Here is a 247,533-nt window from a genome sequence, read left to right on the forward strand (position 1 = left end):
TTATATCATCACTCTCTTCTGGCCTATAAGGTTTCTACTGAGAAATCTGCTGATAGTTTTATGAAGGCTCCCTTGCATATGACAAGCTACTTTTTTTTTCCTGGCTATTTGCAAACTTCTTTGACTTCTGAAAATTTGATTACGATGGTCCCTGATTTAAGATGATTCAACTTGATATTTTTGACTTTATGATGGCACAAAAGTAATATACATTCAGCAAAAACTATACTGAGTATACATAAAACCATTCTTTTTCACATTCAGTACAGCATTTAATAAATTACATGAAATATGCAACACTTTATTATAAAATAGTCTTTGTTACATGATTTGGCCAAACTATAGGCTAACCATGTTCTAAGCATGTTTAAGATAGAGTCCCCAAGCTATAATCTTCCATAGGTTAGGTGTATTAAATGCATTTTTGACTTACGGTATATTCAACTTATGATGGGTTTATTGGGATGTAATCCCATGGTAAGTTGAGGAGCATCTGCATAATGTGTCTCAATGTAGATTTCTTTGGGTTCATCCTAGTTGGAGCTTGTTGGTCTTCTTGAATCTGGATGTCTATTTTCTTCCCCAGATTTGGGAAATTTTCAACCATTATTTCTTTAAATAAGCCTTCTACCCCATTTTCTCTCTTTTCTACTTACGAAACTCCCATAATTTGATTCACTTGATGATGTCTCATAATTTCCTTAGGCTTTCCTCATTCTTTTTGTTCCCCTGACTGTGTAACTTTAAGTGGCCTATATTTGAGTTCACCAATTCTTTCTTTTCTTTTTTTTTCTTTTTTCTTTTATTTTTTGAGATGGAGTCTCGTTCTGTCACCCAGGCTGGAGTGCAGTGGCACAATCTCAGCTCACTGCAACCCCCGCCTCCTGGGTGCAAGCAATTTTCCTGCCTCAGCCTCCTGAGTAGCTGGGATTACAGGCGCTCGCCACCATGCCCGGGTAATTTTTGTATTTTTAGTAGAGACGGGGTTTCACCATGTTGGTCAGGCTGGTCTCAAACTCCTGACCTCATGATCCGCCTGTCTCAGCCTACCAAAGTGCTGGGATTACAGGCGTGAGCCACCACACCCGGTCTATTCTCATTTTTTCATGCATTGTTTTCTTGATGTTTTATCTCATCTTTACAACAATTATTTTGAATTATTTGCCAGGTAATTTGCATCACTTCATTTTATTAGATTTGTCTGGAGATTTATTTTGTTTCTTAGTTTGAACTGTATATCCCTGTTTTTTATTTTTATTTTATGTTTTGTATGTGACTCAACTTTGTGATAGGATCCACGCATTTGAAGAGACAGCTACGTCTCCCTGTGTTTACACACTGGCTTCATACAAAGGAAGACCTTCACCAAGCTAGACATTCTGGGAACTTCCAAAACCTTTTTGCGAGAGATGCAACTTCTCTGGGTCTGTGCATATAATTTCTCAATTAGAGAAGCTTGCCTTTTTTTTTTTTTTTTGAGCTTGTAATCTTTCTCTCTCTCTCTAGTCTCTATATGTAGGACTATACATTCTCTGGTCCTATAATAGCAATCTGCTCCACTCTCACTTGTTCTCAGTGGCCACCAGGAATCCAAAGTATTCTGTCTTCCTGTCAGCACCCTGCATCAGGAGAGGCAGATATCCCTCAGTCCTCTAGAATGTCCGACGCACAGTCCACTTCTTTCTCCCTCTTGAGAAACACCGTAAGTTGTGCAGCTCCTGATTGTGTTGAGTCATGCCAGCTGCAGCAAACTGACCCATGACTCTCCTTTGTTCTCAGAGACCCCCAGGTATACAAACTATGCTGGTTAAGTCAGTAGTCGGAGGAAAGGGAGAAACCATTCCCTTGGGGCAGCCGTCCAAAGAGTCAGAATATTGGATACATGCTTCACTATTTTCCCTCCCTCGCTAAAGAGAAGCCTCAACTTGCATACCTTCTCTCCATCACACTAAGTCTTTCTGGCTGCAGCAAGCCTCCCTCCACTTGTTTTTGTTCTCAGTGATCCTACTCCTGTCCCACCCCAAGCATCCAAATGATATGTGGGGTAAGACAGAAATCAGTCGCCAGGTTAGTCTTCCAAAAACCCTGAATGCTGAACTCATGCATTCACCACTCTTTTTTCCCACCTTAGGGGAAGTCGCAAGCTGGGTTGTTCTCTCCCAGTTGGGCTGTTCTCTCCTGGCGCTGAGCTGTGCTGATGTGGGTAAAATGAAATTGCTTTTCTTACCTATCTCAGTGTGGATATTCTGGTTTTGTTCCTGCCAGGGTACTTCAACTTCTTACCTGGATTCTGGAATTCTCCTAAAGGTATTTCAGTTTGCATATTGTTATATCAGTGTTTCTGTGGAGAAACAAGGGCTGGAACTTCCTATTTTGCCATCTTGCTAATGTCACTTCCTAGCAACTCAATTTTTAACTGGGTAGGTAAGAACTTGTAAGAGATCAAATAAAACATGTTGGACATTCACTATCACAAGTGGTAGCAAATGCATCGATTATGTGAATCATCAAAACTTGGATCAATTCTAAAAATGAAACACCCAGGGAATATGCTTATGTGAACAGGAAGATAGGGTTATTAATAATCACACTCATTGTATCAGGCTTCAATTTAGGAGTTGAGGAATAATGGGTTTTTCCTATTTATAATTAAGTTTCCAAACTTCCTGGGTCAGTTTTTTCCTTAAGCAATGAAGTGTTCCTGGATAAGTGGCCTCTAAGGCACTATAGGCCCTCATCATTTTATGAAATTTTTATATATGAATAATGGTGAATGGCAGATGACGGCAAATAAAGAAAAATGACAGCTCTAGTATACAACCACTACTCATAATATGCTAAGATTTTTTTTTAAAGAATGTGATTGATCTACTTTTGTGTTTAATGTCTTTAAAAAGTTGGTTGGCTAATCTTGACTCCTTATAAATTGTAAATGAGAAGCAGAGGGACCTAATTTTTCCCATATGAGCCTTGATGATTCCAGATGACTCAAATGAATTCTTTATTATAGATATCTTTCCTATCATTCTAATATTACCAGAAGCATGTGACTCTTTGGATTGAAAAATCATCCGATTCAAATTACAAACACGTTTATTCCAGTTAATTTTCTTTTACTTCCTGAAATCACCAGTACAGAATACTGGCCACCTCAAGACCACCCCCTTTGCCTTGACATTATAAGAATTCGTGTCATATCAGAAATCAGACCCCAATCATTCCACTCTTTCATGCTCCTGCTTCTACTGCATAGTCCTCTGATTTCACAAACATCAATGAATTTCTTCCAACTCATAAGCCAACTCCTGAGTTTACTTTTTTTTCTATTTAGTTGAAATTTATGATGGATAATTTAATTCCCTGGCACTCAAAGTAGGCTCTGGCCAGCATGGGCATTATCTGGTAATTTGTTAGAAATGCAGAATCTCACGCACTTCCTGACCTGCATTTTAGAAATTACCTAAAAAGATCCCCATGTAATTTGTATGCACATTGATGGTTGAGAAGCCCTGACATCAAAATTTCTTCAACCAGTTTTATTAGCTCACATATACTTTCTGGATCAGCTTTGTTCTTAAGCACTGAAGTATCCCTGGATAAATGACCTCTGAGGCACTATAGACTCCTCCATCACTTTATGAAATTCTTCCATATGAATCATGGTGAATGCCAGATGATGACAAATAAAGAAAAATGACATGTCTACTATATACATTTGCTACTCATAACACGGTAGTGCTGGTGTAGTTCCACAGCGCATTGAAATTGTTTATACTCATCATCACATCTAAACAGTCTTTTATGAGCAGATATCATATTATCTTTTTAATCTTAGCTAGATGCTATTACTAGCATGTTCTAGCAACACAGTGTTGTTGAGTTCAAGTTAACTTCCCTCTAGGTTATGAACCAATTAATAAGATGCTTATGACATAGGAGGATCAGTAACTATTGTAAAATATTTGCATCTTAATGGAGGATTTCTAAAGAAAAATGAATTTAGCCTAAATTATTAATAGTAATACTGTGAATTTTTGAGAAGTTGGTCAACTGAATGAAAGTAATTTTGGGGGCAAAGGACTCTTTGTCTTCAAATTTCCCTCCACCTTGCCCATCATCAAGGTGGTCCAAATGAAAGAACTCTGACAGCTTCTGGGCTGGCCGATTGGCTTTTAAATTGTCTTCTTCCTATTACAGTTCTAAACGCCAGTATCTCCATAGATAGAAACTGCAGGCCATATGAGAGACCCAATATACATGAAGTTATGGAATAATGGGAAGAGTAGTTGGAGTGGTGATAGGATTATTATAATACATTTCCTTGCAATTGCTTATCCAGTCACCTGTCTTCACCAGACTGAGTTGCCAGAGTAGAGATGTCTACCTTATGCAAACAGATGCCCTAGCCAGTACCTTGTACATAAAGATAGCATGTTTAATGAATTTTGGGGATAAATGATTTTAAGGCATTGGTCATGGTATGATTAACAAAATGGCATGTCTGCGTCATAAAAACTGAAAGTGCCAGCAGTGCAGATTGTATCAGCAGGAGGGGGCATGTTCATTTCTGAATGCTGAATCCTGAGAAAACAGTATCATCTTTCACAGTGAGCCACATCAGTATTTTCTGACTTATAAATGCCTTTCTTAACATCCCAGCTCCATCAAAGAGAAATTAGGCAATTGGGACACTATTTTATAAACTGACTTATAAAGTCTTGTGTTTCCCTACATGACGACTAAGTACCTCAGAAATGCTTTGTCTAACACTTACTTGTTGAGTATTAGAACATTAGTTGCAGATTTAATGTTACCATGTTGTAATTTTCATGTGGTTGAAAAGTTAACATAATGTAGAAATGTGAAATTAAACTGGTTGACTATGAGCAGCAGCCCTGCTAAGATCTATTTCTCAATCCTCATTATTTCATCTCTTGGCTTATCGTCTTTGCTGCCTTCTCCTATTACTCATAAAATTGCCAAATAAGTCCCTGAGGATGCACTAGTATAGGGCTTTTGGAAAATAGTGTTTAGACAGTTTACATCATGGGACCAATGAAGCCAATATATTTGCCATTGTTACAAAAAAAGAAAAAAAAAAGCCTGAGTTCTCTTGTTTTGTTAATTGACCCACAGCTTTAGAAGGAAGAGGGCAAATTTGGATGAGAAACAATGAGAAAGCAAATTTTCAGGGGACTAACTTGTAGGTTTTCAGTTTAAATGATGCTTAATAGAATAGAGAAGATATGAGAATTTTAATAACTTTGAATCCACAGTGGGAACTATCTCGGAAAAAAAGAATGACATAAAAATTTTTCTATTCAGAGAGTGTGAAGAGGAGGAGAAAGGCTAAGATCTTTTCCAATGCAAAATTAGGAAAAAATATACTGTAGGTAAGTCACAAAAAACAAATATCTTGAAGTTTTCTTTGTTCATGAGGTTACAACTGTGGTGCAACTTACTGTGCCTGTCATCATTTTCCTCCTAGTAGGAGGAGAAGCCAGGGAGCAGTAAACTAGAGCTGGCCTTGCCAATGGAAACTAACCTCGTAGAGTTAGCAGGACCTTTCTAAGCATCATTTGGGAACCTCTGTGTGGCCTTTGCACGGTAGTGTCCTCCCCATGCCTCACTGCCTACATCCAGAGTCTTGATATTACCATACATACCTTTACTTCATTCAAATAAGAGAAATAAATGTAACTCTGCATTTATCCTCAGTATTATCATTCAATAAAAAGACTTTGGGTATGAAGGACATTTTCATCATATGTACCAGCACACAAATTGTAATTTAGAGATGAAAATGAGTATTCTATAATTTGTCAAATCTCTGTTGTGCTAAGTCACACTAACTAGCTGTGTCATAAAAAGTACTGGCACAAAGTCATCCCAAGTGACTCAGCAAAAGTTTTCTAACCTCTGCATATATATTTTACGATTATGCCTCATTTAATCCCCCCTTTTCTATTCAAAGCAGAATTGGTCAGCAGGAAAATCAATTTCTAGAATTAGGCCTTTAGTTATTAACCCCACAGCAGATTCTTATATTATGAGATGGTTAATACACTGTTCTTGAAGCCTCGTAGATTTCTCTTAATTCTATAATGATCAGATTTAAAAATATTTTCCGCTTATAAATCTCTATTATCAGACAGTAGAGAAAATCTTGTTTTATCCAACAATGAGGAAAAAGGAACAAAGCCTAGGAAATGGATGTATAGAGAAAAAAACCTTCAGTTGCCATTGAGGGAAAATATTTCTCACGTTTAAACCAAACCAAACAAACAGCACATGATATATAGTCCTAATAAAATTTTATTGAGAACCAGTAAGTCAAATCCTTTACAGAACATAAAAATACATATGATCCCAGCCTTTCCCATTAAATGACAATATAACATTTGGGCAGTTTCCCTGAATATCCCAAACAGTTTGCTTTATAATTAGAGAAACAGTTCGTCTACAGCTCAACAGTACAGAAAACACAGGAATGAGGTGCTCTTATTTAGCAGAAGCAGAAATGAAATTGTAATTCAGTGTAAATAATAAAGGACTATAGATGAGTTCTAGTAGCCAAAGGAGTATATGCGTAAATAGTCACTCTTCACATTTTCTATTTCTAAAGTAGCTAGTAAAAGGCAGGACCATCATAAGATCAGACAAAAATTAACCTGACGGACATGGTAGCAGAGTATGTCTCTCAATTCAGTTATTTAGGAAATGTTAATAAAGAAAGTAACCCTAGATCCACTTTTACCTAAAACTCTACCTACCATGAAGGTTTTTGATATCAAATAATTGGAACTGACATGAAAGATAAAAAGAGAGCCACATGAATCAGGATTAAAGACTGACAACTCAGGCCACACTATAGTGCATAGTATCTATGGAAATAGTCAGGATAGTAATAATAATAGTCCATGGTATCTATGGAAATAGCCAGGATAATGTTAACATTTTTTGCAAGATGAAAAGTTAACTATTTGCAATTTCTAAATTACTATAGAAACAGAAACATGTGATGGGATAAATGAACACTGCTTGGCAACCTTTGAAGGTTTTATTACCTAGTCCCCGTACAGAGATAAGAGATGGTGTTGAGTTTTCTAGGAAGCAACTTCTGGGAAGGATTTTTACCAAGAAGAAAAATATCCAAGAGAAAAATACAACAACTAGAACTGAAACAATGATGCCACTACCTTTTAAAACTAAGAAGCCTAGTATAAAAGTTTCTTTAGTTACTACCATGTTAGGGGATTGTCTCAGCGTTGTAGGCTTTGCCTGAGTTTAAAATCCCATCAAAACTTTTTTGCTCTTAAGCATAAATACAACAAATAGCATACATATAAAATTGTGCCAGTTTAATAAGTTTTCAAAAGCTTAAAACAAACTTGAATTGTGTTTGTGTGGATGAATTTGCTAGCAGATAACTGTAGCTAACCCATTTATGCTGGGGGTTGCAATTTTTTGTGTGAAAAATCAGACCTTGGCAATGACTTTGAGCAGTAGGATGTAAATGACTCCCACAAGCTTAGTGTTCCAATAATGGAACACTAGGCATAAATGGGTTAACAAGAATCTTAATTGAAATGTTCTTCTCCCTGCCTTGAAATCTTCCTGGGGTTAAGTATTGCTATCACGATACTTGGAGAACTGTGATCAAGTCTCTTTTGGCTCAAAGAAAGTGTTCCTTTCCCTTGCTTAGTAACGTAGCTAAAAGCATAGGCACAGTAGAGTAAGACATTTAACTAAACCAAATGAGCTTTATTCTTTCAGGTTGAACACCACAGACAAAGGCAAATTAGCTTTGCTGTGCACTACTTTTACTTCTTACTGTAAGTGCTGATGTTGCTGACTGAAAGCTCGTGTCACAAGAAAGGCAGAGCATGCACACGCTTACCAGTAGCACTTCAGCAATCTGAGAGGCACAAGGTAGTGCCGACTTACACAAGTCAAGAAGGAGGAAGCTGATCCTAGAAATTGAGCAGTGGGCTGCTTTTTAAATCCTACTGCCAGTGGCCTTTAAAGGGTCGATTTCCAATAATATTAGCTCTTTTGGTGCTAAACAGGAGATAATAGGAGACTGCTACCTGCAGGAACCAGCACACACTCAGTAGGGATTTGGTTTGAAGTTCCAATAAAAATAGCATGTTTTTGTCACCAAGAGAGCTGTGAAATAGGCACATTTAAAATACTTAGACCCTGTTATTTTAAAGCTACAATTTTTTTGCAAAATCAGTTGCAAAATCTCCTTTTGCAAAATCAGTTGCAAAGAGAAAAAACAAGCCAGGCAAAGGCAGTATTGGAAGGAGGAGTAAAAGCTGCTGAGTCAAAACATTTGTATGGGATTTGAAGCACCAGAGAGTCTTTATCTACTACAGAAAACCTGATTCTGTGGTCTCAGAAACTGATGAATTGTTAAGCCTAGGATACACAAAGATGCATTTGTTCTAAGCATGAACTCTGGATAATACCTCCTCAACAAAAAGCATTTCTATTAAAAGCTTAGTGTTTTTGTTCAAGTTATTGGTTACATAGTATTCCCTTTCTCATCCCCCCTTTTTAAACCGAAGTAGAATACTGTACTATTTAGTGAAAAGATCAAAGTTCAGATAAATTGATAAGAAGGAAAATATTTTATGGCTTATACCAAAGAGTCAGCACTAATGCATAGTCACTGTAAAAAACTCAAAGTTTAGAAAGTCAGTCAGAGTGGGCTGAAATCCTAGGTCAAAGCATACTCATACATAGAAAATTAGCTTCCTGATCTTAAATGAATACTGAAATAGTTCCAAAAAAACCCAGATTATTTTAGAGAAAACACAAACTGTTATTGTTAGCTTATCTTGAACTAACCTTCAACTCAGAATTTTCACAATGATCATCACGTTTTATACATTTTTGATTAAAAATGTTGGCTTCTGAAGCCTGTATGCCTTGCTGACAAAAACAGGCAAATCTGAAAGTATGTTTACCTCTAGTCTAAATAGGCATCAAGAATTTTAAAAATGATATTTAGGTCCCAAGTCCAGATTGCAATTCTTGGAATTTTTCTCCTGGAAGCATTTAGTTATATTTTTGTCCCTTTCAAAATGAAACACCTAGAGAAAAGCAAGTCATAAAATTGTTTGCCCTCCAATTGGAGGAAAAATATTAAAGTGAAGTGCAATACCCAATAATAGTCACATATTTATTTTTATCTATATTGAGTTTCTTTTAAACATTTTTAGAACAGTAACAGATGGTTATATTCATAAACTTAAATAAGATTTCCTCCAAGTTCTGGAACATATGTATACAATCTCAAAACACTGTACATATCACTCACTCTCCCTTTAGGAAGAAATGGAAATTAAAGTTAAAAGACTTCCTTGGATACTTTTAAGTAAAAGTAAATGATAATGGAAATGAACCGAATGAAAGACAAATTCTGAAAACTAACAAAATCAAGTCCACAGTTTGACTCTTTGTTTCCTTGGAAAGCAACGAAAGCACTTAGCTTGGGTTTGAATATACAGAAAGGGTCATGCAGTGAGTTACAGGTGGCATGCTTTCCTTTCAGAGTTCAAATGCAGGGAACCTGGCTTTTGTGGGGACTAGCAGGTCAGCCAGGAAATATATTGTTCCAGCCATTCCTGAAGAAACAGAAAGAGGCAAAAGTTATTATACCAAATGACTCCATTTCATAGGATGGCTTTTTTTTTCCTCCAAATCTTTATAGACAAAACAAGTCAACAGCATTTCAGCCTATTCAAACACACAAACATCAACAAAGGGTGCCCACCCGTGACAGCCTCGTCCCTAAGGTCTGGATCAAGGCTATACTGGAGGGGAGGGTGGGGATGTCCTCTTGGCCCTCCTCCTTCAGCATCCTATGGCTTTTTCCCCACCTCACTGACACCCCCCGAGAGCAGTTACAACTCTGCAAAAACGAAGGATGGCTCCATTTTTAACATTAACAACATCACAATATTAATGGCAATGATTTAAATGAAGTGTAAATCTATGTTTACAGACATTGTAGTTCAACATTAGAAGAGATCACTAGTGAGGTGCTCAGCCTTATATCCCGGTAGAAGACTGGAGAGAGAATGGAGCCAGGTAAGTTCAAGTCACAGCCCTGCCATTTACCAAATGTAAGCTCCTGAGCCTCAGTCTCCTCGGCTGTGACATGAAGGTAGTAGTGCCTGTATGTTTTTTGCTGAATGATTTATGATGGCATCTGCAAAATGCCCAACATGTGCCTGGCTCCATAAAAGGGAGACACCCGATGACTACCAGTATTGGGACTGTGGTAGCACACATGCTAATTGATTTTTAATATCGATTTAGCATGTTAGGAAATAAAGTAGTTAAGAATAATTTAATTTTTTGATAAAACTTAAATTCAAATACATTAATTAGCAAGCAGAGAAGTAGATGCTGATATTATAAGGCAAATAAATAAAGTGTACAAAATACCTTCAAAGAGAGAGAAAGGGGTGTCTGGTGTTCTGCATCCATGTTCTCCATACTCTAAGCACCATTCAGCAAACTGAAAATGAGACCAAGTTAAATGAGTATAGTGATTTCTTCCAGAGACCTCCCGAAAGTTAAGAGGTTGTCTCTACAAATTACTCTGAAAAGTCAAACACTACCTTCACATCAGAGAAAGGAGATTAATGCAGAGTAAAGGATGGTCTGAGAAAGTACACAGCATGGGAGGAATTTAATGAGCTGTCTGAGTCACGTATCTCCAAGGTTATTTAAGAAGAAAGGCACTAAATCACCCTACGTCTTTATTTTTTCTCCCACAAATGCTGCTGAGTAGAATTATGTCCCTTTAAAGGAATGCTAATTTAATTGAAAGGTTTTTGAAGGTTTTCCTTAAATAACTGTATTTGTTATCCAAGACCTATGATTTTAGGGATAAATGAAATAAATCAGATGAACTAGAACCCTTTCTACAACCTCCTGGGAGACCTGCTTTTTTTTCTTTTCTTTTTTTTTCAAGATGGAGTTTCACTCTTGTCACCCAGGCTGGAGTACAATGGCATGATATCAGCTCACTGCAACCTCTGCCTCCCGGGTTCAAGTGATTCTCGTGCCTCAGCCTCCAAAGTAGCTGGGATTATAGACACCTGCCACCACACCTGGCTAAGTTTTTGTATTTTAAGTAGAGACCACGTTAGCCAGGCTGGTCTCGAACTCCTGACCTCAGGTGATCCACCTGCCTCAGCCTCCCAAAGTGCTGAGATCACAGGTATGAGCCACCGAGCTGCTTTCTATTTGGTGGTTCTGACTCTTACCTTACAGGCCCTATACAGGTACTTCATATCCTGCGTGAGGTTGTAGAGTGTCAGGAAGGCATAGGCATTCCCTGCAGCACCGTGGCACAGCCCATATCCCTTCTTCAGCAACCCATATTGCCAGATCACATCAGCACACTGATAGGCATCACAGAGATACTTTTCCTCTCTGAATACCTGCAGAGGCAAAGGACGTACATTCTATTACATGGGATATAAAAGAAAGTTCCATTGATACTCCTTCCTGATAGGTAAGGAGGAGAGAGGGAGATGGCTTGGCAAGAAAGGATAAAGGATTTAGTGACAGAGGGATGTGTTATATTGCTAGTGACAATTACTAAAATCTACTAGTTTGGCTTTTTGTTTTTTTAAATTGTCCATGACTTTGGTATGTACAGTCTAAGTTTTCTGTGCATGTGTGTTTATGTGGATGTTACTGAGGAAGCAGCATTATTTAACTTGCAACTTGCTGTTAGCATGAGTGACTTTCCAAAGAACACATGCTCTCTTCTTTGGTAACTATGATGTCCTCTTCACTATTAGGAAGTTTCTTTAAACACTGGAGAACAACTGTTCTTTAGGAAATATGCAAATTGAGTATAAAACATTAGATTTTGTCAGAAAAATAGAGATAGACCTTTACATTTTTTACGGCCTCCTGTATCTTCATCAAAGACTGAGGAAATATTCTGAGTAGGTATTTTTAATAGCTCATTGCAACTTAAGTGTTCTTAAAAGTAGGATAAGGCAGTTTAAAAAGTTTTTCCAGTATTAATGTGTCTAATTCTCTGAAATGTAGAATTTGATACACTGGCAGCTTATTTATGAGATGCCAGTGCCCAGCAATAATCTGCAGAGTTGTAATTTGTTGATTTGGCACCAATGGTCATAGACATCTTTTTTTTTTTTTTCTGAACTACAAACCTTTGATTGCAGTTCTGTGAGGGCATGCTTTTTATTAGTGTTATTTATGCACTACAATGGAATCGTACAATATTTGTCTTTTTATATCTGTTTATTTCACTTAGCATAATGTTTTCAAGGTTCATCCATGTTGTAATATGTATCAGAAAGTCATTCTTTTAATAGCGGAATAATATTCCATTGCATTGTGATATGTTCCATTGTATATATATTTTCTTTATCAATTCATCTCTTGATGAATACTTGGATTATTTTCACCTTGTGGCAATTATAAATAATGCTGCTATGAATGCTGGTGTACAGTATCTGTTTGAATCCTTGGTTTTGGTTCATTTGGGTACACACCTAGGAGTGGAATTGCTAGACAATATGCTGGATCATAAACAATATCTCATTGCAACCTAAATGTTGTTGAAAGTAGGTTATGAAACCATGCCTGCTATGGTACAGAGAGATGGTGAGAATGAATTATAATTCATTTAGCAAAGTGATCTTAGGTCCCACAAGAGATTTATTCATTGTTCCTTTATGGATTAGGGTAAAACTAATTTTAAATTATAAATTTTTGGTTATTAAAAATTTTTTTCAAAAATACACACAGTACCTTATAGGCCTGGATGAGCATGTAGATGACCCCAGGGGCGCCATGGCACCAATGGACAAGCAGATCTCGATTATCACCTATACACGGAGGGTAATTGCCAGAAGGGAACTTCAGCTGGCAGACGTAGTCTACACTGGGCTTGACCAAACTATGTAACTTCCCTTGGCTCACTTGAAGGCTGGGCTAAAAATGAGAAGGAAATTATTAGTTCTGCTGAAGCAAACAAACCTTCCTAGGTCTCAGTATATTTAAACCAGAAAAAAAGCATGGCTAAGAGGAAATTGGAAGGTCATTAAGAGGTTTTGGATTTCATTCAATTTTTCCACCTATTGGATGCCTTTATTTTAATCTTTTGTGATTTCATTTAAAAACTTTATAAACAGTGGGACAAAGTAAAATTGGGTTACTACCTAACTCTTAGGGTCTTTTGAATATATTGTTTTTGTTTTTATTTGAGATGGAGTTTCACTCTTGTCACCCAGGCTGGAGTGCAATGGTACGATCTTGGCTCCCTGCAACCTCCATCTCCTGGGTTCAAGTAATTCTCCTGTGTCAGCCTCCCAAGTACTTGGGATTACAGACACCTGTCACCACGCCCGGCTAATTTTTGTATTTTTAGTAGAGATGGGGTTTCACCATGTTGAACAGGCTGGTCTCGAACTCCTGACCTCAGATGATCCGCCCGCCTCAGCCTCCCAAAGTACTGGGATAACAGGCGTGAGCCACTGTGCTCGACATTTTGTATATATTGTTATCTACATACATATAAGTAATTTTCCAAAGTCAACACCTGAGAATGTGAGTGTAAGAGAAGTTTCCCATGGTTTCCATATATAAAGCAAGCTTTAAAAGTCACAAAGGGATGCACTAGACAAACCAAGCATGACTTTCGTTATTACATTTAGAGAGGAGATAGGTGGTATTTTCAATAGAAAAAGGATACTAACAAGTTAAGAGACCTGGAATCTAGATTCCAAACTATAGCATGCCTCTAGATCAGGTCTGTCTTTTTGCAGAGGATTTAGGACCGATCTAAATGCCACATTATTTTGATATAACAACGTACAGATCCAAAGGACATACTGACATAAAGCATATGAGCTACCATTTTTGATACATGTTTTAGTTTCTCCTTTTGGTCCTGTTCTTAATTCAATGACTGCTAATGTCTTTAACAGAGTCAAAGTGCTGTTATGCTAGGCAAGGTGTGGGGCATGTGGTGGTAAGGGGTGGCAGTGGTGTGAAGCACAGGCAGGAGGTGGTTGTGGTGGGGTCAAAGTAATGTTGACAATACGACTTCCACAAGATTCTGAAAGTGCACTGAGTTATTTAAAAGACAGATTTCATTTTATACGAAGAACAGCATTAAAGCTCAAAGTGTTACAGTAGAATGAGTGGACTCTCTTCAAACTTGCAGGAATTACCCAACATGGCCTAAAAATAATGATGTTTAATTTTATGTTAATGAAGGGGTACCTACTAGAATAGACTTTCATCAGGATTAAAAATTAAATCATTTCATATAAATGATAACCTGCAAATGAAAAAATCAATACTTGGGTTTTCAGATTTCTTACTGCAGCTAACACAAGGAGACAGAGTATGTCTCATGATTATTTGTTTAAATGAAAGTTTGATGAGGCTGTCTAGTCACTAACTATGTCTCCTGATTATTTGTTTCAATGAAAGTTCAATAAGGTTGTCTAATCCTCTTTGGAGAGGGCCTCTAATATGTTTGATTCTAACTAACCTTGAAACTTCAGAAGACTCTTCTTTCCTGAAAACTTTTAGGAATCTACATTTACTATTGGGAATAGAGAGGAAGACATGCACCAGAAAAATAAAGAAATTTAAGTCTAAATGTCAACATCCTAATTATATAACCTCTAATTGAAAAGTGTAGAATAAATACGCCAGTTAGTCTCTGATTGCCACTAACACTCAATGTGTGACTCTGCATTCAAAAGTAATAATAACCTTGAGTTTTTCAGTTCTGTTGTCCTTGTTTATTTATAGGGAGAGGGCAGGTCCAACACTGATCTTGCATTATAAGAGTCAGCTACTCAAAGAGCTGGTAGTATGTATATCCAAGCACTCCTGCTGAACACGTGAATGAAACACTTTTATATGACAGTGTGCCTTGGGAAGGTGACAGGGGTACCTCTGCTGCCATTAAAAATCAATTGCCATGAATTCTTATTCATAAGTGCCAATTTCTCCTTAAGGAGTGCTTCAGAAGTCTCCCAAAATGATGCTCTCATGAGAAGTCCTCTTCTGATCTCTCCCAAGTTATGTTTGCTGCAGTAACTGCTATTTGTCTTTAGTCTATTTGACTCTGGTTGATGTGCCCCAATAGTGTTAGATCCTAAGAACTGTTGGGCAGAGCATATTCAGCTGTTTTTCAGGTAAGTAAAAGTCTCCTCAGCTTTGCTCTCTAAGTAAGCATTAGGCAACAAGCGCTCATTTGTTTTCTATTGATTTTGTTCCTATGACTGGAATTTGTTGGAATTAGTTGTGCCTTTTAATGTGGAATAATATTTTTAATTCAAAGCACTGGCTGCAAGAGCAGAGCAGAGCAGAGGTGCTTCATGCAGAACTATAGGTCAAAATACTTTAGTTTGCACAAGTGATGCTAAGTGGGCAAGTAGGGTAACCTGTAAATCAAACTTCATCTCAAAATGCAAGGCCTTTAATGTTTATACATTTTTAAAGGCACCTTCGTAAACATTACTTTTGTTTGTCTAGGTCAAGTTAATTACAAGGAGAGTACCGTAATGCAGAGGTTGACAGAATGACAAACTAGAACTAGAACATCTGTCTTCTCACCCATGATAGTACATGGGTCAGGAAGGACATTTTAAAGTTTCACCACAATCACTCCTTACCTGCATCAGGTAGTAATAAATTCCAGCCAGGCCATGAGCAGCCCCTACATAATACTCCTGGTACCATTCATACATCAGTGGAGACTTTGCCGTGAAGTTTCTCTTCCTAGCTAGGTTTTCTCCAGAGGTTAAAATTGTTTCACAAATCTGCAGAGAGAGAACCAACCAAAATCAAAAGTGAACTGAACAAAAACCTTCCTGGAGGAGGTAATGACTTTTTTGCTAAGGGGTACTGAGGAACACGACAAATTAGACACTAGCTTTCAGCCAGGGAAAGGCACAGTTTAATTCTTCATCAGAGAGTGGGACTATATTCAGCCTAGAACGGGGAGGGCATAGAGGAGCGTGAGCTCTTTGCATTACAGTTTACAAGAGTTCACCTGTCAAAAGCGTAAACTCCTCTAGGCACCACCAAAGCAGACCCTCCATCTGGGAGGTGAAATTTGGCTCTAATCTTCTTTGGAGAGGGCCTCTAAATTCTGAAATGGAGCAGACTGGCCTGACTGAGTCAGAAATGTTTCCAACAGCACTCCGTAGGAAGCTATTGGTTCTTGGACTGTGCCCAACCTTTAGAGGTCCAGATACACCTTCCTTTATTTGGAATGTGCTAACTGGAGAGACACAAACAATAGTTTAGGCAGACAGTAAGTAAATGGGATCCTAAAGAGACTCCTAAAAACACAAAAACGTGGTACCTGCTGAATATGGCTTTGAGGAATCTTTTCCACTCCAAAGTTCTTATTGACAAAAAGAAGAGCATAGATGTAGCCTATTCGCCCGTACAGCATTTCATTTGGAGCATGAGGATCAATCTTATTTAGGTGAATTAGCCTAAAAATAAAAATACATGCCCAAAATAATTTGAAAGGAATCAGGTATTGATGTACACTTAAAAATGGTACATTGAAAAAATATACATGCACACACAATATGTGTTTATACATACATAATATCTATCTATAGAACAGTTACGGTTCACAGATTAGCCCTCCATTAAATTTCTTCACTTAACAATGGAACTGACAAATACATTCATAAAACGAAAGAATACGAACGTATGGCGGAGGTTATCCGAAATCTCCCTAGTTCCTCATGGAGGCAGGCCCTAAGGTGAGTATTTTAGCAGTTGGGGTCAGAGAAGCCAAGAACTGCTGGCTCTGAGGCATTTAGCCCAGAGAAGGGACTAGGTTAACACATGGCCCATCACCTCCTTCCTTGGTTTATTTCTTAATGTGTCACCAGGCCTACCTGAAGTAGGTCTCATCCACCACAGTCAATAATACATGTAATTTTTTTTTTTTTCTTTTGAGACAGTTTCACTCTTGTTGCCCAGGCTGGAGTGCAATGGCATGATCTCGGCTCACCGCAACCTCCACCTCCCAGGTTTAAGCACTTCTCCAGCCTCAGCCGCCTGAGGAGCTGGGATTATAGGTACGCACCACCACACCCGGCTAATTTTGTATTTTTAGTAGAGACGGGGTTTCTCCATGTTGGTCAGGCTGGTCTCCAATTCCCGACCTCAGGTGATCCGCCTGCCTCAGCCTTCCAAAGTGCTGGGATTATAGGCGTGAGCCACTGCAACCGGCCAATACATGCAAATATTAATAGCACAGAGATGTCAGTCAGGTCTCCATCTCCTCAGTCTCCCAGCCTTCTAGTTCTCCTCAGAAATCGCCATGGTTACCATTTTTTTGTGTGTGTATTCCTAGATTTTATGTACACATAAGCATAGATATACATATTTATAAATATTCTACAGTTTGCTATTTAACAATACATCTTGACAATGATTCCGTAACAGCACACAGAGTAGTCACGTTCTTTGTAATACTTGCATAGAACCCCAATGAATGAATGTATTATGGTTCATTCAGTCCCTACGGATAGACTCAGTTCAGCTTCTCAGAAAAAGTTACTTTCAGTTCTGGTTTCAGGTAAGATGGAGTAAACACGCTCTGCACCTTGTTTCTCCCCCAAAATGTGGCTCTAAAACCTGGACAGGATAGAGCAGCTATTTGCGGTCTCTGAAAAGCAAATAGTAACACACAAAAAGAGGAAGAGGACAGGAATCTGAAGTACCACCAAATCAGTGGTGAGTTTACCGTTTTTTCTCTCTGGTATTCCCCTGGTCTGAACTCAGTATAGCCCAAAACCCAAAAGTAGGCACAAGTAGGCTGACAGAGACCCAGAGGAAGCCCTCTAGTGCTATCTGAACAAAGAGAACTCCTAATATCAGAGAGAATGGGTTAACCCTCTATTTTTCTCTTTATTTTCCTTTTCTCAGTTCTCTTGTGCCCCAACCTACAAGCAATCTCATGTACGAAGCAGGTACGAAGGCAAGGGGAGCCCTGGGAGCCTAAACTCTGAGGAAGGGAAACCTCCCCCCAGATTGGAGGACCTGCAGTCTCAGGAGGGGACTGTAAGCCCCCATTGCTTTACTTCTCTGTCCTCCACATCACCTGGCCCCAGATGCATGCAGTCATAGATGTGGCAGAGCAGGGTCATCAAAGCCCCAGACTTTTCATCAGAGATCAAAAAGGGAAGCCTCAGGAACCAGCAAGTAGGGGAGATCACAGAGGGAAGTCAGTTTAGGAAAGTAACTGTATCTGGTAGTTTGACCTCTGAGAATGAACCTTTTTCCCTTTTTGTGGGGAGGGGAGTGGGCAGCAAATATGATAGGGAAGAAAAATGTCCTTGCTATTTTAGAGTTTTTGTCACATGAAATTTTGAAGTGTATCTCAATCATCCCTAAATTAGCCTATAAATTTGATATGATCCCATTTAAAACATTTTACTTTTTGGTGAAACCTAACAAAATATTGGCATAAAGATCCAATGACACTCTGGAAAACAGTAGTAATGAGACAACATTAGCCCTAACAAATGTTATCAGGTAGCTTAGGACACTAAATCTTTGTTCTTAAAATTTTTCATCTGTGAAATAAATAGTCCCTTCTGGTTTAGAAGTTATCTTGTTTATCTATAAGGAAATTTACTTTTAAAGTAGTTAAGTATAAGCAGTGTGCCGTGCCTGTGCATGTCTGTCATCTAACTTCAGTCTATACACTAGGGATGGTTAATTAGCATTTGAAGTAACAAACATCAGGTCCCTCCAACCCCTGCCCCAAAGTGATGTATTTGAAGCACTCTAAGCAGGAGTCAACATTCAGAGGCACTCAGCACTGAAGTGCCTCTTTTTCATATAGGAACTTTATCAAAATCTACACCAGAGAATTTGTTGTTATTAAGGATTGACAGAAAATGATTTTTCATTGGTGGAGTGAGTGGTAAAGATGGGCTGGAGGTTTGGGAGATGGCACGGGCTTTCCCACTCTTTCATGAATAAAGTCTAAGAAGGGCTTGAGAGCAATGTGACTTTCTCCAAGCTACAAAAACAGGGTAGGAGACTGTATGTATGTCTAAATAGTATCTTCTTCTAAAGAGTACCTTCTTCCTAAAGTGTTTGCACATTTGGCAGAATTGGGTACCCACATGTGCTTTCATTTGAACATAGTAGGTAGGGGTATAGCTGAGGGGGTCTACAGCCTCTACTGCCAATCTCTGGAGACCACCAATATTTACAACAAAAACAAAGAAAATCAAACAAAATCCCAAGCAAACAGAAACCTAACAATTGTTACCACCAGGCTATAGATACAGTGAAAACATCCTAGCTCAGCAGGGAGGGTAGGTGTGAAAGAGAACAGTCTTCCTTTCCCATCTCCCTCTCCACTACTTCCACACGCTTGTGGTGAGGGGAGGAGAAAACATTTAAAATGAAGAGGATAGGTTTGAAATAAGCAGAATGAGATGATTTTAGTGAGTGAAAGTGGCTGACAGTTATGAAAGACAGACTGAGAGAAACTAATGAAGAAGTCTTTAAGGGAAGTTACTCCTCAGCAGGAAAGGGGTGAAAAAGCATGGCTAGTTGCAGTTAGTGAAAAGGTTTAAACTTTTTCATATTATACCCTCATCAAACTGAGGCAACTCAAATTAGTTAAACATGCAAATGCTGGCTCGTCCATTTTTTCTTCTACAAATATAGGCAATAATTCATAGTGAAACAGTGGTTATCTTAGGAATAGATACACTAAGAAATAGATAACCAAGAAACTTGGTTAGAGGTTTCTTTCCTTTTTCTTCTAATACATTTTCTTGTATACTTTGGCCTTTTTAAAATAACAGGGCTTAAGGATAGAATCATGGGCCATTTTGTTTTCTACTTCGATACCACATATAACTACACACACAGACTCACTTAATTTTTAAAATAAATTTTTAATTTAATAAAAATTTTAAATGTTTAAAAACATTTATTAAGAATTTTTTTTCTCATGTCAGAACTGGGAGCTCAGTAATCTTGGGGCCATAAGAAAACAAAATCTGTTTATTAGATACAAACTCAACTGTTACAGTAAACAATGAATGTCTCAAGTTTTGATATGAACCTATTTTTAATATAAATGTGTCAAAGTGTATAGAATTTCAATATAAAGTAATTTTGATTTACTTTTGCAAAGATTGAAAGAACTATGCAAAACAATTACTGTAATTTTTTTAAACACACGCTGCTCTATGGAAGTATTACACAGAATTACTGCATTGATTCCAATGATATTCCAACTGAAATAAAATATTTGAACCACTGCATTAACTCCATTCCTTTTTTGCCAATGTTATGACATTACCACTAGGTGGCAATGTATAATTAGCATTCTATTTACTTTGCAGCCAAACACATTTGCATTTGGAACATTCAAAGTAGGTAGCAAATACCTTTCAAATATTTATTTAAAATGAAGTACTGCTCAGAGCATCTTATTAAAACAATACAGTTTAGGGTAATAAAGGAAGTATATCCCTTTTTTTCTGGATTTGAATTCAAATCGCTAAAATTCATTAGTTGGGTTCGATGATTAGTAGGATTTAACTGCAAGTTGTGCATGCTACATTCTCAAGATAAAATAAAGAAATGACATCACTGATAAGTCATAATGGTTATTTTATGTGTTTTCAGAAACTCTCTAACAAGCACTTTGTTGCAGCTTCATTTATTTGTTTTGATATGTTGATATTAATGCAACCCAGAAGAGATAAGCAAGTCACTGAAATGTCACTGAAGGAAGAATAAAGACACACAAACAGGATAGTTCTGTTCCACTCCTCACAGTACTTCCTCAGGATGTTACTGGGGAGAGTTTTTGGCCTTGTATTTTCAAAAGGTTTGTAACTTTTAAAAACAGATGTCCAGTCTCTGGGTAGGGCATCTCTGAAAAAAAGGCAGCAGCCCCAGTCAGGGGCTTATAGATAAAACCCCCATCTCCCTGGGACAGAGCACCTGGGGGCAGGGGTGGCTGTGGGCACAACTTCAGCAGACTTAAACATTCCTGCCTGTTGGCTCTGAAGAGAGCGGTGGATCTCCCAGCACCGTGCTCGAGCTCTGCTAATGGACAGACTGCCTCCTCAAGTGAGTCCCTGCCCTCCTGCTTCCTGACTGGGAGATACCTCCCAGCAGGGTTCGACAGACACCTCAAACAAAAGAGCTCCGGCTGGCATCTGGCGGGTGCCCCTCTGGGACAAAACTTCCAAAGGAAGAAACAGGCAGCAATCTTTGCTGTTCTGGAGTTTCCACTGGTGATACCCTGGCAAACAGGGTCCGGAGTGGACCTCCAGCAAACTCCAGCAGACCTGCAGCAGAGGGGCCTGTTAGAAGGAAAACTAAGGAAAACTAACAAACAGAAAGGAATAACACCAATATCAACAAAAAGGACATCCACTCAGAAACCCCATCCAAAGGTCACCAACGTCAAAGACCAAAGGTAGATAAATCCACGAAGATGGGGAGAAACCAGTGCAAAAAGGCTGAAAATTCCAAAAACCAGAATGCTGCTTCTCCTCCAAAAGATCACAACTCCTCACCAGCAAGGGAACAAAAGTGGGTGGAGAATGAATTTGACAAATTGACAGAAGTAGGCTTCAGAAGGTGGGTAATAACAAACTCCTCTGAGCTAAAGGAGCATGTTCTAACCCAATGCACGGAAGAGAAGACCCTTGAAAAAAGGTTAGAGGAATTGCTAACTAGAATAACCAGTCTCGAGAAGAACATAAATGACCTGATGGAACTGAAAAACACAGCATGAGAGCTTTGTGAAGCACACACAAGTATCAATGGCCAAATTGATCAAGCAGAAGATAGAGATAGAAGGTTAGAGAAAAAAGAATAAAAAGGAATGAAAGCCTCCAAGAAATAATGGACTATGTGAAAAGACCAAACCTACGTTTGGTGTACCTAGAAGCGACAGGGAGAATGGAACCAAGTCGGAAACACTCCTCAGGATATTATCCAGGAGAACTTCCCCAACATAGCATGACAGGCCAACATTCACATTCAGGAAAGAGAGACCACCACAAAGATACTCCTTGAGAAGAGCAACCCCAAGACACATCATCGTCAGATTCACCAAGGTTGAAATGAAGGAAAAAGTGTTAAGGGCAGCCAGAGAGAGGCTGGGTTACCCACAAAGGGAAGCCCATCAGCAACAGCGGATCTCTATGCAGAAACCCCACAAGCCAGAAGAGAGTGGGGGCCAATATTCAACATTCTTAAAGAATTTTCAACCCAGAATTTTACATGCAGCCAAACTAAGCTTCATAAGCAAAGGAGAAATAAAATTCTTTACAGGGAAGCAAATGCTGAGAGATTTTGTCACCACCAGGCCTGCCTAACAAGAGCTCCTGAAGGAAGCACTAAACATGGAAAGGAACAACCGGTACCAGCTACTGCAAAAACATACCAAACCGTAAAGTCCATTGAGACTATGAAGAAACTGCATCAACTAAGGGGCAAAATAACCAGCTAGCATCATAATAACAGGATCAAATTCACACATAATACTAACCTTAAATGTAAATGAGCTAAATGCCCCAATTAAAATACACAGACTGGCAAATTGGATAAACAGTCAAGACCCATAGGTATGCTGTATTCGGGAGACCCATCTCATGTGCAAAGACACACATAGGCTTAAAATAAAGGGATGGGGGCTAATGGAAAGCCAAGAAAAAGCAGGGGTTGCAATCCTAGTCTCTGATAAAAGACTTTAAACCAACAAAGATCAAAAGAGACAAAGAAGGCCATTACATAATGGTAAAGGGATCAATGCAACAAGAAGAGCTGAATATCCAAAATGTATATGCACCCAATACAGGAGCACCCAGATTCATAAAGCAGGTTCTTAGAGACTACAAAGAGACTTAGACTCCCACACAATAATAACGGGGGACTTTAACACCCCAATGTCAATATTACATCAACGAGCAGAAAACTAACAAGGATATTCAGGACTTAGCTCTGGACCAAGCAGACCTAATAGACATCTATAAAACTCTCCACCCCAAGTCAACAGAATGTACATTCTTCTCAGCACCACATCACACTTATTCTAAACTTGACTACATAATTGGAAGTAAAACACTCCTCAGCGAATGGAAAAGAATGGAAATCATAACAGTCTCTCAGGCCATAGTGCAATCAAATTAGAACTCAGGATCAAGAAACTCCCTCAAAACCGCACTACACGGAAACTGAACAACCTGCTCCTGAATGACTACTGGGTAAATAATGAAATTAAGGCAGAAATAAGTTCTTTGAAACCAACGAGAACAAAGATATAACGTACCAGAATCTCTGGGATACCGCTAAAGCAGTGTTTAGAGAGAAATTTATAGCACTAAATGCCCACAAGAGAAAGCAGGAAAGATCTAAAATTGACACCTTAACATCACAATTAAAAGAACTAGAGAAGCAAGAGCAAACAAATTCAAAAGCTAGCAGAAGACAAGAAAAAAGTAAGATGAGGGCAAAACTGAAGGGGATAAAGACATGAAACACCCTTCAAAAAAATCAGTGAATCCCGGAGCTGGTTTTTTGAAAAGATCAATAAAATAGACCACTAGCTAGACTAATAAAGAAGAAAAGAGAGAAGAATCAAATAGACACAACAAAAAATGATGAAAGAGGATATCATCAGTGATCCCACGGGAATACAAACTACCATCAGAGAATACTATAAAAACCTCTACGCAAATAAACTAGAAAATCTAGAAGAAATGGATAAATTCCTGAACACATACACCCTCCCAAGACTAAATCAGGAAGAAGTTGAATCCCTGAATAGACTAATAACAAGTTCTGAAATTGAGGCAGGAATTAATAGCCTACCAACCAAAAAAATTCCAGGACCAGATAGATTCACAGTCGAATTCTACCAGAGGTACAACGAGGAGCTGGTACCATTCCTTCTAAAACTATTCCAAACAACAGAAAAAGAGGGACTCCTCCCCAACTCATTTTGAGGCCAGCATCATCCTGATCCCAAAACCTGGCAGAGATACAACAAAAAAATAAAATTTCAGGCCAATATCCCTGAAGAATATCAATGTGAAAATCCTCAGTAAAATACTGGCAAACCGAATCCAGCAGCACATCAAAAAGTTTATCCACCATGATCAAGTCAGCTTTATCTCATCCCTGGGATGCAAGGCTGGTTCAACATATGCAAATCAATAAATGTAATCCATCACATAAGCATAACCAATGACAAAAAAATATGATTATCTCAATAGATGCAGAAAAGGCCTTCAATAAAATTAAACATCCCTTCATGCTAAAAACTCTCAATTAACTAGGTATTGATGGAACATATCTCTAAATAATAAGAGCTATTTATGACAAGCCCACAGCCAATATCATACTGAATGGGAAAAACTGGAAGCATTCCCTTTGAAAACCAGCACACGACAAGGATGCCCTCTCTCTCCACTCCTATTCAACACAGTATTGGTATTTCTGGCCAGGGCAATCAGGAAAGAGAAAGAAATAAAGGGTATTCAAATAGGAAGAGACGAAGTCAAATTGTCTGTTTGCAGATGACATGATTATATATTTAGAAAACCCCACCATCTCAGCCCAAGATCTCCTTAAGCTGATAAGCAACTTCAGCAAAGTCTCAGGATACAAAATCAATGTGCAAAAATCACAAGCATTCCTATACACCAATAATAGACAAAGAGCCAAATTATGAGTGAACTCCGATTCACAACTGCTACAAAGAGAATAAAATACCTAGGAATCCAGCTTACAAGGGATGTGAAGGACCTCTTCAAGGAGGACTACAAACCACGGCTCAAGGAAATAAGAGAGGACACAAACAAATGGAAAAACAGTACATGTTCATGGATAGGAAGAATCAATATTGTGAAAATGACCATACTGCCCAAAGTAATTCATAGATTAAATGCTATCCCCATTAAGCTACCACTGATTTTCTTCACAGAATTAGAAAAAAACTACTTTAAACTTCATATGGAAATGAAAAAGATCCCATATAGCCAAGACAATCCTAGGCAAAAAGAACAAAGCTAGAGGCATCATGATACCTGACTTCAAACTATACTACAAGTCTACAGTAACCAAAACAGCTTGGTACTGGTACCAAAACAGATACATAGACCAATGGAACAGAACAGAGGCCTCAGAAATAGCACCACACATGTACAGCCATCTGATCTCTGACAAACCTGACAAAAATAAGCAATGGGGAAAGGATTCCCTACTTAATAAATGGTGGTGGGATATCTGGCTAGCCATATGCAGGAAACTGAAACTGGACCTCTTACTTATGCCATATACAAAAATTAACTCAAATTGGATTAAAGACTTAAATGTAAGGCCTAAAACCATAAAAACACTAGAAGAAAACCTAGGCAATACCATTCAGGACATAGGCATGTGCAAAGACTTCATGACTAAAACACCAAAAGCAATGGCAACAAAAGCCAAAATTGACAAATGGGATCTAATTAAACTAAAGAGCTTCTGCACAGCAGAAGAAACTATCATCAGAGTGAACACACAACCTACAGAACGGGAGAAAATTTTTGCAATCTATCCATCTGACAAAGGGCTAATATCCAGAATCTACAAATTTACAAGAAAAAAAAAAAACATAACTCCATCAAAAAGTGGGCAAAGGATATGAACAGACACTTTTCAAAGGAAGACATTTATGTGGCCAACGAACATATGAAAAAAAGCTCATCACTGGTCATCAGAGAAATGCAAATCAAAACCACAATGCGATACCATCTCATGCCAGTTAGAATGGCGATCATTAAAAAGTCAGGAAACAACAGATGCTGGACAGGATGTGGAGAAATAGTAATGCTTTTACACTGTTAGTGGGAAATTAGTTCAACCATTGTGGAAGACAGTGTGGCGATTCCTCAAGGATCCAGAACCAGAAATACCATTTGACCAGCAATTCTATTACTGGGTATATACCCAAAGGATTATAACTTATTCTACTATAAAGACAAATGCACATGTATGTTTACTGCAACACTGTTCACAAAAGCAAAGACATGGAACCAGCCCAAATGTCCATCAAAGATAGATTCGATAAAGAAAACGTGGCACACATACACCATGGAATACTATGCAGCCATAAAAAAGATGAGTTCATGTCCTTTGCAGGAACATGGATGAAGCTAAAAACCATCATTCTCAGCAAACTACACAAGAACTGAAAACCGAACACCGTGTCTTCTCACTCATAAGTGGGAGCTGAACAATGAGAACACATGGACAAAGGGAGAAGAACATCATAAACTGGGGCCTATCGGGGTGGGGGACTAGGGGAGGGATAGCATTAGGAGAAATACCTAATGTAGACGACAGGTTGATTGGTGCAGCAAACCAGCATGGCGCATGTATGCCTGTGAAACAAACCTGCACGTTCTACAGATGTACCCCGGAACTTAAAGTATAATAACAAAAAAAGAAAGTAGAAGCATAAGCAATGATTTTTACAAGCCAAATAATAGGTAACATTTATAATCACATTTTTAGTTTAGGTGCTATAATTTATGCTAAGTGATTTCCATAAATTATCTCCTATTTTACAGATGAGAGACTGAGGTTTAGAGTAATTTACCCAAGATCATATAGTAGGGAGTGCAGCTGGAATTCCATAGCCCCCAAAGCACTCACAGCCCCACACTGGCTATATAGGCTCCAGGCTTCCTTCTCCAGAACCTACTAAATAGCCTTTTAAAAAAATAGAAATGTGGTATATACATACAATGGAGTATTACTTAGTCACTGAAAGGAACTAATTTTTGATACATTCTATAACATAGATAAATCTTGAAAACATTATGCTAAGTGGAGTAAGCCAGACACAAAAGAACAAATGTATAATTCCACTTACATAAAATATCTAAAATAAGCAAATTCATAGAAAAAGTAGAATATAGGTTACCAGGGGATGAGGGTATGGGGGCATGGAGAATTACTTTTTAATGGGTACAGAGTTTCTGTTGGAGTAATAAAATATTTTTTGAAAATAAATAGTACTGATGGTTGTACAACATTGTGAATCTAATTAATGCCAATGAATTGTACATTTAAAAATGGTTAAACTGTAAATTTTATATTATGTATATTTTACCACAATAAATATTTTTAAATCCCTTTTTTGCTTATTTAAAAAAAAAAAAAAGATGTCCATTACTGACTTGTCACACTACAAGAAGGGAGGGTATACATTTCTGGACCAGGAAAGCCACCGTGCTTCATCATTCTAAGTACTGGCCCCAAAGCACTATATATGTCAGGTTAGCCATCTAATTGGGAACAGGCCACATACTCTATTCATGTTGTGGCACCGATATGTAGAAGTGGGTGGGATGAAAACAGACACACACCCTCCTTTTGGGGAGTTATAGATCCCCTTAAGAAAAGCACAAATGCTCTCTCCTTGCTGAATATAATTTGGAGGTTTTATACACTTCCAGAAACCCTAAGATTCTCAGAGGCCCAAGGTTAAGAATATGTACTACAGGGAAACACTGATTTCCTTGGATTTCAGTTTCTTTAAGGATTAGACTTTTGATGATCTCAAAGGACCGTTTGGTCTCTAAAACTTAAAAATTATGATTTTGAAAGCACATTATATTAAGAAAATGTAGAAAAAGCAAGCTAGCTAGAACATGATGTTGGCAATGAAGCACAACAAAGGCAGTACACAGAGAATGTGAGTGTGGGATCTCAAAAGATCTGTCAAATGAGAAAAGTTTAGTAAAAAGTTAAAGGAGGTTTACTAAACTGATATGAAATAATTTTGGATTTCTTGAAATTAAGTCAAATTTCTAGATTTTTCCTTTGAAAGGATAAAGCAAAGTCCGTAACTTACAAATCATTCCAAGTCATTCTTTTTCTGTTTTATATAAAATAAAAAATCTGAAAAAATCAAAGCTATAGCCACAAATAGTGTATTTTCCTATTATATTCACACACTATATTTTTAACCTTAACAAGCCTACTGGCTATAAATACTGTTGAAATGTCAAAATTTAAAAAGGTAAATGACAAAAACACCTTTAGTACCAATATACCAAAAACAAAAATCTCAGCATATGCTTACGAGCATTTTAATTTTAATACACTAATACTGATATTGTGCCATTTCCCAAAGAGTGTGTTAGGAATAGGCCCTCAAGATTTCATGAAGAAGAGGGTTGTATAGGTGAGTTAACATTGGCAAGTGCTGCTCCCTAGAGTTGCTGTGTTGTCCTCAGGTATATAAGCTGCAGAAGACTCTAAGCAGCCGGTCAAGACACATATTTAATTTTGTTTAATTAGTGCTTTGATACAAATTCTCATCTGTTTGAATCTATGAATCCTGGTCTCATTGAACACATTAACATTTCACACAGCAAACTATTAAAATTTGGCTGCACGTATTTTGGAAAGGCTGGCATTATATATAGAATATTGGGAGCACTACAATTTGATTTGATGGTACTTAACAGTGATTCACTGAATGAGAATATCTTGTGGACCTCTAAAGCAGTTGTTGGCTGATGGCTTTAAATATCAGCTATGTAAAAAAAATTAAAAGGTAGTCTCTGTGTTTCACATTTCGGTGAGTATGGAACAGTTTTTGTATTGGCAAGTCTTATGCAAGTCAGCTACTATGGAAGGAACACACTTTAAACTTTGGGGGAAATCACTGTTTTGTTTCATCTTTCATTTTGGTCGAGCTTGGTGACAGGTTTTATATTAAAAGCTTCTCAGCTCTGGAATAATGGAATGTTCAGGTTTTTTCCTCTAGACGCACTAAGTAATGTGTTTTAAAGTTATACTATGTAATGTCTAGCCCCTAAGAAATGTAGCATAGGTGTATATTTTAAAAAAGTGTTTTGAAGTATATGTCAATTCAGAAAATGATCCAATATAATGATTCCCAAATCATTATAGGTGGAGCAAAAGACTCCCACCCCCTCTTTTTGTTACAATTTCCAGTGGAAAAAGTTAGTTACAACAAGAAAACATCACTGTATGGGAAAAGATTGGGAGAGAAGGGATATATGCATATACACACACACACCTAAACAATAGGGGTATAAATCATTTCTTTTTTGAATATAGCACTATCACATCTTGAAAAGTCCAAAAAGCCTGTTGTTGAAATATACACCAGCAAACAGGGTAAAGATTAGCCAAGGGATCCTAGACAAACTAAATCGGTGATGGTAATGCCATCCTAACAGTAATCTGTAAGAATAGTGGGAGTCAAACACCATGGTCAACTCGGGGGCAGTCACTGGTTAAAACGTTGCTGGAGTGTTAGCACGCGCAGTGGGAGCCTAAGAGCAATGCACGCAGAGTTGCATGGCAGCCAGGGTTCTTAGAACTCTGAAAGAGTGCTTAATAAACTCTGGTAAGGCAACAATTATAGCCTATTAGTAAAAACATTTAATAATTCTTCATAATTCACCAGCTTCTAGTGGACCACCATAATTTATACCAAAATGAAAATCAGGATGTGCATGTCACTGCCTCTAAGAAAGGCCGTTTTGAATCAGTTTGTGGTCCCTTAGAAGGACTCTCTCAGCCCACTTGTAGGAATTGAACTGCATTTCCTTGAATTACAGATCTTGGATAGCACTTTGGATTAGTAATCATATGTTCAGGCTTTTGACCTCACTTACATTACTGAACTGATGTTTAATCTGGAACATGACAGTGTCTTATATCTTGCAATAAAATAGGGATTATATTTGTTGTTCCTTAACTACAACACAGGAATAATACGAGAATTGATTAAATGACAGCAGTGAGATTTATCTGCTAAGAGAAAAGTAAACTCACTAGAATGTTCTTTTGTTAACATATGCAGAATTAATGCATAATGATGTCTAGAAAATAACCCTCATGTAGAAACACGATTACCGTGTGATGCAATCTTCTGCCTGCTTCTCATTGTTCATCTTGTGGTACAGCACAGCAGCCACTGCCAGGGGGCCTGCATCCCCGCAGAGGAAGGTGATGGAACGCTTGGTTAAGCAGTTCAGACTTTGCTTGACATAGCCATGTGCTAACTGTAGGTAGGCAGGGTCCCCAAATACATCATAAAGATGTAAGTAAAGCACAGCAATACCTGAAAAACAAAAAGCAATGTAAAGATGAGGAAAGGCAGTTATTTTATTATTTTGGCATGGTGTCTACTCAGCAGTGATTCTTGATAACCTGTAGCAAATATATTAATGATCTGAAAGTTTGGGTGACTTTAATTCTAGGCTCAGCTCTATTAATAAGCAACTCTACGAACCAGCATAAGCCAACTACTTGTCCTCAGTTTCCTCATTATGACAACTCTATTAAATAATAAGGTCTCTAAGGCTTTGGCCAATAAAGAGACACACAGCCTATTATTAATCTTTGTTGTACTCTGGTTATTGTGTTAATGTATTCTTCTTGATGGTGAAATGATGTGTCATTAAACTAGGGTTCCAAATAAATGTAATCGATTCACTAATAATAAGAAATGGTTTGTCGTGAACTAAAGAAATTCAAAGACTAGTGAATGAAAACTTCAATTTCTCTTTACGTAAAAGTTTGGTTTGTGAGTGTGTGTGTTTTTGTTTTTTTAGTGAAAAGGTAGTTAATGTAACCAAATCCCCTGCCCCAGTATCCTTCCAGGCAGGGACTATAAGAAAGTTATTTGATAGCTGAGAAAAAATATTCAATCCCTTGATTTTTTTCTCTGTCAAGGACCCACCTACTTTGGTAACTGTAATGTAAAAGCCACCAATGACTTTTGCCTTGGGCTTTACTCGATCAGTTTCTTACCCTCTTCTTGAAGCCTGAAATATGTAATAGAGGCACTGTCTGCATGTCCTGATTTCAAATGCCTGTCACAGTGGAAAGAGCCTTCCCTCTGAAGCCAACTGGTCTCAGGGCAGACTCAAAGATGTGAAGTAGGAAGCCTGCCTGCCTGCAGCATTTCCAGAAACCCATTTTTTCCCTTAAAGTACATTTTCCATCTCATTTGCCATTTTTAGAAGACACAGAACCTCTGTTTAAATTTAAATTAATAGAGCCAATCTCTTCACAGATTTCAATGCAGTAAAAATGCTGTCTGCAAAATTACTTTCCACTGTACTGAGGACAATTTTAAATTTAGATAGTTTTCTCATTTTGCATGGGTAATCTCCAAAGCTTTGTGCTACAGACAATTCAATTTCACATGTATATTAAGGCCAAATTTTCATTTCCTGCCAAAGTTAATAACCTTGACTGCTCTTTCAAAGTGGCTTGGTGTTAGTAATCCCAGAAGCTGATGATCAGATGCACTAATGCTTAAGGTTTGTAGACAAGTGTACAGAACCTTGTGTGTAGGTAATAAAAAAAAAATCCCCTTTTCACAAATGGCTGATGTCAAGAGCTTCTTCTAAAATTAGGTCCTTAATAGGCTTCATCTCCATCCATATCACGCATCTGCAGGTGATCCATTTAAACTGTTACCCTTTCATTTTGCCCTACTATTCCCATTGCTGCCTGAACTCTCCTAATTAAGTTATGTAAGCACCAAAGCCAGATAATGACATGATGGAGATCTGAGAAAATAAAAAGTGATTAAATAGAAGCCCAATGATTGTTTTCCTTTCAGACCTTTGTCTCTCATTAGCAACAATTCCTCTTGGCTTAACTATTTAACAAACAAAACCTATTAAGGCTTGCAATTGTAAGATTTGGTGTATTTCTCATGAAAAACAGGTAATCATTCCTCAAGTCTCACAAGAATACATTTGGATTAAAACTTTCTTTTTGATCGGCAAAGAATTATCTTTCTAGTTTCTGGGATTCCACAACCTCAAGTTCCAGTTCTCCCCTACCTCTCGTGGGCCTCTGGCTCTGCGAATTTTGATAAGCAATCTTCTGCAGATGATAGTTTACTGTGTCTACATTCCCTGTCACAGAACATCCATAGAGGAAAAGGACTTTAAGTGGTGAGTGCTGCTGCCAATTAGAAAAAGTTTCCTGCACATGCTTATTATAAATCAACCCAGGTCAGGAAAATAAGACAAAATGCATTAAGTCACAGACATTTAATGCCTCATCAGTATTTTATGTAATAGAAAACAACAGAATGTGTCCTAATAACAGAAAAAAGGGGGGACTGCTTCTGGCCAAATGTCTTAAACCTGATCTTTATGATCCTCAACCCTTGACAATAACCATGCATATACCACCACCTCTGAATAAATACCAGAGACTCGGGGATGGTTGGCAAGGTGGGAAATAAAAACACAACTTCAGGGGCTTTGCAGGGAAAAATCACCCAGTCCTAATACATACTCGTGGGCCTGGCTTCAGTCAATGCCTTAAGAAATGCCCTCAAATGCAATGTTTATCAAAATATATCTGTTCTTCATGGAAAAAATTATAGAGCACTGAAAGACTTAATATGCAAAACACCAGTGCTCTGGTTCACTGTGTTCCTGCCTTCCAGAGGCAACCATTTTCAACAGTTTCAGCCATTTTCTCTAGTATCTGTCTCTCTATTTCTAACAATATGCTTATGTGCTATCTATTAATTTTTCTATGTCAGACATTTCTGACTCATATTCTACTCTAGAAAATGAGGCGTTACCTCTTGTGATGGAGACTGCTAAGTGGTTTTCCAAATGTATCTCACTGTTCTCTCAACAATAATGCCCTGGATTTTAGCTGGGTATGTTCTTCTGGCTGCTAAGAACAATCTTCTTCATAGCTGGGTATGGCTATGTGGCGAAGTTCTGAACAACAGGATGCAGTGGGAGTAGTGGAGGCAACTTGGGAAAATGTTCTTAAAGGGAAGGCACTGGCCATTTATTTCCTTTTCTACTTTCTTCCTGGCTGGAATGCAGATGTGATGGGGCAGCTAGAGCAGCCATGGCCTAAGGACCGTGAGTTGGAAGCTCTGTGCTGAGGGTGGTAAAGTTTCAAAGATCAAAGCCACCTAGATCCTGGCAGACTGTGAAGCTGCCACACCAGTCTGTGGATTGCCTACTTACACAAGAGAAAAATAAACTTCAGTTTTGTTAAAGCCACTGTTATTTTAGATGTATTGTATTGCCATGTCCTGGTAACCCTAATCCTAAAAAAGACAGCTCTTCTCAAAGCTAGAGAGGCAGGCAGAAGCTAGATTACACAGGGTCTAGCAGGCCAGTTAGGATTTGGAGTTTCATTTGAAATGCACCCATTTTAAGCATGGGAAGAATATACTTAGATTTGTTAAAAGTTCACCATAACTGCACTGTGAGGTTTGCAAGGGAGTGTATGGAACAGTGGATGCAGGAGGAGCAGTTAGGAGGATGCTTCAGGAGTAGGAGCGAGACACAGGGTGGGTGGTGTTAACATGGATGTTGTCAGAATGAACTGGAAAGATACCTGTCTAGAAAGTAAAATCAGCAGAACCTGGTGGGAGATGCGCAGAGGAGGAGACGTCAAAATGCCTCCTGATGAGTAACTTCAACAGCTAGATGGGCAATGGTGCCATCCACTGAGGTGGCAAACCCCTCTGTTGGAGAATCAGGTTTGGGAGGAAAGAGTACAGCTGTATCCATTAATAAATTCATCCCCAAATGATTCTATTCTCTGAAGGACACTTAATATAATGAGAAAAAACACTTCTACTGACTTCTAACATAACAGCCAAAATTGTTTGAGTTTTGACAAAGAATGAGGTAGGGAGTTTCATCTTTTTAGCATTTTCTTTCATCTTTTTATCGCAGAATATGCATCTACTTTAAAATGTGACAAAAGCCAATTTTAGCCAAGTGTATTCTTAGGCTTAAATTTGAATATCACATTACATTTCCTTTTGTGCTGTCTGCTAAGCAAAAAGTAGAATGGCAACATGTTTCCTTCCCTTCATCTTCTCTTCTAGACCAGAAAAAACTGAATGAGATTTAAATTTTGATTGAATTTAATTGTAAAAATCTGCTCTAAACTGATTGAGAGTTTAGAATTATTTTATATTTAATAAATGGTGTTACTGAATGTCGTAAGTATGAATATTCTGTATATCCACATGCAGAAGAATGAAATTTGAACCTCATTTCACACTATGTAAAAAAGTCAACTTAAAATGGACTAAAGACTTAGACTTAAGACCAGAAATTGTAAAACAACTCGAAAAAAACATAGAAGAAAATCTACACATCCAGATGTGTAGTACTTTGAATTACTACTCCTGCAACCTGTCTGGTTTCTCTAGAAGTGCAGTGTCCAGTATGATACCCTCTAACCATAAATGTCTATAGAAATGTAAGTTAATTAAAAGTAAACACAATTTAAAATTCAATCTTAGTCATGCTAGCCACATTTTGAATGTTCAATAGCCACATGTGGCTAGTGGCTGTTGTGATGGAAATAACATGTCCATTACTGCAGAACATTCCAATGATAGTACTGCTCTGAAGACCAGGAATAGATGTCATTCTGTACAAGAAGTTCGGGAAGTCTGGCACTGTCTCTCAGTTTACCCTAAGAATTTCTTGGTTTTGAAATGTTGATAACTATTTAAAACAAATCAATAAACAACAAATAAAAAATAAACAACAAAAAAAATAACAAAAACAAACAAACAAAAAACATGCTGTGAGGACCAAATAAAATTCTGTTGTAATAGGAATCAGTCCTGGCTTCAGTATGAAAGCTGTGAACTAGATTTTTCTTTTCTTTCTTTTTTTTTCCTGTAGCTACTACCCTGGGATGGGAGGGTACATTATTTAGGGATACTTCTAAATCTGCAATTTCCTTACTCAGCAACTTATGCCAAGTAGTACTATAAATACAGCCAGCTGTTGAGAAGTAATTAATAGTAAGCCTTTGAATTTCTGAGGGATCATTAGTCCTATTCATTTTGACCAATCAAGACCTTGCTGTGTCTCAAATGCATATGGAGATAAAAATCTCCACAGATATATCTCTCAAAATACTTTTCTGCGATTTTGCATTCTACAGATTATTCCTCAACATTTCTCATTTGTTTTATGGCCAGCTTACAGTGATGAAAAAGCTTTGTGCCATGGTACTTCAGCCCTGCAACGCATTTTCGTGCAGTTCAAGGGCATTTAGAGACTCCTTTCATGTACTCTGGTAGGGAAAATCATGTTCAGACTTTGGATCTACAAGGCTCATCAGAGGTGCTTAACTAATACACATTAGTTTAGAATGATAGGGAGACAGGAACTTCCTAAAGGAGGGGCACTTGGGTGTTCCAATCTAAGTTCAAATACATTTTTCCCTACTAGAAACTTTAACAGCTCATCAATTATTGTTTTCTTTTCTTCAGATTTATGAAAAAATAAGAAGTGAAAGTATTCTCTGCAAGTATGACCACCTGTCTTTCTATATCAGGTTGATAATTTCTAGTATGTTCTTTTGTAATTGTTTCTCAATTTTGTGCTGAATGTTGACCATGCGCATTTCCATTCCTTAACAAAATCACATTTGTCTTTAGAGCATTGTTGTTACTGTGCACAGCACTCTCCCCATGCCTGAACCGTAAACAATCCAGAGTAGGACATCTGCCCAGCTGTCCGACTAAAGCGGAGCATCGTGGGCTGTGGCTTTCAAACACTCCAGTGCTTTAACAGGTCATCCGGGGGGGAAACTAGTCATGACTCCACACCTTTAATTTAATAATATTGCCCCAAACAAATGAGTAAAAAAGAGAATAAGGAGGGCAAATAAGTACTCTGAAAATGTGTTTCTTTTCTTCTTTATTTCAGAGCTGACTGTCCTATAGAAAAAGAGATGAAAAAACAAAACAAAAAAAACAGGGAAACATTGTTCGCTTTTCCTCCCCGCAGTGCCCTGCAGCCCACCAACTATGAATTGGGCACTGTGCTAAGTGCTGCTGTTATTGGAATGAAAATGACAAACACAGCCTTCTTGGTGTTGGCTGTAAAAGTCAGATTGTTAGATAGGTCTTCTTTCCTTCCTTTTTTTTTTTTTTTTCTGATCTGTGTCACACTCTCATCCTACTCTGCTTCACTCAAGCCCACTGGTGGTGTCTAAACTCTACAACTGCATTCATTTATCTAGTGGCCATTGTGAAGTGCTCTAACCAGCGTAACTCCACACCCGTGGCTCTTTCTACTTGTCCTAACAGCGCTGGCTGGGTGGGACAGGTGCATCTAATGAAGGTGAAGGACACTTGGTCAGGGCTCAAATTAAACACTGAAATGCTGGCTCTGATGAAGAGCTACTTACAAAGAGATCAAACTGCAAAGAGAAGACACCTGGCCAGAGTGACTCCTTTCAAGTAAGTCTGGTGTCAGCAGTAACTAACACTCACATGCTAAATCTGCAGCTCAAAGGCCATACATTTGGTAGATCAGAGGAACAGCATCTTGAAATACTATAATAACTTGCATTTAGAGTGCAAGTTAATATTACTCTAGGGATTATGCTACATATCCTCTTGTTTAAAAGGTTATTTAATATTTGAAAAGAGGAAATACATGCCAATTTTAGCCTCATTAACTTTGTGAGTCGGTTACAGAAGACTGGGTCATGTCTTTCAGAACTAAAGTCCCTAGAGTCCTGTATTTTTTTTTTTTTTTAAGTGTGAGCTGATCATCCTTTCCCCTAAGAATCATCATAGTTAAGAGTGGGAAAAAATGAAGTAAGGGCTAGCATTTTCCCTCACTGTCTCTCAAAGACAGCAGTGATATCAGCCATCCCTTGGGTTTACTTAACTTTTCTACTATGTTATCTGCAAGGGAAGCAATACTTTTGATCAAATGTTTATTTCTAACACAAGAACACTTTATCTGCTCATTTAATCCTTTATAATAACAATTCCTTACCAGTGTTTTGTGGTTTCCATTTTATAAAGCACTTTAGAATGTTCTCTCCCCTAGCACCTACAGTCTACCTGGATCAAAACTCAGACCAGCTCCATGGCAGGTAGCATTATGTTCTCTGGTGAGTCCCCAGCGATCTCTGGACACCACTGAGAACCACTCAGTAGCTGACCAGTGGATTTGATCTTAAGGGGCCTCCAGTCATGCTATTTTTCTGTACTGTCTGCTGCTATGTGTAGAGTCATATATAACAACTCTTAATGGGGTTCCTAAATAACTAAAATGTGTCCCCTGCTACACAAGCCGTGAATACATAGTTCCTGTAAGTCTACTGGGAAAAGATTAAGGCTAAAAATGAACAACTCGATGCTTATTGCAGATATATGTCATACATCAATATCACGATGCATTACACTCCCATGTACTAAATTTTACAAAAGAGAATTTTGGTGAAAAGAACTGAGGCTGTTCGTTCAAAATATCACTTATTAACAGCTGCAAGAGCTACCAATTGATTTCAGACTATGGATGATAATTCACTTGAGAAGATCTTTAAGCCTTTTCAAAAACAAGCAATTATGAGGAAAAGCTTCTGTCTTGGCCCAATTAATTTTCTATCCTGAAACCATGCTGAATATATTAATACAAGATTAGGAAGGGAAAAAACACCTTCTATAGAAAAACACTGGAGAGTTTTTCATTTTTCTAGCTGCAAATGCCCATAAGTCTTCTCAGGGTTTATTTTATGTTCAATTCTAAATAACTTTTTAAATAGTAATTACTCTTGCCTAATAAGCCTTGTTTCCTTCTTACCAAATTTCCTTCATGCTTTATCAGGGCTTACTCTGACTCTTCTTTTACTAAAACACTTAAATCTGACTAGTCATTAGCCATTTCTATGAAGTTTGTATGGCATGAGTATCATGTTGTCATTGTTCAAACTACTCCATCTTATAGTTTGTGAGTAAACCTTCTTCACTTATAAAGTGTACAGAATAAACTCATATGTAGAGGCTGAGAGTAAACACACACATGCACACATGCTCACAGGGTAAAGAGCAGGACTCAAGAGCCAGGCTTGTTTGGGTTGAACCCTAGCATTGTCACTAGCTGTATAACCTTGAATGAAGTACTCAGCCTTGCTTTGCTTCATTTTTCTCATCTGTGAAATGAGGATATGAATGGTATTCTGGCCATAAAGGTTTTTTTTTTTTTTTTTTTTTGAGATAGTCTCCCTTTGTTGCTCAGGCTGGAGTGCAGTGGCACCATCTCGGCTCACTGCAACCTCCGCCTCCCAGATTCCAGCGATTCTCCTGCCTCAGCCTCTTGAGTAGCTGGGATTACAAGCGCCCACCACCACGCCTGGCTATATAAAGTTTTTTTGAGGTTTGGATTAGTGAATTAATGCAACACACTTAAAATGGTGCCTGGCATACAACAGTAGTCATTGGTGTACGTGCCTGCACCGTCTTGTCATTCAAATGTTAACTGCAGTAACATTTTATCAACAGGAAGAGTGTTTTAATCTTACTCCTGTCCTCCAACAGTCAAATGATCATAAAACTACAAACTGATGATCTTTATTCCCTTGGGAACCAACATTCAGTCAACCTATTTTATTATTCTTTTTTTGAACATTATAGAAGTAATTTAAGTCTAAATTACTGTCTGAAAAATTGATTAATCATAACATCTCATTCCTGAATGAGCATGAGAGAGACCAGAGGGATTTATGGTAATAACTGCCTCTTTTGACAATATGAGACAGCTACAGGGTTTTAAAAATTCTTCCCTCCTTTCTTTCCCAGGGTCAGGGCACTTTTACCTCTGCTGTGAATAAAAAAGGTAAAAGTCAGGGATACAGCTTGTAAAACTGCACTATGACAACTCACGGGTGTAAATACATAGGCTTCAGTGGAAATGATGTTTGAGTTCTATTAAAAGTTCATGTTAACCAATCTCTTCACTATATTATACCCTCTGCTTCAATTTTAAAATAAAAGCCAAGATAATTTCAGTTGTAAAAGTTTGTAAAGTAAGTGTAAAGTACTTTCTTAAGCAATTATTTACTTCTTTTACATTTCTATTTAAACCTGTACATATCACCCTTATCAACAAAGCATTTTGTATATACGAATTATTTGGAATAATACTATCCTAAATCCTAATCTTATCTGGACCAGCGTTAATTATCAGACCATCTACATGCTACTGGGGAATGAAACAACAAAATAAAATTGTAAAGTCCTAACTAATTATAATAATCATTTTACTAAGCATGTTTAACACTCAGAAGTACTTTAGCAGAATTCTAATTCTAATTCTACCTTCTATTAGTTTTAATTTTTGTTGAAAAGATAGATGGGAAAAAAAGGAGTCAGTTTTTCAGTTCCAAGTGCAGTGGGCTCTTAAACAACATGGGTTTAAACTGCATGGTCTACTTGTACACAGATTTAAAACATATATATAGCGGAAACTTTTTTGGGCATTTGTTGACAATTTGAAAAAACATGCAGATGAACCGTGCAGACCAGAAATATCGAAAAAATTAAGAAAAAGGTGTGTCATGAATACAAAAAATATATGTAGTTACTAGTCTATTTTATCACTAGGATAAAATATACACAAATCTATTATAAAAAGTTAAAATTTTTCAAAACTTATGCATACTGTACATGGCGCCACCTGCAGTCAAGAGAAATGTAAACAAATGTAAAGATGAAATATTAAATAACTTCGTAAATTAACTCTAGCGCACACTGTATTACAGCAATAAGTTCTTAGCCACCTCCTGTTGCTACTTATGTGAAATCAAGTGTTGCTCCACTTAAAATAACATGTGATGTGAATTATCTCTGCTTGAGATCATTATCTCTGTCTCTCCAGTAAATTACATATCACAGTAAGGAGTAATCTCTTGTGATTCTTGAGTATTTTTAATTGTGTTTAGTGCAACATTGTAAACCTTGAATAACACCATGGGACACATACAAAGTGCCACTAGTGATGGTGAAAGTGCTTCCAGGAAGCAGAGAAAAGTCATGACATTACATGAAACACCTGAACTGCTTGATATAATGTAACCATAGACTGAAGTCTGCAGCTGCAGTTGCCTGCCATTTTAAGATAAATGAATCCCGCATAAGGACCATTGTAAAGAATGAAAAGGAAATTCATGAAGCCATCACTGTAGTTACAGCAACAGGCACAAAAACCTTGCATTTTTAGTGAAACTGCAGTACATATTGAAAATGTAGCCTTTATCTTGGTGCAGTACTCTAAAATGATTCAAGAAAATGTGAAGTCAATATATGGCAACTAAAAGCAAAACGAATCTAAAGCTGGATAATTTAATGCCAGCAAGGGTTGGTTGATAATTATAGAAAGAGATTTGGCTTAAAAAAAAGTCAAGATAACAGCAGCAGCAGCTTCTGCCAACCAAGAGGTGGCAGGTACGATGAAGAACAATTGAGGGGAAAGGACATCTGCCTGAAAAGTTTTTGAACCCTATTCTAGGGGGAAGAATCCACAAAGGACATGCATTAGTAAGGAAAAGAAATGAGCACCAGGATTTAAGGCAGGAAGGGATAGGCGAACTCTACTGTTTTATGCAAATGCAGTAGGGTTTATGATCAGGACTACCCTTATTTATAAAGCTGCCAGCCCCCGGGTCTTGAAGAGAAAAGATGAGCACCAGCTGCCAATCTTTTGGTTGTACAGGAAAGCTTGAACAACAAGAACCTTTTTTAATGGTTTTGTTCCACCAATGCTTTCTCTTTGATGCAGAGAAATTATCTTGCCAGTAGGGACTGCCTTTTAAAGTTTTTTCAATAGTGCACAATGCCCCTAGCTACCCAGAACCCAAGAGTTCAACACTGAAGGCATCAAAGTGGTCTACTTGCCCCAAACAGGTCTCTAATTCAGGCTCTATATCAGGGGTTCATAAGGAACTCTCAGGCTCATTATAAACAGTACTTTATGGAATGGACTGTCAATGCTATGCAGTACCCTGTGGAGACAAAAGTGACTCCATCTTGTAGGCTAATTCTCTACGCTAACTTCTGATTAGCCCCGGCCCCGTGAATGCCTCCTGATTTTTACGTTACTGTCCGTAGTGTAAGAACAAAGGAAGCTTGGTGCTATTGCACAAATTATAGGCTGCGATACACATAGTAGTCTTGCCTGCTTTGGAGGGTTGCCTTTCCCTATGGTATGTAAGCCCTGGGTCTCTGGAGTAACAGTGTTGAGATCTTCCTGCCTTGTGGCTGACCAAGACCAGGCTGGTGTCTCTAAGTTCTCCAATAAAACAGCCTTTACTGACAAACTGGATTTTCTGCCTCCTTTGGTTTTTCAGCTCCTTCAGCATTTGGGGGCCACTTTGCATATGTGACCCATTTACGGAACAATCCAGACAGAATATCGTGACAGTCTAGAAGAATTACACCATTGAGACACCATTGTTAATACAGTAAAGCCACAAAAACCATCAAGGCTGAAATAATAAATTCTTGCTTGAGAAAACTGGGTCCAGATAGTGTGCATGACTTCACAGGCACCAATCAAGGAGATCATGAAAGGGATGTGGATATGGCCAAAAAAAAAAAAGGTGGGGGGATAGGGATGAAGGACTTCAAGACATGAATCTTGTAGAAATTTGAGAGCTAATAGATGCCACACCACAGGAATTAATAGAAAGCAACTTGATGAAGATGAGTTCTTATGAACCAGTGCTAGAGGATGAGGAAGATACAGCGTTACACAGTCTGGCAAAAGGGTTTTGATTATTCAGTGCTGCTTTTGACTTCTTTTCTGACACGGATTCATACATGGTATGGGCACTGACACTAAAGCAAATGGTGGAAGAATTGGCAATGTACAGAGATACTTTTAGAGAAATGAAAAAGCAAAAATGTCAGACAGAAATTACGACGTATATCTGTAAAGTTACACTGAGTGTTCCTGCCTCTTTGGCCTTCCCTTCCACCTCCCTTCACTTCTTCTGCCACCCCTGAGAGCAAGACCAACCCTTTCTTTTCCTCCTCTTCCTCAGCCTACTCAATGTGAAGAAAACAATGAAGACCTTTATAATGATCCACTTCCACTCAATGAATAGTAAATATATTTTCCCTTCCTTATGATTCTCTTAGTAACATTTTTTCTACCTTACTTTATTGTAAAAATATAGTACATATTAAATGTAACACACAAAATATAAATATAAAATATAAAAATATAATATAAAAGATAAATAGTTAATCAACTATTTATCAGTAAGGCTTCCTCAACAGCAAGCTATTAAGTTTTGGGGGAGACAAAAGTTATACACAAATTTTTGACTGTGTCAGGGGCCTGTGCCCTTAAACCGCACATTGTTCAAGGGTCAACTTTACACATCTAACACTAAACACACAAATGTGTCAGTTCTTCACTAGAACCCTTTCATTTTCAAGATCAACTGAGCAACTGCAACTGAGACAAATCTAGACACACCATGAATGAGGTATTAAGAAGTTGGGCGGCCCAGTTTTGTAGCTTTCTTTAGATTCATGAAGTAGAAACAAAGACATACAATTATGGGGTTTAGTATGAATTGATGCATGGTACAAATTAGGAACTTTATAATTCTGCAACCGAAAATAAGAGTTTAGGAGAAAGCAGAAAAGAACGGCAACTAACTGTTTAATAAAGCTATAAAAATAGTAATGTTTTACAGTATTAAGTTTAGAATCAATTGTAGTCCCTTCTAGATTTAAGTTACACTTAGCTCTAGGAAAATTATTTATGTTTGGCATTCCTGTAATACTTCCTTTCTGTGGCAGGCTTTATGCAAAGACTATTACTTATTGAATGGGGGGGGAAAAAAAAAACAAACCCTTAAACGAGTAAAGGTGTTGTGAATCAAAACCCAAATCAATCTCCTTGGAAACAAATAAGAGACAAAATATTGCCTGGAAAATTTCAAAATATTTTATAGACACTGGTAAATTTATTCCCCCCAAAAGTGAACAGAAGAGATCCTTTAACAGACATAAAAATTGAGGCTTACTGTCCAAAAGCCTTGTGCAAAATATAGGAGTCAAGAAAAAAATCATTTTTCTTGTTATATAGAAGTTATAGCCGAGATTACTAGGTCTTATCCTAAAGTTGACTCTCCTTTTCCTCTATTAACAGAACCCAAGATAAAAGCCTGCATTTCCCACCCTTTCTTCCCAACAAGAGTGACTACGTCCCAGCCCATGCAAAGTAAGCACAACTGAAAGGATGAGTGGGACTCCAGGAAGGCTTTTTAAAGGCAGAGCATGCATTAATGCATTCTTCTTTGCCTCTTCTTCCTTCCAGCAGCCTGAAAAGCTGATGTAATGACTGGATCTTCAGCAGCCATTTTGAACAAGAGGTAAAAGCTAGAGGCTGAGGAATGATGGAGCAGAAAGAAAGGAACTGGGGTTCCTATTAACATCCTGAAGCTAACTATCAGGCCTGGACTGACCAACGCTTTCTGGCCTTCTTTTATGAGAGAAAAATGCACTGTATTTAAACCACTATACTTTTGTTTTCTTTTTTGGGGTACAGACAGCTGAACCTAATCCTGTCCCAAATCCTAATCCTATCTAACTAGTATTAGCTATCAGCCCATGCTTATACTGGAGAATGACATTTAACAAAATAAGATGTTAAAGTTCTAACTAAATTGTAATAACCATGCAGTTTTCTCATGCTGAACAAAGTTAAAGCAATATAATGCGTGTTTCCTAAAGAGTGTCATTTTTTTGAAAGATAACATGGGACAAAGTAACATAAAAATCTACACATAATTATATAAACATTGCTTTGACATACAACACCAAATATTTTTATTGTGTCTGTGAATGCATTACTTGGTAATAAAATTGCATTTATGAATAAATGATACTTGGTAAACTATAACATAATAGGAGGAGAAGGTATTAACACTGTGATTTTATGGGGTTGAATCAGTTTTAGTTTCTTACACAACTCAGAGCTTTATGTTATTTAAACTGTCTCAACACTGGCACAAGGTAGCATTTTACTTATCAAAACACTGGAGGAGGCAGTCTATTTTATGTGGGAATAATGGTTTTTTAACAGTGTTTGATTAGGAGACATTAGGAACCTTGCCTTGAAAACCATTAGCAAATTTATCTAGAAGATTTTACGTTACATTCTAAAACAACCAGCCACTAAAGACATCCTAAACTGCTAACTATGCCAATTTGCCTCAGATGCTTGCCATATAAGCTGCTTTCAGGAACCAGCAATGAATATCATAGATACTTGAGGATTAAAGGTTGAAGGATATTGACATTCAAAGGAGATGAAGCCAGAAATCCAGCACAGCCCCCACCCACAAAAAAAAAAAAAATTAAACAAACTTGCATTTTACTTTGGAGTGAAATTTCTTTGCTATCTCCAAAGATTTTAACTTTTGGTTTCTCAACTAGCCCTAGCAATATAAGGTTCTGACTAATGACTCTTCCCAACATTGTCAAACTTAATTCAAACTTGAAATCAATCCTCTTATTTTCCCCCTAAAGCAAAGCACCTCACAATAATAATATGAGTACATCTGAGTGGCCAATTTAAAAGTTTAAGTCATTCTTTTGTAATCAGTGCTAGAATTAACTAGTGATCTGTTTCAGTCTTTTTTTTTCCTTTTTTTGGCCAGGAATAACAAAATAATAGAAACTCCATATATATTAGAAACAGATCTGTAAGTTTGAGCCTTATATATTATTACAACATGGCCATCAAGAGGAAAACTCAAGACAACTGTGTATTGTGCTTGCCCTATTTTGTTCAAACCCCGATAATTTTAAATAAATACTAATGTTCAACATTGACTGATGACATTATCTATCAATCACATCACACCTGGAACACAGTAGATAATAAATGACAGCTGTTATACCTTCCTTCTTGAAACAAAATCCTTTCATTTCATTCTCATTTTGTGTTAAGCTTCTACAATTCATAAAAAATCATAAAATAATAAAAGGAATGGTCCAACATTATCTAGTCCAGTCTTATTTTTACAAAACATTGACTTTAAAAGTCCCTGAGATTGTAATTTTACTGGTTCAATCTGTCTTCCCTACCCTTGTTAAAAAAATAGAATCATTTGTCATTATTGGTTGAGTATCTCTTATCTGAAATCCTTGGGACAAGTGTTTTGGATTTCAATTTTTGAAATATTTGCCTTATATTTACCAGTTGAGTATCCCAAATCTGAGTATTGATAATCCTAAATGCTCAACGAACATTTCCTTTGAGTGTCACATCAGAGCTCAGAAAGCTTCAAATTTTGGAGCATTTTGGATTTCAGATTTTCAGATTTGGGATCCTCAACCTGTACTATAGACGAAGACTAAGAGATTGCTATTATAAATAAATTTCTCTCAGGAAGCTTTCAAACTGCAGTCCATAGATCACCATCTGCATCAGGACCACTGATGGTTATAAAAGGCAAATTCCTGGGTTCTGCTCAAGATCTACTGAATCAGAATCTCTGCTATTAGGCCATTTTTATGACAAATTCCACTCCCTTAAAATCAAATTCAAATTCCGTGGATTGCAAGCTTATTCCTCCTTGCCCACTCTTTAAAGGGAATGGGAAACACTGAGTCTCTATGCTTTCTTCCAGATTACACAGCTGTCTTTTTGTTTCTCTACATTTGGTAAATTAATTGCAGTTCTTTAACTTTTCTCCTTTTTTTTTTTGAGATGGAGTCTTGCTCCATCACCAGGCTGGAGTGCAGTGGCGTAATCTCAGCTCACTGCAATCTCCACCTCCCGGATTCAAGCGATTCTCCTGCCTCAGCCTCCTGAGTAGCTGGGACTACAGGCATGAGCCACCATGCCCAGCTAATTTTGTATTTTTAGTAGAGATGGGGTTGCACAGTGTTGGCCAGGATGGTCTTGATCTCTTGACCTCATGATCCACCCACCTTGGCCTCCCAAAGTGCTGGGATTACAGGTGTGAGCCACCGCACCCAGTCTCTTCTTTGCTTTTTCTCTTTCTCACCTTTTTTGACATCAATGCACCGTTTCTTCCTAAACCTCCTCCAACCTGTCAATGATTGAGACTGGCAATGCAGCAATTGCAAACCAACCAGCAATGACCGCATAGGAGGATTAGTCCATGGAAGTAATACTTTACCCTGTGTTTCTGTATGGATTCCTGTCATGGGTTAACTTTTTAAAATGCTTCTGGACATGTTTTACTCCTGAGATCAATCCTCATTACCTCTGCTTCAGGCAATGTATTTTGGAACTCTTCCCAATTCTTCCCACTGAAATTACATCTCCAAATTAACAATGTAATATTGAAAATCAATTTTTCTCCTCATAAGTATAGCAGCCATCCAAATGTCAGGCATGAATTACATGAATATGCTTACCATGTCCTAAATTCAGGGCACTATTAAAAACCCAGAAGATACTGTGGTTGGGTTGAGGGCACAGCACTCTCCCAGAAGCAATTACTCATATGCAGATGCAGGAAGCATTTAAGGGTGTACCATTCAGAGAGACAGCTCTTGGAAAAATGCTCTGGCTCTTAAGCACAATGCTTATGCCAGCTCACAGTCAGCACTTCATACCTGCCCAGCCAGTGTAACCGGTGCCATCCCGAGGGTCTGCTGATTTCACGCCTCTCTCCATTTGCTGAAGAAGCTCCCGAATCTTATTGGTCAAGCGTTGTGAGAACTCAGGAGTCAGCTAGATATTAAAGGAAAACAAATATCAAAATAATGTGGGTCACCCAGCTTGCTGGACTATAAGCTATCAAAGACAGAGAGGTATTTCTTTTCCACTTACAACATATTTTTCTACCTGGGAGACTGAACAATTTATTACCTATTCTTAACAACAACATCATATTAACAAAATTTATAAAATACTGTTGTAACTTATGTTTTACGTAAAATTTTTAGTTAAACACTAAAACAGACTGCCAATGATAAACTGGCTCACAGTAATTTTCCACTTAATAGTAATCGCCTATTATTTAAACCAATATTTATTATAATAATAGTCATTTTATTAAATTAAGCACAAATCATATGTCTGCTGCTTTCCAACTACTGGATTTTTAGTATTCAAGCTGCAGCAAGGTAGATTCCCTAAAGAAACATCTAATTGCTCTTATTTTTAAAAAATGATTAAAAAAAAAATAACGTAGCAAAAGAAAAGCAAAACAAATTCATGTGTATCAAGAGCCTCAAGCAGAATAGAATGAATATCAAACTCATCATCATAAACCCAGTGTCTGGCAGAGAACGGGGCTTCACAAATGTTTCTCAATGAACGAGCCTGTCTGCATCCTTACCCACTATTAGCTGAGTGATCTTGCTCAACTCAGAACTTATGTTTCAATTACCTCCATAAAGTCAGGATAATAATACCTGCCCCACCAATTTCAAAATGTACTTTGAGGATTAAATGAAATAGTGTGTTATAAGTCTTTCTCATTCAGGGAAGTAAATGTTGACATTTTTACTAATTTTTTAGCAGATCAAGGGTCTAAGTCAAGTAATAGTTTAGATATGGATTGAAAAATCCACTAAGGCTGGGGCTCTGGGGTCAGTACCACCCATATGAAGGTCCACAGATGCTGTGCAAATAGTGAGGCTCACACAATCATTACGTTATTCTTCTTAAAGGCAAATGAAAAATAATTTTAAACTTCTGCATACAGTGAATCAGTGTCTTAAAAAGTCACTTTAGGCCAGGTTCAGTGGCTCATTCCTGTAATCCCAGCACTTCGGGAGGCCGAGGCGTGTGGATAACCTGAGGTTGGGAGTTTGAGACCAGCATGACCAACATGGAGAAACACCATCTCTACTAAAAATACAAAATTAGTCAGGCATGGTGGCGCACGCCTGTAATCCCAGCTACTAGGGAGGCTGAGGCAGGAGAATCCCTTGAACCCGGGAGGCGGAGGTTGCAGTGAGCCAAAATCGTGCCACTGCATTCCAGCCTGGGCAACAAGAGCAAAACTCCATCTCAAAAAAAAAAAAAAAAAGGTCACTTTATTGTATCCCTCAATAATTTTAAGAACTTGCTGTGATTCTACGACTTGAATTTCACAAAGCCATTAAAATTTCAGAACAATGTTGATGTTACAAGGGTATAAACACTTTATATTACCATGTAAGGATTGCAGAAATAAATCTAACCACTCACATCAGAATCTCATTTTTAAAAATGGGATAAAATCTTAACACTGATAACAGCAAGAAGGCAGTATCAGAATTAACAACAATAGTTTAAAAATACATTAAGATTCACTTTGGAGGAGCATCCTTGATAAGGCAAATCAGACTTTCAACCACATCTGGATTATTTAATCTAGAGCACCACTATGATCCCTTATTTCACACTCTTTAGAAGAAACTACATTTTTTGACAGACACACTCCCATTATTTAACAATTTCTGCAAAGAAGATTTCAACCAGACTTGAAAATATACTTAGTAGGATAAAATATACTTCAGTGTTAATATAAAAGGCCTATAAATCTCAGCTAGATAGAAGAGTGCATCCACATTGAGAACACATCATCTACTGTATATAGATCATATATAATTTATCATCTTGCCTGGCCTTCAAGAGATCAAGAATAATGAGAATGTCTCAGCCTCATGAAGGGAAGTTACTTTCTGTTTGACACATTCTGCATTTAATAAAGGTGACCTCTGTGAGAATATTGATTGCTTGTGGTAGACCACCAAATTATTCAAACTCTAGCAATAACCTGAAGTCTCTAGAAGTCCTTTTTTTTTTTCTGACCGATGCCAGAAAACAGACCAGTTCCTTATTGAAATCTTGTGCCAAGAAATTAAGGAGGACAGATCTCCAGGGTTTGATCCCCTGTGTTCAACATTACACAGTTTTAGAACTGGTATGCTACTTTCTTTCTAGGATCTGTCCAAAAACTACATTAGGAAATAAATTACATTCTTACTCTTGGGTCAGGGTTTAAATTTGTACATTTTTCCCCTTAGAAGTAAAGGGTTAAATTCGGCCAGGCACAGATGGCTCACGTCTGTAATCCCAGCACTTTGGGAGGCTGAGATGGGTGGATCACTTGAGGACAGGAGTTCGAGACCAGCCTGGCCAACATGGTGAAACCCTACCTCTACTCAGAATTAGCCAGGCGTGGTGTTGTGCACCTGTAATCCCAGCTACTTGGGAGGCTGGGGCATGAGAATCACGGGCCTGGGAGGCAGAGGTTGCAGTGAGCCAAGATGGTGCCTCTGCACTCCAGCCTGGGCTCAGGATGAGACTCCATCTCAGAAAAAAAAAAGAAAAAGAAAAAGAAAAAAGAAAAAAAAAGAAAGAAAAGGTTAAATTCATAAAAAGCATTTACTTTATAGGCAGCCGAAACAGCTACATTTTATTGAAGGTTTCTGTCACTAGGACAATCCTCAAGTGTTCTCTTTGCCAAGTCAGCATGAAGCAGCAAGTCCTCCTCCAGCAAGATAAGGCATATACTTCACCTTGAGAATCTGCACAGTTAGGAAGAATGCAGGCCCAAATGGCCAAAGGGAATCCATCTGACCTGAAGATAATTATAAAAAGCTTTGTTTGGGCAGCTTAATACTAGTCTTAAAATAATCAGACTGACTCCAACTCCATATACATTTTGGTAGCCTTCTACCCTACACCTCTTCTTCATCTCTTTGATTCCTCCTACCTGCATTACTGACCCAAGTTAATCTATAAAGTGACAAGTGCTTTAAGGAAAAAACACAGAACCATCAAACCCACAGATTAATTTGACAGGGATGACATCTGTAAGGCCATTATATCACATAAAATGCCTTTTGCATGACTGACAAGTTTCAAAGAAATAAACTAGTAAAATTTTTAAAGTGTGTGCCCTGTTTCCAACTTAACTCATTTTCAAAACTTTTATTTTTATTTTTTAGAGACAGGGTCTCTCTCTGTCACCCAGGCTGAAGTGCAGTGGTGCAATCATAGCTCACTACAGCCTCAAATCTCCTGGGCTCCAGCAATTCTCCCGCCTCGGCCTCCCAAGTAGCTGAGACTACAAGCTTTCCACCACACCTGGCTAATTTTTTAAAAAGTTTTCGTAGAGATAAGGTCCTGTTAGGTTGCACAGGCTGGTCTCAAACTCGTGGCCTCAAGCAATCCTCCTGCCTTGATTTCCCAAAGTGTCGGGATTAATGGCGTGAGCCACTGCATCCAGCCAAAACTAGGTATTCTTAAAAATATCTGTATTCCTTCTCAACCATTATGTTCACTCAAAAAGTCATGAGAAAACACAGGCCCCCAGTATTTCACATCCAGGTTCTCTTTTGCACAGTGATTTGTGACATACTAACCAGTTTAATTTACAAGTGTTTTTTTTTGTTTTTTTTTTTTCCCCAGCTGTGGGTATGTCCTGTGGAGAGACACTGGTACAAACAACTTCAGGTTTCCTATGTCCCCAAATTCTCTTAGCAGTAAGAGTTTAAAGATGTCCTTACCACACACCACCGTCTGCTCTCATAATTACCCTGACCACACTTGTGTGTAATCACAAAGGAATAACACGGCACATGTGAATACTGTTACGATTCTTCACCTCTTTAAGCAGCAAACCAAAATACATAAAAAATGCCAATTACATAGCAAACTACATATTTGCCAATTTTTAAAATTTATACTATCAATAATTGAGCTTATTTCAATAATGTTAACAATGACGTATTCAACATTACGTTGGAGCTCCAATTGTATATGTTAACATGTATTTTTAAATAATTTACATATTTATCGTCGAATCATGTTTTTTAAAGGGGGATGCTCAACTCTTTCTTTCAGGCAAAAATGAGCTCCTTTTCGAACACCGTGGGGAGAGGCAGGGATGCAGGCAGCCATATCCCAAACTCACCCTCCCGGCAGCGTCAAAGTAGCCCTCGGCCAGGGATTTGTTATAATCAGCATAAGGATTCGGGAAGGCCCTTTGAGCCATGACGCCGGAAGCCAGCCTGCAGAACAGGGGAAAAAGAGAAACTAGGTTGAGATAGGGGCCTCGGCCGAGTTGCCAGGGCGGCGGCCAGCGCCCAGGTATCCCCTTTCCTCCAGCTCCGCGGCCAACGAGCGGTCTCGGCGGTCCGAGTGGACCTCGGGCCCACTGCGGCCCAACTGCTAGGGCGTGGCGCCTTCGCGAAAAGGCTGCCAGGGCCCTTAACCCACCCGGATGGAGGGGACCCGTTTTGCAACCCCGTTCCCACGCCCGCGACTTGAAGCAAGGGCGCTTCCCGCGTCCTGAAGCCCTCCTCGGCCCTGGCCTCTCACCCAGCAGCCCCGGTCAATAACAGAGGAGGCTCTTTTACCGCCCAGTTTCTGCCAGGAAGACCAATCAGAGCCTTCGCCGCCTCCGAGACCCTCCCCCGCCTCGCTTACAGTTTGTTAAAGAGACAGGAGTGTAATTTCTAAAGGATAACACAGGGTATTTTAATTACGGGGTAGCAGAAGTGAGGACCTAGAATCACGCGGAGATGTGACCAATATTTCCTACCCTTCTTTAATTTTTCTTATTTTTAAGAAGTCAAATTTAAGTACAGAGTCATAAGAAGTAGTTTTTTGTTTTGTTTTGTTTTGTTTTTTTAATCTGGAGAAGAAAAAGACTGCTTTTAGATCTGAACACTGGTATTTCTGCTGTTCGCAATAGATAAAATTGGCGGGGGTTCGGGGGTGATGTCTCTCCAGGGACGTGCCAAACTTTTTCTTTCATTTCTTAAAAAAAAACAAAACCAAAACACCACCATTATTATCAACAACAACAAAAATATGTCCAAAGGACAGGATATCAAATAGCGATTGATAATACTTCGGGGACAGCCCATGAAAACACAAATTACAGCTCTCAGGAAATTTATTCTGCTCCTTAGCCTCAACTGGACGATAATACTGGGTAACAAAGCTCTTTAAAAAATGTTGAAGACCAACAAAGCAGGAGCTACACAACATTCAGTTTCAATGTTAACAGTCCCTGCTATCTGAAACATTTTTCTTTCATTTAAAATTAAATCCTACCTGGTACATATTAGGCCCATTCTATTGCTGAGTATTTTGGAGTTCAGTTAAAAAGTCAGCCTCACTCTCTCCTTTTCCTTCTCACCAATTTCAACGAAGGGTCCTAGCTCCACACCTCCAACTGGAGAAGCTCGATTTCCACCCCAACTCCCTCCCACCTTGGGCTAAGTTTGTCCTTCTGAGGCTGCCATCCCAAATTCTACTCCTAATCCCTTCCCACACCCAGGTTTGCTGTTTTAAAATAGTTACCCTCTTAGGAAGCTTAGTTCCTTTCTTTCCCTCATCAAATTCACGAAGATTTAGCCGAGGCCCATAGTGAATCATAAACTGGATATCCCTCATGTTGTAAAAGATGGGTGTTTGAGGGAGCAACTCACAAGAGAGAAAAGGAAAAGGAGAGACATTTTATCAATTTTTTTCTTTAATGATTAAAGGCTTACTATCCATTTATCCCACTCACAGTCTTTAAGCAATTAAATATTACTGTTGTTAAGCAAGGCAGGATGGTAATTGTATATTTTCATAGTATGCCTCTATCTTGTTTTACTAATCCTTTCCCCTAATGATGGACATTGTTTCTAACTTCCATACACAATATTCTTGGAACATGTGCTTTTATGAATCTGTGTGAGTATCCCTGAGACATACACCCAGCAGTCAATTGCTGGATCATATGAGATTCTGTACTTAATTTCCCCAGTATTGTTAGATTGCTTTCCAAAACCACTGGACTAGTTTATATTCCCTCCAACGGTATCTATTGTTTACTCCAAGAGTATTCACTCCAACATATCAATTGTTTATATCATTTCCATCTCCTCTCCAACACTTGGTATTATCTAGTGTTCTAATGTTTGCCATTCTAATGAATAATGTAGAATCTCAGTCATATTTAATCTTTTCATTTTTCTGTGGCTAATGGTGTTGAACTTTCCTTCACATATGTGTTAGAAAATTGGGCTTTACCTGTTCATATCCTTCATTTATTTTTCCATTAGTTATTGCATTGTTTTACTGTTGATTTGAAAGAGTTTTGTTTCTTTTTTTGTTTTTTGTTTTTGCATGTGTGTGGGGTATATTCTATATATTAATCTTTCACTTTAGTTATTGTAGATACTTTCTTTAGTCTGTTCACATTTTCTAGGATATCCTTTATTGAATCACAATCTTTCATTTTGATGAAGTTAAACCCATGTAATTGTGACACTGTGATTTGAGGATTTAGCTTCATATTCAAATGTCTTTGTCTACTCATAGACTGCAAAGATGACTTCCCACATTTTATTTTATTCACTTTTTATCTCTTATATTTAAGCTTTTATCTGTAGTTTGCTTTTGAAGATGATGTGAGGCATGGGTCCAAACTTATTTTGAGAAGGGAAGTGGAATTATTTAGAATTTAAATATAGTCAAAGCATGTGACTTGTAAACACCCAAAGATTTTAATTGCTGGAAATAATATCTTCCCTCCTTCCTCCCTCCCCCACTCCCCACCTTTCCTTCTCTTTCTTCCTTCCTTTTTGTCAGAGAACCAACCCAGAGAATCCCTCCTTGGTTCTGATACAAAAGAAAAGTGCTTAACGTTTATTATTTGTATTTGTCTACTCAGGCTGCCATACAAAGATCCATAGAAAGTGGCCTGAAACAACAGAAATGTATTTTCTCACAGTTCTGAAGGATAAAAGTCTGGGATTAAGATGTTGGCAGGACTGATTCCATCTGAGGCCTGTCTCCTTGGCTTGTAGATGCCATCTTCTCCTATCTTCACATGGTTGTCCCTTAGTCTGTGTTGTCTGTGTCCTAATTTCCTCTTCTTATGACACCATCATAGTGGATTATGACTTCATTGAACCTTATAATTTTTTTTTCTTTTTGAGACAGAGTCTCGCTCTGTTGCCAGGCTGGACTGCAGTGGTGCAATCTTGGCTCACTGCAACCTCTGACTCCCTGGTTCAAGCGATTCTCCTGCCTCAGCCTCCAGAGTGGTTGGGATTACAGGCACACGCCACCACACCCAGCTAATTTTTATATTTTTAGTAGAGACGGGGTTTCATCATGTTGGCCAGGCTGGTCTCGAACTCCTGACCTCAAGTGATCAGCCCACCTTGGCTAACCTTACTTTTCTTTAAAGACCCATCTCCAACTGCCACATGCTGAGATACTGAGAGTTAGGGCTTCAACGTATGAATTTGGAGGGCAACAATTTAGCCCTAAACAGTACCTATGCTTTCACCTGTGGCTATGGTGGCTGAACACATTTGTGGCTAACACAAATTTGACAGTTATAATTTTTTAAGGATCATTTTACTTTTAAAAATTTAGGATGATTATTTTTAAAAATGTAGTGTTCCTTCTTTTAATCAATGTAGCTGTCTTGTGTGAACTTTCAGGAAATAATCATTGTGTTATTGCCTTTAAAACTGAATACTTCTGGAAATCTGGGACAATTGATAACAGAGAAAAACAACTATAATCTGAGGGCATTTTAGTTCCATTATCAGACTTTAATTTCAAAATGTTATAATGTGTATTAGGGTGAAAACTATGTTAGTTACAAAGAGGCCTCAAAACAATCTCCAAAATACATAGAGATGTATTTTTCTTCGTTCGGATTAGCTTTGCTCCATGTGGCCATTCAGGATCACAGATTCCTTCCATCTCTGTTCCTGCCTCCCTCAGTGTGTGATGCGCTCTGCAAGTCCATGCTGGTCTTAGGTGTGTTGGGATTGCAGCTTGTGAGAACGTCAGGCACACCCAGAGGAGTGCACAGACCAGGAAGTGGGATTTGTCATTTCTCTCATATTCCGCTGGCGAGGATTTAGTCACTTGTTCACCCCTAGCTGCCCAGGAAGCTGTGAAATGAAGTTCTCTGCTGAACAGCTGTGTGTTCAGCTACAATGAAAGAAGGGGAGGACTGACTTTGGTGGACAGTTAATGTCCTCCAATACATAATGGCAGTTTTAGTAACTGATAGCACCTATCTGCCAGCAAAGGTGCAGCATGCTTAAGTGTCTGTGGTGTTCCCTTTGCCTCTAACCTTCTAGCAACCATGCCTGCTCTGTTTCTTACCTATTCCCTTGATCCTTGTTAGCTGGTGGGTCTTTGGGGTAAAAGACAGATCTTGGGACTCCATATCCTTTTTTCTAGAAACTCGCCACCTGCTTTCAAACACACATATACACACTCAGACACACACACACACACACACACACATACACACACACAAATCAGGCAAATGGTTTTTACTTTTTTCACTTTTCTCCTAAGTACCACTTGTCTCTTTTTTTGTTGTTGAGATTACCTTATTTTCTTTTCAGCTCAAGGAAGTGTAAAGCAAGAGTATCTAAGCTTGCGTCTAATATCACGACACTGCTGGTTTAACACCCAGCTGGGACTGTGTACTACTGAAGCAATTTTCTGTTTCGTTCATAGTACAGAATTCAGGGATTGACAGGAGCAATTGCCAGTGGAGGAAACAAGAACATAAACAGATGTACACCACGCACGCTACGGAACACTTTTAATTTCCTGGAGACAGTATTTCTTACGGCGCTGGCAGCCTTTCCTCCCTGCCTTGTCAGAATGTTATTAGTGTGCTGACAGATTCCTTTCTCTCAATGTACCTGCTGGGTGAGAGCGGCTATTATGTGGAACACAGGTGTGCTGGGGTTTCCTTGGGAGGTTAAAAAATATTGTGAGTACAGAAAGTTGGTAAAAGATGTACAAACATTTAAGCTTTTTCCTTTCTCCACCTAACACTTGTGATGGGCTCTTTATCAAGCAGTGTTAGTATGCATCTTTAACGAGCAAAAAGAAAAGGAGACTTCCCCCTTTGTTGTTGAAACTATGTCTATATTGCATTGTTAAATGTATGCAGGTCCCCAGTTTCCTATATGATTGAATTTCATAATGATGGGAAGGATAGAAAGTATCCCCTACTGGAGGGGTCTTCTCAGGACAATGAATTGTTAATCAAGTGGATTATTTTTGCTTCCATCCCATCCAACCACACAAAACTCAGTCATGGAAAGAGATGATATATTACCAAAGCCCTGCATTGTCCCATTCTGATGTGTTCTTTTGGCATATCTGATAGTTGTACACCCTGGCAGGGGAGAGTAGCCAACAGAGAGATACTCAGGCCTTTGCAGTCCTTCTTTTAAGATTTGGAATTGCCACACAGCAGGTGCTTTTCAATCATTTGAAAGAGAAACCTTAACATTTTCCAACTTGCCTAGTAACCACATTATTTGTGCTTCATTTTTGCTTTCTATTTGCCTTGAGTTCAGGTGTATAGGTGAGTAACTGTAAGTAGAATGTAATTCATAAGAAGTGGGAGAAGCTGCTACTTCAGGGCAATAGGAATTTAGCAGTGGAATTTACAGACCTAGAAGGACACTTCAAGAATCCAGCTGGTTCATCCTGTGATTGCCTTGTGGGATCATCTTGAACTGACCATGCTACTGGTCAGCCAGTGGCTATGGCAACAGACAGGGCTGCAGCTGGAGAGAGGAGCTGGCTTCTTTAACTGGCTTCTTATACATCATCATAACACCTGGGCTGAGCCTCAAAGCCTGGGCCCAGGACTGTTCTTGGAGCTGGCTGAGAAAGGGAGGATGAAATTCTCAGGACTAATTTCCTTCCTCCTGAGGGACAGGACTTGGCATTCTAGGAGTTATATAAAACTTTTTTCCCTGGGTAATTCCAAGTTCGGAAGCAGTAATTCTCATACATTATATCAGGCTCTTGTTTGAAACACAGATTCCCAGACCTCAGGAGATTTGGGTTGAATTTGCATTTGAAAAACCTTCATATGAAACTCTTGGAGACTATGTTGAATCCTTTTTTTTTTTCTTTTGAGATGGAGTCTCACTCTGTCTCCCAGGCTGGAGTGCAGTGGTGCGATCTCGGCTCACTCGGCTCACTCTCAGGTTCCAGCAATTCTCCCACCTCAGCCCCCTGAGTTGCTGGGATTACAGACACGCGCCACCACGCCTGGCTAATTTGTTGTGTTTTTAGTAGAGACAGGGTTTCACCATGTTCCCCAAGCTGATCCGCCTGGCCAAGTGATCCACCCACCTTAGCTTCCCAAAGTACTGGAATTACAGATGTGAGCCACTGCTCCCAGCCTGAATCTTAATCTTAATGTGATTGTTTTGCAGACTATAGACTAGAGTTTGACATATGCTGGTGAAAGAGAGAGAGAGAGAATACAATTCTGAACATAAAAGCCATGGTTCTAAAGGTTAACAGACTGAAATTCTGTGAGTTATCATGCCCATCAATTTATATTTGTTACATCATAGTCCCTAAAGTATTTCCTAGACTAATGTTTAAAAAGAAAAAAAGAAATATCTTTTTACTGCAGCCTAACCCAATGTGTACTTAGAGGTGGTTATTTCACATAGATGCTTTCAGAGAAAGAGCTTTCATAACTTCTTTTGGCAGTCAATTAGGGTTTTTAATACCCTCATGTTTCCAGGAGTTTTTTTTCTTAGATCTAGACTAAATATTGATCAACCAGAAGCTTAAACATACTTTGGGCAGAATAAAGAGCAACTAGTCAAGATAAGTCTTTTTAAGTTATAAAAGTTTAATTTGATCTTCAGGTGGAATAATTCAATTTTATACCCTTTCATCTTGGGGCCTAAGCTCTTTAATAAACATCTGTACCTTTAAGCCAGGGGTAGGCAGAGTAACGCTGAGGGTACCAGGAGGCATGCCGTCGCTCTGTGTGTAAAGACTCATAAACCTTCCAGAGCAGTTGGTGGTGTTGGTGGGAACACATAAAGGCCAAGAAGGGGAGATTAATCCACATCCCCTTCCTAATAACAGCATCTACTGTTTACAAGCCTTTACTGTAGGCTAGGTACTTTACTCGAACTATTTCCTTTCATCTTTGGAAAGTAGTCTCATGAGTAATACTACTCATCCCTCTTTTACAAGTGAGAAAACAGAGACTTGCATAGTTATCTCACTGTTCCAAGGGCACTATCATGTGAGTGGTGACCCCAGACCTTCTGACTTGAGAGCCAATATGCTTAACCATCTACTGTCCCCCTCCTTCTGCCCAGGTAGCTCCAGCCACCAGCATTTTCTCCTCCTTTTCTCCCTGCTGGACATCAGAGCTCTTATATGCTGCCTTGACCATATGGGTCCTCTCGTAACTCCTACTCTCCATTATAAATTCCTAATTTAATCTCTCTGCTCCAAGTCTGTATTTCCCTCACTCTGAATATTTAAGAATACAGTTCAAATAAACTGGTATAGTTATATATGTTGCCAGACAAACCTTTTACATCTGTCTGCAAAAATCACATTATACGTTTCCATGTATCTTGTTTATTCACAAGTTTGGCCTTACCTGGGTGTGTCAGGATTGGGCCTCTAAAATGTCTCTGAATTATATTTTCTGATTTATTTGTTGGTTCTTTTGCTCATTCATTGATTCATTTACTTATTCTTCAGATAGGTGTTGCAAAGTGTCTATGGAGTGCATATTGTGTTCTAGGTTTGGGGAGTGGCTTCTGAACTAAAGTATCTCACAAATGAGAAACTGAATAAGCAAACAAATGACTACAATGTGCATAAGTGTTATGCTTTAAGATACTGAGGATACCATGAGAACTCATGGTGGGAGAGTCACCTTACCCGACCTGAGGCAGTCAGGGAGGTTTCATGGAAGGTGACATCTGAGTTGAGTTTGGAAGGAAGCATAGCAATAGGCCAAGTGAAGGTGATCCAGGGGAACATCTCAGATGGAAGGGTCAACCTGTGCAAAGATGAGTCAGGCAAAGTCATCGCACTTTCACATAAATGCCAGTAGCCCAGCTGGAGCACAGAGAGGGGTCAAGGCCCAGAAAGAAAAGAAGTTGCAGAGAGACAGTGGTCTTGGAACTTCTTTTAAGACATAACAAGGAGCTTACACTTTATCCTAAAGACAATAGAGAACCATGGAATGATTTTGAAACTGGCCAATTGTCCCATAGAACTGATGTTTATGATTTCTTTTGAATAAACGTAGAAATTGACCCTCCTGGTCTTAAAACTTGAGAAATTTACATTTGTCTTATCTGAGTTCCTTTCTCAGGAAACCAACCATCAGGCCTCTCAGATAGTATCAAGCAACTGTAGCTTACCAGATCACCACATCTGGACGATGAGATGCCAGAATGCTCACCTATCATGGCTACCTAACTGATACCTGCTTTCTGTTGACAAACTGTTCTTCCTTACCCCTCCCTAAATTCTGTATTCCCACATATGAATACATTTCTTTCCTGCTATAAATCCCCCTGGTTTTAGTAGGTGTAGGAGATAGACTTCAGACTGATTTTCCATCTGCTTGGCACCTGATTAAAGCATTTTTCCAGGCAATACTCATTGTCTCAGTGATTGGTTTTCTGTGTGGCATGCAGCAGGATCTAGGCTGAACCCCTAGTGTTTCAGTAACAGTTTGTAAAAATAGATCTTGGCCGGGCATGGTGGCTCATGCCTGTAATCCCAGCACTTTGGGAGGCCGAGGTGGGCGGATCATGAGGTCAGGAGATTGAGACCATCCTGGCTAACATGGTGAAACCCCGTCTCTACTAAAATTACAAAAAGAAAAATTAGCCTGGCATGGTGGTGGGTGCCTGTAGTCCCAACTTCTTGGGAGGCTGAGGCAGGAGAATGGCGTGAACCCAGGAGGCGGGGCTTGCAGTGAGCCAAGATCATGCCACAGCACTCCAGCCTGGGCGACAGAGTGAGACTGCATCGCAAAAAAAAAAAAAAAAAAAAAAAAAAAAAAAAAAAAAAAAAANAAGTAAACAGTATCTAAAGTATACCATTTGATAAGTTTTGACTTAGGTATATACCCACAAAATCATCACCAAAATTAAGATAATGATCATTATTTATCACCCCCAAATTCCCTTATACCATTTCTAATCCCTTCTTCCTGTCTTTCACTAACAATCTCTGCTTCCTAGCTATGGACAATGACTGATCTGCTGTCTGTCAATATAGAATTTCTGCATTTTCTAGAATTTTGAATAAATAGAATTTTATAGTATATAATTCTGACTTTTTTCACTTAATATAATTATTTTTAGATTTATCTATATTGCAGGTATTAATAGTCAATTTATTTCTATTTGTCAGTTTTATTCCATTGTATGAATTTGTTTATCAAGATGTATTTGTATCCAGCCATTGGCTATTACAAATAAAGCTACAAGTAACATGTTCATACTTTGTATGGATACAGTCTTTCATTTTGCTTGTGTAGACATCTAGGAGTGTAATGGCTGGATAGTATGTTAAGTGTACTTTAAGAAACTAATAAACTGTTTCCGAAAATGATCTTACCATTTCACATTCCCACCAGCAGTTTATGAAATTTCTAGTTCCTCCATGTGCTTACTTGTCAATACTTGGTATATTCTGTCCCTTTAATTTTAGCATTCTGGTGGATTTGTAATAGTGTTGCATTGTCATTTTAGCTTTCATGTCCCTAATTACTAATGCTATTACATTTTTTAATGCTTATTTGCCAACGAAATGTGTATGTATGTATGTGTGTATATATATATACACGCACACACACACCCTGTATATATATATGGTAATGTGTTTGTTCAAATCCTTAGTCCCTCCCCCCATTCCCAATTTTTAAATTGGGATGTTTGTTTACTTAATATTATTCATAATAGGTTTGAGAGTTCTTTATATGTAAGTCACTTATGAGATACATGTAAAAACATTTGTCAATGTTTTCTCCTTGGCTTTAGCTTGTCTTTTCATTCTCTTAAGTGTCTTTGAAGAGCATCTAATGACTGGTCACTCACAGGAGTACACGTGCCCAACACCCTTGCTTCAATCTAGGACCATCTTATGTCCTTATATCATCTTATCATCTTATATTTTATATCCAGAGTGCCCATAGGATGGGCTGAAGCCTCTTTTCTTTTTCTGAGATGGAGTTTCACTCCTGTTGCCCAGGCTGGAGTGCAATGGCGTGATCTCGGCTCACCACAACCTCCACCTCCTGGGTTTAAGCAATTCGGCCTTAGCTTCCTGAGTAGCGTGTACCACCACTCCCAGCTAATTTTGTATTTCCAGTAGAGATGGGGTTTCTCCATGTTGGTCAGGCTGGTCTCGAACTCCTGACCTCAGGTGATCTGCCTGCCTCAGCCTCCCAAAGTTCTGGGATTACAGGCGTGAGCCACTGCGCCCAGCTAGCTCTTTTCAAATTCATTGTAGGTCAACTTCTCCTTTGCTCAATCTGCCTTCTTCACACTCTGGCTTTCCACAGCTCTTATTCCAAAGGGCACTCCACCATAACCTCTTACATGCCCGTGTCTACCTTAAGTTTGTTTCCAGGACCCAAGCCTGAAAACAAGACCATGGCTTTTTTTTTTTTTTTGCTTGCTTTGAATTCTTACTCTGTCAATGAATTGTGCTGTCTACACACATAAAAATATACACTGAAGCATGTCTTTGTTTATTCCTAGTTACATATTTTGGAAATGAAGTATAACTCAAGAATATTCTTAACCTACATTCTCATTTCTTAAAAAAGCTATTCTTAACTTTCTCAGAAGGATCTACTGAACGACATGTCACTCTTTTGTCCTTTCATGTGGCATCAACTGGAGTGCCCACCCCACCCCGCTTCTTCCTTGCCGGCTTACTGTCATTTCTGTCTGCCCTCTGACCTCAGCCATTTAGATATTCAGTTGGAGGACTTGCTCTCTGTTGTCTTACATCTAGCTAGTACAAATGATAGATGGACTTTGATATACAACAGATTCAATACGAGCCACCTGAGGTTTGTGGCAGCTCCATAATTTGTAAAAGAAGTGGCTTAGGCAACTGTTTTGTGGGTTGGAACACACAGTGGGCTTGTCTAAGCCTGCATTTGCAAAACACTTTACGTAAGATAGAAAAGCATCAGTTATGCATATTAAGGAATGAGGGGTGAGGACATTGGTGGAAATTACACAGATCTTCCTCCAAGCCACGACTTGACATTGGTATTCTTCCAATGACTTGATGTCCTTATGTTTAAGATTATTTTAGGAGTTGTTTAGTACATTGTGATGCTTTTTTTTTTTTTAAAGCTAAATCTGAATTTCTTATTTTTTAGAATTCTTTTCCCCACAGTTTGGTTTTTCTCATTCAAGTGTTAGGATAGTAAATTTACCTTTGCACATGTTTGTGCTCCCAGCCGTACATATCAATTTGTAAAAAGCCAAATGGAGAACAGTTTAGCATCCGTGAAATGTCAGGAAAATGCCCAGAAGGCACCAACACAATACTAGAGTTTCAAATTTTGAGAATGGAATTAGGCCACTAAATCAGTTTTCTTGCCTGTGTCATGGACCATGGGGATGTGTCCTGGTTCTTTTTAAAAAAGGGCATCTAAACCTCTCTCAGTACAACTTACAGGTCTGTGCTGGGGACCTGTGGGAAACCTCTGGATCTGAGACTAATTGAATCTGCATTGAAATGGCCTTTTCCTTTCTTTATTAAAAATCTGATTTGCTCTACCACCTTATTCTTTGGCTTGCTTGCATTACCCTTTTTTTTTTTTTTTTTTTTTTTTTTTATTGCAGAAATCATATGTTCTTCAAGGTTAGAAGAAAAAAAGAAGAGAAAAAATCAGAACTGAATCATACTTTTTGTTAGATCATGGGCATAATATTCCCTTTTGTGGTGGTGGAAAGAACTCACCTCCTCTGGCTTAGAGGGAAGAAGAGTCAGTTGTCAATGCAAAGTACTATTACAACATCTCCAAAGCCATAGTTTCTATTTGAAAAGTGAGGAAGTATGATAACATATGCCTGGGCCATTGATTATCATTCAGACCCATACAGTGAAAACTCTGCCTGAACCTGCTCATGACCATATTGCTTTTCCAGGTTTGACAGATTGTAGTTTTCCAACTGTCGCCTTATTAACATGCTGCCTGTTCCCTCTATCTACTTTTGCTGCACCTGCTGTGATAGTGATTGTTTTGTGTATATAGGTACCATTGCCTTCAGAGATTAAGGGCGCACATTGTGAGCAGAAATAAACCAATAGATTTATCAGTGACTGTACAAATTCCACCTATCTTTTGGACAATAACTGAAAGATCTCTCTTGGGAAAGTAATGTTTTTCTTTCGGAATTGTGGGTTAAAAAACTATGTTTATAAATATGCCTATCTCCTCTTTCCCATTCCTTCATTCCTTCTACTTTTTGATTTATAATTGTATTTCATAGCCAGAAAAATGCTAAAGAAGTTAATTATTTGTATTATACAGTAAAAAAAAATCCTAAGTAGGTTTACTGAGATTTTTCTAGCAAAACTAGAAGTCTTGCTGGGCTTCAGATTCATACTCATGAATATTCTTTTAATTCTTACTTTTATACAAACCTTGGAAATTAGAGGTACAATCGATTATTAAGAATTATGAAAATTTATTCATTGGAGAGCTTAGCAAGAAAATTGCTTATTTTAACATTTGAAAAATTATTTGGTCTACCTGCACTGCAAATTTCTAGACGATGGGAAAGCTTATCTTTAAGGCCTGGATCAGTTCAAACAGCCATGAAAAAGGAAATCTCAAGTTTAATTTACCTTTCAGTACTGAAGAATATATATTGCAGAATTTAAAGAGAAAAGGATCTTCTCTCCTATCTCCCAATGGATACTCTTTGCATCTAGGGTCAGTCTGACTTGGGGGGTGAGGTATTTAACTGCTGCTGACCTTGCTTTGAATTTCTGGCTGCAGAGCATTTCAGAGGACAGAGCAAATCTTCTGTTGGGTGTCATATAGGTGGATGCATGCTGGTGCTGGTTCATTCACTGGCACATCCCAGGAATGAAGGTTTTCCTCCTTGCACATTGACTTTACACTAATAGAGTGACCCAGAAACAGAGCTGCTCTAGTTTTATGTGTGAGTAGGAAGGAAACTTTTCTTCCCTGGCACACACACCTGCTAGCCCTCGGACACTTCTAATTTGGAGGTCACAGGAGTTAGTAAATAAATACTATTTAAGGAGCAGTCAAAGAAGAAAATTTGGTTTAAACCAAAAAAAATCATAAAATGGGGAGACAGAGCTACAAACTAGCTGTGGGACTTCAATCATACTTGCTTTCTTCCACACTATTGTAAGAATAAAATAAAAAAGGAAGGAAGGGGGAGGCCAAGGTGGGCGGATCACAAGGTCAGGAGATTGAGACCGTCCTTAACACGGTGAAACCCCGTCTCTACTAAAAATACAAAAAATTAGCTGGGCGTGGTGGCGGAAGCCTGTAGTCCTAGCTACTCGGGAGGCTGAGGCAGGAGAATGTTGTGAACCTGGGAGGCGGAGCTTGCAGTGAGCCGAGATGGCACCACTGCACTAGGCAGGCAAGGCAGGCAGGAAGAAAGAAAGGAAGAAAGGATGGAAGGAAGAAGGAAGGAAGGATGAAGAAAAAACTAAATATATTTCACTTTATACATAGCCTTGCTTCAGTTGGAGAGTGATTCAACTACTCTCAGCTTTCTCTGTGACCACTCAGGAATACCATTTAGAAAATTGTTCTTGTAGAGCTAGAGCCTATTGCTAGTAGTAATATTCTGGAAAATTATGGGGAGATATATATGCTTATAGACTTACCTCTGACCTACAAATTGTCTCTAATAGAGACTATAATTGTGCACAATCCCTTTTTTCCTCTTCTGCATAGCCACGGGAGGTTTCTCTATGTAGGCTTATGTGACCTTCCTAGATTGTCTGAAATAATTTTGCATCTAGTACATGAATATTACTGAATAAATCCATAAGTATGTACCAGGTGATTTGGCTGCAGAATCAAAATTTTAAAAATGATCCATATTAACAACATCTGAGTTTACCCTTGAGCTCCTCTTCTCATAAAGAGAGGAGTCCAGAATACTTGTGGAAGTTTGTGGGGGGATAGTGAAGGACATTTATTGGTCTAGTTAATGGTAATAGGATATATCCAAAGTGGAAATAAAAGAGAGGCTGTCTTAATTCAATGGTGAACCATGGCTATAAGTAACAAAAGGTGGATTTCTTGGGAAATGAAAAATGAGACTGTTCAATTTTTGTACCATCGAACTGGGATCTAAAATATGAGCCCCATGATACACATGTACACAGTGAAACTGTTGGTCTGTTAATGTAATTCATGAAAATCTCAGTTTATAGTTTTTGTGGTAAGATAATATTATCCACAGAATCCTAGGTTGGGAGTCTAGTTCTGCTTCTGCTTCAGAAGCCTCTTATCTCAGAGAAGTCCCTTAAAACTCTGTGGTCCCTAGGGTCCCTCATCTATAGGATACAAAATGTTCTAGGGGCAAAGCTGGAAAATCCCCTTGAGGACTATGATGTTCCAGACTGGGACACTTTATAATGCTTCCAGGATGCTAATTTCTGGAGGCAATTAGTAGGTTTGTACACAGATCCTTTTGAAGTGAAGGTTTGAATTGTGTATTGGCAGGAATTATTTGAATAATTGACTTGAATGAGTTTAATTGGTTATAAGAGTTTTGTTTTTGTTTTGTTTCTTAGGATGGTGAAATTACTGCCTGTGTTGAGTTCCTGCAGGAATGATTTAACTATTGGATATTTTGAAATGTTCTGATTGTAAAGCATGTATTTGCTCTCTGTGTTTTGTTTTGTTTTGTTTTGTTTTGTTTTGTTTTAGGCAGAGTCTCGCTCTGTCACCAGGCTGGAGTGCAGTGGTGCAATCTTGGCTCACTGCAACCTCCACCTCCCAGTTCAAGCAATTCTCCTGTCTCAGCCTCCCAAGTAGCTGAGACGACAGGTGCATGCCACCATGCCAGCTAATTTTTTGTATTTTTAGTAGAGATGGGGTTTCACCATGTTAGCCAGGATGGTCTCTATCTCCTGACCTCATGATCCACCCTCCTCAGACTCCCAATGTGCTGGGATTACAGGTGTGAGCCACCGCACCTGGACATGATTGGTTTTACCTGGTGTTCTGAGTGTCCTGTGGCAATGGGAAGTTACCATCTCACCTCCAATATTAAGGCACCAAGTTTCTACCTCTTGCCCCCTAAGAAAGGTGGGACCACCTTGAGCAGATCTGTCAGCCCTGGTGAGTTTCAGATACATGTCTCCTAAGAGGAACCTTCTGCTAGGTTAGGGGAGGGGATCCTATAACAGCTGGAACACAGGCCTTCCCTTCATTCTGTTAACCTGAGGAATAGTCATATCATTCTACTCTCCCAGTTCTTGTTTCTTACCTTAGCAGGGAATTCAGTGGAGATTTAAGGGGAGTAGCAATAAAGCTTGTGAGAGTGCCTATGATCCACTTACAGCAATCAACACTATTGTAAGGGAGTTGCTAGATAACCAGGAACCTGGTGGCTGCGCAGAAGCCAACAAAGTTGACTGCTATGAATTTAGATTGAGGCCTACCAAAATACAAGTAGACAAGAGTTAGATTTCACTATCCCTTCAGAATTCTTTTTCTGTGCAATACCATTTTATGATTATATAACATTCATCATTTGGAAATCTCAAGATAAGTTATAAGATATAGGAGCACTTGATGGCTGGAAAACCTTTAGACATAGTTATATAGTTTAATGACCCAAAACTTTCTGCTTTATGTACATATGAAAGTAGAGGTTCCAAAAGGTTAAGTTAATTGCTGTAGTCCTCTAGCAAGTGTCTATAGAAGTCAGAAATAGGACCGCTACTGTGAATAGATACTGGCTATTTTTTCTTTTTTAAGAAATGCAAGTAAAAGCATTTACTCTCATTGAAGTTTGATCATCTACAGAAAATAACTTTTAATGTGTTATTTAGAATGCAGCATACATAGATAGTATCTGTCTTCTTTATTTCACCACGAAGCCTAGAGGGCGACCAGTAGCACAGAATTTAGTAGAAGATATTTTGGTTTTTGCCTGTCTTGCTTGTATGAATTTTAGAATCTGTAAGTTCTTTGAGAAAGGTTATATACTCAGGATATGTAGTAAGAGTGCACAAAAATTGAATTATTAATAACTAAAATAAGAAAGTTTATATTGCAGGGGTTTTTAAAACTTTTTTTGTGTCTTGACTGCTTTGGCTGTCTAGTGAAGCCTATCAACCCCTCTCGGAGTACTGTTTGAACGAACAATATAAAATACAAAGGATTCAAAGAAAACATATCACATCGAAATACAGTTATACAAATAATTTAAAACATTGTGATAAACATAATGTGTATGCTTCTTATTTACACATTATAAACAGAATCTAGTGGCTGGGCTAATAAAAATAATAAATTTAAAGTACTGATACATACAGATTTTCAAGACGTCTGCAACAACTGTAATAATAAATAAAAGTATCTGTAAGTCCTGTCTGTGATAAAGTCACAGGTTCTGCTAATAATACTGTGTTTTGGTGCCTGCATTTATATTTGAACAGAAAACTAAATTTCAGTTATATGTTAGTGAAAATAAATGATGGAATTTTTCTTTTCAGTTCAAGTTTATGGATCCTTTGAATTCTCTCCCTGGACTCCTCTCTGTGGGTTCAAGGTTAAGAAGTCTTCTCTTGGGTTCTCAGCTTACCTTTCATCACTCGCTTCTCTGCGATGATGTTCAAATACTGGTTACAAATAGGAGACTAAATGATGAATTCATTGGACGGGAATTGAGGGGAGTTAGCAGAAGATTTCTGTAAGAACACAGTGTGGGTGTCCCAAAGCAAGTTATAAAGTAATAAAATTTTCCTTTGGTCCCACTCACCATCCTTTCTGCATCATCTTCCTCCAAGTCAGGTGCTCAGTGCTTCTGAATGAGAGGAACAATTCAATTAGATGTAATTGTTAGTCACAATGTTTTAGTCTTCCCATGGATGTATTAAGTATATATATATATATATATATTTACATATATTCTACAGGAAGTGGCTCTGTTTAATCAAGGAAATCCAATGCCAATAATGGATTTTGGGGATCTACCCAGGATAGATGGGTAAAGTGATATTTTTGGCCATTACTGACACCTTTCAGTCACCTAATGATTGGCTGTTTGTCTTGCCTATTTATAAGTCAGTTGTAAGTTTCATTTGGCAAACAAAGGAAGTACTTGTTTTTCAGTTTGCTGTTGGTTTTACCTTTCCTGGTAGTAACGTTTTCTTAGGGGCAAGCAAATACTCCTTCAAGTTGAACATCTCATTTACAGCACTGTCATTTGAGGTGATAGTTATTTGTAGTTTGTAGAGGAATTATTTCATTCATATGAGTGAACAGATGGATTAATAAAGCTGTCTGAAGTTGTAAACTGGTACACAGACTATTTCAGGGAAAACCATCATGGTGTCATGATGCTGAATGCTGAACTACCAATAGACTATTAGGTTACAAGCACCTTGAAAACCAGAATTAAACCTAATCTAAACCCAAGCCATAGCAACAGAGTAGCGAGGTAGGCTTTACTTCCAGTCTTCAAGAAGTAAAGGTAGCTTGGCATCTGCTGCTTTCATGCAGTCATTAGAACATTTAAAGAAAACATGTAAGCTGTGACAATGTTTATTTCATGAGAAAAAAATGGGTTTGTATAATTTTATTCTGAAATGTATTTCCTTTATTTTCTAGCTATAAGATGATTTTGACATCTTCAAAAACATCATCACATAAATGCAAACATTTTTTAAAGAACTAAAACTTTATAGAACTTTAGGTGAAGGGATTCTGCAAGGACTGTGACATCCAATGGGAGAGTGCTTATGTGTGGTGTGTACAGAGACCTGACAAGAGCTACTTCAAAGTTTTACAAAACTTGTCAGAGGTCTTATAACTTGTACCAAAGGGAGGATAACAGCAATCAAAGTTGTAAACAAACTAGATGTTGCTGGCTAGTAAGACTTCTCTACATAGATCCTAAATGGCCCTATTGTCAAGATTTGTATGGGAGATGCAAAGGCAAACACCTATCCTGTGTGAGCACTTTCAGCTTCAAATAGCATTTCAATAAATGAATGCAAAAAATAGTAAAAAAATATGGCAGGATCATGGCTGGGGGCTAGGGCTAACAAAATTATTTGTTATTTTAATTGTGTGCCCAAGCCCTCTACTTTTTGTAGCGAGCCCTGTTTTGTCTTATACTTCACTGAAGTATGCACTGCATACTGAGATTTGTTTGAAGCCACATAAGAAGGAAAGATTGGGAAGGCAGTGAGAGAGTCTGCCACAGTTGCTGGTTCTCTATGAGGCTCAATTGTTGGGGTGCACCTGGCATGCAACACTGATGATTGAAAATATAAAGCAATGGCTTTCAGCTCTGGCTGCACATTATAACCTAGCAAGCTTCTAAAATATACCAATTAAGTTAGAACCTTTTGGGGTGAGATTCTGTCTTTGATATATACTAAAAACACTCCAGATGATTCTAATATGCAGCCAGGGTTGAAAATCATTGGTAAAATGGGTGCAAATATCAGTCCATAAACTCAAATGCACAAGAAGCAGAACTTAATTTTTTATTCCCAGCCTCAATTTTGCTACTAACCTCATTCTTTTTTATGGTTTACATAACCCTATAGTTCAGAGTTCTTATGCAGTGCAAAATTTTGAGGAGCAGAGGAACCTCTTATTTGTAAGTCATCTGTCCACTAAAGTTACCACTGGATGTCTATCATGCCATTAACATGACACTTTTGGTCCAGTGGTGTGGCATGCTTGGAGAACTGGCATCTTTCTGTGTTGTGCATCCATTCAAGGACTAGGTCTAAGGCTAAGGGATGCCATAAAACTCAGTAGTCACATACGTCATATTTTAATGTATAATTACTGATATCTAAATTAATGAAAAAAATCCACAATGAACAAAATATCAAAAGTTTAAATAAAAACAGTGTCAGTACCCTCTCTGTCCCCAGCTTTTCTCCTTGTGGTAGGAAATACTGCCTCTGTAGCAATATGCAGACTGCAGTTTCTTCCCGCTTATCCCTTCCAGTTGAGGAAAATGTCATTTAATCCAGGAAAAATATTTTTCCTTTTGTGTTTCGGTCTTGCATATTTAATCTACTCTGGAGAATATTATTTTTCACGCCTGTTTCCATATAAGGTGTAAAGTTTTGGAAAAAATACATGAAGAAAAGTATTCAGCAGGCAACTTCCAATGTCTGCTTTGCCATTTCTCTCTTGTCAGCATAGAATTCACTACCTGCTTGAGGTATATGTGACTGTGTATGTGTGTGTGTGGGTGAGCGTGTGTGTGTGCATGAAGGGATGGAGTGCCATAAGGGTCTTCTTCCCTCCCTCTTTTCTATTTTTTCCTCCCTCTCTCCCTCCCTCCTTCCTTACCATCCTCCCCTCTTTCGAAAACTCCCTGTGTCCTTCCTTCCTTTCTGCAAAATAAAGGCAAATTGGTAGGAAACTTAAGATTTTTTTTTATTATTTCTCAAATACTCAGATACTATTGTTGCCAACATGCCCGGTCCTCCATACAGGGAATTTCTTGGACTTGCACCTCACCAAAAACTTCCACCTAGCAGGGGCACTAGAAGCTTCTGTGGCATCTGTCCCTCTTCTGTTGCACAAGATAATGCTCAACTTTTCCACTCCGCATTTTAGTATCTGAGGAATTAAACCAAAACTCTGTATGTCTCTCTGTCTCCAGAGCCTTTGGTGGAAACAAGTCCTTCTGCCTTTGCTTCTCCTGTCTCTCAGATGGCTGTTGATAACCCCCATCTTGCTATCAACATTTCCCGCCTCTGTTCCTTGGGTGTCTTGAATAAATAATTTCCTTTTCTTCCAAACACAAATAAGAGCTAAGGAATTAACTTAAGCAGATTGGATCTTCTCGAGGAGCTCCTGTGCAAAGATGTCTGGATGTCAGCAGATCATGTATCTTGGCAAGAGAGAAGGACAATGAATTCATGGAGGCTAAATCATCTAGGGCCCTACTTGCAAAGAATTTGGCTGTTTCTCAGAATGAGATGAGAATATCAGAGGATATTGAACAGAGAAGTGACATAACCTACATAGAACGTAACCTTAGTTGCACTACTCTCTTGCTAGCTTCCTGCTATTCCTCAAACATGCAGGCACACTTCCTCCTCAGGGCTCTGGTACTTGCTCCTCTAACTGCTTGAGACGTTTGCCCCACAGATAGCTGCATGGCTCAGTGCCTCACTTTCTCAGCAGCATCCTTCCTGGTCACCCTATTTAATACTTAAACTTCTTATACCTTTTTGTTCCCTACTTTATTTTCCTTCATTGCATTTATCTAATACTATGTGTTAACTATGTCATTTATTTTCTGCCAAAGAAAAATAACTATATTTTGGAAAGCTGGTCTTTTTTTTAATCAAACAGGGAATGGAAATCTTTTAACTGATTATATCTTTCCTTCTTTTTTTCGGAATTAGCTCTAATAAGCTCAGCAAACTTTGTGTAAGATCTAATTAAGGAGTATCTTCTTGTATGCTAACTCTTCCAGATTTCATCTTACTATTTGGTCATCATTGCCTTTGACCCTGATTTAAAATTTTTAAAAATGTATTACTGTTTTATATCTACTTTTGTTTCAAATAATCTTTAAGCAAGGCATGTCATAAAGAAGAATTTATCCTTGTATCTCCTACAACCAGTGAAGTTTGTGCACATAGAATATATTAAGTTGAATAGGATATGTAAAATGTAATAAAATATTAAAAATATTCATATCCTATTTACCTTGGGAGGTTTATACTTTTTTTTTTTATAATTTCAAATTTTATGTTAGATTTGGGGGTACATGAGCAGGTTTGTTACATGGGTATATTGTGTGATGCTGAGGTTTGGGATACAAATGATCCCATCCCCCAGATACTGAGCATAGTACCCAACAGTTTTCCAACCCTTGTCCCCATGCCTCTCTCCCCACTCCAGCAGTCCTCAGTTTCTATTGTTGCCATTTTTGTGTCCATGAGTACTCAATGTTTAGGTCCCACTTATAGGCAAGAACATGCAGTATTTGGTGTTTTGTTCCTGCATTAATTCGCTTAGGATAATAGCCCCAGCTGCATCCACATTGCTGGAAAGAACATGATTTCATTCTTTTTTATGGCTGTTTAGTATCCCATGGTGTATATGTAGCACATTTTCTATATCCAGTCTACCTTTAATGGGCACTTAGGTTGATTCCATGTCTTTGATATTCTGAAGAGTGCTGCAATAAACATGTGCGTGCATGTGTCTTTTTGGTAGAACAATTTATCATATATCTATATCTATATCTATATCTATATCTATATCTATATCTATATCTATATCTATATATCCAGTAATGCAGTAATGGGAATGCTGGACTGAATGGTAGTTCTCTTTGAGTTCTTTGAGAAATCTCCAAACTGCTTTCCACAGTGGCTGAGCTAATTAACATTCCCATCAACAGTGTATAAGCATTCCTTTTTCTTCACAGCCTCACCAGCATCTGTTGTTTTTTGACTTTTTAATAATGGCCTTTCTTACTGGTATGAGATTGTATCTTATTTTGGTTTCGACTTGTGTTTCTCTGATGATTAGTTATGTGGAGCATTTTTTTCATGTTTACTGACATATGAAGATGACATATGTTGTATGTCTTCTTGTTGGAAGTGTCTGTCCATATCTTTTGCCCATTTTTTAATGGGGTTTGAGCATCGAATATTTTTCCACTTGTTTGTGTCATCTATTATTTCTTTGAGCAGTGTTTTGTAGTTCTCCTTGTATAAATCTTTCACCTCCTTGGTTAAATATAGTTCTAGGTATTTTATTTTACTTTTTTCTGTGGCTATCATAAATGGGATTGCATTCTTGATTTGGTTCGCAGCTTGAGTGTTATTGGTGTATGGAAATGCTAGTGAGTTTTGACACTGATTTTGTATTGTGAAACTTTACAAAGTTATTTATCAGTTCCAGGAGTCTTTTGGTGGGTCTTTAGGATTTTCTAGGCATAGAATCATATCAGTGAAGACAGTTTGACATCTTCTTTACTTATTTGGATGCCTTTTATTTCCCTCTCTTTCCTTCAAGCCAGAGATTTATCTAGGCGTGGAGCTGGGAAACTTTCTTGGCCCCAGGTTCTCTGCATGGGGATGGAAGGTGGCCTAAATTCCTATTCCAGGAGAGTGGGTGCTCTAGGTGCCTGGAGATCTGCCTGGGTGTGGAGGGTAGAGGGCCTTTCTGGACAACAATCTCTGCACAGAAGGGGTGGGAGAGCTCAGGCTGGCAAGCCAGGATAACAGGTGCTCTTACTGCCTGGAGATATGCCTGTGCATGGAGTAAAGAGGGCTGTGCTTCACCATGGTGTCTGAACAGGATGGGTGGGCTGCCTCAGGCTGTTGATTCAGGTGAATGGGTGCTCCGAATGCCTGGAGATCTGCCAGAGTGTGGAGTGTTGAGGGCCTGGGCTTCACCACAGTCTCTACACAGTAATGGTTGGGTGGCTTGGTATGCTGATCTGGGCGAATGGTAGCTGCAACTGCTAGGAGATCTGCCTGGGCATGGAGCAGAGAGGGCCCTGCTGCACCATGATCTTTGCACAGGCAGGGTGGGGTATCTCAAGTTGCTAGTCAATGTCACCAGGTGTTTCAAATACCCAGATTTCTGCCTGGGGGTGGAGTGGAGAGGGACCCACTGCACCATGATCTCAGAGAAGGAGGTTGGGCCACGAAGAAATGATACACATAAACCTGTTCCATGTCTCCAACCTGGTCCTGGCTGCAAGTCTCCTCATCCAGGAGAAACCACAGCTGTAGCAGCTTTCCTCCAGCTCTAGGTCCTGTGACAGGGGAGAATACAATTCTAGTGCCTACTGATGAGGCACTTTCTATAATTCTGGCTGTGAAGACCTCTACATCACTCCAGAGCAAGTGCTCCAATCTCTGGCCCAAGACAAAAATGTCTGTGCAGCCATGGTGCCAGATTGTAAAAGAATGGTTGACTTTGTATGTGCTCAGGTTAAAAATAGCATCCTACTTTCAGTCCTAGGTCTGAGAAAATGTCTGCAGCTTTTCTCTGTGTCTTTTCCTCTCAGCACCGCCAAGCCTCTCTCCAAGTTAGCTCCAGGACTTGGGACAAAAAAAGTGCTCTCCCTCAGCCTGGGTTGCTGGGATCCCCAGTGGAAAGGTGAATAACAGAGGGAGGTTCTCCTCCCCTCTCATGTACTGGGGCTTCACACATTGACAGCCAGACGCTGTCACAGGAGCTGTTGGCCCATGTTCTTCTCCTTGGGAGCTGGGGTATCTTTCACAATTCCAGTGGATTTCTGTTGTATTAGTTTATTCTCACACTGCTATGAAAAACTTCCCAAGACTGGGTAATTTATAAAGAAAAAAGGTTTAGGTCAGGCACAGTGGCTCATGCCTGTAATCCCAGCGCTTTGGGAGGCCGAGGTGGGCGGATCACGAGGTCAGGAGATGGAGACCATCCTGGCTAACACAGTGAAAACCCATCTCTACTAAAAATACAAAAAAATTAGCCGGGCGTGGTGGCAGGTGCCTGTAGTCCCAGCTACTCGGGAGGCTGAGTCAGGAGAATGGCGTGAACCTGGGAGGCAGAGCATACAGTAAGCCGAGATCGTGCCACTGCACTCCAGCCTGGGCGACAGAGCAAGACTCTGTGTCAAAAAAAAAAAAAAAAGAAAAAGAAAAAAGGTTTAATGGACTCACAGTTCTCCATGGTTTTTAGGGGAGGCCTCAGGAAACTTACAATCATGGTGGAAGGCACCTCTTCACAGGGTGGCAGGTGAGAGAATGAGTGCCGAGCAAAGTGGGAAGCCCCTTATAAAACCATCAGATCTCATGAGAACTGATTCACTATCATGAGAACAGCATAGGTGAAACCACCCCCATGATTCAATTATCTCCACCTGATCCCACCCTTGACACCTGGGATATCACAATTCAGGATGAGATTTCTGTGGGGACACAGCCACGTGATATTATTCCACCCCAGTGCCTCCAAAATCTCATACCCTCACATTTCAAAATACCCTTTCAAAATCACATTTCAAAATCATACCCTTCCAACAGTCCCTCAAAGTCTTAATTCACTCCAGCATTAACCCAAAAGTCCAAGTCCAAAGTTTCATCTGAGATAAGGCAAGTCTCTTCTGCCTATGAGGCTGTAAAATTCAAAGTAAGTTAGTTCCTTCCTAGACACAATGGAGGTAAAGGCCTTGGGTAAATGCACCTATTCCAAATGGGAGAAATTGGTCAAAACAAATGGTCTACAGTCCCCATGCAAGTCTGACATCCAATAAGGCAGTCATAAAAACTTAATGTTCCAAAATGATCTCCTTTGACTCCATGTCTCATATCCAGGTCACATTGATGCAAGAGGTAGTCTTCCACAGCCTTGGCAGCTCTGACCCTGTGGCTTTGCAGGGTGCAGATCCCTGCCAGCTGCTTTCGCCACTGGCACTGAGTGTCTGCAATTTTCCAGGTGCACTGTGAAAGCTGGTGGTGGATCTACCATTCTGGGATCTGAAGGATGGTGGCCCTCTTCTCACAGCTCCACTAGGCAGTGCCCCAGTGCAGACTTTGTGTGGGAGCTCTGACCCCACCTTTCCCTTCCACACTGCCCTAGCAGAGGTTCTCCATGAGGGCTCCACCCCTGCAGCAAATTTCTGTTTGGACATCTAGGTGTTTCCATATATCCTCTGAAATCTAGCTGGAGGTCCCCAAACCTGAATTCTTGACTTCTGTGCATCCACAGGCTCAACATCATGTGAAACCTGCCAGGCTTGGGGATTATACCCTCTGAAGTCATGGCCAGAGCTGTACCTTGGCCTTTTTTAGCCATGGCTAGAGTGGCTGGGAAACAGGGCACCAAGTGTCTAGGCTGCACACAGCAGGGGTCCCTGGGCCTGGTCCACAAAACCATTTTTTCCTTCCAGGCCTCTGGGCCTGTGATGGGAGGGGCTGCCATGAAGGTGACTGACATACCCTGGGGACATTTTCCCCATTGTCTTGGTGATTAACATTCTGCTCCTTGTTACTTATGCAAATTGCTGTGATGGGCTTGAATTTCTCCTCAGGAAATGGGTTTTTCTTTTCTATTGCATTGTCAGGCTGCAAATTTTCCAACTTTTTGCTCTGCTTCCCTTTTAAACATGAGTTCCAATTCCAAATCATATCATTGTGAATATGTAAAACTGGATGCTTTTACAGCATCCAAGTTGTCACATCTTGAATGCTTTGCTGCTTAGAAATTTCTTCTACCAGATACCCTAAATTATCTCTCTCAAGTTCAAAGTTCCACAGATCTCTAGGGCAGAGGCAAAATGCCACCAGTCCCTTGTTAAAGCATAGCAAGATTCATCTTTGTTCCAGTTCCCAACAAGTTTCTCATCTCTATCTAAGACCACCTCAGCCTGGGCTTCATTGTCCATATCTCTGTCAGCATTTTGGTCAAAATCATTTGACAAGTCTCCAAACTGTCTCACATCTCCCCGTCTTCTTCTGAGCCCTCCAAATTGTTCCAACCTCTGCCTGTTTCCCAGTTCTAAAGTCACGTCCACATTTTCAGGTATCTTTACAGCAGCCCCCCACTACCCAGTACCAAGTTACTGTATTAGTCTGCTTTCATGCTGTTATGAAAAAAATCCCTGAGACTGTATAATTTATAAAGGAAAAAGGTTTAATTGACTCACAGTTCCACATGGCTGGGGAGGCCTCAAGAAACTTATAATTATGGTGGGAAGCACCTCCTCACAGGGTGGCAGGAGAGAGAATGAGTGCCAAGGGATTGCAGAAAGCCCTTTATGTAGCCATCAGATGTTGTGAGAACCCACTCACTATCATGAGAACAGCATGGGGAAAACTGCCCCCATGATTCAATTATCTCCACCTGATCCCACCCTTGACACATGGAGGTTATCACAATTCAAGGTGAGATTTGAGTGGGGACACAGAGCCAAACCATATTACCCATTTTCCTTCTTGAATTCATGCTCACAGAGTTGTTGATCTTTATGCACGATCTCGCTATTTCCAAGTGGCCGAGGCACACTGAAAGCTTCTAATCCACCATCTTTGGAAAAAAGCACTCACTCACTCTCTCTCTCCCTCTATATATATAATGTTAAAAAGCATCTTTTCAAATAAATGCTGCTTGCATATGTTGATTTAGTTTTAGTTTGAACAATTTTGGAGTGGATTTCAGGACAGGAGAGAGAAAAAAGCAAAGAGCAAAACCACTCCACTTTAAAGGGAAGTGATAGTTTCTGGGTCTGAGTGGTACTTCTTGCTTCCCTCCTACCCTCACCCTTCATAGTGTCATGACTTTCACATTGCTCTAATAAGATATCTACATTTGAGTGAGGGTTTCAGTTTCTGTCTCTGTTCTCCCAGCAACTAAACGAAAAAGGGTAACATGTCCCTCATCTTTACATTTTAAAACAAGGACGTGTTGGATTAGCTCAGTGTTTCTCAAGGTTTGATTCACCTTAAGTGACTGAAGAGCTTTTTAAAAATCCCAATTTCTTTGGCCCTTGTCATAGACATTCTGATTCCTTTTATTTGGCAGAAGACCCAGGCACTGATCTAATGTTTAAAAGTTCTCTATATGGTTCTCTTGTGCAGGCAGAATTGAGACCATTGGCTTTGCTAAGATCTCGCCAGCACTGACATCTTGTGACTAGGTGGATAATTTAACTCTTCCTAACTTTACAGAAAAAGAAACTAGAGATTCCGTTGATAACCTCTTCGAGGTTATATTACGTGCTGCCACTAGATGGCGCAGGCAATTCTTGGGATGGAGGAGATTCTGGTTATTTGGGATTTTCATTTTCCCCGTGCAATATACTTGAGACACCCAGTTTAAGAAGCTTCGTGGGGGAATGACACTTTAGCTCCATTCCCCAAGCTTGAGGCCCAGAAGGTACAGCTGTTCTGCTTGGCAACTTGATAGAGAGAGACTCATTAAATAAACGTTCTATCGTCTGAAGGGAGAGAGTAAAACCCCCGGCATAAATATTAGTTCACATTTTTCTTATTATTTCCAGCAGGTGTGTGTTCTTCCCTTCTCTGTGTCTTTCTCTCTCTCACTCTTTGTTGGTGACCTCTTTTTACCTTTATCTTTTCTCTTTTCTTGGTTTCCGTCTGTAACCACTGTTCATAAACTGGTTATGATGAATTTACAGGAGGATTAAATCTTAGTTTGCCACCTTTGTGGTAGATACAAATTTTAGGAATCCAAAAACGATACCTACACAATATTCTTAGAAGGCCAACACATTCAGGTTACAAAGGGAAAATTCTTATTCAGGTGACTTCCTCTACAATGTCGTTTGTTCGCAGCAGCTGTGGCAGCACCCGCCAAATCCAGGAAGAAAGAATGTTATGCCGTATCAGGGGAAAACAGTCAAAATCCTCTCCTCTTTACAGCACAATTCGGGTGACGGCCAAAGCTCTTAGTGTACATACAAGTAGGGGTTTTTGCACAATAATAGGGTGTGCTTCTCTGATGCTTTTCATTGGAAGACCTCATAGTACATTGCTGTTTTATTCCGTAAAGCTGCCTCTTTCCCCTGGGCTGTCAGAATAGGAAGATGTGTTGTGATTTTTTTTTTTCCCCAAAGAGATTGCATTCCTTCCCTGGCTTTGTTCCAGCCCAGCTGCTTGTCATTCAGAGAGATACTGCGCTCTTGGTGCCAGGATATACCACTGTGTTTTCTTCTTCCCTGAGTGACATATACTGATGGGTCACTGCCTGAAACAGTGGAACAAGGCATGGTGTGTGTCCACTCGAGAACATCCATTGTTTATTCTTCCCTAATTTCCATCTAGCAACATCAGGTTCCCATCTTCATTAAGAAACAAAACAACCAACCAAACAAATAAAACCTCACAAACAATGCAAAATAAACAGCCACAAATGCAAGAAAAAAGTCTTTTTTAACTTTTACATTAACAGCTAACATTGAGTGCATACTATATTCTGGATACTGTTTGAATCACTTGTCATATGTTGTGTCATTAATCCTCACATCATCATGAGCTAGGTCCTATTATAATCCCCATTTTACAGATGAAGAAATTGAGTAAAAGTAGGGTTAAATAAGTTGCTCAATGTCGTGCAGCTGATAAGTTGCTGAGCCAAGCTCTGATTCCAGGCAATCTGACACAGTATACCTTAACTCTATATCTAGATTCCAAAGGGTTGTGTATTGGAGTCACAAGCAAATAAAGGATAGATTCTCCAACTGCATAGTTGTTAGAAAAGGGTGTATGTCCTGTTAAGGTAGCTATATTTCTTTTGGTATAAGATCGAACAGATGCTCCAAACCCAGGTCTACCCCATTCTGGAGGACCTAAGTACATTGTGGCATACTCATTTCTTACTGGCAGAAAAATTAAGAGGAGGGAAACTTCCTTCTCAATTGTGACTGGGATCATTTAGTGTGTCTGCACAATCCTAAATAAATTTAGAAAGTGAACAATTGGGAGGATGACTTTTTTTTTTTTTTTCCTGACTCACTTCTACATTACTTAAAAGTAAACAGGAATAGGGGCCCATATATAAGGCATTTGGGAGCTTTTTCCCATTGGTCATACGTTAACTTCTTTAGGTCAACAGAAGTCTGGAAGCAGGAGGCCACTCACTCTGCCTAAGAGTGTGTTTTTAGTGTAATTCATGTTGTATTGGGCCTAAAGAAAGCAGACAGCTTTCTGAAATGAGCTATTTCTGAGGGAGTACAATCATATTGCAAAGGAAGCATCTAGAAGGAAGAAATTCATCCCATAATTAGGGCTCTGAGATATTTTCAATCAACATATAGGTTGGTGCAAAAAGTAACTGTGGTTTTTACCGTTGATAGTGGCTAAAACCGCAATTACTTTTGCACCAACCTAATATCATGAAGAAAGAAAAGAAGCACAATCCTTGCTAGAAAACAATGACAATCTCAATAGAAGAATCTAAGAGCCAGAAGACTCAGTTGAAAACAGCAGAATCCTAGGGCAAACGTCCATGGGAGCTGATGAAGAGAGACTCAAAATTCAAAGACTTTTACAACTTCATAAGCAAAGCTTACGACTCAGCAATAGGCTCACATCACACTCCTGGTCAAACCTAATGAGACAAGGGCGGTAATAGGCTACGCCTAGAACAACATAGAAAGGCGCTATTACCAGATCCACCTGGTTAAGGGTAAATACCAATTCCTTAATGAGGGAGGACTACAGACTAAACTCAAAACCGACTGAAATATTTTATAATTGCAAGCATATATACCTGGTATATTTTTCTCATTTACACACTGTGGTTTCAATAATCCTCAATAAATTTATTCACATCAATATCATTCTCTAAAGAATTTCTCTTAAGTCTTGTTCCACATGAGTCATTGAACCCCAAATTGAGCCAAATTTCAGATTCACCGATTAATTGCCTCCTGCTATTTCCTTGCCAACCACAGGCAGCTCAAGTTGGACATCATTAAAAGTGAACTTACCATTTTCCCCTAGCTCTCTTCATTTTCCTAGAGACCACATTTCAGAGAATGACAAAACCAGCTGCATTGTTTCTCAAGCCCGAAACATGGATGGTGACTTTTATGCGTGCAAATATTTATTCATGTTTTTCTTTTATTATTATTTTTTCAACTTTTATTTTGGATTCAGACTTTACGTGTGCAGGTTTGTTACATGGATATATTGTGTGACGCCGAGGTTTGGGATACAAATGATCCCATCACCCAGATAGTGAGCATAGTACCCAACAGTTTTCCAACCCTTGTCCCCATGCCTCCCAGTAGTCCCCAGTTTCTCTTGTTGTCATCTTTATGTTCATGAGTACCCATGTTTAGCTGCCACTTAAAAGTAAGAACATGCAGTATTTGTTTTTTTTGTTCCTGCATTTATTTATTTACGATAGTGGCCTCCAGCTGCATCCACATTGCTGGAAAGAACATGATTTCATTCTTTTTTATGGCTGTTTAGTATCCCATGGTGTATATGTAGCACATTTTCTTTGTTCAATCTACCATTAATGGGCACCTAGGTTGATTCCATGTCTTTGCTATTCTGAAGAGTGCTGCATTGAACACATTGTTTTAGTAGAACAATTTATTTTCTTTTGGATACATATATATCCTCCAGTAGTATATATCTCTCTCTATAATGGGATTGCTGGATCAAATGGTAGTTCTGCTTTGAGTTCTTTGAGAAATCTCTAAACTGCTTTCTACAGTAGCTGAGCTAATTTACATTCCCATCAATAGTGTATAAGCATTCCCTTTTCTCCACAGCCTCTCCAGCATCTGTTTTTTGACTTTTTAATAACAGCCATTCCTACTGGTGTGAGATGGAATCTTACTGTAGTTTTGACTTGCATTTCTCTGAGTTATGTTGAGCATTTTTTCATGTTTGCTGACATAAGAGAAGACATATGGTGTATGTCTTCTTGTGAGAAATGTCTGTCCATGTATTTTGCCTGTTTAATGGGGTTAAGTTGGTTTTTGCCTGTTGAATTGTTGAAGTTCCTCATAGATTCCTGATAGTAGACCTTTGTTGGATGCATAGTTTGCAAATATTTTCTCCCATTCTGTAGGTTGTCTGTGTACTCTGTTGATAGTTTCTTTTGCTGTGCAGAAGCTCTTTAGTTTAATTAGGTCCCACTTGTGAATTTTTGTTTCTGTTGCAAGTGCCTTTGAGGACTTAGTCATACATTCTTTCCCAAGGCCAATGTCCAGAATGGTGTTTCTTAGGCTTTCTTCTAGGATTCTTATAGTTTGAGGTCTTACATTAAATCTTTAATCCATCTTAAGTTACTTTTTGTATATGGTGAAAGGTAGGAGTCCAGTGTCATTTCTTCTGCATATGTGTAGTCAGATATCCCAGGACCATTTATTGAATAGAAAGTTCTTTCCCCATTGCTTGTTTTTGTTGACTTTGTCAAAGATCAGACGGCTGTAGGTATGTGGCTCTGTTTCTGGGCTCTCTATTCTGTTTCATTGGTCTATATACCTGTTTTTGTAGCAGTAGCATGCTGTTTTTGTTGCTATAGCCTTATAGTATAGTTTTAAGTTGGGTGATGTTATGTTTCCAGCTTTGTTCTTTTTGCTTAGTATTCCTTTGGCTTCTCAAGCTCTTTCTTAGTTCTGTATGAATTGTAGAATAGTTTTTTCTAGTTATGGAAAAAATGACATTGGTTGATTGATTGGAATAGTGTTGAATCTGTAGATTGCTTTGGGAAGTGTGGCCATTTAAATAATATTGATTCTTCCAATCCGTTTCCATTTGTTTGTGTCACCTATGATTTCTTTGAGGAGTGTTTTGTAGTTCTCCTTGTAGAGCTCTTTCACCTTCTTGGGTAGATGTATTCCTAGGTATTTTATTTTTTTGTAGCTATTGTCAATGAGACTGCATTCTTGATTAGGCTCTGAGCTTGAACATTATTGGTATATAGAAATGCTATGGATTTTTGTACATTGATTTTGTATTGTGAAACTTTACTGAAGGTGTTTATCAGTTCCAGAAGCCATTGGCAGGGTCTTTAGGGTTTTCTAGGCATAGAATCATATTGTCAGTGAAGAGAGATAATTTGACTTCTTCTTTACCTGTTTGGATGCCTTTTATGTCCTTATCTTGCTTGATTAGTCTGCCTGGTACTTCTAGGACGATGTTGAATTGGAATGGTAAGAATGGGCATCCTTGTCTTGTTCCACTTCTCAATGGAAATGCTTTTTTTTTTTTCTTTTTTATTTTTTTGGTCTGTTTAGTATGATGTTAGTTGTACATTTGTCATAGATGACTTTTCTTATTTTCAGGTACATTGCTTCAGTGCCTAGTTTGTTGAATTTTTCTTTTTTTTTTTAAATAACGAAGGGATGTTGGATTTTGTCTAAAGCTTTTTCTACCTCTTTTATGATGATCAGGTTTTTTGTTGTTAATTATCTTTATGTGGTAAATCAAATTTATTGATTTGTGTACATTGCATGAACTTTACACCCTAGGAATGAAGGCTACATCATCATGGTGAATTAACTTTTCAATATGCTGTTGAATTTGATTTGCTAGTATCATGTTGAGGATTTTTGTATTTACGTTGATCAGGAGTATTGGCCTGTAGTTTTTTTTTCTTTGTGTCTTTGCTTGGTTTTGGTATCAGGTGAATCCTGGCTTCATAGAATGAGTTAGGAAGGAGTCCTTCCTCTTTCTATTTTTGGAATAATTTCTAAAGAATTGAAACAAGCTCTTCTTTGTATATCTAATAGAATTTTGCTGTGAATCTATTTGCTGTGGAGCTTTTCTTAGTTTGTAGGTTTTTTTAAATTACTGATCAATTTTGGAACTTGATATTGGTCTGTTAAGGGTTTCAATATTTCTTTCTGATTAAATGTCAGTAGATTGTGTGTTTCTAGGAATTTATGTATTTCTTCTTTCGTAGTTTGTATATGTAGACGTGTTCATAGTCGTTTCTGAGAATCTTTTGTATTTCTGTGGGATCAGTGCTGTCACTTTTGTTGTTTCTGATTGTGTTTATTTGGATCTCTCTCTTTTTGTTGTTAATCTAGCTAGTGGTCTGTTGATCTTGTTTATTCTTTCAAAGAACCCACTTTTAGTTTTGTTGATTTTTCTTTGTATGGATTTTTGTGTCTGAGTCTCATTCAGTTCCACTCTGACTTTTAGTTATTTCTCTGCTTTTGCTAGCTGTGGGGTTAGTTTCTTTATCTTTTTCTAGTTCCTGTAGGTGTGATGTTAGATCGTTAATTTGAGATCTTTCTAGCTTTATGAGGTGGGTATTTAGTGCTATAATCTTTTGTCATAACATTGCTTTTGCTGCATCACAGAGATTTTGGTATGTTGTATCTCTGTTTTCATTTATTTAAAGGAAATTGAAAAAAAATTTCTTCCTTAATTTCATTGTTTACCCAGAAAGTCATTTAGGAGCAGGTTGTTATTAATTTCATGTAATTTTATGGTTTTGAGAGATTGCTTTCTGTTTCATTCCACTGTGGTGTGAGAGTATTTCTATGTTTTTGAATTTATTGAAATTCAATAAATTTGAATGGCTTAGCATGTGGTTGACCTTGGAGTATGTTCTGTGTGTAGATGTGAAGGATGTATATTCTATGGTTACTGGGTGGAGTATTTTGTAGATATCTATTAGTTATCATTTGTCAAGTGTCATATTTAAGTCCAGAATTTTTTGGTTAGTTTTCTGCCTCAATGATCTGTCTAATGCTGTCAGTGGGGTTTAAGTTCGGTTGATGACTTCTTCTACTTCTCTCTTTCTTATTCTTTCTCTCGCACCACCTCATCCAATTGATTCACAATGCCTACACCTTCTATTTTCTAAACAACTCTTTAATTTAATTGCCTTTTCCTCTTTACTAGTGTCTTTAAGTTCACAACCTTTTCACTTCTAACCTATATTATTGTCTTTCTGTCTCCACTGACCACATTCCTATGTGCTCTTCTCTTTGCTTTGGAGATTTTTCTAACATTCATATCTGATCACATTACTTCTCTGTTTAAACTCCGGTAGTTCTGTAGAGCCTTCAGGACAAAACTAAACTCTGCCTTACTGAATTAAGCACCTGATGATTTGAACTCTGGTTATCTCCACCTCATACCCCTACCTCATCCTTTGCATGCAGTGCTCCAGATGGGCTACTGGATCAGGTCTTGCTATCTTTATATATGCTATTCTCTCTATCAGTCCCTACTTGTCCTTCACAACTCAGCTCATGCTATCTTCTGCAGAAAGCTTTTAAATGATAGACCCCAGTTACCCCAGTTATATAGTTAAGACTTCAATTTTTCTTTGTTTCTTCAATATTTTTCCAATTCTTCTCTTTACCACATCTATGATATCAGGCTTCTCTTATTCTATATCAGTTATTTATTAAAATATTAGCTTGATTTTTTTTCTAATGTCCTTTTCCTATCTCTAATCTTTGTCTTTATGCATATATTAATATATGTCTATTGGTGCTGAGTTTTGGGTTAGTCTTTTCTATATCCCTATTTTATTTCTTTACATATTTTCCATATGATGTTTTATAAAGGAGGAAATATTTCATAAAGGACCTCATAATTCCACTTTATTAATAACACTAACCTAAGGAAAGCCCAAGACAAACACATCGAACTTTTTCACTGAGTTCTTTTAAGTTAGTCTTGCTGTAATCATACTGTTCTCAGCAGTTAAACGTTTAGTTGTATCAAAGACTAATATGCTTTATTGGTGCATAATCTTCAAAGAGAGTCTTAAGGTCTCCAAACCAGAGAGCTAGCACAGGCATAGGTCAGAAGTCCACTGCGTGCTCATGACTTATTGTAAAGTAAAGGTTTCTGTTAGTCAATGATAAGACAAATAGACTAAGATCAGCCCCATTCATAAATTTGGTCTGGGTCAGATGCAATTCATAGATATCAACCAATAGATGTGTGAATTGCAATTGTTAGTGGCCTTGAACTGCCCCACCTTGAATTCAGGAAATCAATGTGGCTTTGTTCAGCAGTGACTGCCTGAAAGGACCATAAATCAGGAGCCTCCATAGAACCCTTTTATTGTCAAGGTAATGGCAAAGAAAAATGATAGCAGTTATTCCATTTACAGAGTTTAGCCTTTTTTCTTCTTTCTGATTGCTGTTTCTTCCAGTTTTCTTTTTGTATCTGAATAATCAGAGCATATAGCTTTTGAATTTTTTTCCTAGAGAAATGTATGATATAAAACAGCATAAAGTTCTCAGAAGGATGTCTTAAATAATTTGTCAAAACTCTTATGGCTATGCTCTAGTTTGAACTGACCAATGAAGTGGTCATCCAAAATTAGAGTTTTATACCTTTGTTAACTGTTAGCCACCATTTCTAATTTCATGTCATAATTATATATCAGACCCAGGCCATTATACATGCTATCTATGTGACTGAAATTTGTTCATTTTCCCCTATAAAAAGTGATTAGTAGCTATAGATTGCTGATGGCAATGCTATGATAGTTTAAATGCCATATAGTTTAAGAACCATACATGGTTCTATATAGTCATGATGCCCTGACATTTTCGTATGTTGTCTGTCGTGTCTTGCCAGAGATTTGTCACTAATATTTCTCAAGGTACCAAATATTATGAGTTTCTAGTTTTGTAAATTAGACTAGATTTGCAGCGATCTCTATGATGATGCTGTTACTGCCATTTAATTTCTTTAGTGGGAGAGATAGTGTTGCTAGAGCCATTTGTCCTGGGTATGTTAGCTAAATGTTAATTGTTGCTCGATATCTGCTCTCTTTCTTTTCCTTAGTAAAAGAAGACCAGCTTTTTCAAGTAGATAGATGGGTGGTTAGAATAAAGACTGTATTTCCCAACCATTCTTGTAGATAGATGTGGCCATTTACTATGTTCTGGCCAATGGAATGAAGGTGAAAGTAATGTGCAGCTTATAGAAATTGTCTCCAAAGGGAATGGCTTGCTATTTTTTCTTCTTTCTTTTTTCTAGATGACTGGAATACAGATATGATGGCTGAGGCACCAGCAACCACGTTGGACCTTGGGAAAGGAAGTCACTTCAGAAAAGGAACAGGGTCTCTTATTCTGTGGAGCCTCATAGCTGCCCAACTGCTGTACTTAACAGATGTGTGAGAGAACTAAGTTTCTAACTTATTTAAGCTTCAGCAATTTTTTTTTTCTGAACTAAATTCTCATTATTACAAAATACAAACAAAATAAAGATTGAGAACTGACACTGACAATTCCATGTTTCCTAAATTCCCAACCAACATTTCTGAATGCTGAACCTTTCCAGGTGGGTGACCTGCAGGCCCTTTCAATCTAAATTTAACAAATTCAGCTTATTATCGTAACCTCAAAATTTTCTCCTCTTGTGTTTTTTAAAGTTTTTGTTAATTCCAAATGAAAGCTTTAAAAACATCTTTAGTTCCTACCCTTCTGTCATCAATTATGTGAGTGAAACCAGCAGAGTTAAGATTTTCTTCTGAAATGGTCTTACAAAATCAGAATACAATCTTAAGTTTCTCCATGAGTTTCTGTAGAAAATTTGACGTGTTTATCAACTTGTGCCAAGTTGTTCCTTGCTCTTTGTATAACTGTCCCATCTTTTACACATTAATTATTAATTTTGCCTTACCAGAGTTGCTATTTAATACTTTAATTCAGCTTCTGGAGAACTGATTGCATTTTGCCCAAGGTGTAATCCCACTTTCTAAAACTACAGATAAGTTATATGAAAATTCTTTAAAAATGAATGGACTATGTGTATCTAAAGTATTCCTAATATATTTCATATTCTTTTGATGCCATTCTGAAAGTGAAACTATAATTCATCTCTTTAGTATCAATAATAAACATTAAAAAAGTGTTGCATTTAAAGTTTGAAATACTGCAGTGTACAAAATTTCTGTCCTAGTAAGTGATGCTTAAAGAAATGTTAGTAGTTTGGCATAGGTTTCATTCTGAATCATTATTGTAATTGGCAACTATCATTATTTGTAGTTACCCATTATCTTCTAAATGGCCTTCAGAAATGATGGAGAAACTGACACATTATGAGTATTTCCTGCCCTACATGGATTTTGAACTTGAATTCCCAGCCTTGCTTGCATCTAGATACAAGCACATGACCCAAGCCCCACTAGTCAGATGAACCCAATTGAAACTTCAGTTCAAAAGCATCCAGTATGAGAGAGCAGTGAAGTTTGCATTTTCCTGATGCAAATGTTGGAAGAGGTATTTGACTTTGGCGGGGGCAGGGGCGGGGGGGCGGGGAATAATTTGTGCAAAAGTTCCTAATGGAAAAATGGCATTGCTCTGGGTTGTAGTGATATAATCAGAGTTGCGTTCCAGCATACGGTGCTCAGAGGCAGCTCTGGTAGCTGTGGTTTTCTCATCAGCCTGTCTCTGTCATGTTCCTGGAAACACATCTATACGCTTATTGTTATATTCCTCAGATAAGTTCTGAGAAATACAAACCACCACTGTTTATTTACTTATATTTTTAAATCAAATTTCTGATTTATTCATGTATTCCAGTTTATCCTAAGATGGTGATATATGCCTCAGTATTGATTTTGCTGAATTTATATAATTTTGATAAATATATAACACAGATATTTTAAAAGTTTATTAATGTATAATTGACATCCAATAGATTGTACTTATAAAGTATTTAATTTGATGCACGTTTACATATGTATACATCTGTGAAACTATTGCCAGAGTCAAGATAGTTAATCTATCCATCACACCCAATGTTTCTTTATTTTATTTTACTTTAAGTTCTGAGATATATGTGCAGAACATGCAGGTTTGTTACATAGGTATATATGTGCCATGGTGGTTTGCTGCACCTATCAACCTGTCATCTAGGTTTTAAGCCCTGCATGCTTTAGGTATTGGTCCTAATGCTCTCCCTCCCCTTGCCCGCACCTCCTGACGGGCCCCAGTGTGTGATGTTCCCCTCCCTGTGTCCATGTGTTCTCATTGTTCAACTCCCACTTATAAGTGAGAACATGCACACTCAACGTTTCTTAATGCTTTTTCATTATCTCTCCTTTTTGCCTACCCTCTCTGTCTCTAGTTGACTCTTGATCTATTTCTGTCACTATAGATTAGTTTGAATTCTAACACTTTATGTAAATGGAATCCTACAGTATGAATTATCTTTTTGTCTAGTTTCTTTCACCAAACATAATTATTTTGAGGTTCCTCCATGTTGTTGTGTTTGGCAATCAATGGCTCATTTATTTTCATTGCTGAGTATTCCATGGTGCGAATGTACTACAATATTTTTTACTCACTCATCTGTATGAATATCAGAATATTTGGGTTTGTTTCTAGCTACTACAAAACAAAGCTGCTAAGAGCATTAGTGTGCAAATATTTTATGGGCATATGTTGTCATTTCTCTTGGGGGAAAACGGGGATCCAATGGGTGGATCATGTGGTGAGTGTATGCTAGGCTTTTTATGAAGCTTAAAAATTGTTTACCAAAGTGGTTGTAACATTTTATATTCCCACCAGCAGCGTATAGGAGTTCCAATTCTTTGAAGACCTCACCAACATTTGCCATGGCTAGTCTTTCGAATCGTAGTCATTCTTATAGATAGGTAATATCATCTCATGGTAGCTACAACTTGCGTTTCTCTAATGGCTAAGTTTTTGAAAGATTTCCTTGTTATAGAATCCTAGATTGACAGATTTTTTTTTCTAGTAGTTTAAGTATGTTTATCCTTAATCCTTAATCATCCTTTCATCCTCATCTTTTTTCTTTCTACATGTTTCCTTTTTTCTCAATTTTCAAGATTTTTCTCTTTATTAATGGTTTTGGGCAATTTTATTATAATATTCCTTGGTGTAGTTTTCTTTACGTTTCTTGTGCTTGAGGAACATTGAGCTTGCTTCTACTATTGGTTTATAGTTTTTATTAAAGTTAGAAGATTTTAACCACTGATTTTCACACAGTTTTCTGTTCCTTAATTTCTCCCTTTTGGGGAGTCATATATTGGACCACTTGAAGTTGCCTAACAGTTTACTATTCCTTTGTTTATTTTTAAAAAAAATTTTTTCCTTTTCATGTTTCCTTTTACAGTTTCCATTGCTATGTGTTTGAGTTCACTGCTCTTTTCTTCTGCAGTATATACTTTGGAGTTAATCCCATCCAGCAGATTTTTAATATCAGACATTGTAGTTTTTATCTCCATAAGTTCAATGCTGGTTTTTAAAAATATCTCTCATGACTCTACTTAACTGTTTTTACCTGTGAAATTCAGTCATAATAACTACTTTAATTTCCTTGTCAATTCTAAAATTTGGGTCAGTTCTGGGTTAGTTTTGATTGACTTATTTTTCTCCACATTATGAATATTTCCTGCTTCTTTGTATGCCTGGTAATTTTTTATTGGATGTCAGACACTGATTTATTTGACGCTAGAGATTTTTGTTTTATAATAAATATCCTTGAGTTTTGTTATAGGTCACAGCTAATTACTTGGTAACAGTTTGAGCCTTTTGGATCTTGCTCTTATAACTTCTTAGGTGGAATCAGACTCATATATAGACTATGGCTAATTATTTCCCACTATTGAAGCACAGCTCCTCTGACTCTAATACTCTGTGAATTAGGTCTTTTAGTCTTTCTGTTCCCTCTGATCTTTCTAGGTGGTTCTTTTTCTAGCCTTGGGTAACTTCTTCACATGCGAGTGTTGAATACTTCAGGGAGACCATCTGCAGATCACCAAAGTTCTTGATATATTCTGGATACATGTCTTTACCAGTAATATGATTTACAAATATTTTCTGCCAGTCGGTGTTTTATGTTTTCACGTTCTTAACAATGTCTTTGAAGTCAAATTTTTAAGTTTTGATAAAGTCCAATTTATCATTCTTGTATTTTAAGGATCAAGCTTTGGTGTAGTTAAGTGTTATTTTAAGAATTTTTTTTTAAGTTTAGCCAGAGTAGATTTTGTTGTTTGCAAGTGAGAAATGTAACTGATATGATAATTAAAGAAAAAGGCCAAGAGAATTACATTTTCATTCCATAAATTTTGAATCTAAAATGTGAGTGAGATACTCTGGAATCATAACAATTTATTCTGGACTTACAGTTTCTAAATTTTGAATCTAAAATGTGAGTGAGATACTCTGGAATCGTAACAATTTATTCTGGACTCATAGTTTCTGTTGCTTGCCTTTGCTTCTGTCAACCAGATGGTGCTATTGGATTGGCTACCAAGGAACATCCTTATCTGAATGGTTGAGGTTGTATCGATCTAAAAAATCTCCAGACATAATAGTGGACAATTGCTATCACTTCTTGGTTTCATGGACCTCATCACCATCTTACATAATTAGAAAGAGCATACTACCATCTTGGTGAGACCTCAAATACAAAAAGAGCACCTCCAAATTAAAATACCTCATGATAAATCTGTGATTTGGTCTTGGGTTCTTATGAGCAGGTAAAAGTGCTCTGTTGTATTGGAAATCACTTGATTGTGAAAAATGTTCTGACAGAGATCAATAATTAAATTAAGTGAAAAAATTATATTAATCCATAATTAAGACAGTTAATCCATTATTTATTGTAAACAACTTAAAGCTACCATGGAATTCCAACATCTGAGCAAACTCTGGTGAAATAAGAAAAGAACTGAATTAGAAAATGGGAGATCCAGGTTAAAGTCCTGGCCCTAACACTAACTAGCTGTGAGATATTGGGCAACTCTCTTTTCTTATCTAAGCTTCTGTTTTGTCATCTGTAAAATAAGCATGGGCGAGGTAATGTGAAGTTCTTTATGTTTTTTCTGGACCTCACTGTCAGTATAGAGAACCAACTGGAAATACCTTCTTCACTGGCTTAAACCAGCAGACTTTATTTTAGGACAGAGTGAGTAGTTTGTTGCTAACAACTTTGGGGGATACTGGAGAAGGAAGAACCCGAAAAGGTAAGTTGGTTGTGGTGTTTGCACACTTTATTAAATTTTTTGTATAGATGTATGAGGTACAAGTGCAGTTTTGTTCCATGGATATATTGCATATGGGTTTAGTGTAACCATTACCTACGTAATGTACATTGTACCTGCTAACCAATTTCTCCTCTCTCACCTCCCTACTCTCCCACTTTTCCGAATCTCCAGTGTCTTTTATTCTATACTCTGTGCCCACGTGTACACATTATTTAATCCAAAGAATGAATGCTCATGCAGGCACATATAAAGTGCTTGGCATTATTTCCTGCCGTGGGTGTGCCTGAAGGTGAGGCAGAGATGAACCGGAAAGAGTGACGTTTCTTTGACCAGCAATGCTGACCCTTTGCTGTTTACTAGAAGCAATGGCTTAATTGTGCAAATCAAATATGTGCTTAGTGGAGGGTACCTGAGGTCAAGGGCTAGCCATATAGATGACTATGAGGGAAATACAGTCTGCATTCTATGATGGTCATTACTTTTTGTATATTCCCCAAAGTTTTGGTATACCATATTAATAAAACAATATATGCAAAAGCGCCTACCAGAACAGTTGTTAGAATGCAGGCACTCAATGAACATAACTTCCCTTCTCCCAGCTTCCCCATGCCTTCCTTCTAACATGTACTATGCTCTTTATCTTTTATAAACCTCTGGAGCCCTCTTATGGGTCTCTGACCATTCAGGGTTCTCAGTTTGAATCTGCCCCAGGCTTTGATTTTTTTCTATAGTTTTAGTTTTATAAATATTTACTGACTGTACATATTTTTCTTTCTGGAACCTACATGGTAAATTGCCCTAGTGTAACCAATGGGCAATTTATTTAGAAACAAGGTATTAACTTAACTTAACTAATATTTATTGAATGCTTACTGTATGCTAGTTAATATTATAGTGAGGAGGATATAGTAGGAAATAAGACTAATCAAAGTTCCTGTCTCCATGGAGCTTACACTAGAAATAATGTGAAGTAGGACTAAAATTCAGTACTGGATATATTATTTTTGTCATCCCAAATGTATTTATCTGTTTCCTCATTTTATGGTTTCTGTATCCCAGTATTTCTATGGGGAACTTGTCATCCTTATTTGATTGGAGTCTTAGTGGGACTGTACCTAAAAGTACTCCAATCTCCCTTAGCTAATTCATGGATATATTGGACCATGCTGGACCAATCAGATTCTCTGTTAGGTTGAGTAACAAGAAAATAATTGGAGTGAATTCAGCTCAAAGATGGCACTCTGAAAAGGTCATTGACTCCTGTTTCCTAGAACCTCAGAGCTTTGCTAGTTCTTGTTGGTTCCAAGGCTTTATTTTTTGGCTGTTCTTTCATGCAAAACCTCGTTCAGTGTTTCTTATTTAAGTTGCTGAGTGTACTTTTGTGTTGCTTGGAATCCAGTAGTCCTAACTTACACCAAATCTGGTAAAGTAAGAAGTATCAGTTTTTAAAATCTCTATTTATTCAAATTCAATTCTCAGGTCTCATCCACTGAACAGACAGGAAATTAAATCTAATTTTTATTGGAAGGGGATAGAGGATCCTCCTTTCCTATAGTGATAAGAATGAAGGAGTCTCTCGTCATCATCAGTCATTTTTCTACTTGGGTCACTGAAATACCTATTATCCCAGCTTCTGTGCCACACCAAGGACAAGGAAATCTTTGGTATGGCTGAGTATCGCTGAGTTAGGCTTCAGCTTCTACAGGCACACCATGTAAAACTTAGTATATATAAGCACATATAATTTCTCTGAACTTTTGTACTTTCCAGCTAATCATTCTGATGCAAAACCTCTTCAGATAATTAACTTACTTGAGAGACTATGCTGTGTTTTAAGAACAGCTCAAACTATCATGTTCATTCTGTCTTGTTCACTCACCTGTCCTCTCTAAATTACTCTGGATTTGTGTACTAAACTCAAGGAACAATTAATTTATTCATTCATTTAGCATGCATTTATTAAATTTTTCATGTCTTCCAGGTCCTGCATGAGGCTTTGAAATTATAAAGAACTTATAGCTTCTGCGTGATGATGACTGACAGTCAGAGTGGGGAAGATAAAAGTTTAGTGAGCTGGTGGCTAAATAATCAAATAATTTTGGCAGTGATAAGGGACACAATAGAGGTCTAAGAGTAGGTATAATGGGAGCACAGAGGAAGCTCTTGAGTCTATTTGGAGATGTCATACCAGTGATGGCTTGCAGGAGAGGATAGCTGGGCTGAGCCTTAGGAAACAAATAGAAATTTGCTTAATATACAGGTAGAGTAGGAATAGTACATTCCAAGCAAAGTAAAATGGAGAGAGAGAGAGAGAGAGACAGGGAAAGAGAGGAGGAAGGAGAAGAAGGAGCACCTGTAGGAGAAAGAGAAAGACAAGGACAAGGGCAAGGTTGGGAAAAGGAACCTGGGTGAGAGAAAAGAATGGCACGTACTAGAAAATGCAAACAGTCCCACATGACTGGCATGTCCGCAGTGAAGAGTCCATTGGGGAACTAATGGGAGACAAGCATGGAAAGGGAGGCAGAGGACAAAGTGTGGTGGGTAAAGAATGAGGGATGAGTTCATGTCCTTTGCAGGGACATGGATGAAGCTGAAAATCATAATTCTCAGCAAACTAACACAGGAACAGAAAACCAAACACTACATGTTCTCACTCATAAGTGGGAGTTGAACTATGAGAACACATGGACACAGGGAGGGGAACATCTCACAATGGGGTTTGTCATGGGGTGGAGGGGTAGAGGAGGGATAGCATTAGGAGAAATACCTAATGTAGATGATGGGTTGATGGGTGCAGCAAACTACCGTGGCACATGTATACCTATGTCACTAACCTGCACATTCTGCACATGTATCCCAGTACTTAAAGTATAATAATAGTAAAAAAAAAAAAAAAGAGTGAGTTTTATAAATAGGCTGTCATGGGTGAAAATTCCAGCTTTATTCCTTTGGTGCCATAGACTCAAGGAAGTTACTCAACTAAGTTTTCTTATCTGTAAAAGAGAGAAGGTGGTAACATGTCCATTTTAACATATTGAAAAGACTAAATGGATTTATGAATGAAAAGCACCTAACATGGGACCTGCTGCATAGCAGAATTCAAAGACATTTTTCTTTCCTTACTTCCCTGCCGCCCCTGCCCCACACACCCTGAAATCTATCACAAGAGCCATAAAACTAGAGGTTACTGATAAAAAGTGCTTGGTGGATACATTTGGGAAGCAGTAGGAAACTGAAGAGGGAGAATGAAGCTGAATTCGAGAGAGCCTTTGAATAGGCAGCACAGATTGTATTTAAAAATCATAAAGATTTAAACATTACTCAATTGCAAGCATAGTATTGAAATGAAAACAGATAATAATGATACAAATTGCTATAGTCTTGTCACTAATCAATCAATACTGTCATTTATCCACGTCATTTCTATTTGGTAAATGCCAAAATCTCTATTTTCAATTTTTACAGATTTGCAGAAATATTACGTTGGTGCAAAAGTAATTGTTTTTGGCATTAAAAGTAATGGCAAAAACCACAATTAGATGGCATATGTGTCTTTGAATTTTTATTAAAATTAAGCCTTGATATTTTTAAGTTACTCAACAGCCTTTTTTCCTCTTCTATATTTCCTTCTACCTTTTTTCTTTCCCCTAAGGAACCATTATTAATATCTTGGTGTATTTCTCCACATATTTCTCTATGTTCATAAGACACTATATAAACAAAACCCAATACTAAGTTGTTCATTCTCCTAGAAATGGAGGCCAGTCACATACATTTCTTTGCAATTTACTTTTCTTACATACAAAAATATAAGGGACCTCCAGCTAATTGCAGAACTCCCATAAGATGGAACATTATGCACATATTGAAAACTAATCATGAGATCTTTAGATCTACAAGGGATCTAAGAGATCACCTAGTCTAGTGGTCCCTAAAGCTGTCACCTCAGTTTAATCATTGTCTTAGTGGGTAGAGATTTTGAACATGAGAGAAGTGTTGAAAGTTCTATTAAATATTAAACTGGTGACGACAGAAAAATAGATTTCGAAGGGGTAACCTGGGGCCATCTTTCAGGTCCAACTTTAATGCAGTTTCCTCAGGAAGTGTTTCCTGATACCCCTGACCAGGAGAAGTCCCTTTTTGAGTGTCTTAATAGAACCTTCTATTTGTTCTTTGTTATGTTTACTAGCATAATATTAATAAATTATTTGTTACTGTCCATCTTTGTACCCATGATACTTCTTTACCTAATATATTCTTGACAGATAAAAAAAGACTGAAAAATAAATGAATAAACAAATTTTTGTGGGGGAGAGGCAGTCATACAGCTTTAAAACTTGATGTAGTGGAGTGGGAGAAGGTTGCATCAGGGGCTCAGAGACTGATATTTTCCTTGTGAATTAATGACATTTATTGTTATGTTCCCTAGCATTTGAGGACCATAAGCTTGCATTTATTGGTGTTCTTAGGAATGATAGGACTCTTGGTATGAGGTTTGCAGTAACCGAATACATAGGGATATTGTTAATTTAAAATAGAAGCTGTCTCTTTAAAGTGCTTACATCCTCAACACAAGTCACCCTGTCTGTGGAGACTTGAAGTAGTACTCAATTACTTATTTAGTGGGCATATAATTAGAACAAATGGAAGTGATGATCTTGAGGCACATTTTATCTAGGTTGCCTCGTGATCAGATAAAACATATTTACCCCACCATAGGAAACAGAAACTTTTTTAGTGACCCAATTGCAGTCTCTCTGATGTACCCAGAACTACCTTAGATCCCCATAGAAAGTTGTTTTACACTTATACATGATTTCTGTGTGTCAACAGCACAATTAAGCTTTTTTGGTAATATTTTAAGTAAAATATTACACATTTGAGAGACTATCTCCTCTTATGTATTGATTTAATTCATTGAATGCTCAATCTTATTTCTTTTTGTATTGGTTAAGTTTCTTCTGGTTGAAAGTAATGGAAATCACTAAGTCAAAGAAAAGGTAATTTATCAGAAATACACCAAGATAGTTCAAAGAAGGGCTGGATTAACCAAACAATAGTGCCTTAGGAAAGGCAGAAACAGTGCCAAGTCTGGGGATCTCAGTTGTGAACCTTGTGAACCAGGAAGCCATTGCAATGGCATCTACTATACTGTTATTCATTTAGCTCCAAGTTCATGGGTGTGGGGGAGGCAGATCTCTGTTTTCCTATTTATTTCTGACTATAATAGAAAAAGGTCAAGAGGATTTGAAATAGGGTGCAGTTAGTAGTAGAAATCGAGACGACTTTTTTTTTTTTGGAGTAAATTCATGAGGAAAATTTGACAGGACATTGTGGCTAACTGAATATGAGACAAGAGACAAAAGGATGAATTAAAAAATGTTAACTTTTACAGCATGGGTTATTGAGAAAATAGTAGTGTCCTGAGTAAATTTGGAATGTGGAGTGCTTTTTTGGGGGGGAGGAGATTGTTATATGTTTAGCTTTATGCATATTTGAATGCAAGCTGGTGAAATGTCCCCATTAAGATTTTTAAAGGGAGTTGTAGCGAAGATAGAACTGGGAATATAAAGCTAGTGTTAGGACAATCATGAGAAAGAAATAACTCTCTCTGGAGCTAATTTTATATGTCTTTGATTCTTCTCATTTCCTTAAACATAGGAACCAAGCCTTAATCATTTTTCAATCTTCTAAGGCTTAGCACTTAGTAGGTGGAAAAAAAAACGTCATTTAGACATTAAATTGAGTTGATTCAGAGAGAAAAGACCAGAAAACCAAGAATAATTTCCACTTTCTCTTGCAACTAGTTCAAAATATTGTCTTCCTTTTTAAGGCTCTGCCAGAATAAACCTATTTTAGAGTCTACCTCTTTAATAACCAGAGGGTCAACCTGCACCATTTGTTTTCTCCAGTCAGGTTTATGCAATTTGGAAAAGGTTTTTTCATTTGCCTTCTCTTGGTTGTTGGACTTAATGCATTAGAGTTGCTTAAGCCATAACATTAGCATCTTGAGAGAAAACAATGAGGGATTCATCTCAGCCTGCATTTTCCTTTGAATCTGACAAAAAGAAGAAAAAGTCTGTGAAGATAGCATCCCAGAATATTTTTGCTTACTCTTCATTACTTAATCAATACTTCCACCAGAAGTAAGACAGAATGTCTTACTTCACATTAGAAGTAGAAACCAGGTTAGACATCCTGATAATAAGTGACTGTATTGTGGAGATAGATGAGGATGGATAAAATACAGATTCCATTTGGTTTCATCTTAACTGCATTTATTCTATCTCCATTTTATTGCCCATTCATTGCTCCATGTCAGTTCAATTCTATTCCATTTCAGCTTGAGATATACACACAATATAATGCTAGACATTTTTAGTCAAAAGCATTTTCAAATCTTGTCACCAGATTAGTCTTCTCTTCTTATGCATTTCATGTTTCCTGTAGTAAATTGTAGTGAATTTAAGCTTTAACTGTTTTCAACTTGTAGACTTTAAACATTTTATTAAAAGTGTAATATATCTTGGTAAGGGTTACCACTTTATAATTCTTTCCATTGATAGGAAAGTTGATTCTGAAGGCAACTTAATGATTTGCGTAACGGCATGGAGTGATTTAGCTAAAAGTTGGGCAAAGTGATAAAATCCATGTACAAATGGCCTGTTCTATTGTTAAGTAATACAGTTTTTGATGAGTGTAGTTACTGAACTTTTCAAATAGATTAGACTCTTCTGATTTGGAAATGTATTTGTGGAAAACGCCAATAATTTCTAAATGATTTTTTAAAAATTCCATTGATTTTTAATAATTTATAATTTTTCTTCTATCCTTAACTATAAAAATAAAATTATTCACTATTTTCTATCAAATTTCCTTTCTTATGTTGCAATAATAGCCAAACTACTGAGCATTGTGTAGAATTCTGCTAACCACTTTACAAGAGAGAGATTTACATGAGATTCTTTTGGTTCTGGCTTGACGTGAGGGAGTAAGTGTTTTCAACACTGTAAACTCATCCACAAAACAATGTGTTGGGGTGGGTATAATTATTTTCATTCCTTAGATGAAGAAGCTGAAGCTGAGGAAGTTTATTTAGTTTAACCTAAGGTGGTAGCTGTGAGTGACAGTGATAAAGGCAGCTGTTAAACCGAGTTTAAGAAACTTACTACAGCATCGTAAATATTGCCTCTCTACTTCTTTATGCCCCAACTTCCATTCACACTCTAGTTCTGTTATGTATGTAGCTGACAACCACCTACTTCAGGATCAACTGAAGAACTTGTTAAAAATAAAGATCCCTACCTCTAACTGTAGCAATTTAGATCCAGCAGATCTAGTGTGGCCCGAGAATATGCATTTCTAATAATCATTCCTTGCAGTTACTATGCACAGTAAGCTTGGACAACAATTGCCTTAGTTAATATCAGAAAAACGTTCATGAGAAAGAAAACTTTAAAAAATCTTTATTCTTAAGTATTGTTTAAATACTTTGACAAATAACTGGTAATATTGCCCTAAAAACTCTTGCCATGTCATCAGTTGAATAAAACTACAAGGTTTGAAAACTCTCCAGGATGTGATTTAAAATTTCTGATCTCTAATATAGAAAAAATGATAACAGAAGGCACAACTTGTCAGCAGGTTGAGAGATCATGGCCTTGGGGCTGAAAACCCTGGGGAATCAATTTTAGCCACAGAGGGCAAAGACAGGGGGGAAAAAAAGACGAGCTCTGCAGACCAGATAATTCTCTGCTCAGTTTGTAATTTTGAACAGTACTCTTCTGCCAGCCTTGGCTCCTGTGGTTTCTATTTAGCATTGTGTAATGGTCTCCCAATTGTCAAGTGATTTACTAGTTATTTTAGGATTTCTGTTTCTTTGGTACTTATTATTCCATGCCTACTGAAAAACTGAACAATAAGAGTAATCAATCGGGAACATTTTAATGAGGCAATCCAACCCGAAGTTTTGTATTCAAGTGTTTGTTCAAATTTGAGGAGGTTATGCCTACCAGCTCTGTTTTACTTGGCCTACTCAATGAGAAAGGACAAAAAAGAGGAGAGAATTTCTGGTAACTTTGAGCTGCAGAAGTAAAGGTCATTTATGGGGAGGAGTTAATAGTAGAATGCTCTTTGGACAGATGATGTGCTTAGATTATTTACAATCCACCACCAAGAAGGATTTGGAAACAAGGTTATAATTTGCTCTTGATATGAGGTGAAACTTTAGCTAGATGGTAGGATCTCCTCGGTGTTAAAGTTTAAGTACACATGGATAGTCAAAACCCTATTTTTTATGTTTCTTTGTGTGGTACATGGTTTTCCAGACTGCATTGTTCTTGTGAGGTGAACAACTGGAACATAGTTATTTTTTTCTATTATTTGCTGGGAAAACGTATACTTCCATATTAAGTTAGCAGCTCAAGTTTCCTAAGTCAGTGAGAGTAAGTTTCTGATTGGTTTATATGATACTTTCTTCCAAGGATGTGGAGTACTGTTAACTCTGAAAAATCACACAATTCTTTGGTATTCTTTTAAAGTCAGGTCTCTGATTAACACTACATTTCTGCATCATGGTTTTTTTATTTAGGGGCTCTGAGGTGAAAGCTTAAGCATTTCATTAGTCTTGACCAGATCACAAAGAACTATGAGGCATTTTAGAGAGTATTTAAATAATTTTGGAGGGTTATAAGAGAGCTCAAAACGTTGAAGTGAAGGAAGCAACAAGGTCTGTATCATTGCCAAATTTCAAGAGAAAAGGCTAATTAGTCTTTGACCTTGGAGCTATTTGGAAGGGAAATACATTGCTTGGAAGGTATTAGGTTAAAAATTAGTCTGAAGAATGGAGAGAGCACCTGATAAACTACTAAATGAAGGGCTTTATACTTAGCAGTTTGAAATTCCAAATTACTGTTGTTTTGAAATAGCCATGTGTAAATCTGAGGTAACTGCAAATTTTTCTATTTCTATACTGTATCTTCTTAGGACTAGGGTGATGGCTAGAAAGGGAATAAGAATAGCAATAGCTAATAGCTGTGTCTTTTTTTTTTTTTTTAATTAAAGTTTTTTTGACAAGAAAGATACCCAAATGCTTTGAACTTTCCTGTAGTGGTATATGTCCTAATGCTCAAAGTTTTGAATTGCTCTATTAAATTGAATTGCTCACTTAGTTTGAAATTATCTTTAAAATCTTTGGTTTAGGAAATAACTATTTCTAAATAAACATATGTGTTTACCAGTGAGTTTAATGCCAATAAAACAGTTCCTATTCAGGGTGCCTTATATCTGGTAAGCAGATCTATCAACTGGACAGAGAGCCAACCCACAGTCCAAATGGGAAATATTTTTTAAAGTTTTGCTAGGACACAGTACTCAGTTTTAAAGATCATACTCTTTGATTATGACTGACCAGGACTCCTAGATTAAATAGGTCTTCAAGAAGGTGATCCTGCAAGAACTAATCTCAGTTGTTTTCAAGCTAATGTGGGTAGTAGACAACACCGTGAGAATGAGGGGCCAATTAACTTGAGAAATGTGTGGAAGAGCAATGGTGAGGGGGGAGGAAAGTCACTTTACAGGTGTAAGATTTTCTTGGAGAGTAGCGTGACCATGAAGGACAGGGAATTGCCACCTGGCGAGGCCTATCACTGTCTTTCCCATACTACTTCATATGGATGAGTCGTCTGGACTCGAAGAAGACCTTAATGCATGGAAATGGTTTCTGGTTTTCTGAAGGGTTAAATGTAGATACTGTAAGGGGAGAACTGAAACCCCATGAATAGGGTCTTGAGATTGCAAAAATAGCTACAATAACAGCAAGGAGTAGCTAATAGTTCTATGACACTATATGCTAGACACCGTTGCATGCAGTCTGCCTACAAATCACCCATTTAATCTTCACTACAATGCTAAGACATAGATAATATCATTATTCTAATTATACAGATGGAAAACTGAGGTGCAAAGAGGGTAATTAGGCAATTTTCCCAAGTTCACTCATTTAGCAAGTGGTAGAGTCAGAATATGAACCAGGAAGTCAGGCTCTTGAGTCTGTGTTCTCAGGTACTACCTTCACAAGGGAGTGCATTTCCTAAGACATATTTGTACCAGTTGAAGCTGTGAATATCAAGATTCATTGGGTTGTAAACAGTGATAACATACTTTTTATCTGACTCTGTATGACTATACAAACTCATATTTTATGGAAACTAGTCACTTTAAGTATTTCCTAGTTTTGCGATTTAGAGGCTTCTTGGATGATCCCTGCCGCTGTTTCTGGAAGGAACCTGAGGGATCATGCACCAGACAGTGGCCTACCGGGGGGATTAACCAAATGATCATTTATAAACACTGTGGGAGCAAGTTCATTTCAGAGTAATCAGAAATTATCTTTTGTTCCTCCATCTCTTCAAAGGATAGCCATTGGGAAACGGGGCAACCAAAGGCTAGAACTCTCTCCGCTTGGTTTAATCAGCCAGTGAATTGTTGAATTAAGCCAGTGTCCCTAGCTGCCCTTTGTTGGTTGCTCCTTGATTAGTCCTAGTGTAATTTGAGTGATACAGCCATGTTGGATGTTCCTGCCATATATTCTGATGAGTTAGCACTCTGTTGCTGCTGTCACACAGCTTCTTAAAAGAAGTGTCAGGATACCCTGTGGGGAAATAAGCAGTGTTTCAATGGCAAAGAGACTGCTTGCCAGGGACTGCTCATGGATGCACATGTTGCTTAGGCATGCAGCCAGCCCTGCAGTGATTGATGGATGTTCTGCTTCCTTCTGGTGTATCTTCACTTGTGCTGGGAGAGGGATGAAGGGCACCTTTGAAAGAGGAGGAACCGTAATAATCACTTCATCTCTCTTCTGCTTAATGCAAACTCACTCTGGAAAGATAAATGACCGTCCACTCCTGTAACAACTCCTCAAAATCATTACTATATATCGCTGTGGGCCAGATTTGTACATTTCTAGGATTGTCCCACTGTGGCAGTTATTGACTGCAGTATGTAGCATTGATTGCATGTTTTTGTTAACTTGAAAGTATCTTAGAAGGAATAGGCAGTAAATTTTGAAGAGGTCTCAGTGAATCTACTTGACATGGAAATATATAATTGACAAGACATTGTAATGGGTTTAAAATTTACAGTCATAACTCAGGTATACAGAAATGAAACATTTTATTTTGCTGTTACTGAACTTAACTTAGGTCAAGTCCCCATTTGTTCAGTTGGCTGAAAACAGTTACTTTTGCTGTTTCAATTTAATTTAGTCACATCTAGTTTATTCAATCAAATTCTACGTTCTCTTCCTGGCCCCTTCTTTGATTATCGTCATAGATGATCTAAGTTACTGGGTGGCTTATAGGTCATCCTGGCAGGAGGGGAGGAGTGTCCTGTTCCTTGAGTCTTCTCTGGTCCTTGTAGGCTTTTGCTGAGACATAGCAGTTCTTTTCTAGCTTGTGGACCTCATGTGTAGCATCTGGCATACTGGGTTTGCATGGGCCTGCCTAGGCCTCTGGGCTAGATGTTCAGACTCTACACCTCATGCCCTAACTCTGGCTCTCTTTAGGCTCGCTGAGCACTTCCCTGTCTTTCCTCAGGGGATGCTCAAGAACTCATGGCTACTTTCTATAATGCAGAAAGTAGACTCTGAAACTCTAGGAGGCTTCTTAAGTTCATCTGCCTAAAACATTCCCCAGCTTTTGTGGTGGTCCTTCCACCATGCCTGCCATGCTGCTTTGGTGCTATGCTGAGTGAGTGGTTTTCCCAAGAGTTTGTACTGTTTTCTGACTATGTTTTGAGAGCAGGTTAGGCATCTACCCCTGTCAGAATGATTCAATAGGCTCAATCTCTCTCACCTGGTTCCCCTCCCAAGCCCTCCACACATTAAAAGCTTTCTATCTACCTTTTCGCACTTAAAAAACCTCATGTTTCATCCCTTCTTTAAGTTTTATACTATAAATACTACATCGAGTCATTTGAGCTCTGGCTCATTGGAACCCACAAATCCCCTTTTTCACAATAATACCAGAAAGCCTAGCATTCCAGGTTGGTCTCAGCTACTGACTTTAAAAAAGCCAGATTTGAAGATCAAAGCTGATGAATGACAATGTGATTCTCTAATGTATTTACCCTCTCCTCTGGAAATAAGGAATGCTGGTGTTTGGTTCAATGGGTAAGGTAGGAAACACAAGGACTCCTGGGGAAGAAAATACATCTGTTAATATTTCAAAAACATTATCCCAGCTGTAACACTTTCTCTTTCTTACTACATGTACTTAAAAAAGTTTAGTCCCTTCTCCCTTTTTCCTTCTTTAGTTTTTTTGATAATGACATTGAAACTTCCTCATTATTGGGTAAAGTTCTACGCAGCACAACTCCTGCTTTTCCAAGTCAGATTGGTGCCCACCTACAGACCATCTAAAGTGGGTGCCAACTATGAGGGAGGTGCTATTATGACCTTCATTTCTTGGATGAGAAAACATATTTGGAGAGATTACATCCAGATTCACTCAGCTCCTAAGTGACAAAGTTGGGATTCATGCTCAGGTCTGTTGACAATATCCTGCCATTTCCAATGCAAGTCTATTTCAGACTTATCACACATGCATTAAGTTAAATTTATCCTGAATAGACTACATGGAGATTAAGTTCCTGCAAAATGACTATGCATATACAATTTTTAAAAACTGCATACAATATTCAAGTTGGAGAGAAAAATCAGTTCTCTAGTTACTAATAACCTCGATCTTTTTTTCTGGATAGTTTTAAATATATGTATGTATTTTGATTTAAATCGTGTTTAGGTACTTCTTTTTTTTTTTTTTTTTTTTTTTTTTTTGAGATGGAGTCTCGCTCTGTTGCCCAGGCTGGAGTGTAGTGCCTCCATCTCAGCTCACTGCAAGCTCCGCCTCCCGGGTTCATACCATTCTGCCTCAGCCTCCCGAGTAGCTGGGACTACAGGCGGCCGCCACCACGCCCAGCTAATTGTTTGTATTTTTAGTAGAGATGGGGTTTCACCGTGTTAGCCCGCATGGCTACGATCTCCTGACCTCGTTTTCCACCCGCCGCGGCCTCCCAAAGTGCTGGGATTACAGACGTGAGCCACCGCACCCGGCCGCGTTTAGGTACTTCTTTAGATATGAGCCCCATGGATTGGCAATCCAAATTGAGCTAGTAGATCTTCAAAGAACACTGGAACTACAAATACCAACTGTGGATATTTACTGTCATAAATAACACTTGTAGAGAACACTTTAATTTGCCTGATAGATCTTATATCCATTAAGAGAGGAGTGAGAGTAAGAGAGAGAGAACATAAGAATAAATTATTGTCTGGAAACCTTAAAAAAATTTAGATTACTTCTTAAAGTTAAATAGTACAAGATAAATAAACATGAAAAGAAAGAAGCCCATGTGGTGATTTCACTGTTTCACATGGTAGAGATATAATCAGTTGAAAGTCACTCATGAATTTATGCCATATTCATGAACACATCAGAAACCCAAAAAGATATAAAGTCCACCATTCGCTTCCTTAATGATACCAGACACATTTTAATGGGAATTTCTTAAGCTTTTGTACTTTGACATGCTGATAAGCTGCAGAATGATATTATATATTAGCTAAGGATGAATTATGAATTTTGGATTTCTATTTCCTTAAATCAACAGCAGGTTCAGTTTACAGTACATTGCTAAGGGTTAATTTTCAAACCAATGAGTGGTGAGAAGGGCTAGTGATAAGAAAAGGGAAAACACCCAGCTAAAATTGGTAAAACTCTTTCCATGTGAACAATATTTTTTCTTTTGCATTTGCTGTGTCTTCTGGAGGAATGAAGTTGTGTAATTCAGTCTGGTTGGAGACACAGGCATAGGGTTAGCAAAGGCTTTGTGTATGGGATTTTACACTCTAGCATGAACTGCCATCCTCCTCCAGTGGTGTGTCTGCCACACATAAATAGCATAAATAACATCTGCCAAAACAGCCCTCTGAAGTATTAAGCACTGACATACCCGAATGCTTTCTAGGTGTTACAGGTGTACTGTTCAAGTGCTGTTCAATTGCAGTCTTAATCAAATATGATAGCCTGATTCCAAGGTGAATGTAGTAATACCATTGATTTGTAGTAAGCCACCACATTTCTTTGAACAGTATGCCATTTTATATGAGAATTATAAAACAGCAATGATTATTTTAGGATCAGAGATGTTGTGATTCACCAGGTACTGTTGACAGATGATGCATTTGTGCTTAGTCTGGCCTTGCGCAGACACTCCAAGTAATTTGTTATCCTGCAAGACATGTGCCGTTTCCTCTTCCATACTACTCCCCAGTACTATGAATTTTTTAAGGCTAAAGAACAACACTGTATTAGATAGAACTACAGGCTATATACAATGTTAAATATATGTATTTGTATATATGTATATATCCTCTACTATACAGATCAGGTATTATGCTAAAACCACATAACTCTTAACTGTGTTTTTCTGGTAATTAGCAATGGATTATCTTCCTGTAAAATATGGGTTCTTCAATCCTCCTGGTCTTGGGGAGCACAGAATGATTCATTATCTCTTCTACATTAGCCACTTTTGTTTGTTTGTGGCAGGATTTGAAGTAGGAATACAGGTTGTATAATTACTTAATGAAATTCAAAATTAATAAGGTGCCGTTTTCAGATTTTTTGTGTTGTTCTAATATGTTCTTCAAGTTTTAAAAGTCATTATAAACTTTATAAGGGCCTATTTTCCTATTATAATAAAACCTGTATCCTTATTTCTTTCAATATTTATGCAGATACATACATAATTATAATGCCACATTTGAAATATCCTACTTTTGTATATTACAGATTGCATGAAATAACCCAGAATGGAGGTTCAAGTGATCTTTAAGAGAACTCAGGGGAACTGAATTTTGTATTAGCTAAACTTATTTAATATATTAAAATGTTATACTTATGCATTTTAATTTTAATCATTTACTTCATTTTCTTTTTTAAATAGAAATTATCTTGTCTACAATAACAATTTCTGTATTGGTGTTTTTTCAGGTAATGACATTGATCCCTATTTAATTGCTACTGCATAATTAAAAATCAGCCCTTTGACATCAGTGGGGATGGTAGGGCTACAGTGTACAACTTATTAACTTTCAAATTATCCAAACATTTACTTGTGTTTTGTTATAATTTCTTCATGATAAGCATATTGGAGATAAAGTAGAAAATAAATATTATGTATTATCATGCTTTTAGATGCCCAATTTTAGCTTCATGTATTTTATCAAGTTTCAGTAACATGAGTAGTGTATTGCTATGTTCTCCATGTGAAAAAATTAAAACATTACAAATAAGGTTAAGATCTTCCTATGGGAAAAATATAATTCCCTCTATCAGAGGAAAAATTTATTACTAATATACCCTTTCAGACCTTTTTCTAGTCACTTACAGATAAAAATTATAGTACTGGTTGGCACATTGTGTGTTTTATTAATGTTTTACTGTGTATATTGTTGTATAAATTGCTTTCCTCACTCACTGGCATGTCTTAGAATTCTTTTTATTTAGGCTTCATGACCAATTTGTAGGGGAACCTCAAGAAGACCACTTATGTGCTTCACTTTCCACATATGTAAAATGGGAGTAGTGACAGAATCTGCCTCATAGTACTGCTGAAGGGTGACATGGGGAACACCTGTGACGCTTTCAGAACAGAGCCTGTCATACAATAAATGCCGTGTCAGTATTTGCTCTTATTTTCAGTGTATAGATATCTGCTTTGATCTTTTCATCTGCTGCAAAATATTCCACAAATTGGCATATTGTGTTTTGTAATAATCTCTATTGATGATTTTCAAGCAAGATTTGAAATTAGCCATAGTAGGTTCAAATGTGCAAAAAAGTACCTTATTTTATTTATTTTTTAAATAACTGATCTGATTTATGAGTCTAATCTGGTAAATTTTGTCTTGAGTCCAATGCTGCTAGTCCAAATACTCCATTTAGGTAACCCTGTCCTTGCTTGGTCAATTTGTTCCATTTTTCCGAGTTTGACCTGCTTACCTATTCCTCTTCAAGCTGTCACCTGGTTGTTTAGTTTACATGATTTGGTGGTGCAGAAGGAAAGGGTAACCAGATTGATGTATCCTCTGAGTCCTCCTTGATATCTGCAGAGCAGCTGAGCTGGTCTGCTCTCTGTGCTGGTGCCATCTGCTCTTTGGGGTGTTAGGGGGTCCTGTCATTTATCCCTTGTCTGTTATGATCTACCTGCAGTGGTTTTCTACCTTGTCCCCAAGCCTCTTAATTTTTCCTGTACTCTCAGAACCTCTGTATTGTCACAGTGAGACTTAGGTTAGTTTGGGTCCCCAGTTCCCAGGCCCTGAATGCCATGGGCTCTGTCTCAGGAATACGTATCTGCTGGCCTGCTGCTGTCATTCCTGTGACATTACTCCTTTACTTCCTTAAAGAGTGGCCCTGGATCAGGGGTTGAAAGTGGAAGTGGAAATAATCTGATCTGACTTCTGTGTTTCCATTCTTCTTCCTACCACTTCACCAGATGTGAAAAATTCATATAATCTGAATCCTCTAGATTGAGTTATGATAAGTTAAAGCAGTTTAAGAATTTAAAGAACTCCCCTCTCCCTGATTAAATCTACTTGTTAGCACTATGTTCTTACTGCAAAATCCCGTTGCCTTACCAGAAGATAAATATTAACTTTTTCTTTCTCTTTGCCTTCCTGTTGTAATAATTCCAAACCACCCGAAAGAAATAGGTGAGTTTGTGGAGAAGGTCAGTAAAAATAATTTCCAAAGAGAAAAGAACATTCATGCATTTAAATATTATTCCCACTGGTTCATTTATGCTGCAATGAATATCTATATATCTATGTATGTATCTATCATTTTGTGCACATGTTTTAGTATTTCTCTGAGTTACATCCTGAAAAAATGTAATTGTCATAAGGTATGCACATTTTACATTTAACTGCATAATGACAAATTGTGCTACAAAGTGACTGGACCAATTTATACTTTTGCTATGAGTCACTGAGAGAATTCTTTACTAACACCAGGTATTTTACGTAATTTATTCTGTTTAAATTCTATCAACAAACCTTCGTAGTGGTGTATTTCCATTTTGTATATGAAGAAACTGAGGTTCAGAGTTAAAGCAACTTGTTCGAGGTCACAAAACAGTAAGTGGGTAATTTTGGAACCTTTTTAAATAAAACATAGAACCCTACCATTTATTATTCCATTCTAGAAAAATGTCTCTGTTTATAATATTGACTACTTTGTATTCTTTTAAACTTTATAATATTGACTACTATCATTTTCTTCTCATCCTAGTTAATAAGCTAGGATAAAATGGAAAATGATATAACAAAATGGAAAAATGATGCTATTCCTTAGTTAGCTTAGCTTAAACACCTATTTAATGGTCAAGGGCAAGTAGTTGACCTCCCATCTTTTTGACTCACAGTCATTAGTTACAAAAGAAAAGCAGAACAAAACCCAGGTGGATGGAGGGGTGGATATGCAAGCAGCTTTCACACTAGGAATTCTGAAGCCTGAGGCAGAGCCCCAAAACTCAGATCATCAGGGGTACACTCTGTCCAGAGGGACACATGTTCAGAGTCTGCATCACCTAATATTACAAGCATCTTTATTGAGACTGATAGAAGTGAATTTCTCAGGTCAGAAAACAGAAGAGCTCTTTTAGCTGAGTTGTGATATTTAAAAGTCTCTCATTTTGAATTTCTTGCCTGGCCAATCAAAATGTCCTCCCGGAACAAATTGTTGGATAATGAAATGCATATACTGTAGCTTGAGAGCACTGTCCTATTTGCAGCACTGGCTTCAGCCCGAGGCACATCTCTGGCTGCTCCTTTCTATCTATAAGTTAAAGCAATGGCCTCGGCAAGCAGTACACTCTGTACAGCAGCTGCAACTCGTTATCGGCTTTGTCCAGAATAACAAACAGAACAAACACATTTTGCAAGGGCTTTTACCCCTCTTATGTAGAGAAGGAGGAATTAAGCAATCAGTGAAATGCTGATTGATCAGTTGTGCTGACTAAGAGAAGTCCAAGGCCACATTAGTACTATTAAGCCCTAAAAAACAAAGCAAAAAGAAAATGTTCTTAGAACTTTATTTAAACCAATATTTCTGTGATGTGAAGTACATTTCCCCCCAAGGGAAAAATGGGAAAATATTTGCGTTTCACTTAGCACACTTTACTCACCCAGATTTCTTTGTAATGTAATGATGGCTAAGTATTTTTGTAAAGATAATTCATGTTTTTTGGCAGATTTTGGTTGATCATGGAGTACCAGGGTTGTGTGAACCAAAGGTATGATGCAGAGCAGCTTTAGTAAACCATCCCATTCCTATGCCACCCCTTTGACTTCAGTGCCAACCGCTGGCCACATCTAGACCACTCTTTACCAGAAACTGTACCACCTTCAAAATTCCAACATCCTTTTTCCCTCCTCCCTTATTTTTTGATCTCACATACTCAAGTATTCCTAGTGTGACAATTCTTTGAGCATTCTTTCTTATCTAGCTTAAAATCTAGGGTCTATCATTATAATCATTCCTTTCTAGATAGCCTCAACTTCCACACCCCAATTTCTAATTGGCCTGGCAAAACTCAAACCTTTAGTGCCAAATCCTCCATCTCTATGCATGCGCCCTTGTATTTGAGAATGGCTGAAGAAAACCATGTGCATGGACATTCTGATGTCACTATAAATTCATGGTCACTGATCTCAAATGGGAACCCAAGACTATTGGCTTTCCTGCTGTGGTTCTCTAATGACAGCATGATCTTACTCTTCACAGAAATTAGTTTAAACTTTTCAACCTTCAATTGAAAAGTCTACATCTTACTTTATTTGAAAGTAGAAACCATCAAGGGTCATGCTCCCATTTTCACACTACCCAATCAGCAAACCTTCAGTAAGAGAAGATATATTTTCTATATCTCCTCCTACCCTCCTGTTAAAAGGGTGCAAATGTCCCCACTCCTATCAAAAACCAATCCTTCTTCATGCTCTTTAGATGCCGTCTTGTCTCTCTTTCTCAAAGTCTTCACTTTTTGGTTATACTCTTTCTCTCATGCAAATTTATCTCTTTTTCAGGTAGAGCAGGCTTATCAGCCTACAAATGTGTCCTGGTCACCTTTCATCAAAAAATAAAAAACATAAAAACAACAAACAAAACCCTTCTTGGCTCCACATTCTCATCCAGCTTCTATTCTTTTACTTAGCTGCTTTTCTTCTCATGCTTTTTTTTATTTTTTTTTTCTTTTGAGATGGACTCTCACTCTGTCGCTCAGGCTGGAGTGCAGTGGTCGGTTCTCAGCTCACTGCAAGCTCCGCTTCCCGGGTTTACGCCATTCTCCTGCCTCAGCCTCCCGAGTAGCTGGGACTACAGGTACCCGCCACCTCACCTGGCTAGTTTTTCTTTTTTGGATTTATTTAGTAGAGACGGGGTTTCACCGTGTTCGCCAGGATGGTCTCGATCTCCTGACCTCGTGATCTGCCCGTCTCGGCCTCCCAAAGTGCTGGGATTACAGGCTTGAGCCACCGCGCCCGGCTGTTTTGTCTATTTTTTAACATCCTAGTTACTCTCTGATCTACTTCAGTTTGACTTCTAACTCCATCACTTGAGTAAATTCGATACATGGTTTCAAGTATATTCTAGCCTTAGCCTCATCCACAGGGAAGGTTCTGGAGCGCAAGCAACATGGCAGAGTTGTTCATTCTTGAGGTAAAGGAGTTTGGCCTCTCATGCCTCTATAATGGATTAAAGAAACACTCCTCAATCGGAGTGAGTTCCTGGGAAAGGTTTTAGGTGTGAGCAATTAGCAACCATCACCCACAGTGGCTGGGAGAGGGGGGCACTAGCCCTGTAAATAGGATCTAGGTGGTAGACCTAGCCAACAGGTCTACCATAGTTGACTTCCTGTGTGGGCTTACCTTGCATGCACTGCATCTCTATACAGCAATTAATCTTTTTCATAACATTAATAAAATAATTTCACTTTCCATGTTAAAATCCTTCAGTGACTTCCTGTTGCACTATAAATGGCAAATCAATATCTTAACATGCCCTGCCAACACCTACAGGGTCTGGAGTCTGATTGCCTTTCAGATCTCTCCTGATAATCTTCCCTGCTTGGTTCAATATCCTTCTGTTTCACCAATCAGTTCCTGGAAGATATCATCAATTTCCAGCTCAAAGCCTTCACATATGATGTTCCTTCTGACTGGGGTGCTTTTCCTCCCACATGACCCATTTAATTAATATGAATCATTCACATCTCAGTTTCCTCGGACTGTTTTAAACACCCAATCTAAATTTTGTTCTCCACTATTATTTTCTAGCAAAACGGCCTACTTTATTCCTGCAGAGTTTGTAATCATACATTGTAATAAAATTTGTAATTATATATTGTGAGATTGATTACTAAGCTGTCTTAATATACTGAAAGCTCCAATTCATTTATATTTCTTTAGCATCTCCCATGAGGTATCATGAGGCTTGGGACCATGTCATTTCATTTCACCATTGCCTAATGGGGTATCTGGTATGTAATAAAAGATACTCAACTCGTTGAATGAATAAATAAATGCATAAATGATGAGTTAATTAGATACACAAAATTAGGAGGTCAAGAAAGAATCACTTCCCCCCTCCCGCAAGTTATTCCTTAACAATTCTCCTAGGGCTATCAGCTTTGGGACATGAGAGGTTTAATCAAATTTGTTTTCCTTTGGTGCTCTCTTCTGGGATCATAGGGCTTGATGGATATTCTCTCATTAACTCATACACATCCCTGCCATTTTTGTGGCACTGACTTGTGCAGTTTTTAGAGAAACTGGGAAATAGGAAGATTAATAGACCTGGCTGAGGATAGAATGAGGTTATGACAGAGCCAGGGATAGAGTGTGCTTCTACATACTGACTAGCTTAGCGTGCTGCACACTTGTTAGCAGTTAAAGAAAACATATTGGGAATCGGTCCATGTCAGTAGGTTTGTAAGCCTGGAAACTTCCTTCTGAAATGTATTACTGTAAATATTCTTCCTCTGCATGCAGCTCATTTGATGAGATACATCTTTAGGCCAAGAACTCTTCTTGATGATTAATCCAACTCAATTTTCTTATGAGAAAATGATGCACAGAAAGGTTAAATAACTCAGCCACTGTAATAGAATGAATTCATGTCAAACCTCAGCTCTGAGGCTTCTAGTTGACCTGTACAAACATGTAGCTGTTTTCCATCTTCATTTCAAGAATGTTTTATATATTTAATATTAAAACTCCTATTACTGCTTGTTGCTGAGCTTAACTCTTCATATAACATTTATATATGTAAATATTACTTGAAGTAGTTTTAAAGCCACAAATTATTTTCCACTGGATTTAATTTGAGTTCTCCTCATACTAGTTTGAGAGGGTAGCCATTCCTTGACAGTCTTTTTCTTCAGGCTTGAAATATAAATGCAGATAAAATTTGGAGAATTCTGCTGGTTAATTTAAACTGGGGTATGGCATTCTGAATTATAATATAACAGGTATGACAGGTATGTAAAAATGGTTGTTATATTTAGTCTTAAAACTTAAGATATATAGGGAATGTATTTACTGAGGAAATACATTGATTTTGAGAATTTGTTTATGGAGTTGAAGTGTCTAGTACATTTTTTTTTTCTCCTCATACTAATTCTAAGTCAGGTGGTCTGACAAGGCCTCTCATCCTATTAGTATTACAGTATGACCTGTCTCCTGAACTTTGAAGCCATTTCTTTTCTTAGAGGAGATAAGAAAATGTGTCTTATCTTAGGTCTGGAAGAAACACGGAATCCAGTATCAAGGTAGTGGAGTAGTTATTTTCCCAGACGTAGCACAGGTTTTTCCAAGTCTGAAGAAAAAGATTAATCTCCTTAAAACAGGACTTTGTTGACTTGGGTCTGGTCATGGCAATCCTGTTTCCAGCCATCCTGTGTATAAGCTCTAACAGTCAGAAGTTTGTTTGCTTTGATTTTGATGTGGCTCATCTTTTCTTAGCTGCTCATATTCAAGATTTGGAAAAGAAGGAACGGTGGTGAGCTGAGCAATTAATTGGATTCTGATAAGGAGTTCTTCAGAAATTTTATTATTCCTGAGTTTTAAACCTGTATAACTTTAATATAACTTTGGTACGAGCCTTTACATTTTTTCTCTGTGTTTTTGTAATTATATTGTGGCATTCTTATTGGGTGTGGTAGTAGCAATAACTTATAAATGTATGAATTTATACTTATAAATGTATGAATTATAGATTTATAATTTCATAGGTTTTTGAGGTTTAATTTCATAGATTTTAAGACTTACATTTTTTACATGATGCCTTATGTATTTATAGCATTTAATATTAATCTAAATTCATTTCAAGATATATTTTTTACCATGCTTTTATCTTTTATATGTTATTAGAAAATATTTGGTTTTCTAAAATATGTTAATGTGAGATTTCATAATTTTTACCTTGTCTTTGTAGTCACGTGTGTAGAGGATATTTACAATTTTATTCAAGTTAATTTGTTCAGTTTTGATCATCAGACCTTTTAGACAATATTGACTGGGAAAAAAGTGTAATTCTTTTTGTTCCCTTGAGAAATTGGTGTATCTAAAATGATTCCTAGGGTGTGGGTCAACTCCTATGAGATGAAAGATGGCATGGAGGTTTTTTATTTTGTGAAGTGCATTAATAGGTGATCACATTTCATCCTGGGAGAGCTGCTGGAGAGGAGTATCGATTTAGCCTGTTATGATTGAGTCTTTGGGGTCTTGAGCTTCTTAGATTTTTAGTTCTTTTTGTTATTCTTTATAGTTCAATCTCGAGAGTAGAAAATACACGTTTTTGTCCACTTCTAAGAATAAAACTGAAAGGCTTCTCAAGAGGGAGCTTTTGAGGGACAAGTCTGTGTTCCAGTCTTATTTTTATTCTCAGGATCTAGCACCATGCTTGGCATGTAAAAGGGCTTTAATAAGTGTTTATAGAAGGAACTGAAGAATTAATTATTACTTATGGACTATGAGAGGTCATGGTTGTTACTCTTTCTAATTTGTCGGTATTAAACAGACAGTGAAGATACTAATTTAGATCACACAATGTGAATGAAGCAAACAAAAGCCTAAAACGTTGGAAAAATGAAAATATTATATTTTTAACTTTGCACTGTAGTTGAGCAATGTAGAGCTATTTAATGATTTAAACCAGGAAGATATCAATGTGTGAAATAAGAGTATGTGGATAATATATTAATTGTATGATACAAACAAGATATACATACATAAAGTTCATTAAAAGAGTATGATTTCATATGGCTTTGAAGGATTGATAGGATATAGACAAATTGATAAAATTGATCTAACAAATACTTAACTTTAGATTTCTTCATCAGATAAAATATTGCATCATTTTATATTGGCTAAGTGATTTGCAGTCTATTTCAATTAATTATTATTTATAGTTTTTCTCTGTCAATGCCATTTAATGAAGAGAAAACTTCAGCAGACAGAAGTTATATGATCTTTGGCACTGTTGGCTGTGTGTTAAGCCACAGTAAGGTTCAGTTACATATTTTATTGTTTTATAATCACGCATTTCTCCTTTGATTCGTTTCTTATCTATACCCCTTCTTTCACATCCTAAATATTTTCTTTTGATAAATGTGTAGGGCAAGATGAGGAAAAGAAGAGAAAAATGTAGTCAGAGATTGGGAGTACTGAAACAATTTGGAATCCAGCCGGCTGCCATCACTGAGGTGGTAAAGAATACCATAATATAACTGGATGGCCCTGGTCCCTGCCAGGAGTCAGGCTGGACTTTCAGTGTTGAAGAGCCATCTTGGCCTGTTACTAGCCCTGCCCCACACCATTGTGTTTGCCTAAGAGCTGAGCCAAAGAATTTACATATGTATAAATCCCAAGGTCTGAAAATAGCAGTTAAAAAATGGTGCTAAATCAACATATGTGCTATTTTATTTTTTTGGTCAGTTAATATGATAAACTTTTATTTAAATGTAAACATTATTTTTAAAAGCACTTTCATTTTAAATAACTGATTTTCATTGAAATTAATTCTGGCTTCTAAGCAGAGTTAGCTGCAAAGACAATTTGTAAAAATGCAGAAAATTCAGAATTTAACCTGGGGTTAAAGTTTATTTTCATAATTGAGTCTGATATTTCAGTTCACTGTAATATTTCAATTTGTTTTAAATATTATCAAGACAAATATTGGGTTACCTTCACAATATTTTTTTTTCATTTTTCTTACCCAGTATATTAAAAGTGAACAAAAATAAAAGAGTTATATGGTCTAGTGGATGGCAGTTCTCTTGGTGTAGGATTCATAGGATGGTCATCAGAAGTGCTTTGATTTCCATACAAATAAAAACTGCATTCCTAAAAGACCCTTAGTTGAAGGTATTAATAATTTTCATTAGGTTTTAAGTCTTTTAACCTTGTATGAATAGAAAAGAAAAAATATGTTTAATAAGTCTTTTACTTAAAGTATTTTTATTTGTCATTTATTTAAAGGTTTATCAGTGAATCTGTTTACCTGGAAAATGTGCAATTCTATTTGCAAATTTGGAGCACTACATATATTTAAGAGAATCCTTAGTTTCTGTTGGGAGTGGCAAAATTTTGTAACTGGGCCTTCATATTCCTATGTTACAGCCCTGGTCCCTGAAAGTCCTACAGCTATCTTTGTTTCAAGTGTATATGTGTTATAATAAGATAAATGTTGATTAGTTAATCAAGTACTAATTAACCTTTTTTATTTATAGAAAAACAGACATTTATGGACAAGTAAATTTTTTGGGTCAAAATCTTTAATAATTGGAAGAATGCAGTTATTTTTAGCATAAATATTATTCTAATGGGAAAAGAATTTCTTTTTCTGAGTTACATATTTTTATGCCACTCAGAGTAACTAATACAGTACTAATAATACTTTTTCTATTGTGTACCTTTGTTTCTTTCATTTGTATTACATTTTATAATATGTCTAATCATCATTTCACAAAATTTCTATCATTACTGCTTGACCTCGACTTCTAATATGGCAATTAATTTTTATACACACATTTTTGAAATCGTGACATAGTTTTTAACTTCCTCATACCGAGTTCTTTGCTTTTTTAGTTTACAAGATGTTCAAGAATGCTCTTTTGAAATAACAATTCCCTAATGCAAGATAAATTAGCAACAATATTATATATTTTTCTTACTATCAACTGAGAATGATATTGATGAGGGCAAGTATAGGTTAAAAATAAATGACATCAAAAAACAATACCAGAATAAGACATTTAATTCTTCAACACTCAAAGGCATGTCAGGTATTAAAATCCAAGTAGGCGCTTTTGACTAATTGTTAGTAGTTTGTAGAATTCAAGGATTGGGGTTGGCTTCCTTTTGTCTTTCTTTCTCTTCTTCCTCCCCTTCTTCATCTCCTTCTTGTTCTTCTTTTTTTCCCCCTCTCCAGCCAGATCACTAATCTTCTCCAGAAAATTTTTAGCCTATATAAAATTAAAAAAAGGCACTCCTGCCCTATGACTCGACTTAGAAATCTACAAATCTGGAGGAAGAAGTAGCTCTGTGATCCATTCCTGGGGAACTGCAATAAAATTTTAGGGAAGATGGAACTTAATGTTTGTGAAAGCACTGGTCCGATTTCCAGGAGGGTGGAATACATCTTCCTGAATCACATTCCGCTGAAAATAGGAGGCCATGGAAGAAATCAGGTTTAATATAACAAATTTTCTATAAAAGGGGGTGGAGTAGGAATGTGCGTAGGTGAGCTGTTCTCTACGTCATTCCAGTGTAAATTGCTGCCCCTTACTTCACGAAGTCGGTAACTTCAAGACATGTTACACCACATGTTTCTCTGTGATCCTCAAATATGTTTAATTTAAAGAGGGTCCAGTACTGTCCTGGCACATGATCTGGATTGCCATAGATAACCATCTACCTCACAGCTAGGGTTGCTCTTTAGAATCTTGCAAAACCATGTTTACTCTTGACAAAAGTTAAGAAAACAAGCCCATCAGAGGTGTTTGTTCTGTTCAGCATGTTAGAAAATGGTTTTTTTGCAATGATAATCATTGTGCAAAGAAGGCTGATGATGAATTTTTTTTACCTTTCCTTAACAGTATTTTGCTATTTAGAATGAACATTGTCTAATGATTTAGTCATTTTATTTTGTAAAATTTATATTGTAGGCATATTTAGACCAAGTTATAAGAACATCCTTCAGCCAAGATTAAGTGTTGAGTTTGATTTGTGTAATTGTTAGTTTCTTTACTAGTTGTTGCATCATTTACAAAATTATTTCTATTTGAAATGCAGTAATTGTTCAGAACTTGCATTTCTATACTGATGTCTACTAACAGCTTTAGATCGAATATTAAATAACTCAAGAATAATGAGATGATCTTGGCTTACTTAGATATTTGATTTTTGTATCTATAAAACAAAGGAATTAGAAAATAATTTTGAAGATTTCATCCAGCTATATAAAACTATCTAGAGAGTACATTTACTAGGTTTTCAATTTTCTACAAAACAGCTTTCAGCAGAAAGTAATCCCATTTCCTGATATACAATGTCTGATACATAGAAACTACACAATACATAATCCCTGAATTGATTATTCTTTTAGAAATCCTAGATTTTATTTTTGAACAATAACAAAAATTTAATGGCATGAAATTACCCAGATTCCGTTCTGGAGTACATAAGTTCAAGCAAGAAGATGCAAGATAGAAACACGTAAGACATTCTTTGCTATTTTTAGCTAAGTCCAGCTGAATCAGTTAACTAGCTAGAAACGTGGCTCCCAGGTGAATTAGTTTTATTATTAGGTGGATTACTGAAAAATTAATAGCTTTATTTCCATATTACCTTATCATTTATTTAATTTAAAACATAATAAACCAGAGAAGTTGCGGTTACTTTCTTCTGTCTCATTGTTCGACTTTTACTGAAGTTATGTTTTACCGATTTTCAGGAAATGCAAACATTTCTGAGCATCAGAAATCCAGCCTTTGATACCTCCATACTCATGTATTCTTCCTATCAAATTGAATCTTAACCAGGTCACTCTTTCCAGTTCATTCCATGCTGTTGCCCCTGTTTTTTCCAGATATAGTTGACATGCTCCAAAAGGATGGACATTGACTAAGACTTGATTTCTGGTCTTGGCTTTGCAACTTATTAGCTGTGTGACCTTGAACAATCTACTTAATTCTCTGAGACTCATCATTATTGTTTATAAAATAGGGATAGCATTAGCTTATTTCATGGATTGCTTGTAAAATTAGCAAGGAAGGCATACCATTGCCTAGCTTGGGGATCAACACGTGGCAAGTACCTCAACTTTTAGGCAGGATCATACTTATCATCACTGGAGCCAATCAAACAGATTCATTTAAATATCTATTTTCACCTACTGGCATAGCAAGTGGTGTACATATTTATATATCTCTCTATATAGATGCAGATAATATGCTAATATATTGTGGTTATAACTTCCAATGTTTTAGTTTCTATTGTGGAGTCTTTTTTATTTATTACCCAAGAATAATAATTATTATTATCTTTTACTTTCAGGAAGATTGAAAAAACTTTGCTTAGGACTCCTATGTGACATGATTATAAATTTAATAGTCAGCTCATGGTCAAACTCCATGTTTAGAATTTTAATTTATTCAATATTTAGCTTTTTATGTGAACATTGAGTTTCTTTTCTTAAATCCCACTCTAAGTTCTGCTTTCTATATTTGGATTTTTAAATTACAGCTTAACATGACTAACTTTGGGCCTCTTGCTATATTTTATAATTGCTACATATGCTTTTTGACTCATTTCCATATAAATCAATCCTCTAAAACTTTTATTTATTTACAGCTTGTTTTTCTTTCTCTTTTTGGACTAACTTACACGTGACCTCCCTTTGGTTGCACTTTGTGTTTGGCTATGTCTTCAATTTTCCAAAGTCATTGAATTCTGATTCAACTTTCTAAGGCATTTCCCACTGTTCTTCTCATTTCACAAATACACAAGAAACTTGGTGAATTAATCCACTCTGTCCTTTTACATTTGCAATAACTCATTTATATACATTCTTTAGAAAATGTGTATGCACATAACATTGGCCTAGAATATATAATCCATGCTCTTGAATAAACATCTAACATGTCTACTTGGTCTGGTAGTAGTGTCTTTTTAAAGCAGAAATTAGCGCGACAAGATTTACTCTTTATAAATATGTGCTCCTTGTACTAACTTGTTCTCCTTAAGGTGTTTGTAAATGGGGTCTTATGAATGATAGCTTTTTTTGTTATTTTAGAATAAATCACATGTGCCCTGAGCTTTAATATGTGAAACCAATTTTACAAGGTCTCTTTTCCAGCTTCATTTTTCACCTTCTTTTGCATCACTCCAACCTTTATGTTATCAAATGTTAGATTGATAAGCATATTCATCATAATTGGTTCCTCACTTTCTATTCCTCAAAATGCCATTTGGATCCTAATGAATATGTTTTACTTGATTGGATTTCCAAGGACATCTGGTTATTTTAAACCCCTATCATCTAACAACCTGATATCTGTCTATTGTCATTATCAATCCTTGACATATTGGAAAGGTTTTCAAACAACTTTAAGTCTTAACTTAGAGGAATCCTCCTACCAGCTTGTCCTAGTTTCTGTGACAGGAGAAAGTGTGTGCCTTTTACGTGGATACAATCCACACCACTTTCCCTCAGAGATGCCTTCTTCATCCATATCTTTATGTGTGCTGTGTTCCTTGTTATGATACTAAGGCTAATAAAAATCACAGAACTGAACCTAATTACTTCTACCTTTTACATTCTATTTTCACACATTTCTGGTCAAACACAAAACAGTATAACTTTCTTCAGGGAGTTATTACACCTCCTTTTACTCTGAATTTGTTTGCTCTCCAGCCATACCCTACTCCTTGCTTTCATGTATCTCTTCAAAAATAGACTTTATAGAATTATTGATAGCCAAGATTTTTTTTCATGACTCCTAAGCATCCTTATTTCCTCTCATTCTTAACTGATGTAATTTTATTTGTTCCTGCTTAAATAATCATCACTGATCAGGCAGGAATTAAGCACATAGGAATCCATTCATTCAGTCATTTTTCCAGAAGCATCTCTTGCATGCTTGCTATGTTAGAGAGTTTTTGATAGATGCACCAACTTCTTAGAGTTGTTTCTGATTCATTACTTAGACACACTTCAAGAGGGCAGTTGGCAGTCTCTGTACCTTCGAAGAAGGAATTACTGACACCCTTACTTTCTCTTCGTTCCAAAACCTAAGACCTTTATTCTCTAAGACATCCTGTTTTCATGTTTTATTTTGTTTTGTTTTGTTTTGTTTTTCAATTTATAGCAGGTCTTCCCTTGCTTATGTCAGTGGACTGTCTAAATGAAGAGGATACTGGAAATCAGGATATACACAGGCTGTCAGTGTTTCTTTATGTTTCCTTTAAAGACATTTTCATAATGATTAATATAAATGAGTTAATGGAAACAAAAATGTAAACAGTAGTTGAAAAAAGAATAGTATCAATTGAAAACATACTGTGAAGTATTCAACTTCACCAGTGATTTAAAATAGAAATGAAAGCAAAATACTATTTTCTGCCTCAGAGCAAATAAAACCAAAGATAATACATAATGTTGGTGAGGACATATTTAAAGGGACACCCATATATTGCACTGGTATGTAGGTGAGTACAGCCTCTTTGGAGAGAAATCTGTAAATATTAATCAAAGATGGCAATATTGACATATATTGTAGCAGGAATAAAAGCAATGAATATGGAATGTTTTGTAGCCATTTCAAGTAGGGTTTTAAAAGAACTTTGTAATAACATCAAAATACATTTAACATAATATTACCTCCGAAAAGCATTATGCAAGTCAATGACAATTTTCAAAACTATGTTCTGAGCATTGATATAAATGCTAGAAGATAATACTTTAGTGTTAACAGATATTATGTTTGTGGGGTGGGTTATTATCTATTATTCCGTATTTCCATATTTCTTTAAATACCAAATGAAAGTAAATACAACTTAGTACTTGACAGTTTAATATTTTCAATACCAGGTATGTCAATAAGGAATTCATAAAATAAAGGGCCCTGAGGGATTTCACGGACTAAATGCTTCTATTTTTTAAAATGTATTAATAGAAAAGAAGACTAAATCTATAAAAAGTATTTTCATTTTATCAGCGAGTGACTTATAAGTTTAGAGAATCTTTGATGACCTGGCTCACAAAGAATATACTTCCAAGTGCACAGGGTCCCCAGCCTGATGTGTGTGCCTGCATTCATGCCTGTCACTCTGCTCAGCTCCGTGCAGACAGCTTATATGAAGCGGGACTGTGTACATGTGGTCAGAGAAGAAAATCACTCCCAACAGAAAAATGCTTGTTTTTAAAAATGCTTTGAAAAATAACCTGTCATAAAAGTGTAACATTTCCACTAAATTTTTTCATGCTTGACTTTAACATTGCCTACCAACTGACTGTTACAGTCTCAACTCCTTTGATTTGTCCTAATGTAAACTCCCTCACTAATGTGTAATATATTCTTTCCAGTTTGGTTATAGATTTCAGTCTAGCCTGAACACTCAAATATGAAACTAGCCACTATTTTATTTTTTGTCTGTTCCAATCTCCAAGATGATTGTGGGATTATAATGGATGGATTTTCCAAGTCTCTAATTCAGAATATTTAACCAAATTTTACAAAACTTCCGTCTTCTCCTCCTTCATTCTGATGACTAAAGACATGGACCATAATATGTATATACACACACCATAGTCTGCATCCGGGACCCTTTACTGACAAAAATGAAGCCCATTCAAACTCTCATGCCCACATTTCTGTCTAGACTTTAGAGTAGGAGAATTCTATCCTAGAATTGTTGACATTTCTCTGGAAAAACACGTTTAATTCATCATGCTTTGTGGTCAACTGTTATAAATGGTGATGAAATCTTTTCCTTGGTCAAGCTCAGGACTCCTCAGTACTTCCACTGTCATATTTGATTAAAACATAAGTGATGAAGGGAGGAAATCTGCTATAGTATTCATTGCATGGGTACCTTAGGGTAATAGGACTATGACTGATTTAAGTTTATTTTGCATCCTGAAAAGTTTCCATAATGAGGATTGAGTTTATATCCTTTTTTTAATTTAGGAAAGACAACCCTCACTACACACACACACACACACACACACACACACACACACACGTGCACAAATAAAAAGCCAAGAGGTGAGATCGAGGCGTAAACTGGTATTGGACTAAGCCAGTAAGTACTGCTTCTCAGTCCTCAGTTCTCTAGGTTGGGAGTTTTCCTTTTGCTATTTTCATTCTCTTCCAAATCATTTTTCAGTGATCTTTAACACAAATTTCACCTTTACTTCTTGTTCAAAATACTTCCATGACTATCATGAATACTATTGGTTGAACATTTTAAGGCATACAAAGTCTCCCGTGATATGGTACCTGTTCATTTTCCCATTCTGTACCCTGCATCTAGGCTTTTACAAAATATACCACCATGACTTCATGCCTCTATGCTATTGCTCATGCCATGGCATCCCTTCTGGGGTTTTCCCCCCTTTATCTACTTGGTGAACTTGCGTCCTTCAATATAACACAGCTCAACATAATTCTATGCTTAAACTTAACTGAATGTGCACAAGGAACTTGATCTTTCTTTCTTATTTTCCCCATTTTATTTTCCTGTTGCATTTGGGCAACTTTCATGGCACTAGTTATTTTATTAATTATTTGTATAAACTAGTATGAGCCTATTTTGTTTAGCTTTCTATCACCAAGAGCCGTGAAACACTTTGAAATCAAATAATGTTCATACGTGAATATATTAAGTAAGCGTGAAGATTTAAATAAAACTTTGTTCCTAAAAAAAATCCTTACCCCAACTCTAGCACTAATTCTGTGTGATTGAATTAGTCAATTCAATCATTTTATGTCATCTTTTCTGTTATGGGAAGCCCTAGGAATGAGTCTATTGCCTTTATTCCTTGGCCTGCTTTGCAAGGGTGTGAAAGAACAATGCTGCAGTACTTCCTGTTCTACATAGTCATGTGACTTAAGCAAGAGCATGTGCCAGCCAATGAGGTCCCTTGACGGCCTGGTTAAACATGAGACTGAACAATGAAGTGAATCACTTTTTATTCGTGTTGAAATATGAATGCTGAAGTTTTGAAAATTTTATATATAACATTTTAATAACTAAAAAAAAACTTGACTTAGGAATAGTGCTTATATTAAAATGAGTGTTTGTCATTTCATGAAGTTTTTACAAATTTAAGAGGCATAAGAGGGATATAATAGTCCACTTTGCTCTAGTTTTGTTTTACTTGATATTACTGATTGCTTTAGCTTTGAAACACAGAACAATGCTATAGTAAGAATGTAGTGTACTACTATATTAACCCAAAACATATTGTATATTTGTGGAGAAAAGTTTCTAACATTCTTTTTATAAATAGTAAAAATGCTACTTGTAGGATGCTCTCATTTTTACTTTTTGTAAAAAGAACCTTGTCTTTTTACTCCAGCAGAAAATGGCAAGGGTTCAGCTTTATTTGGGAATCTAAAATCTCTTATGAGGCATATTAGGTATCACATGTGACACAAGTAAAAGCCTATGACCCTCAGCATCTTGAAAGTTGCTACTCTTTAGGATAAGGTTGTCCATGATGTCTATGTCATTCCATTCAGCTGCATAAGCAATTCCTTTGATGGATGGCTGGTTTTCTACAACCCCAGCATTATTTTAGCTGGAGAAGGTAGTATTTGATGTGTTGCAATTTGTGCTACATGCCCATGGAACATCTCTGGACATTACCTCAGGAGGAGGGGTTAAGAGAAGGAGGAGCTGTGGCTGAAGACATTTAATGGCAGAATGAATGGAAATTCAAAGATCGCTGTGCAGTCAGCCTTAAACACTGACTGTACCCCCTCCCAGATTTCTTTTACATTAACTAAAAAAAGTCTTATCACACAATCTCATAAAATATATGTAATTTCATTTAATTTTAGTCACAAATCATCTTCAAAATGACGAGGATTTTGACAGCTTGCAAAGTGGTGAGGACAGTGAAGACTGGTTTTGGCTTTACCAATGTGACAGCACACCAAAAATGGAAATTTTCAAGACCTGGCATCAGGCTTCTTTCTGTCAAGGTAATACCCATATTGATTGTTTCTGATAAAATAGTATGGGGTAGAGTTTAGCTGTGAAGCAAAGGTGTCCCTTACAAAGCAAATACAGTTTTGAATATAGCTCCGAAGTACTAATGTATTAATATTTCCTTTACTATGGAACCTACTGAGTTAGCAAATGCTAGTTTTTATCTTATCTGAGTAAAATGACAGTAATTTTTACCCAACATAAAGAATGATGACAATTCCTGTGAACATGTAAAATGTAAGTTCACTGCTTGGAAAAGAAACATCTATTCTTTCACAGATAGCTTTCTGTGCCTAGATACTATTGCTTACAGTTTGGATTTTAAAAAATGGGGCTGCTCATATGTGTGTGAGCCACATTATGGTACATAGTGTGTTAAGCTCTGTTCTGTAAAAAGGGCTTACTGAAAAGTTCTCTTTTGAAATATCATTAAAAAAATTTTAAATATAATTAGAAAATATGTGGTTTTGATATTTGCAGGTCATCATGTAGACACTGCTTCAGCTTTTTCCTTTTCCTTCTGGCTGTTTTTTTGGACAGGCCAAATTTATTATTTTCATTTTGTAGAGTAATACATGGAGGCAGATAGAAGCTGATAATTCTGTCCCTCCAGAGGTATCTATAATTGAGGGGGCAAGCCCAGGAAAGAAACATTAATTGCCCTTCTTCCTGCCCCCCAGCATTGAATTATGAAATTCCTGTAGGAACCTCTGCTCCTTCCTATAACTTTATGAAGACGTTCATTATCAGAGAAACCTGAAATTACTCCATAGGAACTTTGCCAATGAAAATAATCTTTAGTGACTATAAGTTTAAGCAATCATATTATCTTTAGATATATTGCTTCTTTAGTAGTAAAAGCTGTAAAATTTGAAATAGAAAAAACAAAAGAAAACCTCTGTTGATGTGAAAATGGGATCTCATAGTTTGGAGTGTTGTGCTTATACTTTGTATGCTCATTGAGTTGACTAAGCTTCTATTGTTTCAGTTGCTCAAGTCAGGATTCAGTGGGCTTTTGGTTCTGACACCTGCAAGGCCAAGGAATACTCATAGATTCTTGTGGACACCAGGGATAGGAATGGGAAAGGAATGGGAGTAAAAGAAAAGGAAGAGAGATGGAGACAGGGAGAGGGGGAGGGGAGAAGTGTGAGGGATGGTGGGGGAGAGGGGAGGAGAGAGAGGGAGGGAGGGGGGGAGAGAGAGAGAGAGAGAGAGAGAGAGAGAGAGAGAGAGAGAGAAACAAGCTCAAGATCCCAGGAAAAAGGAGGAAATACATATAGTAGCCTTAGTGGTGTGTTAACAACGTCAGCCTTTAACATTGAGAAGATGCTAACAAGAGGGTAGGAAATTACCATTTTAAATTAACAAAACCAGAAAAGAAAATGTCTTTTATGTAGTTATATATTCAAATATATCCAAATTTACTCTTTTTAGATGGATATCATGTTTTAAAGAGAGTTGAAATCATTAGGATGTAGTTACATGTGGCCATAAAGGGCACTGAGAACAGTCACTAAAGGTTAGTGGCATTATGTCTAGTTATAGACATTTCCTTGAATTTAGTTTCATTATAGAAAAAGATGGGAAAGCCTAACTAACATCAAAGACATTGTAACTAGATGTAAACTATGAGAATTTATTGTTAGTAATACCTCAAGTGTACTCACGTATCAGCTCAGAGAAAATCAATAGTAATGAAAGTTATCCCCTATGATTATATGTGCCATCTAATACTTCAAAGTTAGGTGACTTGGAATATCTTCTTCTCACTCTATGAGAAGGTAGATATGTAGGTAAGGATAGGTGCATCTTCATCAGACACCAGAAACCGTGAAATTGAGTGAGTACTGACTTAAAATGGCGGAGATATGATTGAGATTAGAATCCAATTCTCCAAGATCACAATAAGTCCATACAACCACCACCACAATCACAACCACGACAAAATGGTCTAATTATGTGGATGGATTACTGTGAAAGCAGTTCTAGCTCGTGGTGACAGATCTGTTTCAAGGGTCTGTCACAGTGCACAGCTAAGAATGACAAATTTGTAGGAGGACTAAGCCATCATTTCATGGTGTAAAAGCCATTACTCACATTCAATCATTACTGGCCAGAGTTTTGGAGGAATGCCAAGCACAAAAAATAGAAGTTCTTGAACTTCACAATAGTGAATTAAAATTCCATAGAGCAGCCCAAGGGGACTTGTGTTATTATTCACTTATTTTAAATAGTCCTCTACCTACTTTTCTTCCTGCCTTCACTTTAAAAACTCAACTGTCTTAGAAAAATATAGCCAAATTTACTATTTTTAGATCGACATCATATTTTAAAGACAGTTAAAATCATTAGGATGTAGTTACATAATGGTCAGTGAAGGGCACTGAGAACAGTCACTTTAAAGGTTAGTAGCATTATGTCTAGTTATAGACGGTAAATGGATTGTGAAAGACACCCTGTGGTCACATCTATAATCATTGCCCTGTAAATTGGGTTGCTTTTTCGACGTATTTAGAGGTCGCTTTTCCTCTCTCTTTGATGACAGACAGAGAGGGTGGGTTTGGCAACAGCAATGACGCACTTATAATTTTATGTGGCCCTTCCCTGGGTATTTGTCCGTGGCTAATATTTATAGAGTGCCTTGTCAATTGACAGAGTTGCATTTTACTTACAGGAAAGAGGAAAGAATTTCAAGGTTCTCTGTATTTTAAAGAAAGTTGATATCAAGGGTGTAAATGATCAACAACCATAAAATTGTAAATACTAAGAAGTTTTAGAGACCATAATCTTTTTCCATTAGTATTGAAAAGGTTCAGCGCTCATTATTACAAGTTGCAACAGTATAGTGGGATATACCCTGGATGGGGCACAAAAAGATCTGGATTCTAACCCCTGTTACACATTTCCTAATGCTCTGATCTTGGACAAGTCACATGTTCTCTGAATCTAAGTTTTGTCATCTGTATAGTGGAAATGATGACTGATTTACTCAAAAAAGTATGTGATTGTCACACATGAACAATTTTTTAAAATCTTTAAAGTTTTAAATTTAAATCATTAAACTGAACGTTTTTAAGCAAAAACTGGATGTTTTTAAGCAAAAACTGGATATTTAAAAAAAATTCCATTCTATACAGTAGGAGGAGTTAGTGGAGGGTTATGTCAAAGAGTCCTTATGTTTTTCAAGTTGTTGCAATGACAAGGTATTTGATAAGAATTCTCAAATATTTATAATAATGATTTGTTCACCTTTGCCTTATATTAAACATCTCTAAGAAGATATTTCATATAATAAATCAGACTCAAGGAAAATGAAGCAAATAATCTTTTTTTTTTCAGTATGGCAAATTTAATTCCAAAAGGCAGAATAGACACCATAATAACCTATTTCATTCATTCATTCTTTTATTCATTAATTTATTCTTTAGTAAACATGAAACCTCTACCATGGGAGTATACAGGAAGAATGATAAATAGAAGTAAGTGGGAAGAGGATAGTCTCCGATTTCAAGAAACTTACAGACTTAAGAATTCTGAGTTCTCAAATCTGGGAAAGTCATCAAGACTAAATAGTTTTATTTTTACTTGTAAATGAATTTGGAAATCAAAGGTATTAAATTGTAAAGGTTAAGTTCCCTATGAATAGAAAAGTGTTCAATAAGTACTCCTTCTAACATTAATCCATTCATTTTTTAACAATGGTGACCTGTGTTATAATTAAGCTAGGAACCTAACAATCTAAGTGTCCTCTCTGATACTTCAGCTATGAATAAGCACTGGGAGTCATTATTTCTTTTGAAAGGCATTCATTTTGTAAGATTTTATATTCTGATTTTGACATAGAAGTATCTATTCAGTTCAGTCTTAAGGAGCTATTGTCATTTGATTAGAAATTGGCAACTATAAAAACTCCTACAATTAGAATCATTTACTTATATTGTAGTAGCTTTATAGATATTCACAGGAAATATAACTCATTATTATATTGGAGCTTCTGTACACATTAGATGTAAGAGTGGGGATAGGGTTATCACACACTTTTAAAAATAACTATTTTATTGGACTTTTACTACATATAGACACATTTTTAGGACTGGATTTCATCTATGGCAATCTACATTTTTGAAATATTAATTGGGTTCAGTCCCAAATAAGCTGTTGCAGAATTAGTTTGCCTGAGGGACAACTTTACATATTTTTGGCGTGCAATATTTCTCTAATTGGGAGATGGCCTTTCTTTTGAATATTTTTATTTTCTCCATTTTTTTATATCCCCAATTTTCTAAAATATAGATTCATTTATTTGTTACCAACAATGCCTCAAAATTATGTCCTTCTTGACATAAAACCCTTGAAAAAACTATAGGTTAAATGTCATAGACTAGGTTAAGTGAGTGAGATAGACACCTGAGATGCAAAATTTAAGGAGGCTGTCACTGTTAGTGTCATGGAGTGCCTCTTTGGGTGTTAGGCCCTAAGCACATCACTCAGTACCCCAGTCCCAGCTTTGGGTCAGAAGCTAAGCATTCTGGCTGTAGAACTGCCTAAGGGACTAGTACTAATCTTGACCTATGCTTTCCTCTCCCTCATTCCAATTTGCTCATGTCTAGCCAGACTTTCTGATGATCTAGAGGTGACATTAGGTCTTATTGCTATGGAAATGGAGACTATTCCTCTGCCTTTACATCTCTATTAGATTTTCTTCGTATTTCCAACTTGTTCCAAAAATTGAGGGGTGCTGTAGAAAGTTTTCAATATCTCTTATGCAATGGTCATGCTAGAATTTACTTCGAGCCTTCAGGAGGAGTTTGGTATGCTATACTGACTGCCCTTGATGTGACTCGTAGTTCCTGGGGCATTTGCAATGAACGGAGGCCCGAAGAAAGCTGCACGGGCCAAGGTCAAAGTTTGCGTTAGGCTCCTCAGCCCTAGGGATCTTTAGCTTCCATTTGATTTTCTTCATGTGATCTAAATGAGTTTAACTTATAAAAATATTTTCAAGGCTACTCTGTTTTCTTTTTATTTTTTTCAACTTGTTAAATGCTATACATTGATCTTTTAAATTTCACAGGGAGGTAATTGACTAATTTGAAGTTCTCGTAAATGAATCAGTAGGGTTGCTACATTACTAAAGAATTTTTCTAAGTTTCTTCTATAATGCAGAATGAAATATAAGACCATTTTAATTTATCACCATACAGTAAAAATTAGCTTATGATATGTAGGTTCCTCTAGGATTCTGAACAACTTGCCACATAGCAGATGCTCAGTAAGGCATATTAATAACCCTACACTTTATGAACATACTTTGTAATGAAGTTTTTATAAGTGCTATATTTCATTTACAATGAGAAATCTTATTAGAATAAAATGATTCATGAATCTAAATCTTTTGTTTATTAATATTCAAACATAAAATACTCAAGTAAATTAACCTTGTGATTTTGTCCCCCTAATGTTGGCTTATGTTTAACCAAAGACCGATGACTTAATATTAACTTAGAATGTTTGCAAGATTATTAACTTAGAATGTGGTAAGACCTAATTGATTACTGCTGTTACAGTGCTTCAAAATTTTGAAGTGTTAGACCTTGTAACTGCAGAGAAGTCTCATGAAATATTTCAAAGACAAATTGTGCTGAAATTCTAAATTTCAAATATCCGTATCTTAATAGTATAACTCCAACAATAAAAAAATAAGATTTCATTTACTTGATTGTAACTTTTTACCATATTATCTACACAATAATTACCCGAAATAAATTCTGGCTTTAGGCTTTCTACTTTCCAGCGCTTAGTTCAGATTTATTTTTTAAGAGGATGAGTACTGAGGCGTACTAATAGCTAAGAAACATCAGGTAAGCCAGAAGGCAAGTATGTTATATAGCTTTAGGCCTTGGTGAAAATGGAAAAAAAAACATGTGGGGCCTCTACTTTTTCTGATGTGCAAATAATTTACGTAGATAAATGATTCTACAGCAATACAGCAATCCCAGAGTAAATTATTTTCATTTTTACTACTAGCTTAAGGGGATTATTGACTTTATAATGGTGTTTTTTTTTTTTTTTTTTTTTCCAAACCTTTTATGAAATCTGTTGCTGAATTAGCTTAAGGCTTTACATCCAGAACATTTTAGTGGTGGAGTCTCTTATCCAGGAGAAGAAACATTTCTGTTCTTCCTATTTTACAGACATGTAAGTGCTGCAGTTAAAACAAGGACACATGGTTGCCTGTTTTTGTACATAAAACAAAATAAACATTAGCAAATCTGGTTAGAATTTTAATTAGGCTTCAAACAACAGATGGGTCTTTTTAATTTGAAGTTTTGTTATTGTACTTATATATCTGATGCCATAGTTGTTGTTTAACCTGGCTTCAGAATGTTCTAAGTCATTTCTTCTGCTGTTATTTTATTGCTTACTCATGAGCTCATTTACATACTGAACGTTATCGCAATACAACACAAATTTAATTTTTCCTTTCCTTTCTTTTTTTGAGAATAGGTTGTTTAAATCAAAGAATAAGTAAGGATTCTTGCTTTATATGGCTGTCAACAATTCTACAAATAGGACATTTTAGGGCAATGCTGTTTATAGTTGACATATTTCTTCCACTTCAACCTAAATATTGTCATGTGTTTGTAACATAACATGCTGTTTTTCAGTTTCAATGTGTTTCTTTCTCTTATAGTCCTGTAAGTTCCACATATACAAAAACCTAATGCAATTTTAGGCTGCAAGAAAAGTCTCATTTTGACTTGTTTTCCGTCTTGATATAAAAGACCCAAAGAAAACTGGTTCGAAGTAAAGGATCGATATCCTTAGAGTTAGTTCAGAATGCTGATGGGTTGGAAACAATACATGAACAATGAGTAGATGATTTTTAATAGCATAATACTGAATGCAAAGGAAAACCTAACAATAATGATAAACACTAGGCTGCTTCAAAAACTTTTATAGATTAAATTATAAATTATGTTTGAGTTTTGGCTGTTACTTCCTAAGACTAAGCCCTCTAAATCAGTTTAGCATAGCACCAGGGACACATGTTCAAACCCTTTTCAAGGGGAATGTAGCTGTGTGACTCTCATTAATAGATGTTGCATTATTCCTATTCTGGAAAAGACTTTGAAACATCTACCCTTTTAAACTGAATCTCAAACTGAGAGTATTAAAGTGAGAAATTGGAGTCACTTCTTTGTGGTCCCATAAAGTTAATCAATCATCTTACTAAGAAAGGAAAATATACCCATAAATGTAGGCTTACAGTGAATTTTAATTGTGAGGAAAATTTAAAACCCCTAAAAGAGATGAGATGTTTAGAGAAATTTCAGATCTTGAAGTATTCTCTTTGGTAATATCATTAGAAAATTGAAATATTGTATGACAATGGTGAAACAATAATACCAACATCCACAGCAGACAAACAAACAAATAGCCATTGAGAGTTTATTGGAATTTCTACTTATATGTAACCCCCCCTCACAAAAATGTATTTTCATTAAAAATGACTTATAACTTGTGAAAGAATCCTCAGACTTTACAAATATTAAGAATTGCAGCATTAAATTTAGTTTAGAATGCTCATTGTAAAAGTAATTTAAGAATGGGGACCGGGCGTGGTGGCTCACACCTGTAATTCCAGCACTTTGGGAAGCCAAAGCAGGCGGATCTCTTGAGGTCAGGTGTTTAAGACCAGCACAGCCAACATGGTGAAACCCCACCTCTACTACAAATACAAAATTAGCTGGGTGTGGTGGCACAAGTACCTGTAATCTCAGCTACTGGGGTGGCTGAAACAGGAGAATTGCTTGAACCTAGGAGGCAGAGGTTGCAGTGAGCCAAGATTGTGCCACTGCACTCCAGCTTGGGCGACAGAGAGATTTCATCTCAATCAATAAATAAAGAAATAAAAAATAAAAGTAATATAAGAATTGAGATCATATAGTTATTTTTGTAATTCAGTTTAATTTAGAAATAGGAGTACTAAATACAATTATAAAGTAAGATTAAACATGGAGCAATTACATATACACAGGAAAATTCAGTTTTAGTCCTAAATATTGTGTGTGAAAAAATCTACAGTGTTACGAATCTTCCTCCAATAAATTTGCAGACAAAAGAAACATTTAGTATTACTAGGCCGTAGAGACTAGTAATTTAATCTTTAATTTTTAAATTCATATGAAGTAACAAGAGAACACAATTTTTCACTACTTATTTTATAACCTGATTGACTCGCAGATTCACAATACCTGTAGGCTCCAGACCAAAAAATGCCAGACTGTTAGTGGAAACTAGCCTTAAGGCATTTTTCTTGATATCCATATTAGCTACAATCCCTGGCCTATTTCTTTGGGGTATGTTTACATGTTTTATGAATATAACTACATGGGTGGGAGAAGAAAAACATACAAACATAATTCCAAAAAGGTGGAGATAATGTTATTAATTGTAGCCACAATTTAAACATATTGGTTCAAAAATTTAAACATATTTGTGTGTTTTATGAGATTCAAACAAAATCCCATAAAAACATAAGATTTTTAGAAAGTACAGAAAAATCTCTCTTTCTCTCTGTATGAATTTTATTTTAGGCAGTTGCATGCTAAACTTGTGCTTAGTTGTTCAAATTAAGTGAATGTTCACATGCGGCCTCCACTCTTGAACATCAGGTAACTTGGAAGTAACATTAACTTTGGCATAAAGACTTTGATCATTTGGTTTAAGTACCTAGCATGAGTTAGGTTCTCTGTAAACAAATGCTGAGATGATGTTTGGGGAGCATGCTGTCTATTAGGGATCAGCCTCTGTGAAGCTTCAGAAAGTAGAACTGGACAGAGAACTAAACTGTAATGCAGTTTTGATAAAGCCATGACCAACTGGATAGGAAGCTGTTGCCCACCAGACTTCCCTGGACGGGACCTGAGCGTTTATATCTGGGCCTGACTCGGTCACTGGCCATGGGGTATTCCAGGAAGGTCATGGGGCAATGCAGCCCTCTACAGCTGAGACAGACCCTGAACAATTTGACAGCAGGAGATGGTTTGCTGACCTCACTCCTCACAGCAGGGCAGCAAGTCTTTCCATTATTAATATGAATAATTATCTATGTTATCTAGAAATTGAATCCTCTGTCACTGGGGAAAATGGAGGGGGGACGGAGAGGTAGATCTCCTTATTCATCACAGCATCTAGGGTTCTAACAATCTTCAAAGCTTGAGAACTCAAGGGCCTAGGATCAGTGCAAATTGTTCTCAAAACCTGCTGGTTCTCATCAGACTTTAATGACTCAAATAATTAATGACTTGACATTTCACTCTGACAATATACAGATTTATAGATAGGTAGTTCTTGGTTGACCTGGGCCTGTTGTGGCTTATCCATGGCAATTTTGAATTAAGGCTCTTATAATAAATTTAAATAGAGTTCATGCTTAAATTTCTTTTCTTCTTTTTTCTTTTTGAGACAGAGTCTCACTCTATCACCCAGTGCAGTGGCGGGATCTCGGCTCACTGCAAGCTCCGCCTCCCAGGTTCACACCATTCTCCTGCCTCAGCCTCCCGAGTAGCTGGGACTACAGGCGCCCACCACCTACCGCCTGGCTAATTTTTTTGGATTTTTTAGTAGAGACGGGGTTTCCCCGTGTTAGCCAGGATGGTCTCCATCTCCTGACCTCGTGATCCACCCGTCTCAGACTCCCAAAGTGTTGGGATTACTGGCGTGAGTCACCGCGTCAGGCCGCTTAAATTTCTTTTTATCCTCACTTAAGAAATTGGAAAGCAGAAATAAAAGTAAGCTTAGAAAAAGAAAAAGAGGTTATAAGTCAGACTGGATTCAGAAACTGCTGCTCCTCCAGTTGCTAGTAGAATGATCTTTACTTCTCTGAGGCTCAGTTAGCTCGTGTAAAATGGAGATTTCGATGTTACCTACATCTTTTTTTTGTGTGTGTGAAGATTAGATAAGAAAACCCACTAATGGCTTTAAAGATAGTATTCAGTACATTCATGTTAACTATTATTAAAGATGTCATAGGGAATTGATCAGGATGGAGTTCTTGATGACACAACATGCTCCCAAACCCTACTTTTTCAACATAGCTTCATAATTCTATTTGAAGTAAGATACATTTCCCAGAACAGTATAAATTTATTATTCAAATCCAAATTCTCAACTTATTTGTACAACTGCATATAGACTTTAATAAACATAGATAAGTATTTATGCAACCCAGTTTATGTCTTAATAGGTTATCAGTAAAGTAATGGCAGAAGGTAGAAATAGGATAGTGACAGGACAATCTACTTCTACCAGATATGCTTAAGAAATGTTAATGCTTTACTTTATCCAAATATCAGTATTACAGTTTTTATTAAGGGAGGCATTTTAACATTTGAACTCACACTAGAGAAAGCTTAAAGTATACATTATCTTTAGTTACTATTTCCAAAATTAATTATACTTACATTTATTGAATGCCAAAGATGTACCAGGATTATACATAGACCTCAACAACAAAAACAATAAAAATATAATAGATTTGGTATTTTTAATAGAGGGAGAAAATGGGATAATTATTAGTTATAACATAGTTGGGGAGTTGGTATATAAATGTAATGTTGTCAGCATGAAACCACATCAGTGAATTAAAACAAATTTATTGCTGACATACAGTAAAATTTGGCAAGCATTTTAGATGAAAAGTAAAGGAAGAAAAAGAGAATGCTTGGGTTATATATACTTAATGCAGCTTTATTCTTTTCCCTAGTGATGGAAGATTAGATTTCTACGTAACATAGATAATTAATATTAATGATAGAAACCTAAAATTCATGAGGAAACCTAAAGAATGACATTTAGAAATCACCTTTTAGGGTCTTCTTCTGAAGACATTACTTATATGACACCTGACTGGTAGATGAAAGCCTAAGGGTACCATTTGGGCAGTAATTGCCACCCAGCCTTAACTCATTCCTTTCTTTCATCTTCTATCTTTTAGCATGAACTATACCTGTGTGAAATATTTGTCTTTGCTTTCAAGAGGAGAAGATGAAAATTGGTAAAATAACCAGAAGTCAGTGAGCATCAAAGAATTATTTTGAAAACACCATAGTGTCAGCACTGTCACATGCTAATGTCACATAATGAAGTACGTTTCTATGCATTCACCAACTGTGTAGTGAGAATATTACTGTGTAGACAACAGTGGGGTATTTCAGTGGGGATACAACATGGAATTAGGCATTGTGCTTTCTAGATGCAACACTGAGAAGTTAGAATCTAGTATGGTAGAAAAATACCTTTAGCAATTAAAAGGTAACACACAACAGTATACACCAAACGCAGTCAGTGGAAGCACAAGAAAATCAGTGATTAATTCTGACTTAGTACATACCATGGGTACTAGGAAGCATTGCCAGGATATAAAAAGGCAACAAGGAAGACATTTATGCACAAAGAACTGACAAAGAGAGGTGGGGAATCTAAGGTATTCCATATAGAGAGCGGGCCAGATGAAAGGACTTTGAATGTGAATTGAGGAATTTGGGGATTAGTGTCATCCAATTAATGTTTAAGAAAACCTTGACTATACTTCATAGGATGGATAGAAGCAGGGAGAGATTGGAGGCAGCCAGAACAATTAGGAGGCAATAGTAGGTGATGATGGGATTTTTGTCTTGGGTGGTCATGCAATTTCGTATAGTGTGAAGTTAATTCTAAAAGCAAATAGGTGACTATTTATTAGTTATAGCCATTATCATTATTAGATACTATGTGATGAGGTAGAACTATTTTTAATTGGAGTATTATTTAAGTAACTAGCCTGTAGGACCAGGTGTGACTTGACAGTTGTAACTCCAAGATATACTGGGAAAATATGACAGAGAGAGATTGAGACTCCAAGAAACTTAATGTTTCAGGTTTTAAAATATTTGTAAGACTAACCACTGCTAGAAAAAACATTGCATTAGATATCTACATTTTAGATAACAATCCCACCAATAATAAGAAAAGTGAATTAAGAATTTGAAACATGGTTAAAATAAAAAATTCTATGCAGTGTAAGATGAAAAAATAAGTGTTTAATATTTTCAGCATTGAAAGAAATAATCAGGACGATGGGTGTGGGTAGGAGAGCATATGCTTGTATATTTTTTCTATTATAACTTTTCCTCTCTTATCAAAGTCGTTATTTAATCATTTAGAAATATTCTGCTAAATAGTCAGTAGATTATCTGACTAAAATAATTTCACTAAAGTGTGAACAAAGCTTAGTTACTTGTCTACTCTGTGCTAGCCACCGATATAGGCTGGAGGTGCAATAGTGAATGAAGCAGACCCAATCCTCTGCCCACATGAGGTTCACTTTCTAATGTGATGAAATAGATAATAAATAAATCACTAGATGGTATGTTAAAAGGTAATGAGTGCTATGAAGAAAGAGCAGACCAAGGAGAAAGAGGGCTGGGGAACATATTGTAATTTTAAATGAGGGCGTCAAGGTAGACCTCTCCGAGAAAATGACATCTAAGCCAAGAGGAAGGAATCTTTAAATTTTGGATTTTAAATTCAAAATTTGGCAAGCTTTTGTATTGAAATTTTTATTTTTATTGCTTAAAACATCAGTGGAAAAGAAAGGGCAAATTCTTGTGTTAAAGCTTAATCTCTCAAGGGAAAAATATTTATCTTTGCATTTCCACGTGTTTTAGTGATGCCTCAGTGATATCCTTACTGAAGTTTTTTCTGTTTTGTAATCCATTTCCTTATCTAGCCTTTTACTAAACGAGAAGACTGGAGACATTCATCCATTTATCTACAGAGCCTAGCAAGGTGCTTGACACTTGGTAGGAGTTCACTGTCTGAGACTTGAATGTCTAAATGCTCTTATTGGCATATACATTTTTATTAAACACATAGGGATCATGTCATACTAAGGTCCTTTATTTTATAGAACTCACATTTATATAATCCTTTGGTTACTTTTCCTGACATTCTACAAGAATATACACTTCTTTTCATTAAGATTTCCTTTGTATTTCCCCTTTTCAAAGTGTGAAGTGCTCTGGCAGTAGGCACTTAAATTATAATTTAATGTTATAATCTAATTCCTCGCCTGCAGACCTCTGTCAACTAGGACTGAGAATACTAAAATATCTTATGATGGTAACAAGGTGATTTCTTTTATACTCCTTGGAATGAAATAGCATTTGGGGAACTGTTAGTTAGAAGAAAGGATTCCAAATAATAGCTCTTTGTTCAGAGTTCGTCCATCAATTCATAGATAAGTCAACTGGTACTCATCATTTTAAATTCATCAGGGGCCAGTGTAGTTAAGAGGAATATAAAGAGTACTTTAGCAATAAACAGAGGCCTTGTTACAATATAATGTGTAGTAGGAAAGAGGATTGGAAGATCTATAAAAACTGCCCAAAGAACCAAAAATATAATTAAAGCAACAAAAAGACATATTGAACACAATCTCAGGGACTATTTCAGGCAATAGCAAATGTCTCTTCAAATATAGAGACGGAAAGTAAAATAGAAAACTAGTTTCATGAAGGGAGTGAGAAAAATCCCAAACAGAATTATAGGAATAGGCTCACAAGTGTTGATTTTCTTATGTTATTTTTTACCTTTCTTTAAAATGATTAGAAAGTGTCTAACCCAGATATCGGATAATTTGAAATTCTCAGATGAGAATAGAGACAAGCAAAATAAAAATATAAACCAAGGTAATATCTTAAGCAAGCATGGTTCAGAGTAGCATAGATAAACTGATACACAGAAAACAAGTGAAATTTACAATTTACGCCCAAATTTTGCCAACTAAATACAGTTGTTTTAGGTTCTATCAAAGTTACATCTTATCTAAAATTTTTTTCTTTTTCTTTTTGTTTTGTAAAAGCATGTAGGTTTACACATGATTTCCTCAAGAACTATAAAACAGTATTTCCAGTAGAAAATATATTTCGATGGTAAATTTTCATTACTTAGACCAAAGGTTTCACCTAATAAAACACATCAGAGTTACCTGGGGAGTTTTCCTAACAAACACACTTCTACTCAGACCCATTAGCAGAGATATTTGAATAGCTTATAATAATCTTTGGAAATACACCGAATACTATCACTCTTACTTTCTAAAATCTTCAACTTCTGTCTTGAATTATAATTAGACAAAAATTGGCAAATTAAAACAAAATTTAGAATCAGAATAGCATGTTATCAGAAGTGACATGTAAGTTGATTTCCTGGGTACAGAAGCAGAATTCAGACTTCTGTATAAGATCATCTCTTCTGTAGAAGTCTGGTCATCACTCATAGTAAATAAATAAATAATTGTGGTTTCCTTTGTGCTGAGTAATTCTAAAATATTTTTAAATTTAATAAAGACAAACTCCAACTATTTAAAGTGTCAAGCTTGAGATTTCAAACACTGGGTCGAAGGAGACAGATAAAACTTTAACTCAAAGATAATTTGATAAGTCAAGTAAAGGACAAGATATTTTTGGTTAATGTTGCCCAGGAACACACGTATATGCTCACTCACACATATACAAACACACATAAAATGTGCAGTACAGTACATTGTTCAATCTTTCTCAGAAATACAAACTTGAAATTCACATATTGTACCTCTGATTTTAAAAAGAAACTAATAAAATTATCTGTTGAGAGGAACATCTTAAACATATCCCATCAATTTTAATGGAAAACATTAACATAGTTTTGTGTGTAAATGTAAGTTAATATGTATACACACTCACACATAAACAAGATGTTGGAACATAGTATATTGGTTTAAAGGTAATCAAGACATTATTTTACATTGCAGAACACAATCATTGTAATAACAAGAGACTCGGGTGCTTCGGATCTAAAAGAGGCATCTTATTTCTACAGAGAATTATTATAGAAAAATAACGGGCTTTCTTCATTTTAACATTTGAAAAGTTTAGTGCATGTTATAAAGCAAAAGGAGCATAGAAACAAAGGTCTAGAAATCATTTATGGAGTTCCTGCTGCCTACTAAAGTGTGTGTGTGTGTGTGTGTGTGTTTGTATGTATGTGTATGTGTATGTGTAATGGGAGTGGAGGTGGGGTGGCAAGATTTAAAAGGATTAGGCACTTTGGTCTCAGTCCTAAAACTGTAAGGGAAGTAAAATGAAGAATTAGTATTTTTTTTTTTTTTGTCTTCGATGATTACACTTAAACCTTCCAGAAAGAATAGCCCAATGATCTTCCTTACTTCAGGAAATTCGACTCATGGCCAGACTTCTTTTCTCTATGTCCCTGTCCATCCCCTTGACTGCTGATTACTTTGAAGCAAATCTCAGATATCATACTATTTTATCCTTGAATATTATAGTGTATATCTTTTAAAGGCAATGACTAAAAATATAACTACAATCCTAAGATCAATCTTAAAAAATTATACTTCATATAATCAAATATCAATTTATGATTCTAATTTCCTCAATTATTTCAGATATGTTTTTCTTTATAGTTTAATTTTTAAAAATCACATTCTAATTAGCTTGTCCTATAGAGTTTCTTAGGGAGTCTATATTTTGTCTCCCAAGGTGTAGTTGAAAACATTTCTTTCTCCCCTGAATTTTATGGAAATTGAGAGTTAGATTTAAATGGTTTCAACAACAGAATTTAGGGTATTTATAACGAGTAAATGATGTCTGCTTCTTAGATGTTTTTCCAGTTGTTCCTCTTCTTAGCTAAGAATTTGGTAGACCCTGGCTCAAAGATTATTATGGCAAAGTTATCCAATTCTGAACGCCATAGTATAGAGAAGGAAGTAGACATGGATATAATTAACTCTAATAAAAAGCAAAATACAATATACTTCTAGAATGTTCCACAGTGCTTGGTTTTGTGTCAGTATTAAGAGAGTGATAAAGTTTCAGTTTCTTCATGAACATAATTCTGGCATGGAGAGGGCAACCCTTAGGACAACTCCATCAAACACAAGAGCTCTGCAGAACACAATTTGATAGATAATCTTGAAGATTCCTTCTGGCTCTAAATCTCAGAGTGATGATGAGCTGTATGGCACAATTCACAATGTTTTTGCAAACTCATGAACTTTCCTTAAAGCTGTTCTTGAGCAAAGCTAGAGAATGATAAAGGGGAAAAGATAGACATATAACATTTCAGCTAAAGTGAAGTATTTCTGGCTTGTCAACAACTCTACAAGTAAACTTAGAATAGACAATGTATCTGCATGCTTCAGTTCCTCTTCCAAGAAAACAAAACAAAACATCTGCCAGTTATAGGAGCCATATATCCGAAGAAAAGTGACAAGCAATAGGAAAGCAACTGGAAATCTGGGCACTGTGGTTTCATTAAATATACTATGCCTTTATTTAATATATCTGTGTATTTTACCTTTGGAATATTTTTGTGTGTTTTGTATTGTGTATTCTGCTAAGATTCATGCAACTGTTTCTTCAGGCACAGACAGCACACATTGTCCTGGAAGATGGAACTAAGATGAAAGGTTACTCCTTTGGCCATCCATCCTCTGTGGCTGGTGAAGTGGTTTTTAATACTGGCCTGGGAGGGTGAGTAATGCTTCTTTTCCAAGGCTTTATTCTTCCTCTATGTAGAGAAATAACCGGATGATCTCACTCGTGGTGGCAAGTTGAAATCACTGCATCATAATTAGACTTCATATTGTCCTGAAGTTGCACCGTGCCTTGTGCATAGCCTACTGCAGCCGTCCTTGAAAGAAAGTTAGACATGAATGTCCTGCTACTGTAAATGAAAGACAACATGGGCATGCTGGTGGTCCCCTGGATAAAGAGAACAAAATGAATTCTAGAAACTTAGATTGTGAGGACACAGGTTATGTGAGATTACCAAATGGTTTATCTAAGGGGAGGTATGGGTCTAATTAAGGTGAAAATTGGAGCAAGGAAAAGAATGGATAGTACATTCTAGTGTCATTTCATTAGGAAAGAATCAATTTTGCACATCTAATATGAAATACTATAAGGAGATAAGAAAGTCCTTGGGTATTTTATGTAATTTTGCACTCTAGTAAGAAAGTTGAAATAACAGATACATTTATTATCTTTAATCAATGAGAGAGCAGCTGTGTAGATCTAATATTTTCAGTAATTATCAACTATGACCTGCCTTAGTATTTAAGACCTGCTAACATGTACAGCAATGAAAATGAGAGTTGCTACAGAAATTAAGTGACTGGTTTTACCTAGTTAATAAATGTTTGTTCACCTGGGAATCAGGAGGCTAAAGTTCTAGTCTCAGTTCTAAGGATAACTATATAATATTGGGAACATCACTTAAGCTTTTTGAGTTCTAGTTTCTTCATATAAAAAGTGGGGGGCTGGATTAGATACTAATTTAAACTGGGGATTTAAACATGTCTTAAAAACATGACTAGATTGATTGAAGGGGTTTCCAATAGAGATTCAATCCAACTAGTATTCTATGAAATATTTGATAAATTCTTTAGAGAAATTTGAGTTAGCCTCATAAAGACAAGGGGGCATTAGGTTCACCGATACTAATTGACCAAACTTCCATTATATTATTAATTTATATTCTTTCTTAAAGTCTTGCCTCCCTGTGTGAAATGAAGAATATTAGATGGGTTTTTAAATAGTTCCACTGGTGAGAACATTAAATTACAGTGTATTGAAACCTGTTTGCAAAGTTTTGCTTCACCAGGCAATTATTTAAGCTTTTCGACAGCACTAATTACTAGCTGTGTTAATATACCTGCCAACAAACAACTGTTTAATATAGATCAGAATGATGGAGGGCACTAGAGTTTTCTTCTCTGTGATAGATTACAGGTAATAAATCTTGTCACATCACACAAGTCAAACAGGAGCTGATGGATTAATTTGCTCCCAACATTGTAGTTCTCTAAAACAAAGTATATTTATTCATTTACTGAAGAGTATTGTAAGCATATGTTTAAAGGGAACGGTCAGTTCTTTTATGGAAAGAAAGAAGAAAGAGAAGTAAAATCAAATTAATTAAAGTTCTTTTGATGTAGGAAAAGGCATTCATTTATAAGATTAGTCCATAGACCCTATATTTCCATTGAGAAATGCTGCTTTCATTCATTACGTGCCTCACTCAGTAAGGTGGTTGATAATTAAAGGGGTTATTTTGTTTTTCATCTTCAAGCAATGCATTTATATTGTGGGCAGGTCTTGGTTAAAAAATTATCAGTTCCTGACAGATAAGAGACAGCTGAGAAATTAACTGATGGAAGCTGTGGATAAACACCACAGCCTGGTCACCTTAGGGATTGCAGAGCTGGAAGAGTAAGTATGTTGTTGACAAAGTTAGTTCTGGTAGGCGCTAGTCTGGATGGTGTTAGAGAATTTATGTTGACTACTGCCTGTGTTAAACTTTATTGCTTTCAAAATCATTGATTCTGTCCCCCTGAGCACCTAAATTCACTTTCAGTTGTAATCCACAAAAAAGATTTGGCTTAACTCATTTTGCAGAAAGTGAACATGGAAGAGAGCAGAAAAAAAAAACCCTGAATTGCAATGTATTCCAGTGCATAGAAAAAGTGTAGATAGCTCCTGGTATTTATGGGAATAGTGTTTCTTCTTCTTAAGGCTGAGGCGGGAGAATGGCGTGAACCCGGGGGGCGGAGCTTGCAGTGAGCCGAGATCGCGCCACTGCACTCCAGCCTGGGCGACACAGTGAGACTCCGTCTCAAAAAAAAAAAAAAAAAAAAAGAATAAGAAATGTGTGTGTGTGTGCATATATACACATATGATATGTATATGCACACACATACACACACGATATATTTGTATTTTTCCTCTCACTCAAACTTTAAAATATAGCCCTCCTGCATTCCTCCCTAATTACATATCAGCATCTTTTAACTTAGAAGTCAGAAAGGCCTCAAGTCAGGTCTGTCAGATGAATTTTTTTTCTTAGCAGATAATAACTCCCAAACTTATATGGTTCTTTCTAAAATTAAAATATTTTAAAAATCAACTTTATTGAGTTATTCTTTCATATAAATTAACTTACTTATTTTAAATATTCATTGAATTTTAATAATCATATATACTCATGCAACCACCACTAACACAATCAGGATACTATTCAGTATCCTAAAAAATATCAAGAAAAGCTTTTCAATTTTTTGATGGTTACTATCTTGGTGAAACTGGCAGCCCTCAACAGTAAATATCAGTTTGTGCTCAATGATATCTGGTAGGCCAGGCCAGGGAAGTCTTTAGAGTATCTGCAAACTTTAAATAGAGCAGCAATATTTTAAAAATTAAGATGCTAGAAAGGGATTTTTAAAGGAATTTAAAAATATAAAGAAATTGAGGGGATAAAACTTATATGAAAATATACCTTGGTATTCATGAGTTGGTTTTTTTAAATATCAATTTATATCATGGTATAAATTTTTATATTCTGTCGTAAAATTTTCCTAGGTTTGCTAAAATCTAGAGACTTTCTTGTTGGATTCTTCTCATTTTCAAGGGTTACATAATTCAGAGCATGTATGCAGATTATAGCTTTGTAGTTACATACATTACTTGTTGATACTTTTTTGGCATGTTTACCCAGGTACCCAGAAGCTATTACTGACCCTGCCTACAAGGGACAGATTCTCACAATGGCCAACCCTATTATTGGGAATGGTGGAGCTCCTGATACTACTGCTCTGGATGAACTGGGACTTAGCAAATATTTGGAGTCTAATGGAATCAAGGTAGTACCAATGATGGTCATTTAAAAAGTCTCAATTTGAGGGAGTATAGTTAACTTATTCTTAAGAATTAGGATGGCCAAAGTTTCTTCCTCAATATGGTAGTACAAATCATTAAGCTCAAGTATTCAATCTTATTCCTAGGTATATGAGAATAATCTTTAACTTGACAGTATTTTGAGTTTCATTTCTTAGGGCACTTTGAATTTTAATGCATTGGATGAAACTTGGCTTAACTTGAAAAAAAATGTTGCTATAAGTTCAAATAACAACTGTGCTATAAAATAGTTGGGGAAGAATCACCTTTTAAAAGGAGTTTAGTAATCAATTCTGTATCAATTATTTGCTTTTTAAGCTTAATCTCTAGGGGATGATTTAAAGATAGCTTTTATGCCAGTCTAAAAGTAAACATATTAAGATTTCCTAAACAAGGTAACTTTGAATACCATCTTAGGAATATATATCATATGAGCAATTCAAAAATTTATATTCCAAATTCAATCCTATTTTTTCACCATTCCATTTTTGAATGACTTCAACTGATCATTTAACTTAGTTTTCACTATTTCTCACAATTTCCCATCAATTTTTTTCTCTCCCTTAAATGTAAATTAAAAATGATTTTGTTCATCATGTGCATTAAACCAGTAATTGTTAATTAAATTCTTGATTTTTTTTGCCATGCATGTCAGAAGGGGGACCTAGTTTAGCCTCAGGATTTACCAAGCCAGGTAAGCCTGCTCCCTCTCATAATGGTGAATGCAACAATTACGTATTTTAAAAAAAGGGCTTTTTTTTTTTTTTTTTTTTTTTTTTTTTGCCTCTTCTTGTTTTCAAAAATCCTAAGTCTCATGTCAGTGGATATCATAAAACTTAAAAACAAATGCAAATTGACTCACAAGAGTTAGATAATAATTTGTGATAACCTCTTTAAAATGACTGCCTGTCTTTCTAGGTTGCAGGTTTGCTGGTGCTGGATTATAGTAAAGACTACAACCATTGGCTGGCTACCAAGAGTTTAGGGCAATGGCTACAGGAAGAAAAGGTGAGAAATGTAATAGGGCATCCATCATCACCTAAGGAAGATTGAGAAGGTGCCTGTAGATTCAGAAGTGACAAGCAGACAGAGGAAGATCATGTAGTTTGGGATCTTTGCATTTCAGAGAGGGATTCCTTCTCTTACTATATAAAGGCTGAAATGTCTGGATTCCTCCTGAAGTGCTGATGAGCACGTATTTTCAGTTTATCCACTAGGTGGCACTCATACATGCTTGGTAGCATTTCACATTTGGGAGAAAGGGGGTAAGATAAAATTTTAGCATTTTCTCTTTTTAGCAATTGAGTCTTTTACTCTCCTTCACCGTTTTATCTAGAATGTAGTTATGGAACTTGCTTCATGGGTTCTAGTGTTCTAGTACCAGCTCTACTGTTAACTGGTTGTGTAACTTTGTGCAGGTCACATAATCATTCTATGCAATACTTGTGTCATCTCTAATTTTTTTTTTTTTTTTTTGAGACGGAGTCTGGCTCTGTCGCCCAGGCTGGAGTGCAGTCGCCGGATCTCAGCTCACTGCAAGCTCCGCCTCCCGGGTTCACACCATTCTCCTGCCTCAGCCTCTCGAGTAGCTGGGACTACAGGCGCCCGCCACCTCGCCCGGCTAGTTTTTTTGTATTTTTTTTAGTAGAGACGGGGTTTCACCGTGTTAGCCAGGATGGTCTCGATCTCCTGACCTCGTGATCCGCCCGTCTCGGCCTCCCAAAGTGCTGGGATTACAGGCTTGAGCCACCGCGCCCGGCCAATGTCATAAGCAGATTACCATCAAGTTTCGTTGGGCTTCAACATTATGACATGTAATTATATATAATTTCATTTGAAGTATTAATAATATCAGAAAAGGGTTATAAAACTTTATCTTACACTTTTAGTTTAAATATTGATTTCTTTCTTTTTTTTTTTTTTTTTTTGAGGCGGTCTTTCACTCTTGTTGCCCAGGCTGGAGTGCAATGGGGCAATCTCAGCTCACTGCAACCTCTGCCTCCTGGGTTCAAGTGATTCACCTGCTTCAGCTCCCCCAGCAGCTGGGAGTACAGGAGCCTGCCACCATGCCTGGCTAATTTTTTGTATTTCTAGTAGAGAGGGGGTTTCACCATGTCGGCCAGGCTGGTCTCGAACTCCTGACCTCAGGTGATCCACCGCCTTGGCCTCCCAAAGTGCGGGGATTACAGGCGTGAGCCACTGCGCCCAGCCGTAAATATTAATTTCTAATGAAATAACAGCATTTGCCTTGTTTGGATGTTAGAAGTATGGACTTGCGTCCATTAACTTCATCTCCTGTTTTGCTGTAGCTGCTTTTTGTTCAACTGCTGGGCCTGATATTGACAGAATTTTATTCTAAGAAAGTGCTGCCTCTCCAATGAGTGTCTATCTATGGGGTCTAAACATTGCTTCTTTCTGACAAATAAAAAAAAATCTCGATCCTGGCTTTTTAGATCTCATTCTTTCTAAATTTTAAAAGGGAGAAGAAGGCATCCATATCATATCCTGGGCCATCGTCATTTTCTTCTCAACTATTATCTGAATTTATCTTCCTTATACAGGCAGCTAATTTCTGTAATCGTCATTTGGGAGACACACTTTTCTCCCCCCAGCCCCCACAACCCAAGGTTTCCTTTTCTTTTTTGTTATTTGACCCTTGTTCTCATAGCTTTTCCATGTCAGAACTAATAGTTTTAGTGTAAGTCTAACCAATGGCTTGTAAGTTTGTTTTTTAAATGTGCTTTGGATCTTCTTCCATGATCACAGACATGTAGAGTAGAAAAGAATCCAAAATAATAACCAGTTCAACTCCTTCAATTTATAGGTGAGAACAAATACATTGCTTAAACATTTCTCAGATAATTAGTGGAAGAAAAAAAAAACTAAAACATGTTTTCATTTTTCTAACTTCTTTAAAAATTGTTGTTTTAATAAAAAGCCTCCAGGGGAATAGAGCCTGTTTTCTTGATTCCTAACTCATTACTCTTTTTTTATACTACATGTGTCTCTATCCAACCTAGTCAAAGAAACAAAACAAATGGTGGTCTTACGTGATGGACTAATAGGATGATCATGTTTTAGAACAACATGACTACTCAACATGGCCCTTCAGAAAAATGTGTTGAGGGCCTACTCTGTGCCAGGAACATTTGGTTCAAAACATAGATTTGCATATTATTGCTTATGAAGTTCACCAGTGTGATTTAACTTACTTAACATCCTGGGTTAAAAGCAACTGAAGTGTAGCAGAAGATTGATGTTCAGAATTTCTCATTTTTTACTCTGAGAAAGAACCTGGGTATTAAGAGTCCTATGCCTAACTGTAGCAACAATTTACTGTGTTCTGACAACACAGTCACCCTGGGTCAGAGAAAAGAAAGAGTGGAGAAATTATTTACTGCCCAAAAGATAGATGAGGCCAAGTTTGTAACTTGGAAACAATATGCTGGATTTAATTTCCTCCAATTTCACTGTCACTACAATTTTTTTCTTATAGGTTCCTGCAATTTATGGAGTGGACACAAGAATGCTGACTAAAATAATTCGGGATAAGGTATAATCATCATCTTTAGCCAAATCTATGTTTCTGTGTGTGTGTGTGTGTGTGTGTGTGTGTGTATGTATGTATGTATGTTTCCCTCAATGCCTAAGGGATCCATTAATATGTAAAGGAGTGAATCTGGCCAGCTTCTGCTATTTGGGTCTCTGTTATTTTGCTTTACTATTTTCAGTGTAATTTTCAAGACTGAATATTTGATTGGTATGTTTTTAACTAAATGGACTTGATATTCATTCACCTGGCAGTTTATTGAGTATCCACTATGTGTTTATTATACCAACAAGTCAAGGCATTTATAATTCAGCTCATGTGATAGAACTTTAGTGAAACAAGTGGAAAAGGTAACAAATTGCATGACAACGTTGCCTGAAATGAAAACCTACATGCTGAAAAATACACTCCAGGAAGTGTACAGCATTGTTACTATTATTTGTTTCGTCCTTGTGAAAGAGTTATCTGTTAAATTAATGCATTATCTTTCGTGAATGTGCCAAATAAGCCCTGCATGCGTTACTTCAATTATATAGTCTTTGTTGAGATCATATCAATGACCAAGGTGATAAAAGGGAAGGTTATCTTTTGCTTTCATGTCTGATTGCTACAACATCTGACCCCTTCTCTGAGAATATCTCATCACCATCTGCTTGTTGAGTTTATTATTATTTTACTTGAAATTTCCACATTCCAAATCAGAAAGAAACATTACTTCACTAATGTTAACTAAATTCCCCAAATGCAACTAAAGTTTTCTTGCTAAATATAATTACATAAAAATAAAAAGATAAATGATACAATTTGAAACTACGCATGTGGGCTGAGTGCAGTGGCTCACGCCTGTAATCCCAGCACTTTGGGAGGCTGAGGCAAACGGATCACTTGAGGTCAGGAGTTCGAGACCAGCCTGACCAACATGGTGAAACCCATCTCTACTAAATATACAAAAATTAGCCAGGTATAGTGGCACATACCTGTAATCCCAGCTACTCAGGAGGCTGAGGCAGAAGAATCACTTGAACCCAGGAGGCAGAGGTTGCAAGGAGCTGAGATCATGCCACTGCACTCCAACCCGGGCAACAAGAGCCTGTCTCAAAAAAAAAAAAAAAAAAAAAAAAAGTACATATGGGAAAAGGAATCTTCAAAAAAATCTTTTGTAGATTTCTTGTTAGGATACAGGCTCTCTGTAAACAGAAGGAAAAACAGCTTTGAAAATAAAAAACATGTCCAAATACCCATGACGAGAAGGAAGACAGCGAGCGTTTACGCCATCATTCTATCCCACCTCTGATTTTATTCACTCTACCATGATTTTCCTGAGAATAGGTGTTAGTGAAATTATATATCCCAGGGAGATTCTTGTGTTCTCTCAGCCTAATGATGTGTGTGAGCAGTAAACAATGACGAGACTATAAAGGTGGGAAAGGAATACAGTTGAAAAAATCAATTCAGATGGCAGAATTGGCAGGTTGAATAAAATATAGTCAGGCCTAATGATTCAGGAAAACTTTACAAGACCATACTTGTCTTTCACGTGATATGTTAGGTTAAAATGAGCCCTCCTTTTATCATAGGCAGTTAGGTTTTCAAAATTGGCTGAATAGATTGGCACAGACAAAATAGTATTGCCTCATAATTGTTTATCAGTGATGGTGGTTCGTATTAAAATGTATATTATGGCTTTCACTTCTATTAATCTTAGTTTGAAAAATAAGATCGTATTTCATTCAGAATGTTTTAAGAAAAGGGGAAGGATAACTGAAAACCAAATTTCAAAATTAGGGATCCATAAATATAGACAAGAGATTATGTGACTTGGATTCTAAAAGTAAATACAGGCCACCTTGAAATTTAGTAATTTACTATGGAAGTGAAAGGTGTTTTTGAGGTAATGTTCCCAGACTTAGAGGCAGCACTCTGAATTTAATAATAGCACTGAAATAACCATCATGCTTGCATGACACATAGGTACTTTCTACTCTCACTTACCCCCAAGTGACTTCTCTCCCAAGAAATACATTTAAAAGGGAAATGAAGGCTTCCTTCTATTTCCTTCAATGCAATAATTTCGTCAGGGAAGGGCAAATCAATTAATTATTTTGAATTTTTACCCCTCAATAAAATCTTGACTACTAAATATAGCATATCATTTTTCTAAAAGCAGACTTACTAACAAATAAGTAAATCTCAAGATATAGCTGAAAAAAAGATGACATTGTCATGTTCAAGCTAGCAAGAGTAGTTTGCGAAAACTTTACAAAGGGTTGAACATTCTTTAAATTCAAGCCCTTGGGAACACTTGGACATGAACATATCTAAAATAGTGAATATTTTCGTTGCAAATTCTAGAAGTTTATGACTTATGTTGCATTTCCTCTTTGTGAATTAATATTACTATCACAATAAATGAATTCTCATTCTTTTTATTTTTTTGGTATTTTTAGATTCCTTATTGTCTCAATAGATTTTTTTTTGTCCACTTCTCTCATGAAATGTCTTTAGGTCATAGACACCGAGGAGTGTAAGTTTACTAAATATCCCAATTTGCATCAGCCCAGAGCCTGGAGACCTGAATTCTGATGCCTTTTGACTTTGCCTACATCAGGCAATGGTGTCAGCCCTAGAAGAACTAATTATATTTCCAAGAGTATTTCCCAAAATGCATGTGCAAATTACTTAATCTTTTCAGTTTGAGAAGACGAAGATCTTCCACTGATGATTATGAGTAGTTATAAAGACATCTAAATCTTGGAGCAGCTGTTTAAAGTCCCTTTGAGTTTATCTTGTCAACACCTTCATCGTTGCTTCCTTTTAACTAAACTTTTTAATTTGATAGGGTACCATGCTTGGGAAGATTGAATTTGAAGGTCAGCCTGTGGATTTTGTGGATCCAAATAAACAGAATTTGATTGCTGAGGTTTCAACCAAGGTGAGGGGCTTTCCTTTATATTTTTAAGTTTTATTTGATCCTGTTTAGACCTTTCTTGAAATATCAAAATCTTCATTTAGGCAGAATTTATCTTCCAGAAGCACCAGTGTTGAGGGAAAAAAGGGATCTCATAGTGGCTAAAATACACGTTACAAAATCAGTGCATTTAAAGCTGGTAAGTTTTATTTACAGGCTTACATGGGAAACTTCATGCCCCGATTTAGAGGATTTTTACTATTATTTTAGTGTTCCCTCCACCCTTTCTGATTCTTCAGCTTAGGATTTTAACAATGTCAAATAAAGGGAGCACTGAATTGCCAAAGATAGGTACAGTGATGATGAGGAGTCAGAGCTAGTAACCTGCCAGAGAGCCAAGAGAATTTTACAGAAGTCAGGTACAGTAATCAGAGTCTGGGGCATTTTGTGCAGGAAAAATATTTATTCATACACTAAAGATTTATTGTGTTATAGCTTTGTTTCAAAATTGATGTTCATAATGATGACTGAGTCACCCTAAAGTGAAATTCCTTTAGTATACATTTATAAAAAGGTACAGAATACATTTTAGAAAGAAGTTCATTGGTTTTGATCGAAACCAATGTTTCGAATGTAGGTGTGAGTGAGTTTCTTGAGCTGCAGTCTCTGTCCTTGGGGAACATAGAGCCTTGTGGAACAAGCAAGCAAGTAAATCACCATGTGCAGAATCCTGTGATAAATGCTGTCCTTGGAGTGTGCATAGCATGCTGCAAGGGCATGCATGGGGCAGCATTGAAACGGGATAGGTGGATCAGAGAAGGCTCTGTGGAAGAGTGAGCCTCGTTCCGAGACACAAAGAGCAGATAGTAACAGTTGGGTCGATGGAGAAGCAGAAGAACTTTGTTTCAGGCAGAAGGAATGGTTTGCCAAGAGGCATAGAGGTACAGAATAACATAGTATGTTTGAAGAGTTACGCACAGTTTGGGATGGCTGAACAAACGGGTTCACACCTATTGGTTTACACACTTGGGCAAGGATGAGTGGAGATGGACTGAATGAAGCTAGGTCTAGAAGGTTTCATATCATTGGCTAATCAGCACTTCCAGAAACTATTGCCAACTCATTCAGTGTCATTTTGAAGCAAAGTAAAACTGAATAAAAGAGCAAGCAACTAGAAGGTTATTGTAACTTATTGGAACAAAACTCATGAGACCCTGAACCGAGCAGTAATAGCAAGAACAGATATAGCAACCTAGGCGGCTTATACAAATGGGAGAAGGAGGCACTGAATGTGGCCAGGTAAAAGATCATCCTATTTTCTCCCCTAAGGATTTCAACTAGTTTGGTTGAGCATAGAGATTATGTCATTCGATATCTGAGATGTTTATGGGATACTGCTATGACTTTTTTTTTAAAGAAAAGTTTTTGATCCACTTTGAAACTTAAAGGAAGAATTGCTACCTTCTGTTTTTACTACATACAATGGGAGATAAAAATAGAGCTTCTCTTTCCAAGGACTATGTATTTGGTTACCACGGGGCTTTACATGTGGAGAATTTAGCCCTGTGGAAGCCTGTGTGGCATCATTGTTATTGGCTGGTTCTGCCTTGGGGTTTATTTATACCATAGCAGAGATGGCTGCAAACTTCTGTTCCATCACCAGTGTGGCAATGGAGTCTCTCAGAGAAACTCTACTTTATCCAAGTAGAAAGTGAGTGTTATTTCAACAAAGGCGATTGAAATTCTTTGACAGGAAGGAATAGAAAAAGTACATGTGGACACAAAGTTTGATTTTAAATAGGTTTATTCACTACAACATTTTATTCCTAGATATAGCAAACATACACTTTTTTGCCTATGATATTTCATAATCATCATGGTCTATTCAATGTGGTAGCTCTGGTCTTTGAGGAAAATAATAACAACCAAGTTTTTTTGAACACTCAGTTAATTTTCATAAAAACTCCATGTCATAGATGAAGAAATAAGCTTAGCAAGTAAGTCTATATAAAATCAAATGTAACTTGCCCAAATTTAGCATCAATTTGAATTCAAGTGACTCCAGAGTCTCTGTGGCTAACCTCATGCTATTTTTCTTTGCATTTTGATGGGGGTTTGATGGAAAAGCCTTAAAAAGCTCAATTTCTAGATTTCTGCTGCATGAATTCAAGAAACCTCTTCAAGACTCCCTGTGAACCTATTTTCTATTTGGCCTGCATCTTACAAGGTCTGAATATGTTTGCTTCTCTACCTACGAACCTTTTCTCATGCTTTCTTCTTCCCCTTCTTGTCTGAAGAAGTCAGTTTCAAGAGTCAGCTCATTGTTCCTGTGTGAAGCTTCCATGACTCAGCTAACCTTTGGATTCCATGTCATTTAATAAATAGCTTCAGTATAACCAGGATCATATTGAATTTAACTCTCTGGAAAGATTGTCTCTCTCACTTGTCTTGGTTGGCTTTTTGAGAGGAGAGGCCATGGTTTACTTACTTGAATCCCCAGCACTGCCCATAGTACCTTTCACATAGTACCTGGTCAACAAATAGTGAATAGATAAAGGAATATACAAAGCCAGTAAATGGTAGTTAGAGTTGGTGGTAAAGAAATTGCACATTCTTATTTTCCTTCAAATCCTTTAATCAGTGTTTCTTATGGTTCTATGATCTCCATTATTCATATAATAAAATTATCATTATTAATAACTATGTCTTATTAATAAAAAATAGGCATGATCTGTTGAGTACTTATTATCTGCTAGGTTTCTTCTAAATGCTTTACACTGATTAACTTATTCCATCTTCAGAGCAATTATATGAGATGGATATTATTAGGAACTCATTTACTGATGAAGAAACTGGGGTGTAGAGAGATTAAATACCTTCCTCAGTGTGAATGGCCACAGGATTTATATGTAGGAAGCCTTGGTCTAGTGTCTACCTTTCAGAAAACATCATCTCATACTGCCTTTCAACATACTACAAATAATGGTTATACTACTAACAGTTATACTATTAGTAACCATCATTATACTACCATGTAATCATATTCAAATAAGTTTACATTGTTTCACTCCCACCTTTTACATATGCAGAGTAAGGATTCGATAATTTTAAATCAGAAATGGTAAAATATGTGAATATGTGAATATGCTGGAAACAGACTCTTCTTGTATGGGTATCCTACCCCCTCCTGTGACCAAACTTTGTCACTGAGGGTCTTTAGAAAGGATGTTCCCATGCCCTTCCTGACACCTGTTCATCTGGGAAAATATTCATGCTGTGATATAGCACCAATCAGAAGGAGTATAGAGAACATTTCGTAAGGAAGAGTTCCAGTGTGAGAGTTTTTAAAGGCTTTAAAAAAAAAGTTATTCAAAGAGTCAAATAGTCTGATCAGTAACATGTAAGACTCAGAGGAAACACACATTGATATTATCTGGTATTCAGGCTCCTGTCACATGAAAATGAGGGACAAAGGTTTGGGGTTCCTATAAATTAGTACTGAGTTGTGATGTCCATGTCGGGCAGGGATGTGCATTCGAAACGTGTTGTTAAAGAAAATGAATTTTAAGTTAGATATGTAATTACTTATATGTATGGAATTTGATCATGGTGTTTGCAATATTCACTTCTGATTTTTAACTTTAAAATTGGTCCTATTCATATGACTTCCCTTTGTTTTACATATTTCCCTGTGAAATGATTTAGTTTGAAACATAGCATGATAGAGGGTGATGATAGATGATAGAATGTTAGAATTGAGAACTGCCTTGGTGGTTTAGTCTACCATTTCCTAAATTGGAAAACAGTGGTGTGGAGCAGTTCATCTGAAAAAATTCTGTGGTCAAGGAAGGTTGAAAAATGCTGCATAATATATTCCTCTCTTGTAAGTCCAAACACAAATCCATATATGCAAGTATTCATGAGGTCTTGTGTAAATTCTGTTATTCTTATGGATAGTATTTAATGTATTTGTGTAGAGACCAGCAAAAATGAGCATATCTGTGTTTTTATCTATGTCAAATCAAGGGAGATGCTGCAATGGTGAAAGCTGGCTCTGTTGTTTCTTAATGCCAGTGCAATTAAATAATGTTACTATAGCTATGATAAAATGTGCATTTGTATCAGGAGATTACATATATTTTGTGAGTTTTGTTTGGCTACATGCCTTGGAAATGTTGATAACTTCATTCATTGTCTTGTAATTACAATTTTCTGTAGCTACAACTAGATGGTAATATTACTTTATTTCACAGCAGAAGCCTAAGGTTAAGAATAGATCTAAACTTTTTCAAATTATTTGGTGAGAAAGAATACCTGTGGCATTCAATTCAGCAATAACTCCCCCAGATCATGAAAGGATGGGGGTATGTTTTTTCCTTCAGAATAGTCAGTGGGAGGAAAAAAACACATATAGTTTATATATTTTTTCCTCAACTACAGTCTAAGGATTATAATTTCACATTCTATCTAGACTTAATGGAGAGGTAGATATTTCAGTCAAAATAAACTGTTCTTTCCAATATTCAGTTTGCACTTTTCATCTGAAATTTTTCACAAATGATGAAATCATCCTAAATTCACAGTGTGCTAGCTAACAACTCTCAAAGCAGGAACCAGTGTGTGTGCCCAGCCTTCTAGGCTTTCTCTCTATTTCTATTATTTCTCCTTTTATGACTTTGGGGAGCTGCTTCTTGGGTTAATGCCTGTGAAAATAGATCTGCCTCCCAGCCGTGCTTTAGACATAGATAATGATTATGATATGCTCTGGGGTCTTTTCATGAAATCTACCATTTAAATGCAAACAATTGCACAGCAACCTAAAGGAACTGGTGGTCTATACCTGCCTAGCAATTCCTGTGACTCTCATACTGATTTTATCCGTTAGGCCCCACTGAACAAGCCTAATGTACAGTAATTCAGCTTTACCCCATTCAATCTTTAGTGCAAGTTGAGGATCAAGTGGTATTTAAAGCACAATGTATCTATTGCCGCATCTGTCTAGTGCTGAATCAGGCAATAATACTTAAAAATTTCATTGCTAGTAGTTGTTAATGAGGCAAAACATGGGAAAGATGGTTAACTATGGACGCAACCAGTTTCTTAGAGATCATTGTTATTACTGTAATCAACAGTTTATATAAAACAGTAAAGTCTTTTTTTCCTCATAAAAAAGATACAGTCTGTGGCACTTGCTGTGCCTTTCTTACAAATTGTTTGTTAACTGCCAGTCACTCCCTAGTAGTTAACAGTCAATCTGTTACCAATCTAAGTGCAAAGCATTGTCAGATGTGTTTATGGTTTTGATCTGTTGCCCATAGCTGGGACTTCCCTCTCATTCTCTGGTTTTTAAAATGGCAGGATGTCAAGGTGTACGGCAAAGGAAACCCCACAAAAGTGGTAGCTGTAGACTGTGGGATTAAAAACAATGTAATCCGCCTGCTAGTAAAGGTAAGTAATTTGTTCATCTCAAAGGTGAGGGTTTGCCATATTGACCATTAGTGTTCAGCCAATTTCCTCTGTCACAGAGGAACTTAGGCATTCTTTCAGAATGTCAGGGGTCTACACTCTTCTTGTTGCTTTTGATTTACAAAATAACAGATTTATCCCTGTTCAAATTAAAGATATAGACTGCTATGGTTTTTCTTAAAAAAAAAAAAAAAACCTCAAGGGCCACTAAAACGTGGAAGAAAATGATGACTTTTCTTGTCATTAATTGACTGACAGTCTAAGATGCATCATGTTCACTTTCTTTGTGATATAGAGATGACCAAAAAGCTAGAGCCTGTCTGATAGCATCTTCTTTGGGCCTACATTTATTATGCACCACATGTTTGTAGGAATCATGCCCTGACACAGTGTGAACTGTCAGTGCTTTTATATCAACTGTTAGACAACCAGTTAAAATTAAATCTTAACAATTCTCAAGGAGAACTTAACCATCATAATAATGTTTCTTAAACAAAGTTTGGTTAGGATTTTTCCTTCTCCTCACTCCTCTCTCAGTCTGTCTCTATCTACACATCTCCCCTCCATACACACACATACACACACACACACACATTTGCATAACACCAAATTAGCATGCATATTGGGAGATTCTTCATTGTACCTCCTTATTAGAAAATATCAGCAATATTCAAATCATGATTTCAAATTCTTTTCAATTTTATTAACAAACATTTGCATGGATAGCATGCATGGTAGCAGATGCTGTGGATGACCTTAGACAGGTCACTCTAAGGTCACTCTAAGACCTTAGACAGGTCACTCTAAGGTCACTCTAAGACCTTAGACAGGTCACTCTAAGAGTGAAATGGTATCTCACTCTCAAGTTACCATTTTAATTCATGTTGCCCATCTTCCAATTTCTAATATCTATATCTCTTTGCCTGATGGCTGGAGCCTACTGGCAGGCAGTAAATGGCATAGAATTAATGATCTCTGGAGTAGCCCCCAACCAAAACTCAGAAAGAGCCAGTGTTTAACTACCGTGGCTCCTTTGTCCCATGGATAGACAGTCTCTAAGGTAACTATTCCACATGGGCTCTCAGAGTGCCCTAGTGGGCTTAAACTTCACTTATCCCTAGTGGTAACTGCTTGCTAATGCATACTTTATTGGGGTGTTTCATGATGTCACTTCCTCTCTGATTAGAAGGAAGTACCTTCCAAATAAGCTTTTATTCTCTCAAATCCTTGTTTCGGGAAATGCTTCATGGGAAACCCTCAAAGACACCTTCCTATGTGCTTTTATATTAAAACAAATTTCTAATTTTCCATTCAAATATAAATTTTACAGATAATGAGAAAACCCTAGGAAAGAAGGCTGGTTAAAATTTGATAAGACAAAAAGGCAAGACTGAAAAAGTTCTGATGTGGGCCAACTTAACATTTTCAGAAAATGGATTTGTACTTTTTTGCAATTGGTAGTGTGAAGGTAACCTACTCTCCTGTCAGTCCAATCATGGCATTTATAGGCACTGAAACTTCTCTTGAGTGCAGGACGGTGCATTATCTATTTTTTCAGGATCAAAACTTTTAATGGTGATTGTTTTCCCTTTTTTCCTTTCTTTCTTTCTTTTTTTTTTTTTTTTTCCGAGACAGGGTCTCACTTTGTTGTCCAGCCTAGAGTGCAATGGTGTGATCTTGGCTCGCTGGGACCTGTGACTCCTGGGCTCAGGTGATCCTTCCATCTCAGTTTTCTGGGTAGCTGGGACCATACCTGGCTAATTTTTGTTTTATCTTTTTTGGTAGAGATAGGGTTTTTGCCCTGCTTCCCAGGCTAGTCTCGACCTCCTGGGCTCAAGCAATTCCCTCATACCTTGAGCTTCCCTATGTGCTAGGATCACCAGCATGAGCCACCAAGCCCGGCCCCAAAGAAATTTTTGCACAGCATTGTTTGAAATGTTTACAAATTTTTCCTTCTCTTTAAGGAATGGTTAGTCAAGAGAAAGTCTAACAAAATTATACTTTGGCAAAGAAACATGTTATTAAATTCATCATTCTTGTGTCTCTTTTCCAGCGAGGAGCTGAAGTGCACTTAGTTCCTTGGAATCACGATTTCACCAAGATGGAGTATGATGGGATTTTGATCGCAGGAGGACCGGGGAACCCAGCTCTTGCAGAACCACTAATTCAGAATGTCAGAAAGGTGCAGTGAACCTGGAATTAATGTGTATCTGTGTGGGTGGTGGGGGCTTCCGCTCTGTACCCTGAAAGGGCTGTGATACATTTTATTTATTTAGGCATTTTTCAATGCTGGTATTTGTGACTTCTGAGGCAGTGTCAGTAGAGGCATTCTATAGGGGAACCAATGAGGAGAGAATATCAGAGAAAATAGGGTTTTTCTTCAGGCAAAGTAACTTTGGGATCATGTCCTTGAGTTAAAAGAACTGGAGTCCAATGGCCAAATGTATTTTGCCCTACAGTTGTGAACTGGCAACTCATGGTTCCTCATCATGACCTTGGGACCCATAAGACCTGCAGGTCTCTAAAGAAATATTAAATCAGATTTAGTTTAGTCTGAATGTAAAGTACATCTTATTGAATTCTAATGCTACGTTTGTCAATCATGTCCTTTTTTATATTCCCCTTTAATTCAGTTACTATTCTCTTTACCTTCTTAAGAAAAAAGGATACCTTGTTTTTATTCATTCAGAAGCAACATTTTTTGGAACTGTACTAATTAGTTAATAAAAATTCTCCCTGATTTAGATTTTGGAGAGTGATCGCAAGGAGCCATTGTTTGGAATAAGTACAGGAAACTTAATAACAGGATTGGCTGCTGGTGCCAAAACCTACAAGATGTCCATGGCCAACAGGTGAGGTAGTTTCACTTTTGCTTATAGTAAACCAGTTCTGACATACTAAGTACAAAGAACTTAGAAAACTTACCTGCCATTTCTTTAGAGTACATAAATAGCCATACCTTACGTGGTTGACAGTTGACTACCTGATACCACTTTTATTGCATTTTTGGAAAGCAGGCTTCTCTAATGATAACCTTGCTATAATTTAAAGTTATTTTCCTTCCCTTGGCATAAATTGAGGTTATAATACTCAATCAAATGATACTTCAAGGGAAATTGTTCTGATTTTAAGCCTGACTTCAGAACATTGTAACATTTTCAGAAGGTAAGTGTGACTTTAGAACCGAGAAATCTTTAGATCCTCTCCGTTTCTCATTTTTTTTTTGCCTCAAACAATATTAATTTATTAAACATCAGGCTTTTCCCCACGGTCCACCCTCTACATAAAGTACAATTCAGGTCTAAGCAGTCCTCTATTTGTTATCACCCAATAACTCTCTGGCTTTAAAATTATTGTAGTTCTCTTAAAATAAGTCACTCGTATTTCTTAGTTTCTGTTAAGCTGGTGAACAACCCTTTTTGTTATGAGCGCAATGTCCCCTTTTCTAAAACTGATTATAGAATTTAATAGACCTGTGTATTTAACACTCAACAAAGCTTCCTGAATTGATTTTTGTTGGGAAAATTATTGGGATTAACAATCTGTGACTTTTCTCACAGACTGATTTTCACTAAGCAATTGAAATTTTAAATTTTAATAGGCTTTACTTTTTCACTACTTTATAAGGAATACGTTTATATTATCCTCTTCACTTTTCCTTTTCCCTATTGTTTTTCTCCTTTTCTTTCCAGAGGGCAGAATCAGCCTGTTCTGAATATCACAAACAGACAGGCTTTCATTACTGCTCAGAATCATGGCTATGCCTTGGACAACGCCCTCCCTGCTGGCTGGAAACCACTTTTTGTGAATGTCAACGATCAAACAAATGAGGTAAATGATGTCAATAAACCTGTTCAGTTGGTGATGAGAAATGCAGGGTTTTTAAAAATAATTGATACATAAGCATAGTATATATTTATGAGATACATGTGATATTTTGATACATGCATATCATATGTAATCAAATCAGACTAGGATGACCATCACCTCAAACATTTTTTTAATTTAGTTGTACTGAGGACATTTAAAATCTTCTCTTCTAGCTGTTTTGAAATGTGCAATAAATTATTCACTCAGAATATTCACCCAGAATTTTTAAGTACACTGTGATGCAAATACCTTTCCACTGTTTGTTGGTGATTTGGTTGAGTGTTGAAAAACAGTTATAGGTTTTCTCCCATAGCCCTCTGTGTTTTAAAAAGTCATTTCTCTCTCTTATTCTCTCATCAGTTGACTTGTTAAGATTCACTATTTGAGTCATTAATCAACAACTATCTTATACGTTCAATGTTAGTGGGCTGTTGATCCAAATCTGTTTGAGCCCAGTCTAGGTGGGTCTCTGGGACTTACTTGGGACTGGTGTAGTCTTTAAGAAGACCCTTGGAAAAGTAATTTAGGACCTGGGGATAAGATGAGGACTTGGGTTTATTCTGAATAGAACCCAGAAGGGTCCCAAAGGCTATAGACCAAATTTGTTATTTATTTATTTTAAAGGAAAATACTTTCAGTTGAGTCTTCATTGACCCATTTTCCATACTTATCAAAATGGTCAGATATGTAAGTCCTTAAGATATCAGGCCATGTTACTTAATAGTACTGTTAGTTACAAAAATTTTATTAAGTATCTAACTCAGTTTTTAAATTTGAGCTTTATTGTCCCCTGAATGATACATAGCCACACTTGACGTTCACTATTACAGAAGGAATTTCTTCCCATTTCTTATTTCTTTAGGGGATTATGCATGAGAGCAAACCCTTCTTCGCTGTGCAGTTCCACCCAGAGGTCACCCCAGGGCCAACAGACACTGAGGTATGTTAGAAAGATGAGGCCTATTATGTATGTAAAAAAAAAAAAATGTGGAAATTCAAAAAAACCAAAATAATCACCCCAGATGATCTTGAGCAGAACATTCTCAAGAAGAGTGCTTTGGTAACACACATTTTGTATTAAAATCTCCCCATGAATGTCACAGAGGAAATTTTTATCTTTTTTAAAATTTAAAGTGGGAAAGCCCTTAAGAAACCCGAAGCGATGCTATTTTTATTTAAACCCATTATCATTCTAATATATTTAGTTCTGAAATTTACAATTGTTGTACTATGCAAATGAATTCCCTATTGCTCTCTCTCGGTCTCATGACTGAAATGAAATTTTAATCCCCCATCTGTGACTTCACCAAAATCCCTATGGCAACTGGTTGTTTAGCCACTAAGGGAGAATAAACAGCAGCAGGAGAAGGAGGGGAAGGGGTGTTCAGGGGAGAGAGGCCATGCATGCACATACATAGATAATTCAGACAGCTTCAGAAAAGAACCACAAAGAATGCTTAGAGGAGTTTTGTATTTAATCTAAATATTTTCACTTTTTTTGTGTGAGCTATTAGTTCATTTTTCAAGCACATCTTTCCAAATAAATTCTTCGGGTGACTTCCAGAAAAATCTGAAGTCTATTATGACTTCCCCACACCCAGGGACCTCCAGTAGCAAATCTTCATTGTCAGAACTCTCAGAAATGACTTCTAGGTAAAATGGGGAAGAGAATAAGAGCTTTCTTTCTGCAAGCTCTGCTCTACTCTCTCATGTCTGAATTGCCTTTTTAGATATCTGTATTTTGTTCTTGTTTTAATATTATTAGGAAATACTGATTCTTAATAGCCAAAATCAGTATTATATTACCAACCCATGATGAAACTCATAAATCAAATTTAGTTATGCGTATCATCTAACACATGCTAAGTAGTTTTTTAATTTAAAATTTAAATTAGCATATATTAGTACTTTGGATTAGGAACATTGCAATTAAGATATGTAATAATGTCCGCTATCACATAATTCTTCTTTTTTGTCTTTCCAATAATTGCAAAATGAATATTCTTTGCTGTAATTTGTCATATCTAGTGAAACAACAGAAGTAAATCCTTTGGCAAAGTTTAAGAATAATCTCAGAAATTGTTTCTTAGAGCTGATGGAAATTTAAATTTAAATTAGTATTTCTAATTTTCTATATCTTAAGTGATATAGCTTCAATTGTTATATCCACCTAGAATTTGATTTAGAAGAAGCAAATGATATACAAGTTGCCGTAAACTTAGCATTCTCAGAAGGCATCTGATATGTTTATTGCTTGTTGGAAACTTCTTTTTTATAACACTGGAGGTGAACAGAAGTGTTTATTCGATTAAATTCTTATACTAGTAAGATATGTAGCTATTGACAAAAAAGCAAAAAAATACATATGCTATACTAAAAATTATTTGTTGCTTATCTGAAATTCAAATTTAACTGGGCATCTTGTGTTTTATCTGGTGAACTTAAGAATTTTGAAGCTTCTAACTAGTTAGTTATATTTTCTTCTAGTACCTGTTTGATTCCTTTTTCTCACTGATGAAGAAAGGAAAAGGTACCACCATTACGTCAGTCTTACCAAAGCCAGCACTAGTTGCATCTCGAGTTGAGGTCAGTATGTGGGCTTGTCTTTGGTTTATGAATTTTGGATTGTCCCTATCATGTGATGATTTTTAAAAATTGAATGATATAAGGTACACTAGTGTTTAATAAAAGATGACTGAAAGATTGTAATAGTCTGTCATTTTGTAACTAATTATTTGGTTTCTTCTTGATGTTTTGTGGAACTTTCATGGTTTAAGTTAAAATAATGTCTTTTCTAAAGTTTACTTCTTCCAGAGTAGTTGTAATAACATAACAAAGAATAGAGTTTAGTTTAGAATTTATTTCCCATTATCCACAAAGCCATAGCTCTATGTAAACATGAGATACATTTCAGACTACAGAAGCATTATAGATGATAGAGTTCTTTTTGTTTCAACCAGAATACCTGTTATTCAAGGATTAACACTTGAATCCTTAAGTTGAATATGTATATTAGTGTGATAAGGTTTTTACCCATTTCCTTTGTAAACTGTACACTTACATCATTATTTAAAATTTAGAAGGATGTATGTGTATTTGAAAAAATACCACACATAGATGTATTTATATATATGTACATATTTTTGGATATTTATATATGTTTAATAAAATGTAAACCTCTTCCAAAAATTTTTTACTTAAGTGAAAAACCTTAATAAACTTTGGAAATCACATTGAAATTAGAGATGTTTTAAATTATTAGTCTTTTTCCCTATCTATTACAAATTTTTCATAACATTAGACCTTAAATGACCACATAAACTCAGACAATGTGGTTTGTCTTCTCCACTCTTGAAAATGCCTTATTTTCCCCATTTTAGCAGTAATAACAATGTCGTTTTCTTATTGCTTATAGGTTTCCAAAGTCCTTATCCTAGGATCAGGAGGTCTGTCCATTGGTCAGGCTGGAGAATTTGATTACTCAGGATCTCAAGCTGTAAAAGCCATGAAGGTGAGAGAATATGATCTTCGTTAGAATTAATATGCTTCCTTTAATGAGTCTAATTAGTATTTTGTAATTTAGATTTATGACACTACCTCTTTTCAAAGTTGCTGTAATTGTTTTCCTTAACTGTGCCTTTATAAATCTTGTATTAAAGAAGCTTGATCACGAGCAAGAATTTCAACTTTCTCAAATGTGCTCATCTGTAAATTGAGGTTAGATTAATCTCCAAAGTTATTTAGGTTACTGCCTACTTATAGTGAAAATATATATAAAGCCACATTTATTGATGCTGTTTATTTCTTTTGAGGCAGTGAGCTTTTCAAATATACTTGTCTTTTATGTGAAAGAGAAATTTTGGACATCTTTCTTGCTTTAAAATCCTTCAAGTGCTCTACAGGATGCTGTGGGCATCTCTGTGGTTGAAATGGGAAACTCTGGTTGGAGGAGCAAGGGCAACAGTACATTTTGTTCAGGTTTTAGAAATTATTATCTGTCACTAGGGGACACAGTTCTCCCATCAGTGCCTGGGAAATGGGATGATATGGCAACACTTTCAAGTAGAAAAGAGGATTTGATATACAGGTGTGGAAGGACATCCTCCCTGTTTCTTTAAATCCTCTGGAGATCTCCCAACACTTAGTGTAGTAAAATAAAACTTCAGAAAAATTCTATTGTATATTTAAGGTATTTCTCTTGAGGAGTTCAGTTGGTAACCCTCATCGTGCTAATCAGGCCATTCAGAGGCAATGTGAGCTCTTGGTGACATTGCCTCAGGCTTTGCAGTGTAAAGCCATTCACCAGAGACCAGGCTAGTAGAGGGCAGCATAGAATGGCAGCAGAAGACTGGGACAGCAAACATGGGACAAACAGTTGGCCAAAGGTTTTCTTTTTGTTAATATTCTATAGTCAAAGATTTTCACCTGATGGGTGTCTGTTGAAGGGGTAGAACACAGTCTCAATGACTTTACTCTTTTTCTCATTTGTTTTCTTTTTTTTTTTTTTTAATACTCTCCTCCATTCACGTACATGCACACTCACATATTTTTTGGAATACATTTTCAAAATGATGTTTCACTTCTTTGTATTATGCTTTAATTTCTCATTAGATAATTGGAGACTGTCCAGTGGTTTACATTAGTTAGAACACAATCTAAGTGTATTCAGAGTTTAGAATACATTTAACTAGTATACAGTTTTTATTCTATTTGGGAGTTTTACAAATAATTAGAATTTTTATAGTTTGTATTTTAATGTGTTTTACATCAACTGGGTAAAGTTATACATTTTTAACTAAAGAACAGGAATTATTAGATCATATTGTGATCACTTAGAAAGTTAATAACTAGAGATGAATTTTTAAACTAAAAATATTATAATTGGCGCATATATAGTAACAAGAATTAGAAAAATAAAACAAAATGATTTAAAATTAAGATGGCTTGAAATAGGTTTTAAAATAAATGAACACTCATGTGTATGTATAGGATCTTTTCCTGTATAATTTGACTTATAAAAAAATCACCATATTCATTGTATAGCACATTCAGAAAAATACTTAAATATACTAACATTTGTCACTTTTCTTTAGTAGTGAGGCTTTCTATAACTTCTGTTGCTGACGTGTTGTCAGTTGGGACTCAATTATTAAAATTCATCCCATATTATAAAAGCATTTGCTTATCTGTTTGTATCTTCCTGACATTTTATTAATAATATTACTCTTAAAATCTTGAGAGATGACTCATATTGAGGAAAGAACATAGGATTTGAATCATAACACTTGAATTAGAGCCCTAATATTGCCACTTATTAGCTATATGACCTTTAGCAAGCCATTTAACCTTACTGAATCTCAGTTTCTTCATCCAAAAGGTTGAAATCTCTTTCATAGTCTTGGTATAAAAATCAAATACATTACTAGAAGTACATTACAAGCATTAAGTTACTATTTGAATTTAAAGCAGCATAAAATATATTTAATGTTTTATTCAGATCCTCCCCAAAGATATGTAGGGTTTTCAATAATAATTTCTATACCTTTATCTGAATATGTTGTTGACATTTAAGGAGAACTTAAAATTGATCTGCTAATGTATGAAATAATTAGAACCATCTGGCTGTATTGTATAATAATTATTTTGCTAAGTGTCACCCTCATACTGGTTTATAATGCAATTATCCTTAGTAGGCTACAAAAAGAAGTATTTTGAAGGTCTCTCCTGATGTAAGGAATAAGATTGAGCTATGAATACCTTCATATAGATATATGCATACATACACACACACAGACACACACACAGACACACACATGCATGCATGCACATACATAGTTTTATTTCTTTTGCCATATGGTTTTTAAAATATAATATGTACAAACAGTTGTATAATGTTCTTTGTTAGAGCACTACAGCAAGCATGAAAATCTGGAAAATAAATGGAAACCAGCAGAAGGCTCTCAGTGCTTCCAGCAAGAAGGGAGCATATTATTCTGCATTTTAAATGTACATTCAATGTTCTTCTTAGACAAATAAATAGAAGGGGTAGCGGCTTTATTTAACTTTTATTTTAGGTTTGGGGGTAACATGTGAAGGTGAAATAAGATCCTTTTTGAATAAGCAAATATTGAGGGAATTCATTACCACCAGGCTTGCCTTACAAAAGATCTTGAAAGGAACACTAAGTATAGAAAGGAAAGACCGCTACCAGCTGATACAAAAATGCACTTAGACACACAGACCAGTGTCACTATAAAGCAACCACACAAACAAACCAACATAATAACCAGCTAATAGCACAATGGCAGGATCAAATCCACATATCAATACTAACCTTGAATATAAACTGGCTAAATGCCCCCACTTAAAAGGAATGGAGTGGCAAGCTGGATATAGAAGCAAAACCCAATGGTATGCTGTCTTCAAGATACCCATCTCACATGTAGTGACACCCCTATGCTCAAAATAAAGGGATAGAGGAAAATCTACCAAGCAAATGGAAAACAGAAAAAAAAAACCAAAAAAACAAAACAAAGGATACAATCCTAATTTCAGAAAAAACAGATTTCAAATGAACAAAGATTTAAAAAAAGACAAAGAAGGGCATTACATAATGGTAATGGGTTCAATTCAAGAAGATCTAACTATCCTAAATATATTTGCACCCAACACAGGAGTACCCAGTTTTATAAAGCAAGTTCTTAGAGACCTGCAAAGAGACTTAGACTCCCACACATTAATAGTGGGAGACATCAACACTCCACTGTATTAGACAGAACATTGAGGCAGAAATTTAACAAAGATATTCAGGACCTAAATTTGACATTGGACCAAATGGATCTGATAGACCTTTGTAAGAACTCTCCACCCCAAAACAGAATATACATTCTTCTCATCACCACATGACACATACTCTAAATTGTAAGCAGCTTTCATATTGCCTCTAGTTCTATTTTACATTTACTAATTTAAAATTTTTGGAATATGTTATTCTTTTAAGGTTGATTGAACTACAGAGTTCAGTAATATTTGTGGATCTCTAGACAAATTGTATAGAAATGGTCTCCAGCTTTGCCAACAGTGGCAAAGATCACCTCGTGGTGATCTTCATGAGGCAGTCAATTCTTTTGTATAGTTTCATTTTCAAGAATGTCTTCATTTCTTTCACCAAATGGTTGTCTTCCTTTAACTTCTATTTACATGTCATATTATGGATCTGTACAGCCCACAGATAACCTAAAAGCTTAGTTACCCCATGTTTCTTTATTTAAGTGTTGCCATTCTCTTCTTTAGAACATACATTCATGTACTGGATTCTTTTGCTTCTTTCAGGAAGAAAATGTCAAAACTGTTCTGATGAACCCAAACATTGCATCAGTCCAGACCAATGAGGTGGGCTTAAAGCAAGCCGATACTGTCTACTTTCTTCCCATCACCCCTCAGTTTGTCACAGAGGTCATCAAGGCAGAACGGCCAGATGGGTTAATTCTGGGCATGGGTGGCCAAACAGCTCTGAACTGTGGTGAGTTCTTATAAGCTTAATTGCAGAGTTTTGACATATGCACTGCTGTGTAACATATTTTATTTGAACTCATCTAACAATTGTGCTTTGTGTGTTCATAAAACCTTTCCTCTAATGTGTGAGGAAGCAGTTAGCAAACAGCCACTTAAAATAGTCATATGATGAATATTACTAGTTAATTTCACAAAATAGCTGAGAGACAAAGAAACCTTTCACTTTAATGCTCCAGAGTAGCCAGTAGGTTTCTTAACTTTCTCTACTCTATCCCAGGATATTGTTTTTCTCTGTTGCTATTGAGGTGTTGAGAACTATTATGAATGAAAAATGAGAATTAACATTAGTTAAGTGCTCTTAGGTATCAGCCCTGTAGCATTTGCCTCTCAAACATGTTTTCATAATAACATATATCAGTCTTTCTACTGCTACTACATACATCTTCTGAGTCTACTGCTTTGTTCTCTTTAACATTCTTCAGATACCATCTCACACCAGTTAGAACGCGATCATTAAAAAGTCAGGAAACAACAGGTGCTGGAGAGGATGTGGAGAAATAGGAACACTTTTACACTGTTGGTGGGACTGTAAACTAGTTCAACCATTGTGGAAGACAGTGTGGCGATTCCTCAAGGATCTAAAACTAGAAATACCATTTGACCCAGCCATCCCATTACTGGGTATATACCCAAAGGATTATAAATCATGCTGCTATAAAGACACATGCACACATATGTTTACTGCGGCACTATTCACAATAGCAAAGACTTGGAACCAACCCAGATGTCCATCAATGACAGACTGGATTAAGAAAATGTGGCACATATACACCATGGAATACTATGCAGCCATAAAAAAGGATGAGTCCACGTCCTTTGTAAGGACATGTATGCAGCTGGAAACCATCATTCTCAGCAAACTATCGCGAGAACAGGAAACCAAACACTGCATGTTCTCACTCATAGGTGGGAATTGATCAATGAGAATACTTGGACATGGGAAGAGGAACATCACACACTGGGGCCTGTTGTGGGGTGGGGGGACGGGGGAAGGATAGCATTATGAGATATACCTAATGTGAATGACGAGTTAATGGGTGCAGCACACCAACATGGCACATGTATACATATGTAACGAACCTGCACGTTGTGCACATGCACCCTAGAACATAAAGTATAATAATCAAAAAAATTCTTCAAATCTTTGGAACTAGATCATGAATAAGAATCTCTTTACCTAGTTTGGGTAAGCAATTGGTTATATAATTTGTATGTCAAAAAAAAAAAAAAAGAGATAGGCAAAATTAGATGGCTAGATAGTGAAAACACAAACCATTTTGATGATAATTTTTTAACCCAGGTAGGTACTCATATATTTAGGATTTTTTAAATTATAGAATCTCATTATAGAAAGGGACTTTAGGAGGAAAGGGAATATATTGAAATCTTAAGACTCAGTATAATATTATGACATTTATTAATAAGGATAAAAATGATTTTCAGAAGATGGTAATATAAGTAATAGTAGCATCAGTAACATATTTTGTCAGACTATCTTCAGAATTTTTATTTCAATTTTTTTCCCTAAGTGCAATTCTATTGTAGACAGTGGTAACTTCTTGGATTTTAAGATAAAAAAAAAATAGTTGTATAGTTGTATTCAGTTGTCTGCTAAAAAAGGCATAAAATTTTGAGATTTTAAAAACTAATCCTATTTGGTTCTTGTTTAGGAGTGGAACTATTCAAGAGAGGTGTGCTCAAGGAATACGGTGTGAAAGTCCTGGGAACTTCAGTTGAGTCCATTATGGCCACGGAGGACAGGCAGCTGTTTTCAGATAAACTAAATGAGATCAATGAAAAGATTGCTCCAAGTTTTGCAGTGGAATCGGTAAGGATTCTTTGCTTTGGAGAAACGAGGGCATTATTTGTCTTGGGTTGTAGGGAGAATGATTTTTCATGCCTAATAATAATAGTTAAGATGATTATAGTTGTATGCATTTTCTTCTAGAAAAGTGTTAATAGTTTAGAAATATCGTATATTAATTACAGCACTCAATGCTGAAATGATAGGTATTAACATTTTACTTTATGAAAAGAAAAACCTAAGTCCAGAGATGAAGTGGTTTATCAAGGCTTGAAGTGCCAATGAATCTCCGATCTCCTGAACCGAAACTCAGAACCATATCAACTTGCAATACCAAAGCAAGTTTTACCTTGTTTCTGGGATCAGTCACACATTTTGCATGTGTGAATGCCCTGCAAATGGGAAATTGGCTTTAAATTTTTTTTGAAATAAAATAAACATTTTAGAATAAAACGGATCCAGTTAGTAAAATGACTGGAAAACCTGTAGTTTCGATATTTAAGAAAGATAGATTTACTTTTCTATTATTTATTTCCATTGCCTCTTATGCCTGTCAATAAGCTATTACCAATTATCAGGGAAAAGAATCAACTGACTTTATATCTGTTTTTGCCCCTGACTTTATTTTTGACTTCAGGCTTATAGTTGGTGAAGTGAGGGTGCTAAGGGCAGTGTTAAATGCAACTTCTCCATGGTAGAAACAGGCACGACCTTAGGAATAAAGCAGGTACTGCTGGGACAACTAAAAATGGGCTCTGTATGTTTCAGAAAACAATGCTACCAAGTATCTTTTGTGTTACAAACTTGTCAATCAAATAATCCCAGGATAACTCTGCTGCACAATTTGGGAAGCTCTTGCCATACATTTATTCTTTCATTGCCAGATTTAATTATGTCCTTGCTTCCCCAGGATAAGAAACAGGCATATGGGAAAGGTGTAATTACATTCCCATTGGTAGTGTAATAATATTCCATGACAGAAAAATATAGCCACCATATGTTGTATTCTGTAAGTTAAAAAAAGAATTCCAAGCTTCTGGGACTATTCTCAGACTGAGCCTGAAAATGAAAAATCTCTTTATACACAGTGTTCCTAATGGTTTATTGCGGTAACATCAAGTTAGCTTCAGCAGCAGAGAACCTGGTTTCATTAAGACAGAGACTTTTAAGCTACATGTAAAAATCCAACCATTCAATATGACTCCCATTCTCAAATGAATGATGATTATTTCTGCTTTGACCATGGTTCTGTTTCAATAGGACAGGACAAAATTTACCACAAAAGTATATTTCTTAAAAGCTATATATATATATATATATATATATGTATATGTGTGTGTGTATATGTGTGTGTGTGTATATATATATCTCCTCTCTTCTAGAATTTTACTTAACATTTGAATAACGGCATTTGCTTTTCATATGTGAGGGAATAATAGAACATTTCCATACTCACTCTCCCCAGATAAGTTGGTTTACCTGATTGCCAGACTCCCTTGGTGTGGTCTATTCTGCCAGTGTGCTCAGCTTTTAAAATGTTGAGTCCTTGTTCTTGTTGACAGATTGAGGACGCACTGAAGGCAGCAGACACCATTGGCTACCCAGTGATGATCCGTTCCGCCTATGCGCTGGGTGGGTTAGGCTCAGGCATCTGTCCTAACAGAGAGACTTTGATGGACCTCAGCACAAAGGTGTGTATTTTTGTAGACAATATTCTTACCAACCAAAAAAACTGACTTGATATATCTTTTCAACTAGAGAGAGTTATGTAGATGAGAAATTACATTTTCTTTACTATTAAATCATGATCATGTTCTCCAAAAGTGTCTTCCAAAAGATGATACTTTTTTTTTTTTTTTGAGACGGAGTCTCGCTCTGTCTCCCAGGCTGGAGTGCAGTGGCACGATCTCAGCTCACTGCAAGCTCCGCCTCCCGGGTTCATGCCATTCTCCTCCCTCAGCCTCCCAAGTAGCTGGCACTACAGGCGCCCGCCACCACACCTGGCTATTTTTTTGTATTGTTAGTAGAGATAGTAGAGATGGGGTTTCACCGTTTTAGCCAGGATGGTCTCGATCTTCTGACCTCGTGATCTGCCTGCCTCGACCTCCCAACGTGCTGGGATTACAGGCATGAGCCACCGCACCCGGCCAAGATGACACTTTTGAGAGAGTAGTGCAGTGCAACTGTTCATGCCAGGATGCAATGATAAACCACATGGTTCCAGGTAAACCAGTGGTCACTTCACCTCAAATTCCACCTTTATAGTACAATCTATCGACTTCAGTAAGATGAACTTAATTCAACTCCTTCTTCCTTTGTTTCACAATCTACTCCCAAATATTTAAAATGCTAAAATATGTTTTAGTGGTTAAGGAAAAATAGGACATAATGTCTCATTTTTAATTTTTTTTTGAAATAATGTGGCTGGCATGGATGACATCCAGAAAGTGAAACAAAGCCCATTGAGTAGTTTGACTTTACTCAAAATTAAGGTGTCTAAAATATACATGGTATAAACCTCTCAGTACAGTAAATGACTGAACTCCACCAACTGCCATATATTCATAAAAACATGAGAGATTTGAGGGTTTATAATTTATTTTCTTTTTCTTTTTTTTTTTTTTTTTTTTTTTTTGAGACGGAGTCTCGCTCTGTCGCCCAGGCTGGAGTGCAGTGGCCGGATCTCGCCTCACTGCAAGCTCCGCCTCCCGAGTTTACGCCATTCTCCTGCCTCAGCCTCCCGAGCAGCTGGGACTACAGGCGCCTCGCCCTGCTAGTTTTTTGTATTTTTTAGTAGAGACGGGGTTTCACCATGTTAGCCAGGATAGTCTCGATCTCCTGACCTTGTGATCCGCCCATCTCGGCCTCCCAAAGTGCTGGGATTACAGGCTTGAGCCACCGCGCCCGGCTATAATTTATTTTCTATCACAATCACTTTAACATATTAGGAACTACTTCTTTTTTTGCATATTAGAGGAAAACCCTTGAGAAAAGTAAGATATGCTACAAAAACTAAATTAGAGACTAACACAGAAAAATATGCTCCAGGAAAACAGAGACTTTCATCTATACTCTATTTCCACAAAACAGAACAGTGCGTGGAAATACCAGGAGCTCAATAATACCTTTGAAGAATGAGTACATGTGCAGCCAAGAAACCTGTGTAACCTACATGGCAGTCATAGAAGTGAATTTGACAGAATTACTGTGAGGGCTATTTTGGGGATTATTTAGGAAATAGCTCAAGGACAGCTTATTGCTTTATCTTTACTTACTTTTTGAACTGAAGTGAAATGAGACCCTTGAATTGTTGACATCGAATTTTGAAAACAGGTAAGTACAATTCAGCATATTTAAATAACTACAATGGCAGACTTACATATAAATAACTTGGGTTTCATTTTTCTAAAGTTGTGAAAATTACACAAAGGGAAACATACCTAACATAAATGTTTCTTGTTTCCATCCTGGACATATGAATCATGTATTTAAAGCAAAAACATGCTTTTGAGGATGAAAAGCTTATTTCCTCTAGCATGTTAGATGCTCCAAATATTTTCAATATTAACAACTTCATAACTGCCAATAGTGGCAATGCATACTTTTTCTCTATTATTTTTTTTTACTCTATAAAAAAACCAATCTGAATACTGAACTTTTCATGTAAGAAAGTTTATAATGAAGAGAATTTTGGAATGAGATAGTTTTCAAGTATTTACGTTGTGCTCAAATAATCAATAGTCCTTTAAATGGTTTTTCTTGTTGGAAAAAAACCCTCACTCTTCCCTTGAGAATAATTAGTTGTATCATTATGTCCTAAACAATCCCCTTATTCTCTTGGGGTTATAGTTAGCACCATTAAAAGCTGCATTAACTTACCCAGGTCCCTAAGTTAACTTTTTGTATAAAATCAAAGACTTTAAAACATAAAAATAAAAACAAGCTGAGAAAACAGGTGAAGATAATTTCAATTTTCCCTGTATCTAAATACCCGTTTCACTTCTTTATAATGCAAAATACTTTTCCAAATTTATACCCTTTGTTTCCTAGATTTCTTCTTTTAGCAGGCAACCGGAATGACAAATTAATCATTATTAAATTGTTAACATTGGCTACTGATTTTTCTAACCACTTTGACAACCTCATCGTGGGCAGCTGTGGGGACAAATGTGTCACATTTTCAGTTGCACGTGCTGGAGCCTGTAGTGATGACTGAAGTTAAAAAAATCATATTAAGGCACATTACAGAAAAACTTACATTGTTATTATTTTAATGCCTATTAATAATTTCAAAAAATTCAAACAACTTTCCCTTTCACTGCCATTCCACATCAAATATATTATAAGACAATGAGACATTTCTCTCCTGGATTATCAGCCACTGCATGTCCTAAGGTCAGAGATTACCACTTTCCTATTTTGGGTTCAGTATTCTACCCATTGTGGGTGTGCCATAAATATGAAACGATAATTATGCTAATTCATGTATGCTAATTCATATCTGTCTAATCAGGCATACATGATATATGACTCAGAGTATTTAAGCATTTAGGCAGTGATTAACCATAATAATAGTCCCATATGATTCTTCTAATTCTCAAGTTTTACATGCCATCTTGGCTAACTGTTTACAACCATCATCATCTCCTTTCTCCTCCTCATCAACAGCAACTAACTTTTATTGTGTGTGTCACTGCACAAAGCACCCTCAGCTATTTTAGAGAGAGCTAGAGTCTTTAGACTTATTTTTCCATATTTATTCACACTTATCACATTTTCTGGTTTCACAGAAGCCTAGCTGCTGAAATAATTTCATTTCCCTCTGCCTGATTGCTCAATTATTTTCTCTTTTTCCTAAATTAGTTTGATTTAATGTCATATCAGCACTTTGAATGGCAAGCCTCAATAATGTAAATCAAGCATATTCACTGCAGGATGCTATTCCTAGTACCTCACTGATTTTCTGACACATTGTGCCTTCTGTGCAGGAGAGAATGGAGATGGGGTTTGAGAGTTCAGTGCTGACCAGGATTTATGCCAGGATATTTTGCCAAATATCCTTGTTGAAGCCAGAGATTTTTCTTACTCTTTGATATCTTTTGTCACTAATTTCTAGGCCTTTGCTATGACCAACCAAATTCTGGTGGAGAAGTCAGTGACAGGTTGGAAAGAAATAGAATATGAAGTGGTTCGAGATGCTGATGACAACTGTGTCACTGTCTGTAACATGGAAAATGTTGACGCCATGGGTGTTCACACAGGTAGGCAAAGCATATTCAAGAACTATAGCAATGCTTTCAGCTCATTTTAGCAATGTCTTTGATGGCCATGGCAGTCTTTATAAAGTTGTTGTCTTTAAATTACTATTTCTAGTAGACAGACTAGTGATAACATTTTGGACAAGTATAGTATTTTACAGTATTGAAAATATTCTCACATTTAATTTGATCTTTACACAAACCCTGTGAAGTAAGGAAGATATTATTATACTGATTTAATTGAGGAAAAGCCAAAGCAATATGGTAGAAATAAGATCCATAAAACCTGATGTTGAAAAATAAGAAGGGAAGTTGAGAAGGTTTAAAGCAGACTGAGATGTTAGTCACCCAGTAAATGAGAAAATAGGCACAATAATAGAAATAAGTTTTTCAGGGAAGTACGCTAGTTAGATAAGAGGGCAAAGATGATAACTTAGGATTCAAAAGTGCTAAATTTGAGGTGTGAGCAGAACTGTCAAAAAAGGGAGTTGAGAATGTGGAGATGGAATTTAAGAAATAAAATAGAAATAAAGAAATTGATACAAAGACATTGGAAACTGTTGGCATAAAGGGGATAATTGAAGTCATAGGCATAGACAAAGTATTCAAGGGCATAGGTATAGAAAGAGGAGAGAATAGGGTTGAACTTTGAACTCTGGGAAACATTTAGATTTGTAGGGCAGGGGAAAGAGGAAGTATTACTGTTGAAGATAGAAGGGGAGAATAAAGAGTTAAGAGGAAAATCAGGGTAGAACTGTAACAACTAAGCCAATGCAAGAACTATTTTATCAAAGAGCTTTGTTTTTGGCAGTTTCAAATGCTATGCAAGACCAAGGCTGATTAACTAATTTGGCTCTTTTGGATGTCCAAGAGAACAATTTCATTGCAAAGTCAGTTCTGGGAGCTCTGTTGAAAGGAATTATATGGTATCGAGTGGTAAGCAGAATTGGCAAACTTTCAAGAAGCTCATTTATGTAAAGAATGAGAGAGAAGCTTTGTATGGTCCTCTGACAACGTTGGGAGAAGACTTCTGGAGGCAATGAAGATCTGACCGTGTTTGAAGGCAGAAGGGATGGAGACTAAGATTGCAGATATAAGGGGCTATGATGAGAGAAGTGAGGATGGAAAGGGATGAGATACAGAAAGCCAACTGATGAGCCAGTCTGAGTGATAATATTCTATGAAAGGAAGAACTTGAGAAATAATTTGAGATGAACAGCAGGGAAGTTGAAGTCATTCTAGTAAGTAGATGATTGAAGCCTTGATAGCTACTTATTAGATAGATGAACTTGGGAAAAGTTAGAGAGGTTTCTAAAAGTACTGTATCAGAATAACACGGGGAAACAGGAATTGGGGGAATACTTGATTTCACATATATATCCCAACAAAACCTCAGACTGTTCTGTGTCTTACATCATGCAAGTAGAGGTTAAGTCGCTGAAGTTGGCTGTTTCAATATGCCACCAAGTAATGAGTGATTCTTGGATATACAGGTGACTCAGTTGTTGTGGCTCCTGCCCAGACACTCTCCAATGCTGAGTTTCAGATGTTGAGACGTACTTCAATCAATGTGGTTCGCCACTTGGGCATTGTGGGTGAATGCAACATTCAGTTTGCCCTTCATCCTACCTCAATGGAATACTGCATCATTGAAGTGAATGCCAGACTGTCCCGAAGCTCTGCTCTGGCCTCAAAAGCCACTGGGTAAGACCAGAATAATTGACCATGAGTTTTCAGATTCTTTGCAGACAGAAATGAAAAATTGACAGATAGTGGAAGACTGTGCTGCATTTACAAACTATGTTCCCCTTTTCTGTATGTTAGCTCCAAATCCTTTATAGGACCCTGAGGACATGATTATTAATGAGCTTGTTGCCAGATTGAGGTAAATGATACTGCTAGCTGGCTTTGTTTGCTAGCTAATCATAAATGAATCAAAATCTAGGTGGCCAAAGCAAGCTGTGAAAAATCTGCTTCTTAATTGCACTTTGCAGATGTTGTTAAAAGTGCAGATTAATCCTTAATTTTAGTTTTCAACTGTTTTCTTCAGGTATATAGCCCTATAGCAAATAGTTGACAGAAAATATAGTTCACTTGATTCAAGCATGCAATACACATTACTTTTATTTTATCAAAACTCCACAAGACTGAACAGTGTAGAATTTTTTCACAAGTAAATGTTACAACCAAACAAATCTGCTGTCTATGTAACAGCCACTAGCAGGCATGATTGGAGGGAAAGTTAATCAAAACCTTTTGTTTCTAATAATATATTTAGCATCTTACACTTAAATTATGGCATTTAAATGAACAAAATATTTACTTCTTTAGATTTTTTTACGTAGTTCCACAGCACTGCATGGAGTGGCGAAAGGCATGTTGCCCTCTGTGTAGCAGTCACAATTCTGCATTCTCATTTGGTTCTTCTATTGACCACGTGATTTGGGGCACATCACTCATTGTCTTTATCACTTTCCTCATTTGTTAGATGGAAGTTGTACTAAAGAACTCATTTTTAATTCTATAGTTCTATGAATTTTTTTTTTCAAACAAAATAACCCAAACTGACATTCTGGATAAAGACAGCCAAGTTCTCAAAGTGTTAGTTTTGTAAGGAGTCCAAAGTTCAAAGGCTACGATTGAGGTAAATGATATAGCTAGCTGGCTTTGTTTGCTGGCTAATCACAAACGAATCAAAATCTAGGTGGACAAAGCAGGCTGTGAAAAATCTGCTTCTTAATTACACTTTGCAGATATTGTTAAAAGTGCAGATTAATCCTTAATTTTAGTCTTCAACTGTTTTCTGATTGAGGTAAATGATATTGCTATCATTTATAATTTGGAGACAGAGCAAGGACCCAAACTTGAAATGCCTGCTCCCTTGTACTAGCTAACTCACTGTCTTCTTAGGTACAGATATGTATATATTTTCTCAAAAAATATTTTGCAGATTCTCATCTTAGTGGAGGTTAAACACAAATGGAGGTTAAACTTTATTTATCAACAAAGCTATTGATTTTAGGTTGAAGAGGTGAAGGTTGAGATTTGTAGCAATGCATGTAGAGTAAATTCTCCTGTGACCTGTGCTTCTATACTTTGTATCATGACTGTTATTTTTCCGCAAGTGGCTACTAAATATTGATGCAGAACAGAGAGTCAAGTGTCTTATACCCTGAAGTAGAATAATACCAGAAATTTTAAGAAAGACCAATTTATGTTTTGTTCTGTTTTCAATAATTGCTCAAATAAAAAAAAAAAAATTGTCTTCTTTTCATAGCTACCCATTGGCATTCATTGCTGCAAAGATTGCCCTAGGAATCCCACTTCCAGAAATTAAGAACGTTGTATCTGGGAAGACATCGGCCTGCTTTGAACCTAGCCTGGATTACATGGTCACCAAGATTCCCCGCTGGGATCTTGACCGTTTTCATGGAACATCTAGCCGAATTGGTAGCTCTATGAAAAGTGTAGGAGAGGTGAGTCCTTGGTTTATTAATCTATTTTCTTCTTGTTCTCAGTTATTTTGTCAAATTTGTGACACCATTGACAGTGTTAAAGTTGCCTGGATACTGTCAACACATGGACAGTGTTAAAGGTGCAATTGACAGTGTTAAAGTTGCCTGAATATTAGCATACTAATATGCCAACAGTCTTTATTTGACTGTTAACGTATTACATATGTTACATGGCCATTTTGCTGGATTTGAAGGCCTTCCTGTTCAAAAGGTGAGACCATATGTCTGGGTATATAATATAGATACATATATGAAAACACATTCATATATATATAACTGAGTTGTAATATATTTTGTAAACAAATCCAGAAAGTAATATAGAATATAATATATTAAAAAAGTCCACTGAACTGAGTTTAAGAATTCAACTTTAGTCCATTCATGCAAACTGTGGCTTTAACTTCCTGAGACCTCATTTCCCACATCTATAAAAGAATAGGCTGGACTAGATCATCTCTCAGGGTCCTTCTAGCTCTAAAATTCTAAATTGATATGAGCATAGTGGATTATTAAGCCCCATTTAATTATACTAAAAAGTTCTAAGCTTTTAACATCTTTAGAAGATTTTTTAGAATGTGCTGTGTTACACTATTTGAAATTGAAGTTAGCCTTTGATTATTGCATCTTCAAAGATGCAGTATTCTTCTGTGTGGGAGGAAAGAAAGGAATTCATAACTTTGCGAGATTCACTCCCTTGCCTCCTTCCACCAAGTCCTAATCATTTTATGCATCCAGAAGGTTTGGGATAGTGGAGAAAACGTGAACCTCGGAACCAGCTGGACTTGGATATTACTCTTGGCATTGCCACTTATTAGCTACAGACTCTCAGGCAAGACACTGAGTTTCAGGATCCATACCTACAAAATAGAAATAATAATACCTACCTTGCAGGATTCTTATAATACCCCCCTTAATAAATGTAATCCATCATTATTGTTATTATTAAATTAGTATTCATAAATGTTGCATAGAGGTAGAGGTTTTAAGTGCGGAAGTATGAACAAATCTCAGTCTTTCTCTATCATTTGTCTATCTACTATTTATCTTAGTTTATCTGTATCTCATCTCTGTTTCTGTTGTGGCCAGTGTGGGAGCTTTTAGTCTATGTATCTAAGCTGGTTAGAGTACAGAGTAAAAGGCTTATGACATATCATTCCATATTGTTCTTTATTTGTCCCATAACACAGATGATAGGCTAAACCCAGGCCAGCCATTTCAGAAATGCTTGTCACTAATCACAGAAAATATAGATTAAATCTGTCACCAATACAGGGAAAAAGAAAAAGAAATGTTTTACTGGTCAATCATATTCACACATGAAAGGCAGAATTATTACATTTTGTCTTCCTTAATTTGTAAGATACTAATGAAAGATTTTAAAATAATTTTGTTGTCAAACAAAAAATAAAAGGTCAGGTGGAGTTTTGTTGTCTAACACCTTACATTTAGTTCAAAAAGTGAGCAAACATTTCCTGAATTCTTACTACATGCAAGACACTGAGGATAAAGAAAGAATAGATTATAGGTAATTGAGATACATTGTCTGCAATTGGTAAATTCAGAATATCTAAACTAACACAAATATATGATGAATTATTAATCTCTGGTAAATATTAAAAGATAGTATTTATATATAGGTGCTATGAGAATATAGTAGAATAGGGTTGAGGAAGCCCATTACAGTCATTCCACTGAAAAATGTGAAATAGTCACTCAAGGAAGGTGCATTTTAATAGTTTAGGGCAAATGTGGTGGGAGGATGACTTGAGCCCAGGGGGTCCAGCCTATAGTGAGCTCTATGGTGCCACTACACTCCAGCCTGGGTAACAGAGTGAGAACCTGTTTCAAAAAGCAAAAATATATCTAGAGAGTATTGAAAAGCACAATTTTTGAGCAAACATTTATAGTTATATATTCCTTTATTATATAAGTATCTTTTTTTAATGGATCCCATGTATCATTATATAGAGTTGCTTAAGAATAATAAAAATATATGGAGAGTTACTTATAGAACTAATTTTAGCCAAATTTTAAATATGTAATACCTCAAATTTTCTTAAATATACCCAAAATATTTCCTTAATTTTACAGAACCATAAAATGTCTGATTTCTGGCAGTCTTTTCCATGCCCAGGCTAGACAATCTATAAACATATTGTCTAACTCTTCAAGATACCACTATGACTTGCAAATTGCATATCTGAATTGCGTTAACAGGTTGTTTATTCCTGCTCTTGTGAATTTTCCCTTATTTCTAATTAAATTTGGAACAGTGTGAAAAGGTTATCTGTTTGGCTTTAGTGATCACTGAATATGTATCTTGTCACATAATTGACATGAAGATTTCCTAAACTGACATTAGTGGTAATGTGAGTCTATTTGAGGAATCACAAAAGTTTACCGAAGATAGCATTATGACTGCTATTATTTTAAATTGGAGACCAAAAATGCATAGCAATCTATTATTCTATGAAAAGATTCAAAGACAATATTTATCCAGTGAAAATAACTGGGTAGGTTGCAAGATCAATTTAAGTTTAGTTCTGACATGCAACTTGTCCAAACTAAATCACCACATAAATTTTCTAATTGATTAGTGTAAGATGAGCTGTAAAGATTGCGGAAAGACACATTGAATTTGTCATAGGAAGTTTAGTCTCCTCCTATGTTCAAAATCATAATCATCAGTATTTGTTATGACTCTCAAGGTTCTATTAATATTAATGCTTAGCTATAAGGAAAGCCAACCTGTCTTGAATACTGACTGATACTCATTTACAAATAGTTCTGTTTTTGTGTTAATATATTTCTGGTTTCTCTTTATTTGCCTTCCATTCTAAAGAACATTTGCATAAAGCAAGATCTTACTAAGAAAAGGTCTCTATCTTCAACTTTGAATTTCTTATTTTAATACTATGGTCCAGAGCAGATACAGGTGATTTCCTCATCAATCTCAGCAAATACAGCTGAACTCCCTGAGTGGTAAAAGACTGACCTAATGAAGATGCATTATACCAAAACCGTGGAGAAAGTGAACAAGGAAGAAAAAAAGGATCACCTTTTTTTGAGAGGCTTTGTGATATATTTTTTGTTCTTGTCTTATGAAACATATTTTACATCCAGTTCAGTTACAAATTAAATAAGCTCTTTCTTTCAGTATGAGATCTTAAATATGTGTTACAGGTCATGGCTATTGGTCGTACCTTTGAGGAGAGTTTCCAGAAAGCTTTACGGATGTGCCACCCATCTATAGAAGGTTTCACTCCCCGTCTCCCAATGAACAAGGAATGGCCATCTAACTTAGATGTTAGAAAAGAGTTGTCTGAACCAAGCAGCACCCGTATCTATGCCATTGCCAAGGTAAGATGTTACAAGGGGCCCAGAGCTACTAGTTGTTTTTCCAGAATGTAGTCAGTCTGGACATGAAAATAAAACTGAATCACAAAGTGGTTTTAAATCAGGGATTTTTGGAAAAATTTTAATTCTTTTATATTATTAAACTGGAAATGTCTATAGATTTCATTAGAGTCTTCTACAATTAATTATAAATTATCATTTTTTATTTGACTTTAAGCCTGGATTTAAGGGCACGTTGCAGTTTTAAAGGATGATTAAATAGATAAAATGTCCCCCTTTTTAAGTATACTTAGTAGTATTACTCTTAAATAGATTTGGCAATGTTGACTTGTCCTTTCCTATTAACTTTATTACACGTTCCTTGAATGTGTAAAGTTGTATTGTAGAAAGGAAGGTGCATACAATAATGTCCCTTAGTATGTGCTACTTGAGTCTAGAATAATCTTAATTTATTTGCTTCTCTTTCTGTGTTTAAAAAACAGCAACAGACTATAAAGGGCCCCATGATTATAGGGTTTTCCATGTAATTATTTTATTGGTCTTACTTTCAGGAAAAAAGGCTCTACATTTCTCACTTCCCTCCACTACTTGCTTCTCATGTAAATTAAATGCCATGTTGATCTCCTTTCATATTTACTGTGCTTAGAGTTTTGAAGTTTCAGCTCATCTGATTTTATAAAAGGTGACTTGGGCAGCTGGAATCTGTCTGGTCAGAAATCCCTGAAAGGCTTTTTGACATTTAAAGAAGCACAAGCATTAATCCTCCAACAGTATCAAACTGCACTGGTTCTACAAAGCTCCACTGACCATTGTGTGTGTGTGTGTGTGTGTGTGTGTGTATGTCAGTATGTGTGTGCGTGCATGTGGAATGAGTAGATGAAAACATGAACTTTCTCTTTAAAGGGATTCCCATCTTTGTAATTTGCCTGTGGAGAAACAGAAAAATGCTGTTAGTGATTTTCAACTGATCGCAACTTTTATGTCCATATTTTGAGTCCTTAAGAGACCAGAAGGAGAGGAAGGGATATTTCCTTCATTGCCTCCAATGCATATTCTCCTCACTCTTATGGTTTCTAAATGGAAAATATTTAAACCCTACTGAAATTCTGGGAGTTGCTATTATCTCTTGATGGGCATTTTCCCATGTTGAGTTTCAAGGTAATTAGAATTTTTCTCTGGTGCTGGTGGGTGGCATAGCAGTGATAAGAAGTTATTTTAGAAAACCATTTCACCTTCATCATTTATTGCCCCTATTTCAGTCTTTTACTTAAGAAGCAGCTCATGACATTTATATGTGTGTGTGTTTGTGTGTGTGTGTGTGTGTGTGTGTGTGTGTACATATGCATATAATTTTTTCTCAAAGGACAGTAAATAGATTTTTTCCTTAAGTCTAGCAATCATGTTTCTGCCACTTTGAAGGAGATGAAAAAGGAAAGCATTTCCAAGTTCCCAGCTAATCTGTAAAACTCAAGCAAATCTCTCATTCTTTTCTAACAGACTTATAAAGGATGAGAATCTGGGAAAAATGTGTGGAGGTTCTTTCGTTCACAGGGTACCCTATGTATGAACAAGAAGTACAGGGTCTGCGTATAAATTATGATCTGTTCAAGTGCTGGGAGAAGGAACTGATTTCTGTTTGTTAGAGGTCATCATTACTGTTCATTTCCACAGCAACCAGGAACTTGGTGATTTTGACAAAGAGTGTAAGGACCGTGGAGGGCTGAAGGGGAAGAAGAATGAAGGGAGTGTGTAAATCTTTGCTTGCTTTCATGATTCTTAGAAAAGAGCAACTTGCTCTGAGGTCTGATTTTTACAGCAGTCTTATTTCAGGATGACTGGATCATCACCTCTTTTGATTTGGGCAGAATGCAGGGCATTATTTTTGATTTTGGGAACATTAAAGTAACCTTAAACTTGTTTGGGGTCATTATAGACTTCATTACAGCGGAGTTATATAGCAAAGCTGCAGTGCTTGGAGATGAGGTCTTAGGACTGGCAGGCTCTTGCTTGCTGTTAGAAATCATGGATTTTTTTTTATCCAGTCTATCATTGATGGGCATCTGGGTTGGTTCTAAGTCTTTGCTATCACGAATAGTGCTGTAATAAACATATGTGTGTATTTGTTTCTATAGTAGAATGATTTATAATCCTTTGGGTATATACCCAGTAATGGGATTGCTGGGTCAAATGGTATTTCTGGTTCTAGATCCTTGAGGAATTGCCACACAGTCTTTCACAATGGTTGAACTAATTTACACTCCCACCAGCAGTGTAAAAGTATTCCTATTTCTCAACATCCTCTCCAGTATCTGTTGTTTACTGAGTTTTTAATGATTGCCATTCTCACTGGCATTACATGGTATCTCATTGTGGTTTTGATTTGCATTTCTCTAATGACCAGTGATGATGAACTTTTAAATGTGGCACATATACACCATGGAATACTATGCAGCCATACAAAGGATGAGTTCATGTCCTTTACAGGGACATGGATGAAGCTGGAAACCATCATTCACAGCAAATTAACACAGGAACAGAAAACCAAACACTGCATGTTCTCACTCATAAGTGGGAGTGGAACAATGAGAACATATGAGCACAGGAGGGGAACATCACACACTGGGGCCTGTTGGCAAGTGTGGAGGTAGGGGAGGGATAGCATTAGGAGAAATACCTAATGTAGATGACGGGTTGATGGGTGCAGTAAACCATCATGGCACATGTAAACCTATGTAACAAACCTGCACCTCCTGCACATGTATCCCAGATCTCTCTCTCTCTCTCTCTCTCTCTATATATATATATATATATATATATATATATGTTCATGAAAGAAATCATGAATTTGACTGTAGTTGTCCTTTCCTTCCTTCCAGTGAAATGACTACAGGATTCTAGGCCCTCCCTCACTGTATGTGCTTGTGTGAAAATCTCCTTTGATCTGTTAAAAGTTTCAGTAACTTAAGGTTCTCTCTACCTCACAGTGTTGATGGCCAACAGCTAATTGTGCCTTTAATCGCTTAGAAAGTAAGACGGAATGTTAAGTCTTTGGGAACCTGACTGTAATTACAGGGAGAATTAAACAAAAGAAACATCAATTGACTTAGGAAATGAACATGGCTTTGAGTATTTCTGTTAAATGTCATCTTACTCTAGTCAACAAAATTATGAGCCATGCCATAGCTCAACAATTATAATCATGGTCTCTCTGATACTACAATTATGTAAAAGCTGTAAGAAAAGTAAGCTCCCTGGGCTGAAATATAATGGCAGAGTTACTAGTTACATAATATTAATGGATCTTAAAAACGCAGTGTGCTATTCTAAAATATGTTTTCCTGGAATATTTTCTGATTTTTTTCGCTGGGTATATGTACATATACACATACATACATACAAGAATAAAAATAGACATCTTTTAGTACAAAGATTTTGGTTTTGAGAGTTTATCTCTTCTTTCAGTTGAAATTTCTACTCAGCGTAATGACCCATAGTTGTAGTTTTACTTTTGAGAAATTGCTAAAGTGAGCTTGAGGAAGAGGCTGAGCTGCCTATCAGAACAGAAGTTATTACTACATTGTTTTGGAATATATTAGGATTTTAAAAAATGCCTGCCTTAGCACAAAAATCACGGTGACTGATTCAAAACAATTTTTTTGTTTGAAGCCATCCGTGAGGAAATATTCTGGAAGAATAATGCCAAGCCAGATCTGACCCATAAATTCTCACTGACTGTTGTATGTTTGTGTGAATGTGGAGTGAGGTGATAAAATTATGCTATCTCCTACAGGGTAACTATCAACAATACAAGTTAAGTGATCATTATAGTAATTCTAGATTTTCTTACCAATTTGGCTTAACTGTAGTTTCAAGAGACTTTTTAGTTCCAAAGAGATGTACCAAATTTAGGGTATAATGGGTAACATGATCAAATAAAGAGGAGCGAGTCAAAACCTGTGAGGAGATTTTTCTGAGAACACACCGCTCTGATAACTCAAGGCAGGCACCTCCTCTGTATACCATTTGTGGATACAGTTGGCACCATCTTTATGTTTATTGGAAGGAATGTCAATGATGTCAGTTTCATGTTTCGTAACTCAGTCTGTAGTCTCAGGCTCTCTAAATAACACACAGAGGCATGACTGCTATGTGTTTTCAACCAAATAAGACATTTAGAAAAATGTTTGCCAAAGAAAGTATCTCTTCTCCTCTTGGCAGGCCATTGATGACAACATGTCCCTTGATGAGATTGAGAAGCTCACATACATTGACAAGTGGTTTTTGTATAAGATGCGTGACATTTTAAACATGGAAAAGACACTGAAAGGGCTCAACAGGTAAGGCAGTGTTGCTCTCATTCATGCCAGACACCTTCAGTGCAATTTTTGAAGAGTATTCTTCCTACTCTTAAGCATTTGGTCAACATTGTGATTCAATGAGGTAGATAGTGCCAATGTTGGAAAATAGTACCTGCAGCCAGGAAACAAATGGCAGGTTTTTTTTTTTTTTAGATGTTTATCTTTAGAAATGTATCCATTAATCTTTTTAATCATCTTCTATTCCCACCCTTGTCGTCAGACATACTAAGAAGGTCTCTTGAATGCACAAAATTGGTATACATTTATGAACGAGTATTATTTAATTATGAAATACTTTCTAGATTTAAATTTTATTAATCAATTAAATGAATATTTCTGTTTTCTAAAAATTTTCTTCTACATTCTGAAGTCTGTTTTCCCCTTTTAATATCAATCTATACATTGCTGTATATTGAGGAGAAAATGTATTCCTTTTGCGTTCTACTATTTTTAAATTAGGACATTCAGTTCAGCATACAAATAAGCCACATTGAGGTTTCTCTCAACAGACGCTTTACTTCTGACTAATTTACATTTTTACCTCCATCAGGGCCAATTATTTTTAAACTTCACTTTATGTTGAGAATATTTTGATAATGTAGGTGCCTTAAAATCTGCTTTTAAATTTTTCATGGGAAAACTGTTTGCTGGGGCACCTTAGGCTGATGAAATCATGGATCAGTTTTAAACATCTATCTTCGATAAGAGGAGCATTTATTAGCAGATTAAGAAAGACAATATAGTCCTCTTGAACTTCTTCCCTCTAAAAGCACTCTGAAATACACTACTATTGAAAAGCCATCTCACCTGCAAACTAGGGATGTGCTTAGAGAAGGAAAAATTTTGTTTGTATAAAAATTGTTCTCAAATGATTTGACAAAATGTAGATACTTTAATCACTTTAAAATATCTTTGAGGACAGTGGAAGATCTCAAAACCTGGATTGCTCAACTATTCAGCAATTGCAACATATAATTGGGTTGCTGTATTTGCCTGATCAATATGTGGACAAACTGGGCAATAAAGCACTTGCTTTTCTTCTTGAGAAAAATTAGGTTCTTTTTCATCTATTTAATTATTGCCCATGTCAAATGCTTGGTTTTGAAAACTGAGGAATTCTACCTGACGAAGATGAAACTAGCTATTGTTGCTTGTAAATCATCCTTTCTAGTCATCACATAAAATGAACAGTAGATAGCACATAAGTTAGGAATTGAGCCTATACATTTATCTTATAATTTTGCTGACTTAAGTTTTCTTTCTTGGTTTATGATGCCAGCAGAACTTCTGTCTTGAATTATAGTCTCTTCTACTGTTCTCAGTTGCAAGCAACTGAGTTCAAATGCTTATGAAACCACTCCAGTTAAGCCACATGGGGGTGCTAGAAACTTACAGTATGCCAGTCAGAGCAGTGGAAAAGACCTGGGGTGGAAAATAACAGATGTTGTGATTTAAATTTCCACTTGATATACGTTCTGATTTTTGGACAAATTCAATGTTTTAATTGAATAGTTTTCGTTACGACCAGAAGGCAGGTTGCGATTCTAACTAAGCATAAATAAGGGTATATTGATAGTGAAAAAGGTCCTTGGAGGATTAAAACAACACACTGTTACAGATCACTTACAATATTTTTCTGACTTCCACATTCTGTTGCATTTATTTGCCTGCAATTTGACATTTTCAATCTTCATTTTTCTGGCATAAATATATTTGTAAATAGAGATATTTTCTATTGTTCATAGTGATCTACATTTAAAACTCTATGAAAAGCTTTATATCATTTCAAAAATTAAAAAAAAAACCATATACTTAAAACCATCTCTACTGTATAAATTTGTTTTTGATCCAGGGAGGTTGAAGTGTCTATTATATAGCAAAAGCTGAAGTAAACCTGGAGTGGACCTCACAGATGATCCGTGGCATTAGCAAACCTAAACCCTGAGCTCATTATCTGAGTGTCACTTTATGGTTTAATTCCTTTCTTTTTGAAGTGTCATTGATTCACACATAGCAATTTGATAATGATTGTTATTTAGTGGTATTAGATAAATAACAAGAATAGATGGCCACTAAAGCTACCTGTCTCAATCATTTTGTGGCACATAGGGGTCTGAAGTTGAAAGGATATGACAGCTGATGGAATGTTAAGTATGTAGGTCTTGATTTCCTTGCCGTATTTTAATTATACTCACCATTAGTCTGGGTCATAAGTGCTCTGCTTTTTCTCAGCCCCTCAATATCCAGGGAGGCTTAGTCATCAAGGTATGTACTGCTCCAACAGTAATAAGAGCTCCCTATTAATGATCTACAGCTGACTTACATATTGCCAGTTTGGAGAAGGGCTGAGAAGATTAGTTGTTCTTTTTCATTTGTATTTATTTATGGTTTACTTTGAAGATCTCAACTGCTTCTGTGTTAGAATAGCTGTCTTTAGCTGTAGGCCTAGGAGCTAGCGATTTATTTGTTGTGTGTTGAGAGAACTCAAGAATTCTCCTGCCTCATCATTCATTTCTGGTGCCAATGTGCTGCACTCCCTTTGTACTTTTCATATAGATCCTTGGGAAGACAGGCAGTGGGCATCTCACTTGGGAAAAGAGAAGTAACTTAAGAGAAAAGTAAGAATGCTAGACGTGGGTTTTCTGGTTCCATCCTTGTGCACTGGAAGGAGCAGACTACAGAACCAGAGAGATTGGTGCGCAGTCCTCCCCACTATAGAATCAGAAGTACATTACCTCTTTCGTTTCTCCAGCTTCATGTTCTTTCTCTTAATCTCTGCTTCTAGTTTTTTTTGTTAAGCTTAATTGATATAAGTATAAATGACATCTGACATATTGTGAGGGCCCAAGAAAATTTTTCTTTTCTCCTGAAAATAAAAAGTACTATTTGTTATAATAAAGGTAACTTTATGATTTTAGATATGTATTATGTATTATGATTTTAGATATGTAGATATGATAGATATTTAAAGATTCGTTTTCAGACTCACAATTTTCATTTGCTTATATATTTTGCAATGTATCATTTCTTAATTTCCTTTATGATGCATCACTTATTTTAATATCAGACCTATTTTTTAAAGGAAGCAATTAATGATAGCTACTGATGCAAATGCTATTCTTATCAAAAGATAAATAGCACTCCTTTATGCTAATGAATAAAAATTCCTACTCTACAGTTGTTAATCAAGCTCAAATTCTAAAGTCTGGTAAACACATTTAGTAGCAGAGGATGAGCATATTGCTAAATTGATGGTCAGTCTCTGACTTGTGTTTACATATAGTCATCTGAAATGAACTTCAGAATTTGAGTCCAAAATAGAATATACCCACACATGGACATAGGGAGGGGAACATCAGACACCGGGGCCTGTCGGGGGTTGGGGGTCTAGGGGAGGGATAGCATTAGGAGAAATACCTAATGTAGATGACGGGTTGATGGGTGCAGCAAACCACCATGTCACGTGTATACCTATGTAACAAGCCTGCACGTTCTGTACATGTATCCCAAAACTTAAAATATAATAATATAAAAAAAGAAATATAAAAACAAGAACATAGGTTTTTATGTTTGAAATGTAAACAATAAATGTACTTATTTAAGCAGTAACTTCAAACAATATATTTTAAAATAAAATACAAGGGAAAATAGTAAAAATGAATATACTCACATATTTAGTATATATAAATATTCACAGATTGAGATGGGGAAAACAAAAGAATGATTGTAACTAGGTAGGCATCATGGAAATAACTGATGAGTTTTCTATGCCTGTGAGATAGTAGAAATCACAATGAGAAATCCCCTCCTTGAAGGGGAGAGATAAACATGATTCATGCTGATGATGATTTGTGAAGTCTCATCTTTCTGCAGCGTGATGAGACAAGAGGGATAGGTATATTAGGCCATTCTTGCATTGCTATAAAGAAATATCTGAGACTGGGTAGTTTATGAAGAGGTTTAATCAGCTCACGGTTCTGTAAACTTTACAGGAAGCATGGTGCTAGCATCTGCTTGGCTTCTAGGGAGGCCTCAGAAATCTTACATTCATCGTGGAAGGCAAAAGGAAAGCAGCTGTGTCCTATGGAAAAAGCAGGAGCCAGCCAGAGAGAGAGAGTCGGTGGGGGAGATGCCACATACTTTTATATAACCAGATTATGCAAGAATTCACTCACTATTGCCAGGAGAGCACCAAGGGGATGGTGCTAAATCATTCATGAGAAATCTGCTCCCATAATCCAGTCACCTCCCACCAGTCCCCATCTCCAACACTGGGGATTAAATATCAATCTGAGATTTGGGGCGGGGACAAACATAAAATCTATAACAGGTATCAGAATAATCAACTCAGCATCCTAGCTTTGAGCGCTGGCCCCCTCAGAACTCAGTATGCTGTCTTTAATACCCGAATATAGTAGCAATGGCAACCCTCGCAAGACTTCTGAAGCAATATCTATTCTTACCAGCTTAGGTAATAACCATTATTTAGACAGCTTTAGCCAAAAAAAAATCTCTTTCCCACTTACGCTCACTGACTTTCTCCTTTTCCACTTAAACTGCTTATTGCTACCCAAGGGTATGCTAGGGAAGCTGACTGTTGTAGGCAGTTCCCCAGATTTATAGGCTGGTGTAGTAGCATTCACTGACCTAGGGTGATAACATATTTACAGTGGATTTCTTTAGGATTTGAGAAGTTTCTTTTTACTCAATGTGATATAAATTGTATCATGTAGGATTCGAATACTTGTTTTGTGTATGCTTTGGAATTTAGATGTTTAATGGTCACCAAAGGTCTTTTAACTTCACATTGTCAGATCACCCTGCAAGGAGTTTGAGGAAAGTTAAGTCTATATAAATTTTTAGTGGAACCACAACATGTGCATAATCTCTGTCCATTAACCTTCACTGTTAAGCTACTCAGATTTTAGTCTAATTTTCCCATACTCACTCTCCCACTGCCAACTCTTTCACTCATTGTGCCCTTCCCATGTAGCATTTTAATAAATACTAAAAGAAAAATATCTTTGATCTGTTAGAAATTATAAAAATCTCACCTCTAGTTCTTTTTTTCCATTAGTGCATAGATTCAGTTTTGGTCATATAAAGATCTCCTGCCTGGAGAGAGGAAGTGCAGCTATGATAAATCAAATAAAGATGTCAAATGTCTTCACCAACTAGGTTCTTCTAATATAGCTAATTCCCTACTGTAACCAAACAATGAATTTATAACTCTTAATACTGAAACTTGAATTTTGATTTAATAATTCTGAATGCCTTCCAAGTAAAGATAATAATCACCAAATTTTTGGACTACATATTAAACACTGTTCTAAGCACATTAGTTTGTTTAATTCCTAACACAACATTAAGAAATCCGTGATCATCCTAATTTTATTGATAGTAAACTGAGGCACTGAGAGATTCAGCAGTTTCCTCTACATCACGTACTAATAAGTATCAGAATTGGGATCAAGCCTAGGCAGGACTCCAGAGCCCGGGATACTTACTATTTAACCCCTTGTATTTGATATCTAAGTACATACTTATATATTTTTAACTTTTTTTATTAAAAAGAAAACATTGTTTTTATGTACAATGTTGCTATTTATGTGAGCAATGTTGTAGATGATGCTTAAAAAGAATACTTACTTACATGTAAGTATATACTTACATACTTACATATCAAATACAATATATTTGTATTTCTATATACAATAGATGACTGCTTAAAAATAATACTTATATATGTATATGCTTATATACTTACATATGAAATATATGGTATGTAAAAATGCATGTAAATATATTAAATACATGTAAACATAAGCATATATATACACACAGGAACAGGTTTGCTTAGGGGTATAGAAACAGATTTGTTTCTAAAAAACAGATTTGTTTAGGGGTGTAGATGACGTCTAGAGGAAATAAGAAATAAGACAACCTAAAACAGACACCTTCAGTATAGAAACAGTAGCCAATAAAGGGGTAATAGTCCTATCATGGTAGAACCAGCATATATAATGAAGGTTTCTACTATATTATTAATAAATAAGCACAGGTACAAACATCCTTCCGTTGGACCCCTCTTGCTATAAGTATGTAAGGAATTCAACTATAATAGAGCCTGTGAGAAAGAACTATTTCAGGACTTTACACCCCAAAGTTATTATTTATAATACCAATCTGGATTGGCAATTTTATACTGAAAGACAATCATGATACTTTAAAAAAAAGACACATGAACAGGCAAGAAAAAAAAAGTAAGAGTACTAATTACCAGCTTTAAGCATCTGCTTCTCCCTCTGGCTGCAACTCTTTTTAAATTTTTTATTTCCTTATTTTTTTCGGGGGGGTTCTTTAGCTATTTCTGACTGACATATCCAGCTTGGGGATTTTATTATACCTGCCTAAATTGTATAATTTTGTTCTTTTACTGGTTAAAACTAAGCTGAATTAAGTTTTGAATCCTTGCTTCAAGTGATGAGCTTAAAGAAGACGGCCAGCCTCTGCTTGTGCTATATACTATGTTAAATTATCAAAGTGAAGGTTTTCCACCATTTATGATGATTGTTTGTCCTTGTGCATTCCATTCATTTTGGGCAATCTTCCTGGAATGGTCCATTTTGCTCTCTTGTTTTTATGTACAATGCTGCTATTTATGTTAGCAATGTTGTAGATGACTACTTAAAAAACATCTATTTTCATTCATTTCACATGTTCAAAAGTAGGAGATATAACCATTGTGATACAATTTATACCATATAAGTATTGGAAGCTAAGATTTGTATTTGTTTCCCTATTGTTGACATAAACTTTCCTATGGATTTATTTACAAATTATCCAGATATTGCTTTTGTGTAATATTCCATAGGTTTCATGTTTTTGGTTTTTTTTTTTTGCTATCCTCACTCTAATAACTTTAGTATTCTCTTTCCTCTTTACCGCTTATAGTCAATGTAGTTAAAGAAAAAAGAGTAAAGTGCGCTTTTGAAGGGTCCTATTTCCATCCGAAATCACTACGTTCAGTGTGATAAACTATGTCCATTGGTGAGTGGTGAAAAATCATAGGTGTGCCTATTGCTTAGGAAAACAATCTAGGACAACCCTGGTGAGTTCCACTTGGGCATTCAAGTGCTAAATTGAGCTCAATAAAGTTGGCCATTTCCCTGCAGCCACAAACTTCTGGCAGATATAATAATGCAGGTGTCACCTTAGCTGGAACACTCCCTTTGAATGTCCTCTCCTACACATGCTAGCTTCTATTGACTTTTTATTTAACTTGCTCACGAGGCATGGCAAAAATCGGGCAAGAACGTTTTGTGCTTATGCTTGATTGAAGCTTCTGGGGGAGAAGTGTCACCTAAGAGTTGTTAGAACTTAGATATAAGGAACAGAAGGGTCAGCACTTTCTGATGACAATGTATATTTTCTGGTAGAAAAAAAAATCAACAATTTTCATCTTAAACTACTAAATATACAAGTAATTTAAAGAAAGATAATATAACATATAATTACATTATAATGTTTGTGGTACTTTACTGTGACCTATTTTTGTGGTAGCATCTATTATTTTGGATATAGAAATGAGAATGGAGATGATTGAACACTTTAATGGAACCCATTAATTTGACTTGCAGAAAATGGTCTTATGTCTTCTCATGTTACTACTAACTCATACGATAGTCTAAGCCTCAGTTTCACCTAGTAAAAACAAAACAAAAGGAAACAACAAAAACTCCCTTCTTATTTTACTGGTCAGTCATGCAGCTAGCTGAATATATACTATATGTAAAGTAATAAACTTTAAAGAAAAACAATCTTACCAGTTACTACATATTACCATTCTATGCTTTCAGTCTTCATACTGCAAGCCATTTATATAATAAACCTCTTCAGGAGTGCTAAAAATTGGGGCGTACATATACAAGTACTTATTTATTTGTAAGAGAAGAGTATTACCATGGGAAATTTTATAACTCTGTGAACTAATGCCAAAAATACATTTTATTTTTAATTTGCTTTTATGTTCCATGTAATAAAAGGATATTTTAGGTGATGTCATAGGTTTGATAAGACTCCATTAATTTTTAAAGTAATAATTTATTGAGATAGATAAAACATTTTACCTCAAATATTTAATGTTCTGAGAGTCTTCATTTGTTATTTAAATAGTGTTTTCATAGTTTTGGCAAATAATTGTGCATTTTTGAATGTGTGAGAGAGTACTTACGAGTCTGGCATGGACAAGATAAATGTTTTGCTTAAAAGGTTTTCAGAGTAATATTCAGATGACTCATAAAGTGCCTATTATGTTTCTGTATATTAATTATTGTATGTTTGATAGTTCATAAGAGTATAGAACTTAAAAATTTTAAGTTGATTTAAAATAACACATACTCAGAATATGTGTGTATATATCTATAGTCAATAATTAATACATTATTCCTATGTTAATGTCTCTGAACTAAGCATCATGGGATATATATTTACTTGATGCCATTTATTTTTATTAGGAACTGTTATTAGACAGTTCTTCTATTCAGTCATTAAGTACTGGGTACCTACTATGTGTAAGGTTTTGTGCTAGTTCCAAAGCCATTTGTTGATGAATAATCACTAGTTATTAGACCAAATGGTATTTGTTCTTCTATTCAGTCACTATTTATTGAGTACCTACTATGTGCTAGTTCCAAAGCCATTTGTTGATGAATAATCACTAGTCATTGAGCCTATAATATAGGTTTATAACCTATGCAAATAGCTATACATAAACAGGACACATTAATGGACATGTGAGAAGCAGAAATATGAATTCATGAAAGTTTAGTGGAGGTTAGAAACAAAAGCTCTGAGCTAACTTACACATGTTATCTCATACAAGTCTCAATGTATAGTTTTTAGAAGGTATGTGTCTCTATCCCATATTTTATGAAAGAAATGATGACTCAGAATGTTCAAGTAAATTCTCCAAAGTTTTAGAGGTAGTACATGTTGGAGCCAGATTTTAAGATCAGAAATTTCTCAATCCAAGGACAATATTCTTTCCTTCAATATATCCCACTGTCATAGGAGGCAAAGGAAGAGAGAATTTAAAATAAATGAAATAGGAAGACAGTTTCAAGAGGATTGCATGGTTTAGAGAGAGAAGAGAGAAACAGAATTAAGTCCTCGTTTGATGTTGGGTAGGTAGGAGTGGAAGCTAGACTATCAGGACCAAATATATAGTGAGAAAGAAGAAGTAGGTAAAGGTATGAATTCTACTCAGGAACTGACAATTTGTGTTTGCTCTTTATCTTATTTATGCTATTTTTCATAACAGTGAAAATCTGACTATGAGGAAATTAAGATAATATAAGAAGAAAAATTAAATTGGATATTAGCTACCTGTTTGTTCATTGGGTGAAACAGTGGGTGCCACACAGTCTTACTTCATTGTTCTGTAAATATTGCATATATACTAACATCATCCCCCAATTAAGTTGTAATTTTCATTAGGGAAAGTACCCAATACCATAATATCTTAATATACTTTTATTATAGGTCTTTCTTAGCAAGAAATTTTGTTAATTTGTATGAGTGCAGAATAGAGTTCACTGTGGCATAAGGTATAAGTCATAATTTCTGAAACAGATACAAATGGTTTCCAAATCATTATTTACCATATATTTTCTTGGGAATTGATATATGGTGTTTTGTATAAACATCAAAAATATTTGTATGATAATATAACAAATATTCTTGGTAGAAAGTGAAAATCATCATTTCTTCGTGATGGGAAAGGAGGGAGAATTGTAGTGGAGCAAAATGCAGATGATTCCTGGTTGTTCAAAGGGATTGAATTCACAAAATTCACAAAATTATTAATTAGAAAATACATAGCCCAATATATAAACTGACTGTGTTGGGAAATATTGTAGACAAACATCTCTAGGTTTTAATTTTTTAAAGTAGTTATGTATCTACTAATTAGCTAGGATGGCTCTGAATAAACTGTTTTTTAATAAAAGTAGATTTATCTAATTGTTTTATATTGTCAAAGATTATATACATGTAGGCATTATAAGTATATTGTGAAATCTCTAATTCTTGGTGAGAACTAACCAGTGTTTGTGTACTCTTGATCTTCAAAAATTATCCACGTTTTCAAATTTTTGCATTTTCTGAGAAGTTTTTGTGAGAAATATTCACAGACATTTTCAACTATATGAAAGGATATTATTTTATTAACCAGTGAAGAAGGTTAAGACAAAAATAAATACTTATTTAAAATACAGATATCTACTGTATTTCTCTGGTGATGTTAAAGTACATTTCTATTATAATAAAGGTGAAAAATATCACTATCCTATTTTTCTGGATGGTGAAACTGAATCACACGAGGTATCTGTCATACTTTATGTCTCACCAGTCAGAGGAAAGCAAGGAATCTAGCCCAGGGCTCCCACTTTCAGTTTTAGTCACTAACCCTTTTCAAAAGCTTCTTTTTCAAGATATGACTTTTAAATCAGACAGCTGGAGATCAGTTCCTCCTTAGCTGTCAAGTTGTGAGCTGCCTGCATTGTTGACCCCACTTACAGGGGAAACATTGTGAGGAATTTGCCCTTTTCCAAAACTCTTGGGGGAAAACCCAGGAAGTCTGGCAGGGAGAAAGCCCCAGCAAGTCACCTTTGAAAAATGTAAACAGGATTTTCAAGGGTACAAAGACCCAGGATGAGAATTTTCTTTTTAAGTTTTACTTTATTTGTAATAAAAGATTGCATATATTTATACACAATATATGTCTATAGATAGATTTTCTTTAAAATACAAGTACCTTGTCTTCCATGTTTAGGCAGGTATGAGTAAAACAACTCTTGAGCATAGAATGGAAATTAAATTTACACAAAATAGGCTGCCAGAGCTATAATTACAGAAGCTGGATAATTAGTTGCTGACCCCAGAATTTCTTCACCTGGTAATTTATACTTGAGATGCCTTTATGGGGCATAAAACCTTCGAGTCTGACCTTCAGATAGTCACCCATTTCGTACCCAAAGAGTATAAGGCAGCGACCACGCCTCCCGACAGTGGAGTAAATGCCTGAGAGCGCTCTCTCTCCAGAAGATCAATTTTGATTTGCAGGGAGTCAAAAGTGTGGTGGCCCTTACCACCTCAAGGTGTGAGTACAGAAATACTCCACAGGAGAGGAAAGAAAACAAAGAGAGCTGAGGTGCTGGGCCAAATGTAGGTGACTTGCTAGTTTTGCTCTGCTAAACTTCTTCTGCTTCTTCTCTTCTTCCTCTTCCTCTTTCTCCTCCCTGTTGGTCTGTTTCTTTCCCTTCTTCCTTTTCCTCCAGCAATTGCATCTATTAAGCACTTATAACCTTCTTGGTGTTGTGCTGAATACGTACCACATTTATTATTTTATCTGACTGATGAGTCTTTTTCTCAGGATGGTGGAGTATGACTGCAGGTTTTGGGCAAAGGTATTTGCCTTTCTGAGGTTGAAGTAGGCATTTTGACACTATTTGCCTATATAACTATACTGATGATAATGTAATGGCCATCACAGCAATATCCACCTGGCAGTATCAAATTGCAGCTACTTCTTCTACCCCTCCCCTTCTACCCACTCTTCAGCTGATAAATTGATGAGTATACAGTTGTAGTGTCAAGTGGATAATTTTTGCTTTCATGGATATTAATGTGCATTTTATATGTTTTCTTATAAAAAAACCCCTGATAATAAAGATATCTGCTTTCCATGTAGGTAGTAAGCCTCATATCAACATAGATTGAATATGACATGTCACTGGGAATTTAATTCTAGAATTTTCCCACATCCTCCTAAAAAAAACTTCTCCTTTTCCTCCTTTCTAAAAATGGCTTACATTTTTTCCTTCAAGAACTAGAAAAATGTAGTCAAAAATTATTCTTATATATCTTACATTTTTCTAGGAAAAAAATATGCAGTAGTTATTAGTAGATAGGCTTCTGTTAAGTTTTTGGGAGGCCAAAACAGGCGGATCACGAGGTCAGGAGTTTGAGACCAGCCTGGCCAACATAGTGAAACCCTGTCTCTACTAAAAATACAAAAATTAGCTGGGCATGGTGGCGGGTGCCTGTAGTCCCAGCCACTTGGGAGGCTGAGGCAGGAGAATCGACTGAACTGGGGAGGTGGAGGTTGCAGTGAGCTGAGATCATACCACTGCCCTCCAACCTGGGCAACAGAACGAGATTCTATCTCAAAAAAAAAAAAAAAAAGTTATTTATTTTAACAAGGCTCTACGTACTTCTTTCTAGAAGTCAAAGAAAGCTATATTCAAAGTTATATTTATGTATTTGTTGCTTGGTACAACCTACGTGATGTTTGGAAAATTGCTCTGTGGAAACATGATGATTTAAACAAAGATGATAGAGATGTTTTAAAATATAGGACTTTCAAATAAATGTATTTGCAATAACAAATTATAAAACATCAAAGAGTGCCCATTCAATCCCTATTTTCTATGAGGCCTTATAAAGTGTTTCTTTTTATCTGTTAGATTTAAATTCTGTACACATAAAAATCTTATATTCAGGGGAAAATCAAGAGTTTTGCTTACTGAATACATCTTTATTTTGGGTAAGGCATACATTGAATAGATTTAAAATTATAAATAAATGTATTCATCAGAAATAACAGAAACAATATTTCATAGTATGGACTTAACCCTTTAGTCCAATTGGCTCAAGCAAAAGCTATTTGATTGGTATCAGCATGCTTTTTTTGAATATAACAGAACACTTTCTTATCTATGAATTGACATAACTTACTGCTTTGGTTAGGCGGTTTCCATTTGTTTTTCATCTTGGTAAAGACGAAAGGTAAAATTCAAATTTGGTAAAATCAAGGGCAGAGAGAGAGTCACTGCATCTTAAATTAAGAACCATGGCCCGGGGGCGGTGGTTCACGCCTGTAATCCAGCACTTTGGGAGGCCAAGGCGGGTGGATCCTGAGGTCAGGAGATTGAGACCATCCTGGCTAACGCGGTGAAACCCCATCTCTACTAAATACACACACACACAAAAAAAAATTAGCCAGGCATGGTGGCGGGCGCCTGTAGTCCCAGCTACTGGGGAGGTTGAGACGGGAGAATGGCATGAACCCAGGAGGCGGAGCTTGCAGTGAGCAGAGATCGCGCCACTGCACTTCAGCCTGGGCAACAGAGCGAGACTCTGTCTCAAAAAAAAAACAAAAACAAAAACAAAAAACCATGAAAAAACAAAATGTGGTTTATTAAGGCTCAAAAATTGCAATTAGCCCACATTAAGCTTTTTTTTCATCATCATTCCTTGTATTCATAGAGCATAATTATGACATTATATTCAATACTAAATGAGTGGCTTTACCAGATTAAAAGTAATATCATGATATTTCTGGATTATTAGGGTCATTAAAGATTAGCAAAAAAGAAGATGAAATTCAGAAAATTAAAACTTGCCTATTTAAAGATGTCTACTTTATCAGTTTCTCATAAGGTTTCCTTCTTAATGTTGATTTTGCTGTTATTATTACTAGCCTTTAAGGTGAAATATAGTTTTACGTATGCCATTTTTTGAAAACGATTACTTGTAACATTTTAGCCTTATTGTGATAGAATCTGGGTCCACTTAGCACTATTAGATAATTTTCTTGATGCCATATTTTCATGTGAACATTGGATCTAGGTATTATTTGCTCTGTACAAGAAATTTAAAGATTCAGGTCTTCTTAAATTCCTTCAAAGACCTCATTCCTGTATAGAAACAGCCGTGGTACTCAAAAATTAAGACAAAATAGTAGTGTCTACCCAATTGCCTGGGTTTTTATACTTTGCTTTTCTAAATGCCCCTCCTATTTTTGAAAATTGTCTTTTGCATTTCTCTTAAGGAAATACATAGTAACTTGTCTCTCTGAATGAAGAGAGGTGGCAAATAATTTCTCCACTGATAGCATTATTGTGATTGTGGCATGGTCTTGAACCTATGAAATGCCAAAAATAATAAGTGAAGCAGTAAAAAACTCAAGAGAGAGGCTAGTGAGGGTTTGTGAGGCAGAGAACATATATCTTACTCAATTCTCTTATTAAAGCAGATGTCATTACTGAACATCAGGCTTAGTTTTTTTCTGCCATTTTGGAGTGTTTGTTTTTTTCCTTTTTAAAGAGGATAATAATAAAATTGCAAACCCATCCCATAATTGTAGGCCAGGTGGAGTGCTCATTTTCACATTAGAGCTTGTGCAATCTGGAGGGGAAATTTGGTTTAGTATTACTTGTGAGTTGGTGGATCAGATAAAAGCCAGTCAAGTGGAAGAGAGGACTGTGTGAAGTGCGCCGGCTCCTCTGATAATTAGAATGCTGCAGGCGTTCCTCCAGTCAGCTAATAGATTTCCCCAGCTCCTCTGTGCCAGGTGAAAATTTCCTCATTAAGGGGAATTTATTCCATTTCCTTTTATCATTTATTATTGAAGACTAAGTGTGAGTGGAGGAAGTTTCAGAGATGACAGGGAGGAATTTTAAACAACAACAACAACAATATCTACATTGGAAGTCTTAGAGAGCGAAGAGAAAGACTTGTATTGTTTGTAAACCAGAGAACACACCAGAGACTTCTTGCTGTAGAAGCCGAACCATGCTGTCTCACCATTTGAAGATTATGGCAGAGTGTGTAAAAGTCTGATGGTCTGGGTTTAAGACCTTTTTTTCCCCTTCTAAAATTTCAAACTGTCATTTTGTGCTGCTAAGTAGAAAGAAACTGAAGATTATGAAAAGGCCGGCATCACAGCCATTTGGTGTGTTGTTTTATTGTATAGATTCTATTATGCAATGATGAAAGTCTAACCTTTTGTAAAGTTTGCCCTTGAACTCTCAAAGCAAAGCAAACTGGCAAGGGAAAGAAAAGTTGTGTATATAATAGCATATTTTAGAGGACATTGTTCTGAAATACAGATTTAATGTGTACATGTTCAAAAGAGTAAAAATAAACATAAAATACTAGTACATACAAACACATATAAAATAACAGAAGGATAATTTATTATGCATATTTTAAAATTGTGTGCTTTTGTGCAATATGCTTTCTTCAGCTGATCACATTTCTAGCTGGGCATAAAGCTGTCTTGATTTACAACATAATATAAACGGAGTATTCCCTATTGAGGTTTCAAAAAGCAGTGTTGAATTAGAAATTCAGTATTTATATTTCCTTTAGTAATTACTCTGTTTTGAGTTTGTTTCAAATTAAGGTTTTTATTTTTCCTTCAGAAAAATAAAAATGTTATAGCCTTGTTTCAAAAATAAGCTTTTACCTAGTTTAATTTAAAAAACAAAACCAAAAACCCACTGTGATAGAAATTCTTTTTGGCAAAGAAAATGGAGGGAGCACAATGTGGGCAGATAAAGATGAGGAGCATCTATCTGAGTCTCCACATTATTAAATGAGCTTTATGTTTGCTTAAGATTATTCATCTTGTATCTGACTCTGAGGAGATTTTACCTGATCTAAATCACTGCCCCACAACTAATGAATTGTGTCTTTGAACTGTCTTTTCTTTTTCTTTGATTATAATGGGACACAAAATAAAATTTTGTATCAGAACAAGCTGGGACTAAAGTGAATTTTCTTCTGTGTGTAATGACATATCAGCCAGCCTGGTGTTACACAGAAGAGAGAAAACAGAGGAGAGGAAAGGTGAGGACAATACAGAGAATTGACCGGCTTCCTGTCTTGGCCTTAGGAGTACCTTGTGGAATTAGGCCGCACAGACTGTGGGAAGGGATCTAACTTGTCTGTGCCTCTCTAATGGCCGTGGTGGGTCAGGATCAACAATGATTTCTCAGTGAGGAGGATTGCTAAGTACTTTGCACTATTTCATGATCATGTCTAAAGAGCAGAAATAACCAGAGAGACCATGAATACTATAGAAATTATATCACTTTGAACATCCAATGATCACACATACCCAATATCTGTATTCAAATTAAGGCAGATGAACATGAATGTACTAATATACAATTTCAATTTAATAATTCTAATTTTCAAGACATTTTAAAATATCGTATTATGTTATTGATCTAGTTATTTGAAAATTGGGCAGACGTTAAAGCAGTTTTTGGCTCGCCAAGAAAATGTCCTAAGAATCAACTAGTGAGATTAAAATATGCAATGTGCAGGTCTAGCTTGGTACATCTGTTTCAAAATTCCCACCTGGTATGATTTAAGGGGATGGCTATGTAGAAAGTTTTCACTCCCATTCTGAAGTATCATTCACAATCATTATTTTGTGTTACTGTTATTCTTCTCAGACTTTTCCTTTAAATTATGAAAACTCTCTGGTGTGGGAAATGCTACGGACTGGGGAGCAGTAACAATTGAGTTAGTCTGATTTACAGATGACTTTTTTTCCGTCACCAGAGCTGAGTACAAAATTAACTCACTTCACTTTTTAATGCACAAGGCCAATTCTTATCAATCAAAATTTTCTTTCTTCTTTCTCGTTGTCCCTTCTTTCTTATTATTTTTATTTCTTTGCTGGTAAGTGTGTCCAGTTTTATTTAGTAGGTATAGGAGGAAGACTTTGTATATTTTCTAGAGATATCTACATATAATCTGTTAGACTCTTGTGGTGAAAAAGAACAAGATAAATTATGTGTATTCCAGAAATGAAAATACTACATTCCTGCATGAAAATACTGCATTGCTGAATGTAGATGAAACAAATGCAAATTTATTGCATCCCTAATAGAAATGTGAAGAATCTAAATTTTTCTTATTTAATACCATTACTTGTAATTTTCATTTTAAACAACATAGCGACCTTTGAAGGACTGACTGGTATTCCATGTAAGAAGGAATGCAAACAAATAATTAAAGACCCCCTAAAAATTATCACAACAAACAAATAGAAAAACCTGACTGAAAAAGCTAAAGATAACTACATGACTTCTGGTTATCTTAGCACTTGAAGAACCTGCACTTGTGGTGCTGCTGTGTTCGCCCATGGTCACAATTATAGATGTGATGGTTCTTTTCAAGGCATGTGTCTTACGTGTATCTGGATGACTGTTCTTCAGAGTTAGGATTTTAGTCATTTAAGTAAAAGTGGTTATTGTTCTAACTTAGAAAAATAGCTTATTTGTCAAGCACTTCCACTGAAACGCTGAGTGCATACTTGCACATAAACAAATGAGTAATTGGTTTGGGAGCATATTCTTGGCAAGGGAAGTAGAAACATACGTTTCTAAAACAAATAGCAACAATAACAAAAAAAAGGAAATCTTTCCTCTACTTTTAAAATTAATTTCTCTCTCTCTTTTTTTTCCCCGAAACTAAAAGTAACCACAAACTTTGGTTTTTCTAAGGCTCTCTGAAGCTCAAAAGTCCCCTCTTGGGTAAAGCCTTTCCAGACTTCCCCACTGGAAGCTGGGGGCCCCTGCCATAAGCCACGGCATCAACTTGTGCACACTTCTCTCATGGCACCTCTCATGATGTAGACATATCAATGGCTATTCGTGCTTCCTAACATCCTCTGACCTCCTAAATGTAAGAATACAATATTTCATCTTCCATCATTAATATAGGCAGCACAGGTCTGATACAGAGCACATATTCACTAAATGTTAAAGCACTAATGAAAGAATGATAATGAATGTGGCTCTACCCTCACCATCCACTTTCCTGTACACTCTTTCCAACTACAAATCCTCAGTATGTTTCCCTTACGTGCCATGTCCACTGTTGCTCTCAAACAATAGCCAATACTATTGCCATTGTCTATTGTACATCTATCAACTCTTTTATCTATATATAGTTGAACTTTCTTTTTTCTTTTTCTTTTGAGGTGGAGTCTCACTCCATTGTCTGGGTTGCAGTGCAGTGGCGTGATCTCAGCTCACTGCAACCCCCACCTCCTGGGTTCAAGTGATTCTTTTGCCTCAGCCTTTCAAGTAGCTGGGATTAACAGACACCTGCCACTATGCCCAGCTAATTTTTTGTATTTTTAGTAGGGATGGGGTTTTACCATGTTGGCCAGGCTGGTCTCAAACTCCTGACCTTGTGATTTGCCCGCCTCGGCCTCCCAAAGTGCTGGGATTACAGGTGTGAGCCACCGCCCCCGGCCAAATTGAACTTTCTTTAAAGATCTGTTCTCATCCCTCCACCGCCATAGTATTTCTCAAGTACAGTCTTTCACACTATTATCTTTCTCTGGGCTCACGTAGCACCACGTAGCTTATCCCTCCATAAAGTGTTTTGAATCACTATCATTTCATTGTCTCAAATATTGCTTCCATATCTTATCGGGCAGCACTGTTCAGCAGAAATTTCTGTGATGATGAAATATTCTATAATCTGCACTTTCTGACACTGGAGCCACTGACCATGTGTGGCTATTGAGCACTTGAAACCTGGCTTTGGTGACTGTAGATCTAAATTTTTAGTTGTAAAAGATTTAATTAACTTTTCAATTTAAATAACCACATGTGGCTAGGGGCTGCTATGTTGGATGGCACAGTTCCAAAGCACAGGGCTTGGCACACATACTAAGTCAGCAATAATACTTAATATTGGATCGCATTCAAGAATTTAACAGGAAAATGCATTGCTCTGAGAGAATGCTTAACAAATACTTGGGAAAACTAAATTCAAAATAAGAATAAAAAGAGAAGAAATTAAATTCAATGGGAGATTTAACACACTGATTTGAGACAGAAGGGAGTTTAGGTGCAATAGGAAAAGCAAATTGACTAGGAAGAACTGTAGCTGCAAAAATTTAAACTAATACTGACATTGGAAAGTCAGAGAAATAGCCATTATATACGCCAGCTTGATTTTTCTTCTCCAAACTCACAATATGAATTAATTAAAGCAGATTAATGATTAGAATGAACAAAATGCAATAGATTTAATCCAATTACATTTTATTAACAGCATTTCATGAAAATGTTTTCTTAATGCAAGTTAGTTCTTCTGGCAATACACTATTTTAATTTCATTGTATTGACTATCAAACTATTATAATTGAATTGTATTGTATTAACTATTACATGAAATAGCTGGCCCACAGGTATCTGGTTAAAGATGCTTTTACAGTAGTATTTTATTTTTCTTTCCCTTAGTTCTTTACAAATTATTTTTGCGTGCATTTTGAAATCTAGTTATGAGCTAATTTCAATCATTTCTTTGTCTTTTCTATAAAATAAAAACCTAGGGAATTGAAGTTTTTATATTTATCCTTCATTTATATTCATAAATTATATTTATAATTAATTTATAAAATATATGCATTTTATTTGTGTTTACATTACTTATATTTATCCTTCATTTATTTATTTTCATCAATGTTTATTGAATGCTCTCTGTGGGCCAGATAATGTGGTCGATTTGGGGAGTAATCTGGTAAATAAGCCAAATGTCTTCTTTACCTTTATGGAACTTAAATCTAGCAGGAAAAAGCCTGATTGATGAATAAAAGTTAAGAGACATTAAAAGTATCAGGTGATAATGGACATGCTAAACTGTATGGTTCTATGTCCATCGCTTCAAGCAAAAGAGGCAGTCAAAAGCACAAGAAGTTCAGCATGGATGAGAGCAAACCAAAAGGCTTCACAAATGAAGCTTGGCTTTAGTTGGACTTTGAAGGGCTGCTGAGGGTTGGGTAGAAGTTGAGAAGGTAAAAGGGATGTCAAAGGTGTTACAGATGAGAGAAACAATACAAATAAAGTACACTATGGACAGGAGCAGGGGGAAAATAAGACAAATCTAGTTTGAGCAGAAAACAATTATAAAATGACAAAACTGTCTTCTCAACGTAGACCGATGGGTGATATTAGTAAGTAGAGGTGATTTATGGAGAGGATATCCAACCTGATGCAATGTTGGGACGCCTAGGTGAAGATGATTCTCGAAGCTCATATGCATAAAGACCTGGAGCACAGATCAGATGTTGGAGAATAGGCCATGGATTTGGGAATCACCAACCAACCGTGCAACTTGCACCCATGACAGTGGCCGAATTTAGAGAGGGAGAGAGGGAAGACAAAAGCAGGTAACAAAGGGTAGAGCCCTGGCGGGGGAAACCCAAACTAGTAAATGGTAGTTGTGAGTAATAAAGTAGAGTGAGGAGTCACTTTATTGGAAGCCAGAATATCTTTTTAAAAAATAGATAATCAAAAGGGTCTTGTGATGACAGGTTGAGGAAAATGAAAACTGAGAAAGGGCTCCTGGATTTAGAGAGTGAAGTCTCCGATTATTACTAATGAGCACATTTATTAGAACAGTAAATGCACTTGCCATTTTTTATAAAAGCAGCAGGGAAGAGGTCACATAGAGTGTGAAAGCAGGTGATCAGAGATTGTCAGCTTTGCAAATAGAAGACTTCATAGAGGCTGGAAGATTGAGTGGGTTCGTCATTATTTGTGTATTTTTAAAAGACAACAGGACTTAAATATGTTTGAAGGTGGAAAATAAGAAGCCTTGGTGTTTTTGAAATTGAACTTGTCACTGCTTTTTATTGTGTTTGGTCTAAACTTGAATCTCTCTTTTCTATTAAATCCTAGTGAGTCCATTACCGAAGAAACCCTGAAAAGAGCAAAGGAGATTGGATTCTCAGATAAGCAGATTTCCAAGTGCCTTGGGCTAACTGAGGCCCAGACAAGGGAGCTGAGGCTAAAGAAAAACATCCACCCTTGGGTTAAACAGGTAAAAGAGTTTCCTTTTCCCTCCAACCCCTACCAACAGGATTTCTGTGGTAAAATGTAGGCACCCATTCAAAAGGCCATTGTCAATAAAAAAAGGAGTGGGATTAAGAAGTGACACTATTCATCTGGTTGATGCTCATAATGTCACCAATTTTATTGAGCACATGATTAATTTTTACTTAAAAGGGAAAGAAGGAAAGGGCACTAGGCAAAACAAAACAAAAATTTAAACTCTCTCTCCTCTGCTTTTTGACCTGTGTTCAAATATGTAAGTAGTTAAGAAATCCTTAGTGTAATAGAAGGACTTGAAATTTCCTAGCATGGTGGCTGACCCTCTTGAAAATAATAGTTATCTCCTTTGGCACTAACTTTTTACAGGGTAATACTTTATATTAAGTGCCCCATCATTATGGTTCATTTAGTATTCATTGTGATAGGGCTGGGCATAATGAGCTCATCTAGTATTCATGACAATCACGCATGAACATTCATAGGTGTGCTGTTGTGATTTTTTTTTTCCTTTGGCCTTTAATGGAAGGGATGTCTTGGTTTAAAGTACCACCAGCTGGTTTTTGTCCTTTAAAATCATTGACTTTTCTCTGCATGCTCCAGGGGCACATGCATACCCTTAGGTCTCAAGCTTGATGCTAAATATTTTCCACTCAGCGATTATTATCTTTCTTCCTTCTCACCTGCTTTACACCAGCTTGCCCTGTCGGCCCCAAATTCTTGCTCACTAAGCTGAGTTACTGGCCCTTGAGAGTGGAATTGATTTCCAAATATGTTCAATGAGATCTTGTTCTCCCCCCTGTTCATCCCCTATGGCTTTATGGTATTTGTGTCATCCGAACACTCAGTGCCACAGGCAACTTAAATCCTGTGCATTAATTTGCAAACCAAAGAGATCCTTATATAAAGGTTATTTTACTCAGATTTTAGATTTCATATACAGCTGCTTTTAGAGAGCTGGTTGGGTAAGTCTTCCTAGTAACCAGTTGACTATAGGACCACTTTGCGATGTTCATGGGAGATACTGCTACTACTAGTGATCCAACGCCGTGTTTCTCAAGTGATAACTAGACCATATCACTATTATCTCTCTCTTATTTTCAGAATTAGAAAGCAATTCCATGGGTCATACATTTTCCTGTCTGCATACTTTACAGTAATAGGAATTAAAGGAATATATACATATATAAAGCAAAAAACATTTAGTCTTGAACAAATTATAATAACATTCTTGTTTATTTGTTTTATCTTACAGATTGATACACTGGCTGCAGAATACCCGTCAGTAACAAACTATCTCTATGTTACCTACAATGGTCAGGTAGGAATGGGCAAACTGGCATATCCAGAAAGCACTAGATTTGGTAGACAGTTCACACTAGGGAATATATATTTTTTACCTCTTTGGATATCTGGGTAATAAAAAATGGCATCATGTGTGAGATATGATTATATGTTCCTGTACTCAGTCTTTTAAGAACTGCCTTAAGATAATGAAATCAAACAAGTGAAAAATTAAGGACAATGACTATGTGATCATACAATTATGCCATGTTCTCATGACTATTTAAAAATATTGTGCCATATCTATTTTTTATAAATAAGTAGGGCTTGTATAACTTTATATTTATGGGTTTCCAGAGACTAATAGAGAATACACGTTAACAAGAGGAAGAATGAGAAATACATACTTAATGATAGGACAACTAGTTTAATTAAATGGAATAATAACACATAATGATTTCCGCATCTTCCTCTTCTTATTTCCTCAGGAGCATGATATCAATTTTGATGACCATGGAATGATGGTGCTAGGCTGTGGTCCATATCACATTGGTAAAATAATAAATTTTATGTATATAGGACTTTATACAATTTATATAGTTTTATTCATGCATGTTAATTTCATTATTCCAAGAACTGTGTCAAATAAATGCTATAATATATGTTTTGCACATTAGGAAACTGGGGTTCAGAAAAATAAAACCCAAATATATACAGCTATTTAGTAGTAGAGTGGGATTCAAATGCAGGTCTCAACTACAAATTCTATCTCCTCTCATTTCACCGTGTAACTTAATTTTCACCCTTTTTAACTGAATTGAGCCTCTCGCTGGAGTTGGGATTGGATTAGGCATTGACCTTTTATCTTCTAGCATAGTTTTTCATAAGGATCTACATTTACTCAAGGACTTTATACATTAGCCAGAAATTATATCACAGATACCATCTCTGACCTCATCCTATGTAACATATATGACTTTTGTTTACATCAAATGCAAAAATCTTGTTTCTTTGGTGCACGGGTAGAGCATTATATAGGCAAATTAAAACATAATCACCAGAAATTATGACATTTCTCTCCAGCCAATTAAATAACCACTAAAGATGATTACAAATGCAAGTATGTATTTTAATGGACAGTGATATTAGTCAACAAATGGATTTAATATTTAATCTCCACAAAGCATTATAATATGGAAATGATAGAATCTATGATTTAAATATATGTAGTCTTACTCTATTACTTTAAGCATAGTTTACTTTAGTTTTTACAATGAACTAAGAGGTTCAGGATATGTTAGTTTACCAATCTTTGGACAAATCTTGAAGTAGGACAAAAATATTTATCTTTACCACCCTAGTCATTGTCTTAGTCCATTTGTGCTGCTGTAACAAAATACCTGAGACTGGGTAATTTATCAATAAATTCTCACAGTTCTAGGGGCTGGGAAGTCCAAAATCGAGTGCCAGGAAGTTCAGTTGTCTGGTAAGACATAGGTTTCTGCTTCTAAGATGGTACCTTAAAACTTGTGCTCCCCACAAGGAATGCTGTCTTTACATGGCAGAAGGTACAGGAGCACAAAGGGAACAAGTTCCCTCCATCAAACCCTCACCCCCAGTTTTTTCTGAGACAAGGTCTTACTGTGTCACCTGGGCTGGAATGCAGTGGTAGGTCATGGTTCACTGTAGCCTTGATGTCCTAGGCTCAAGCACTCCTCCCACCTCAGCCTCCTTAGAAGCTGGGCCTGTAGGCGTGTGCCATCATGCTTGGCTAATTTATTTTTATTTTTTGTAGAGATGGAATTTTTCTGTGTTGACCAGGCTAGTCTCACACTTCTGGACTCATGAGATCCTCCTGCCTCAGCCTCCCAAAGTGCTGGTATTACAGGCAGGAGCCACTATGTCCAGTAAGCTTTCTATAATGGAATTAATCTATTCATGAGGGATCTGCACTTATGAACTAAAACCCTCCTACAAGGCCCCACCTCCCAGCACTGTTGCACTGGTGACTAAGTGTTCCAACACATGGATTTCAGGGGACATGTTTAGACCATGGCAGTTATCTTATGGCTAAATAGCCTGACCATTTCACCAGCATCTACCTGTCTACTCTCTGGAGTACTTTTTCTTCCTTTTCAAATTTTACCTATTTATGCAGTAATTCTTCATTATATCAGGATCCAAAGACTAATCAAGCTAATAATCAAGTGTGTGCTTACTTAGCATTAATATGCCAGTATATTTGAATAACGTATTTTCACAAGAATTTTTAGAAGACAATATCTTAATGCAAAGAATTAGTACAAGTCTGTGGACTTTCAATTCTATGGCATCCCAGTAGACGTGATATTTCGAGGTGTTTAGGCCATTATTACACTTCAGATTTCTTTATAGAAGGTCACTCACTCTGCATGGGTGGCCTTGCCAAGTTTAAAAGGATATGCTTGGAAAGGATAGGACTTTTCTATCAATCAGGATATGTCAGAGCTGCAAGGCACCTCAGGGATCATTAGGTTCAGCCCTCAGACAGTAGATTAAATGGAAAGGCTGAAAAAAGAGCTCAAGTATCCTGATCACTGGATTAACTGTTTTTGTGTATTGAGGTCAATATATTCACTTTGAATTTCTTTTCAGTAGGTGAGGGTTATTTTTATCATTAAAATTACCTGCCATTAACATTGAAGTTCTAAATATTTCAAATATTGAGATTTTCTATTGCAGAATTTAGCATATATGACAAGCCAATATTTCCTTGCTGTTTAATTTGTACCTGTTTCTCCTACTACTAATATAGCATGCATCATGGATTTGAAATTTATATTTTGGAGTTTAAACATTGAATTGAAAGTCATTAGCTTCCTTAGCCTGGACTGACGGGTGATACATTTCTGCTTCTTTTTGTATTGTAACTTTGTGCTTCTCTTACCCCTTTTGCCAATCTCATTGTCTCTGCAGGCAGCAGTGTGGAATTTGATTGGTGTGCTGTCTCTAGTATCCGCACACTGCGTCAACTTGGCAAGAAGACAGTGGTGGTGAATTGCAATCCTGAGACTGTGAGCACAGACTTTGATGAGTGTGACAAACTGTACTTTGAAGAGTTGTCCTTGGAGAGAATCCTAGACATCTACCATCAGGAGGTAAGAAAAGAAAAACAGAAAAAAAAAAAAGAAAAAAAGAAGATAGCTATATGCAGTATACACTTTATATATATGCATTCAGGTATGTAGATATATATTATAATTCCCCTTAGAAGAAAGAACTGCCAGTGGCATCCATTGTCTTATCTTGTAGTAAAACTCTAAAAAAAAAAAAAAAAAATCACTCCATTCTTATATTTTTGAGCCCCTGGCACAGAGTGATTATTTTTCACATAAAGTTTACTTTTTCTTTCTAAGGGTTTCAGCTAGATTGAAAACTCTACTTGGTAACATGTGCCAGATACATATTAACTAATGCAAGATGATCCCTCATAAATATCTTGCAGAGTGATTTAATTGGTCATCTACACATACAATAAACAGCCTCTTTCGAGTTTGTGTGATGTGGTTTAATGATGAACAGTTCACTGAAAATAGTCAATTGTTCAAAAAAGACCAGTTAATTCCTTGTTCCATCAGATGAAGCCATTAGTCTTCAGTTTAAGATCAATGAGTTCATTGTGAATAATTTTGCTTCTTTTATAGCTTTCATTTACAGTTGCTCCTCCATTCCCATCCCAATATTACTGAGTATCTTCACTGTGAATTCATGGAATTGCAGATTACTATAAGACTGTAGCACAAATTAAATTATCTTATAATTAAAACAAAAACTACTGGAAAATTTTAGAGTGATGTCCAGTAGTTAGGCCTTTGATATTATTACAGTTACTATTATTACTTTTTAACAGAAAATCATCTCTGTGTTGAAAATATGGTCAATTAGAGGGAAAAAAGTACTAAATGGGAGGCAAAATACTTAAATTTTAGTTTTGACTGACAACCTCATTGATTTCTTTAAGTTACATAAATTCTCTGTGTTTTATCTTTATTTTAAATGAATCCTATGAGTATAAACACATGCCACTTGCAAATACTGTGAAGTTAACGTAGAGTTTATGGCTGAAGTCAGATTGTAAAGTATGAGGTATAGTGCTAGAATAATGTTATTATTTTACTATTACAAAAGAAAGTAGACAAGTTTAGGAAGGATGTATAATTATAGTTGTCTACTTGGGCCTGGCCTACTAATCCTTTCATAAAATTGATCCATTAAATAGAATATATAGCATTTTTTTAGACCTATCTCTGACATGGTTGTTTTTAAATCACTCCTTAATATTCATTTCAGAGACAGGTGGGCATCAAAATAAGTGTACCCTACAAATATTTCTTGAATATTTTGTAAATCCAGGTTCAGTATGATAGACAGCTAGAAAAACAGGTTTAAGACATTAACAATAAAACTAGTATCTGTGATATAAATGTGAAAAATCAAATACTAATTTAAAAATATTAAAAAACATTACAGATGATAGCAGCAGGCATTTTTGCATATAATTAATTATGTCCTCATGAAATGGTTTAAAGAAAGATGAAAAACCTCTGTGACTGCTTTTGGATACAATTATACATGGCTCTTAATGAGATTTGTTTACTAAAACTGAAGTCAGTGTTACAGAAAGAATTAAGTTGGGCCTTCTTTGAAACTAATTTGTATGTAAAATATAGTATTACTATAGATTAGGAGGTAATTTAAAATATGCTAGAGGACATAATATGATGTACATATGTAAATGTAGACAATGGTACTTCTGTCACAAAACAAGTTAAATGAATGGATTAATGACAGACATTAATTAGTGATAGGCAAAACCCATTAGAGAATGCATGACTCAAGACAGAATTGAGGCTCATTTATAGCATTTGGTTTAATTGTAATTAAATGTAATCCTAAAATACTGCCTAAACTATAAAACATCTTTTACTAAAATGTAAATTAGTAAAATACATCATCCTTCTCATTGGCAGGTGTACAGATAGAATTTTATAAATTGGAGATAATTCATAAAATTCCAAAAACCAGGGCCATTTGTAATGAGGCAAATACTATTTCTGTTAGAAAGATAAATTTTCTCACGTTACATTCTTTCTATAATACATCTAATTTGTGCATAAAAATAAGGACTAACCAAAGTGATTAGTGGCCGGGATAAGTTAAGATATTCTCAAATAAACTTGAAGCATTTCCTTTTAATGTTTTTCTATTGAAAATATGTTTCTGGTATGATTGCAACTTGGATATTGTTTCAGAAATATTCCTGTGCTGTGGTAGGTTAGTGCTATCAGGTTTAAAAAAACAGAAAACTAACATGGGTAAAAAGGATGCAAACAGATCTAGGTATGATTAATGGAATTTTGGGAGCTTAATGGAATTTTGGGCCTAAATATTTTAGAAATCTACTAAACAATATTCAAAAGTTAGAAGATTTTATTTCAGTAGGTTTCTTGAAACTATTCAGGCATAATGGCTAGGATAAGGATGATGATTTACCTGTGTGGGTTACCAGGTTCTCATCCCTATGTTCCTACAGGTCCCGTGATATTTGGTGTTGGATCAATTTAAGATTGGATTATTCCATAAAACTATATTATATTAACATCTTACAAATATGTTCTCATACTGAATTCCTTTTGCTGTGTGGGCAAGACCTGCACGACACCATCACACAGCTAATAGGACCTTTGGGCTTATGTAAGAAAATCTTACACAAATCAACATCTGAAATAAGGCTAAAGATTCTGGCACTGTTTGTAAAGCAAGTAGTAAGGCAGTAGGAACTAAAATCAGTTACTAGGTATTGTCGACAGGTACCAAGGCTGCAGCAAAGGAGAGGGGAAGGTGGAAGATCATCAAAGCGGAAGGTCATCAAAGTGGGACCTGAGATCTAGACTGGACCTAAGGGGTAGCTAAAGGTTAGATAAGATGGAAGAGAAGAGAAAGGAAACAACAGCCAGGGAAGTTTCAGTGGTGCAAAGAATTTGCTAGTGGGAAAGTAGGTAGTTGGGGCTAATGAGTAGTCTTTTTGAGGCTAAGAGGGGTGATAATAGGTAAGATTGGAAAGTCTTAAGTGCCCTGGGGGTCAAAAGTTTATACTTGATTCTCTAGGCAACGGAAACCTTTGGAGAACTCTGAGTGTAGGAGCAATTTGATGAAGCAGTCTTGTTTAATCTTAATGTGAAGTGCTGGGGTGCAGGTGTGCAGGAGAAGGGAGTGTTAAAGGGAGAAATCTGTATTCAGTTAGGAAATTCCAGCAGTAGTCCGGGAATTAATTGATTATAGCATGGAGTACGTGGCAAACATTTATTGGCTTGATTTTCCTTTCCATTTGCCACACATGTGAATGTCACAAATGATATTCATGTGTACTTGTATGGAAATCTTGCACAGATTTTAGCATCTAAGTGCCTGGGAAGTCAAAACTTTGTGGCATCATTTAACAGTATTCATTGGTAGGAGAGATGTAAATATCACAATCAGGTTAAGAATTATCAGTAAGGAAATAGATGCAATATTAGCATAGTTGTCCATTCATAATGAAGTTACTCCAATGGCTGATATTGTGCGTGTCTTTTTCAGGCATGTGGTGGCTGCATCATATCAGTTGGAGGCCAGATTCCAAACAACTTGGCAGTTCCTCTATACAAGAATGGTGTCAAGATCATGGGCACAAGCCCCCTGCAGATTGACAGGGCTGAGGATCGCTCCATCTTTTCAGCCGTCTTGGATGAGCTGAAGGTGGCTCAGGCACCTTGGAAAGCTGTTAATACTTTGGTAAGGAGAGAAACAAGTATCTGTTTTTAACGTTCTATTTTGAAGAGCTGTAACCTGAATGTTGACTATTGGATATGTTAACTACAGGGCAGATAGAATGCATACACTTAGTGAATTTTCTTTAAAGTTGTTGTATATCCATGATTGCAGTTAAATGCTGATTATGAATTGATAGCAGTATTCTCATTAAGATTCAGACAATGAAAATAATTTCAAACCAGTTTTGAACAAGATTTGATATTTAGAATCAAAAGCTAGGAATTTTATGTATTTCAGTGTCCAATTTACATTTTAATGGTGTCTTTTAGAGAATAAAGAAGCTGGGTTACCACTTGAGTTAATGATACATTCTGTAATTTTATTGCATATTTTAAACTATTCATACATTTTTGTTGTTGCTTCTATTAATTAGAATGAAGCACTGGAATTTGCAAAGTCTGTGGACTACCCCTGCTTGTTGAGGCCTTCCTATGTTTTGAGGTAACACTGTATATTTTTTTTCAAAACAATGATTCAAAAATTGGGAGATACAGAAATGCATGCTGTATGCTAATAACACTAGGGTTCTATATGTAGTAATTTATAAATCCATTGACAATTTCCAAACCATCACAGCCAGTTGAAGGACCAATGTGTGGTCTTCTAGTTTAATGCTTTCCCTTCAGGGAGTGGCCATAGGAAGAGACTACAGTTCTTCATCTAGAAGTGTAGTGGAAGGCATCTCCTTACCAGAGAGTGTAGCTTTGTATTAGAGAACAGGACAATTAAAAAAAGACACACACAAATTGAGGTATCTCTCACCAGCATGTTTTCTGATACCCAGTAATGACAGCTTATCTTTGACTATTGTCAGCACCTTCTGATAGTGCCTTTGTTTTAAAATTTTAAGGTTTTGAGATAAGAGTGTTTAATAGATAAATTATAATGGTGAGGAACAGGGACAGTCGGGATCTTTTATATTAAACTTTAAAACAAAGTTTTATCATGAAAGGAGAAGTTGTGAATTATCACTTACTTTCTTCAGATGTTACCACATGTAAGGAATGACTTCCCTAACCAGGGGATAATAAAAGAAACACAATTTGCTCTGCACAATTTGAAAGTGTAAATGGAATTTGATATGGGTTCCTTTAAAATGATGAAAATGAAAAATTTCAAATGAGGTGGAAATCTTGTTATTTAAATATCATTATGTGTAAACCATAGTCTAATAATACTACCTCTTTGAGGAGTTAATGTAAATTAATTTAAACATGCACACATTTAAGGAAGGATAAAAAAAAACAGCTTTGACTATCACACTTCTTTTCCCTTTTTGCAATCTATATTTTTGTTCTAGTTTCATATACTCTGAATGATAAGCATTATTGCTCTAGCCTTCCTCTCTTAAACAAATGAAGCAATTGAAAGCCCTTTAGGCAGAAATTTGTAATAGGATGATAAACTGGTGAGGTGATGGATATATAAATAACTTGATTGACTTTCGATAATGTCAAAACATAGATCAAAACATCACATAATACCTCATAAATATATGCAATTACTATTTGCCAATTAAAACTATATTTTAACTTTAAAAGAGAAATTTGTAGTAGTGTAAAAGAGGTAAATGCTTCTGTTTAAAAGCAAAGTAATATTTTTCTTTCTTTTTTTTTTTTTTTTGCTTTCTGTTACTCCTCCTCTCCTCCCCTCCCAACCCATTTTGAAAATGTTGAAATTCAGAGTAAATTGATTTCAGATGGCATTTTTTCTCAAGTATTTAAAAAGAAAGGATATAATTGAAAAGATTTTATTCAGATACTGTACATTATGTTAGCAAATATTACTTTAAAAATTGATTCATCTGCAATCTGGTTGAGGGAGTAGCATAACCTGCTTTGACAACAGAGCAGTGGGCTAAGATCAGCTGTTGATACTGAACTCTGAAGAAACAGGTTGGGGAAATCAGGTTCTGGGCTGAATCCTGCTAAGGCTTAAGAATTACCTGGAATCAGCAGAATGTTAATATAGTAAATCAGAAAGGGCAAACCTTGGAGAAGTATAATTACTGGAGCTACCAGGATTCCCTTTGGGAATTAATACAGGTTTACCGACCCCCAACACTTTACCTTCTTCTATCCTCAACTTTGTCAGTTTTATACTTTGGTTGATTGTCCTGGTGATTAAATGGAGAAAAGTCTCAATTTAGCAAGAGGCACCTTGTTATTCTGCCCGGACTGGACCTAAAAGTTGTCTGGAACTGTTCTGAGAACCAGTTAAGTCTAACATTAGCATAAACCTGACCTGCTTTTTTTTCCCCCTCCTTTTCCAGTGGGTCTGCTATGAATGTGGTATTCTCTGAGGATGAGATGAAAAAATTCCTAGAAGAGGCCACTAGAGTTTCTCAGGTAGTGTCCAATTTCTTTGTAGTGACTTTTGTCTCTTAAATGCAACCTTACTTTGTATGTTTTCTTTTCACACAATGTGTTAGAATGAGTTTTCTTTTTTTCCTCTTCTACCCTCTAGTCTCCTATATATAAGAATGAGAAAACTTGAAGGTATTAAATTATAACTAGATTTTTAAGGTTGGTGGAAAAAGAGGAATACCTGTGCATATTTTATCAAAACAGATTTTAGACTTCAGGAGTCTAAAAGGACAATGATTTTTATTCTTCTCATGAATTAGATGCTGCTGGTCAGGGTATTTCTAGAATTCCCAGTCTCAAGGGCTGCTCAACCCTGCTCACCATTAACAAGTGAAAGCTTTCCTGATTTTTAATTTTCACATCTGGGAACTTTGCCTTAGTCAAACATGCAACTTTAATAGTCCCTCACTCAACTATTTTTTATTTTTTCATGTTGGCACATTCAATTTGTGAGTTAATACAAACATTTCTTATTTTGTGGCAACTCAACCGCCTTCCTCCACTTCCCCCTAGCCTTTACTTTCTCCTTCAGTATTACCTCAGCATGATCCATTTAAGATTTACCCAGTGGGGTTATTGATCTTGTATTGTAGAGGATAAAAGTAATGTTTTCCTTTTAAAAGCTTTCAAAAGCTTGTTGGGGCTTTTTTTTTTTTTAAGAGGGGGAACAATTCATAGAGAAGAGTTTGATGTTAGGCAAGTGGAATTTGGAGGGAGGAAGAGTGAAATCAGGAGCACTTCAAAGAGGAATAAAGTGCATGGACTGTTTCTGCACACATGATGCTGGATCCCTCTTCTGTGTATGATAGCTGCTCCCAAGGATGTTTGGGTGGTAAGAGAGTAGATAAGAATAAAGAGTGAGAAAAGGCAAAGAGTGTAAAAAAAGAAAACCAGGTAGATTTTGAATTCATGTTTGTGTGCAAATCAGATAGCTGAGAAGGGAATCTTTCCAATGGGCCAGTTTTCATTAATGGAGTGAGACATCAATCGTCTTCTCCTCTATTTTATTCCTGGCCAGGGGTCCTGCCATGTGGCCCTTTTCAGGGACTGACTACTGTACTCAGCTGGTTTCACATGAGTGATGAGGCAGGTGTCCCGTCTTGTCTGCCTCGAACACTCCTCATAGGATCTCAGTACAATATTTTTAAAGTATTTTTCCATTAGCATATGGATAGAATCCACAGGGGACCAAAGTTTAATAATAGAGATGTTGTGATTGAATACTTTATAGTTCAATGTTCCCTGTCAAACTACAGCAGCATCTGGGATACTAAATTCAATGACTCTAGAGTAAAACCAGCCCCAATCAATCACTAATCTATATATGCATTCATTTATTTATAACACCTGTTATATGGTGGCATTTATCTCAGTATCAGGAATTATACTCATGTAAAGAAAGATATGATCTCTACTGTCACATAGGACTTCTTTTTCCTAGGCTCAACAGACGTCAAATAATTACAATTAAATATGATGAGCAATGAACATTGCAAAAGAAAAAATACAGGATGTTGAGGGAGAGTGTGAAAGTCTTGGGCTCTAGTCCCTGAGGAAGGGACTTTTAATTGATACCTAATGGTTGATTCAGAATTAACTGGGCAAATGGCTTACACTGTGGGAGTAGGAGGAAGAAAGGAACAGCATGTTTGAAGGCCTGAAGGGGAGAAACAGTAGGGAGTTTCTCAAAACTGATAAAGCATTCTTTATATGGCTAGGACATCAAACGTGATGCTGATTATTAATGATGGTGTAGAAGTAGTCAGGGACCAGATAAAGTAGACTTTATTGGTCATTATAATGAGTTTGAATTTTAGTCATATTTTTAATTTTAAAAAGATTAGTGTGCTGTAGTACACAGTGAATTATGGGGAAGACCAAATTCATGGAAAGAGGTGAGTGAGTTGTTGGTATAGCTCAGGGTAGAGATGACAGTGCTTGGGATAAGAGTAATGACACTAAAGATGGAGAGAAATGATAAGAATGTGCATTGAAAAGAATTAGTGAATGAATGGAGGAGGAGGGTGAAAGAAGATAAAGGATAACTCCTGAGTCTTCTGCCTTGAATAACGGGGTAGACGGTGATGCCATTTATTGAGATAGGGAACACTGAGGAAGGAGAAAAGTCTAGAGGGAGGAATTATATATTTATTTTTTAACCTTTTGAATATGAACTGCCTGTGAGGAATCCAAGTGGAGATGATTTAAAGGCAAGGGTTATTATAATAGGTTTGGAATTGAGTACCAAGATCACGGCTAGAGATAGAGAAGTAAATATAGATTTTGAAATAAATAGCATATCATTTTAATTGAAGATTAGAAAATGAAAGCAATCACTGAGGGAGAGAGTATAGAAGAAAAGGAACAGCTAAGACAGACACCAGAGGAATACTGGCATTTAAGGCAGAGAGGAGAAGAAAGAACCATGAATGAGCTGAAGAAAGAAGCCCGAAAATGTAGTTTACAGATACCAAGGGAAGAAAGTGTTTTTTCAGAAGGCCAGCCTTGTATAATGCTGTATTTCATGATAGTGGTCAGAAGGGGTTTGTGTTCAGAGGAAAAAGGGATATTCAGAGAAGGATTCAGGGAGGAGATGGCGTATGACCTAGGCCTTGAAGGGTGAGTTGAGATTTGAAAGATGAAGCTGAGGAGAAAAGATAGAATGCATGTGGGGAAGAGACTCATGGAAGCAAATGAATACAAGGCCTGGTAAAAAGACAGTGGCCCAGGTTGTTTTAGCCTATGGCACAGAGGAGAAGATATCTAAATCCTGGAGATCTTCCCTCAACCTCTTCATTTAGTCTGGAGAAAAGCAAGTGCGGGTTAGGTTGTGGAGGGCATCCCAACCCTAACTTGGAGGAACTGAGTGTGGGAAGTACTTCAGGATGAGAAGGGTCTGAAACAGCCAAGAAAGGAAGGATGTTTTAAGATTAATAAATAAAAATACTTGGTTTTACAGTTCCAAATGTCATACTCTAGAAGTGGCATAAGACAAATCAACTCGAGGTAAAGGATGAGTAAGACCAAAAGGAAACTCTCATTCTGAGTTCTCCCACAATTCTCAAAGAGAGATCTGATTTAGGGAGTTGTAGTGCTCAGAAAAGATAAGGGTAGAAAGAAAGAAATATTCTGAACCAATAATACTATATAATAATAAAGTAGAGAAATATTCATGATTCTGGTAGCAGAGAAAGAAGCCATATTCTGCTTCCTCCTTAGTCCCCTCTTTTCTCTAATTGGCCTGGATGCCTATACTTGAGGATTCATGGTCAGATTGCTGAGCGCTCAAAGTCGGAGAAAGACCCTCTGCCTCACTGTAAGCAGAGAACAACCTTGTTCTTACAGCACAGATTAGGTAATGAGTTTATGTAGTATGTTCAACCTTGAGTGTTTTGCAAGTATTGCCCTGATACTTATAATACTTAAGATACATGGTTTATTGACACTATATACATACTGTTAGCTAAATATTCTGCTCCTCTGTTTTCCTTCATGACAGGAGCACCCAGTGGTGCTGACGAAATTTATTGAAGGGGCCCGAGAAGTAGAAATGGATGCTGTTGGCAAAGATGGAAGGGTAAGTGCTTTATTCTCATCTCCTTCATTCCCGCCTTCTGATCATTTTTTTTTTTCTTTAACAGTCTTGAAATATTGACAGGTTAGAATTCACGATATCTATAAAATAGGTCTCCAGTAATAGTGGAGAAGCTGTTAAAAAAATCAAATTCTGTGACAATTCAGTTGAGGTGTCATGGGTATAACATTTTCTATGTTTCATACTGTTAGAATTTCTCTGATGATACTCAAAAGTAATTATCATCCTGTACTCATCATTCCTTTTGAATAGATTTTCTCTCTCATTTTCTTTTGTCTGTAGCTTTCCTTTTATGTTTCAATGGATATTATGAAAACATCTAATACTTTTCTTTCTGAAGTTCCCAATTGAATCCTGTTTTTTCTTCTTTCTTTATTTCCCACCCTCCTCCCTTTTTATTGGGTTAATAAAGGCAAAGTCAAACAAAGTGGATAAGGATAATAATATGAAATTGGCTTACCATATCACATCTTGTATTTCTAATACAATGAATACCTCCAACTTCAAGGAGAAATGAAAGTATGAAAAATGTTTTACTTTAGTTTTATGGTTGTATTAATAATGTATTTGCGACTTCTCTTAAAATGTAGTAAGTTATGTTGTAGGGAGTCTATGCCATTTTACTTGCTTTAAGGAAAAATACGAAGTTGGCGTTCATCTTTTGCTTTGCAAATACTTCAAAACACTACTGAAGATGTTAAATCTTTTCTTCTTTTCCTTCCAGATTAGCAGTTCAGAGTAGATCTTGTTAATAAAAATGGTAATGGTATGTACTTACAACAGAATCACATAATCTTGAGTTGAAACACCCTTAGAGAGAATTTATTCCAGCCCTCCACCCTCCAAGTCCGAAATTTTCTTTACAGCATCCCTGGAAGGTGGTCATATGTTTTCTTTTAAGCACTTTGGTGATACAAAGCACAACACATTGTAGGATTACATATTGTGGTCACTTTTTTTTTGACATCTCAGGTATTCTTTATCTTGAACTAAGTCCTGTTTCCTTGGGACTCTTATCCCTGGTTTTCTGAGTTTCAGAGCAAAAACTTTATCTCTTTCCTTTTCAACATCTTAAGTATTTGAAGGTTGAGATATAAAATAAGAGGAATGTGATACCTATATATGGAAGTGGAGAATGTAAGACTGGCCTGGAGACATTTGTACTTTTTCAAATACTGTACTAGTAAAATAAGGCTGGTCTGTTGTCTTTATTTGGCTCTAGGTTGCCAGGATACATGCTTTCCCTAAGGTTTTCTCAGATATCAACTATTGCACATCGTCCTGTACTCCCTGTTTTGGAAATGTTCCAGGTTATTCACATAGTTTTTAAATTGCCATGCTAAGAAATGGACATAGAACTGCAGGTATATTATGATTGTTGCTGAGCTCGGTGGGGTGAATGCCTCCCCTTTTCTAGACACCTCACCAAAAATGAGCTCTTATTATTTTATAAGTAAGCTCTTGTAAAAAATGAGCTCTTACTTATATGTGGTCTCTTTTATCCTTACCAACATGCTATGAGCAGGTTATTCCTATCTTATCATAAACCAAGGCTAAGCAAGTAAAGCACTTTGCCCAGGTCACAGAATAGAAGGATAGAAACTCAAATGTCACTCTGTTTTAAGACGTTTATAAATCTGATAAATAAATTACATAAGAGATTTGCTTAAGTCTTTTATACCCACCCAATTATTTTCCCTTACTCTCAGCTTCGCCATTTCCCAAGGACACACATATTATTAACACATGGGTTATAGTGATTGAGACCATAGACTTTGGAATCTGACACATAAGATTCAAAATCCTCACGCAGTCACATACCAGTCACATGAACCTGGGTTATTTATTATTACATTGCTTTTGTTTCCTTACTTCTAAAAAAGGACTAAAATATTTTCCTTTCAACTCCTTCCTCTTTCAAACTTCCATTTAATGATCTTTTGATGAGATCTTTGAGACTTATTTTTAGTCCACCTAAGTTGTGCCATTTACCTAGATAGATATTGAGCTCTCCCACCTTCTTTTCTTTCCCAGTGCTTAAAAGATGAAGATATTTTCAGTGCTTTTCAAATGCTTTAGTTTCCTATCCCATTCTTAAACGTCAATATGAATTTGTTTAGTTTTACTCTTTTCCTATTACTTATACCAATGCTAATCAGTGGATGAGGGAGGTAGGCTCTCAGCCACTCTTAGCTGCCTCTAGAGGCAATCTGTTACTGCACAAGGAGGCAGCACTTTCTACTGCTCTCATCAGGAATGCAGCAAGGGAACTGGTCCATGCTCAGTGCATCTGTTAGGACCAAAGGGGAGGATGAGGGTGTAGCATTCTTGAAGGAGGTACCTGAAAACTCTTTCTAAAATACTTTTCTTTTTTTTGGCCAGGTTATCTCTCATGCCATCTCCGAACATGTTGAAGATGCAGGTGTCCACTCGGGAGATGCCACTCTGATGCTGCCCACACAAACCATCAGCCAAGGGGCCATTGAAAAGGTCATTTATAAATAAAAGTGGAAGGGAAAAGGCAACAGTGAGGGAAAAAAAACCACCTAATTATTATGATTTTTTAAAGCTAGATAGCAATGTAAGATATGCTGCAGGTTAAATTTAATGATGAGGCTAACTTCCTTGCTCTGAGTCACCTGGGTATTCTAAAGATAACAATTTTCTTCACTGTCCTTTTGAGCCCCTTTGGTTGTATGCGAGTACAGGGGTGGTCAAACTTGAATGTGCATCACAGACACCTGGAGAGCTTGTTAAACACACTGCTGGACTCCATCCCCCAGTTTCTGATTTCATATTTCTGGATCAGGCCCCAGAATTTGCATTTTTCACAAGTCCTAAGGTGACGCTATCGCTGCTAGTCTGGGGATGATAGAGAACTGCTCCCGGTGATTCTAATGTTTCAGGGCCACACACAGGTGAGCAGCATCTGAAGCAATGCTTCTCAGTTAGGAGTGGGGAAACAGGTGTGGACCAGTCACTTGAGAACTTTCTGGAATCTATGTTTTCCCTCCTCACCCTTGATTTCACCTCCAAACAGCACTTTCTGATATCTCATTTGAGCTGTCTTTCAGAGCCAGTCTTATAAAGAACGTCCCAAAAATAATGACTCTGCCTTAGTTCTCAATACGCACTGCTAGGTGTACATTTAGAGCCTATCATCTTAAATGACCTTTGAGGTGGTCCCATTAGTCTTTAGGTATATTAGATCAGCTCCTTTTAGTGAGCTTTTCCAGTGACCCTGCCATCAGAATCCAGGCAGACCCGTCTCTCTGGTTGTACATTGGGCTGGATTCTGAAGGTCTTTGTTCTAGAAGGTAGAGGTAGCAGGATACTTTGTAATAGCAGAAGCATAAAAGAAAAGAAGTCCTTGGATCTCAAATGTACGGCAGTTTCTCATGTCAGGATAAATGATCCTCAGAACTCAGGATTTTCGAAATCTCTCAGAGCTCAACGTGTCATAGACTCTACTTCCTTTTATACCCAATTACATTGCTGAACCACTCTTGTGAGCATAATGAGAGAGGAACTCTTGCTTTTTGTAATCAATGCCCCCTCTTGGCATAGGGACATTCTGGCTCTGGTTGAATACAGGGATTCCTGTATGTGACATGCAGGGCCTCCCTACAGGGAAACACTGTTTCCTTCCAAACATAATATCTAACCTTGTAGAGTCCAGGGCAACGGAAAAGCAACATAAAAGAAATCTCTCTAGTCTCTTTGCAGTACCACGTAATTTCAGGGCCTGTACCTCCCCAGCAGGTAGGTCATTACATTGATATAGAGGTTGGACTGCAGTTTCTGGTGCTAAAGCAATGAGACTGAAAGGATTCCATTTAACCCTCAATGTAAAACCAGGTTATATAATTGTAGGCAGATAGGGGAATTTGGCAGAGAGATAATCATGTAAAATTATTTGTTCTTTTCCTTCCTATTATTTGGTGTGTATTTATTGCATATTATTTTGTTAATAGAAGCCTAATAGTGCCCTCCATTATAATTATTAATGTAGATATATAGCTCTCTGTAAAGAGAAATTAAAGACATCCAAATTTAAGGTACTGTGCCTTTTAGAAAGTTTTCAAAAACTAAGATATGCTCTTTAGCACACTATATGATTATCCTTTTTAATTTAGGTGAAGGATGCTACCCGGAAGATTGCAAAGGCTTTTGCCATCTCTGGTCCATTCAACGTCCAATTTCTTGTCAAAGGAAATGATGTCTTGGTAAGAAATGCCAAGGCGCCTGAGAGGACACCACCACTATGTTACTCATGTTGGTTTGCATCTATCTGGTAATCTTCTCTGTGAGCACCAAAGAGCAAGTGAGACCCCTGGATCTGTTTGTGTCTGAGTGTGGAATGATGCATAGCATATAACGTCTACCTTATTTGAAGGCCCAGGCTCTTGGTGGCACTGATAAGTCAGTTACAGCTTTGTAAAGCACACTGATCCATTGGGAAGGTCACTGTATGGCACCTACAGTATAGTATAGATGGATACGGTGAGACAGACTATCATAAATATACTGAATGTGTAGAGTAGTCATAAATTACATGTACTGAAATTCTCCTTTACTCCTTACCCAGAGATGATACCATTTGCGGAAAAAAAAAAAAAAAAGAAAAAAAAAAAGATAAATGAACTAGATTAGTCCTAATTAATTTAGTCTACTTAGTTTAGCTAATCGGTAACTGCCTTAGTCTGTTTTGTGTTGCTATAACAGAATACCTGAGTCTGGGTATAACTTACAGAGAAAAGGGGTTTACTTGGCTTATGATTCTGGTGGCTAGAAAGTCTAAGATTGGAAAGCTGCATCTGGTAAGGGTCTCAGGCTGCTTCCATTCATGGTGGAGAGTGGAAAGGGAGTGGAAAGGGAAATCAGATGGTGAGGGAGAAAGTGAGGGAGAGAAACTGAAGAAACCATACTTTTTAACAGCCCACTGTTACGAGAATTAATTTACTCCTACCAGACTGAGAACTCACCCCAACAGGAGAGCATTAATTTATTCATGAAAAATCCACCCCTGTGACCCAAAAACCTCCCACTAGGCTCCAGTTTCCATCACGGCCACATTGGCGACCAAATTTCAATACGAGTTTTGATGGGGACCAAACCACATCCAAACCATAGTAGTAACCAACATTGATTTACCTCCTACTCGCAGTCATATGGTGGCTGCAAAACCACCAGAGTATTAGGCAAGCCTCTGCTCTCAAAAATCCTGTAATTTAGTGAAGGTTTGGAAGAAGATAAATTTGTAGAAAACTATAAAGTACAGTATCATAGTTGCTAGAGGGGATGTACAAATAAAACGGTATTGGACTTATAGAGCAGAGAGGGCATATTCACCAGTGTGTGTGTGCACGAACATGTATTTGAGCATCCTATGCTTGGTTAGGAGTAGATCATAAAAGACTTCAGGGTAGATTTTGTATTGTGAACTGGATCTTGCAAAATGGTTGGAATTTTGACAAGTTAAGGATGGTAGAGAGATTATTACATATAGATAGAACATCATCTGTAAAGGTGAAAAAAGAGCATATTTGGAGATAGTAAATAGTTCAGTTGAATCAGATGATTTTACTGAGTAAAACGAATGAACTAGGAAAGTAAGATTGAGTCCAGGAGAGTAGTATAAGATAAAGATAGTGAGGTGCATTGAAGCAAGAGGACAGAAGCCCTTCAGGGATTAGACTTTAATCTGATGCCAGTGGACATCCAGCGAAGGTTTTCAGGAGGAGTATGGCATTATTTGAGCTCTGCATTAAACGAAATCCATCAGCAGTGCATGGGAATGCAATTTGGAAAAAGGCATGAAAAAAGTCAGAGTTCAGAGATACTGACTGAAAGTATCAGGAAAAATCCAAGCCGTGAGGATAAAAGAGATAAGATTAGCAAAACAAGAGCTGGTCCCCAGTTAATAACAGCTGGAAACCAGTGGTAGAGAGAATATTAATATTGTTGTTACTGGCTCTCAATGTCCTCTTTCTCATTTTGAATTTTATCTCTTCAGGTGATTGAGTGTAACTTGAGAGCTTCTCGATCCTTCCCCTTTGTTTCCAAGACTCTCGGGGTTGACTTCATTGATGTGGCCACCAAGGTGATGATTGGAGAGAATGTTGATGAGAAACCTCTTCCAACATTGGACCATCCCATAATTCCTGCTGACTATGTTGCAATTAAGGTAACATTTTCAAAAATGTTAGTCATTTTTGAAATGTATTAGTCATTTTATGAGTTCTAGTGAAATTAAAGGAACAATTTGTCATCAAAAATCTTGTTACTTTTAAAACCTTCTAACTAAAGGGTTGGACTAGAGATTTATGTTTCCTTTTGATAATGTACTGCAGTTGTACTATAGGCAACTTTATGTGAACTATTGTACATTTCAAAAATTTTTAAAAAACCATCTAGAATTCCATAACTTCAAAACCAAGTAACTGAGTGAATTATCAGCTTTTTATGCAGCTGACACATGATGATGCTAGTTTAGCTGGTAAATAGAAATCCAGGACATACTTTGTTAGGATAAAGCTTTAATTGTGCCCAGTCTTACATGACCTTTGTAAAGAGGGTTACCCTGTGGGGGTTGGCTAAATTCCTACCACATTGACCACCTTTGCTTAGTACATATTTTCTTCAGTGGCATGATTTTTCCATTTGAAAAACTGAGACAGCTGTTGCTGTATATGGTGCTGTGAGGTTGTTGAAATTGATGACACCTTTATAAAGAGTAACCAGGAAAATTTAAAGTTTGTTCACAAATTTCCAGTACGTATGTGTATTTTAAGTAATACCTTAATAATGCCATTGTGATCTTCTAGCTGCACCATTATGATTGTGCACAGAACTATGACCTTTAACTACTTGGCTGGACAGGAATAAGGATTGGTGATATATAAACGTATTTGAATTACATAGATGAAGAGCACAATGAAATTAATATTTATGTAACATTAATATTGATATATTTATGTAAAATTGACAAATTTCTGATGTTTTCAAAAGGTTTCTGTTCCTATATGTGCTAGTGACCTCAGCCATAATTGTGTTACAGCTCAGACTTGGACTTTTGATTTTTATGATGGGAACTTTAAGTTGAAGCTGTGCATTTAAAAATCTGTATTAATCTTGCTTAAGCTGATAATGTAGGATGCCTTGAATTTTATAGTGCATTGAGATAGAATATGATTTTTTATGTTGGGAGGAGGGGTGGCATTTTATTCCTGGAGACTATGACACAAATATATCATTAAATCTTTTAGTAGAAAAATAGAGAAAATTTTTTTTTTCACTGGAGATTCTATATATGGATTTTAAGTTCATGTTTCTTTATTCATAGTTATAGGAGTATGCTTATTTCTTTTAGTAAATTGCTAAATGAATTTTTAACTAAAAATAATATTGATGGATAGATACGCATTTTTTTTTTTTGGTTTTGTTTTGAGATGGAGTCTCACTCTGTCACCCTGGCTGGAGTGCAGTGCCATGATCTCAGCTCACTGCAACCTCTACCTTCCAGGTTCAAGTGATTCTCTCTCCTCAGCCCCCTAAGTAACTGGGATTACAGGCACATGCCACCACAACTAGCTAATTTTTATATTTTTAGTAGAGATGGGGTTTTGCCATTTTGGCAAGGCTGGTCTTAAACTCCTGAACTCTGGTAATCCACCTGCCTCAGCCTCCCAAAGTACTGGGATTACAGGTAGATACGCATTTTTTAAATGCACTGTGTCTTCCAGCTTACTCATTCCCTAGTTAGCATTGTATATAAATCTTAAGTTTTTTCAAATTACTTATTCATTGTCAATCTTAATAGCCTAGTGAGGCTAGTGGGTATCAACAGATGGGGAAATAGGGAAGCTGAAGTGCAGAAATATGTAACTTGAGCAAGATGATCCAGTGAAATGACTCCCAAGCTAGAATTCCCATCATAATTTAGATTGGGTGCCAGAATCGATGGAGAAATTGATAAAATTCCTCCATGTACCAGATAAGTGGACATATAGCAAGAAACGGAAACTTGGTTCTTCATGAATTGCATCAGCAAAATAAATGAAAAGGAGGCGCTCCTATATTCTAGTTCATATGAATGTTCTGAACAAAAGTGTTTCCAAGCAGAATGTTTTTCAAAGCTTTTAAGAGGTGTCAACAACAGTTTAATGTCTCAGAAGCTGGCTTACAGACAGCCATTGCTGGCAAGGTGGCTTGTTGCAAGTTCAAATGATCAGAACAAGAAGAGGAATGTTTCCAAAGCCCATCAAAGAGAAAAAATGTGTTTGAACTCTGTCTGGAGAGACCAATGCCCAGTGGACTTTGAAATCATTCCAATAGGAATATGCACGGGCCAGATTAGAAACCCTGGTCCCGACTGGTCTCAGGGGCCCTATTTACAGAATTAATTTGTGATTATTTAACCTAAAGTTTTGGCCAAGAGCTCAAGAAATTCTTGGAATGGAGTTTTAAAGCTATTTTTCAAGTCAGATGCTTGGACCCAAGAGATTTTTTACATGTCTACTGTAGCCTAAGTGAACCCTGTGAGAGATGATTCGCTAAATATATTTATCCTCTCTTATTCATTTTCTGCTTTTCCCTCACATAATTTTTCTCCCTGTTTTTTTTCCGACAGGCTCCCATGTTTTCCTGGCCCCGGTTGAGGGATGCTGACCCCATTCTGAGATGTGAAATGGCTTCCACTGGAGAGGTAACTAGTTAACTATCCATGGAAGCGTTCATTAAATCTACTTTGAAATCTAAGGTTTTACGATTTGAATACAGTAAAATAAAGGGAATAAAAACTTCTGCCATCAGAGTAAGACTCAAAGGGCTTATGAATTTTGAATTTGAAAAATATTTTACTTCTATTTGGAATAGGGTCTAAATTCTTATTTATATTTTAACATGGGAATATAATACACATGTTCCTAATTCATTTTCACATGAGAACATCTTCCAAGTATTTATCTAGACATCCAAGTAAGTATCGTCTATGTCTTTTTATTAAAGGTTCTCAGGTCTCTCTGTAACAGCACCTCATTCCCTGCCTCGCTGCCATTAAATTAGATCATTTGATTTTTACTAGTAATGTGGAGAATTACAGCATTGTAAAGATCATAGACCTAAACATTGTGGAATCTGCAGATACATACAAAATTTCAGGACTACTTTTAACCTCCTGGGGATTATCTAAAAACTATAATGGAATTGGCCACTGGATGTCCCTCTTCACTTGTGTTGAGGCTGTGTCAGCTGAAGGTTTCTTTAGGATTGTGAAATGTGTTTCTTATAAAGAGCTGTCAGATTCTAGAAAGTTCTCTCCATGTCAGTGTCAGGACATTTTGTGAATCACCTAGCCCTTGACAGACTTACTAGATACAACCTTCAGATTCTCATCAGTGCACATCCGAGTGGCAATATCAGACTGGAAGCAATCATTGTTTCCTCTTGGTATTAAGGAAAACCTAAAAGGAGAAGATACTTAATTGCAACAGAGTATGTGATGTTTTATATGGTTGCTTGGTTACAAGCAAGATTTGTGGTGAGAAACCAAGTGAAACAAGAAGGCAGGCAGTCAGGAATAAATGGCTGTCCGGTTTGTATTTCGACTCTTAGAAAGGGAACTATTTGCCTCTTTGTTGCTTCTTTTAATTTAAGGGCAAAAACCCCTTACTTTTAAATGAAGGCGCTATGAATGTTACATCTCCAGTCGGTTTAAGGAGACAGTCTTCAGGTTCTTCTTGATCCCATGGTCACTACTACTAGTAATGCTGATTTAGCTGGCCCACTGTTCAGATCAGAGAGAAAGATGTATTTTCCCTAATACTGTTTTCTTTCTTCCCTTTTTTTGAAACAGAGTTTCGCTCTTGTTGCCCAGGCTGGAGTGCAGTGGCGCGATCTGGGTTCACTGTAACCTCCGCCTCCTGGGTTCAAGCGATTCTCCTGCCTCGCCTCCCGAGTAGCTGGGATTACAGGCATGTGCCACTATGCCTGGCTAATTTTGTATTTTTAGTAGAGACGAGGTTTCTCCATGTGGGTCAGGCTGGTCTCAAACTCCCGACCTAAGGTGATCCGCCCGCGACAGACATGAGCCACCGCGCCCGGCCCATGCTGTTTTCTTTAGCATGGCAAATTTGTTTTCAGTGCTTATGTTCATTCTGCATCCACACATACATTATGGGAGTTATTGAAATATAAAAATAGGAAAAGAATGAGAAATTCAGCTCCCCTTCGTTATATGTGTTTCTCAAGTATAAAGAGAATTCTTCCATTATTTGAAAGGGTCATATTTCCAAGTGTGATAAAGTAAAATATTACGAGGTCTGTTTTATTACTGAAATCAGAATTCTAGCTTAGTAAAATCTCAATTATGCTTCAAAGAGACATTTTCAGTGTCCAAATGGCTTGTTGTAGGATTAAACATCTAACTACTGATATAAGTAAGGGACATTTTATGTTTCTAGTGGTAAAGTGGGGATGTTAGTCCTAATCTTTAATGGCACATTTAAATATTTTCTATGGTTCTGTAGACAATTTTTAAAACCTTGTCTGTGTTGAAGCATCTGCACTTATGATGGGATTACCCAATTCTTTTCAGTAGAATTTGAGACTCATTAACTTAGGTTGACCTTATTTAAGTTAGTTGCCCAGTACTTGACTGAGTAAAATGTTCACTGTGGAGAGAAAAGCAGCAGTTGCACGTACTGGTGACCGACTGAAGGTTATAGTCATAAGAACTTTTCTTGCACAGAAATGGTAATTTGCTTAAGAAATGAATTTAGCCATCAGTGGTATTTACTCTAATGGTGGTTCCGTACCTGTGCCAAATGATGATATACATGGCAGAACTGACTCCTATCAGGTTCAAATATACCACTTATTCTATAATTACATTGGCTATTTGACTTGTAGTTATATTGTAGCACAATTACCGTAAACCTAAATGAAACTTCTGTGTACTCTAACATTACTATATATATTAGTTTGTTTGGAATTGTTTTTTCCTCATATGACTGTGGTATTCAGGACTAGTAGCAGGATATTTTGGTTCATTTTATAAAAATGATTTTTTTTTTAAAAAAACAGGTTCCTTTGAGGTTTTCATGGAGTTATTAAATTTCTCAGAAGGCTGTCTCATAAGCTCTATGAAATGACTCCAAACCAATTCAGCAGTTATGCATTTCAGCTACTGACCAGTAAATTCATGCACGGCTGCATAGTATATATGACACATACTGTTATTTAAACAGTAAGTCATATTAACATTCGGAAACTTACCACGTTATGGACCAGAAGCTGTGATTTGTATCCAAATAACTCACAGTAGAATCCAGTTATGTTGCTCCATTGAGTGTTGTTGGATAGAGAAAGAATTGCTTATTCATTCATTATGCTTAATTAAAAACATAAGATACATCTGCCCTGGCCAGCCTTTTAATCCCTGGATTCAGATTGCATGGTCTTTGGGCAACATTAATAAAATCTACAGAAAGCGTCTATGAGTAAAGTACTTTCCATTTGTGCATGTGTGTGTGTGTGTGTGTGTGTGTGTATTTTAATTTTAATTTTTGGTAGGAGGGGTTGACTATTCTTTGCATACTCTATTTTAATTTTTTATTTATTCTAAACAGGTGGCTTGCTTTGGTGAAGGTATTCATACAGCCTTCCTAAAGGCAATGCTTTCCACAGGATTTAAGATACCCCAGAAAGGCATCCTGATTGGCATCCAGGTAAGTGGTTTGTGGCTGTGTGCTTGCCCATGGTCATACACGGTAAGTGGGGAAGAGCAGGGTAGAATGTTAATTGTGGTATAGAAAAAGGGAGATTTGTTTTACATTTCCATTTATGGCAACTTACAGGAAGAAGAGACATTTGTTCTCTATTTGCTTCTTGATTTTGCCTTCTGTTGCATCAGTCCATGCAAAAATAAAATACAGACAGAAAATGTTTCTAGCGAAGGGATATTTGTTCTAAATGGGATGCAGGGTACCTTAAAAAATGAACCTCTTATTCTTTGGTTTTGTCTTTTCTATATGTTTTCCTCTTAGCTCTTCATCCTTAGTTCCTGAACATAGGCATTATAATGAGGTTGGGTCTCACTTCCTCTGTTTGTTTCTCTTGATATTTCTCTGTCTCTTGATTTTCCCCCTTGCCAACTTATCCACGTCTATATTACCTACTCTTCTATCTATAACTACCACCTGTAAATTTACATCCTCAGCCATCCCATATTTCCAACAATCTGCTGCATACCTCCACTTGAATATCTCAAATCCAAAATTTCTCAAACTGAAATCATGTCTGTTCTCTCCTGACCATCTCCCCTTCCTTCCTTTCATTCATTCAGTCCTTCACATTTCAATCACTATCAAATGCCAAGGATTCGAAGTTGAATACATGGACGTTATTTAATAAAATTTCTCAACTTAACACTCCAGATTGAAAATTTTTGAAGGGTAGTGATTTACTGGGCCTAATACAGTCAGCTTATTTCATAGTATACTGTGGAAGTTCTTGAAATATTATTCATTGGTAAGCCTTCTAGGTCAAAGTAGGGTGAAATGGATATCTTTATGCAATAAAAAAAGGCATTATCAATTTACTGATGTAAGTTAAATATAAATCTTAGGGCAAAATGATAAGAAACTTCTATTACTATTTGGAATGCTTTTTATTACTATTTGGAACTACTTCTGTTACTATTACTAATTGCAAGTGTGAACAAACTGTCCTGTTTATAAATTTCCTGAAAAAATACTAGAGGCTTCCCAACTGGTCATTCATTTTTATTTGAGATTAGTAATTCTTGGCTCCTATAAAAAAAACAACAAATGGTCTTATATAATATCCCCGCTGTGCTTTTAATAAGCTCAAACTCTGCATGGCTACATAAAAATCAATAAAAATATAATTAGAACAGTACCAGGTATTCTCAAGCCAGTGGGTGATTATTTTAGATTCCATCTCATTAGGGTGTCTTAATATTAGCAAATTAGACTCTGGAGACTATACAGGTAGTGGCTTTGGAGAAGTTTCTGCAAAGATTAACTTGGGATTTTGCTTTATGAAGGTACCAGAAGGACAATGGTGAATAGTTAGAGCAGAGGCTAACAAGATGACTTGCAATTGTGAAGCTTAATGGCAGTTTAGAGACAAATCACACCATATGATAGACTCATCATGTTATAAATGGATATTAAGTATTATTAAGTCCCAAGTAAGAGAATATTTGCCCAACTTCCAGTTATGGCTTAAAGTTTAATGTGAGACCTGGGGGCATTCAGAGGAGACCATGCCCTTAGTCCACATCTTCACATCTAATCATAATAGTGCTAACATCTTAAAATGCCAGCTTAAGAAGGCAGTGATGTATAAAATTGTGCCTTGTTTGGTTCTAGTGCTGCAGGGAAATGTGAAGCAAAAATTAATTTGATCCCTATGAAGTATTTGCATAATTTTGGCATTAGTGGACAGAATTTTGCTTTGTAGGGGAAAAAAGGGTTTGTTAGAAAAAATAATGTTTTCTTAAAGAAGTGAGTGCTGTCTATTGAAAGTCTACCTTTCAATGCTTTCCTTTTTAAATAAATAAATGTTCTAGCAGCTACATGAGTTGTTGAGAAGAACTTTCTGTACATGAGAGCATACGGACACAGATTTAAAAATATATTAAAAAGTATTTAAAGAATACTTAAAATTATACTTATGAAAATATTTACAGCCATGGTAAAATTGATCAGCTAATGCATAGTTTCTTCATTAGTACATGAAGAATTTTCATTAATGATTTTTTAAAAATGCTTAGTCTAATAAACTGAAAAAGCATGACAGAATATACTAAATAGAGAGTTAATAGCTATAAAACTTACTGGACTACTTCTTAGAATGGGGCCAAATCTAATCTCAACTTTTTACTGCAGCTTTATAGAAATTGCAGATAAAGTAATTAGGGTTCCATATTTTAGGATACATTGTACTTTTAAAAAACATTTTATTTAACGTGATCCCACTTGGTCAGAAGAACTCGTATAAACACTTTGGATATTTGAAGTTAGAACTGAAAGTAGCACAAAAAAGGACTGCTAATATATAAATGGGGGTTAGGGATAGTAAATCCAATGGAAGGCATCTAGTTGAAGGTGAGTTATCTTATGAAGTTCCAAGAGAACTTTTTATATGGCAGTCTTTCTAACTTTTAAATTTCTTTTCTATTTCCCACCCTCCTCCTTAACACATACCGACTCTCCGTTTCTGGTCTTCCAAAGTTAAATCCGATAGGTCAAAGTACCTGGGAAGTTTGAAATATTCATAACATCAATCTTGTAACTAGGACTTAGAATAAAAGAATCAAGATGTAGATTTTGTCAAAGGATTCTTGTAAATCTATTACATGCCCTATGTCTCTACCAAGGCATTTCTAACATAAGACAGGCATAATAGAGGTTTATGTGGCAACAAAAATCATCTTTGATTTTCCTGTAATATTTCTAGCCACCTTTCATTGCATTAGGATTTATTTTTAGTGGCCGTGAATAGGCAATCTGCCTTGTTTTGAAGTTTTCTGGAAGACCCTTTAACAATAAATGATTTACTCTAGAGTAGATCAAGAGCACTCAGTGTTTTCCTCTCTGATTGGGCTATTCAGTGATGCTTGTGGAGTGGCAAGCACCAATCTGACATCTGCGCTTCAGCATCGCTCAGAAACACAAAGCAAGCATTTTATCTGAAAAGACAACTCCAAGTGGCATGAATAACCTTTTATCTTTAATATGGAATCATTAGGAACAACCATAGAGTTGCCAATCCCGAGGTCCCCGGAGAATCCACAGGCATCACATAGTATTAACTTGGCTTTCTTTTCTGTAGCCAGGCATTGGATAAATGTGAAAATGATCATTGGAGGAAATATATATACATTTTTCCCTTTTAAAGGACTGTCTTCTTTATAAACATTTCCAAGAAAATAAATCAGCTTGTACTTTTCACCTTTAGTAACAAATGGTTTCTTACACAGGTATTTTCAATCAGCCTTTAAATCTGAGGCTGCTCAGATGCAAGCTGACAGCTGTAATTTCTTTTTGTAGAGAGGCTGTTTTATGTGTCACAAGTGTTCAATACATGTTTGATAGAAGTTTATAATGTGCCTATGGAAGCCAACACCCAGACCAGAAGGTAGAGTGGTTCCCTGGCTGGGAACTGTCAATACTGTCATGTTGGATATTTATCTTTTCCACGTGGGGGACAACACTGAAACAGCTCCATAATGAGGTTCTGCCTGGTGTCTGCAGGTCTTAGAGGACTTGCTGACTTATTTTACTTTAAAATGGCAAAAAAAAAAAATTACATTCTAATACTGCTCCCTTAATGTTTTTCATGGTGATTTTAGCCAAGGTTCATGCAATCTTGACCTCATATTACACAATGAGTGGAGGATAGTCTTCCTATCTCCTATTCCCCCCTTTCTTAAACTTAAGTATGCATCAAAATCACCTGGAGGGTTTGTAAAACAACAAATGGCTAGGATGCACTCCCAGAGTTCCTGATTCAATAGGTCTGGGGTGGGGTTCAAATTTTCATATTTTTAATAAATTCCCAGGTAATGCTGATGCTGCTCTCCCAGGGACCACAATTTGAGAACCACTCTACTTGAGCAATGGTACTTTAGAAACCTAGATAAAAGTTATGTTAGCACTTATTATTGTCAAACATGTTATCAGGGAATTTTTGCTAGGGGAAAGTATAAAAGATTGAGAAAAGTTGAGTGCATGATTAATGTATCAAGTAGTAAGTGTTGGAGATCATTATGCTAAGCCTTCTAATGTGATTTGGTACTTACTGAAGTCTATTCTGTGTTTAGCAGAGGGTCACAACGTAATGTTCCATATTAGGGGAATTTAACAACATTTCAGAAGTTCATTTTGGACATTTCATATATAGACATTTCATATATATATTTGTTATATACCAAGGAATCTTAAAACATGAAAAAAATTTTATATGCCATCAAATTTAGCCCTTTGACTTTTCTGAGGAGAATCAAACTTGAATTATCTTATTCTTCTGTCTAACCAATTGTCTTGATGTCACTAAGAGTTATTTAATTTTTTACTTTTTTTTTTTTTATGTCTAACCATGAGCTTCTTGCATCTAAGCTCATTTTTTCTGTTTGGCCCTAAGTGGAAATGAAAAGCTACCGTCCTGGGCATGGTTACAATTCATGTTCTATAAGGCAGTCATGAATAACCCCTGAGCCTGCCTCAGCTGAAATTCATCCAGTTGCATTTATCTTTTCTTTTGCCAATAGTTTCCTCTTATAAAACTGCAGTTCTGGGATTGAGAGGGCCAGAATCTGAAAGAATTTTATATTTGAACATAGTCTTTGGGGTCTTTTCTTAGGATTTAGATCTGTGCTCAGAAAGCCTCTGCAAGTAAATATTAGAGGGTGTTATGGGCTAAACATTATCAAAATTGTGCAAGGATCATATGTGTTTTATTGTCACAGTTCTTGGTTTCTGACTCTGAAATAAGATCATTTGATTTTTTCCAGCCATCGCTAATATGGTTTATAAACAGATTACAAGACATTTGCTGAAGTAACCAGCTTATGTCATCTGTTTAAAACCTTTTTACAAGGGAAACCAACAAGAATGTTCCTATTTAAAGAAGAATGGATATGTTTTTAACAGTATATGATTTTAAATATGCCAGCTCAGTTACTCAGACACTCATGTTAATGAAGTCAAGGTCAGGGTTTGATTTTTGGGTAGGTCACCTGGTGTTGTTTTCTTTCATTCTGACCACTATCTTGCAAGCACTAGCTCTTGATCACAGAAAGTATATTCAGAACTAGGGAACCCCTGATGGTAATGGTCAGGAATCCAGGGAAGGTAGGGTTGGACACTAGACAGGTCCACCTGGATTCCTAGGAAGGACACAGCAATGGACTGTAGGAAAATATCTGAACAGTGAGATGGAGCATTAGAGAAGCCTGTGTGGAAATGAAATGCATATAAATGAGGGGGCAGTCGGTTTGGGTTGTAAGTGTAATCGTCGGTAGAGGAACCCATGCTTGGAAACTTGGATGTAAGGGCAGGAATCTAGTCTTTAGGGGGGCTGAAAAAACAATTATTTTAATTATATTAATATTTATTAAGAACTATTAACAGGCAAATAACTGTGAGAAATTATAGTACTAACACTTATGTAGTGCTTACTTCTAAATTAGTTTATTGAACACTCATACTAATGTAAGAACTGTCACTATTCCTGTGTAACAGATGAGGAAACTGCATCGTAGAGTTGTTAAGTGAGATGTTCAAGGTCACACAGTTTAATAAGGTGTGGAGCCTCAAAAAGTAGAAATACTACTATTATCATCACTGTTTTAGAAATGAAGAAATGAAGGCCAAAGTCATTAACATTTTGAAGCACACACCACTAGTGAATGGTGAAAGTCAAGATTTGAAATGCAGCTAACTGACTTTAGAGCTCATACTTTAGCTACAACTTTTTATTGCCTCCTAGTAAATGAAAAAATAAGTTCCAATGATTGAATTATTGCAGGGACTTGTACATGAGCTAGTAGGAAAATGGCCTAGTTATTGAAGAGCAGTACACAATTAGAATTTAGAAATAAGAGCAGGTTGAGGCCGGGCGCAGTGGCTCATGCCTGTAATCCCAGCACTTTGGGAGGCCAAGGCAGGCGGATCACGTGAGGTCGGGCATTTGAGAGCAGCTTGACCAACATGGAAACACCCCGTCTACTAAAAATACAAAATTAGCTGGGCCTGGTGGTGGATGCCTGTAATCCCCGCTACTCGGGAGTCTGAGGCAGGAGAATCGCTTGAACCCGGGAGGCGGAGGTTGCAGTGAGCCGAGATCCGGCCATTGCACTCCAGCCTGGGCGGCAGAGCGAGACTCCGTCTCAAAAAAAAAAAAAAAAAAAGAAGAAGAAGAAGAAGAAGAGCAGGTCGAATAGGTAAAACAGCTAGCCTGACTTGGTACTGGCTCCTAACCCACTTGTCTTTTAAGTCCTCCCTGACGAGGAAAAGGGTCCTTGTAGAACTGGGGTGAATGTGAACTTACAAAGACCAAGTGGATTAAATAGAGAATAAAGGGAGTTAAAAACAAGGTGAAAAGCGGAGATCAAGATAATGTGGATGGAATTTCATTGACATTGGGATATAGCTAAAACTCATACTCACCATAGAAGGATAAAAGGATAAAACGTGTCATTTTTGAATATAAAGCATCTGGAAGCAGGTGGCATTGTCTTTTAAGATGTTGTATGGAAATACCATGTTGTATATGACTAAATGAAGAACATGTATATCCAGAAAGTGAATTTTGTGAAATTCCTTTTCAGCAATCATTCCGGCCAAGATTCCTTGGTGTGGCTGAACAATTACACAATGAAGGTTTCAAGGTACGTTCATTAGTTTTAAGTTGTTTTCTGTCAGCATGGAATCAGTCCACAAAAGAAAATATTGCAGGATATTGGAAAAGAAATAGCCCAAAATAATGTCCTTTTGATATGAAAGCTGTAACTAACTTGGTAGTTTCAAAACTTAGAGTAAAATCATTAAAAAGACTGGTTTTAACTTTTAACAAAATTACCACAAATTCAATAGACGTTGCCAGCTAAAAATGGAGGAAGTTTAGCTTAAGCACAATTGAGACAAAGTTCCAATGCATTTCCATATGTTTTTCCTTTTTTGTTTTCATATGAGGTTATAGATTCTAGCTGTGACATTTATAGGCAAAACTTCTTGGCAGTGAATACCTCCACACAAAGCCTGGTTGAGTAAAACAAATTATTTCCAAGGCTTATGATGGGCCTGTGGCCGTGGGGATTTGTTGACCTGATAACAAGGAATTAGCCATGAATAATTGAGAAATTATTAAATTTATGAGAAATTGTCCTTGAATTATTAAATTCAAATTAAATGTATAATTATTAAAATGCAAAAGCAAATAAAATTGAGGTTACGTTTTTTAAATCACTGCAAATATATAAAAAAATATTTAAAGTGCCCATGCCTCTGGACTCTGAGTCCAAGTCTTTATCCATGGCATTATACTACTTCTCATGTTCAGTAATTTCTTCTTCTGTTGTAAATTACATGTTCTATAAAAATAAGAAATCACTGTGATACAGTAATTGATTTTTTCATTTTAAATGCAGCTCTTTGCCACGGAAGCCACATCAGACTGGCTCAACGCCAACAATGTCCCCGCCACCCCAGTGGCATGGCCGTCTCAAGACGGACAGAATCCCAGCCTCTCTTCCATCAGAAAGTAAGAACTAGGCATACTGTTTTCTGAAATAATTTAGAGGATTTCAGAACCAGTACATGAATATTTCACCTTACTTGATTGCAAGTCTTTTAAAACAAATTTAAAAATGAACACATTTGTGGATGATTGTAAAGCTTCACTCTCCATTACTATGGAATATATAACATCATGCGTACATGGTTATATGAAACGTGTTTCAAAATACTTCTTAGTAAGGATGCTTCCTTGATGGAAACAAGTGAGAGCATGAAGAATGTAATGCAGCACTTTATATTTCATGTCAAACTTATATTGTGTATAGATGTGCATATCAAGTATAAGATGACCAGCTATATTTCACTAAGGTTGTGCATAATAAATCAATTTGTTGAGCACTTACTACATACAGGAACCTATGTTGAGTGTTATGATGATGTCATCCATTGGATTACCTAATTGGTCATTTCTTGACCAGGTTTTTATGCCTTAGACCATGTCATCACTATAGATTTTATAAGACACTTTATTTCAGTGGATTGTGTGAATCTGCAGGAATACCATTGCATCAGCCCTTAAAGATCTATGTGGCATAAGTGCATGGGAGATAATTCTCGACTATTTTAAGATATTACAGTCTACAGAATGGCTGTGCCATTCTATGCAATATATTATCTGTTAGCGTTCTTGAGAAGCCAACACATAAATTACTATCACTTTAATAAAATAATGGCATTGTGTTCAAACCTTAGCAGGCTTCCAAGGATGTAATAGCTCCTTGTTTGGGGCATTGTAAAACAATAATTAGCACTACTTAGGAGGCAATAGACTTAATGTGGGAGTGGGAGCATGGGGGTGAAAGGGCATTCAATGGTGGGGGGATCACCTCTTTTTAAAAAATAAGTAAATATCTATCAAATTACCAATTCTTAATGAGTGAACAGATAGCATTTTAAACAGAAACAAACATCTGCATTCCATTAGACTTGCACCAGAATTCCTTCAAGAACACAATAAAAATTATAATCCCTGTATAAGTGTAATTTAAACATTGACTTAGCAATAGAGGAGGGCAGATGGCAGTCAACTCAGAATGGCATTGACTTGAATGGCTAAGACAGCAATTTATGTTGGTATTTTATAAATTATAAAATATGGCTTGTCGTCTATAAGTTTTTATTTGTTTATTTTTCCAGATTGATTAGAGATGGCAGCATTGACCTAGTGATTAACCTTCCTAACAACAACACTAAATTTGTCCATGATAATTATGTGATTCGGAGGACAGCTGTTGATAGTGGAATCCCTCTCCTCACTAATTTTCAGGTATAATCTTTTCCTTGGATATAGACTGGATGGGAATTTTATTTCTGTGCCTCCCTTAAGAGTGTAATCAGTAGATGCACATCTCTCTTTTCCCCTCTTTGTAATTTTCAGAGTAGAGAGGAATTTTTAGTAATCTAAAATAATGATGCTAACATGGTAGGTCCTGGCTTAAATGGGACAGTTGGTAATCAAGCAATTGAGATAATCAAAGGCCATGAATGGCCATGGCTCTCTCCTTACAATTATCCTTTGAATAAAAAGTGACAGCATGACATGGAATAAAGATATAGACTTTTATTTCATTGTTTCTACATGAAAGCCGCCACATAAAAGCAACAGGTTAATGGTGGTCCAGATGTAGCACAAGTGCTTGTTCAATTCACAAAAAAATGATTGCATGAGGTATGTTCAGTTTCACTTGGACATGACCCATCAAATTTATCACAGGGAGAAACAGAGTGGAGACCCATTAACTTTCTGCCTATCATATTTATTTTTTATCCAAAATCAGTTTTAATCCCTACGGGAGGAGAAACAAGCTTATTCACAGTGACGTCCGAGATACGAAAGAGATTTCCCATGGTGAGGTCTGAGATGCGGGAGAAAGTCTCCATCAAATAAGAAACTTTTATGCCTTTTATCCCATACCCTTTGAAAACTGGGGACAGACACTTGTGACTTGTCAGTCTTGATTCATTAAAAATTCACTTTCATCTCATGGAGGTTGCTGATTCCTACCATTATACTTTCAGGTGACCAAACTTTTTGCTGAAGCTGTGCAGAAATCTCACAAGGTGGACTCCAAGAGTCTTTTCCACTACAGGCAGTACAGTGCTGGAAAAGCAGCATAGAGATGCAGACATCACAGCCCCATTATTAAATCAACCTGAGCCACATGTTATCTAAAGGAACTGATTCACAACTTGGTTTCCCAGAGATGAATATTGATACCTAAACTTTATTTCAGTTTACTTTGTTATGCCTTAATATTCTGTATCTTTTGCAATTAAAGTGTCAGTCACTTCTTCAAAACCTTACAGTCCTTCGTAAGTTACTTACTCTTCATGAGATTTCATCCATTTACTAATACCGTATTTTTGGTGGACTAGGCTTGCCTATGTGCTTATTTGTAGCTTTTTACATTTTATGGTGCTGATTAATGGTGATCAAAGCAGGAAAAGTTGCTGTCCTACCTTCTGAATTCTTTCTATACTTTAAGATACTCTATTTTAAAAACAGTATCTGCAAACTCAGGACACTTTAACAGAGCAGAATACTCTAAAAACTTGATAAAATGAAATATAGATTTAACTTATGAACCTTCCATCATGATGTTTGTGTATTGCTTCTTTTTTGATCCTCATTCTCACCCATTTGGCTAATCCAGGAATATTATTATCCCTTCCCATGATATTGAAGTTGAGAAATGTGACAGAGGTGTTTAGAGTATGGATTTCTTTTCTTTTCTTTTCTTTTTTTTTTTTTTTGAGATGGAAGTCTCGCTCTGTCTCCAGGCTGGAGTACAGTGGCATGATCTCGGCTCACTGCAATCTCTGTCTCCCAGGTTCAAGCGATTCTCCTGCTTTAGAGTACGGATTCTTTAAGGAATATTGGTTTTGTTTTCTGGACTGTATCAGCAGATGGTAGACAGTGTTTATGTAGATTTGTTGTTGTTTTTATCGTTGGATTTCAACTTGGCCCAAGTGAAACAATCAGATTTCTATCATTCACACTCTCCCCCAGTTTTGGAATAACTTGGAAGTAAGATTCATTCCCTTAAGATGATGGATTCTGTTAACTATGGGGTCCCACACTGCACTATGAATTCTACCCACTGTAAGGGCAAAAACACCATTCCTTCTACATATAAGAAAAAAGTCTTTCCCGAAGGGCAGCCTTTGTTACCTTTAAATGTTTTCTGTTATTACAAGTGCGCTAATTGTGAACTTTTAAATAAAATACTATTAAGAGGTAATGCAGTTGTATTTGTTTTTATTTTACATTAATGTACAAAAATCAGTTTACTTCTATGATAAAACAGAGCTTTGGGCCAGGATTGCATTGCTTATTTATTTTTTCCGTGCAAACCCATATAGGGTATGAGAAAATTAACATTAAAAATAAGTTTCAGCTGCTACATGTTTCATTTTTTCTTGTCCCCCCCCTTACTTTTAAGTCTCATCATAACATTATGTGGTTATATGGCTATAAACCATCTTTGACCCGGATCCTTTCTAATGTGTAAGTACAACCACATACTGATTAAGGATTGCCACAAATATATAGTAAACTTTCAAACAAATGTCTTACATAACTCAGAAAGGTAACTTAACCCCATCAGAGGCTGACCAACATTGTCTAATGGAAATAGTGCCAATGAGCACATTGATGCCATATCTCCAATTTGCCACCGAAACCATGGCTTTGTGAAGGTCCTAAGATAATTATGCTATAACAGCTTTTATTTCTTCCTTGTTACCTCACAGTCAATTGACTACCACTTTTTATAGCTCTCTATGAATGTTTTAAGTATTCATCTTCTCTTTCTCTCTCTTCCTTGTTCTTCCTGTGGTCAAGACTTTCATTACTTCTTCCCTGTAATCTTTTTTTTTTTTTTTTTGGATGAAGTTTCCCTCTTGTCACCCAGGCTGGAGTGCAGTGGTGCGATCTCAGCTCGCTGCAACTTCCACCTCCTGGGTTCAAGCGATTCTCCTGCCTCAGCCTCCTGAGTAGCTGAGATTACAGGCACCAGCCAACATGCCTGGCTAATATTTTGTATTTTTTATAGAGACGGGGTTTCGCCATGTTGGGCAGGCTGGTCCCCTGTAATCTTATAATTGTGTAATCCCTGATCACTTTGATTCATTCACCTGAAAATATTTAATGAGTTTCTTCCATGTTTCATGTAGAATATATCACAGTCTCTCCTACTCCTGTTATTCTAGCATGTTTCTGTTACATATCACCAGCACCACAACCACCATCACCATAATAATTAACATTATGGAGTCCATACTATTTTTCACGCATTTGTAAGTACTTTACATGAGTTAACCTGGTTAATCCACAAAATATCCCTATGAGTAGGTGCTGTTATCTCCATATTATAAATAAGAAAACATAGGCATACCGAAGTTAAGTAATATGCTCAAGGTCACACGAAATGCAGTCTCACTTTTTTGTATCATATTCTGGTGAAGGTAGACATGTAAAAAGAAATCATTCCTCACAGTGAAGAAAATACTAAATTTACCTGCAGAGATCAGGGAAGGGCATTTTAAGGAGATGAATTCATGTGTTGTCTTGAATAATGTCTTGTCGTTCCCAAGGAAGACTAGAAGGTAAGGACATTTAAGAAAATGACAAGGACGTTGTTATGACTGGAACTCAGGGTATGTGTGCAGGGAAAGAGCTAGTAGCTTTAGCTGAGACTGGACTCTTAATGATGGATGTTTAAACTAGGTAGAAGTTTTAAAACTTTTTATTTGGAAATAATTTTGGATTTAAATTTTAAAAGTAAAAAAGAAATCCCCAGATTTACCTATTGGTAGTATTTTACTTCATTTGCTTTATTCTACTCTATCAATCATCTATTTCTCTATCTAAACACACTTGCACACATGTATATATTCACAGAGGAAGATAAAAATTACATGTTGACTAAAAATGAGCAGGCTGTTAGTGACCAATTTAGATATCTAACTCAATGTCTTAAATAAACAATTGTTTGCTGAAACTATCAAAAACTCAATGAGTTAATTATTGTGTTGTGAGAATTTAATAAAGGGTCCTAATTTTTATATTAATGTGAGTTGGATATTTGTAAGATATGGTAAAATTTGAAGATTAATAATAATTAATTTAACATTGTGTCTATATAAACTCTGTTTTTGGTTGACAAAAGGCCTTTGGAAAACCAGAAGACAGGATAGACCTCATGATGCTAAAAATGGAATTACATTAATTTTTGTTTTAGTTGCCTTTCTGTTTTCCAACATTCCAAACTTTAAAAAGACTTAACTACAGATAAATAACACATTTAAGAGCTTTGATTGGAGGAGAGAAATGCAAAAATTGGAAACATTTGTGTTCGGATTTGGCAAGGTGCTGTCCTTTTGGAACATATTATTTCATATAAACATGTTAACACAGTTTTAAATATCCAAATCTATTATATATCACAAGTTCAGACAACACAGGGTCTATGTCTGTAGAGCTGAATAGCAAATCTAACTTTTTCCATACTGATAATTTAATAGCATGTAAGAAGGATGGGTTCTATGGAGAAAAGGAGCTCAGCCAGCTTTTGAAATTAAGAGGAATAAAGAATGATCCATTTATAGATTTAGGATTTTATAGCTTTGGAAAGGTAAGTATAATACTTTAACTTTACTTCTGTCAAACTTTCCTCTTAAACAGAATTCCTACTGGAAACTTTTAAAAACAACTATAACAGTCATTTATCTCAACAGCTGCAGGTACTTGAACCTCAGCTTCCACAATGTCCACAGCCTCTTGAACAATGAACGTGGAAATTATCAGAGAAACAAACCATGGCTGAATGCAGTTAAGTGCTCTGTAATTACACGCCAGTGTTGCCATTTGGCGGCTGGTGTAGTCTCCTGTGGGCACAGGTGCCATAAATGCTCACACACACCCAATCAAATCCACAAAGACCTTTCATTACATATCATTTGAGACACCCTTAACTTAAAAAAGACTAGCTCAAGTTTAGTTCTTTCTCTTTGTTCTTATATATAAAAATTCCATTTTTCCTAATTAATATTACTGTGCTATTTCATGAGAAGCTGTTACAATTGGTGAGTGTGAAGGTAATGTGGTAGTAGGAAGAATGTCTTTCCTCCCTGAGTGGCTCCCTGGGCTCTGGGAAAAATTGGTAATAATCGTTCCTACTTCTTTTCTTGTGCATAATGTAGGGTGCAAGGGTTCCAGAAAGAGAATTTAAGTACCTACAGCTGTTGAGATCAATGCAGCTATGAAAAAAAGACTCAGCAAGTCAAAATTAGCACCATTTGTGTTTGCTTCTTGTTGCTTAAAGATCATTTTTGAGTCTTTACAACTTTCATTTTATAAAGGACTTACATCCACAAAGAAAACCATTGATTGTTGACCAAAACAAACAAACAAAATAGGGTTTTCCAGTAGGACTAAAGGTCTACTTTTTCCTGAAATGACCAGCCTACCTAATGATTTTGCTAAGGTGTTCCCTATTAGAATCACACACTCCACAGTGAGGAGCTTTTGTTCAGAAGAAGCAACACCAGCAGCCTCACAAAAAAAGTAGGAAAGATGTGTGTGTGTCCCCAAATGATAATTTTGCACACAAAGCTCAGTATTGTCGGGCAGCCATAGTGAGGACAGACAAAATATGATCAACATTTAGAAAGGAGTGAGAATTCAACAAGATCAAAATGTTATTAAAGGACATAAATCACTTGAAAATGTGTTTTACTAATAAAGGATACATTCTAATATCCAGGGCCCAGACAACTATGTTTTCCTGTCTGAAATTTAAAGGCACTCAGTAATCTCTTTAGTGATCTTTCTTCTCTCTGCCTATGCAAGGCCTCGAAGTTTGAAATATGGCAGGAGTTTGAGGACTTTGTCATAAAAGAAGTATCTTGCTAAGTGTTTTCCATAACTCTTTAGAAATTTCCTCATAGAATACTGCAAATGAAATGTATATGGAATAATATAATCAGACTGTAAAATTCGCTGAACTCCCCATTCAAGACGAATTACATAAGGATCCTTTTTAAAAAATGTTTTCTAATTAAACTGAGGACACAATATTATTTTCCAGGTTCGATATACTTCCTTTCCCACTCATAACTAAAATATATAGGGAGCTGGAGGGGAAAAATAGTATTGTTGTAGTTAAAAAGTGAGTAGGAGTTTGGAGAGGTTTTTTTTTGTTTTTGTTTTTTTTTTTTTTTTTTTTTTTTTTTTTTTG

The 247,533-nt window shown here is 36.6% G+C and overlaps 2 protein-coding genes across 7 annotated transcripts; one reads left to right on the top strand and one right to left on the bottom strand.

Moving 5' to 3' along the window:
• Window positions 1–6,297: 6,297 nt before the first annotated feature.
• On the bottom strand, window positions 6,298–51,282 carry LANCL1 (LanC like 1). 4 transcript variants are annotated; one of them, XM_025405632.1, is made up of 10 exons: window positions 51,234–51,282; window positions 50,827–50,923; window positions 46,526–46,643; window positions 29,998–30,205; window positions 16,397–16,532; window positions 15,702–15,848; window positions 12,817–12,999; window positions 11,289–11,465; window positions 10,462–10,534; window positions 6,298–9,635 (listed from the first exon to the last, which is right to left on the bottom strand). In XM_025405632.1, exons 2-10 carry the CDS (start codon window positions 50,905–50,907, stop codon window positions 9,559–9,561), a joined length of 1,200 nt encoding a protein of 399 aa, XP_025261417.1. In that variant the 5' UTR covers window positions 50,908–50,923; window positions 51,234–51,282; the 3' UTR covers window positions 6,298–9,558. The 4 variants fall into 4 exon arrangements, with proteins under 4 accessions (XP_025261417.1, XP_025261416.1, XP_025261419.1 ...); XM_025405631.1 differs by having other exon boundaries at window positions 51,132–51,280; XM_025405634.1 differs by lacking the exon at window positions 51,234–51,282 and adding an exon at window positions 51,159–51,211.
• Window positions 51,283–52,204: 922 nt separating this feature from the next.
• CPS1 (carbamoyl-phosphate synthase 1) lies at window positions 52,205–243,534 on the top strand. 3 transcript variants are annotated; one of them, XM_025405628.1, is made up of 39 exons: window positions 52,205–52,289; window positions 124,567–124,710; window positions 141,185–141,294; window positions 144,317–144,461; window positions 145,414–145,503; window positions 147,992–148,048; window positions 150,885–150,977; window positions 156,312–156,401; window positions 158,473–158,601; window positions 159,165–159,271; window positions 160,112–160,250; window positions 161,152–161,229; window positions 162,777–162,875; window positions 163,705–163,800; window positions 167,622–167,811; window positions 169,535–169,692; window positions 171,231–171,359; window positions 174,785–174,929; window positions 176,420–176,630; window positions 178,204–178,402; window positions 181,625–181,801; window positions 186,017–186,135; window positions 206,718–206,859; window positions 208,123–208,188; window positions 208,640–208,703; window positions 211,107–211,288; window positions 214,770–214,964; window positions 215,377–215,444; window positions 217,276–217,351; window positions 220,869–220,946; window positions 223,347–223,454; window positions 225,101–225,190; window positions 226,981–227,151; window positions 229,597–229,671; window positions 232,595–232,693; window positions 239,326–239,385; window positions 240,145–240,257; window positions 241,430–241,559; window positions 242,312–243,534. In XM_025405628.1, exons 2-39 carry the CDS (start codon window positions 124,585–124,587, stop codon window positions 242,408–242,410), a joined length of 4,503 nt encoding a protein of 1,500 aa, XP_025261413.1. In that variant the 5' UTR covers window positions 52,205–52,289; window positions 124,567–124,584; the 3' UTR covers window positions 242,411–243,534. The 3 variants fall into 3 exon arrangements, with proteins under 3 accessions (XP_025261413.1, XP_025261412.1, XP_025261414.1); XM_025405627.1 differs by lacking the exon at window positions 52,205–52,289 and adding an exon at window positions 87,409–87,643; XM_025405629.1 differs by lacking the exons at window positions 52,205–52,289; window positions 124,567–124,710; window positions 141,185–141,294; ... (7 more) ...; window positions 160,112–160,250; window positions 161,152–161,229 and adding an exon at window positions 161,624–161,942.
• Window positions 243,535–247,533: the final 3,999 nt, after the last annotated feature.

This window comes from Theropithecus gelada, chromosome 12, assembly GCF_003255815.1.
Source record: "Theropithecus gelada isolate Dixy chromosome 12, Tgel_1.0, whole genome shotgun sequence".
NCBI lineage: Eukaryota > Metazoa > Chordata > Mammalia > Primates > Cercopithecidae > Theropithecus > Theropithecus gelada.

What these genes read in the sequence shown, in the direction of transcription:
- CPS1 (XM_025405627.1), top strand. An exon ending in TCAGGCTTCTTTCTGTCAAG is followed by an intron (nt 124,711 to 141,184) that starts GTAATACCCATA and finishes CTGTTTCTTCAG; the next exon opens with GCACAGACAGCACACATTGT. An exon ending in AGCCTCTCTTCCATCAGAAA is followed by an intron (nt 240,258 to 241,429) that starts GTAAGAACTAGG and finishes TTATTTTTCCAG; the next exon opens with ATTGATTAGAGATGGCAGCA.
- LANCL1 (XM_025405632.1), bottom strand. Translation starts at nt 50,907, where the DNA reads ATGGCTCAAAGGGCCTTCCCGAATCCTTATGCTGATTATAACAAATCC. An exon ending in CGGTTACACTGGCTGGGCAG is followed by an intron (nt 30,206 to 46,525) that starts GTATGAAGTGCT and finishes TTTGTTTTTCAG; the next exon opens with GTATTGCTGTGCTTTACTTA. An exon ending in ACCTGTATAGGGCCTGTAAG is followed by an intron (nt 10,535 to 11,288) that starts GTAAGAGTCAGA and finishes TCTCATTTTCAG; the next exon opens with TTTGCTGAATGGTGCTTAGA.